The sequence below is a fragment of the Stegodyphus dumicola genome, chromosome 3, assembly GCF_044657685.1.
Source record: "Stegodyphus dumicola isolate Sdum_Otavi_A_Nest chromosome 3, ASM4465768v1".
Lineage (NCBI taxonomy): Eukaryota > Metazoa > Arthropoda > Arachnida > Araneae > Eresidae > Stegodyphus > Stegodyphus dumicola.
This window is the reverse complement of record NC_140770.1, coordinates 168443316-168698719: the sequence shown is the minus strand read 5'-3', so window position 1 is coordinate 168698719 and position 255404 is coordinate 168443316. Positions and strand designations below refer to the sequence as shown.

General features: G+C 35.0%; 1 protein-coding gene across 3 annotated transcripts; it reads right to left on the bottom strand.

Moving 5' to 3' along the window:
* Window positions 1–25842: 25842 nt before the first annotated feature.
* LOC118185319 (uncharacterized) lies at window positions 25843–237963 on the bottom strand. 3 transcript variants are annotated; one of them, XM_085813592.1, is made up of 10 exons: window positions 237645–237963; window positions 91868–92172; window positions 79264–79387; window positions 55757–55900; window positions 53107–53506; window positions 50995–51970; window positions 43426–43639; window positions 33174–33443; window positions 31797–31966; window positions 25843–30515 (listed from the first exon to the last, which is right to left on the bottom strand). In XM_085813592.1, the coding sequence occupies exons 2-10, from the start codon at window positions 92142–92144 to the stop codon at window positions 30319–30321; spliced, it is 2772 nt and encodes a 923-aa protein (XP_085669718.1). In that variant the 5' UTR covers window positions 92145–92172; window positions 237645–237963; the 3' UTR covers window positions 25843–30318. The 3 variants fall into 3 exon arrangements, with proteins under 3 accessions (XP_085669718.1, XP_085669720.1, XP_085669719.1); XM_085813594.1 differs by having other exon boundaries at window positions 53119–53506; XM_085813593.1 differs by lacking the exon at window positions 237645–237963 and adding an exon at window positions 149775–149893.
* Between the last annotated feature and the right edge of the window lie 17441 nt (window positions 237964–255404).

Here is a 255404-nt window from a genome sequence, read left to right as displayed (position 1 = left end):
TTACAATTAAAATTAGAGCTTAAAGTAATTAAAACTAAGCCCAGGCAATTTTTTTATTAAAAAGACAGCTTTTTCGGTGCAGAAAACTTTATGATACACTTGGAAAAGAGACCCTGAATTTGGTTCAGAAACGGACTGAATTCATTATGCTACTAAGTTTCAAGTGTAAACAAACAGCGGCATCGTTAGCCTTAGTGAGACTTAAACAATTTTTAAATTGTTGATAATTTTACAACTATTGCATGCAGATTAAGTAAAGGCGTAGAAACCTTAACCGGAATATCAGAACAATATAATTGATAATAATATTTAAAGCAAAAAATGCACAATTTACCAACATATATGAATAAAAAAACTTAGCTCGCCGAGCCTGGTAACAGAGTGGGTATATATATATATATATATATATATATATTTATATACTTATGGTGTGTGTATATACGTTTCGTGAGGCCGATCGCAACCAAAGAGGGAGGTCCGCATCTACATGTTATAGCAGTGCCATATACAAAACTTCAACGCTTTGAGGCTACTCGGTTTTGCGTTATGCGAAATAGATACATATATACCTACGTACACAGATATCACGAAAAATTTTTTTCTGAATCCATTTTAAATCCATTTCACAATCCGTTTTTGGAGAAAAAGCCTTTTATTCTGTCCGTACGTATAGATGTAACGCAAAAACTTCGTTCAAATAAAATCCAAAACTGTCAAAATGGATATTTTGGTTAAAATACTTCCTTTACTTCGTACAAGGAAGTAATAAGTAGAAAGTAAAATTTTTATAAAATAAGATTTTATTTAAAAATGAAATATTTGGTGTTCTGTTATGGGGACCGGATTCCCCAATATACAAATATATTAGACTAGAAGAGAAACACGCTAATGTGACAATCAAAACCGTAAAAACAACCTTGTATTTAGCGTAAGTATATTGAAACACTCAATCGCTAAAAGGGCAGCTAAAAGTCCCTCCTCATCAGGAGAAAGAAATACCTAGAAAGAAGAAAATAAAGGGAAAGGAGTCTCAGAAACACGTGGTCCTTATCAGCAGTGCACGTGGTTATAACTGGATTTTTAATCAGAGTTGCACTGGCCACCTACTTTTACTGAGCCAGGCTATCTGATCAAGCATAAAGGACAAGAAAAATTAGCGAAGTTAAAAATAGGGAGCGAGGGGCAAATGCACCTTCACGCTCAAAATCTGAACTTAAATAATGGAAAGCAACCACTGAACGAATTTTTATACCCTCTGGTAGTACCAAACGCGAGGAGGTAACGCCATCTATCGGCAAAAATAACTGAATTAAGATAGTAGAATTTTAAAGGCATTAGGAAGGACTGGATTGGACTTCAAATCATTAACTAAACCTGCTAAATCTTTGTGAATATGAAAAGCCTCAAGAAAATCCAATTCACCTATGGAAGAAGCCTTTTGGATAATTTTTGCAGACCCAAAGTCAAAATTATGGTTAAATGTCCAACTATGATACGCTATTGAAGACTTGTTAATTTCGCCTTTTCTGACATAAGATTCATGTTCCTTGATACGAAACTTCAACGCTCTTTTTGTTTGGCCAATATATCTTAAACCACACTGACATGATATACTATAAATTCCCCAAGAATTCAAGACAGAAACGCAATCTTTTAGAATCGAAGGGTGAATTTTATTAATAGGGGAGAAACCGACTTGAAAATTGAATTTCTAGAGAATCCGTGCAATTTTATAGCTAACAGAAGGATAAAATGGAAGCACGACAAGGTCATTAATATTATTTCTAACAGTGGAATGTCTTCTTTGATGGGAATCTGAAAATTTTTTAACGGCTTTACCAATAATCACGGGAGAAAATCCACGGTCAATCGCGACTGCTCTGAAATAATTAAGTTCATTGGTAGGCAAAGATTTAGAGGAACAAACTTTAATCCACTGTTAGAAGTAATACTAATGAACTTGTCGTGCTTCCATTTTATCCTTCTGTTAGCTATAAAATTGCACGGATTCTCCAGAAATTCAATTTTCAAGTCGGTTTCTCCCCTATTAATAAAATTCATAGATATCTATTCTTAGATAGAAAGATTCTTTATCGTGTCAGTGTGGTTTAAGATATATTGGCCAAACAAAAAGAGCGTTGAAGTTTCGTATCAAGGAACATGAATCTAATGTCAGAAAAGGCGAAATTAACAAGTCTTCAATAGCGTATCATAGTTGGACATTTAAACCATAATTTTGACTTTGGGTCTGCAAAAATTATCCAAAAGGCTTCTTCCTTAGGTGAATTGGATTTTCTTGAGGCTTTTCATATTCACAAAGATTTAGCAGGTTTAGTTAATGATTTGAAGTCCAATCCAGTCCTTCCTAATGCCTTTAAAATTCTACTATCTTAATTCAGTTATTTTTGCCGATAGATGGCGTTACCTCCTCGCGTTTGGTACTACCAGAGGGTATAAAAATCCGTTCAGTGGTTGCTTTCCATTATTTAAGTTCAGATTTTGAGCGTGAAGGTGCATTTGCCCCTCGCTCCCTATTTTTAACTTCGCTAATTTTTCTTGTCCTTTATGCTTGATCAGATAGCCTGGCTCAGTAAAAGTAGGTGGCCAGTGCAACTCTGATTAAAAATTCAGTTATAACCACGTGCACTGCTGATAAGGACCACGTGTTTCTGAGACTCCTTTCCCTTTATTTTCTTCTTTCTAGGTATTTCTTTCTCCTGATGAGGAGGGACCTTTAGCTGCCCTCAAAATTGCTTGAGTGTTTCAATATACTTACGCTAAATACAAGGTTGTTTTTACGATTTTGATACAAATATATGTATATGTGCATGTACGCATCTATAATGCCAGCAATTTGCACAAAAAAGGGGGGAAAGGGGATAATAGTTCTATATCTCCTGTTCTACTGGGCCGATTGAAGAAATTTAACTTGTGCTTTTCATATCTCGAAAACGAAACTTATGATATATATTAGATTTATATATAGCATTGTTCTAACATATGTATAGGTGGGTAGTTATAGCTAATGATAATAAAGTATTCATATAGTCACAGCGACATCCCTGGCCGTGAATGACATGAATCCTTAATGTTTGAGCTAAAAGTGCACTTTTAGCTCAAAAGGTCGAAGGTCATTTCATGCCTTAAAATAGTGGTCTCTTACTGGCGGCCCTCGGGCAGAAAGCTGCTTCCGAAGCAAATAAAAATATTTGTACAAACTATAATTTTAATATTATGTTTTTTTAACTAATTTAAAATTTTATTTAAAAAAATTATGATTTTCTTTCGCGGCCATATTTTTATAGATAATATTTTAATATTATAATATTTTGCAATAGATTCAGATCATTTATTAAAATGTCGTGAAATTTCTTCAATGAGTTGGTCAAATTATATTTTGCCCTCAATACAGATTTTAAAGTTTTAATGTTCAACTGCGTTTTTTCAATTGTCCATATTTTATTGATACTAGAAAAAACACATTCTGTCGCTGCATTTGTTCCTGGAAGGGAGAGCGCGTGTTCTACAATTTTTAAAATATTTTCATAAGGAATATCATTCTGTTTAAAATAAAGGAATAAGGAAGGTCTGTTTCCACATTTGCAGACAACGAACAGTTGTCCAAATTTGCAGAAGTTTTTTCTTCAGTAACATATCTTTTTATCAATGACACCTCATCAAAAAGATCATTTTCCCAAATATTATTTTTTGGGAAATGGTTACTGATATATTAAAAGGATTTTTCCACATATTTCCATAAAATTTCCTTTTTTAATGCCACCCAATTCTTTTATATTCGATTTTTGCGCTTTCACAAAAATCCTTCAAACTTTCAACACGCACAGTATATATTTATATATAAATACGAATTAATTTTTGCAATAATATTTTTAAGATCCACTGGAAGTAAGTCAGAGATGCTGTTTGAATAGTACTGTATAGAATGTGCTCTGCACAACCTACTCCAATAATTTTTTTGGTTCAAATGTTCGTTAAGTTTCGTAAAATGTTCGTTATTGCATGCCTCTTTTAGCTTTTCCACCAAAATTTGCGTTAGTGTTATCCTCACAATAAGCAATAATTTTATTGTTCAAATTATTCTTTTTTAAAATAGTACTTATTGAATCAAAAATTATTTATGAAGTTTCACCTGGCAATGAAACAAAATCTAATATTCTAATTTTAATCCCTGTTTCTGGATCAAAAAATCTAACAATTGTGGGAAATAATTTTAAATCTTTGTGGTTGGAAGCATCATAATATATGATATTAGGTAAATGTGCATAAATGTGCATTTATCTAATTCTTTCTGCAATTATGAAAACGAATATAGTGAAAAAATCATTACAAATAATTGCTCCGGTTTTTGTCCTTGCACATGCAAATTTTTTGTCCTACAATGTTTTGATCATTTGCGACGTACAATCAGTTAATCTGAAACTTTGATTGTGGTTTATGGTGTGGAAAGCAAATAGCCCTTCAGCTAATTTGTTAAAAATTTTTATCAAACTTTTGTACTATTAAAATTTTTTGATCATTAAATAGATAAGTTCACTTACTTTCTAAATAGGGCTGCCCTGAACTGCCTTCTTTCCTTCTTGTCGGTATCCGTCTCTATGATGAACTTCAATTCACTGCGGAACACATCTATAAACTTTTTTAAGAAATTTTAATTCATATGAAAGATATCTACAAAATATTTACAAATTATAATGATTACAAACATTATGTATACGGAGACGGTCTATCGTTATACATCTGTTAGACGCGTCAGCCGTTCAATTGACTACTTTTTGTCTCTTTCACCAGAGGGCGTCCGTGGAAGCAGAGTTCTAGTTAGCAAACGCGACACTCCCACCTTGAGGTCCAGTATCAGCAGAGGATGGACCTCAAGTGAACGGTAGTTTAAGTCTTTTGAGATTTCGTCATACGTCGAGTTTTGTACCTCACTTGCATATCCGACTCAGGTGTAAAGTTGAGTTCAAGAGGTATGAGGTTCTTAGTAGGTCTTATACTCTCCCCTTGTGCAGTTTTCAGTTTCACTAATCTAATGTGTCCGTCGTGGTATGAAAAAATTTCCAGGATTCTAGCTAAGGGCCAGTTTATCCTTTTTTCGTTGTTGGACACAATTACAAGATCACCAACTTTCACAAAAGATGGTTCGCGGATGAATTTTGAGCTTTGTTTTAGTTGCCCTGAATATTCTGATCGAAATTTTTTTCGTAAATCTTTTCTCAGTTTGGCTCTGTAAAGGTATCTTTTGTTGATGGATTTAGAATCCAAATGATCTAACTCAGGAACTCCAGTCTCTGGAATTTTTGTTAGAAACATTGCTGGGGTGAGAGCTCTTAAATCCTTTACGTCTTCTGACAAATACGTGAGGAACGATTGTTCATAATGCTCTCGCAGTCACAAATGATTGTCAACAGTTCTTCGTAGTTCAGAGAAGATTTTCCTAGTACCTTTCGAAGAATTCTCTTTAGTACTCCAACTAATCTTTCCCACCACCCTCCTCACCATGGCGAAGAAGGGAGGATAAATTTCCATTCAATTTTCTTAACTGTTGCATTTTCTAAGATAGAATTCCATTCAATGGTCTTAAACAAATTATTTGATCCAACAAAATTGGTTCCATTGTCGGAGTATACAGTGACAGGTCTACCCCTTCGAGCGATGAATCGCCTGAACGCGTGCAGGAAACTTTCGGTTGATAGAGATGAGACTAGCTCTAAGTGAACTGCTTTATATATTGCGCAAGTAAAAAAGACTATCCATGATTTTTGGCCTCCTTTTAAAATTAAGGGACCCGTCAGATCAACACCAATAATCTCAAAAATTAAAGCATCTCTTATTCTGTCTCCAGGTAGTGGCGCTTGAGGGGTCTTATATGAATCATAGTCGAACCTTCGACATCGTACACAGTTTTGGATAACCTTGCGTACTGTCTTCCTACTCTTTATGATCCAATATTTTTCACGTAAAGCGCACATAACGAATTGTACTCCAGCGTGACTTAGTCTTTCATGTTCAGATTTGATCAGTTTTAATACTAATGGATGTTCTGAGGGAAGTAAAACTGGGTAACGAAAGTCAGCATCATCGTCTCTCTGAAAGATACGTATCTTCACTTTTATAAGGCCATTGGAGTCCATGATAGGTTCTAGAGCACGTATTCTTTTGTCTTTCAATCCTTCGAAAGATTCTCGTTGGATAAGTCGGAAAACCACTGTTTCAGTTCCTTTTAGTTCTTCGACTGAAATTCTCCCATGAGTTCTTTCAGATGGTGGCGTTGTAGCATTTTTAATGAATCTAAAGATCCAAGATACGACCTTTATGATCTTTTCGAATTTTGAAATATTGTCAAAAAGGTTAAATTTATCTGTATTCGTGTTATTGCTGGCTGAAACCACAGTTCGTTTTCTCTCTCCATTTACTATATCGAAGTCAGCATGTTCTCCATCTGCAATAGGCCACTCTTCTGGAGGTCGATAAATCCAATCTGGTCTTTTCCACCATTCGAATTTCCTCAATTCGTTTGCAGAGCAACCGCGAGATGGCGAATCCGAAGGATTAAACTTTCCGGGAATGTGATGCCAGTGATCTGGGTTACTCAATTTTCGAATCTCATTTACTCGATTGGCTACAAAAGTGGACTAATTTTCTTTCTGTTTTATCCAAAAGGGAGCATTTGTGGAATCCGTCCAGTAAAAAACTGGAACCTCTTTTAGTTTCAAGTCTTCTCTTATTGTATGAGAGAGCCTGGCTCCAATAGTGCAAGCGAGTATCTCTAGTCGAGATATGGTGAGTGCTTTTAGGGGAGCAACTCTCGCTTTAGATTGTATCAATTGACAAGTGACTCCACTCTCACCGCTGTGTCTAAGGAAAATGCAGGTCGCATACGCGTCCTTGCTTGCGTCCGAAAATACATGCAGAGTGGTACTTTCGTCTATTTTGGGAAGCAAGCTAGGAATTTTGATGTCTTTCAAATATTTTAACTGAGATGACCACGTGAAAAATTTCCTTGCTAGATCATTCGGCAGATTAGTATCCCAGTTAATTTTCTGTTTCCAGCACTCTTGCAGAATCAGTTTAGGCATGAGAGTAACTGGACTAGTAAACCCAATTGGGTCAAAGATTTTACTCAATTCGGAAAGAACAGATCTTTTGCTAAATACAGGGTTTTTCTTCATATTTTACGTGACAAGACAAAGTATCGTCAAACAAGTCCCATTTCAATCCCAATACTGACACAACATCTTCATAATCTTTATCAGGAAGGTTTATAATTGAAGTTTCATTTTTAAGTCTATTATGTTTCCAACCTCTTAGGTCAAATTTTGCAGTAGCCATTATTTCTCTAGATCCTTTGATAAATGAGTTTAATTCTTCAATTGATTCCACGCTCGCTACGCAGTTATCCACATACATGGCTTTCTTTAGCTTTGAAGCTATTTCCTGATGTTGTTTTGGTACATTTTCCAAATGGTAGTTAATCGTGGCAGCGAGTAAAAAGGGGCTGGCGTTTACGGCGAATACAACCCTTCGGTGCCGATATATAGTCAGTTTTTCAGGTTGTCCTTTCTCCCACCATAGGAACCGGAGAAAATCTCGATCCGCTGGGTTCACACCTATCTGAAGAAATGCTCTTTTTATATCCGAAATTACTCCATACTTCCCCTCTCGAAATTTTGTCAAAATTTTGGGGATCAATTCAAGATAATTATGACCCTTTTCCAAGCAGTCGTTCAGAGATATCGAATTTTTCTCCTTTGCAGATGCGTCGAACACTGGTCGAATTTTGGTAGTAGAATTTTCCCGAAACACTGCTCTATGTGGTAGATAATGCCCTTTGATCTTTTCTGCCTCCGAAATATCGACAGGTTCAATTATTCCCTCTTCTATTCAATCCTTTAAAACAGTTTCTTAGGCTTCTAAGGAATTCTTAGTCTGAAGGGTTCTCACACAAGACTTCAGACGCTTTTCTGCAAGGATTCTATTATCAGGCAACTCAAGATGAATTTGAAGCCATGGAAGTGATACCTGATACCTTCCAGCGTCATCTCTTTCTAAAGTACGGAGGAAATAATTTTCTGTAGCCTTTTCTATTTCTTGTTTTGTTTGCGAAAGAGCTGGTTCAGTTATTCCGATAGAATCAAGAGACCACAAGTCACAAATTTTTCTATCACTAATGTGTAGTGATAAAAGAATTTCATTAAAGTTCTTTCCCTTTACCTTTGTTCTCCCTAATATTGTCCAACCAAGGTGTGTATTCATCGCTACTAAACTCCCCGTTACGTGTTTTATTTCCCCTGTAAAGAGTTTTCCGGCATAATCTGCTCCTACAAGCATGTGTATTTCATTAGGGTGTTTTTCAAATAGAGAATTCTCATTAATTACATCACTAGGAAAAATTTTATAACCTCTAAGTTTCTTTAAGCATTCCATATCCTCCAATTTTGGAATATGTGAGCATATGGTATTTTGGTTCAAAACTTCCATTTCGCATGTGAATCCTGTTTCTGGATTATTTAACTTAATCAGATACTTGTTGTGATTTTCCCTTTTGTCTATCCCTCCAAAAAGCCCATGAGTCACACTTTCCTGACCTAAAGATTTTAGTTTTAATTTCTCCGCAAGAAATGTGCTGATATATGATCTGCTACTTCCGGTATCCAGAATTATTCGTATAAAATTGCTTTCACCATTTCCGTAAACATTGACAATTAAAGTTTGCAAAATTACACTTTCATGGGATGAATTATTCGTTAAGGCCTTATTTTCAATTTGTTCTTCCTTAATTTCTCCCGTTTTCGTTTTTAAAACACATTATAGTGGCATGTCGTTGTTTACATGATTCACATCTTATTCTAGAAGTGCAATTAATGCTAAGGTGCCGTGGGTGTAAACAGCGATAACAGATTCATTTCGCTTTGCATTTCTCCCTTTTTTTCTCAGTATACCATAAAGATGCTTGTTTACACGTTATAGACTCGTGATTAGAAGAGTCGCAGAATTCACATGGTGTTTGTCCCCCCCGCAAACTTGCGTTCGTCAACTCCGCAGCTGTGTGTTTCGCAATAGGTCTGGTTTCACTCAGTTTGTTAGGCTTTTGCGGCGCCGCCTTTGGCTGGACCGTCTGGAATGTACGCTCCCGCGCAACTAACTGTTCAGAAAGAAATTCCACTAGGTGATTCAAATCGTAATTTGATTTTCGAACTGTTTTATTTATTATATTCCAAAACCAAATCTGCGGGCAATGTTTTAAGCAAAATAGGTGTTAATAAAGCTCCATATGTTTCTGAGGTCATATTTAATGATTCAAGACATCGAATATGTTTCTGTATATAATTGAATAACTTACGTAAATTTTGAATGTCATTAGAATCCTTTAAAGGTCTTATTTTCAGTAATTTATCTATATGGGCGTTTATCAATACATCTTTATTTCTAAATCTTTCTGTGAGGAGTTTAACTGAAGTTTCGTAATTTTCTTCGGTTAAATGGGAACCGTCAATGGTGTTATAAGCAGTACCTCCCAAAAAGGATTTCAAATAATGAAATTTGCTTATAGCGTCAAGCGTTTTATTTTGGTGTGTGGCAGATGAAAAAGAGTTCCAAAATGTCAGCCATTCGCTGCTCTCGCCATAAAACTTCGGAATCGTAAGTTTAGGAAGTTTCACATTATGACTTTCGATTTTAACGTTTTCTATAATACTTTCACTTAACTGTTCAGTGCTTCTTAACGCACTAAATTTTTGTTGTTCTATATTAATTTCTTTCAATTTTTTGTTAGCTTTGTATTTAAATGTAGTTATTCTTTCACGATTATTCGTCAACACCGTTTATTTCTTGGTCTAGATCCTTTATGTCTACTAATTTTTCTATATCGGCATCTATTTGTTTTAACTCGTTCGATTTTTCATTTAAGAGTTCTAAGGAAATTTCTAGTTCCTCTGCATTCATTTCTGTTTTTGGTAATTCAGTTTCGATTCGGCCAATTAATTTTGTAACGGCAGCCCTTATGTGGCCGCGTTTCCTTTTCAATGTATCGATGAATTCCGTCACTATTCAATATTCAATAATTCAACATTCAACAAGTATCAACAATTCACTAATTATTTATGCTTATATGTTATCGATATTACTGATATCAATTTAGACAGTTTCAATAGTTAGGAAAACAGGAGTTACTGGCAGTCCCTGTTCGGGCGCGATGTTAAAAATTTTATCAAACTTTTGTACTATTAAAATTTTTTTATCATTAAATAGATAAGTGAAAGTTCACTTACCTTCTAAATAGGGCTGCCCTGAACTGCCTTCTTTCCTTCTTGTCGGTATCCGTTTCTATGATGAACTTCGATTCACTGCGGAACACATCTATAAACTTTTTTTAAGAAATTTTAATTCATATGAAAGATATCTACAAAATATTTACAAGTTATAATGATTACAAACATTATGTATACGGAGATGGTCTATCGTTATACATCTGTTAGACGCGTCAGCCATTCAACTGACTACTTTTAGTCTCTTTCGCCAGAGGGCGTACGTGGAAGCAGAGTTCTAGTTAGCAAACGCGACATAATGCTAGCTGTTCCTCTATTAACAATACATATTCCTTGATGAGACGTAACGACAATGATCGAACACTACCGAGTAAATCTAACTCGTTACATCGCCTAATTTAGTTTACTCTGCATGCATTTTATGTGTTTTTTTATTTATATATTTTTTATTTCTTTATATTTACTATAATAACTAATAAATAATAGGTAATATATTTTTACAGTACATTTAAAATAAGAAATGCAGATGTTTTCTAAAAAGTGGGACATTTTTAAAAATCGGCGGGACTTGGGACAGTCCTCCAAAAAGCGGGACTGTATATATATATAACTTATTTAGTAAAGAAATATTGAGTATATTATCTCCTAAAATTAATTTTAGTAGAATTATCTTAAAATAGTGAATTCATAGTAAGTTTAATTCCGAAAATTGCGCAAGTAGTAGAATAACTCGATATCGAACTAAGTGAATTTAACACTAAATTTCATACATCTTCCCGCATCATATTAAGCTTGTTTCGTTTAGTATTTTTTTTACCTATTTTGTACTCGAGACATATTTTTATTTAAATGCTTATACCTTGCCGTATCATATTAAGTTTATTTAGTTTGATAATTCTGTTTGCCTATTTTATAGTACAGACATATTTTTCTTTACATGCCCATATCATATCTTGCATATTACATTATTAAGCTTATTTTGTTTACCTATTGTATAACATCTGACTATCTTAAATTTTAAAAGGCAAACGCTTTTGCAATAAAACATTTCTTCTAGAATTACTAAAATATTGCCTAGAAATGATCATTATTTTCCAGGTAAAGTGTTTATTTGCAGGGGTTCTTTTTGTGTCAAAATTACATGTATTCTATACATATAAAGTACAGTAAAAGTATTTAGTCATTTTTCATTAAGTCAACCAACTAATATTTGACGGCGAAATGTGTCTTGGCGAATCAGTTGCCCAAGGCAGCCAAATGGCTATGCCGAAATGGCGACGACGAAAAGTCCTAGCCTCTTCGTTGAAATCTGATACCCGGAATTTTCGTGATTAAAATACTTTCTTGTACGAAGTAAAGGAAGTATTGTAAACGAATTGTAGAAAAGAACCTGACTGTGTATTATAAAAGACAACCCGACTGGCTAATGATCATCTACAATTCATGATGAAAATAATTTCTAGTAATTTCTCTCCAAGACAAAGTTTATCAGACCAAGGTTCTAATAAACTTTATCAGAACCGAAACATCATCAGATGTCAAGCTATCTTAAGAAATAAAGAAGTTTATAATTACATACATACATGAATATCTTCGTCATTTAAAACACTTCTGTAATTGGAATTGGGAATTGGATATATATATATATACCCACCAGTTTTCACGGTCTTCATTTTCGCAAATCGCTGGTCGTAATACTTCCAATTTTTACGGTTTACGGTTTATATATATATATACATATAATTTATTTCCTAAACAGTATTGATAAATTGATTATATTATCTCCTAAGTTTAATTAAAGTAGAATTATTTTAAAAGTGTGCATCCATACTGGTAAGTTATATTTTGAAAGATGTTTTGAAGTAGTTTGAAAGCAAAATGCTAATAATGTTTTAACGGGGACTGAAGTTAAATCATCACGAAGAATAATATTACAATTGTAAAAGGAAAAATTAAAACATGTAATCATTGTCATTGATAGGAAATTAGTTAACTTTTCAAGGGGAACAAACCAACTCCCGCTCAATGAACAATAATTGATAAAAATACGTAAATACGAAAGTGTTTCGTCTTTACTCGAGTTATAAGTTAAAGCCAAACCGGCAATTCTAGTCAGGCCAAATATTTCCGCGAACAGTAGGAATTATGAACTAATGCTGATACTCAAAGAACTTATTCTCATGAAGCATTTTAGTCAATTCAATTTGGAGTAAAAATCAATTACTGTAGAGAAATCCTGTAAAACTCGAGTAACCGTCCCCGACACTTTCATCGTTACGCATTTGAGTACTATATTATTTGTAGAAATTAAACATTGGAAATTGTCATTATGAAATCGAATTCAAAGTAAAGTTGAAATAAACATAGAAGATTATAAAAAAGATAAATAATACAAACTTTGTAAAAACAAATCAAAGAAAATATAAAAATAATAATATAAAAATAATAGTAATATAAATAAGATCAGTGAATGTACATGAAGATATAAAGGTATATATATATAAACCGTAAATACCGTAACCGTATATATATAAACCGTAAATAGAAAGTACCGTAAGTATATATATATATATATATATAATTTATTTCCTAAACAGTATTGATTAATTGATTATATTATCTCCTAAGTTTAATTAAAGTAGAATTATTTTAAAAGTGTGCATCCATACTGGTAAGTTATATTTTGAAAGATGTTTTGAAGTAATTTGAAAGCAAAATGTTAATAATGTTTTAACGGGGACTGGAGTTAAATCATCACGAAGAATAATATTACAATTGTAAAAGTAAAAATTAAAACATGTAATTATTGTCATTGATCGGAAATTAGTTGACTTTTCAAGGGGAACAAACCAACTCCCGTTCAATGATCAATAATTGATAGAAATACGTAAATATGAAAGTGTTTCGTCTTTACTCGAGTTATAAATTAAAGCCAAACCGGCAATTCTAGTCAGGCCAAATATTTCCGCGAATAGTTGTTACTCAAAGAACTGATTCTCATGAAGCATTTTAGTCAATTCAATTTGGAGTAAAAATCAATTACTGTAGAGAAATCTTGTAAAACTCGAGTAATCGTCCCCGACACTATCATCTTTATGTATTTGAGTACTATATTATTTGTAGAAATTAAACATTGGAAATTGTCATTATGAAATCGAAATCAAAGTAAAGTTGAAATAAACATAGAAGATTATAAAAAAGATAAATAATGCAAACTTTGCAAAAACAAATCAAAGAGAACATAAAAATAATATAAAAATAATATAAAAATAAAATAGAAAATAATATAAATAAGATCAGTGAATGTACATGAAGATATAAAGTCCAGAAAGGTATTAAGTAACTTACATTCTTTCTAGTGGGGGAGTTGGCAGTGTGTTCTCTTCGTGTCTGATTCAGAATTGTAGGGTGTCCGAAAATTCTTAGCGGCAGTAGGGGCTTTGAATTATATCAGTCGGCAAGACTTGGGTGAAGAAATTTATGGTAGTGGGTGGGACTTGGAATTCTTGAGGGATGTATTTTGTGGAGTTCTTATCTGAGAGAGACCGTCTGTTAAGATTTTTTTAAAAATACTAGTGAATGGAAATTAATTAATTTCTGGCTAATTGTCGTGTCGCAATGATTAAGAATTTAAGAAAGGAAAAAGGCATTTTCGCTATCCAAGAGCTAGTAGACAGTCTAAAGGCAGGAAATAGGCCCATTTTTTTAGTAACAGTATAGTAACAGTATATGTCTGAAGACAATTAGCTTTTTACAATATATACAATTGAGTAATTACACTATATACAAATCTTTCAACTGACAGTCATCCAACTTATACCGCCTTCTCAGGTTTAGGAATAAATTATCATATCCCTATCAGTTATATGATTTAGAGTGAGTATTTAACGCCTGCTCTTTTAAGGCAATGGTTGATAAATTGAAAGGGAATTAGATTATTTTTGAGAATTTTGATAAGGATCAAAATTTCGCGTTGTAAATCTATTGTGTCTGTGCATATAGTTTTAATTCGTTGTATTTGATTAATTATAGTATTGTTAATTACTTTTTTGGATATGTTGGAGTTCCAATTTATTAATTTGTTAGTATTGAAATTGAAGTTTCTTGTTTTGTCAAAAAGTAAAATTTTTTTGTAGTTAATGATTTGAAGATCTAGAAAGTTTATGCTATTTTGTGAATTATTAGTTTTATTAAGTTTAAGACAATTCGGATAAATGTCGGAGTTTTCAATTTTACCAAAATTATTAATTGTAATAAGGTCATCAATAAATCTGTAGGTGTGTTTGTAGTAATTTAACTCTTGTGGTTGTAGATTTTTTTGGAAGTTAAATTCTTTGACAAATAAAAAGATATTACAGATCGAGGTGCTGGAATGTAAGCCCATTGGCAATCCTCTGACTTGTTTAAAAAGTTGATTTTGAAACTTGATGTAGTTATGAAAAAGTGTGCATTTTAGGTAGGTTTTCCATTTGTCAAGAGTCATGATATTGAGTATATTAGGGAAAAGTTTTGGTAGATCAAGTAGACTGGTATAGATTTCTTCTAGAGGAAGTGAGGTATATAAGTTTTCAAAATCATAGCAGTTAATGTTTTGGATGTTAATGGTATGAATGGTATTAATGACAGGAGTGTTATTATGAATGATCCAGCAATAGTTATGATTAGTGTTACAATCATTGAAAATAAATTTACAGATTTTATTAAGTTGAATTGAAAAATAATAGTCTATATTTTTCTTGTAATTATTAGTTCCATTAGCTATAAATCTAAATTTTAATGGTGTTTTATGGAATTTGGGAATCGCATAAAAATTAGTAAATCTGTTGTAGTTTGCATTGAAAGTAATATTGAGTTTCTTATGAAAAGTTTTAATCCTGTTTATTATAGATGTTTCTGTAAGGTTGGCTGATTGATAAGTAGTTGCGTTGAGAAGTTCTTTATGAATAATCTCAGTGTAGAATTGTTTTCATATAATACTAAAGTTATTAGTTGCTTTATCTATTTTTGTAATAGTAAAAAGCTGTTTTAATTTACTAATATCAGATGTAAGTTGCGACCAGTTCAGTGTACTTTTAAATTTGAGGTGACTGATTTCTGTGGATATGCGTTGAAGAATTTTAGCTTTCCATTTTAAGAAGGTATCTATGGGAAAATTCAGTTGATAGCTTGCTTTAACTATAAATTCGTTGATGTTGTTTTCGAAAGTCTTGTAACAGTAATTTGTAGTCATGTTTCTGACTGGTCTAAATTTTGTACCATAACTCATTAGTGTTTTTAGTTGATGGTTTTGTATGATATTCAGGTTGCCAGTAATTATGTGCTGGTGATGAGAATCTACGTAATTGCTGTAAATTGGTGTCTTACAATGTCATTCTGCAGTTTCATCTATTTCATGGTGGTTAGTAAGCAAGTTGCTTAAGGTCCTTTGATATTTAAATGCAATCATTGGTATAGTGTCAACTGCGGGGAAGTAATCTTTACATTCTCTGATGATTCTTGAGAAATGAATATTGTCAAACTGCGGATGCAGAAAATTGACTTTAAAATAAATTTTGCGTTGAGTGAGACTATTAGAGAGTCTGAAAAGACTAAAATCAAGAATCATGTCTTTAATGATTTGTATGTCGTCGTAGCTTTCTTGAATGATTTTTTTTAGTTTGATAAGGAATTTATTAGTACAGGAGTGTAACCAGTTGAGAAGTTTCTTGGGAAAACAGTCTGAGTCAAAAAAACATTTCAATTGTTTTTTCAATGCAAGTGTATCCAAAGTGGATAAAAATCTCGCATTATTTTTTATTTTGCTTCCTCTTTTTCCTCTCTGCGTTTTGATGCTGTAGAGTTTAAATTGGCTGAAAATAGACTTCTTAGAAGTATCTCTATGACTATGTATATAAGTGTTAAGTCCATATGGATAAAGTGAACGTTGTTTTAGTATATAGAGAGATTCCTGAAAAATTCGTGTTTTGTGATTGGGTATTATATCTAGTATCTGAAGTTGAATAGAGTTGAAGTCATGGTGTTTAAAGTGTTCTAATTCTGCTGTATTAAGTTGTGATGGTGTACTTATTTTAATGTTATTTTTTTGTGCGTTGAATTTTTTGATTTGAGCTCTATGGTTATTGATTCGAAAGTTAAGATTGTTTTTATTCTGTCCTATATATTTAATATGATATGTCAAGTACCGCATGTAATCATGTAAATACAGTTAAATGTTTTTCATAGAAATTGTTTTTTGGGTTTACCTGTAGCAGGCATGGCGTTAAATTTTCAAGTTTGTCATCTAGTGGAATGACATTTAGTGATTTCAATATGAGTTAAACTAGCAAGATATAAAAGTAAGGAGGCTGCTAACCTTCAATACAGTAAAGTTTTTGTATAAGAACTTTAAAACTTAAAAAGGTTGGAGATAATATATAAAGTGGGTACATTAGGTCAGAGATAAATAGCGCTAATAGCTGCTATTTAGCATATCAAATGTTGTATGAACTTAAATCCATTTAGTGCGAATACAAGTTATTATTACTTGCGCAATTGCTGCAAAGTTAGTTAATAATAATTTATTTCCTAAACAGTATTGATTAATTGATTATATTATCTCCTAAGTTTAATTAAAGTAGAATTATTTTAAAAGTGTGCATCCATACTGGTAAGTTATATTTTGAAAGATGTTTTGAAGTAATTTGAAAGCAAAATGTTAATAATGTTTTAACGGGGACTGGAGTTAAATCATCACGAAGAATAATATTACAATTGTAAAAGTAAAAATTAAAACATGTAATTATTGTCATTGATCGGAAATTAGTTGACTTTTCAAGGGGAACAAACCAACTCCCGTTCAATGATCAATAATTGATAGAAATACGTAAATATGAAAGTGTTTCGTCTTTACTCGAGTTATAAATTAAAGCCAAACCGGCAATTCTAGTCAGGCCAAATATTTCCGCGAATAGTTGCTACTCAAAGAACTGATTCTCATGAAGCATTTTAGTCAATTCAATTTGGAGTAAAAATCAATTACTGTAGAGAAATCTTGTAAAACTCGAGTAATCGTCCCCGACACTATCATCTTTATGTATTTGAGTACTATATTATTTGTAGAAATTAAACATTGGAAATTGTCATTATGAAATCGAAATCAAAGTAAAGTTGAAATAAACATAGAAGATTATAAAAAAGATAAATAATGCAAACTTTGTAAAAACAAATCAATTGACTTTAAAATAAATTTTGCGTTGAGTGAGACTATTAGAGAGTCTGAAAAGACTAAAATCAAGAATCATGTCTTTAATGATTTGTATGTCGTCGTAGCTTTCTTGAATGATTTTTTTTAGTTTGATAAGGAATTTATTAGTACAGGAGTGTAACCAGTTGAGAAGTTTCTTGGGAAAACAGTCTGAGTCAAAAAAACATTTCAATTGTTTTTTCAATGCAAGTGTATCCAAAGTGGATAAAAATCTCGCATTATTTTTTATTTTGCTTCCTCTTTTTCCTCTCTGCGTTTTGATGCTGTAGAGTTTAAATTGGCTGAAAATAGACTTCTTAGAAGTATCTCTATGACTATGTATATAAAACATAAAAATAATAAAAGAGAACATAAAAATAATATAAAAATAAAATAGAAAATAATATAAATAAGATCAGTGAATGTACATGAAGATATAAAGGCCAGAAAGGTATTAAGTAACTTACATTCTTTCTAGTGGGGAAGTTGGCAGTGTGTTCTCTTCGTGTCTGACTCAGAATTGTAGGGTGTCCGAAAATTCTTAGCGGCATGTATACTTACGGTACTTTCGATTACAATAAAAAAGAGAGGTGCACAACTAGATGTTATAGCATTTCCATATACAAAATTTCAATGTTCTATGAGTAATCGTTTTTGTGTTATACGAGATACATACATACGTACGTAAGTGCAGAGGTCACGAAAAATACCATTTTGAATCCATTTTACAATTATCTTTGGAATAAAGATTCCTTTATTCTGTCACCCCAAAAAATTGTCGGATCAGAGGAAATATGATACCCGAAATTTTGCCCGATTATAGTACTTTCTTTACTTCGTACAAGGACGTAAAAAGTTCTGAGTGTGTAACAGTCTTATTATAAATGACAAAACATGCGATAAATAAAACTTTTAAAATAAAGAGCAGAAATTTTCCCCCTTCCTTTTTGTTTTTTCATTTCACTGAAAAGATTTTATATATTTTATATCATAAAATAGTCATGAGATGGAGCACTAGCGGTCTACGTCCTGACGTTTAAATGCAGTTGGAAGATTAATACAAATACTGAGATTTGTTTATTAACCTGCGTTATGGGCAATAATTTTATATATTCTTTTAACCTACCGGAAGCCGAAAGAACCAGATAGCCGACATTTAACAGTTTGATTTGGCTTGTTTCTATCGGAACGTGCTCACCATGGCCCGTTTAAAGGGTTCTGAGAGGACTCTCGCATTACGTACTCATATGGGTTCGCTCCTCCTTTATAATCTATCCATAGGATGTGTTTGTTCTAGAAGCCTTTTAAAACTGTTGTCTACTGCCTGTTTCTGAATATTACATTCATCACCAATCATTTTGTTTCGAAAACAAAAAGTATCGGTATTTATCCAATGTTTTTTCACGTTAACAATTTTCAAAAGAACTAAGTTTTTTGGGATCAAATAAATAAAAAACGTGTTGTTTAATATATTTATAATTTATACTTGTATTATCAACCGTAACGCAACATTTTGCAGTACTTAATTTAATCAGACAAATCTAAAATACCTAGCATATTTCCATTTAATTTAAAATATACACTAGAGTGCAAAACTTAAGCATCTTTCATAATTTTGGCGGTAATTCCTCAAAAAGTCGACTAGGAGATACGAAATTTATACTAAAGAGGGACACAAGAGTGAAAAAAATGAACAAATAAGGGAAAATAAATATGCATCCAAACATTAATCATTTCACAAAATCTCAAAAGCAAATTCGAGAGGAGCAGCCGGCGGACACTTATGGCTGAAGGGGAAAAGAGGGATATGAAGGGGGAGAAAAAATCTGAAAATTTCAGATTTTAAATTGTGTCCAAAGAGGCATTTTTTTAACATTCTGTGTGTTACTTTTATTCATTAAATATCGCGTTCTTTGCACTTAAACCATAAAATTCAGTTCAATAGCAATGTCGCAAAATAATTTTAAAATGAGCCTATCTTTAGAATTTCCGATACACAGTCTCGCGGCCTGGAGATAAAAACGTTTTTTCTGTACAACGTTGCCATGGCTCGCTTTGAAATCCTTGAGTTTGTTAATCAAAAATGCGTTAAAGTTTTACAAAATATGAAATAGATCATAAAACAATTTCCAAATTTCAGATTTGGTCTTCCACATGTCCATACTCGTAGGAGGATTATGTCATTCAAAATTCGATGGCAGTATGTACCGTTGTTTTATCACAATGCGAGAAAGAGACGTACATTTATGCAGATTTTTCATTATTTAATTTCTTCAAATATAATGCAGGACTCTAACATTTGGTGGCAACAGTTTGAAAAGTGAAACGGACATTTATAGTAATTCACGCGAAATCGCAAAACGTAAACAATAGTCCTTCAGGTAAACAATAGTCCTTCAGGGACAAAGCCCCTTTGGACTAAAAAAGAACAAACCGACAGCATTAGCGACTTTTCTGATAAAAAACGTTGATATGGACACCACATAACTTCATTCTATGGCCTGTTAAATTATACACAATTTTTTGCTGCACTGCATTTAAATTTATTTCTTCAAATTTCATTAGAGATATATTTCCCATTCAATCAGTTGAGCTCTCACTTCGGATAAAACACAAAATATCTTCATTAAAAATTTAAAAATACTGAAAAACATAAAATTTCAAATGTAGTTTAAAACGCTTAAAGGGGGGGGGGGAAATGCACTCGAGTTTGCTATTCCAAAACTAGTAATTCGGCCAACGGGCAGAAAGACAAAATTTCCCATGTGGCCATGTTCACAATTTGATGGCTCTAGGTATCGTCATTTTTCATAATGCGAGGAAAATATATACATACGTGCAGATTCTTCGTTATTTAAGCTCATTAAAAATAATACAGGGCGTTAATATTTGGTGGCAACAATTTGAAATATGATACACCATTTATAATGAACGAAGATAGTCAGAATAAATAGAATAAGCATGACGTCACAAAAATGAAGCCAGGGAAATGTTAACAACGTGAGGTCACGACTTACCATAGTCGCCGTACAGTATACGGATAAGACTATAAAACATACTGTTCAATAAAATTACACATAATTTGAGAGCAAATATCAACGTCGGAGGCTGACAAAAGTATCTTTAGGCAGACTTTGAATATCATACCATTGAAACATCTACTGGTCTTCTAGGTTTTACCGTGTCGTATACTTACCATTTACACATTTCCATGTACACTGCGAAAAAAAAAACAAAAAAAATAGGGGGACAGTTTAATATCTCCCATTCTACTTCGCTGATTCACGAAATTCAACTTGCATTTTTCATGTCTCGAAAGCGCGACTTAGGATATGTATTAGATTTATATGTAGCATTGTTTTAATATAGGTATTTTGACATTAAATCGGACTTTTTCTGAAATGGCATGCCAATTTTTTTCGATTTTACCACTCAAATTACGCTAAACTGCCAAGTTTTGTAAAAACCGCACGAGTAGTTTTTTTAAAAATTAGCTCTCAAATTTTTTTGATATTTTAATATAAGCCATAATAACGAGAATGTGGTTTACGTAGTTTGTTAAAATTATTTGAAGGAATGAACGATGGACCTTTTTTTCCTCTCGTGTATCAATGAAAAATAAGGAAAGTAAGAAGGTTACTATAAACTAAGAATTCCGCGATTAATTATTCTTGGCGCAAACTGAAAAAAGTCCGCCAAGATAAATTTTTAAATTTCTTCATAAATTTCTCACCAAAAATTACAAAATTTAATATCTAGGCATAATTTGAGTCGTAGAATCGAAATATGGAAAAAATTGATATGTTATTTCAGAAAGAGTACCGATTTTGTGTTAACCTATGTTAGAATAATGCTATATATAAATCTAATGCATGAAAAACGCAGTTTGAATTTCGTCTATCGGCGCAATAAAACGGGAGATACAGACCTGTCCCCCTCTTTTTTTAGCGCAGTGTACCTAGATTTTATTCAATGTGAAACAGTTAAATACAATCCTTGTAATTTTTCATTGTGTGAAGTAGAAAAACATTTATGTTAAGTATTAAATTTAGAAAGGAAGACTTATATTAGATATTCAAGTAATGAAAGCTAATAGAACTTTTTAGAATTTTAGAATGTAAAACAAAACCAGTCAGAAGCCCGGCTATGGCAGCGGCCATGATAAGTCGTGATGTCATACCATGACGTGTCATGGCTTCATTTTCATTGCACGAGACATAAGGATAAGAATCACTCCATTTATTTTAACTTTATTAGTGAATCAACGCAAAATCCCATTTCGAGACTAATAGCTGCTTTTGGACGAAAAAAAAAAAAAAAAAAATTCTGACCGGCATGCAATTTCAATTAAAATGACTGCTGTATTCTATATTGATTGCCATATATTACTTCATAAATAATAACTTATGACATTAAAAAATATGAAATGCCACTTCATGAATTGGACAAAAATCCATTCACGAATAACATTATAAATATTACAGTAAAACTAGTCAAAGCAATAACCTTGTATTTGGGGTAGATATTACAGTAAAACTAGTCAAAGCAATAACCTTGTATTTGGGGTAGATATTACAGTAAAACTAGTCAAAGCAATAACCTTGTATTTGGGGTAGATATTAATAACGTCGAATACAAGGTTGTTGTTTTGTTTTATTTTGGAAAATTAAATTTATGTTTTATTTTGGCGTGTTTCTCTTCTCTATTGATAGTAAAACATAGCTTCACGTCTCGTGTTTAGGGTATTACATGCAAAATAAAATTAAAATGAATATAAAACACGCTAAGTATTAATCACATTCTAATTTTTTTATGACAGTGAGAACTTTTATTGAGATATCAACCTCTCCAATCAGGCAACTATAAATTGACAACGTGGGCGAGCATTTACATATGACCGCTTGTCAGCCCAGTTTAAGAATCTCGTAATCATGCGATGGGAACGAGAGTTATTACGGAGTTTCTCGGTGTGCCATTCTGCAAAGAACATGTATTTTGGAACTTTATCTCTAATTACGAAACAAAAATTCAAGATACTGTACAATCTGTCCGTCCCAAACCGGTCGATGTCGACGTAGAATCATTTTTCCGGGCAGGAACGACCTGATGTCGATGACAGCAGTGCGCTTATTTGCATATAAATGAGGTAGACCGAGCCAGAAATAATTCGTTTGTAAACTGCTGATTAATCAGTTAATCGCTGATCAATGACACATTATAAAATTTCCAAATGGGTACGTGCCTCGTTTCCAGAGTAGCTGATAGCAAACTTCAGCGCAAACAGCGATTCCAGTGTCATGCTAACAGATTAATTTAAACCGCGGCCGTGGGAATGATTTTCAGAATTTCAGACTGAACGTGGATGAATGAAAGATTTTCCGATTTCGATGGAACGAGAATTAAATTATGTTAACCGTATTACCTCAGTATCCGTCATTAATCCATTCCAGATCCTTGGAGTTATAAAGTTTTCAATCAGAATATTGTAATGTTTTCAAACGGAAAATAATCAAGCTATTCTTAACCCCTCCAAAAAAAAAAAAAAAAAAAAAAAAAAAAAAAAAAAAAAAAAACTACGCCAAGGTGTTCGCATTGCTACAAACGTAAGATAAGGAAGGAATCTCGTTACTGGTGTTCGATTTGCAAAGTCCCATTGTGTATATTACCCTGTTTCGCTGAATATCACTCCACAGCAGGAATTTAAATTCTTACTTTTATATGTATAATATTTAATTTAATTGATTGCGTTTTAAGTTTAATATGTATGTAATATATGCTTATGTTTACCAAATAAGTAAATATTAGTAATAAAATTTTCAACTTTACAAAATAAACCCATCTTTTTCATCCAATATCTTACCAGCGCAACTTACTCTGTGATTGACGTATATACTCGTCGTGTCTCGATTCTGTCGACACAAAACGGTGCGCACTCTTAAACGAGAGTGCCATAGTTAACTGTTTAATAAGATGGCTTACTTGCTTGCTTACTTAATTACTTACAACCAGCTAATTTGCTGTATCGCCTGTTATATGACTATCAGCATTCCCTTGAGGGCACCGGGAGGAAATTAAATGTTCTCCTGCCTTTTAGCTCTTGTGTTCAATTAGTTTTCACCAGGGACATACGATTTGGCGTCTGACCGGCATATGATTAAAACAATAGAAGTAAAATAAGAGATTTCGTAATCGTTAGCATTCCTAAGAACAAAACAATTTACACGCGCTTACAATATTTTCAGCCATCGATTGACTTGAGTTATAACGCCGTTATGTGATAAAGTGCATTCCTAGCAGGTGGCAAAACACTACACTTACGCAGGTTGAGTTTAATTCTCCAAAGCTGGCACCAGTGTGAAGCAATATTCATACTAATTTGGAGACTGTGTATTGCTGTTTGTGGTCTCAGGGAGTTTGCCAACAAGACAGTATCATCCGCGTATTTCAAAAGTTTGATTCTTAATGATTCAGGCATGTTGTTAACAAAGACATTGAGAAATGTCTATCCTAAGACCGATCGTTGAAGGACTCTGGCTTTGAGTTATTTTCTTGTGGAAAGACGTGGAAAGTCCCGATGTTCAAAAACGATTTCATGATCTTCATAAATCTAGCTGATAAACTGATGTTATAAAATTTATGCAGAAGGCCTTGTTTCCAGACGCAGTCAAATGCTTTCTCGAAATCGATAAAGGAAGCCGCGACTGATGTATTTTTGGTAAAACATTCTGCTGTATAGTATGACATTGAGTACCTCATGTACGATACTGTGTCCTTTTCTGACGCCGTATTGAGAGCTAGCCTGATGCATGCAAAAATATTCCATAGGACATTCAGAACTAATGTAATGTCACAACTATCAGAGGAACGGCTACAGCAGAGCTCATTGCCATCACAAACCTCACCACATGATACGTATAAATAAGCGAATGCACTAAAAAACGTGATGATGGTTCCGAAACTTATATGTCTGCTGCTAATGCGACCATGTAGCCTCATATAAGAGGTGCCCCAAAAATCAAAACTATGCTATCGCTTTACCTAAGACTCCTCATTTCAATGTGAATAGTGAGGATTTCCCTCCTCTTAGCAAAAGTTCGGAAAAATCTTGCATGATCTACGAAACCAAGATAAACTCCTTGGATAAAGAGGATGATAGCTCCAAAACTCCCCAAAATTTGGAAGAATCGAGTAAATAAGCCGAGATAGAATATTGCGAAGATTCAACCCTGTGATACCGAGAAGAAATCTTTTATGGATTGGCTTAAAGAAACCATCCAAAATGCAAAGACCTCTTCGAAACGTTTAGCAGTTCTAATTTATTATTCGATAGAATCCAAATTGGATTTGAAACATTCGAACTTCTAACTGAATATTCCTACGGACTTGAATTATAAAGCAAGAGCAGTGGCTATGTTTGGTAGGGCTGTTCAGTGTACGTGTATGTTGGACCAGAAGGGTAGTATTTGGGAGATTGGGTAAACGGCTTGCAGTTTTTCATGTTATGGTACAAATATTAATGACGGAGGAGACCAACAAATAATGTATTCAACAGACAACGTGGCTTTCAACGTCTAACGATCAACAGAAATCCTTAGCAACAGTTGCCTGAATATACAAGACATCATCGAATAAAGTGTGACAAATTGATTTAGCTCTTTTAACTAAACCAAGGCTTGCAGTTTTTTATGTTATGGTATAAATATTAATGAAGAGCTGACCAACATATAAAGTATCCAACAGACAATGTGGTTTCAACGTCTAATGATAATTGTTTAGTACAAGAGTTGTTTTTCCTGTCGGAGCAACAGAAATCCTTGGCAACAGTTGCCCGAATCTACAAGTCATCATCGAATAAAGTGCGACAAATTGACTTAGCTCTTCAGATAGGTAACACTGGAATACATTTATTCGCTATCTTAAGCATATAGAATTCCAGAAAGCTTAGCATGAGATTTCGTAATAACAGAATGTTTCAAACTTCATAGACACTCTTAAGTTTGCCAATCTACGGCTACAAGCGGAAAGGACGCCACTTTATACGCAATGATCTGAAGGTTAAAAACAATTTCGAAGTGCCATACTTTACACTCATCATTTATTCGTGTATTTAATCACTTCTAAATGTTCAGTGGCTATTGTCATTAGATATTCTGATAGTTGGTTTTACCACCGCAAACTTTAATTACAATCCAATAAAAGAAGAATCGAATTAACCTAGAAATGAATAAAGTAATTACAATTCATTCTTCTTGAAGATAAATTTTCTCATTTTAGTGTAAAATATCCTATACTGAATATTTTCATTACGTGCGACTCAGCGAATGAACAGAAAAGAACGATACAAAATATATTTATTTCAGATTATTACAAATCGAACAGTTTTGTACATTTTGATGAAATAAAACTGAAATATACATTTGAGACTCCGATATGAACACCTGCTGAGCAAAATTAAAATATCTTTTTTAAAAATTAACATATTACAAAGCATCAAAAATTGAAAAATTGCATCTAATTTTAAGTCTAATTTCAATGTAGAACTCATTTAGAGCAAACGTAGACACAGCAGTTGCCTTTCATAAATGCATAGTAACTATAGTTTAAGGAAAATACTACTACTTAGAAAGCTTAAATAACATTATTAAGATATTAAAATAAATAGTAAATGACTTTTTACAATAATTTGGTTTGTTTCTAGAAACATTTATTCGTATTTTTGAAAACATAGCGAGTAGACTACTTAGCTCCCCTCCCCCTCGAAACAAATACTTTTAAGGATAGTGATGACTTTTTACAATAATTTGGTTTGTTTCTAGAAACATTTATTCGTATTTTTGAAAACATAGTGAGTAGACTACTTAGCTCCCCCCCCTCGAAACAAATACTTTTAAGGATAGTGATAGATCAGGACCACTACATCACATAATTCTAGAACAAGCCCTCACCTCAAAAATTATTTAAAATAAAATGTTACAAACATGGAAGAAATAAAGGTAAAGTGAAAATCTACAATAAAAAGAAGCTTGCAAATTATAAAGAAAAGCATTATTATGAAGTAAAGAGAATTTAAATAAACTCAGAAGGAAAGTATGGTCAGCCTAAAAATATATAAAACAAATTATACAGATTAATCACTAGTTAAATAAGGTAAATTTCCCTTCAGCTATGCAAATATTTTCACGAATATCGATTTCTTAAATTATTTAATGTCTAAATTCAGACATGAATATCTAATTGTGTGAGAAATACAGAGGATTTCGGTTCTGCATAATCATATGGGGGTGATGAGATGATGACATAATCGACAAAATTATGCTTAGCCTGCACCACACCCTTGACCTCTCTCTTAGAGGTAAAATGATGAAACAGCTATGTGAAGTTTCTTGGGAAATGTTCTTGATACTGGAGGAAAAAAACTCCTTAAAAAAAATTCAAGTTTTTGTAATGAATCGGTGAATGATTGCTTGTGGCTTTCCAGTTGGCCTTGCTATTGCTACGAATTAGTGCAATGCTCTCGGATTGGCAGTTTCACGCCATGCCTCATTTAAAAATAAGAAACTTTTGAAAATTAAGAGGGAATTATATGAAGTTTAAATTAAAATAAATTTTAAAAACAAAATGAAAACTGAGAAATGCCATGTCAATTCATGTGTGTTAAATTTTCAAAATTTACATACGACTTATTAAGAAATTTGTAATAATTTTAAATATTACATAATTGTTCATTTTAAGTGTGATGCAATACTAATCTCATTTGGAAATTTCAAGTTTGAATTTATATATATAGATATGTTACCGTGAAAGACCGAAATTGGAGAATGTCGACTTTCACCGGAGAATGTCAATATTCACCAAATACGTCGGTGAAAGATAGAATATTGCAATACATTCTTGTACATTTGGACCCTAACCGGTGTATGTCGACAATCACAAATATGCTCTGCTGTAGGTCGAAAAGAGAGGTCATAAAGTGTCATAATAGTTTAAGTTGTTGCAAATAAATAAGATTTGAATCATATAATTTAGTAAGTTTTTTATTACTATTATTTTACTTTCTCTTTTAGAACGTCCTGTATAATTAAGTAAGTTTTTAACTTCTATTATTTTCCTTTCTTATTTTGAATCTACTGTGTATTTTAAGTTCTTATATTCTGATTTTTAGTCTCAAGTGCGTTTTTTCGCGACTAAATTACGGAGAAGAAAATATAATATTCTAATATGTTCAACATTCACCATTAGTACATGGTGAATGTCGACATGTACCGGTGTAAGTCAGAAATAAAAGTATTTGGAAAATATTTCGGACATACACCAAGCGACTAGGTGAATGTTGACATTCACCGGTGAAAGTCGATATTCTCCAGATTTCGGTGTTTCACCGTAACGTATATCTTGAAATAAAGCAAAAGCATTATTAGGTGTTTTAAAGTAGTTATAACTTAAGACTAAATATGCATGACAAACATAAATAAAAGCACATATGCAAAACTGGATTTGTTAACGTCTATGGAGTATAAGGAAACCACAAACTGGTAACAAATCACAAGAGGCCTTTTATCGGAATAACTTATTTATCCGCTCACCAAAATTTGACAGTTCGTTTAATGAAAGTTTGATTTTTCTGTGGTAACACAGAAAAAGTAAACGTTATAAAGAGTTAACCGTTTGGACTACTATAGTCTAAAAGTCTTAGGCTAAAGAAGATGCAGCATTTAGGAATGCCTCGAAAAGTAATTGCATATCAGTGTTAGTTCATATAAGTAAAAGCAGGAAGCATTAATGTGTTTAATTTACATGGAATACTAAGCTATACATGGAGAGAGTGTGACTTATCTCTCAAACTACCCAAGAAGGCTACAAGCTTTTTTGGTTATCGTAAGTTTAATTAATATATTGGATTACTTAATAGGCAAGGGATGTTGAAGTATGTAAGTCACTTATAGATTGGATTCATTATCCAAAAGCAGTCAAAGGCCAATGGACAGCGAAATTATCAAGTCACTTATGGATATGAAATTATTAAGTCACTTATGGATATGATTTTAAGTTATTGACGGATTTGATTCATCAACCAAAAACAGTCAAACTCCAATGGGTGTTAAAATTTGTAAGTCACATATGGATTTAATCCATCAACCAACAACAGTCACGAGAGTCATTAGTTAGTAGCAGGCACACAGAGAGGTTAGGCAGGCAAGGGCGAGTGAGGCATCGCAGCTTCAGGTGGGCAAAGAGCTCCCAAGTGACCGTAATTCCAGAAGTGATTACGGACTTGAGCTCGAAAAGCTCAACTAGAAAATCCAGACAGTTCCAGAAATGGCATTCTAAGAGCTTAGTTCACCAAAAGACGTTCACCTTATTGACCAGTTTGTAAAACTGAGTATAATTATAGCCAAGTGTACATGAATGATCTTGAAAACTCGATAAACAGACAACATATTTACTGCTTGAAAATCACCAATAATGAATCATGTATAATTTGGATGATATGAGTAGTACAAGAACACTGCTTTACCTGAAATTATTGCTAAAACAATTAACTAACATAATTAATTTATGCAAAGAAAATTTTAAGAAATACTTATTTTTATTATTAATTTTACATGTCGCATTTATATTATTATCAGTCTAAATTGCTATATTTCACAGTATAAAATCTGTCACGACATTATCAACACAGTTTCGTTTCCAGAAATAAGTAACATTAAATTTCATAAGAAATGATGAAGATAAATTTACACTTACATTTACTAATAATAATACAAGCAAAATAAAATTCCTGAAGCAAACACCATAAGTATAGAATTTATAGTTACAAAACGAAACTATGTTAAGATAGAGAAATATGTGATACAAAATAGTGACTAATTTTAAACACCCAAAATGTAACTGGATATATTTCCGAATTTATAGTACTGCCTTAAATAACAAATAATGATTTCAAAGACAGGTTTCATCTCAATAAATATAAAATATTACAGAATGTTTGAATATACCAAGAAATACAGAATGCTAAATTTCCAGTTTAAAAAAAAATCACACACTTTACAAGCATGACTATCTATACAATAAAGTTTTTAAAATGTGTTTTGTACATTTTTAACGAAAAATAAAACTACTAAATATATACAATAAAAAATTTGCATGAAATAAAAATATAGAAAAGATAAGTTTTAATATAAAATATATAAATCCTCTCTTTCTATATAAATTCATTTGTAAATATAAAAAAATATTACTTTCATAAAGCTTCATTCATTTGTGGACCACTGAAGAAATATTTATGTTACGCTGAGTAGCAAACTAAAACAGAACACCAAACTAAATTCGTTTGCTGAGGCTTGGATTATATTTGGATTCAAATACAATTTTTAAATCAATACAAAACATATTTATAAAACGAATACATCAATTGAAATAACTCAATTTTCATCAACTCTTCCATCAACATATTCATGAGGATTAAAATGTATCGTTAAAATTGGCCACTTTATATGAATGAAACTTCCATCGTCTATCAAAATGAATGCAAAGACATATGAAAGAAACATGAGGCAAAAGATAAAATGTTGAAAACCTAGTAATGAACAGTTTATAGAAGAAAACAACCTGAAGGAATGCCATTACAGACAAATACATATTTACAGATAACTGAACAAGATTCTATTCCACAAATGATAGGCAACTATGTTGCGTCACGTAATCCGAAATGTCCTTTCGCGATATGTAAACAGATAAATAACATTTGCAGAGCTCAGCTCTAGTTTGAAAGCTACTGTACAGGATTATAAAAAATAAGAGGTCTTCGGCTTATATGTCTTTTCGGCATATATAGGGAAGGACAGTGAGAAGCAATGTGTTCTTGTTCGCCATCAAACTATTGACCTCCATAATGTCTGCATTCTTGACGTTGCAACCATTTATTTCGAGTATCTCATCACCAATGTCTAATAAACCGGCTAGCTGCTTTTGAGTCTCTTGGTCTCGCATTCTTGACACAAAAACACCTGTTGGAGAAAAATGGAAACTGATATAGAGATAATACAGATACAATAACCATAGGAAATATATGAAAATATTTGAAATAAAAGGGTACATATTATATATATATACATACACAAATTTTGAATTTGAGCTATTGAAGCTGTATAATGGATATTGGAAATATTTAATACAATCTAGAACTTTATATTTTAGACAATCTTCAATTACATGATTTTGAGGATTCAAGAAATACCAAATCTGAATTAGAGAAGCCCTTTTATTATAAATAAAAAGAATGCTCACATTCTAGCATTGTGCAAAAAGGTATTACATTTTTTGCAGTTTGTATAATACTTGAGGCTCCACCAGTGGCCGACTAATTAAGACCGCTGAATACTGGAAGTTCGACCTCAAACGAATGGGCTGGCTGCATGGTCTTAAATATTGGGAAGCAAGATAAAGGCTAATGGCTTCGTAGCCAAATGTCTGGCATTTATAAAAAAAGTAAATATATATATATATATACATATACATGCGATGAACACACAATTTGTGGTCAAGAGACTAGGGATACCTCTCTTAAATGCTTCGATTTCAGCCACCATTACTGAGCTGAAATCGGTAAGGATTTCCAGGGTTCATAATGATTCACTCATTAGTAGGAAGACATGTATTGTAATTCATGTATTAACATGCGATACATACTAGGCATAAAACGAAACATAAAGGATCGTTAGGCATGAAACGAAAGGAAAACGTTTAGGAAGGCATGAAACGAAACGTATAGATTGAATGGAAGACACGCTGCTTAGTCGCCATAAAGATCAATGCTCGGTGAAGATTACAATGATGCAGAGTTCATCGTGGTCCGATTTAGAGTAACAAAAAAGTGCAGAAGCAACCATGAATGTTGTCGCTTACTTTGGCAATTTATTGTCAAAGCAAGCGGCTGAGGAATGCTAAATGATTGTATGCTGATTGCAGAATTTTCTTTCAGAGTGTTTCTGTTGGAAGAGGCCATGTCCTTTGACTTTTGCGAAACAAATTACGGATTCACATTGTGGATATTTTCGATTGATAAGTTGAATTTTATGGTTCCATGCTGCCTTCTTTGTAGCAACAGTTTGTCGAGAATCCGTAAGTTGAACAATCAGTGTTTGTAACTGTATGATTCGATAAGATGCGTATGAAGTTCTCAATTAATGAGTAGAGAGATTTAAACACCTTTAGCAGAGCAAATTATAAAGTTGATCTGAAAGGACAAAGAATTAAATGGAAAATAATTAGTTGGTTTTGCAACGTACCTTTCGAATTTCTAACTCTACCCCTAGCAACGAAGAAGCCATACGGCTTAGACGGAGGTTTCGTCAATTCGACTACTTGAGAGCCATCTAAGTTAAGTTGTAATAGCTGTCCTCTTACATGGACTGGAGAGTTGGGGCCCAAAGGTTGTTCATCCCACTCTGGGTTCGAGCTGAAAATAAATAAAATTCACATTTAAAGATCTAAAAATACAATGCAAGAAAATTATATTGATAATGAGATAGGTTTCGGTTTAAGAAGCAGTTGTAAATATATTCACAATTTCATAATAAAAGTAAGTTTAAAAAAAAAGGAGCACAAAAGTAAGGGATGTGAGCAATAAAAGTTCCATAAAATATTTATTAACTGCGAAAAGATCTGGAAAATTAAAATTGGTTTGCTAATAAGGCAAGCCCTCCCAGTGAGGCGCTCATTTATAAACATGAAATTTTCAGCAAAATTTTAATTGTTGAGTACATTGAAGCAATTTGTGCATTATTTTTCTAAGTAGTCATACGCCAGTGTATACACCTGCTCCAGCGTTCAAGCATGTTCATACTTCCAGAAAAATACATGCCTTCTGAATGTATACTGACTTTTTGAGAAACATCAGTGGCCCCCCGGGGGTCGATGTACAGAACTCTGTGAAGCTACTGGCTAAGATCTGTACCTAGGCAATCTCGACCACGGGGGTATAAAATTTATGAACTTGGTGGTTCTGAAGGCTCTGGGAAAGGTCACTTATTGGCAGGCCTTGGGGTCTGGCATGTCCTGAGCGGTATGGCTCTAGTAGCCGGGGTAGTGGTGCCCCCGGTTTGCTGAGTAATGTCCTCTGTGACGGGCTCGCCCGTGCGACTGGCAGTTAGCTAATTAATGACCAGTGCTGCCTGGTGAATTCCAGGTGGTGCACCGGGGAGGGTTGGATCTGTAGTGCGGACCATTTGTCACGCGAAACAGAGCAGCCCACAGTTGAAACATCAGTGACTTCAAGTGGATAATTTTTCTTTCTTATCCGGCTTTATGTAAAAGATTTGCATCAGGCATGCATTCTGGAAGGCACCCATATTCAAACAGAGGTATAAGTCTCCAATAAAACTCAGATGGAATGGCACTCTTAGTTAATCAAAGATTTAATTCGTTGCACAAGCCTATTACGAAACTTCTGATTCGATATGATGATTACAACTAACAGTATCTTGATGGATAGAGAAAGTCGTACTAGTATTGATAAGTTGAAACAGGTATGTATTTGCCGAATGAGTCATGATTATATTTAATTCTTTACAAGAACAAATAAGAAAACGCATTTGTATTTGAATGCTCTCTCTAATTTCTAGCGTTAAAGGTATAGTTGAAGATTCCAGCGTTCTGGTAATTACCTAGCTTGAGGTACCACTTCTGGTACAGTAGAGTGGCTCTTTCTTTTCTTCTTCCGAAAGCTTCCAGTAAGACCTTTGATAAAAGACCTCGACCGCTGGAGGCTTTTTTGACCTGTCGCTTCCATTCGCTCTTCACGCTCTGGTCTGTAAATGCGTTCTGTCGAGAAAGCCTTCTGCAAGGCGCTTTTTGCATTCTTTGTCAAAGTCTGCATCCTCTCCAGGAGGGTCTTCCTTGGAGATGAAGATCGACTGCGATACAGGGAGAAGTCGCTGAAAGAAAAGACACGTACCCTTAGAATTATTTATTAATTGCACTTTTCGAAACATCAATTTATAAATTCATTATTCTAAAAATTACTGTATACATCTTCAGTGCTTATTTTCGCACTACTACTACAAACTGTTATGATTACATTTTTTCAAATAGCACCAGGAAAATGAACATACAGTAATCAGTTAAGACTAACATGCCTCACTTTTTTTGAAAATATTGGGTATTGACAAGAGATTAAATTGGAATTTTGTGATGGGCAGAAATACGTTGAGGAAAGCTAAGTTTTCTAATCTATCATCTACTTGAAACTTTCAGAATTTCGAATGGATCGTGGACTAAAAAGATCTTTCATTACATAAAAATAACTCATCGCCATGCAATAATCTTATAAGCTGTTTCTCCCTCCTTCCTAACGAGCCTTCGGTGTATGGTGGTGCACACGCTCAGCGCGTAATTGAGAGGTCCGCGATTCGATTCCTGGCGAAGGCGTTGCTAATTTTTCATCTTTTCTGCTTGTAAAAAATACCTAATGTCTCTACAGTGGCACCCGAACTGAAAGGATATTGAATGATGATTAGTTATTTTTCTTACTTGGTTGATTGCCAATCTCCAACCTATTTCCTGTTCCTTAAACTGAAACAAAATTTTAAAATGAGCCCTTCTGAACCAATTGCAGAAACATTTGAAGACAGAATTAAACCGTGACCCAAATGTTTACTTTTAACGCATTTAAAGAGCTCCTGAAAAACTGATCTCTGTACTTAAAAAGCCAAAACATCCAAATTGAAATTCAACTGAAATGAGGTTAAGATATCCATGGTGATAAAGAAGGTTTGAGAAGCAAAGATTTAACAAGACGATAAAATTGTCAAACCTGGTTAAATTAAACTAAAAAAAAAAAAAAAATGGAAGGTTTCAGATTTTAACCATCGTCCAAAAGGTTTGTTAAGGTTTATTAAGCTCTTGCTGAGTTCGCAGTCTGTCAGTCAGCTGTCACACTCACTTATTTTGTTTTCGCTTTTTAGCTTTATTATTAAGCATCATTTTCTTCGCATTTACGCCACATGCAATTGAACAGCAAAATTACAAAATATTTAAAAGCTGCATAAAATTATACATTTAGAATTCTCGATGAAGCGAAAAGTTTTGGCATACATTTTTTTAAAATCAAGATGGCTTTACAACACTCTGTTTCGTCTTTTCATTATTAAGCGTTTTGCGTGTTTATTTTTTTTATTAATTATCATGTTCTTGGCACTTATATCACGTAAATTTCAATGCAACAGCAAAATGGCAAAATATTTAAAAGCAGCATATCTTTATCTCGTATGCTGGAGATAAAAAAAACTTTTATCTATAAAGGTGTTGCCATTGCTCTCTTTGAAATCGCTGAGTTTGTTAATCAAAAATTCATTCACGTTTTACAAAATATTAAATAAATAATCGAAGTCCAAAATTCGGACTTCCAGGCACCCATTCAGGTGGAGGACTACGTCACTCAAAATCTGACGGTTCCAGGTACTTCTGTCTTTTTATAGTGCGAGAAACATACATTCATTCATGTAGATGCTTCATTATTTTACTTCTTTAATATAGGACAATAATATTTGGTGGCAACAATCTGAAAAGTGATATTTTGCGTTTATAGTGATTCAATGCAAAATGCTGTGTTGAGACTAATATCCCTTTTTGGGCTAGAAAAAGGTTCTGCACATTTAATACTCAAAATTCCATTATTTATTTTTTCAAACCTACACCACGTTAAATGCTTGCTGAATCTGTCTCAACAACCAAAATCAGCAACTATATCATAGCAACAGTAGAATAACTTGAGAATCGTTTAAAACATCGAGGAAATCATTCAAAATTTAGCGCATCAATTTTTGAAAATTATCAAGGCAAAAAGATAATTATTTCAGTGTTCCCAACGAGCAATGAAAATTCTATTCATAATAATTACATTATAACAATTTTAAACTCTATAGGTCAGTGGTTCTCAACCGAGGAAATTTCATAGATTCGTGGAGAATGGGTTAGCACTTTATTTAGCCTTTTAATTAAGTATTTAGTTTATCAATAGAAAAAGTACTTTTATTAAACATGTTGGTATTTATCATTATTTTCCATACCTTTTGTTGTTTAAGTTATAAAACATGTTAAAAAGTCTAAATATATGTGAACTTTTTATCTTTCTAAAGGAAGAGGGGTATGATCTTCGAGCAGTTGAGAGATGGGTGTATGGGATAAAATAGGTTGAGAATCATTGCCATAGATGGTAATGGATCAACTACTGGAAAAGCTGTCTTGATAAATGATAGTTTGTCCTGTTGCTGTATAAAACATGCTTGGATACGAATGCAAGTGTCATTATAATAAAGCAACTTATCTTAATTATTAACTCGTTTTATTTGCAAACATAACTACACATGGTATTTAGCAATGACTGCACAATCTAGTGCCTTTCGGAGGATGTCGTACACGGTTGTACACACACAGTTTCAGTATAAGAAATGAATGAAATAAGGTTTCTTTTCAGATAATGGTAATTTAGTCACATGATATCTTTTACTAAAAAATACGCGAAATTTAAGTTTTTACATGGTGACCCAGAAAATTTCACTTAGTAAAATTGTTCAGTGCGTCATATCCTGCACAAAAGCACTTAAAAAAGTCCGTAATATCCAAATTCGGAGTCAAAAAATTATTAAAATTCATTATTTTATGCAAATGAAAAAAAATTACAGAAAACATTGATTTTAGCGGTGGTATAAAAATATTCTGGACAAAAGTTTTCGAATTTAAACATTTTCTAAAAAAGTAAACCACTTCAAACACATTTATGTTTCATAATGTACGATTACCTTTAAGAAATTTGAATTCGAAAACTTACTTGCAGATCTGTCTTTAGGAATATGAGGTGTGTTCAAAATGAGACCGTTAAAAAATCTTTATTTGTTATTGCACAACATTTTAAGCACAGTCCTCTTCTAAGTACTTCCCTCTACTGACAATACACCTTTACCGTTGTTTCTTCCATTTTGGGATGGGCGCGCACATTCCATTTTCGGATGGGCCATTTATGGGATGGACATCACTTATCGCGTTGTCCTAAAACACCTGTATGGTTCAGAAACGACGTCTTTTCAGTTTAGGAAACAGGAAAAAAGTCCCCTGGAACTAGGTTCGGGGTATGGCGAATAACTACAGTGACGTTTTGCTGGACAGCTTGGGACAAAGAGCGAAAACGGAGCATTATCATAATGCAACATCTTCCACAATTCAGGTTTCATCCTCTGCACAGTATCCCTCAAACGAGCTAAAATTTATTGGTATCATTCCTTGTTTACCATCTGATCACATGGTACAAATTCCTGATAGGTAATGTCTTTGTAGTCAAAATACACAAAATTAACTTGACCTTTTAACGACTCATGCGTGCTTTCTTTTGGACAAGGAGACTTTGGCTAGCCACTGCGACGACCGCAGCTTCATTTCAGTATAATAGCCATAAACTCACATCTCATCACTTGTCATTATGTTCTTTAAAAAGTTTCATTGCCATTGGCAATAGCAAGCAGTTCCTGGCTGATTTCAAAACGGGTCTATTTCTAATTGGTAGTCAGCAAACGCGACGCATTTCAAGTTTGTCGCTCAAAATTTGATGGCATGATCCTATGCTGATGCCCATTTTGTCAGCAACCTCTCAAACAATTAAAGAGATTTCCACGAATCACAGCACAAACTCTTTTGACAGGGTCATGAACTGTTGATATGGAAGGTCGTCCAGATCTTGGGATCCTCAGTGATCGGAATTCTGAAGCGTTCGAAATGCTTAAACCACTGCGTGCGAATCCTGCAGTCCTCCTCATATGCTTAGCAAAGCAAATGAAATATCTCTGTGTTCATACACACACCTTGTTCTTCAGGATCTTTCATTGTCATTTTGGCACTAGTCTGATGAACGGTTTGTGCATGTGCTCGTTTCAGCGGCTGCAGCTCGCCAACTAACGGTCAGAGCGAAATGCGACGAATGACTATTTGTTTTATGTTTTTTTAATCTACTGCTACGAGCGTTTGGTAGCCACCGCCTGTTTCCTTTGCCGGTTGGCGAGCTATTTCAAAAGCTTTTTTTTTTTTTTTTTTCCCTCAACATGCATCATATTTATGCTTTCCAACTAATGATATTTCTAACAGTTTCCGTTGGATGAGGCAACATTAACAGATTTGAGAAATAAATCACCGCCAGTTCTGAACACATGTTTATAGACTTTTTATAACGTGTGTGTGTACATAAAATGATAAAGCTCATAAGCTAGAGACAATTGTGGGAAATGAAAGGTGCAATTGTTTGAAAATAATGGTTAACACTCTTACATATCTGAGTAATATAACTCATTCATATAACAGTTTTCTTTCGTTTTTGTAGGCTTGCTTTCCTTTTTGCTTTTTGGAATTTTAAAAATTAGTTCTTAGAAATTACCTTCCAGGTTAAAATTTAGTCAAATGCCTCTCGAGACTGGAGCCGGTACATACCACTTTTTAGCTCAAAATTGTTTATTAATGTCTAAATGAGATTTCGCGGTGGTTAACTATAAACAGCATATGACTTTTCAAATCATCGCCAAATATTGTCATTCTCTATTATTTTTAAAGAAGTTAAATAATAAAGAATCTGCATACATTAAGTTTACTTTTAAACCCACTTGGCAAAAAGGCACTGACTTAATTTACCATTCTGCTAAGTTTGAAATGTAAACAAAAGGTGGCCACATTAGGCTTAGCATCACGTAAACAATTTTTAAATTGTTGATAATTCTACAACTACTGCATGCAGATTAACTAAAACCACAAAAACCTTAACTGGAACATAACAGCAACATAATTCAATCACTTTTAAGAAAAAAAATTGCACAATTTACCAGCAGATTAAAAAAAAAAAAATGAGCTCACCGAGCTGGGTCACAGAGTGAGTATACATATGTGTTTGGCGCGACTGATTGCAACCAAAATGGGAGGTGCACAACTACATGTTACACATCACATGTAACATGTAGTTGTGCACATGTAAATTGTGCAATTTTTTTTCTTAAAAGTGATTGAATTATGTTGCTGTTATGTTCCAGTTAAGGTTTTTGTGGTTACACCAGTGTCAAATACAAAATTTTAACGTTCTATGGCTACTCGCTTTTGAATTATGCGAAATACGTACATACAAACATCGAGAAAAATTCTTTTGTAAATTCAATTTAAATCAATTTTACAATCTGTTTTGGAAAAAGAGTCCTTTACTTTGTCCGTACTTACAGATGTCATGCAAAAAAATCGCTCAAATTGATTCCAGAGCAGTCAAAATGGATATTTTCGTTGAAATAGGAGACCCGAAATTTTTAACGTTTACAGTACTTCCTTTAATTCATACAAAAAATTAAAAACAAATGCAAATAAAAAATGCATAATTTTTTCAAACATATTAAAGATGCTAAGAAAATTTTTATGCAAATAAACGATGCTTGTAAAAAGTTTTTAAGCTGAAACTATCTTAATATTCTACCAGAATACGGTGTAATTTATAAAAATTTAAAACACTGCAAAACAGAATTTTCCTTTAAAGGGGGGATAGTTAGCACAACCAATAAATTTTAATAATAAATTCAATGCAGTTTTACCTTTCTGATTTAGGATGCAAGCAATTCAAAATGATGCGATCTTTTGTCGATTCCATCGTACTGCATTGCAAACTGTCCAAATGAAGAGCAAAATGATGGCATTATGTAGATTATACATGCGAAACAGTTATCAGATAACAAGTTACATTATCTCTTTTGTTTCGATGCCAAGCAGAAACAAGGTGGTTGATTTCTGATAATTCATGATTATCGACATAAGTCACCAAACGTTCAGTGGCAGAAGTTTCAGTTTACATAAAAAACTAACACCTTCGTTACTAAAAGTTTAGTTTCGGGAACTACAAGAAAAGCTGAACAATTTCTGTGTTTAATCTCACTTTCTAAACTACTGCTTGTTTCTGATACACATGTCTATTATATTTAACACACTGCCAATCATATGCGACACCGTAACTTTATTATATATATATAAAGATGATGGTGTAGAATGTTGAATCCATAAATCAGCAAGAATTTTGATGGCTCGGAATGCTGAAATATTGATACAAAATGAATAGGAAACTAGCAGCCCATGCAGACTATAGATCTTCATTTTTGTTTCAGTCAACATTTTGCGGTAACATATTGCAGCCACAAACAACTTGACACTCTAATTGTGCCTCTTACAAAACGTTTACTTTTTTGATAGATTTGCAACACGAAGAGAGCAGCATGCAGCAGTCCAGCTAGGCCGAAGTATAGCATAGAACGAAATCTTAATTTGGACGAGTTAGTTTTGGTTCTTGATGCATTTTGATTGCATAATTAATACTGCTGTAAAATTATTATTAGCTGTTTGAGTTTCATGCATCACTAGTATTAAGTAAGGTCCCAATCACATTATGTTTCGGCTACGTGGGACTTGACGTCGAAAAGGACAATTCTCAGAACCCGTACAATTCCAGGAAACACACATAGCCAGGTTACCATTCTCACTTACTACAAAGATTTGAACACAAAATAGTAATCGATTATCGCTCAAATTGGGATCACGTGATTCTTCATAAGCAGAACTTTCGTCTGAGTGGTTATCTCTACCCGGGACCCGAGACATTTTCGGTGAGGTTTGAAAAAATCCCGCGTAGCTGCAAAATTTTCTCGTAGTCAGGCGAGGCTCTTTTTTCTAGGAATCCTCCCATTTAAACCAGTGCTACCAGAATCTCGTTTCTCAGAAATGTCCCGTCTAGCAGGGACTGTAGCCATGTGTGATAACCTCTTAAGAGTCATACGGCATGGATACATCTGGAAATGACGCAGTGGAGAAAGAGATCACTATTTTTAAAATAAAACATTAAGGGACTGTTGTTAATTTAAATTACAATTTATCGCTCACATATTTTTATCCACTATTAATAGTTTGATTGAAATGAATTTAAAGGAGTTTAATAATCTTCTACAATAATGCTTTTTACAATATTAAATTGAAAAATTTTTTACTATTCAAATACTTAGTATGTTTCAATTCTACGGTTAAATTTACCGCTGTATTTTTCGATGTAAATTAACATGTTTTCACTAGATTTTCATTCAGTTACAATTTACACTTAATGATATTTTATTTTTAAAACTATGTGTTATATAAGATTTATTTATGGGAGACTTTATCACGCCGGGGAAATTGCATATTTTTTTTTTTTTTTTTTTTTTTGAGTATGGGGTGTAAACAATTTATATATTTTCCATTTTACCTTTTTTAATTTCCATTTCATTTTATTCTGTATTTTATTTTTACCTTTAAATGGCGAAAAGGCCATGTGTAATGAAACGTGATTCAGTTCTCTTGGATTTTTCACATTTTTATGTTTCAGATTATTACTCCTTGAGAAGTCAGCCCGGAACATAAAAAATATGAATAAATAATAATGTATTATAAATTTTATCATGATTAATATATCCACTTTAAATAAAATTTTAAAGCGTTTTCAAAAATAATAAACGATCGTCTTTAATTTAGATTCTTATTTTTAAAATGTAGTATGTTTCTTTATACAGTTTTAGCATCTACCTGGGATGGTTACTAAATTATTAATTTAAGTTTTTGATGGATATTTGAAATTCCGAACACCTATTGATGCTTGGTTTCTAATGGGATAACATTTCAATACAGATTACGTTATTTGACTACGACAAAGCTTACGGAGTTATCTGCTTAAGGTTAGAAATGCCTTCATGAAGGACTTTCTAAGATGAACTGGCTTGTATTCACATTACACAAACGGAAAACTACGAAAGCATACTATGCAGCCAGTCCCGTTCGCCTGGGATTAACAAGTCGAACTCGCTGCATTCAGTGATCTGAACCCCTCACCCATTGGTGGGCTTAAAATTGAAGGAGATAGCAAAATCGGATCTATATAAAACAACAGACTAACGAATTTTACATGAACAAAATCTCTGCAAGTTGGGTATCATGATTTGTTTCAGCAGTTTTAAGATAGCAATGTGTCGTTTGTTGTAGCAGTAATTGCAGCTTTACAGTGCAAATCAGAAACTGATTTAACTGGTTATCAAACAATGGTCGTATAACGACGATTGACTATTGAAAAGGGAATCAGTGGAGTGGAGAAAACTAGTGAAGCAGCACTAACTAAAGTAAAGGTGTAGCAAATCAATGAAAAAGATAACAGCCCCCCATTGTTTGGGATTGCCAAATGATCCTACTGTTAGATTTTAAAAGAACATAACCACTGAGGCAATACTAAGCAACCCTTCTGCATGCATCATGCAATGAAATTTAAAAAAAAAAAAATCCAAAAAAAAAAAAAAAATACATTGGAATCATGAGCTGCGAAGTTTTTCTCCATGATAATGCCCCAATGCATTTAACTGTCATTGTTAAAGAGCTGGTAAATAAAATGTGTTTATGGAGTTTAACATCTCCTCTTACAGCCTAATTTAGAAACAAGAAATTATTACCTATTCTTCAAGTTGAAACATGAGCTTGAAAGAAAGAGATTTAATGATGATGATTCTGTAGAGGCCATAATTAAGAACCGTTTTTAAGACTAACCTTCAAATTACCTTTTCAGAAGCACAGAACTGCTCAGTAAATGACGTGAAAAGCATGCAGAAATACAAAGTTTTTAAACCAAGAAATAAATCATTAAAATGTTTTCCACTTTAAGAATTATATCCTGTCAGAAACGTTTGAATCTGCCTATCGTATTCCCTGGCATATTTTCTTCCATAGCATTTTAGCGCAAGGCTCTGAAAATTTTAATAATATTTGCATAAGTTTCCGTTTCCTCAATGCATACGGATCATAGTTTTCTACTAAATTTTGAAAGGGATTCATCCATGTAATGATTGTTTTTGTTTTAGTAACAAAGACAAATCCTCTGAAAGTACCCGCGAAGGCCAAGTCGAACCTATCTCTTCTACATGTTGAACTTTCTCAGCTTAATACAAGAACCAACCTATCACAGCGAAGCAAACCCGAAAGGGCATTCAGACTATTAATTTGCCTCGTCGCTTGCACATTTGTCTTCTCTGATTATTTATGGATGACTTCAAGTCTAAGAAATAGCAGAAACTCCGAGATTCTAGTTATAGGTAAAGAGAAATGAAGATAAATCACTATATACTTAAATCATTATATATTGTGATGCTAAAATTACTGTATATTCTGATTGGTATGTTACTGATGTTTAATGGAATGTAAATTTCTTTCACTTGGTTTGGTTTAGTTGATTATGGCAAAGCACACTAGGGCTGCCTGCCTAAGGGAAGGGATGCCTTCCGGAGGACTTTACAAGGTAAACTGGCTCTTATACAAGTTGCACATGAAGAAAACGCCCATGCAGCCTGCCCGTTCACCTGGAATCGAACCCAGGTCAGAACTAGTAGTGTTCAGGGATTTTACAGCTCAGCCGCTGGTAGACATAAGTTTCTTTCAAAGAAATAATATTGTGCTGATTAGTTTACAAATGATTACCTTCGTTTGTTCTTGCCATAACCGTGTCCTTCAGAAGATAAATTGTTCTCATAATTTCATCCTCTTGATTTTTGAATGATAAAATTAGTTAAAAAAAAAAAAAAAAAAAAAAAGAAAGAAAGAAAAATTGGTAAAATTAGCAAGGAAATACCGAATGTACTAACTAAATATTATAAATTTATATATAGCTTTACTCGGCACTATAATTAAAAAAAAATCATTTTAAACTTTTACGTATTATTTGTAATGCACCAGTTGAATAAAAATACCCCTTGGGAAGGGGAAAATATACTCCATCATGTGTTGAGAAAGGAGAAATGCAGCATTATACGCTGAGAACCATTGGATTGTATTAATTAAAGTTGATAAGGAACATACCTTTTATGCAAAAGTTTCTTTGGAGGTACGGGTGGATGGTCTTTGTCTTCCGTGTCTGTGGCAACACCGGGCGTTCCGTTATATCCGTTTAAAGCTGGTAAACTAGTAAACCTGTTCTTCTTAGATTTGTCCACGACGGCGTATTCCACTTCAGCAAGCCTGTTTAGATTCCCATTGAGGGCCACTTCGGATTCGGAACTCTTCATTTCGTTTACTGAAATCAAGCAAATGGAGGAACAGAAAATCAGAAGGTAAATCTCATCATTTCATACGATTATTAATCATTATAGCGAATATAAGTCACGTTATGAAACAAATATTTTACACATTCAAGTTGTATAAAGCACAGCTTAAATTTCATTTTAATAATAAATAAGCCTTAAAAATCGGTTCTAACTTCTCAATGCATGCCTGTCTTTCCCTGGAAAACAAACCTTTTGACGAAGTATTGGAGGAATTAAAGCAACAAGAATCAGAGCAGTATTCATAAATTTTCAGAACTAGTTTCGAAGGTTTAAATGTCGAAACCTTCTTTTTCAGCTGTAGACGTGGACATGATGAAAGAGAAACCTATGCTCTGGCAATAAGAATGAAAAGAAACGAGTTCAATTTCTATAAAAGCTGAGGGTAAAGACATTAGCATTCTCAGGTCTGTCATTGTCATCATCTGAGCACTGTCTTCTCTTTCATCGTTTACGCTTCCGCACATGAAGAAGAATAGTCTAGAATTAAACCTTTGAAATTAATTCCGCAAATTTATGAGTACAGAGTCCGTTCGACCTTTTTTTAGACAGTTTTTCTTGGCTATAAAAAATCATTTGCTTCGAAATTTTTTAACTGCGACTATGTATTTGAAAGTATAAATTACCGTCTGCTACTTAACAGTTTCGTTTTCGTGCAAAATCATCTGAGCACTGTCTTCTCTTTCATCGTTTACGCTTCCGCACCTGAAGAAGAAAGGTTTAGATTTAAACCTTTGAAATTAATTCCGCAAATTTATGAATACAGAGTCCGTTCGACCTTTTTTAGACAGTTTTTCTTGGCTATAAAAAATCATTTGCTTCGAAAATTTTTAACTGCAACTATGTATTTGAAAGTATAAATTATCGTCTGCTACTTGACAGTTTCGTTTTCATGTAAAATTATCTGAGCACTGTCTTCTCTTTCATCGTTTACGTTTCCGCACCTGAAGAAGAAAGGTCTAGATTTAAACCTTTGAAATTAATTCTGCAAATTTATGAGTACAGAGTCCGTTCGACCTTTTTTAGACAGTTTTTCTTGGCTATAAAAAATCATTTGCTTCGAAAATTTTTAACTGCAACTATGTATTTGAAAGTATAAATTATCGTCTGCTACTTGACAGTTTCGTTTTCATGTAAAATCATCTGAGCACTGTCTTCTCTTTCATCGTTTACGTTTCCGCACCTGAAGAAGAAAGGTCTAGATTTAAACCTTTGAAATTAATTCTGCAAATTTATGAGTACAGAGTCCGTTCGATCTTTTTTAGACAGTTTTTCTTGGCTATAAAAAATCATTTGCTTCGAAATTTTTTAACTGCGACTATGTATTTGAAAGTATAAATTATCATCTGCTACTTGAGTTTCGTTTTCATGCAAAATGGTGCTTGTAATGAAGCAACAGATGGAAGGTTATGTTTGTGCTCTTTCTAAACACAATTATTGGCATTTAGTTATTAGAAAATGCTTTTAAAGCCATGATTTTTCGGTATCTAACGCAACGATGTATTGTCAATAAAAAAGAAAAGGAAAGAAACGTCAAAGTTTGCTTCAAGGAGAAAAACTGTTCAAAATACATATCCAAGTTAAAAACGGAATGTTTCGAATGTTGGAAAAAGTAAGATATTTTAACGTTAAAAAGAAATCCGGGCTAAGTTAAAGGACAGTTTCAATATCATTAAAATGCTCAGCATCAACTAACTTTAAAAAAAGTGATTGATTCTGATTTATATCTTAAAAAAGGCTAAAAATCATAATGTATATCGTCTTTTTTTTTCCACTACATATCGACGAACGAGGAATGCGCTGCAGATTTCTTTATGAGAAACGTTTATCCTGAAACTCGTTAATCCCGATTTTGAAACATCATTCCAACTTGAAACAGAAATTGTGCTATGATCTGTTGTTTTAATATTCGGTAATTTAATTTTTTAATTTACACGATATCTACAGTAAATATCTCGTTTCAACGATTCACACCACAGCGGTACAACATTTAAAATTCTCGACAAACTGTTAAGTGTTCCCATGCATTTCTTTTTATATCCACTATATTATTTATATTTCCTACATTATTCCTTTATAAATAATACATAGAAATAACATTTGGTGGCATCATCCTTTTATTTGAAAAGTGATTCTATACAAAAGTAAAACGAACAATGAGGACTGAGGCTAATACATTTAATTGCTTCTTAACAAGACCTCATCTTCACATTGAGATTATTCTCGTTGCATTTGGCCTAATTCCAAGAACACATTTTATGCTTATAAATGCAATGTGTTGTTCTCAACCGTATACCTGTTTTAACTATCAGATTTGGGAAGTTTTGAATTAGATCATAATGTACTTTTTAAAGCAAGTCCGTTCAGAGCTTCGAGTAAAGTATCAATTCCGGTTTATCAATTTTCCCCAAATGTAATATGTTGTCCCCACTGATATAGAAATCTTAAATACTAAAATTGAAAAGTTTTGATTTACTGTTTAATCTAGTCTTTCATTAAAAACTGTTACAGATTTCAATTCCCATTGTCCCAAACGGACCACTTCCCATTGTCCAGTTTTACCCAAAATCTAACCAATTTTTTATATGAATGCAGAAAGCTTAAATATTTGAAGTTTCATATAAGAGTTATCGTGGATGAAAAATTCCTCACACACACAGTCAGACATCATTCTTAAAATAGTGAAAACATGTTGTGAATACCCTAATTCGTGTTCATTCACTGAAACACACTATCGAATTTTTGGACAGAAAACATTAGCTCATAGATAAATATCTGTATAGTTTGGGGGAAGATAAAAAGCGAAACGTCAATTTCAGCCTTTCGAAAACGCGTTGTATTTTGCATTCTAGTCAATTATATGGCAAAGATAAGTATCTTTTAATATGTATAAAATGAAATACCTTTTTCAAAACCAACGCGCGAACTTAATTTAAACTTATTTCCTCTAACTTCATTACAGACATTTTTCTTACTGTTTCAATTATTCAGACATTTTTCTTACAGTTCTCACTTCGCGACAAGTCAAAAATATATAAAAACACAAAACATCTACATAAAAACTGTAAATTACAGAAAAACCTAAAACAGCAAAAGTTAAAAGCAGTTAAAAAAACAATTTTTGCAATTAAAATTCAACTGCTTGTTCTACGCCAGAACATGCTGTTCGACCAACTGGCAAAAAAAAAAAAAAAAAATTGTGCACAAAATTGAAAGTTAGATTTCTGTCTCAGTGTGTAAAAGGACACTGAAGTTGGTGCACCAACTTAATTCACTATTCTACTAAGAGTTTCAAATGCAAACAAATGGAGGCCTTGTTACGCCTAGCGCAGCTTGAACCTTTAAACTGTTGATGTACAACTATTGCATTGCAATTGATTGCACAACTATTGCATGCAGATTAACTAAAAGTACAAAAACCTTCACTAGCTACGACTAGGAAAAAAAAAAAAAAAAAAAACCTCTTCTGAATCTTTTTAAATCCATTTTACAATCTGTTTTGGGGACAAAAAAAAGTGTCCTTTTTCTGTCCGTACATACAGATGTGACGCAAAAGAATCATTCAAATAGATTCGAGAGAAGTCAAAATGAATATTTTCGTTGAAATATGATACCCGAAATTTTTCACGATTAGAATACTTCTTTTACTTCGTACAAGGAATTAAAAATGTGAAAAATCTTTACGACTTAGATACGTGGGCAGAACAATGTTATCATACGCTTTATATCACTTGATATCCTGTGATTTCAAAGATGCTTTGAAAATGTATCTCATTATCACGTTATCAAATGTCACAACATTCATTTTCTGACAAGATGATAAAGCAAAATGATTTTGTAAATACGTTTTTAATCTTTGCAACATTCAATTAGTGCTGGTTATGCATGTTAAAATAATGCAATATTTTCTGATACTAAAAGCTAGACATGCCTGAAGTGAGACTTTGTTCCATTTGACAGGAAATGGTAATGTAATGTCATTTACGAGTGTGCTGTAACCCTCGTGGTAACGCAGCAACCCAACACAAACAAAAATACAGTTAAAATATTAAAGCAAAAGATTAAAACAAAAATACAGTTAAAAATATCAAAACAAAATTCCCAGTATTGCTTTATTGCCATTTATAAAGTTAAATACTTCGCAAATCTAAACTCTTTATTGCAGCAGTAGAATTCCTTTATGTTACCATGTTTTTCCCTTGCAATAATACGCAGTTTTCGACGAAATGGCGTGCATTGCCTTCAACATTACAAAGACTATTATTTTTCAAATTAAATCTTTTCAGGTATGCCGGGAAGCGCCCGTGTCCAGTGATTATTTGATTGTAATCAAAATCACATATCGTTCTCATATTTTTAGAAACTTCAAAGTTCAATAAATAATCTCTCCTTTTTCCCGAAATGTTCCATTTCTCTTTCCAGCAACATAATAGAAATCCTTGATTTTACCAATAACGATTCTTTTTTATGCTTGAATGTCGAACGCATGCCCGGCATTACCCATAGCAGCCTCTTTGGCCAGCATGTGGTCCCTCTCATTGCCTGTAATACCAATATGGACATTCACCCATTCATTTTCACTTCAGGTATTTTCTCATCTTTTCCAAGGAGATTTTTTTTACACATGAGAGCAAAATATTAGTGTTATCAACATCTGCTCATGCTTCCAAACCAGACAATGAGTCTGTAAATATATTAATATATGTTTTTACAGTCAGGTAAGAACAGTGTTTTACATACTGTGTATTTCCTCGTGTATTTTCCCCCTAGGTTTTAGCGCCAGGTACTGAAAAGAAAAAAAATCGCACTATTTCTCCCTTCCTTAAGGCATTCGGAGAACGGACTACTCTAAATTTTAAACTGATTCGCTCTCGCAGTGATTGTGTTCTTTTTATTGTCAAAGACAAACCTTCGCAAGCTACCTATGGCCGAACCATTCACTGTTGAACTTTATGCCAGCCCAATACAAGAACCGACCCATCCAAGCGAAGTAAACACTGGCTGACATTCAATCTACGATTTTGTTCAATCAGCCGCAAACCGTCTCTAATTATTAATTTGAGGCCTAAGGAGTAGCAGAGACAACACCCAAAACGGGCAAGATTCAAGTTACAGGAAAGTAAAAATGAGGATACTTTATTAGATACCGCAATGTTATTATTTCTATATATGCTTAGTGAAATGTAGGTTTTTTTCTAAAGAAATAATATTGCGATAGTTACCCGTAGCTCATTCATGACTATTTCTCATTTGTGATTGTCTTGCTGTAACGCCATTCTTCGGAAATTATTCCCATTATTTTCTCCTCGATTGTGGATCATAAATTTAGTATAAAAATGAGGGGAAATACGCAAAGAAATACGGTATTTAAATGAGCTAAATCAATTAGCGTAAAGTATGTAAGGAAGGAATGGCTTCGTGGGGGGGCTTTCTAAAGGAAACTGGCCCATACGCACCCAAATTGATGAAAAATCACCAATTTTACATTTGGGGTTTGTCCCAAATAAATAGTAATCCCGATTCTGAATGCCCTACTGGAATGCAGCTTATTGCATTTGTAAGTAATAAGTTTTGATGCAAAAGATTAAAAATTTGTCTTATTATGCATATGATAAATATATACTGTATACTACATTGATACTGATTAGCTTTCTGAGTAAAATCTTAAAATATTAAACATAAGGCTGAATCCCATATTCTAATATTTCTCGTGTGAAGCGCTATGAAACTAGGGCTGCTTATGGAAAAATGCAGAGATATTCATCATATTATTCTTTCAACTGGCACTCGAAATCTTCATCTATTAAATAAGTAGTAGATTTATGATATTGGCCCTACCACTCAGTTGACCGATATACTTCATAGTCCGGAAAGTTTGTGCCGAATTTTGGTAAGGGAAGTAAGGACAAGTCTGAATATATCAGAACGTTGAAAACAAATGTCATGCGCATATATCGTAAAAGATGGTTTTTCAGGCATATTTGGAAAAACATTGGTTACGATACGTTAATTTTTGTCAGTTTTATGCGCCTTTAAACATGGAAGAAAGCAAAGTGCATTTCAGGCTTTTAATGCTTTTCTTTTACTGGAAAGGCAAAAATGTAACGCAAGCGGCAAACAAAATATACATTAATGGCGAAGGTGCTGTAGTGGAAAGAACGGTATAAAAGTGGTTTGCTCGGGATTTCTGTCATAAAGATCAAGAACCCTCTTGTTGGTATGTGGTGGTGGTAGGCCCACCACCAGAGACGAAGATCACATTAAAGCCCTAATCGAGAATAACCCAAGGTATACGATACGTAAATTAGGAAAAATGTTAAATATGTCACAATTCACCATCCACTAGCATTTTGTGAAGTTTTTGACTTCATAAACCGTTTTGTTGTATAGGTTCCTCAAGATTTAACGGAGAAAAATTTGATGGATCACGTTTCCATTAGCGACTCGCTAGATAAACGCAAAGAAAAGACAGTATTTTTGAGCAGGTAGTGACAGGGGATGAAGAATAGATCATATATAATAATGTTGAGAGAAAAAGATCTTGCGGAAAGCGGAATGAACTACTTTTAACCCCCCCCCAAAAGCCGGTCTTCATGCAAAGAAGTTCTGCTCTGTGTCTAGTAGAATAGAAAACAGATCCTGTGTTATAAGCTTATATCCTTTGTTATAAAACAACGAGACTATGAATTCAGGGAAGTGTTGTTCCCAATTAGACGAATTAAAGGCAGCAACTGAATAAAAACATCCAGAAACAGCGAATCGGAAGAACGTCTGTTTCATCAGGAGAACGTGCGCCCGTATGTGACTTGGTTGACTTGATAAACTTGAAAAAAGTTGTTGGAGCTCGGTTGGGATGCTGTACCTAATCCCCAGACCTCGCATCTTCTGATTTTCACCTTTTTCGATCACCAGAAAATTCGCTAATTGAAAAAAACTTCAACTCTTTGGTCGAGATAAAAAAATCAAGTAGAAAGGTTTTGACCTGACAGATTCTAGAAGGACAAAATTTTCATGTTACCTGAAAGGTGGAAAAATGTAGAACAGAATGGCACCTTTATAATTTAATAAATATATACACAAATTTGAGTCTCTTGCGTTTCAATTTTCCTTCAAAATCGGTACGAACTTTTCGGACAACACAACACTAAACAATGCACAATTTTCTACCGTAAATGGATGTTCTTTGAAAGACGGAAGTAAATAACATTTCATTAACCAGAAATAGCAATAAACATGTTTCCAGGAGCATAAACTTACGTACAAACAATACTGCGAATGTTTTATTTAAGATCGCAGATTTAAACAGCTATGAAACATATTTTCTTACCATGCTGCATAGCTGACTGGGTAGGCTTCTTCAGAGCAGACTTCAGATACACAGTACTTTGTCCACAACTAGGTGACACAACTCCAACATTTTTTGGTCTTTGGTTAGGATTTAACCTGTTCTGCCTCAGGGACTGTCTCGTGTTATCTGTTATTTGGCTGTAGATTTCAGCTGAATGCGTGCTTTTAGTATCTGAATCTCGCATTAATTCGCCGCTAGAAGTTTCGTGAGCTGTCCTTTGATTGTCAAGATCTTTGATGGTACTGCTGTTCATTGAGTGATAATCTGTCCTAGCCGCTATAGAAAGCGGTGGCTCTGACTTGGACGATGACAGCGTACTCATAGTATCGAGAGGGCGTAAAGAATCATAGATGTTTTCATTTGTATATTTGATTCTTCCCAGAGTCTGGGCACGACGTCCACCCTGAGAACTACTGCACGACTTTACACCATCGGGAATAACAGAAGCGATCTGAGCATAGGCGTGGACCATGCTGTCACTATACACTGGTACGTTGGCAATCTGATAATTGCCAGATACCTTATCGAGCAAGTTGGAACAGCTGGAAGTTTTCTGTAGCAGATTCAGTTTAGAATCTGGCTCACCTGGAGAGAGAGGTCTGCGCATAGTCCTTGGAGGGAATTGAGTCAGTTGAGGTCTGCTCTGATGGGATAGAACGCTGGATAATGTGGAACAGCTACTACTTTTAAACAGCCCGGCTGTTCCATCGAGTACCCGTGGCACTTGTTGCACACAATTGCAACAGCGACATGTGCACTGTGAGGTGTTTGATTGACTAGATGATAGAGAGATATGTGTTTGGCGGCTGTGACAAGTACATTGGCTGCTACTGCCTAGTCCGCTGTCCGTAGATGGCGTCCGGGAAGCTACTTTATTGTCTAAATCCATTGGAACTCTGTTATACATATGAAAATTATAGCGATGAACTTGTGAAGGGGGAGGAGAAGAAAGTACCTGCAAAATAAAGATCATTTAATCACTATTTCAGAATTCGCTCGTGCATTTGAAATTTTGCTTTAAATATTCAGCTTCAAAATCAGCTAGATTTCATAAGTAATTGAGTAAATTTCAAATATAAATTATTTCTTTTATTACCATGTATCTACTTCATTCTCTTCTACTCTCTCCTTTATTTTAGTTTACCCAGTTCATATTTTACAAGTCCTTACCGTAATGTGTTATGCATCCGTAAAATAAAATATACACTAAAATAGAACTTCCTGGTAAATTTAACTAATTTGCTACTTATTAAAAACAAATATTTCCTATTGGTCATACTTTAATAATATACAAATCCAGTTAGTTGTTATTTAGATATAGGTTAAATTCAAGAGTTATATTAAGATAATTATATTAAGGTAATACATAGTATTCGAGAGTCATCTGCATAACACACAGGAAAGACACAAGAAGGAATGTTTTGAAAAAACTTGTCATGGCAAACAAACACACTTGTGTAACAAACATGACGTAATTCATGAAAATATAGATGCAGTCAGACCACTTGCACTGCTGCCGGATTGGTTAGCTAATTGTCAAAACACTGGTTAAAAATATTATCTTTTAATTAATCAGAAAAAAACTAGCAAACTAGAAGAAAGACACAAGTACATCAGACTGCCCTGGAATTTAATAAATACTGAAATAAAATTTGAAGTAGGTAATATTAAAATACAACAATGCGATAAATTTATCAATTATTTTCAAAATTCTGATAGTAAATGGCAGATGTTATTTCGGATTATGACACAACACACGAGAGCAATCTCTCTAAAAGAAGAGATGGATTCATGGGTGCATTTTTAAGAGAAAATAGCTTGTGTCCACGTTACACATGGACAAACGACAAAAGTTTCATTGCGGCTAATGGGCTGGAGAATAAAAAATATTCAAAATAAAGAAAAACAATTAAAATTATTATTAACATAAATCATATTATTGATATACGTGGCATTTGAACGATAGACCGGCACATAAAATAAATAGAAATTACTTACACGAATAGCACATAAAATAAATAGAAGTTTACCTACACGTTCTCCACAGCTTAAAAAAAAAATCCTTCGTTCGATCCAAAAAAATTTACTTACATTCATACGTACCTGCCCGCTGAGACTGACATCAGTCGTAGCTTTTGGAACGCTGCAAACAGCCCACGGTAAACCTCCAGCCCTATGATTTTCCACTGGCCCGAAGTTTTCTTTGTAGCTCTGTATATGCCTAGACTGACCACCAACGGACACAGGACTGTAGCGCCGGAGATCAAGCTCCGGCGCAGTCCGACTTCGAATCCTGGTAGATCCTGGAGTGATGTTCCGAGCTTGTATAGAACCACTTTGCTGGACAGGATAGGAGAACCGTTGGGCATAAAGAGTAGCGAAGAGTTTCCGACAAGACCGTCGAAGGTTTTGTTCGGATAGCTGGAGCTGTTCGTCAAACCGTACGCAGTGGTGAGAATCCGGAAAGACAGTTAACGGGGTCGGCGGTCGCCTGTTGGAAGCAAAAATTTCATTCGAATGTGCTCTGAAACTTCTATATTGAAATTAGAACAGATAAAAAAAAATCAATGAACTTTTTCAAATCTCTATTTTTAAGCAGAGAAATCTCAGGTGGATATGGCTTATCAGCTTCCTTGTAAGGAAATTATGTAGTACATTAAGGATATTCAACGATTTAACAAATGAACAATTTCCTCTGAATTAAACGCGTGAACAATACATTAACTTCTTCATAATCATTACAAGTGGCGGTAATGACAAGCTTCAGTTCTTTATGATAAAGCTTTGAAAATATGTCGGTCTTTATTAAACGAGCACATTAGCCCATTAATTGCAACCCTCAATTGGCGATCTTTGGCATTATCTGCAGCTGGTAATAATAACTGTTTTTAAACATCATTATAGATAGATCTAGTTTAAGATTCTGTATCCTGCATATATCCATTTTAATAAGTGAGTGAACTACAATGTCCAAATTAGGAAGAAAGAATGCTCTTCAAGACTAAAACAGTTCGTTAAAATAATAACGCTTTTTTTTAACCCCTTTTGAGCATATCTAAGAGGTTTTGCCTTTATAGCTGGTTAGCTTATTATGAGTGTTATTTTAAACTTGATCTCCGTTTAAGGCTCATGATAAATTCCATCTGAAAACAATATTTTAAATTTTATTTTCTGTAGATCCTAACGAATCGTTTAAGCTACTTTAAATTGGATAGACTGAGGAATGGTTAAATTCTTACACCTCAAAATAGGATAGTTTGCCAAGTTAGCTTTCAGTTATACTGTTCAACCAATAAAAGAAAACTAAGATGAATCATTCTTTGGCCAGAATTGAGTTATGTAACTAGTATATAACTAAGAAACTGTAGAAAAATGCCTAAAATGCAAGGCAGTTACGCTGGGTGAATTTTATACTACAGTAAAGCATAATTATTTAATTATTAATTGGGTGAATCTTATACTACAGTAAAGCATAATTATTTAATTATTAATTGGGTGAATTTTATACTACAGTAAAGCATAATTATTGGTGAAGTATCACAGAAACACATTCTTATGCAGACCAAAATCTTTTTTTAAAAAAAATTGCAATCTACACAAAGATGAGATTTTTTGCAGCACATTATTGCTGCCAAATTTATTGCAGCACAATGTGTAATTATTGATGAAATATTACAGAAACACATCATTATGCTTATCAAATTCTTGCTTGAACAATGGTATCTCCATAAAATTGTGGGCACTTTATTGTAGTACAATATACAACATTGTAGTGCAATTTCAACAGTCATTATCTTTTATTATAGTACAACAAGGGATAATGAGTGGTGAAATATCACAGAAATATATACATCCTTGTGCAGATCAAATTCTTTCTTGAAAAAATAGCAATCTCCATAAAGATTTCCGGCACCTTTATTGTAGTACAATAAAGTATAATGATTGGTGAAATATCATAGAAACACATCCTTAAGCAAATCAAATTCTTCCTTGGAAAAAAAAATGCAATCTCCATAAACATGCAGGCACCTTTATTGTGGTACAATAAAGTATGATTACTGGTGAAGTATCACAGAGGCACACGCATCGTTATGCGAATCGAATTGTTACTTGAAAAAAGCAATCTCTATTAAGATGTAAGCATCTTTACTGTAAAAGGATATAATGACTGGGAAAATATCATAGAAACACACACATCCTTAGGTGGAGCCAGTTTTTACTTGAAGCTGTTTCCATAAAGATGCAGGCACCTTTATTGTAGTACAATAAATTATAATTATTGGCGAAATATCAGCGAAACACACATCCGTATGCAGATCCAATTCTTACTTGAAAAAGCAGTCTCCATAAAGATGCTGGAAACTTTATTATTCGCAAACAAAGCTTCAGCTCGCAGCTTTGTTTAACAAAGCAAATGAAAGTTCTACTTCCATAGAGGGATACGGGCATAAAGCTCCTGCCCGTTTACGAAATTTGTTCTTTCCAAGTTATAGTCCGATTTTCCTACGTTGGCAGGTATCTCTTTATGCAGGAACATCCTAATGAAGGTTTCTGGTTTTGTGTTCAGTGGTTTAGTTGCTTAAGGGTTTTGGCGTTTTTATAACTTTATGAAGTCCTTTAAGAATATTTAGAGTGCGTAAATGTATATTGGACATCAGGACGTCTATAAGGGCACTGTAAACATTAGGAATATTTTGTATTTTTTTTCTAGAAAATCAGTACAATGATCAGATGCACTCACCTGTTACATTCTTTCAAAGCCGAATGGTCAGCTTTGATCGGTCCTCCCTGCTGATTAGGGCAGCTTGTACGCTTTGCAACCCTCAGTGATCCATTGCAACTACGAGATTTGGGAAGATCATTTTTCTGGATGGGAGGTGAATACCTGGAAAAAAAAAAAAAAATAGGATATCACAATCGATATTCTGATAACAAATCAAAACAAATAAAAAAAAGTCAGAGCTCAGTAAAGCGTAGATACTATTTCATTAGACAAACCAAACTGTACATTTCCCACATAATTTAGGACATAGCTAGAAGACAGTGTTTAACACGTTCGCTGCCAACCACGAGTTATCTCGTAAGCTGAGATTTTTTGTTTAGACGCCAGCTACGAGTTAATTCGTAGAACGTTTTTGTTTTACCTACACAACATATGATCAAACTCGTAGTATCTTTATGTTCTTTGAAGGTATTTGGCTTTGGGTATTAGGGAAAAAAAACAACAGTTTTGCGCAATTCAAGAGATTTAATATAATTAATATAAGTATTTATAAAGAAAATAACATAGCAACTATCAAAATAATCAAGCAAATTTATAATCAATCTTTGTTATAAGCAACCGCTACTACGAAGGTTAGGTTAGGTTAGGTTATTTAATTACGGCAAAGCCTAGAGGGCTATCTGCCTAAGGGGAGGGATGCCTTTGTGGAGGACTTTCTAAGGGAAACTGGCTCGTATACACGTTAAACATGGGGAAAACCATGAAAACCCCATGCAGCCAGCCCGTTCGCGGGAGTTGAACCTCGGACCGAACTACCAGTGGTCAGCGACTTTACCGCCCGGCCGCTGGTGGGCCTCCCCGCCAACTCCGAATATACTCATTACGAGTATGCTCATAGTTGACGATGTCATAAAACATTTTATCGCAAAAACCGACTACGATATAACTCGTGTAATTAATAAAGTAATTAAAAATTATCTAAGTTCAATATCGTTCCTATAAATACATGTTTTGTATTTTTATTTTACAATTAATTGATTAAAATTTGTTGGGGTGGTGGAACCGTTTTTGAAAATGTCGCTCAGCAAGGAACGTGTTAATGATATCAGCATTTTGGAAAGGCAACTATTGATTGTGCTCTGTATTACTGAGAAGAAGCTGTACGAATGCTTTTGTGGAAAGTTCCAGAATTGTAAAGTATTTGTTTTGGGGGGGGGAATAAATTTTTTAAAGCTACCATCGCATCTGTGGATATTCAATCTATTACGAATCCATACACACTTAAAAATATATAAGCTTAAACATAAAAACTAATTTATACGTAATTATCACAAATTACATCTCGTAAATCTGAGATTATTTTAAAGCATAATAAACTGAAAGCAAGAAATCGGAATGTACAAAAATGCGAGTATTTTTTGTTTAAAAGACCTTACATAAAAAAATGTTGAACTAATATGAGTCATTTCATAATACACATTATATAATGCGCTGCTGTTATACTAATCTTCCTGATCTCAACCTCAGGCAGATTAGATCCACAAATTTTACACTGCCAAGACGCAAGGAAATGATGACTAATCCTTGGGTAACTTACAATACGCATTTACAATACGCATCGGTCTCGATGACGAACACGGCGTTGAATCCAGTGTGTATAAACAGGTAGTTAATGGGTGACAAAGAAGTAGTTAATGGTAGATAAAAATGTAGTTAATGACAAAGAGGAATAGGAGACTTAAAAGATCTCTTCCTCCTCTTAGTCTAGCATTAACCTTTCGCTTGAGCTTTTAGTTCGACTGTTTAATTATCCCCTTGCAGCAAACACACTATACACTTGCAAACAAGACATATCATCTTCGGGATTCGAATCCGGACCTAAAGCTATGGTAGCCAGCTTCCCTACCCAACACGCCAATAGTGCGGCTGTTATATATGTATAGCGGAGATATTTGCTGCAGTAGGAGCCGCTTAATGTGATCACGTTTGTCCTTGGTTACTTTGATAACATTAATCTTGTAAAGTATATTTTAATTTTATAACAGTTACTTTAAGCTTATGCTTCCTTCCAATCCTTCCTAGTTTCAGCTTACAACTCTCTACCGGAATGAGTTTTTAAAGTCGCGTTAAATTCAAATGTGAAGTAGAATAGCAAAGTTCCACTGACTTCACCAGAGAGAGTTAGGATTACCGAATAGCGCGAGTTTGTCTTTGGATACGTCTCTCTAAGCTGTTACTACGCTCGGCCGTATTACGTGCCTTTTGATAGCTTTACTGGCTAATTTAATATTACGGGCCAACTAGCTTAGGAGACTGGCGCGCATTCCAGAGGTCTGCGGTTAGATTCCCGGCGAAGGCATTGCTCATTTTTCATTTCCTTTGCTTCCAAAGTAAATCCTAATGACTCTACAATGTTAACCGAGGCTTATGGAGATGAAACTTTGTCTCACACACGTGTGTTTGAATGGCATAAGCGAGTTTTAGGTGGAAGGAATACTGTGGAAGATGATGATCGTGCTGGGCGCACAGCACATTCATCATGATTGAATGGGCTTCCAGGGTTCAGATTGTTAATCTATACTACTGCATTGAAATACTAAAGACTTCGGGAAAGCATTAGGAAAAAACAAAGCCACAGTTGTGGAGCGATGGGTGGCTGTTGCACCAGGATAATGCACCCGCTCACACAACCAAGCAGTTTCTGACCAGCAAAAACATTACTGTGATGGGGCATCCTCCTTATTTGGCTCCATGCGACTTTTTTTTTATTTCCTAAAGTTAAATCGTACTTGAAGGCAACCCATTTTACCTCAGCTGAAGAGGTCAGGCAAAAACGGAGAATTTCCTGACCGAGCCTTCCAAAAACCTCGTTTCAGAACTGTTACCAACAATGGCAGCGCCGAATGCAGAAGTGTGTGAATTAGAAGGGAACTACTTTGAAGGTGATGTCACGGAGAACTGATTCTGTAAGTACAATGATTTATTGGACCAGTCTCGTTTTTGTTTTTTGTCACATCTTGTGAATTTAACAAGAAACATATAAAGAAGTATTTTCGCAGAACTTTAACTGGGAACATGTAAAATTTGTTTATGAACTGTTCTTAATAGCTTTAATACAAAAGTTCACTTATAAAGTGTTCATAACATTTCTGAAAACTGTTTGATCTATGCTAAAACCCTAACCTCAATACTCGAAGGGTATCGACCGTTCACAGGATGGAAACATGCAAATAAAAAAGTTAAAATTAGGCAAAAGAGGAACCTTAGTTTAACTTAAATGCTTTCAGGTTCTCCCACCCTCTAGAAACACAGGAGAAAATTCTGCAGAAATTTTACTGCTCCTGATTTTACTGCTACCTGTACCTGTTCACCCTCAAAATTGAAAGAGCTGATAAAAATCTATGCCAAACTAAGTCTAGCTTTTTGTCAATTTTAAATGGGTGTCTAAAAGCAAAGACAGGTTATTTAGCAGCTTAATGCCTTACTTGGCGACATTTTCTGACACTTGGCGAATCTTATAAACTACTTTGACCTTATCTGGCTATTGTATGTCATTTGAAAAATTATTCTATAATATTAACCGAATTGTTGATCATAATAAGCCGTGTCCATGCGTTCATAAATAAACGGATGGGACCTCAGCTATTCGATACTAATACCCGAAAGGTAACATTAGCTAATGCATGCTGTGAAAAAAATTAGAAGAGACCCTTTGCAAGAGAGTTTGCTCGGAACGTCTAATTTCGTAAATAGGTTCCTGTGTCTCAGAAATTAGTTAAAGATATTGAATATCATCAATAACCGTGTTCTCTATAGCGATACCACCTCCAGAGAAGAACAAGTTTTTCCTGGAACAAAGCGCAGTCGCGTTAAAGTAGCTTCGTTGTATATAATCTGAAGTCTTTCAATTTGAGCAATCGATATTGTTTTTATTTATTTATTTATTTATTTAAAAAAAAACGCTGCAAACTCTTCCTAGCTGTCTTGCATCATCAGAAAACTAATCCAGAAAAATGGACGTCAGGAAGAAGAAACAGCGTTTTCGTGACGCAGTTTTTCGTAATAGTGGAAGCGAGAAAATCGAGTTTGCACAATCCAAAGCTGAGCCAATATTTTTAAGCTCATTCTTCGTAGACCATTTCATTGTTTACTCGGGAAGAAGCTGCTGCAGTTATCACACGGCGACATCGAAGAGAGCTTTAAATCCAGGACCAGAAATGCAGAGGGATTCTTTCCAAATATTATAAAACTAAGACATAAGACTTTTTTACTTGTAGCCAGAAAATGAAAAGCAATGCTGCTCGTCTTTTGCTATCTAAAAGGCTGCTATCACATAATAATTTATAGTTTGTGAAATATGTGTGTTGCAAAGCAAAGCATCCGGGAAAATAAAACAACACATTTGGTTTGGTTTAGTTGATTACTGGCTAAGCATACTAGGGATATCTGCCGAAGGGGAGGGAAGCTCGTATACACATTACACAAAGAAAAAAACCACGAAAACGCCCATGCAACCAACTCGTTTGCCTGGAATTGAACACAGGTCAAAACTACCAGTGTTCAACGATTTTACCGCTCGGCCGATGGTGGGCTCAACTACATATTTGAAGGGTTAAATTGTTCATAGAACTGGTCAACTAGATTTTAAAAATTGAAAATGTTTAACTGACAGTACATTTGCGACAGATATAGTACAATGTATGCTTACATAATAGAAACATCACGTGGATACCGATATTATATGATGTTGCCTGGAGCCATAACGAAATACGCGGCCCCAGAATAAACAGAAATAGTTATTCTTCAAGCGTCTAAATTTTTTGTTTTGAAGAATGCTAAGTGATAATGCTGGTGGGCCATAATTCGACGCGATTATATAGAATACGCAAAGCACTCGAAGGCTATCTGCCTAAGGTTTTGGTTTTTTTAGTTGGCTTACGTGATTATGATAAAGCACACTACGACTATCTGCCTAAGGGGATGGATAGCTTTGTGGAGTACTTTCTAGGCGACACTGGCTCGTATACACGTTAACCATTTCCGGCACCCTACCTTTTAAAGTCGGAGTTTTGATGAAAAAAAAAAGGGGGGTAGGCAGTCTAATTAGGCCTAGAGGAGTACACAAGTAAAATTTTGTGAAGATAGCACTTATCGTTTTAATTATGTGGGTATGCCCAAAGTGGCACACTGATTGAATAGAGCTTCGAAAAACATGCTGAAACGAGCATTGTCGTCAATGGACTGACCGATGAGATGCGGAAAAACAAAAAATACAATTTCTCAGTTGTCTTAGTTTATCGGTGAGCCCGGTCTAGGCACACCTAGGATTCGCCGTTTGATTTTAGACGAGATATCAAGATAAAAATTTAAAACTAATATAGAATAAGGAAATTAGAATACAGCCAAAAAAATAACATAGAAATTTCTTTTCAAACAATTCCTTATATACCCTAAAAAAAATCTGGAAAATTTCTTTGAAAAATGAGGGTCTTAAAAAAAACTAAACGTGGCTAAAATATATGGACTGGTTTGTGTTGAGCTGCCATCTACTATAAAGAAGGTTCAGGGTAACCTATAAATCCTTTTTCATTCAATTTTTCTGTGCGTACAGAAGGAAATTTTTAGGTGTGTCCAGACCGGACACACTGTGCTGCAAACAAGGAGGGAAAACCTCGAAAATGCTCTCGCAGCCAGCCCGTTCGCCGGGAACGGAGCTCAGGCCGGAACTACCAGCGTTCGGCGATTTTACCGCTCGGTAGCTGGTTCCTTAACTAGGTATGCCTAAGGAAAAGATGCCTCCGATGAGGACCTTAGGAAACTTGTATTCGTGTTATACATGGGAAAAATCAAGAAATCTGCCATGCAACCAGCCCGTTGCTGAGATTTGAACCCGGGCAAAATAAGAATTCCCGTTTTATTGCGCAGTCGTTGGTGAGGCATGTAGTCGGGTATCTTAAAATTGAATTTAAAAAGTGTCTAAGAACACAAATTTAATTTTTAAAGAAATGCAAAAAAGAAAACAACTAATGTTTTTTCGGAAGTTACATTCGATTGAAAAGCTAGCAAAAAAACCATGCGCAATATCTTAAATTAATTAATATTTCTTTTAATTTACTAAGCCCCCCCCCGATTCACTAATGTATCGAATAAGCGAACGCGTCAATCTTGCTACGGTATGAATTGCATGGGAATGAGAATGGCAGCATTAAAAAGTAGAGAATAAATCAAACTTAAAAGTTGTACACACATTTTGAGACTTAGCGATAAAATTAAACGAAATTAAATAATATATAATATCAAATAAAGATTACACGAATGTGGATGAATTATTTTACTGTTTTTATATTACAACACACTCAAACATTCCGCAACAATAAGTAGTACTAAATAAAAAATACTTACTAAAATAAAGAAATTCATGAAGTCAATCAAAAACTTCACATAATGTTTCGAATAAAATCATTGTTAAACATCGATCAGTGTTTGAGTGTATCCGTGCCATACACATTCTTTTTTATATATATATATATATATATAAGATACACATAGTCGCCAATCTTGAAATATGTAAATATGAAAGATTTTCCCCTCTGCTCGCGCGCACAATTTTAAAAGAAGTCTGGATTGTAAGTTTCACAAGTCAATTTATATTCCGGAATTCAGTTTATTAAAATAGTTATAGCATCATTTTGATGGAAAATATGTAATACTTAATTGTTTAAACTCTAAACTTTTTTTTGTTTAAATTATATATGGATGAAATATTAAGAAGGAACAAAAAGAATTTAAAATATTTTTAAACTAGGGATAGTAAAATTAATACTTAATATGTATTTAATGGTACCATTTATAGATTTATAAAGCAAAAATAAACACAAACATTTAAATCTTAAAAGTTAAGTCTTCATGCTTCACAAATCTTTACATAAAGTAAAACATTTCAATAAAATTTAATTGAACAAAATGTAATCAGAAATGTTACGCGAAAAATTACTAGGAGGAATAGATGATGATATGATTATTTTCTTTAAAAAACTTATCATCAAATTTTTCTTTATAGATTATATTTTATTTTCTTTCTTTCTTTCTCTTTTTTTTTTCTTTCTCGAATTAGAGTTTAACTGCATAATATGAGGCACAGTCTGTAAAAAGACCATTTTAAGACCGGAAACAATTATAAAATTGACGAAGTCACGCCCGTTTGTATACGAAAACATCAAAAATACATTGCATATTAGGATCAATAATTGGTTACTATGGTTTCGATTTTAGTTCAAAACTTGGCAGAAAAGAAACTTTTATTTGGCTTAAATTTTCAATGACTCTATTAATTCTGAAGGCGATCAGACAAAGATATCTCTTCTTCAAGAGGAAAAAAGTCTGCCTTTTTCTTGTGTGTGTGTCTTCTCGGAAAAAAAATAATTCAGGAAACATCCACCTCAAACTAAGGATGCTTTTATGCTTGATTTTAAATTTTACATTTGCCTACTCCCTTCTACTGAATGAGGGATGCCCTCCGAGTTTTAGAATTAGAAATGTAGCATCGGTTGAATATTTTTCAGAAAGTTTATGAACAGTTCATAAATTAATTATTGCATTGAATATATTATGAACCGTTCATAAACAAATTTTCTCATTTTCATAATAAAAATGCCGTGAAAGTATTTATTTATATGTTTCTTGTTTTATTAATATGTTTCTTGTTGTATTTATATTAAATTATTTCCATTGCTGTTTTGAAGGATATTTTTTCTCATTATTTCATGTTATGATCTGGTTTATGTTTAACAAATAGCCATAAACATGACCATATCAAGCAGCGCTTATTGTAATAATCTGTCTCTTCTTAGCTTACCTCATACATGAGAGTTTTTCTAATTAACGGCAGCAACATTTGCAGAATGCCAATCAAAGTCGCACAATTTACCTTCTCTGACAAGACAATGTGTAACCGGCTCATATCATATAGTCAAATGTGCACATTATACTAGCTGTATTATCCAGATATGTGTATGTAGAAGTAATAAAGTAAAATACTATGATTGTTTTTGGCTTTTTAAACTTTAACTGCATTTATATAGATATGCGCGCATGACGTACTTGCGTGTTTATATCTGCTTACGTACATAATGTGTACTGTAGTATCTCGGTATACGTACGCTTTAAAATATGTCCTGTTTGGACGAGAAAAGTTTTGTTTGGTATACCATATTTGCTTAGAATATGACTCGAGTTCCATGAATCACGCCTGCGCCCGTTACACATCCTCAAAATATATAGGAAGCTAAACTGTAACGTAATTTTTCTGATTTGTGACGTGATATAAATTACCGCGATCATTTTGAGGTTACTGTGTAAATGAGAAACTGGATTCTCCATGACACAGAAACAAGCAAAGAACTGCAAACCCAGAGACTACCAAAGAACTCCCATTCAAGTTCTTCAGTGTTGATTCGGTGAAAGCATGCAATCTACAACTTTTTGTGGAAGAGAGGGGCGGGGAAAGGACGCCTTTTTTGAAACGCTGAAGCAGGTAAAAAAAAAATTGCTTAAAATAGTTTTTCGGCATCCTATCACACATTCATAATATCTGCTGTCGTCACATCTGCCTTTAGGGAACTCTAACACATCCGTCTATGGCGGACGAACAATTGTTTAAAACTATTTTTCTGTCGGCTCTAGCACTGCAAGTAAGACGCGAGATTTGTTTCCTTCCTTGAGAAAAAAGTTGCAGGTTGTAGGATTTTTCACCCAATCAGCATCGAAATAAAGAACTTGAATAAGAGTTCTTTATTGGTCTTCTTTACGCGGTAACTCCAAAGTGATCTGCGGTAACTTATATGAGGCGACAAAACAGAAAAATTGTACTCAAAGTTGGTCTATCCGAAACGTTTTGAGTATGCGGTATGAATTCAAGCCTTCTCAGGGACTCGAACCTCGAAACAATGACTTTTTCTTGATGTAAAACCAGCTAATTTGCTTTAATACTATACATTCGGAACCTTCTTGTGGATGGCCTGCCTCGACTCTATTTTTCATGAAAATGTAGATTACGACTCACTAAATTACATTATACAATTTTTCAAAAAACGTAGAAAATTTAATACAGGTCCCGATCTATAATTTTCTTACTTCAAGACGAATTCTATTCAGCTTTGAAGGTATTTTCTCTCAGGACACTATCTTAAGACTGATTGATGTATCTCAAACTACCATATCTGCGGAGAACATTATTTTATTTTACATACACAAACGCTCCTTATCCATTTTCTTTTAGCACCAGTAGTACTATCAGTCTCGAAACTCACATTTTCCTTGTCACTTGTCTGTCCGAAACACTTTTCAAATTATTGCCAAATGTTATCGCGATGCATTATTAAAAAAAAAATTAAACTATGAATTACCTGTATATATCTACGTAATCCAGCGTGCAAAATTTAAGCAACAAATTTAATTTTCTATATAAATCACAAAATTGTTAAAAAGGCTACTTTGCGATCAGTAGAATGAAAAGGCAACTCAAGAGAAATTTGATGCATATGTAAATATCAGCACCATGATGTCAGGGCACGCAAAACGCAAGGAGTCATCGCTTAGTGCAAGGCAACTTAAAAATAAGAAAGGCGCATTTTCAGGCATTCTTCTGTAAGTGAAAGTGAGCTTGTATGTGCAGTTATGATTACAAGAAAGCGCCAGAATGTCTTTACACATGATAGAATAACTGGCGAGCTTGAGGAGGAGCGTTAGTTTGACTTTTATCGCCCAAGAGTTTGGAGCTAATAAAAGTATTGTTCCTAGAGCTTGGAAAGCCTTCCGAACGACAGCTGTAAGAAAGGTTGTAAGAAGCTGTAAGAATATACAGCTGTAAGAAAGGGTGACGGTGGTCGGCCAAGGAAACCAACGATGACCGATGATCGATATATCGCTGCGCATGCAAAAAAAAAAAAAAAAAAAAAAAAAAAAAAAGAAAGAAAGAAACCAAACAGTGAATAACATTGCTCAGCAATTGCGCACAGCAACGAACGACAGTGTCCCGATTTACTGCGGCCAGACGACTTCACAAAGGTGGGCTATTTGTCCGCTGTCGTCCTGAGCGCTACATACCATTGGCAGCAGCCCGTTGTTGGCACCTTTTACATTGATGTACAGAACACAAAGACTAACTCCTTATCACTGGAGTCTCACTCTCTTTGCCGAAAAGAGTTGTTTCAGTTCGACAAAGGTGATATGGAGACACCATAAAGTCGACACCAGGTGATATGGAGAGAGGTAGGGATTCGGTTTCATCCTACTAACATCACGGAAAGAGACCGCTGCGGTGGTGGTGGTGTTCTTATACGGGAAGGCATTATGATGACTGGACAGATGGTGCTCCAAATTTTCGACAGAAGTGCACTTATCGTAGGTCGTTACTGTCATGAAGGAATCCTCCCCCATGTGCATCTCTTCTAGGATGCTATTTATCCCGCCTTTGTTTATACCCATGCTGTTGAGGAAAGTAAAGATATCCAGAGAATGGATAATGGATTGACCACCCTCGTCCGTGATTCAAATTCCACTGAAAATATGTGGGTTACTTTAGAAAGACGCCTGAAGGTACGATCTTCCCCTCCAGAAAATAGACAACCGATGCTCGTTGAAGAATGGGAACTCTTACCCCAAGAACTGTTAGGTAATCCGGTGTTGAGTATCAACAGACACTTCTACGCAACTTCATTGCAGTCAAGGGAGGTCATGTCCCTTATTAAGCTTTTGGTCTGATGTTCCCCCTCTTGGCCAAACAGTTTTTTTTTTTACCAACGTAATTCTGTCAAGAAAGCCTTTTTCTATTCGTTCCGTACTCTATGCATTGTGCTACTATACTCAGCGTTTAACTACATTGTGTCTCTGAAATATGAATTTCCTATCTCCCAGCTGATTTTTTTTGCGGAATTACGGCCAAAATCAGAAACGTTGCTCAAGTTTTGCACCCAGTGTATATTCTTGGCATTGTGGAAAAATGACGGTACCTAGAGCCACCCGAATTTTAAATAATAGTTCTCCACTCGAAGTTGGGATCCTTAAAGTCCGAATTTGAACTTCGAATTTGTTTCTGATTTTTTTGCTTATTTTGTACAAATCAGAACTTCATTTTAACAAACTAAAAACTTTGAAAGCGAGAAATGGCAACATTGTTGGAAATTAAACATTTCTGTCTGCGATGCACCAGACTGTTGCCATTCGGTAAAATGCAAGATATTTACCTTTCATTCACATATGAAAGCAATGTGTTACCACGGTTTCAAATAGAATGCTTATTATCTTCACGCGCCAGTGTGCTGCCGTTCCGTAAAGTGTAATATATTTACTTAACTTTCAGATTTAATCTTCTATTAGAGTAGCAAACCAAGTGATTGAAAAACAATAAATGCATTTTTTTAAATCATGAAACGGGTAAATAGAAATATTAAATATTTTTATGAAATGACATTAGTTGAGCTCATTAAAATCATTTTACACTTTTTTATGATAACTCGTTCAGGCAGCTCCAGCGGCTAATTTTCAAAGAAATAATATAGCGAATGCAAAAAATTGTATGGCAACCTCTAATACTTATCTGAGCTATGACGTTTTTAAATATTTTGTCATTTTGCTTTTGAATTCTATGTGTGTGGGGGGGAGTGCTAAAAAACTATTGTGTTATCAGGACTGAATTCAAGAGCAGACTGATAATCTGCGATACTCAGCTACAGCATAAAAAATTTTAGCAAATCTTCTACGTCGTTAAAATCTGAATCCTTTGCTATTTCCATTTTTTTCAAGTATGGAGTTCAGAGTGCGCCGTGAATGAACATCACATCATTTCTTGCTATGCAACACTGAACACTGGTTCATATTTCGGTATATAAATCATATTTCGGCATGATTTTTTATGCCACTTCACCAGGATACATTCAGAAAACAAGATTGTTTTTTGAAAAAGTGTGTTGGCGTAAGTTTATCCTATGCAATTACCAATAAACTCTAATGGCCTTTCAGAGGGTACATTGTACTGGTATGCTAGATTCACGATGCCTCTTAAGACGCCATAACCGAGTGCAAAAATAAGCCTTCAAGACTATCCTTCATCAGAGGCGGATATCCCTCGAGTGTTTTGCTGTACGCAATAATTTGATCTTTACTAATATAGGAATCGTTAAATATAAATATTTAATATTTCATCTAGGTTTCTGTTCGCTGGAAAAAGTTATTCACATGCTACGAAATTCTTTTCAAAATGTAAACATAAATAAATCTCTTTCTAATACTTATTCTTTAAAGCATGAGTTAATTCTAATCTTAGCCACAATCAACCAACTTGTGACGACATCTGTTACTTCTTTCGTTTCCATGATGGTTGATAACGCTTAAAAAGTGATAACTCAAAAATTCAGAAGCTTTCCCTGTGTATGTTATCTTCAATGTTGTCTAAATCGTCTGAAAGGATATGGCGTGTTATTCTACAATAAAACCTTTGTATATAAAATCGATTTGAAATTCCGAGGTTACGCAAACTGACAATTCGGCTAAGTCTGTTTTGTTTTTAAATAAGATAAGCTTTCGAAACTGCTTCCAAGTCCAAAAATATCCAAATTTAATGTCACAAATATCAGCGATTTTCTTGTACAAAAAAGTAACACTAAATGAAATAAGATTTAAAGTATTTTCTTTGTGTGGCAAAATTTTTAAAATATCGACTGTGTAGTAGAAGAAAAAGTCACCAGTTCTGGATACTATAGGACCCTAGCTCGAATCCCGGAGAAAGCATGATTGCAACTGTCCGTCCCTTTATAGGAAGCAAAGGTGGCCACCTATTAAGTGCCTCCACAATAAAATGGTCATCACTCATGGCCTAAGGAGTGGTCATTCTCGAATAGGAAAGTGCCCACCATTAGATTAAAAAGTTCTACAGATCTTACCAGGATGAGGTACATCTTCTAGGCGTAGTTTTCGTCTTGGAATTTCTGGAACTAGCACTGGCTGATACTTATTCTGCGATCCCCATATTATTGCTTTAATATCCCTGTTACTAATATTTTAATTAACGTAAGAGAAAATAGGCTGAATATGGTGCTGTGACATTTCCACTTAGCTTTGAAAATGTAACTTATAACTGACTTGCACTCTTCAAAATTTGCACTAACAGCAAGGTAAATTACTACTCTTTATCAAGTTGATGCAGGTAGTTTATCCCATCCCCCTTGGACTTTAAATGCAATGGGAAAACAAACAAACAAAAAAACTGCATTATATACGAGACGACAAATACAAATGAGTCAGACTTAGGTTAGAACGGAGGATGTTCGCAATCCATTGCTTAATAGATATATTTAATGGTTTCTATCGCTCAAGCAAAGTTGGATACTCTTTCACAATTTATGGTGTTTAAAGTACTGAAACAAATTCAAGTCCTTAAGATTTAAATGCTTAAAAGATAATGTACCCTCGACTAGCGGGGAGGAAAACGAGTTTAAGTAACTAAATTTTACATTAAAAAAAATCTGAAAGTTTCAGATTGTAATGTCGCTCAAAAGGCCTTCGAGGAGGAAGGGAAACTGACTCAAAAGGGTTTGTTTAAGTGTTTTATGCCGACCTCACAGTATACCAGTTACACTCATTCCTACTACATTAAAAAGAAATCTGAAAGGTTTCAGATTTTAACGTCGCTCAAAAGGGTTTGTTTAGGTGTTTTAAGCTGTCGCTGACCTCGAGGTATACCAGTCTTTCGTTACACTCACTCCTACTAACCCATTCTGTTTTGTTTTTTTAGGTTTATTATTAAGCATAATTTTCTTCTCATTTACACCATATACAATTCAACAGCAAAATTACAAAAATTTTCCAAGCAGCATAGCAGTATACGTTTAGAATGAATTTCCGATGCAGCGTTAAATGTTGGCATACAACTTTTTTTTAGACTTTTCTTAGTTCATCATATCAATGTTCAGTTTTTTTACTAAGATAGCTTTTTACAAAACTTTTTTTGCCTTTTTATTATCAACGTTTTTGTGTGTTTGCTTTACTTATTAATTATCAAGTTCTTACGCCACATAAAATTCCATTTAATAGCAAAATATTTAAAAGCAGCATATCTTTAGATTTTCCGATAGACAATCTCGCTCGCTGGAGATAAAAATGTTTTATTCCATACAGCGTTTTCACTGCTCGCTTTAAAACTGCCAATAAGCCAATCTGAAAACAGCTGGTTGTCCACAATTTTTTAACGAAAAATTTTTACTAACAAAATGAAAAATATTTTAAGTAAATTTTGCTTACGAAATAGTTATAAAAACATACATAAACCAAATAATAATATCGTAAAGGAAAAAATTCAAATTTATATTTATTTTCTATCTGAAACGTAAAGTAAGATTTTATTGGTTAAATTTTTTGTAATGCAAATATATTGACAGCTAATATGGCGATCCGAAAATTTGAGACCACTGTTTTACCGTACACTGAGGCTATAAATTAAAGAGATTGTAAATCTGAAAAATAATGTACAGATGATGTACAGAATCAAAACAAAGCAAAGAAGAGGCGAAAATTTTGTGAATATTCCCAGTAGGCCATGATATAAAGTTTTAATCCAGTTTCGAGCTATTGAGAATGAGGAACTGCCTTAAAAGAATACCTTCAACATGCTGGTATTTATGGCCATCCATATCCTCCTGTTTGCAACAAGATGAAAACTGTTGAGCCCATGTTCAATGAACTAGACTGCATATGAATTGAATCCATCAGCATTTGTGTGACAACTCGCAAAGATTACATTATACGGGTGAGTTAAATAGCTTATGGGGCAGTGATTTACTGCCATTTTGCAAAAATACTTCTGCTCCTGAAGAAGACAGACATATGTCTGATCACCCACGAAATCGAAGGATTTTTATTAAACCTACGCCAAACAAAAGTTGCTTTACTGCCTAATATTGAATTTCATATTGCGTACCAATAGCCGAGCGGTAAAATTGCTGCACACTGGTAGTTCGGTCCGAGATTTGAATTCCAGAGAACGGGCTGGCTACATGAGCGTTTTCGTTGTTTTCTCCATGTGTTAAATAGCTTATGCATGAGTCAGTTTCCCTTCCTACTGGAAGGCATCCCTTCCCTTAGGCAGACAGCCCTCCAGTGTTTTGCCATAATCAGATAAACAAAACTAAACTTGAATTTCATATTGGCATGTTCCTCCTTCATTTGATTACTTGATGATGCTTAATGTCTTGTGGAATAGCAGCATTTTTTCCATCACTTGGATATAAATGCTCTGATAATATAATGTAACATAACGGTGACTAGACAAAATGCTCCAGAAATGCATAAAGTAAACATAAAGATGACCCCTCTTGCGATCAGAAAGAATGCTGGGAACGCGAATCTACATTTTACCATTTGTGTTTGCGAACGGAACATCTGGAGAGAATTACATCAGTGGAAAGCGTGCCCACTTGTTCAACTTAAAAATCGCTTTTTCCTGTCTTCCTCTTCTGAGGTATTTTGTTATGCATGACGGCACTGAATGGCATTTACATTTCACGCATTTTCTCGCTTTCGGCGTGTTATTCGCTTAATCATCCAGCAATTCTGATGCTCCTAGACATCGCGTGATGTCTTATCGCCACAAAAACAATGCATATTTCTGAAAGTCAGAAACGAAATAAAATACAAATTTTACTCCGCAATGTCGTCAAAATCTCAAACCATTTACTGGAGGAAGAGTTTAGCATTCTTCTGCCCTCTCCGCAAAGAAAAATAATATAATTACTTAAATATTGCTTAATAATCTACTTAGCGATCACTTGCTTATTTGCTTAAGGATTGCTTACAATATTTAGTATTACTTAGAATCGTAATCAGTCATAAGTGATAGCAAATATCTATTTTGTTACCACATGATCATATTATTGATAAATAAGGTGCATGAACAGGAATAAAATCATAACTGTGCAGTTGTACAGATGCAAGCTATTAAAAAAACTGTTTTGTGACTTTTTTTTAAATTATGATTTACCTACCCCTCAAAGCTTTACGGCTTTGTTCTTGAAATTTGAAATATCGCTAAACTGTCATGAATGAAAAGCATCGTCTTGAATATAATTCCAAAACGATCCTCTCATTTTGTGTCCTGACTATTATCTTCCAATATACATTCAACCTGAAAAAGGTTCAGTAGGAGCTGGCAGAAATTTTCGTGAGTAACGAACGAATTGGAAAGCCATCCTTCCATACGGAATTTAACGTCCATAACCCTTGGAGGTCTAGAATTCATAATTGAAGGTCTGTGCGAATTTAGCGTCCATAATGTTTGAAGGGCTATGCGGAATGTTATGGTTTGGTCTGGTTCAGTTGAATATGGCAAAGCATTATAAGAAAGTTGCTTAAAAAGTAAAGATATTAGGCTATCTGCCTAAGGGAAGTTAAGCCTTGATGGAGGATTTTCTAAGGGAAACTGGTTCGTATATACGATGCGGAATTTTACGTCCATAACTCTTGGAGGGCTAGAGTTTTAAGCTAAGCAGTTTTATTTCTGGTTCTCGAAAGAGATTACTATGAATGTCTTTTAAAGTTCCGTAACTTAAGAGATGCTCATAGTAATCTGCAATGAGGAGATGAAGTTGTATTACGAAAAATAAGTGGCAGTCATCTTCCCCACATTGAAAAAGGATGTAAGAAAAATTTGAAAAGGAAAAAAAAATATTTAAAAATAAAAATCGTTCAAATAAATCAGAAAAAATATCCGATTCAACCTAAATTTCGAATTATGAAAAAAAAAAAAAAAAAAAAAAAAAAAAAAAAAAAAAAAAGAAAGAAAGAAAGAAACTATAAATTTGATTAAAATGCGATATTATTAAATATACGGATAATTGAATAGCGAAGCTTATATTTTAAGCGCTAATTAAAAAAAAACTACTCATGCGATTTACTTTTATGAAACATGACACTGTGGTACAATTTAGGACGCAGAATCGAATTGTGGAAATACAGTCGGCCTGTCACTTCAGAAAAAGTCCCACTTTCTCTCCATATGCATATACTAGAATAGTGATATTTATCCACGAAAATTCGTAATTTCGAATTCGCAAACTAGAACATATAAGCACTGAAAAATATATATATATATATATATATATATATATATATATAAAGTTCTTAGACATTTTTCGCAAGTCAATAACATTCTTGAAGTTTTCTTGTAAATATTATTCTTTAATATCATTTATTAAAAACTTCGTTTCTTCATTATTAATGATATTTATTCTGCCTTAATTTACAAAGTGTATTATCTGCTTTTAATACTTATTAAATTAAATAACTAAATAAAAGTGTTCTTCACACTGAACTGTTCAAAAAGTAGAAATAAATAGTACATATTTTTTTCTTGACAACTAGCGATAAAAGTTAATCTCTTTCTTGCATTTTTTTAACTGCCTTCAAATTAATGGGATTTTCATTTAATTACGGACGTCGTCTTCTGTAATATCCCGGTTAATCAGGCATTTTAACCGCCCCCTGATTAACGTAGTTTTCAGTTAACCATGGACGTCGTCCTCTGTAATATCTCTGTTAATCAGGAGTTAACTATCATATGTTTTGGAAACATTGACGAGTCTCCAAACAGAAATAGATTAACATGCTTAACTTATGTTGTAAAAGTTCAAGCAAGCAAATCATCACAAATGAAAATATAACGTAAATATAAAACGTACCTTTTGTTTTAAAAATGTTATTACCGCACAGCATTTGGTAAAAGAATCCTTAACCGAATCGCAGTTTCAGAAACATGCAGTGCAGGTACATTAACTATCACACAGTCGCCCATCGCAGAACTGAACACCTCCATGAAGAAACTTGACTATTCTATCGTTGTCTACTTCACATGATAAACACTCCGGACGTTATTGTTTGGTGCATCGAAGTGGAAAAAAAAAAAAAAGAAAGAGAGATACGGGGAAACAATACCCAGAAATAAATAAAACAGCAAACAAAACAGGTTGATGAACACAGCGCCTCTTCGAGACAATTAGAATGGGAAAAGAATGGCGACAACATAACTGCTATTGTATGTCGACGACGATGAAATCTTTCGTAAGTGAGATAAGAAACAGAGACTTCCCCCCCCCTCAGCAAAGAGTTGAAGATTTGAAAAACATACAAACAAGTCTGTTTTTTCCAACTTAACGTTTTATTTCTCCAGATTTGTGAATATTACCTTCAAGAAACGAGAGATAAATGAGAGATATGATGAGAGAGAAAAAGATAAATGAGAAATGAGAGATAAAAAAGAAATAGAACCATTAAAATATTTTATGCCGGAAAATAACCATATAAACACTTTGCCGTTTATTATCAGTTATATGCATGAAAAAGTTTCAGCGAGATTAAAAAAAATATCCATCTTTTCAATTTCTGAAGACTTTTAACGATAGCAGAAAGCAAAGAAGTGTTTTAGGTGTATGATAACCTTTTTCTTATTAACTAAAAACTGGTTTTTACACCGTAAAAAGGTGGTGCAGATGAGAGAGGAAATTGAATAGCACAACATATTATTAGAATTCTAAAATCTGCTATTAAGGGAAGTGAAAAAGGTATAGCAAATAACAGAATCAGCTTTATTATGGTGCTTTAAGTATCACACAAGCAAAACAAATGTACATAAGAATAACAATACATATTAGAAAAATGCATAGCTTAAATTTTATCTATGCAAAAAATAAACAGACAAGCTAAAATACCAGTTACCTTAATGATTAATGAGGCACACTGCATTGCGGAAGACATACATAGCAAAGTTCAAGGACATTAAAAAGACAAGATGAGGCATTATCCTCGTTCAACAAATGAATATCTACAGAGTTGAACAATTTACAATCTTCTTCACCTCATAGAACATTATGAAAGGAGTCAAAATGTACAATCAAGTCATTATTTTACAGAGTATTTTATTACATGTCCACATTCAAGAATGAATTTTCTACGTAATTGATATATTATCGTAGCTTACATCGTAGTTGTTATGCACGTACATTATCCAGATTCAACAATCAATATCTAGAACAATTTACAGACTTCTTCAACTTATAGAACATTATAAAAGGAGTCAAGTTGTTCAAGCATGTCATTAGCTCAAAAGAGGGCACATTCAAGATTGAATTTCTACGTAACTGATATATTATCGTAGCTGTACGTCCTAGTTTATACGTACGTACATTATCCCCATTCAACAATCGATATCTACGTAGTTGAACAATTCACAGTCTTCCTCAACCGATAGAACATTGTAAAAGGAGTTAAACTGTCGCAGCGTGTCATTAGTTCAAAGAGTATTTTATTACATGTATTATTAAGCTAACTGCAATTTCAATCATTATAAGCTAGTTTTTAAAATTCTCCCGTTCCATTGGGATGACTGACGATTTCAGATTTAAAACCAAAACTCAAAGATACCTTTGTTAACATCCACTTTGAAATACATCCAACTCATTATACGTCTTGTACGTACGCGATACGTTTTCTTTGGACTCGATTTCGATTAATCACCAACTGCGCGCGTTACCTATTTCAAGACAATGCTACGACTGTCCATGGCTTTTTAACACGCGTCTTGCTACTATTCAGTACTGCTCTGTAACTCCGAATTTTCATGTTATTTTGTGTTTTCCCACGCAAGTGTTTTGTAAACTCATTAGGAATGAGTTTTAGGAAAGTGAATGAGAAGCAAGCAACGAAGAAAAGAAGAGTTGAAGAAAAAAAAAAAAAAAAAAAAAAGAGATTGTTCAAAAGTATTTTTATGTGCATACGGGTTCGTAATGCATTGAATGCGCACAGAACCGACGACAGCTTGATAAACTCTAGTTTCTGAAACTACTTTACAGTTTTGGAATTCTTTAAGTATTTGCACAGCTCTTTTCAAGTATTACAATCAATACAAAAGGCCTCAAAAGCCTAATCCCGCACAGTAATCTCAATAATCTGAGCTAAACTCTAAATCAAACTGGAAAATGAAGCTCTGTCCAGTCTTGTATAGTTTTTCTCGTCCGCCGCGAAATTTCGAGTACATTCGATTTCTCGAAATTGCTGGAAGGCATACACAGTTACAGTTACAAAAGGCCGGATACAGATGCAGTTATCCAACGATCTAACCAAAATGTTGCCAAGTTTGGCTACTTTTGGTGACTGGCGACAAAAATTAGTCGGCAAAACAAAGGATCGCCAGCTTGGCGGCAACCATTTACCTCAACGTTAAATGGACATACCCCTGTAAATCCGTTTTTCTGACGACGCTTCCCACTCTTGAGGCCTTTCATGTTACATTATACAAGAAATGAAATTTATACATAATTTCACTAAAATTATTTACATATATACAAAACTACTAACAATATGAAAATGGCAAGTGTATCTGGGTTTTGGCTATTGCGTATCGACAACTGTGAAATAATAAAGACAATATTAAATCGGCTACAAAGGTCGAAATACATCGGTTAAAAAGGTACATCGGTTGTGAAAGGAGTCGATTACCATACAATGATCAGAGATGCTACAACATGCTGAAAAACTGCTTTCGACACGCATAGCAGAAAAACATTTACGTAGAGTACTTCACTTATGTATGATATATACTATTTTACTACTGCATTTTTATTTTAGTATTAGACAACGTCGTAATAATAGCAAAAGAATTTTTTATATAAACGGATTAATTATCTTCCCTTTGTTTCGCATCGGAAAACTGTTTGGTGCACATCCAAGGATCTAGAACGAATTAACAGCGTATCCAAGGTGCCACTATACTGAGTGTGCAAAGGCTCTATCTAATCAGCAATATATATACATATATATTAAGTATGTTATATATATTTCAAGGCTCACCATTACAAAAATGTCAGTAACGTTTAAATTCACAGTTCATATGCACGGCAGTAACGAAGTTTAAGAAAATATAAAAAAATGCAAAACAAATAGCTATCACTTTTATTTTATAGAAATGAATACTTATATAGGAGTTGAGAGAAAATGCAAAAAATTGTAATTTTTGTTCACGAGTGTTGATCTTTAGTTGTTATTACAGTTTCGCGGACAGGAGAGTCTATCAATGTCCACGAGAAGTCGTTTGCCCGATTCTTTGAAGTGGCGAGCGATCGGATGGATGGAAATGGGGATGTCATTAGCTGATGCTGCTAGACATCTCAGTGTCTCTCGGTACACGGACTATGGAATCAGTTCGAATCCGAACATTCTGTGTCTAGAAGACATGTTCTAGGCAGACCTAGAGTTACAACATCTCCGGGAGACCGTTAGTTAGCTAATTACTGTGCCTCAGCTCATGGCAGATCATTTAGTGGCAACAGAAATAAGAATCTCAGATACTACGGTGAGGTGGCGCCTGCACAATAGAGGTTTGTATGCAAGACAACCAGGTCTATGTCCTCTTAACCCGAGGACACAGAGGTGCCCGTTTATGTTGGGCAAGAGACAACGACTCCTGGGCATCTGTTCTCTTTACAGACGAGTCAAGTTCACATTGTAGAGTGATTCAGGTCGTCAGCTGATCTGGAGGGTACGACTCACCAGATACAACCAATCCCACATTGTGGAAAGACACAGTTACAGAGGTGGTGGAATAATGGTTTGGGCTGGGATCTCTCTAAGTGGTCGCACTGATCTGCATGTGTTCCATGGAGGAACTTTGACCAGTGTGAGATAACCAAGATCAATGTGTCCGCCCATATGCCGCTGTTATTGGTCCTGGGTTTCTTTCTGATGGACGACAATGCGCGATCGCATTGGGCTCGGGTTGCTGAAGAATATCTTGGGGGTCGTGGTATGGAGTAGATGGAATGGTCAACTCAATTTCCAGACTTGAATCCGATAGAGCATCTTTAGGACTACCTTCGGAGGCTTGCTGCTTGCCTACTCCTTCGGATGTGGTCAAGGTGACAGCCGGGAATGCGTCAGAAAAGGGAGAAAAGCCATTTGGGTTGGTCTATTGCTTATAAGGTCTATGTATATGTATTAACTTGATGTGTCAGAAGTTTTTGTTTTTTGGTATGGCAACAAAAAATTATTTAAAGATTGGTTTTGTTGCTTAGAAAGAACGAACTGATTTCATTCATATTGAAATATCCTTCTCCAAGGTCGTTAGATGAGCTTGAACAAGGATTACTCTGTGTCTGGTCGTTGCTTTCCATTTCACTGACCGACAACTTAATTGACAGCATGGAACACCGTTGCCGCCAATGTATTGCAGCTATGGGTGAAGTCATTCCTTATTAGAAACCATTTTTTTATGTTACCAACCCATTTTTTCCTCAAAAAACTATGATATACTGTTTCTCCCAGACTGGATTTCTCTACCAAGAGTGCAATTTTTTGTTAAAATTCATGTATGTGCTGAACTTTAGAAACATTTTATGTCACATTCATTAAACAGTTTGGTGAACATGTCCTGTAAATTTCTTGTTCCTATGTTGCTTCACTCTCAAATAAAACACAAAAAACATGTTGTTCTTTAACTTTTGGAGGCCAGTGTTTTTGGGCACAAGCGGACTGTAGCCAAAGCGAAATTTATAAGTTCTATGGCCACCTGAAAAGAAAACGCCTAAAAACATTTCAAGATGAATGAAATCAGTTCATTCTTTCCAAGCAACAATCAATTCGTAAATAATTTTTTTTTTTTGTTTGTTTTTGTTTTCAAACCAGGAAGCAAAACCTTTTGACACTCTCAGGTTTACTACGTATAGGTATGACGCCATGACTTAAAATCTGATGTAATATTATAACTTTTTCTCAATGTCAATAAAAGAATTAATGTGGCAATAACATACCGTGTCAATTATTCTAACTTGAAAAAGGTTGCCAGCGGCAGCTATTTATTTAAAGACATTAATAAAATTAATTTCAACTATGAATAGAATTCATTAATAAAAGAATTAAATTTAATTAACATTAAAGAAAGAATTTTTGACATACAATGATAAAACATGCAATCGCGTGCTTTCTTTAACATCAGAATATGACATTAAATAAATAGACTTCATGTTTGGCAATGCTACTTTTATTTCATATTTTGTAAAACTTAGAAATTTTTCACTAAGAAACTCTATAACCAATCCCACATTGTGGAACATTTAGAAGTAAGCAGTGGCAACACTTCTCGAAATAAAGTATTTTTATTTCCAGCGATTCCCGAGACTGTTGCCACTCGGGAAAATGAATGCGAAAATTAGTGTTTTCAGAGATTTTAATTAATATCTCGGCTGATTAAAGTCGTACGAAGATGAGAATGATCGAAATGGCTTCCCACGAATTTTTGGAATCTGGGAGTACCTCTCACGAAACTCAACTCACTGCCGTTCTGGAGGAAATGATGCCACAAACAGACGCGCATACATTGTAATAGTGTGGATAATTTGTAATTATGTTCTTTATAATTTCTTAGAAAATGTGTGAGACATTAAAATAAAAAGTGATAACCATGATAACGAAAAAGGAATGCAAACACTCACTCTATTCGCCGTCTGGATTCTTGACTGCTGTCCGTGTCAGCTGAGGATGTAGAACCTATTCTCTGGCCTGGTTTCCTGTAAGCCACGATACCAGAGTCCACATCGCTATCTTGGCACGCTGCACCTGAAAAGTAAAATGGAGAGTTGTGTGATCAATGTGAATGGAAAAAATTTTTAAATGCATATCTTCACGATCAAAATGAAGTAGAATATTGGGGGCTGGGGAGAAGAGAGCAAAGTCGAGATCATGAAAATAACAGCTGAGGAAAATTAAGCTTTTCTGAATAAAGCAACGCTCATCACATTCCAAATTATTCTTTTATGCTTGAACACGTTGGAGCAAATTTTAGTGAACGCACTAACAAATTTAAAAATAGTTACGCTAACAAAGCTCCAGTTAACTTGGCATTAAATACTATAATTTCAAACTATAATACTATAATTTCAGTAACTTAATTTCTTACCTTTAAAAAGTCAAAAAAAGAATCATATCAAAAGAGATGGAAATAGATGAGCATTTTCAATAATAAAAATAACTTGAAAGTCTTAATTAACTGCATGACTTCAAACCTCATATTATCAATTTTCTTCGCAGTTAACGAATTCATTCAATTTGCGGTGGATATATCTTTGAAGTCCAGGCAAAAATGCAAAAGAAAGGCTTTGAAAGAATGAATCGATATCTTCACGATTACATTATTGGATAATGGCAAAGTAAACTATTTGCCGAGAATTCCTCCGTGGACTTTGAAACTGACTCGTATAAATAGAAAAAACCACGAAACCTCCCATGCATCCAGCCCGTTCGCAATGAATTGAACCTGGATCAAATTACCTGTGTTAAACAATCTTAACCATTGTGTCCTTGATGAGCTTGATATCTTCAAAATGTCTCCTTCAAATGTAGTTCCTCAAATGAGTACCTCCTTCAAATGTAGTTCTTATTACCTATATATATATATATAACCCAATGACTGCGAAGGATAAACAATTGGGCATAAGGAGTAATTTTGGAAAGCAAAAAATGAACAACACGTCTTCAGGTGTATAATGCAGTTCGAAAACAGAAAAAGCAAGAAAATCTCTTCAAAATCCACACGCAGTGTAGTGAAGAATAAATGAAGTGGAGAAGGAAAGAGCGATACTTTAGCCAAAGTATCAAAAGTTGGAGTAAACTGAAAAAGTTAATTAAAAATTTCAGAATTTGAAATAAAAAATGCGTGTAAATTAAAGATATAAAAACAATAGGCTGTTTTTGAAGCAGGAAACATGAAAAATCAGTTATGCTCTCGTCCAAATATGAACCACGGATCTTCCAGTACATGACGTGTTACCATTCACAACACGAGAGCATACACGGAGTTTGATTTTCTGTTTACTTAATTATGGCAATGCACGCGAGGACTACCTGCCTGTGGGAAGGAATGACTTCGTGGAAGACTTTCTAAGAGAAACTGGCTCGTATACACGTTACATATGGGAAAAACTACGAAAACGCCCATGCAGGCAGCCCGTTCACCGGGATATGAACCCCGAACCGAACTACTAGGCCGCTGGTGGGCGCACAAACGAGATAATGCGATAATTCCTTATATTCTCTTTTATCGATGGTAGAGTTCGGAGAGAGGCACAACACCTAGTCGATCAAATCCAGACTTTATCGTTGATGATTATCGATTATGAATGAATGAATTATCGTTCATGACATCTTAACCGTGCGACACTGCAGAGACAAAGTTTTTCCCGAAGCTCGAAAAAATGGCTGTGTCCTAACAGGGATTCGAACTACGGATAATTCTAAGTTAAGCAGACGCGCTATCGCTTACGTCAGGACGGCAAGGACAGGGTAATACGACAGTTCCTCATAAAGAAAAATTAAATCTATCGTGTTACACAGATAATAAAAATTTCTTGCACAAATTAGCCAAAAGCGTACCCAAAGAACAGCAGCCTCGAAGAAAACTTTTGAAATATAAAAACAGCTGAATATGAGCAGAGCAGACACGTTAAGGATGAATGCTGAAGAATGAGGTGAGAGTGATCTTGGTAATGCTTGAGACATTCTTCTGAGATGCCATTCTTCTTTCTAAAATTCTCAATTTGAGAATTTTAGAAAACAAAGAACAACAATGATCTAATGTCCATCATACATCAAAACAAAACATTTCCACACACAAATGAGTTCATCTTTAAAATATCCGCCTACCTACCTCAACGCACATTCTTCAAAGTATCAAACACAACCTCAGTACGTATCACGTGTGTCATACACTTCAGGTTTGGATCCATACATCATACCTACAGGCAGAGATTTTAATCAGATCACTCAGATATGAACATTTTACATTTCAAGGCTGATTGCTACGAACCTGTTCTTCAAATTGCAACACCGCCCCTCCAATGCCTTCTAACGCGGAAAATAATGCACAGAAATATTGGAACATTTTGTCGACATTTTGAAAGATGTCAGCGTCCTATTGTGCAACCACAAGTGTTAGACACTGCTAGCGGGCCATCATTAAATTCTTGATATGCACCAGAGGAGGGGAAAGCAGGGGGTCAAGCATCTTCCATGAATGCGGCCACGGCTTGGAAATCGCGAGCAGCAGACGTTCTAGATGTCGTCGTTTACGAAAGCGAAAAAATAGAAAACCCGTTAACCTTGGCATCAAAATCTCATTATAGGTCACTCTGTTATCGTCCACGCTTGTTGAATACGACAGCGGCAAACACAGATAAGACATTCCGAATTTAAGAGGCAGTAAATTTTAAACGAAGGAGTTATGAACCAGTAGTGACTCTCTTTCTTTTTAAGTCCTTTTCATTTACACCATTTATTATTTTTTTCCGGTATCAATTTCACCAAGCTGCATGTATGTAAGACGTGTTGTTCCATTCGTAAGGGTTCATAACGGATTAAATGCAGGCAAAACCGATAACAACTTGAAAAAAATTATTTTACCAAGAGAAACATTTCACACTTCTGGAACTTTCCACAAAATTACTTGTATAGAATTACAAAGCACAATCACTGGTTACACCTCAAACGATTAATAACGTTAAACACAAAAGCGCTTCTAAAAGGAGAAGTTCATACGGAGATAGCTCTAAGCTCAAGGCTGAACTAAACAACTGAGAAACACGTTTTCTCCGCTCTTATATAGTTTTCCCTCCAGCCGCAGAGAAATCTGTAGTATATTCCCTTTCTCGAAATTACTGGAAGGCATATGAGGGACGGATACGGTTATACGTACATAGAGAGATTAATTACAGTTTTTAGAAACATTAAGTTATTTTTTGAAAGCCGAAAAGATGAAAAATGAGCAACGCGCTCGCCGGGAATCGAACCACGGACCTCTCGAATACGCGCCCAGCGTATGCGGCACCACAAAGGCATGCGAAGAAGGCGGGAGAAATACTTTATACATTCCTCCTTTTTAAAGGGCGACTGGGACCCAGTCGCCAAATCCTGGAGGTGGAGAATCGTCATCCATCACCCTTTTAGTTCGGGCGCCACTGTAGGACATTAGGTTATTTCGATACGAAATGAAAAATGAGCAACGTCTTCGCAGGGAATCGAACCTCGGACCTCTGGAATACGCACCCAGTGTGCTGACCACTACACTACGAACGCATGCTAAGAAGGCGGGAGAAATACCTTATAAGTTATTCAATTACAATACCAATTACATGTATTCAGTGACCCGACCAAAATGTCGCCAAGTTTGACGACTTTGGGCAATGAACATGAAAGAAAACAGTTTTACAATTAGCTCTTAATCTTGGAGCTGAGTATGAGAAATAGGATAGCGAAGATTTATATTCGAGCATAAGGGTAAGAAAATCCCCATCCACGTGGAGTTACTATTGTTCACGTGGAGTTCGTGAACGATGAACGTGAAAGAAAAGATGATAGTGGCTACTGACGCTGACTACCTTTCTGAAAAGTATCTTATGTTAGTGTAGTGGGGAAAATCCATATATAATTCTGGTCGCACATAATGAAAGTTTCTAGTATGTTATTTTTTAAAGATCTAATTTTGGTGATCTTTGTTCTAATGCTATAAAAAGATCTAATCTTTTTACAGAATATTTTACTAACAAATTCTTATGAATATAAATTATGCCAGTTGTAGAGGCATTAGGATATTTCGAAGCCGGAACATGAAAAATAAACATTGCTCTCGCCGGGCCTCGAACCACGGACCTCTTGAATACGAGCCGAGTGTGTTGACCACCACACCACGAAGGCATGCCAAGAAGGCGGGAGAAATATCTTATACAGTCTCTTCCTAGACACAGTAAACTCAAGAAACTTCGCATTCTTTTTCAATACAAAGCAACAGCCATCCACGTGGCTGTGTTGTGGCTTGGCATCCACGTGGCTTTTTTTTAGACAGCCATGGAAAGACTTAGCATATTAAAAGCTTTATAATTCTGGATGACAATTAATCATGGAAATTAATGAGGATTACAATTAATCAGGAATTACCAGAACTAATTTTGGATGACAGATTGCAGATGACGAGATAAGCCATTTACTCAGTGTTAAAACAGACCTATCCCCGTATCTTATTTTTCCGACACAGCTTCTTCTCTTTCAAGTATTTCATGTTACATATACAAAAGACTATATAATTTCACATATAATTACACTCAAATTATTTGCATATATACAAAATTCGTAACAGTATATTTTCGTTTTACTCTTAATCGTATTTTTTTTTTTTTTTTTTATTATTATTATTTTTGACTTCGTCGACAAGATCTATAGGGCATCCCAATGAAAGGATCAGGCTTAATATCCTCAAAAAACTGCTTAATGTTTAGAAGACAGAAAATACTTTTCGTACTTACAAGAGGTAAATGTTCCAATTTAAGAATGTCGAGTTTATTTTGACCTGGAAATTCTATAACTCTTACGTCTTCGTTGTAGCTGACTCCACATGGAGCTCTGCTCCCATATAGAGTTTTGATAGTAAAAACTCATTACAAAAATGGCGAGTATAATGCATAAACTGTTAGGAAGCTCCGTGTAATCTCTGGAGGTGAAAGTGAAACAACAGTTCGCAGAGAAGAAAAGAAATTCTCGGTGCACAAGTTCGACAACAGACATTAAATCACCACACTCTCGATTCAGCCGATCTGTTGAAAACATCGCTGTGTGCGTGACAGTGCTACTGCAATTAAAAAAAAAAAAACAATCGAACTTGAATAGAAACACTAAAAGAACTTGAAGAAGAAATTGAACGTGTCATTATCCACCTCAATAAGCAGATTATGAAAAAGTATTTACGAATTTCATCAAGAGACTGGTGCATCAAGAGCAAGACATGGAAAACACACATCAGACATAATTTTTCATTCTTAAATAGGAATATTTACCTGTTGAAAATACGTAAAAATATTTTTCCATATTCGGAAAATATTATATTGGGAATATTATACATTATATTGGGAATATTAAATAAGAATAACACACTATGGCAAATTATAAAATATTAAATTTTGATTTTGTTGCAGATTTATCGATTTGAACTTGTTTTATACAATGTAGCTAAGGAATAAATATTTTGTTTTCTTGCAGCAACCCTATTTTTTACTTCCTTGTGCGAAATAAAGAATTGCAATCGCCAAAAATTTCGGGTATCCTATTTCAACGGAAATATCCATTTTGACCGTTTACATTTGGAGGATCTTTTCTGCGTGACGTCTGTACCTACGAACAGAATAAAGGACTTCCCTCCTCCCCCCCCAAAAAAAAAACAGATTCTAAAGTAGATTCAGAATGGATTTGTTTCGTAGTACACCCGTACATATCGCGCGTAATTCAAAAACGATCACGCGTTAGAACATTGAAATTTTGTATATGGGATAACTTTTAATGTGATCTCTCGCTTCCTATATTTATACTTGGGAAAGTTTTATACACGTTATGGTTTGGTTTATTCAGAATACGGCAAAGCACACTAGGGCTCTCTGCCTAAGAGGAGGGATGCCTTCGTGGAGGACTTTCTAAGGGAAACTGGCTCGTATACACGTTACACATGGGGAAAACCACGAAAACGCCCATGCAGCCATGCCCGTTAGCGAGATTCGAACCTCGGACCGAACTACCAGTGTTCAGCGATTTTACAGCTCGGCCGCTGGCGGGCCTTATACACGTCATGAAAAATTTAAAAAATAAAAAAAAACTATTACGAAGTTTGACATCCGTGTGACAAAAATTGACCGAGATATTTGATTTCAAAGTTTAAAGTTTTTGATGTCATTTTTAATTTGCCTTGAAGGATTGTTAATTGAGTTTAAATGAAGTGAAGAAGAAATAAGTTTAAATGAGGAATAAGTTTAAATGAAATGAACCATAAATATGCATAATTTAATAGGCGTGAAAGGAAGTCTTATGGCATCCACATAATATTTTTTTTTAAATTATATATATGCACTTGTAACTAATATAGAGACACAATAACACGCCGAATAAATACTAATTCAGAAGTCAAACAACAAAAATCAGCGTTATACCTACAAAATTTAAGGTAAGAAAGAAAAGTAAGATAAGAAAGCCTGAACAAGAATAATACACAGTGCTTATTCTTGTTCAGGCTTTCTTATCTTATCTAATCATTATTTCCTATCTTGTTCATTTGCGGTTTTGCAGCTGAAGATGATGGTTCGGTAAAACCATCGAAACTAGTCCTGTGAAAATTTTGTAGGTATAACGCTGATTTTTGTTGTTTGACTTCTGAATTAGAACTAATATAGAGCTGAAGTTTTTGGTATACTATATGAATTGCTAGATTGGAGTGCAAATGGTTAAAAACTTTATGCTTAATGAGAGAGAGGGGGCATATACAGTAAACTTATCGTCTAAATAAATGCTAATCTTGCCTTATAATGAATATTAATATGTTTTCAAAAACTTAATTGATTTGCAAATATTAATTTCAATTAAAAATTTATAATACAATTTTTATTCAGGTACTTACTAATTATTAGCCCAGAAGGGCTATTATTCTAAAAACGGAATTTTACGTCGAATCACTATAAATGGCTGTGTCACTTTTCAAATTGTTGCCACTAAATATTATCGCTCTGTATTAGATTTAAGGAAATTAAATAATGAAGAATATGCATGAATGCATGTATGTTTCTCGCACTGGGGGGAAAAATAAGATACTCAGAGCCATCCAATTTTGATTAACATAGTCCTCCACCCAAATATGGGCACCTGGAAGCCCGAATCTTGAATTTCGAATTTGATTTATTACCTATTTCATATCTTTAACAAATTTTTATTGAGAAACTCAACGATTTCAAAGCCAGCGGTGGCAACACCTGTATGGAATAAAATATTTTTATCTTCGGCACGAGAAACTGCCTATCAGAAATTTTAAAAATATGCTGTTTTTAAACATTTTTCGCACAAAGCGGTGTTAATCCAAATGCTGTCGAAACGTGTATGTATGTGTAAATGGGGAAAAAAAAAAAAAAAAAAAAAAAAAACCCGAAAGTTTTCTTTTTCTTTTTTTTTTTTTTTTTTTCCTATTTTTGCTTGTTCCTAGTTTTCACGAAACTTTCTTCGAAATTTACAGCCATTAAATTTTCACGAATTTTTACTATTTACTTTGTCATCTTCCCGCGAAATACCCCTTTATTTTGTCCGTGATAAAATTACTGATCTAATTAACATTAAACTGGCGAAACTGAAGCCTAATATCTCCAACCAGTTTGTGGCAGACAGGCATTGCACGATTTACGAGAAACTCTGAAATTAATTGACCACTGGCGCATAACATCACTATCAACTCAAAAATTCAAATAAATGTATAGGGTGTCCCAAAACTCACACAAGACGTAATTTTGATAGAAGACAATGGTTTATAATTAAAAATTGTATACTTTTAATTGTTTCATAATGCATGCAGTATAGGATTATGTATGGAATAGCAGATCCGGTAAACAGCCTCTACAGCTTCGTCGATACAGTGCTTAATTTATTCCCTTATTCAAGACGTGGCTAGTCGTGGGCTTGTTGGAAAAAACCTTCGACTTCAAAAAATCGCAACGACATGAAATCTCATGATCTGGGCGGCCAATTCTGATCACCAAAATGGGAAATTCCACGACGAGGAAATGACTCATGCAGTAATTGAATTGCTTTTCCGACTATATGGTATGTGGGACCATCTTGTTGAAACCATATGTCATCCACATATATATCTTGCAATTTAGGCAGAAAAAACTGGGTTATCATTCCGCGATAGCGAGCACCATTAATTGTTATTTTCTGACCAGCCGCATTTTCTGAGAAGAATGGTCCGATGATGCTTCCAACCCAAAATCCGGATTAAACCGTGACACTTGTTGCAAATGCTTTTGTTCCTCAACGCCTCAACAATCACCAATGGATTTCCTGAACACCAAATACAATTTTGCCAATTAACCAAGCCATCAAGATGAAAATATGAGCCTCATCGCCGAAGATGATTTGTTCCAAAAATCAGCATCCACCTTTTTGTTGTTCCATAATCCATTCAACAATTCATTTTGAATCCATTCAACAATTCATTCATTCAACAATTCATTCATTCAATAATTCATTTTAACTCTCCCCGCTGTGAGTGGTCAGCAGACTTTAGTTCTCGAGTCAGTTGAACTTTGTGATTATGAAGATGAATGTCTTCCGTGAAAATATGTTGTAGAGAATTTCTCGAAATGTTCAGTTCTTGACCACGATGCTGAACCGATGTTCCTGGATTTACAGCAACGCTCTCGCGAACTGCTTCGATGTTTTGTGTCGAACGACTTATTGAAGGACGGCAAGAGTGATTGAGATCACTAATTAATTCAGACTTCCTAAATTTAATTAATCTCTTCATACTTGAAGTTAAATCACTATTTTGGCCATAAAATCGCAAACTGTAATTGTTCTCCACAATCAAAAAGCATTGTTCTTTAATGTAGCGTTCCATTTTTAATAACCTTGAACTGTCAGCTATAATGCTGTCTTTTTTTTTTTTTCGTTGGCAACACCTTTACTGCAGAATTAGCGCAAAATTAAAATCTGGCGTGAACTTTGACACCTTTACGTGCTTCGCATTTTAAATGATTGAATTTACCTCAGACTGATGAGTTTAAGAAGTTCAACTCAGGAAATGAATATGAGAATTTAAGGTTAAAACATTTCTGAATTTAAATAATTAAAGAAATTTATGCCGAAACTAACGCTGTGAGCTATCAGTAAACAGTCATCCACGCTTTGGAAAACTGGTTCTTAAACTAAAAATCCAAGCGCAGCTGACTCGAAAAGTACTAACAAGTACTAACAATGATTTCTAGATTTCAACTTTTCAAGTGAGACTTAGCCACAAAAAGCGAAAACATTTTGCATTCCAAGCAGCGGTCGTAAAGAACCCGTGCCAAGGATGCCAACTCTCGAAAATTACTTCTAGGAAGATAATGTCTCCATTGTTGTGCTTCTCATTCTTATATTTCTCATAAACTGTCACATTCATCGTCAACGTGTCAAGAGAAAATGTCATTGCACATTTTATAGGAAAAGCTTTGCTTTTATGAAGTCGGAAATAAGTTTTCTCATTGTCTCGTCAATTGAGAAATACACTCCACCCCTTCCGCAATAAAATTTATATTGTTATAAACGCTCTAACTTAAATGTCGAGCAAGTGATCAGCTAACACGTAAACAAGACAGACCGATAACTGAAAATTAAATACTAATCTCAGCCAAAATTAAGTTTGAAATTAGCAACAATAAATGAATAACATTTAGAATACGAAAAATATCAATAGCGACATTTACTAAGTTGGGTATAAATAACATACTTAAATAACTCAAAAATAACTTTAAAAACTCAAAGATAGCGTAAAAAATAACGACGAAAAACAATAATAGTACATCTCACTTTTCCGGATTTAATTTACTTAAATTTAAAGATTTTTAGAGTCATATAAAGCTAAATATTATCTCCGCTTTCTTTTTAAATCCATTAAAAATAACATTTTCAGAATAAAGCAACAGTCATTTGAACGAACTGAAAGATAATTTTTAAACTTCCAACAATTTGCTAATAAACTGACAGTTTTTTAATCCAAAGGGTTTTGTCCCTGAGGGACTATTGTTTTCGTTTTGCGATTTTGCGTCGAATCACTCCGAGTGTCCGCTTCACTTTTCAAACTGTTGCCACAAAATATTATCGCCCTGTATTATATTTAAATAAATCAAATAATGAAGAATCTGCATAAATGTATGTATGTTTCTCGAATTGTGATAAAGCAACTGTACCTAAAACCATCCAATTTCTAATGACATAATCCTACTGCAAATATGGGCATATGAAGTTTTCATTAACAAAATCAAGGATTTCAAAGCAAACAATGATAACGTTGTACAGAAAAAACCTTTTTTTATCTCCAGCGCGTGAGACTGTGTATCGGAAATACTAAAGGATATGTTCAATTTAAAATTATTTTGTGATATTGCTTTTGAACTGAATTTTATCGTTTACGTGCGAAGAACATGATATTTAATAAATAAAGGTTACAGGCAAAATGTTAAAAAGTCCCTTTGGATGTAATTTAAAATCTGAAACCTTTCAGATTTCCTTAATTTGTCTTATAATGTTTACTATCAAGAATTCCACTGGCTATTTACCAAACCTTTTCTAAAAAAATGTTTTCACTGGTATTTATACATATACTGGCTGTCCAAAACGCAGCCCTATGAGGAAAGCATCTAAATGGGCCTACCATACATAGACCATACATAGACCTCGATAAAATGCTCACTGCAGTGATATATGCAAATCATGTGCATCAGTGGCGAGGCCAAGGATGATGCTGCAGTCGCTCCCAGAGCTTCATTTAAAAAAAAAAATCATCACACCTACTTGTTCTTAATCTTCTTTTACAAAAAATCTGATGTGGACGCCAAATGACTACTTCCTTGTAAGGCCTATTAAATTATACACCTTTTTTGCCGCACTTCATTTAAACTTATTACCTGGAATTTGATTAGAAATACAGCTCTCATTCAATCAGTTCAGTTCGTGACACGGCAAAAATACATAAAAACACAAAATATCTTCATTAAAAACTGTAAAATGCGGAAAAGCCTAAAACACTATAGTTAAAATCTGTTTATTTTAATTTTTTTTTACAATTAATATTAGTTTCTAAGCAAGCAATTTCGACCTGTGAGCAGGAAGACAATTTTCCGAGCACAAAACTGAAAGTTAACTTTTCTCGCACTGTGCAATAGACACTGAAGTTAGTGCACCAACTGACTTAATTCAGTATTCTACTAAGAGTTTCATATGTGAACAAACGACGGCCTCGTTACGCCTAGCGCCATTTTTAATTGTTGATGATTCTACAACTACCACATGCAGATTAAATAAAGGCATAAAAGCCTTAACTTCATGATAAGAACAAACATAATTCGATTACTTTTAATGCAAATAATCCACAAAATGCCACTTCCTTTACTTCGCTGACACTTGGATGAAAAATTCATGGAAAAAAAATCCATTGGCAACTATTACCAATACACTACGCGCTGGCTACTAGGGCAAGATGTGCTCATTTGAGGAGAGATACATTGTTAGATATTGTTACGAAAATTGTTAAAAATTGTTTTAGTGCAATTATATGTGAAATTGTTGTATTTGTCTGCGTAATGTAACAAAAATTTTTAAAGAAACAACCTATCTCGGAAAAGTAATACAGGGAAGAGTCCTTTAACATTGAGTAAATGGGTATCTCGGTAATTTGACAAAGTCCATGCAGCCAGCCCGCTCGCGGAATTCTAACCGAACTACCAGTGTTCAGCGACTTTACCTCTCGGCCGCTGGTGGGCCTGAAAATCAGGTGGATTCGAGGTTTGCAGTGCTATGACGACGTTCCAGAAGATGGTGACATGACTGTAATTTGAAAAACTTTAAATATTTATTAATGGATAAATGTAGATTCTTGAATATATGAATAAGTGTTGATTGTTTGTAAATGGGTAAATTCTAGTTGCTGTGCACGATTGAAGATAATTCCCTGAAAATAATCCCTAACCCGTCTTTTGAGAAAGAAAATTAATATAAGACTTAGTCTTATTTCCTGCAAAACAGAGAAGAGTGCATGTCTTTTACAGCAAATCTACTCATGTGGATGGATCGGATTCTTATTTCTTTTCCACTATCGCCTTTTTTCATTAGCTAATATTTTCCTTAGAAACCTTTTTTTTTTTTTTTTTTTTCCCCAATTTTATATTTTTATAAAAATACTTACATCAGTACATGGAATTAACTTTCCAGTGCAAATGTCTCTTTGTTATTGACACTTGTAATCTACTTCTTCGCTGTCAGAAATTGAGAAAAATCTTTTCTACTGGAGTTGATGCATTTATCGGAAAAACTAAAATTAACCATACGGCAACAAATTACTTTTATTTAAAAATTCCGGATATTTTTCAGTCTCGGAGACTTATGATAACCCTAACCATAGCGCAAAATTACATCCCCCTCCGGCAGACCTTAGTTGATTTGATTTAAAAGTGAATAGAGAGAACTAAATTGTTAAAATTTAATTCTCACCTTTGAGCACAGCCGTAGTTTCGCCCGACTGCCGCCGCAGGACGGCCGATTCAATCTTCCGTCTTGCGCCTTTTCGCGTTTTCTCGCTGCCTTCCTCCGACATGTCACTGTTTACGTCTTCCGGTCCCGAGATGGCGCCACCTACCCACTCTCCATCGTGCTCGCATGCGCTATCCGGGCTCGGGGGTCGTCGCGTGGAGCCGCCCTTGAGGGAGCCATGGCGGGACCGAGAGGAGCGGGGCTTGGAGATGAATTTCGCCGAAGGGGTGACGTCCATACAGTTGGGAGGAGTCTCCCTCGCAGCTCTGAAAAAATAAATACAAATTAGTAAATAAAAATCATAGCAAATTTAAAGTCATCACAGTTATGCAAATGTACATAGAAAACAATTTAACGGTACCACATAAATAAAACTAACATTTTACCATCTCAATAAAAAGAAGTAAAAAAAAAAAAGAGAAGAAGGTCTGAAAACAATTTTTGGTGTTTTACTTTACTTAAGCTTTAGGTAGATTTTTTTAACACTTTTTTTAATGATTCTTTTCAAGTAATTTTCAAATTAAGCTTTGTGATTTTTCTTTTCATGTACATATAAAAATAATAAATTTAATTACTAATAATGAATTAATACTATAAAAACTTTTTAAAAATTGCACGCACGCATGTTCCTTCCTGTAATATCGAGCTAAAAAAGAAAATAAGCCCAGCTTAATCATCTTTCAGCAGTTCCGCTGTCATAATCAATCATCATGATTCGATTATCTTTATGCTCTTCGTTCAATCTCATTCTCGGCAAAATCCAGTTTCTCAGTACATATTACAAATTATTTTGTCTTATGACTCGATTCAATACAAACCTTTTTACACACCAGATAAAACACAACAAATGAAAAATATCTTCTAAGAGAATTTTTACAATTTCGAAGTATTTTATAAAATTCTTTTCATTTCGGTACTGTAGACTCTGTTTAATACGATTGCGGTTAATGTTATCGATTTTCGGGACTAAAGCCTGTTTGTGGCCCACCAGTGGCCGAGCGGTAAAGTCGCTGAACACTGGTAGTCCGGTCCGAGGTTCGAATCCCGCGAAAGGGCTGGCTGCATGGGTGTTTTCGTGCTGTTCGCCATGTGTAACGTGTATACGAGCCAGTTTCCCTTAGAAAGTCCTCCAAGAAGGCATCCCTCCCCTTAGGTAGATAGCCCTCGAGGCTTTGCCGTATTTAAATAACCTAACCAGCCTGTTTGTATACAACAATGAGGAAAACACTTCGCTTATTGCGATCTACAATTCGTTTAATGCGATCATATTCTTATAGAATTATTTAAAGTGTCTAAATAAAAGATAAATTTGTCAAATAAGGTCAAAGTAAATTATAAAAACTGCCAAGTGACACCAAAATGTCGCCAAGCGACAAGTTAATTCGCAAAATAGCTTTAAGGTCAAAGTAGATTATAAAAATTGCCAAGTGACACCAAAATGTCGCCAAATCACGAGTTAATTCGCAAAATAGCTTTAAGGTCAAAGTAGATTATAAAAATTGCCAAGTGAGGAGTTAATTCGCCAAATAGCTTTTCGGCTTCGGTCAACCATTTAAAATTAAGAGAAAAGGTTGTAAGGTATTTTTCCTACCTTGTTAGCATGCTTCGTGGTGTAGTGGTCAGGACGCTCGACGCGTAGTCAAGAGTTCCATGGTTCGAGTCCCGGCGAGGGCATTGCTCATTTTTCATCTCTCCTGCTTTCAAAAAATACCTAATATCTCTACAAGGTTTGGTTTGGTTTATGTAATTATGGTAAAGCCTCAAGCGCTAGCTGCCTAAGGGGTGAGTGAGTGAGTGAGTGATGTTTTTGGCGCAAAACCAAAGATGGTTATGACGCGCCAAACACAGGATGGGATGATTACAACTGACGAAATTAAAATACAATAAATAAAAACAGGTGGAATATCTGCCTAAGGGTAGAAATGTTTTGTGAAGGAATTTCTACGGAAAACTAGCTCGTATACACGTCAAACACGGGGGAAAACACGCATGCTGGCAGCCCGTTTGCGGGACTGGGACCTCGGACCGGACTACCAGTGTTCAGCGACTTTACCGCGCGGCCGCTGATTGGCCCTAAGCGAAAAGTTATCTTTAATTTGACGTAGATTTTTAATTTTTTCTTTTCCGTTTAACAAAAAACTGAAAACAATTACGACAAACTAAGCTTGCTTTTATGCTTGATTTTAAATTTTACATTCGCGGTTTACTTCCAATGAGAGTGCCTTAAGAATATTAAGATTAGGGCTACAGCATCGGTCAAATAAATTTCGAAAACCGTTAGAAACAGTTCACAAATGAACTTTCGAACAACAGACATTATGAACATTTCGTAAACAAACCAAACTTTTCATTTCTTAAATTAATTAAATTTCATTGCTATTTTGAAAGACATTTTTCCCCCCTGCCGCTTAATGTTATCATTTGGTTAAAGGTATCAAAATAGCCATGGACAAACGTGACCAGAATTAAGCGGCAGCTTCAGCGTCAAAAACACTGAGAGCTGGGAAATAATTCAGAATCTCCACTTTTTCCTTTATGCTTCATTTTTCTTTCAGTATCATGAAAGTACAAAAATATAATAAAAAATAGAACTTCTCTTACGTCTATGGTTTTTGCATATATATATATATACACACACACACATACTACATGTAAACAAACAATACAATTGTCGCTCAGGTTTGAACTCAGAGACCTCGTTTGAGCATTACTCATTTGATGCTAGTAATGTTTCATTTTGATGGCATTCTCTCAAACGCCCACCCTTACCTAGATAGGCGCGGGTGAGTTGGTGCAGGAGCAAGTTCCAAAGGTGGCATCGAGATCAGGAATGCGAGGACGTGCTGTTATGCAGAGTAAGTTGGCTGACGCCCTTCGGAATCCTTCCGTCGGACGATCAGGACACGCAAAGTAGATTTTTCCAACTGCACCCTGGGCAGGGTCTATCAGAGTGACCTTCGTAAAGGGTGAGCAGCTGAGCTAGAGCTTGGCATTCCAATCATTTGAAAGGATTCGAATCGAATTAAAAGGAAAGACTCTCAAACCGATGGCGCGAACTGGGTCCAATGGACCCGCGCGATTAAACAAACCTTTCTCAAAGAACGCCTGTTCAAGTTCAGTGTAGTCGTGTCTGAGGTCGACCTCTTTGCCGAAGTTTTTTTTTTTTCACTGGGTGAAAATGATCATGAATTATTAGTTCACAACGATACCGATCGAGAAACTAATAGAAATTCTGAAAACGAGAACGAGTATGACATAAATTGCTTTATTGGAAAAAAATTATCAAAAAGGAAAAAAAAAATATGTTTGGCCAGCGAAAAAGCACAGAAAAATGAGAACGCGCTGTGTCGAATGTGAAACATATTTGTATTTGGAAAACACGACAACACCTTGGTTAATGTACTACCAACAACTATCGTTGCATTTGTTTTTCTTTGTGTCTATATTGCTAATAAAGAATCGGTACTTAGTAAAGGTATACTATTTTTTTTTCTTATGCTTATATATAATACCATGTTCTATTCCTTAAAGAAATTTTATTCCATGAAAGCATTTGGAAAAATAAAAAATTTTAATGTGCATAGATACAACACTTTTTTTTGCAGATTTACAATTTTTTTTCTTCACAAAACACGAACCTGATCTTTTGGAACTAGTGCGCGCGCTCGTGTAACTCATATGAGCGCGCATACTCCCGGGTTGAATTTTTAAAAATTTCACTTATAGCATTTCCTTGTTTTAGCATTAAAAGTTACTCCGAGTTTATGAATAAATGTCTGCTGTCCATTAGAAATAAGAAATGAGATTATTTACATTTTTATTGCATAATTATGTGATATGGAAATCAGGATCAGTTTGAATTGCAACTCAAGTTAAAAGAAAACGCTTAAAACAGTATTAACAATGTTAACTTTTCATTCAAACATTCCTGGTTACTTCTCTTCGTACAGACTGTAAGAAATTATTGGATTACACCTTGCCTATCTTCGTGGTGTAAATGACTGGCACCCCCGGCTGGCAAACTTAAGATTCGCGATTCGAATTATGCTTAACCTCATGGCGTGGGAATTACCGATAAAATTCGGGATAAATGAACATGTTACTGTGAAAGATCGAAATTGGAGAATGTCGACTTTCACCGGAGAATATCAACATTCACCAAATACGTCGGTGAAAGACCGAATATTTCACTACAATCTTGTATATTCAGACCCTCACCGGCGTATGTCGACAATCACAGCTATGTTCTGGTGAAAGTCGAAAAGAGAGGTCATAAAGTGCCATAATACACTCATGTCCATAAATTAAAGATAATGCAAAATCAGGCAAAGAAAGAGTTAGAAGCAAAACAAATTTGACTTATTTGTAAAGCTTATTTATAGGTAAAGAGCAAAAAGGTAAAGAGCAAAAAAAGGTAAAGAGCAAAAAAAGATGCCATATCTTTGATATTATTAAAAAAATTAGCGATTTTTTCTCCCTGGAGCAAATTACAAAAAAAAAAAAAACCTATTTACAAAAAACCAATATTACATGGTTGGTATGATAGTTAATACATTGTATGTCTCCCAGACGATGCAATACAGTCCGTACAACGCCTAGGCATGCTGAGTATCAAATTATCGATCTGATCTTGGAGGATATTACCCCACTCAAAAAGCAATGCTCTCCGAAGTTCCGGTAGACATGCAGGAGGAGGTTGCCGGGCTGCAACTCGTCGGCCAAGCATGTCCCACACGTGCTCTACTGGATTCAAGTCCGTCGAGAATGCTGGCCAATCCATACGAGTGATATCCTCCGATTGAAGGCATTCGCTTACGATGTTTGCACGGTGAGGAACGGGCGTTGTCATCAATAAACACAAATTGTGCGCCCATGGCGCCCCGAAACAAACGTACATGTTGTTCCAGAATGACGTCCCGATAGATTTGGCTTGTCATGGTTCCAATTTGAACATGCAGGTCAGTTCTGGACCCCAGAATAATTCCACCCCAAACGAGTGAGTGAGTGAGTGCACCGCTATGATGGCTTCCGACCACGGACATGAACCAAACGGAATTATATACCATCACGGCGGGGAAGACTCCAGAGTAACAAGGTTGAATATTATAAACTAATAACAGTTTTTACATATTGTTAACTGCAAGGCATTAAGCGTTATTCTGGTTATCTGCTTTAAGTTCTGAACTTTTGAAACATTATAATATTATCCACGGTTGTTTCTGCTTAGGCAGTGTTCTGAGATTTTCTCTATTTTATCAAGGGCTATTCTGTTTTTGAGTGTGTTAGTCGTCCACATTGCCCAGGCACAGTCCGCTGGTTTCTTCAAGTGCCAGGTTCTTGTATGTACACAATGGAAGTAATAATGGTCCGTGTCGCCTTCCTCTCCGCATTCGCAGAAAGGAGTATCCCTAAGTCTGAATCTGTTCAGGTATACTGGGAATGGTCCATGACCTGTCAAGAACTGTGTTAGGCTAGCACAGTGGATCTTTATTTCCATGTTAACTTTTGGCAGTAAGCGAAATGTCCTTCGTCCTACCTCTGCCTCTGTCCATCTACTTTGCCAATTTTGTAGCAGACTTGTCAAAGTTGTTCGCTTAATATGAGACCAAGGAAGTTTAGTTGGTCTTTCTAATATATCCGTACAGTTGGCTGCCTGCTTGGCCAGTAGGTCAGCGGCTTCATTGCCTTGAATCCCTGTGTGAGCGGGAACCCATTTTAAAGTGGGTCTTTGCGAAATAGGCATTGTCAGAAGCTGTTTCTGAATTCTGTATACCAACGGACTACGGCTGTTTTGACTTGCGATAGCCGTTAGACTTGATGCAGAATCGCTGAGTATGGAGAATTTCTCCTGTTGACATGTGTTCGCATACCTAATTGCAGCACTGATAGCTAGAAGCTCTGCTTGGTATACCGAGTTGTTCAAGCCTAATTTCCTTTTCCACTCGAATGTTACAACTCCATTTTCTAGTCTACAGAAGGCGCTGCCCGTGCCGTTCTCAGTTTTGGAGCCATCTGTGAAAAGGTTATTACTGTACCTCTGAATTGGTTGGTCGTTTATACTGATACCGTCAGAGAGATTAAAAGCTGCTGGATGAAAGTTATTGCAGTTGTTTTGCTCCTCGTAGTCCGAGTGGTGATAACTATGACCCCAGAGTGTTGAAGTTTGACCCAGTCTGGTAACCCTTACGATAGCTGCCTCCCTTTCTACTATCAAATCTAGGGAAGGAATTCCTGCTAGTTGTTGTAGGGCTAGTGTTGACGTGGTACGGTAGGCCCTGCATACTTGAAGTAGCTGCTGTCTCTGAATAGAGAGCAGGGATCTTTTCATATGAGAGGTAAGTTCGCCACCCCAGATTGCTGCTCCATAAGTTATTAATCTTTCTGTAATGGTTCTATGCCAAATTTTTAGCAGCTTAGATGAGATACCCCATTTATGTGAAGTCATGCGTCTCATGTTGTTGCTTAGGATGCTAATTCGAGTCTCAAGATTCCTGACATGTGGCATCCAAGAAAGTCTGTTGTCGAGTAATAGCCCAAGATATTTCAATTGGGGGAAACATTTTACCGGTATCCCATGGAGTTTAATGCTTGGGTTGCGTCTTAGCTGCCTGCTGCGTCCTATGAGCAAAGCTTTAGTTTTCTCTGCCGAAATCTGAAGCTTATGTGCTCTGGCCCATTGGGAGAACAGATCAAGACAGTATTGAGATCTCATTTCGAGGTTACTCCTTCCTGCTACAACTAGCATAAAATCGTCAGCATAGGCTATGATTCGAGCGTATTCTACGCTCTCAAACTGACGAAATGCCGAGTTTGCCACTATATTCCACAGTGTTGGTCCAAGGCATGACCCCTGTGGGCATCCTCTAAAGACATTTTTGACATAAATGCCGCTGTCTGATGTTACTTGTACACTTCGATCTTGAAGGTACGAGCGAAGGATGGTAATAATGGCTGTTGGGCAGGCCATGTTGTGCAGCAAATTTATTACGTCTGGCCACCAAAGGGAGTCAAAGGCTCCCTTGATGTCAATGGCTATTGCCAGTGAGTGCAAATTGTTATCCTTGTTCTGTTTGATAGTGGCCATTAAGTCTTTTATGGCATGTTCAGTTGAGTTGCCCATTCGGAATCCATATTGGTTGGGATGCAGAGCGTTGTTCCTTTGCAGGAAGAAGTCCAATCTGTAAAGAATTACTCTTTCCAATACCTTACCGAGCGCTGGCAGTAGACAGACTGGCCTGTAAGATGTAGGTTCTGCCGGAGTTTTGCCTGATTTTAGGAATAACGCCACTTCTGCCAACTTCATATTTTTAGGAAAGTACTGATGTTTCCAGCAAGCTGAAATGACCGCTAGGAATAGTTTTGGGAATTCCCGGTGTATCTCTCTAATGATGATATTATCAATTCCATCCGGACCTGGAGCTTTTTTGGGTGCCAGAGTACGTATGATGTTATCCACTTCCATTTGCGTAGGAGGGGGTTCGTCTCTTCTGGTAACTTGGCGAAATTTCATACTGTAGGTTTTTCTCGCTTCCTCTTGCTCCTCTAAGAAATCCTCTTCATCATCATCAGGAAAAACTGCATTTATGATCTCACTGATTACTTCGATGTTGGATGAGGCAGTGCTATTCACCATAGGCGAAAGAGTCGTAGGACGAAACACCTTGTTACATGCTATCTTTTGAGTAGGTCCAAAGGCTTTAGTGACATTACTACAGTAAGTTCTCCATGAGATTAACTTGGCCTCTTTAATTTTTCTTTTATATAAAGCTCTGGCTTTATTGTATGTTATCATTTTGAGTTGCCGTAGATATGGATCTACCGTGGATTGTGCTTTTCTGCGAAGTGCTCGAACTCTGCTCCTCTCTGTGTTAAGCTCTGGTGACCACCAGGATATCGAGTGTTTTGCCTTTACAGCTTTCAAACGATGTGCTTTGTGGGCGACTTGCACTATTTTTGTAACTAGTAAGTCGTAGAGATTATCTAAGGAGTTTCTGTCCTGGCAGTTGTTGAAATCTTTGATAAATTTCTCTACGTGCGCTCGAATGTGTTCCCGTAAAACGGAATGTCCTCCAAATGCCGTTTTGAATCTTTTCTTTATTATGTAGTCTATAGGAGTATCCAGCCTGTAAGTAATAATTTTGTGATCACTGAGTGACGCAGGTCACTCACTGTCCAATCTTGTATGTACGGAGTTGTATTGGGAGTTGATATTGTTAGATCTGGCCACCCTCGAGCTCTAGATGTTTCAAAGGTAGGCGGTGAGTCCTGAGCGTTGATGACAATGAAATGCTTACTGTCCAAGAATTCGAGTACCGCAATTCCCCTTCGGTTCTCCGAGTCAGCACCCCATAGTTGACTGGTGGCGTTAAAGTCTCCTGCTATGATACAGTGTGATGCCCCAGTTAGAAGGTTAGAATTAAGTTCCTCTAATAGAGAGGTAATATCTTCGCTCGGGGGTAGATACACAGCAATAATATCAATGCTGGAATTACTAGTGTCTAGTCTGATGGAGACTGTATGCTCTGTGATTTTCATTAGGAGAGGGGAGAGAGGGCCACTGTAAATAATCGCAGCTAGCTGATTCTTTGAGAGAAACGTTCTGCTGTGTGTTGGAACACTAGGAATCACTCCGTTGTAAACGTATGGCTCTTGGAAGATTCCGACATTGGCAGCAGTATGTGTCATTACTTGCAGCGTATTTATGGTTGCTGCATAGCACTTCTGCAAGTTACACTGTAAAAATCGAAGACCTGCTATATGTTTGTTTAGTGTCATCTTGGTTTAGTTCTTTGCAGTGGTCCTTCTCAGACTCTCGAAATGGGTTCCATACATTGGGCAGGAACTTGAAGTAGCTGGGTGATCTGTGCTGAAAGAGGTCCCCTTTTCTGAATTACTACTGCAGCAATTAGTGCAACTCACTTTTTCCGAGCTACCCTGCACCACCATAACGGTGTAGTTCAATGATGTTTTCTTGGTGGTAACGGGTACCTGCAGCTCTCCATATGAAAGTCCGGCGAGAATCAGACTGCAAGCTAAACCTGGACTCGTCGGAAAACATCACACAAGCCCACTGTTGCGGTGTCCACAATGCATGCTCTCTACTCCAGGCTAACCGCAGGCGACAGTGAGTTGCAGTATGTGGAACGCATCTGACAGGTCTACGAACATATAGACCAATCTGCCCTAAGCGCCTGTACACGTTCTGCCTTGAAATTGTCGTACCAGTGGCTGAAGAGAGCTGACGAGACAAGTCTGAGGCTGTGCTCCGCCTGTTTCTTTTCGCAGTAACTGCCAAATACCGGTCCTCAATCGGCGTTGTAACTCTGGGGCGACCTGTGCTGTAACGTCTACTCACATTACCATCATCTTGGAATCGTTGCCAAAGCCTGGAGATGACACTCTGGGCTACTCCAAGTTCGTCTGATACTTCCAGTTGGGTACGCCCACATTCTAGACGGCCGATAATTCTACCACGTGAAAAATGATCCAAATGCGTCCTTTGTGTCATAACTATTCGGTTATTGCACTGAAATGCTTAAAAAGCGTTTGCGAACAATTTTACTTCTTTACCTGTATTCCTTATATATCACTCTCTTACACTCTCGTCATTGTGACGTACCATCGGTGTCATCTGGTTACTTCCTGAAATTTGCATATGATTCTGGAAGATGTGTGTAGTGATTTTACAGGTAATATATTTATTTTAGAATTCCATTTCCACGTGACTCCGAATTATCCTTAATTTATGGACATGAGTGTAGTTTAAGGTGTTGCAATAAATAAGATTTGAATCACATAATTTAGTAAGTTTTTTATTACTGTTATTTTATTTTCTCATTTAGAATGTACTGCATAATTAAGTAAGTTTTTAACTTCTATTATTTTCCTTTCTCATTTTGAATGTATTGTATGTTTTAGGTTCTCATGTTCTTAAGTTCTTATTTCAAGTCTCAAAAGTGCGTTTATTCGCAACTGAATTACGGAGAAGAAACTATAATATTATGTGTTCAACATTCACCATTAGTACATGGTGAAAAAGTCGACATTCACCGGTGTAAGTCAGAAATAAGAGTATTTGGAGAATATTTCGGACATACACCAAGAGACTATGTGAATGTTGACATTCTCCGGTGAAAGTTGACGTTCTCCAGATTTCGGTGTTTCACCGTAACAAATATATATAATATATCTGATATCATGTTTCTCGCTTCAGTAACCTAATGAACGGCGACCGACTTAAGATGTGATGAAAGCGTATCTATCATGACTTCGATTAGATCGACTGGATATCATTTCTTTCCCCAGTCGCGTTTCTAAGTAAAGGAGAATGTAAGAAAGTGCAGCATTGCTTCGTGCATATTTTCGTGTAAGTGGTTACCATGACCAGCTGGCAATTGAAAGTGGAAAACATAGGAAATGGAAACGAAGGAATTGGAAAACATTTTCTATTTCGTTGTTGAGATAAAATTCATAATTTTCAATTTTCGAAGCCAGAATTTCTTAAACTAGTTCGTTGTTTATATTTTTATAGAACTCAAATTAAAAAGCTTCTTTTCACAGCAGTCTCATGAACGACATAACTTCTATTACGCTATTAAGTTCCGGTCAAAAGTAATAAAAAGAACTTTGTTGCTAATCTTTTTGTTGTTAATCTTAAATCTGAACTGTACGGCTAATTTTTTTGGTCAAGCATTCCAACTATAACACGCAGCACTATAAATCCTATTGCAAATACACTCATGAACTTGTGGTAACAGTGCTAAATTCAAACAGTAATATAAAAAATTCTTCTTTATCGGGTCAGTCCATAAGTTCGTGCGCATTAAGAGTATGCGTGGAATTCACTATGACGCATTTACTAAAACAATACAATTTTGAATCTGTTGAAATTTGCCATCGTTTGACTAACACATTATTCAGTTCATCACCAACTTTCGTAAATATCGAACGCATTTTAGTACCCATCGAAGATGAATATTTCAATCAATAATCAGTACAAACGTGCTGTGCTACATTTTTATTTTCAATCAGAACGATTCATTCAGAAGTTTATTTTCGTGTGGTGAATCTGCCGGGTCTTCAGAGATAAAAATTAATAGTGTACACGGTGAACACACTATTAGTGTAAGGACTGCCCAGAAATGGTTTAAAAATTTTAAAGTTGGGAAAAAGCAGCATTGATGATGAACCTCGTTCAGGACGTTTCGAACTATTAGAACCAAATCAAACGATTCATTCAGAAGTTTATAGTGAGCAACTTTGCCGTCTAAACTCGGAATGGGTCAAGAAACGCCTACGATGGGTGAATATCGAGAAAGTGTTGTTTTATCATGATAGACCGCTAGACCGCATACGGCTCGAACAACGCTACAAAAAATGAGTGAATTTAATTGGGAGCTTTTACTACATCCTACGTACTTCCCAAATATTGCCCCAAGTGCTTTTCAATTATTTCGTGCCTTACAAAATTTTTTTAAAAAAATTAAATTCTAAGCAGGATGTACACAATGAACTTTCAAGTTTTTTTTGTATCAAACCCAGAGTCTTTCTACGGCAATGGCATAAAAAAGCTGCCTGTAAGATGGCGAGACATTGTAGATAATGGAGGAAAATATATAATTGATTCAAATGTTTTTATATTATTTAAAAATTTACCAAAAAAATACGCACGAATTTATGGACTGGCCCAATATATCCCACTTCATTTATAGATTGTGTTGAAGTGGAGTATAAATGCAAGAAATGATTGCCATAAGAAATAACGTGTTATTAAAAAAAAACCTTACATTAACTGAAATGCATATTTAACTCTTTGACTACGAATTAAAAAAAATTATTCCGTTTTCTATCCAAGTGAAAGAAATATATCATAAATAAGGTAAATTTAGCACTTAAGATTTTTTTTGATTAACGGTTTTTCAAATCAAAGTTTGGAACACGTATGTCCCAGCCGTAGTTAATGGTGGGATACATATGTCCCATACGTAGCGATCGACACACCTATTATTCTGGAAAACTTTATTGTATGAAATAGATTTAAATCGTATGGTACGGAGTGAAAAAACAGTCTTTGCATAACCCAACATTACCACTCATATTTGTTCTTCTCTATGTTCATTTGTGTACAACGAGCACAGAGGCTTCTTGATTTTCCAACTATTGGAAGATGATTCCCAACATTCAGGAGATTCTAAGTACTTTATAACCAAGCAGTAATTTTTAAACTTTTTACTAACGTGTCCCGTTAGTAGGCAAAGAGTTAAGATAAATTCTGTTGAAATATTTTAAAACTTTTGTGTTAAAAAAGTCACATCAATCAAGACTAAATGTTTCCTGGTTTTTTAAAAAGCTGATTCTTTTGACATAGGGGAAACAGCAGCAACGGAGGCCTGAAATCAAATCAGTACTTGGGATGATGCAAGGAGGGAAAAAAAAAATCTTGTAAATACTGGCCTAGATCTCGGGACGTAACTTCCTCGATGCTTTGTGGAGATTACCTCATAGCGAACCACGTCGTTAAGAAAGACTGCCGTGTCATTTGAAAGGTAACATAGCTATTTTTATGCATCACTGAACGTTTAACGATAAAACAGTCTGGATTTCAGCACAGGCAAACTTCGGAACCATCTTCCAAGCTGAGACAGAATTTTCCTTAATGCCATAGTTAAAAAAAATCACTTAGCCTAGAATTCTAAAACACTTTTAAGTAACTTAAGTAGTAAATTACACAAATGGCTCCTAAAATGGCATTTCACAAACTTCAGCCATAAATGTAACCTTTAAAGTGAGTGTGATTAAATATCTGTACTCCGTAACCATCTTTTGCCAAGGTCTATAAAAGTATATCATATTTCCAACAGCAAAGGAAAAAAATGTCCGGCCTTCTTCCTAACAGAGTCCAGTTCCTGATAGATTATAATGAAACTTCACGCAAGGTGCTTTGAAAGTAACAGTAAGCCAGTATTAACTTATTCTGTCAAATGTTACGCTCTTAATATTTATTACAGTTCGTTACAGTCCTTTAACAAATTATATATGCCAAGCAGTATTGCATCCATGTACGCATTAGTTGTGACTTGTTTCGATGTCTTGTAATACACAGAACAAAGAGACATTTTTCACCCAATATTACGTTTATGAGGTTATAAGCAACATTAAGATTACATTGCGTATCCATGCATGATACATACAGTTTCAGATTGCCCGGTAAATGAAACTGCAAAGAACAGAAGGAAAAACTTTTATGCATCGAAGATAGGCATATTCTCCAAGTTTTGTACATCATAATAAGTCTCTTCGTGAGTACGATTATGAGTATTCTACTGAAACGCTCTAACTTGTTTGATAACTCCAAGGTTGTAACTAACTTGTAACTCTACGCGATATTCCAAATCCTCTTACATATGCTTCAAAATGTTTGTTGTAACATGTTCAAAGGATACAGGAACTCGAAGCAAAGGCGGACAGAGATAATCTGACCAGCGCGACCAATCTGCATAAATGTTCCGGAACCTTTATGCAAGTTGACCATTCCTCGCCAAAATATAAGGGTGTCTCAGCATTAAGACGTAAATGTGTCGCTACCTTACAAAGTTCAATGTCTACCATGAAGAATGCAACCTTCATCAATATTCTGGAGTGTTCCTTTGACGATTCAAGTGAAGAGTAGCCGAATATAATAAAAATGCCGGCACCTTTTCCAAGCTAGCCATTGTTGATCGGATGCCTGCCACCCATATGAAATTTAGTTTACATCACGAAGAATGCAACCTTCGTCAAGAAGCCGGGACGCCCATGGTGGGGGGTCTTTATTTTAGTGAATAGACACTGATGTGCATAAAGGTGAATGCACCCTCATGAAATTCATTTCAGGACTTGGAGAAATAACCTTCCATCAAAGTCCCTGCTTTTATAATGATTACTGTTTTGACGAAGCATCCATTATAAGATTGCCGGCACCTTTGTACAAGTGGACCAGTGTCCGTCAACGATGCCTTGGGGATCGTTGCGAATGTACCAGAATTATTTTCAGTTTATGACTTGAAGAAAACAACTTTTGGCGAGGTGCTGGTACCTTTATATCAGAGCATCTTGATTAGGCGTCTTGGCGAAATCTTCTAATAAAAGTACCCGCGCGGTTATGAAGTTGAAACACCTTTCGTCGAGGTACTGGCACGTTTATGGCAATACGGCGATTACTCGCCAAGACAGAACTACCTTTATGTTGGGTTCTGCCTCGGTGAACAATCGCCGAATAACATAAATGAGCCGCAATATTTAGTGACAAGGCAGGCTTAAAGCCATCAGCACTGAGAAATTTCTTGAATTCCCGATAGGTCCATCCGCACCTGCTTCAGTCCTCGGTCATCAACGGAAACCTATCCTTCATATAACGCCAGTAGTAAAAGATTCATTTTTTGATCATTCAAACTATGACGGAGAAACTACTTCTGTTCACCGAACCCACTGACGCCGGTACTCGTTCTTGCATGCTGTTTCATAATACAACTAATTCATACATTTAATAAAAGGTCACAGTTCTGAATGAAACATACACAGTCCTGAATTTTTATCGTGCAGTTACTTTGCTCCTCCTTTCCAAAACCCTGAATTGTCAGTTAGCTGAATTCCTCTCCTGCAATCCAAAGGGCGTCAAGGTAGCTAGGTACAGCTTCCACCTTTAAACGTTAGAGGGAAGTGCCAGACACTACAGCCAAAGGATACAGAAACTACAGTCAAAGAATACAGAAGTTCTTTTGCAGCAAAGAATTTTAAAATGTAGCGTTAATAACAGTACGACAATAGAGAGTAACGATCACAATTTGCATAAACAGAGTTTCGCAGCTACGCAAATCCTTGCTGCACCACGAAGATTGAAAAATGATATAAGAATGCATCACAAAGACTGATGCAAGAATTCTGCTGAAACGCTCTAACTTTTGAACTTTAGCTTGCAAAAACCGATCGATCATAGCGAAGTAAACCAGTTAAAAGATCTGTAGACGTACCTGGTACACAGAAGTTTAGCTTCTCTGATTAGCTACGACTTAGACTCGCGGAAAGCGCAACTAATGGCTTTTAAAGCAAAACTTAAAAAATCTGCGTTTAATGGGAAATAAATTTAAGAATAATGTTTTTTAAAATACAATTACATTTATTAAGATACAAATTAAATTTCATAAACGAAGCACACAATTAAAAATCTTGAAATTTGTTTCTCAACATAATTTAGTTTAAGAAAAAATACTTGAACAAATCAAACACTTATAAGGTATTTCTCCCGCCTTCTTGGCATGCCTTCGTGGTGTGGTGGCCTGCACGCTGGGCGAGTATTCCAGAGGTCCGTAGTTCGATTCCCGGTGAGGGCATTGATAATTTTTCATCATTCCTGGCTCCAAATATTACCTAATGTCTCTACACACTTAAATTTTTTCTAGAACTTTTTTAATCAAAATAAGTGAAGAGGATTACTTCAAGCGCTACAGAGGAAAGCAAACTGTTTTCCATAGAATTAAAAGTATACCACTTGCCACTTAGGACTTGCATCAGTGATACTGATGACATTACGTCCGATGAGAAACAAACAATCGGGTTCTTTTTACAATGAATGCTTTTCAAGAGCTAGTGCACCTAGCTTAGCTTATTTAGCTGGCCAGCACACAACTAGTTTATTTTAATGGGTGCTTTATTAGATATCAGTAAAACTACTTTTTTTCCTTTGAGTTAAGGTATTTATAGGTTTTAGCTTAAGATTCCAAAGAATAATGGGAAAAAAATAAAAATACAATACGCTTTTATAAAATAATAAATGAACTAAAAGGAAAGCAATAATTTACCAGACAGTTTCATGTGAAAAAATAATTCTTATTAAAATATCATCTATAATTTTATAAACGAATAATAAAAGAGTGAGATACCCTTGATAAATTTATAATGATGGTGGCTTATATTATTTTTAGCAGTGCTATTCTATGAATACATTTCGTTATTTAGGTGCCCACGCTTTTAACTGTGATATAAATAAAAGATGGAAATACAGATTCCAAAATACTTTACAAAATTCATCTACAATTTTATATGACGAATAATAAATGCGCGGGGGCCTAAATAACGAAATTTGTTAGTGGAATTACATTGTCAAAAGTAGAGGCAATTAAAATTTATAAGCTTAAGAAAAGCACACTCAGGCTTTTATTATCCGTGATGTAAAATTATACATGAATTTTGTAAATAGAATTACTTAACCTCCCTGTTAAACTATACGATAATTTTTTCGCCTTTTAGTTTGTACCCTCATTAGATTATTTTGAAGCAAGAGATGTGAAAAATGTGCAGTACCCTTGCCGGTACTCGAACCTGGACCTCTCGAATACGCGTCGAATGTGCTACCGTTATACCATGAAGGCATGCATGCTGGAAGGAGGGAGAAAATACCTTATAAGTTCATTGATTATGTTATGAATTTTAAATAAAAGTTTATTTTATAAAAACTTTTTATTTATCTATTTATTCATCTTTGTAGTCGAAACGACAGTTGCAATGAAATTATTCAACTCAAAAACCATTTTTCAAAAACGAATAATCACCTTTTTACTTCCAACATATCTATCACGTCAAACGACCGAAAAAACCACAGCAAGTTTGAAAAAAAAAAATCAGAATTTACATCAAAAATAATATATAATTTTCAATTAAGAGATTTCCCCCCCTCCTCTATCCGATGTTCCAAATAATAAAATTTTGACAGTCTAGTTTGTCCGTTAAATGAAAAATATGTATATATATATTTGAAATTTTTTTAAATAATAAAAAAATGTATTATGGGGGGGAATTAGATATCTGGGCATATTTTTTATTTTGCATTGTATTCGAATTAGCGCATTTTCGATTGGGGGTAGAGTCTTTTGACCCAGGCACCCCGATCACTCGTACAACATGTACGAGTGATGGTGTAGCACCGGGGGGTTACAATATTAAATTAAAACAAGAACGGGTGAAATTCAAATCGTAGAGAAGTAGAAATTAAATTTTACTACATATTTGAATGTTAATATTACAATGCAGTTCTACTTGAATGTAGGTTTCTTTTAAAGAAATAATATTGTGATAGCCAGTAGTTTTGTATAGTTACTTACAGCTAGTAGGTTTGTATTTATTTTATACTACTTATAGCTAGTAGTTTTGTATTTACTATTGTGATATTAGTAGTTTATTTTATTTGTAATGTTCTTACTCAACCGCGTCCTTTGGAAATTAAATTATTCGATTATTTTCTACTATCAATTTTTGGACGATAAAATTAGCAAAAAAGGGGGGAGAATAAGCGAAGAAATATGGTATTGAACTAATGAATTAATCAGTAACAAAATATAAATGGCTGCAAGTATATTAATTTTAGTCCAAAGGAGCTTTGTCCCTGAAGGATTATTGTTTTCGTTTTGCGATTTTGCGTTGAAAACTTTAAAAGGCTGTATCACTTTTCAAATAGTTGCCACTAAATACTATCGCCCTGTATTATATTTGAAGAAATTAAATAACGAAGAATCTGCATAAATGTATGCATGTTTCTCGCATTGTGATAAAACAAATATATCTACAGCCATCCAATTTTGAATGACGTAATCCTACTGCGAATACGGGCATGTGGAAGCCCAAATTTGAAATTTGGAATTTGTTTTATTATCGATTTCTTATTTTGTAAAATTTTAACGAATTTTTGATTAACTAACACAAGGATTTCAAAGCGAGCAATGGCAACGTTGTACAGAAAAAAAAAATTTTTATCTCCAGCGCACGAGACTGGGTATCGGAAATTCTAAAGATATCCTCAATTTAAAACTATTTTACGATATTTGCTCTTGAACTGAATTTTATGGTTTAAGTGCGAAGAATGTGATATTTAATAAATAAAGGTAACACACAAAACATTAAAAAAAAGCGCCTCTTTGGACGTAATTTAAAATTTGAAACCTTTCAGTTTTCTTTTTTTATATTATTTATTTTTGCACAAATTTATTAAATTTATTTCTGTTTTGCTTTATTTTAAAGGCAAAAAGAAAAAGGGGAGAGAAGTGCATTCCCATCCACAGACATCTTTGTTTACTGTTATTCAAGATTACGATCTTCTAGGTATTTTAATTTTTTGATATTCTGTAAGTTAAGTGTAAGGTAAGGGGATCACACCAGAGTAAGGTCAGTTGCATTTCCAAGTTGTATCAGATGTCACCAGAAAGATAACTTCATGATGTCATCGGTATGAATCAGCTGGAAGCGAATGACGCATCCATTTCTAGAGTATTACAACAGATGCTGAGACATCAAACTAATGCCTCGGGCTACAAGAAAACTTAAGATTTCCTTTGACACATACACCCAAGCAGTTATGATATCAGAATGAATAATACAATAGCCCAAGTCAGCGGGGCGAGTACCTTATTTCTTAAAAGTCATGCGGTTTAAAATATCAGGAAAAAACACGCTAATAAGACGTGAAATATTTACTGTCAAATGATTATTTACTTTTATTAATAATTAAAAAATTAAATTAAATTAATAAATAAATTTATCAGAAAATAGCTTGCATAATACGTTTCTCACGCTTCATTTTAAAATTAGTGCATGATTATGAATAAAATGTTTTTATCGGCATAATATACAACTTACAAGTACAAGGTTAAATTCCAATTTTTTTTTAAATTAGCCAGTCTAAACCTTAAGGCGAATTTTCTTCGAGATCTCTAGTACAAACTCAGCTAGAATCAATACAGCGATAATATATTAAACCAACCACCTAATTCTTAAGCATGCAAGACCAATTTTTCACCCTTCTTTCTACTTTTTTTTTTTTTTTTTTTTTTACACTGCTAAGGAGGACTACTGACCGGGAACAAGCCCTTGCAGTATGATGTCCGCCCTGCAGACATTTATTAAGTCTAAATTAAAAAAAAAGAAAAAAAAAAAAAAAAAAAAAGAAAGAGTACAGAGTCACATCTAGATAAAGAATACAAAGGACTACCTTGAATACATATGACATTCCTGATAGTATAGGTTGCAAAAAATAAATAAATAAATAAAATACTTAGAAGTACAAAGCTGCATTGATACAAAACTGGTAAAGGTAAAACAAAAACAGTAAAATTTAAGACTAACATTGGAATTTCAAGCCTGCAGTTATACATCACACTGACTTACTATTATACACTTACTATAATACAGCAAATTACAACATATTATGCAATATATTACTATAATACTGAAAAACACACTAACATAGTAAAACTGATACTACAAATAAAACACACTATATACACTGCTCGTATCAGAAAAGTACACACTGACATAGTAAAGCTGATACTACAAATAAAACACAACATATACACTGCTCCTATCAGAAAAGTAGACAATTCTGTACATGATGCTGTACTGTAACGCTAAAACTAAAGAACACTAGACAATAACCTTTGGAAACAATCACAGTGAAATTAGGAATATAATATATTGTAGCAGAGTTAGAATACGAGTCATTTCAAAACATTAAATCCAGCAAAATATTTCAATACATATTTACAAAGTTCTACAACCAAGAAAGTCTGGTTCAATACTACTATTATACATCACACTTACTTATCATTATACAACCTTAAACTATTATACTCCACATTAATAGAAAAAATTATACAAGAAACTTAATGGAATACTGTACATACACTGAAATAAAATGGCGAATACTACAAAATAACAATCAATATACAATGTGCTTATCAGAAAGTTGGTTCTGCGGCCACGAATATTTATTATAAACTGTTGCATTTTGCACAATACTAGAAACTGTTACAAATCATATGCACACAATATTTCATGGTACTAGCCGAGAGCTCTATATATGTATTTACTATTATACCGCAAACTTAATTTGAAAACATAACACAACGCACTTACTACTTAACAGGTCAATACACTAAGACAATATGTAAATTGAAATACACAGAATACAATACAAAAATTAAGTAAACACAATAAAATTTAAAGATTAATAATGGATAGAAGCGACACTGAAGTACAAATAGACAGACATTGATTGTGGTAATCTGCATCTAGGAGGTAACATGTTCCAGCAAAGTTATTCATGTACTGCACTAAACATGGCTGTCATGCATATACGTAACATAGGTACAATGGCATGCCATTAGTCTCTGAAATTGTCCTAATTTCAGTAGTTGAATATTATCGTATATAATAAGATACCAAATTTGTAAGGTAAGAATTATGAAAGTTGTTGGTATAGAATTGCCTGCTGTAGCTGCTGTTGACACCGCTTCTGTTCAACAGAATTCACGAGCACAAATGTCCATTACTCGATGAATCTGATTAAATGCGAGCTTACTTCTTTTGAGGGTGTCTGACCACCCGGACCAGTGTGCTTCAGAGAGTTTTTTTAAATGAAATGGTATCGTGAGAGAGCATTCGAAAGCAAAGTGATCCGGATCACCTAGTGTTCCACATCTACAACTGTCTGAAGTAGCTAATCTGAAGCGCCGTAAATAGCTTGGAAATGGTCCGTGTCCAGTAAAGAAATGTGTAAGATGAGCACTACTAGTGACCAGATTCAGACCAACTTTGGGGAAGAAACGAAAGGTTCTGCGGCCTGTGGTGGAGTTGTTCCATCTCTGTTGCCAAATTTCTAACATTTTAAGTTCGGTAATCTTTTTTAAATAGGAAACTGGTGCTTTTAGGGGTGTTACAGGCATATTAAAGTCGTTAGCTGCTAGCTTAGCAAGCCTATCGGCCTCTTCGTTTCCAACAATGCCTACATGCGCTGGAACCCAGTTCAAGTACGGTCGTTGGGACTCGGGAATCTGAAGTAGAGCATCCCTAATAATGTGGACAGAATCCGCTTTGCTGTTGAGTTCTTTAATGGCCAGTAGGCTCGATGCTGAATCACTCAGTATTCTGACTGGTCCTGTTAGATTTTGCTTAATATAATCTAGTGCTGCCTTTATTGCTACAAGTTCCGCCTGAAATACACTATTGTAATCTGACAGCCTCTGTGACCAAGTTTAGCAGATAGTATTGCCTCGCATGACGCAGAAGCCGCTACCTGTGCCAAGCTCCGTTTTGGAACCATCCGTATAAAGACAAATTTCGTGCCTAGCCGGAATTAAGGGCTCTATGGTGACTTTGTCATCATAATTTATGTCCGCCGGATGTCCTAGAGAACGAGGGGAATGATCCTCGTAATCACGAGCGCGGTAATTGGTACCCCACACGATAAAATCTTCCTTTATGCGTAGGATCCGTGCTTGTCCAGCCTCCCTCTCCACGACAAGATCCAATGGTGGTAACCCAGCGAGCACCTGCAATGAATCTGTCGAAGTGGTCCTATAAGCTTTAGTAATCATGAGGAGTTGGAGACGCTGAATAGAATTGAGTTCCCTTCTTTCTACTATAAACTCGACTAAAATCAACACTACAGTAATATGACATCAAACTGCTAAAATTTATTAACCAGTTCAACACTTAAGATGAATTTTCGTCCCGGTTTCTACTATAAACTCGGATAAAATCAATACAGCAATAATATATTAAACCAACCAGCCGTGCGTGCAGCCGTCTTAAGCGTGCAGGAAGAATTTTTTCCCCACTTGCTACTGTAAACTCGGCTAAAATCAACAAAACAGTAACATGTAACATAAAATCAAACTGCTACAATATATTAACCAGTTTAACTCTTAAGACGAATTTTAGACTACAAACTCGGCTGAAATTAGTCCAACCATAATATATTAAACCAACCAGTTTAACTCTCAAGCTTTCAAAACAAATTTTCGCTCCTCTTTCCACTATAAAACTCGGCTAAAATCAACACAAGAGTAATATAAAATCAAATTGCTAAAATATTTTGGCGCCAATAACTATTTATTTATTTATTATGTGCTCCGTCTTTTGGCATTACACGGAAAGGGAGGGGTGCCCGTAGAGGGCATTTTAAGGGAAACTAGCTTGTATCCACGTTACACATAATAAAAGCTAGTATAACGCGCATGCAGTCAGCCCATTCGCCATGACTTGAACCCCGGACCAAACTACTGAGGTTCAGCGGCTTTTACCGCTCGGCCGCTGGTAGGCAGGGAAGCAATAACTTGAAGTAGAAACTAACGAACACAAATTCAATTCCGTTTCTTGTGGGAATAACAACATACAGAGTCACATTATTTATAATCACAAATTAACTTCTATCCTAGCACCTGACTCATTAAATTCTAGAACCAATAACCAATGAACTGAGAAGTTATCCGTTCGCGTATAACGCAGAGGGGTTTTCGTTAAGGTTGTTGCCAAATCCTCTTTCTTTAACTTATAAGGTATTTCTCCCACTTCCCTAGCGTGCCTTCGTGGTGTAACGGTAGCACGCTGGGCCGGTATTCCAGAGGTCCGTGGCTCGATTCCCGGCGAAGGCGGTTGCGTATTTTTCAACTTCCAATTAACCTAATCACTCTACAAGTGGCGCCCGAACTAAAAGGGTTGTGGATGATGATTCTCCGCACCCAGGATTTGGCGACTAGGTCCCCTAAAACCCCAGTCGCCCTTTAAAAAGGGGAGTATATAAGGTATTTCTCCCACTTCCCTAGCGTGCCTTAGTGGTGTAACGGTAGCACGCTGGGCTGGTATTCTAGAGGTCCGTGGTTCGATTCCCGGCGAAGGCGGTTGCATATTTTTCGTCTTTTCTGCTTTCAATTAACCTAATGACTCTACAAACTTAGATCCTTACTGTGTTTAATATGCGTCTCATTTACAAATTCTGGTACGAACGAAGCAGTAGAAATGTAGGACAGATTTTAATGTAAGCAAGTATGAATTAACTAAAACAAACGTTACACAATCAACTTCCAATTTATAGAAGTGCTATCGGATAAGGCAGTCATGGTTAACTAAAAATTACGCTTAACCAACAGCACTTTAGAAAAATATCTACTTGAGTAAAAGACGAAACACCTTCGCATTTATTAATTATTCATTGAATGGGAATTTGTTTGTCCCCCTTGAAAAGGCAACTAATTTCTGATCAATGGCGATAATTATTAATTTTCTTTTTCAAAGTTTGAATTTCTATTTTTCATGATTTAAATTCAAGTACCTTTAATTTTTTTTTCGGAATTAAATTTCATACTTCTGGGTTACTTCATTTATATACGTTCCATTAAATTTATATTACGAGATAATATTATCAATATTTCTTTAGTAAATAAATTATTATCTTACTTTGCAGCTATTGCACAAGTATTAGAAAAAATTTTTTCGATTTCAATGAATTTCAGTTCATTCAATATTTGATATATATATATAAGTGAACCATTTCATTAAACGTAATAAGTTGCCCAATACTTGCACAAAACTTGCAAAGTAATAAAATAATAATTTCTTTACTACTGGATTATTTAGTATATTATCTCATTTGATAAAGGTAGTTAGAATTCAATTAAAAGGAAGTAACTTATGAGCATATTTAAAAACTGAAGCTTTTTTCGAAAATTTTTCGAAATTCTGCCGGAAAAGAAAGATTACAGGGGCAAGTCTATTTAACATTGAAGTAAATGCCTATCTCGCTAAATTGGCGACTAACTTTTGTCACCAGATTTGATAAAAAATCGCCAAAAGTCGTGAAAACGTTGCGATCATTTGGTGACATTTCGGTCCAGTTCCTGTATAACTAATTGATACTGTAAATAAATAATTGTAATTGATCCCTGTATGTACTTTAGCCGCATCAGGTCCTTATATGTAACTTTAACAGTATATGTTTTCCAGCAGTTTCGAAAAATGGAAGCTATTAGAGATTTCTCGGCGGAAGGGGGGGGAATTGTGCAAGACCTGAGAGAGACTCAGTTTCTCAGTTTTTAGTCCAGAGTTGACTTCGGAGTATTGACAGTATCACAAGCTTCACCTTCTATATGCGCTTTGCATTGCGTTGTGTTTAACGCTCTTAGTTATTTGAAGTGTAACTACTGATTGTACTCCGTGATACTGACAAGAGCCATACGAGTATTTTTATGGAAATTTTCAGAACTGTAAAGAGTTTTTTTTTTTGGTAGAGTAAATTTTACTATGCTATCATCGGTTCTGTGTGGATTCAAGCTATTGCGAACCCGTACTCGCGCAACAATATTTTTAGGAAAGTGAAAAGTTATTATTGTATTACTGGTAATTTCACTCAATAAGAAAAAGAATATAAGAGATATTGTAGGAGAAGATACATCTGATTAAGCCTAACAACATCTGATTAAGAGTAAAAACAATCTAATATCATTTGAGAAATATGCTATAAAAAACAGACACCTTAGGGCCAAAATCAGAGACGTTCTTTCTGACAACCTACAGGATACAAAAACAACTAAAATGCACAAAACGTAAAATTTAACAGCTTAACAAGCGAAATATTATTTTCCTTTACGAATGATGCATATGAGCATTGTGGACAAAAGCATAAAAAATGCTTAACTCTTCAAAAAATACCTCGAAGATGCCTCTTCTAATTTATGAAGTAATTAAACCTCCTGCCGATATATTATTGCAGCGCCTGCTATCATTGACTTCACTAGCGAAACTAATAACGTTGATTTCTCTTCAAAGTGCACTAGAATAATTCAATAAAACGGAAGGCTACATCGTCCATTTGTGTAGGACATTTCGATTTTTCCTCACACCCATCAACGAAAGTGGCGGTAGGATAAAAAATCGGCGGTTTTTGCAGCCTGCTATCACTTTCACCCCAATGATTTACATTCCTTACATTGTTTCCAATTAGGAGCACCTAATTTTAAATCAACATTTCAGATTGACTGGGTGAATTCCTCAACCTGACTCCGATTCCGCTGCACAACGTCACGAACTTCCTAATGAGATCCAGTCCGCCCGAAGCAGTCATTTTTTTCTCCCCAACCACGAAACAATAGAAAATGCAGTTCTTTGAACCCCACGACCCCAAACCGCATTTGTGGGTTTCGATTCCGCCGACAATGCGGGCAGTGACACGAAATACTACAACGATATAGGCGCTAGCTCAGCATCAGACAGAGTAAATAAAAGCTCAGGCTTGAAAAAAAAAGTCACTGACATATCAATATAGCTGCAATAGGAATGACTGAATGAATGAAAGCTATCTTATATATGATCCCGTCGTTGATAAAAAAACTGATAGTAAAAAACTTCAATCTTTGATGTATGTAAAAACATTTCATGCGAAGCAATAAAGGCGTTGGCAATCAAATAATTACATGGCTTTCCACTATAAATACACCCCAAGGCAAAAAAATGGGAGGAATAGGAATTTAGGAAAACATAAGGAGCTAACTAAGGAATCAATCAGTAGATAAGGCTAGTTTTTCCCTTCCGTATAACATTCAATCGATGATTGTTAGATCATATTCCTGGATTTTTGGCAAGAATTAACAAGAAGCATTACTGAAGCTTTTAATTAGGCTAATTTTTTTTTGACTGCTGATTAAAAAAATAATAATCTACACAATTCAATTCACATGCTGCAAAAAAAGACCAGCACATAAAAGTCAAATAGCTGCAGTTTTTTTTTTAATACCTTAACATAACATGGTGAATTCGAACACCCGGAACACTTTTCTAATATGACAACAAAGCCTTCGAAGACCCGACAACATACGTCCTAAAAGGTCTCTCTTTCTTATTTTTTCCAATATATTTGATAGAATTCCTAAGTTTCAGCTTCGATTATTTATTTATTTCATGGTCATTCTGATCATGCTTACACTGAGTACTAAATTATTAGCTTTCTGGCGATCGGCTGTTTCTGTACAACACAACTAAAATAAATTAGTGTATAACACTCGTCCAAATGATTAACCGTCATTGGTTGTTTAGGACAGCAGCAATCTAGAAACATTTTTGTCCGAGTGCCCCTAATAATTATAAATTGTACCCTATATAATGCAATATAATGTAACATACTATACTATAAAGCAATATAATATCATTTAATACGATATATATATTTCTGTAGACACAAAGACCAACCTAACACTCACTTGATGCACGATCATACACTAGCAAGTGATCATAAGGCTTCTTCTTGGGGGGGGGGTACTCCTTGGTGCATCCCATTTAAGACCACCGGTTCAGAAGAGTATAAAATGTGATTAGGGGAATCTACCATTCCTTATCGAAGAAAGTAAGCGCCTGTAGACAATCATGTCATGTCGAAAATCTGAATTTTGGGACAGCAGTGTCTTGGAAAATCGGGATCAGTGTCGACAATAAAGACCGTCTGTTTAAAATTGCAATACAAGCCATTCCGAGCACGCAGTTGTGTTACATGATATACTGACGGAAGGGGGGCTTAAAAAAAGAACAAACAGTTTAAAAATTCATATTTTTTAAAGTTGTTTCTGTTAACAGCTTCAAGCTTAGAGATCTTATGCAGAAATTTATACTTTTCCGAAGGAGACCACAAACTCGTAAAGATTACAAGGCAAAATGCACAAAATTAAAGTCTGGCTAACTTATAAACAGATCAATGAATTAATCGGTAACTCTTCTTCCCGAAAGTTTACACATCATCACCTCTGGACATACCTGCACGATTTGACTATATTTAATTATGACAACAGATCTCAGCAAGGGAGGATTTGGAGCAAAGTGTGAGCTATTAAGCAACCTACCAGATCATCCCAAAAACAAGGCAGTTTCTGCCTTTCGCTTGATTATCAGGCATGACTGTTTTAAGCCCATCTGTTTCGATGTGGAATTTCCTTCAGCCCACCACGCCCCTGTCTCAGGACGCCCTTATGAACGCCCTCCATATTGCCTCCCGTACTGCCTTTCCTAGCATTACTCTTTCAGCCCCGCTACTGGGATGCAAGATGCCGCTTGACAAGCTTGTAAATTTCTGGATTTGTTCCAGTTTCAGCATTTTGAATTTTGTACAGTGTCCTTGTATACCTTTGTCTAAGGGTATTTTTTTTTTTTTTTTGTCAAAGCTTTCTGAATCTGAATTAAAAATGCTAACAATAAATACGATGATTTCTAACGCCAGGTTATGTCCAAGTATTTTGGGCATTTATTTCAATTACTGAATAGGATGCAGATAAAACATTACCCAAATTAATTCCATATTTCTTCCAATGTCATTTCTTTCTTTAATATTCGATATTCGCAGCCATATGTACATTATGCAAGCACTTTCCTCTTCCTTATTGTTTTCTCCGTTTTTATTTGGCAGGCCGTCCCCCGATTATCGAGCAAACTGAAAAGCCGGCATTCGTTAAGCCAACTAATTGCAACACAGGTTACTTAGGCAATGTTGTTGCCCTTCAGCGACTTGATTTGTACCTCCACTGTACAGCTGAAGGACGTGGTCGAAATTTTGAGATATTCAATGTAAATTTACGGACAACAAATAAAGTGATATTCAACATTTAAAAAACGTGCACATCATAATGAAGAAAATAATTCCCTATCTAGCAGCAAGAAATTGAAAGATTTTATTAACTGTTTATCAAAATTTTAGAAACTTGACTTGACAACATTTAGCCACCTTCTAACTATACCTTAAAATGTCCATTCAGCTCCTCAGTAGTCTACCATTATAACGCAACGTTCAAACGAAGTTTGAAGAATATACTACGCAGCAAATAATCGAGCGAGAGATTTCAATTTTCCCATTATCACAGTGATTTTGACTTAATAGATGCAACTGATTGTTTTTTGAAAGCGTCTAAATAAAACATAATTTACTCGTATGTAATTCGCGTTTACTGCTTTTTCTAATTTGCACATTCAGCGCATATTATTATTGCAAGATGTCAGTAGATTACGATGCTTTACATGTACAGGTAGTTAAGGAAAATTACAATACGTTTTTGTCGGTGGAATGAAATTCATTTTTACAAGTAATATTTCTTCCTGTTGCGTTACAGAATTTTGTTTCCCTGTGTATGGGATCGAACATGAACAGAGTAATTAAAGAAATGCAGGAGAACTTCAATTACAAGGATTCCAACTGTGCCTCGTAAAATTAAGCTTATCGTCAGTTTATTCATATTGTTGCGAGCGTATGGGTTCGAAATAGATTTTATGCATACAGAACTGATGATAGCTTGATAAAACTATTACCACAAGGAACACTTTACCAGTTCTGTAACTTTCTACAAAAGTACTCATACAGCTCTTCTCAGTCTCACAGAACACAATCAGTAGTTACACTTCAAACTACTAAAAACGTTAAACACAACACAATGCAAAGCGTATCTAAAGAGCAAAGTTCACACGGTTGGTTTGGTTTGGTTTATCTGAATATGGCAAAGCGCTCGAGAGATAAGGGGACTCTTTCTGCCTAAGGAAAAGGATGCCTTTATGGAGAACTTCCTAGGGGAAACTAGCTCAAATACACGTCATATATTGGTGAAAACCACGAAAAGCCCATGCAGCAAGTCCGATCGCAATAACTTCACACGGAGGTATCTCAATACTCCGACTCCTAGTTTTCTAACGGCCGCCGAGAAATCTCTAGTTCCTTCCATTTCTCGAAATTACTGGAAGGCACATAAGGACTGGATACGCTTACAGTTACATATAGGGATCTATTACAGTTAATCAATTACAGTATTATAGCCATACAGGCACGAGTGAAGAATGACGCCAAGTTTAATAGCGCCAAGCGGGATAAGTAGTAAAAATTCGCGAAGCTTCCGCGGGCTGTTATTTGCACTAATAAATTCGTGGATGAGGATTTATATTAAATTCTGGGGATGCGAATATATACCAGTAACGATTTAATAGCACAAATAAATAATATGTAATCATATAATAATTATGTTATGCATTAAATAAAATTTATCTTTCTGAAAGCGGATATAATAATTGCGGAAAATGGCTCCAAGATAAATTCACTGCTTTACAAATGACCATATCCAAAATAAAAACGTTTTCTGTATGAAAATAAACACCGTAAAATAGTAAATTATGTTACCAATAAAACAATCCCAGAGTGAGCATAATTATTTCAAACTAAAAACAAGCTATAAATTACTGTTAAAAACTTGAAAACAAGCTTTAAATTATAACGCTACCAAACATAGCTTAACATTTACCTCACCTTCGTGTCTTGACATTTCGACCGATTCCTTCCTGAATTTAATCAGTCAAAACCACATTTATTGCTGCTAATCTTCAGAATTTTTCAATTCTTGTTTACGATTTTGGTTATGATCTGTTAAGCAAGACATTGCGGGGTTAATGTTTGCTATCTGTTCGACTTCAAGGTCACATTAACCCTGTCAACATCGCTCAGATGTCATCCTCTTAGAATTCCCTCCCCCCGTTTCGTGTTTACTTTGACAGGTGTGAACCAGCTCGACGAGTTAACACTGGTGAATTTTACACTCAAAAAAAGGCAAAGCACACTATTTTGTTGTTCATTTCTGTTTTGTTATTTAATACAAAACACGTTCAACACGTTCAGAATACCTCACGGTTTATTTTCGAACCAAACAGATGTAAACAAATTTGTTGTATGAGGTTGTTATTTGGCCATAATATAAAAAGAAAAATAAGAAATGAAGGTGGTTATGGATTATGCCAAGGGCAATAACTTAATTGCGATGCAAATTCCCTCGATCATTTTCTCGAATTTTACGGTCAGTTTTCGAGATATAAACTTTTTTCTCGAATGTCGAATAAATCTACGAATTTAGTTAGGATTTTCCATCTATTTTTTATTATAATTTCTACATTATTTTATTTAATATTTATTTTAGAATGGTAACTTTATAAGGTATTTCTCCCGTTTTCTTAGCATGCCTTTCTAGTGCAGTGGTCAGCACGCTCGGCGCGTATTCGAGAGGTCCGTGGTTCGATTCTTGGCGAGGGCATTGCTCATTTTTCATCTCTCCTGCTTCCAAATAACTTAATGTCTCTACAACTTCATGGTTTATTTTGTGTTTGATATAATTTGTGGTCAATTGTCTTGATTTAAGTGTTTATTTGTTGCACAGAATTATAAATTATTAAATTCTCAGTGCAGCGGTTTTGGAATTGTAAAAATAGCTCAGTTAGAACTTGAGATATAAGCAATTCAGTTCTTGAGGGGCCCTGCCGAAATTTGGCGATTTCTCACCAACTTGGGGAATTTCTCGAAGATTCGCGAAAACACATTTCCGAAGCCCTTCAACCCAAAGCTTCTGTTTCAGAATATTATGGGTCAGAGAACTGGGGTGTTTAATTGTGAAACAGCTGTGAGACTTAGCGGTTAGCCTAATTACGAAGTAGGCTTTATATTGAGAATGATTTGACTAATTTTACGACATATTTCGTGTATTAAGAAGGAACCACCGAATATCCGTGTTTTACTTGCGTTATTTACAGCCTCTATTGTCCTATGTATACTACTTATTGTGCCCATTTTCCTAGTAAACCGATTAATTCTTCCTACCTATCTGGACTCATTATTCAAAGAAATGTCAATGATCCCGTTACTCGCGGTAGTATTCTCCTGATACGGCGTGGAAGGATGTCTAGTTTACATCGAAAGTCAAGGCTTTTATACATTCAGAATCCTAGAAGAATTCAGATGTCATCAGAGCAATCTATAAACAGCTAGAAAATTAAAATACATGATTGGATTAGATTGTTCAATTACGGCAAAGCACACGAAGGCTATCTGCCTAAAGGGAGGGATGCCTTCGTGGAGGACTTTCTAAGGGAAACTGGCTCGTATACACGCAGCCAACCCGTTCGCGAGATTCGAGCCTCGGACCGAACTACCAGTGTTCAGCGTCTTTACCACTCGGCCGCTGGTGGGCTCTAAAATACATGAACAGAAGTACAGTTGAATGTATTATAAACAATATTCCCACTATCTGAAGAAATTAGCCAAAATATAGAACAGAAGTGAACTGAAAAGGAGGCTTTTGGTTGAAAGGCTTCGAAAATGTGCTTCAGTATCTTGTGAAACGTCTTGTACACAAGAACTAATCCAACACAATTCTTGAGCTGAAATATACTAAAAATTCACGAAACTACTTGAGAAAAATTTTCCAGCCTGACAGCCAAACTGTGTTCTATAACTTAAAGGTAGTTGATGATATTAATATCTGAGGTAACATATCTACCATGCACTTAAAATCTGTTGTACTCTTACTTCAGAATTCCGTTCATGAGAGATATTAAGTCATCATAATTATCGTGTTTGCCTAATTGCATAGTTTCACTAAAGAGTAAAACTACTTGTAATTAAAAACTACGCGTTATTTTTGCTTTATAAGAAGTGAAGAAATAATAATTAATTACACCACACTCGGCCACCCTTGCACACTAGCAACATCTTAAAAAAAAGTAATTCTACGTTTTCGCTTCAGATAAGTAAGAAGCAATTCTTAACTTAATAAATGACATCATCCTAGTTTTTTTTTTTTTTTTTTTTTTTTTTTTTTTTTCCCCAAGACTAATGCATTGAAACACGTTCAAATCAGCAAAAAATTTTTTAATCTATTACAGAGCATATTTCTTCATGACTAACGTTTCTTCTAAAATTATATCTTTGGGGATGGAACGAATAAGGAAGTATTTGCAAAATTGCAAAAATGAACTAGGGGGGGGGGATTTCTATTGTATCACATATGTGAGAGAGGAGAAAGCCAAAGAAGTTGACTGTCAAAAGGAAAGCGGTCCTTGTCAGCGTTAGCTGAAATCAAGTTTTTCTCGTTACTAGGTCAGCAATGAAAACGGCGTTCGTGATGCGACCTTGATATAATGCTACATTACAAGCAGTTGTTGAACAGCAACTTATCGCTCACTATAGAGAGAACGAAGGTCGAAAAATATAACTGAAACCTGCCTTTTTTAGAATACGGTATTCTGTATACAATCATTAACATACTACTCTACAATGAGCCGTCTGCAAAGTGTTCTACAAATTTAATTGTTCGATCATTTATTTTGTAGGATTAAATCTTCTTTGCTAACATACACTGAACTAGATCTACTTTAAGGTCTAGGTTATTTTATGAGATAATGTAACAACTAAAGTCAAAGGTAAATAGCAGCACAAGGCACCAAAATTCGTTTTAACCTAGCAGGTTGACTTAGAAACCTTACACCGGCAAGATAATTTCGGCGGCTAGAATGCGAAGCCGACATTCAAAGTTCAGCAGCTGGTAGAATTAACAACGTGTGAACTCATTAGGGAAACCACGCTCTAACTAATCTTCTAGCAACTTCAGTTTAAATACACTCTAGATCACCGTAACTGTTTTATATACTGGCGAAAAAATACAAGGGAAGTAAGAGAAGACAGAAAAGGCTAACAAATTAAAATAACTATTAGTAAAACTAACAGAACCCTAAAATTTTACTCGAGATTTAGAAAAATTTCAGAAATTATATATAGATCGGTTATGATAACATTTTAGTCACGAATGGTGTAGTTAGATTAGGTTATTTGAATTAAGGCAAAGCACATAAGGGTTAACAGCATCGAACCTGTGTCGAACTCCCAGCATTCAGTTGTCTCAACTACTCCGCCGCCAGATGGGCCACGTTTAGTGTGCTAAAAAGCGTACTGAACTGATGAGCTAAAGAATATGTTTAGTTGCATGACATATCACATTACGTAGCAATTCAAGCATTTTTTGAAATTGCATTAGATTGGATTATTTAATTATGGCAAAGCACACGAGGGCTATCTGCCTAAAGAGAGGGATGCCTTCGTGGGAGACTTTCTAAGGGAAACTGGCTCGTATACACGTTACCCATGGAGAAAACTACGAAATTGCTTTGTACACTAACTATTGTATTGAACTTACCATCAATATTAAGATCATTACGTCATCGATATCATACTATCAGCATTATTATCAGCCTAGTATATAGCAGCAGTAGCAGTTTTGTAATATTTAGCATTGTATCAGTTTGTAGTACTGTTTGTAAGTATTCTAGTAGTAGTATTGTAGTATGTAGCAGTAGTAGTTTTGTAATGGTGTTTACTCCTTTGGTTTTCTATTATTATCGCTATCTGTATGTGTTTTGTTCTAATTATGTTTATGTGATTATAGTATTTATTCAAAACTGGCACTTGCACCTTTGTAATCTTATGCTTTGTCAAAACTACAAATGTACCCTTTATTTATCTATCTATTTTATTTTTTTTTAGCCCTTGTCTGGCCATGTATTTGTTGAACTTTGACTCAATAAATACTAGGCCCGGGCGGTTGGTGTGAACATGCTTCTGGGGGCTTCTTTGATCTTTTGGACTGCCACCTGGATGGCCTGGTCGCTGGGTTTCGGTGTATGGTGCGAGGCGCCTGTGTGGCCCATCTGGCTCAAGATAGAGGTGGACGTGTTGCATATGCCAATTAACCATTACGGTAAAGGGATGGTGCACACGTCCCCCGTCAACTATCAACTACCCCCTTCCCAAAGGATTATATATTAAAAATATATTGAGGGGCCGAGTGAACCTTGGCCTCTCCCGAAATGTAAAAAGGCAAAAAATTTTTAGACTTGGGGGGGGGGGAAACACGTTTTTAAAAGAAATAATCGGAAAATATTTACGATCTTTGCAGAAATGAAGCTAATACTGTATTTAAAAGGAGAGAGAGAAATGCATAAACTCCGCGATGATTTTGGCAGTGAACTAAAAGATCGTTTCCTAAAGTAAAAAACAATATTCTTACAAAATTCTGCATAAAGCTGAGTTATAATAAAATCTTTCGGAATAAATATTCGTTCTAAAATGATGTTCTTTCTTCTAAAACGACTTCTGCTTTGGTCGCCTAAACTAAAGGAGCCTAAACTAAGATACGTCTTCCACCTAAAGAAGACTAACTTATTCACAAAGAAACTGCCCAGCTCTTCTTAATGACTCATCGTGACATCTCCTGAGGAGCTGTGCATGGAGGAAGGTGGGACTGTACTCTCCAATTTCACGAGAACAGGAAGATTTTTGAAAAACGCGGAAAGAGAAATCGCGGCAACAGAACTAATTCAATTCCCTATTCTACTAAGTGTTTCAAATGTAAACAAATGGCGGCCTAATTAGACCTAGTGCCATTTTAACTTTTAAATTGTTAATAATTCTACAACTATTGCATGCAGAGGAACTAAAGGAACTGAATATAAGAACAACATAATTCAATCACTTATTAAAGCAAGAAATGAATAATTGACCAACATATAAGAATAAAAAAATCTGATCTCACCGAGGCGGATAAGAATGGGTACATAATTAGGTAATTTATTAAGATTGATTAACTTGTTTACTTATATATAAAATTTAATTAACCGTAATAGATTCCATAATAATTGCGCAAAAACTGCAAAGTAATAAAATAATCATTTTTATTTATTTACATATGTTTGGTGCGGCCGATTGGAACGAAAAAGGATTGTTCATAACTAGATGCCATCGCCAGTGCCATATACAAATTTCAACATTCTACAATTACTCATTTTTGAGTTATGCAAAATACTTACGTGCATACAGACATCACGGAAAAAAAACTCTTCTGAATCCATTGTACAATCCGTTTTGCAAAAAAAAAAAAAAGTCCCTTATTGTGTCCGCACATATAGATGTGTAGTTGTTGTTGTGTCCTTATTACACAAAAGAAGGGTTTCCGGAGCCTACTCCAAAGAGATGAACTTCTATTTTCCACCCCAATATTGAGGAAGAGCAGCCTGGGGTCTCCAAATCACAAAAGAGGTTTTTAGGCTAGCCGCATATTTAGAGTGCTCCATGCCACACAGACACTATACATTTACAAACATCCATGTCTTCTCCGGGATTCGAACCTGGGCCCTTCGGTACCGCAGTAGACTCACCTAACCACTATACCGTGTGAGCGACGTACATACAGATGCTACGAAAAACAAAAATCGTTCAAATGGATTCCAGAACGATCAAAATGTGTATTTTCGTTGAGATATGATACCCGAAGGTTTCCGAGAAGATAATAATACCTTTACTTTGTAGGAGGAAATAATAATCAAAGGAGTACAGTTTACAATATATTAGTTGTGTTATATAGCGACAGGGGAAAATTATGCGAATATGCTTAAAATTGCAGAATGTAGAGCTAAAAAGCTAGGGGGACAAATATACGATTTTCTACGCCTATTCCGCTTATTCTTTCATATTTAGAAAGGGATAAGAAGACCTTGTAGATTAACACAAAGAGAGATGATAATGGATAAGAAAGGATGATTGTAAGTGCATCGTTGCATATTTAAGTGATCCAATTAGATCGAAATCTCAGCCTTTTCCAAACAATTTTTTTTTTTTTTTCACTCCGAAGCGCCGCGAAACGAGACCATCAGACAAAGAGAATGGAATCTTCGTCGCGCAACACCATCGTCAACTTCAGTAATAGATGATTCTCTGGCCGCGGGCGTTGACAACAACATTAAAAAGAAGAAGTGCACTAGTAATGCCAGTTTTCCGAAGCCTCAATGAAGCGAGGAAGATTTGTTTGGGAAAAAAGGAAGGATTTCGAAAACAAAGCTTAGCAAGTTTTCATTGTTGGTGAACTTGAAAATGATGCAAAATAGCTTACAAAGAAAAGAAAAAAAAAATTTGTGTACTTTAGGATTTTTTTTTTTTTTTTTTTTTTTTTTTTTTGTGTGTGTGTGTGTCTTCAGGAATTACTCAAATTTGTTTGTTGACAGCTGGAAAAAGTATTGTTGGATCACATCAGTTTGGTTCTCGCAAACAACTATTATATATATCTTCCATTCCCGTTTTTATTTGATAGTCATTTTACTTTTTTAACAAGTGACGCTATTAAATGAGACTAAACGGAAAATGAGCTTTTTTTCTTTAGTCACTAAATACTTAAAAAACAATCTAATAGCAACCAAAAATAGGAGTACGCTAGTATGAAAAGACTTGCGTAGCATATTCAAAACTTCAAAATATTTCTCAGCTCAAATTTTAAAAAATCTTCGAAAACTGCTTATTTTTACTTCATAAACTATCCAGGTTCTGGCCGGTCGGGACAGCTCCATAAGAAGGCCCCTTATAAAGGTGACGGCACCTTTATTCAAGTCGGCCACTGCTCGTAAAGATAAGAAACCTTTATAAAGGTGCTCCGACATAAAAGAGTATGTACCTTTATGAAGATCACTTTCTTACCAAGTTAAAAAATAAGTTTCTAAATTTAGAAAAAAAAAAAAAAAAAATCTGATGTGTACACCACATGACTTCCTTGTGCAGAATATTAAATTATACGCATTTTTTCTTGCATTTCATTTCAACGTATTGGATTGAATCAAATCTACTTCGCCGACAGCGCATAAACCACAATAGAATAAATGCATTCTTTAAAATTCACTTTGTTTACCATAGCGACACTCTGGCGCTAGGTTCACTTAACAGTATTACATTTTGTTCATATTATAACTCAGAATGCACAAAATATATATCATTTAAAGAATTATCTAATCGTTGCCACATGTTCTATTCAAATAAAGATAGAACGCTGTATAAAAGAAATTAAGCAAACAAAACAAAAAAGGAACAGTTTTTCACAGACGATTGAGTATTTCTCATTCAATTAATTCAGTTCTCACTTCGCGACAAGGCAAAAATACATAAAAACTCAAAGCAATTTTTAATACAGATATTTAAAAATTACGAAGTAATTTACGAAGAAATTTAATTACGAAGTAATTTACGAAGAAATTTAATTACGAAGTAATTAAGTAATTAATTACGAAGTAATTACATCGTAATTTTTAATTACAGATATTTAATTTTTAATACAGATATTTTGAGATATACAGATATTTTTATTGAGATATACTGATATTTGAGATATACCGATATATACAGATATTTTTATTTTCTCGAAAAAATACCAGAAAGGATTAAGCATGGTTTAATTTGCAATAATAAATGAAGGCGTTATCTTTGTTGTTGCGAAGCTAAGTTTCTCTAGATTGGCAACAGATCCACTATTCTGCTGTTGCAAATGTAAACAAGCAATGGCCGCCATCAAAAAAATTATTAAGCTTAGCGGCACTTAAACAACTTTAAAATTGTTGATAATTCTAAAAATATTGCATACAGATTTTGTAAAGGCATAAAACCTTAACCGAAAGATAAAAGCAACATAATTCAATCATTTTTAAAGCAAAAAATGTACAATTTACAAACAAATAAGAGTAAAGAAACTGAGATTACTGAGCCGGGTAACAGAGTGGATATATATATAAATATATTTATATACATTTGGCGCAGCCGACTGCGACCAAAATACGAGGTGCACATCCATGTTATAGTAGTCCTATATACAAAATTTCAACATTCTGAGGCTACTCGTTTTTGAGTTATGCGAGATACGTACGTACATACGTTCGTACAGACGCCACGAAAAATTCTCTTCAGAATTCATTTTAAAGCAGTTTTATAATTTTTTTAATCAAATCTACAAATCTAGGAAAAGAGTCTTTTATTCTGTCCTTACGCACAGATATCACGCAGAAACATCGTTAAATTGCATTCGAAAGCGGTCAAAATGGATATTTTCGTTGAAATATGCTGCCTGAAACTTTTCGCGATTACAATACTTCAATTTTACTTCGTACAAGGAAGTAAAAATTACAAAAATGCGCGCCGAATGTGCTACCGTTATACTACGAAGATATGCTGGAAGGGGGGAGAATACTTTGTAGCTTAATAAATTGTCACGCATGCTAAAGGGCTGTCACCGCCTGAATTGCCCATTTCTAGTACATAAAACAAATTAAATATAATTTAAATTTTTAGCATATCCATTTAATAATAAATTAATGAAATATTTTACAGCATTTGTCTAATCGAAACATGCAAGGTGTCTAGAATTAAACAACCTTATTTTGAAGCAGCCTACAAGCGACACCAGTCTTCAAAAAATTCTGAAATTTTGTGCGGACTTTATGAAGAGATGGTAATGTCTATCAGAAAAGAAGAGAATAACAAATATCCTCATCAGAGGACAATATATTAATAATATTAATTAAACATTTAGCCACAGCTTTATAATAGTTTTACAATTTTATAAATTTTACTACAACAAACCATGTTCCACATGATGGCCATCGTTTCAGCTACCATCTGAAATCGCCAAATGGCATGTTAAACAGTTGACCGGAGTGTGTGCTGGGAAAATGTTGAGCATGTGGCGTGAAATGCTGGTTTTAAGATCAGGTAAAGTTCTTGGTTTGTCACGACTTGCCGAACATTTCAAATGCCCACAAAGCCAAAAAATTACATGGATTTTGGTCTGAAGATCGAGGACGCCACATACCACGAAAGTGCCGGCTAATCCCGTTTCTTCAAGTTTCAGTACTATATTCCAAAGGTTTTTAAACATTGATTGGGCCTCTTTGAATCCTCTTCAAAGTCTGAAATTTCTGTAGAGCAGCTACCCCAGAATTACTGTTTTGGTAAAATAATTTTATTAACAAAGTGCAAAACTTGTTATTGTAGGCAACAAGCACATTAAAAACAAAATCTCCGGTATCGGTATCGTTATGCGGCGATATTGCGAATTTCGTAATGTGTTCAGCTCAATACAAATGTTGCCCTAGAGGAACTTCTCGTAAAAATACATCAAGTGAGTTTACCAGAAGAGAAAATTTAACAATGTGGTAAAAGAGGAGAAAATTTTCTCCTAGGTTTGAGACAACACACCAGAGTTCTAATGGATTGGAATACGAGATTAAAGATAAAAATAGATATAAAAACTACAAACAAAAATTTAAATACAGATAGAAAAAAAACTATATACAATACGAACAACTACAAGATTGCACATGCACATTTTAAGTCGGAAAATTTAAATCTCTTAGGAGATGGGCAGCATAAGGACCTAACTCTTTGTCCTCTTGTAGAATTTTGTATTGAAACAACATATTGCTAAAATTCGTGAGATGGTTACAAGTAGTAACTTTCTTGCAGAAATTTTTGTAGATTTTGTTGACAAATTTATCAATAGTTTCAATATTAAGGACCTTGCGCAGTCGCAGTTCTAGATTTTATAACAGCTGCTGCATGGTGTCGACAAAGATTTACATTTTTTATTACAGGTTTTCAATGTAAAACGCCCTCTGGTTACGTTATTTGTAACTACTATTTTTCTTTAAAGACATTCCCATCCCGTCATTATGTCCACGACAAAGTTAAACGATTTTCTGGTGAACGAAATCAAGTAGAAAAGAGGCTTGATTAGTTTAATTCAGACAAAGCATGCGAGAATTACTTGTCTAAGGAAAGGATGCCTTCATGGAGGGCTTTTAAAGGTAGACTGGGTCATAGACAACATCATACACGGGAAAAGCCCCGAAAACCCCCAGCTGTAGCTAGCCGGTATAGCGAGATTTGAACCTGAATCTAAATACTAGAGTTTAGCCAAAAGAACGTGTATGTAAAGAAGGAAATTTTCTATAGACATATTGTAAACCAGTTTTCTATCACGCCGCTGGAAAGAGGACGGAAAATTCGCCAAAGGATTTGGCGTCAGAACCTAGTGGCGAGAAATTCCCCTTCCACGATGTGTACAGGAAATTAAGGGGGCACGTGTTAAGAAAAACGTTCTTCGACTTTTCGCGATAATTTAAACTCGGATTTTCGCACTTTTGCTGAAAATAACCAATCCATTAATTAATTTACTTGCGCGAAAAAATATTTTCTTTTCCTTTAAGGTTTAAAGAAATTTAAAACGATATTCGTTTTATGAACTCTTCATAAATGTGACCTTCGAACTTCGACACCGGTTTCAAACTTTGGGGACAGATATTTCGCGCATGCGCAGCTCTACGTTGGGACGGAGCCATTCCTATTGCGAAGAAGTTTTCCTTCTTAACAATACTGTTGCGTGCGTACGTTTCCCTGCTGTTTGTTAGGAGCGGTCTTAACATCCGTACCCTGGGGTATTCTGCAGTTTCGTCGTATGTGTCCATCAGCACCGCAGTTCCAGAACTTTACGGTCGGTTTCTTGTCACCAATATTCCGTCTCAAGGCGTTCAGTTGTCTAGTTAAATCGTCTAGACGAGCGGTGACTTGATCCCCTGGCTCCTGGACTTGAGCAGCTCTGACTGGATGGCGGTTTCGACGGGTGGCTTGCTCGGCTGCCTCAAATTTCATGGCGTACACTAAAGCGCTTTTCAAATCTTTAACATCCGCCATTCGCAGAGCTTTCTGTATTTCAGGGTCCCGGATACCATCGATAAAGTATTGCAAGGACAGGATTTCCCTTGTTTCTGTCGAGCATTCCGAAAAGGCGAGATGGGATAGCCTTTCAACATCCGTGGCGAGCTCCTGAAGTGGCTTCTGTTGACGAGATTTTAATTGGAGCCTGATGTAGTCTTTTAAACACTTTTCTCCAAAGCGCCGGATAGAGCTTCAAAATCTAGTCTCTGATTTTCGGGAAGCGTCTGCAGGATATCCGCTGCGTCTGCTCTCAAAGAAGCGGCGAGATGACAGGCCTTAGCTTGGCAATCCCATTCATTCGCATCCGCCACGATAGAAAATTGTGTTTTATACACCTGCCAGGAGGTCTTCCCATCATATGTCGATAGCTTCAGAGAGGGACGAGCAGGCATCGGTAGAAATTTAAAACCTTCCGGATTGCTACCTGCCGTCGCTACGAATTTCTTTAAATCATCAACTTCTTTGGTGACCGCAGAAACTCTATCATTAATTTGTTGTTCCACGGCAGAAACTCTCTCTTCTATTTCTTCTTTTACCGAAGAAACTTTTTCTTCAATGTTTCCAACTTTATTCTCAACTGCGTCAATTCTGCCTTCCATAACCTCGAATTTGTTTTCTATTACGCTGGTAATTTCTCTTTTCATCTCTTCTTGTCTTGCTTCAATCTTTTCCTGTCCTGCTTCAATCTTTTCCTGATTACATTTCATCTCTGCTTTCATTTCTTCTTGATTGGATTTCATCTCTTCTTTCATTTCTTCTTTAAACGAGGCAAACGCTGATATCAGCTGTCTTAATTGCTCTTCCATCGCTCTTGTGATTGGCATTCAAACCCCACTCCTGACACCAACAATTGTTGCGTGCGTACGGGTTCGTTATGAAATGAATGCACAAGTCCGATGAAAAATGAACAAAAATTTATTATTATCACAACAAAAATGCTTAAATTTTCTCAAATTATCATGCAGTATTACAATATCTCACAGTAGTTATCTTTTAACTACTCAAATGTCCAATAGAACGTAATTCAAAACAGCTAAAGAACGCTAATCCGCGAATTCGCTACAATGAACAAGAGTAGTTTTCTAAACAACAACAAACTAAGCAACTACCACAAATTGAGATGTTTTCCTCCTTTTATAAGATTTTAAAATCACGCGCTAGAATTTTCCAGTACTTTCTCGAAATCAAAGAGAGATATTTATTTATTTAATGCACGCGCTCTTGTATCTTCAATTTTCCGGCTTAGCTTTCTTTTAATATTCGTTACGCGCTGCACTGCGCAAGAAATAAAACCATTTAATTTATAATTAAACTAACATTAGCTTTTTAAATACCAAATTCGTAACAATACATACTCATTGGTTTAGCGAAGGCAGCTGGCGAGTCAACAAAGAGGTAGATTTAAAATTTCCCCTTTCGACCGGGGGGGGAAGAGAAAAACTGGCGTAAATTTCAATTTTGATACATTTTTTGCTTACTTTAAAATTTATTATTGGCAAGTTTCTCTTCCAGTTTACGTCAACCCACAAAGTACATCATAAGATTAATTAACGTCATCAATGAATATAAATGCAAGTTAGTATTAATGAAACAAGATAATAAAAAACGCAAGGTTTGAGAATAAGATGCCGGTATGGGCAAATCACATTGAGGGAAAAAATAAACCACTTGTTCGTTGTACGCCGTACCGACAAAACTACTGTAACTGAGAGATTCCCGGGGCTAACCGTCCACTTGATAAGGTTGCAAAATTTCATGTGATGGTCCGGATTCGATTCGTTTGGTTTAATTGATTACGGCAAAACACACTAGAGCTATCTGCCTAAGGGAAGGGATGCTTTCATGGAGGTCTTTTAAGGGAAATTGGCTAGTATACACATTACACATGGGAAAAACACGAAAATGCCCATGCAGCCAGCTCATATCATTGATGCAAACAGTATTTCCTAACGCAAGCAAATAATTTATCATCGTATTCCTTTTAAATTTATTGAAACAGAAGATACATTTAATCTTTCTATGTGCTTTTCGTTTCCTGTTTTCCGTATATGATATAGAAAATACAAGCTTACATATTTTAAATCAAGGTCTTCTTCCCCCCCTTACAGAAAACTGAGATTTAAAAAAAAAAAAAAAAAAAAAAAAAAAAAAAAAAAAAAAAAAAAACTGAAGTATTTTGGCTGACTTTGTTACAAGCCTTTCTTAATTAAATATTTAGGTATAAGAGCAAAATAATGTACTTTTACATTATGTTTACTAACTTCTAAATAAAGTGTCGCAGCTCTCTCTGAAATAACTATGAAATAAATTGTCGCAATAATTTTAAGTTAATATTGTGATTCAGCAATAAAGCTAAGTAATGGAGGGCGTACCCCGTTTAGATTTAGTACAAGAAGTCCAAAATCAATGGAAGATAGTTATTTGAAAAAGGGTGGTTTTGAATCTACAAACATTCCATTTTAATACAGATCTAGAAGACTCAGTAATCATATATTATTCAGGCTAAAAACAGTTATTTAATGGTGGTTTCCAGAGTTTCCGCTTTGATATAGAATTAGAAGATTCACCAACCACAAAACATTTATTTCAAAGATTAGGGAACTGGAAATGCACGGCCGATTTTCAGGACTTAAGACTTTATAATCTGAAAATCGGAACTCCTGTTTACAGAATGGTTCCGACATGAACTTGAATTTTCAGGATTTTGTAGATGCGTAATCGCCTTAAATAAATAAATTAAAGAAAAAAAAAAAAAAAAAAAATCTGTGTCATGCTGAAATCGTAACCACAACAATTTAAAATTAAATTTATTCATTCTTCAACTAACTATTCATTTGTAATTTAGAACAGTTTTCAAATTGGAACTTTCTTCATAGGCAGTCAGTTTAAAAATTTAAATTTCGTATATTTCTTCTTTTGATCAGAATTATCATAGCTTGAATCTTTACTTATTTAAATCTGAACTGTAGTCACGGATTTATGTTTAGCCCTCAAGAGAAATTTAGTCGTGCAGTATTTTTACAAACACTTTATATAAAATAAAACAACAACAAAACAAACAAAAAAAAAAAAAAAAAAATTGAAAGGTTTCAGATTTTATCGGTCTTTCAGAAGACTCTGTTAAGGATTTAGGCTCTCGCTGAACTTGCAGCCTTCCAATCTGCTGTTGCATTCACTACTGATACCCCTTTTCCTTTCTTTCTTCCCCCCTTTTTTTTTCTTATTTTCTTAGCTTCATTATTAACCTTCGTTTTCTTTGCACTTACGTCACATGCAACAGCAAAATGACAAAAATTTTAAAAGCATCATAACAGCCTATGCTTAGATTTCCCGATGCAGCATACATTGAACATACATGTATGTTAGCATACATTTTTCTATTTTTTTCAGTCTTTTCTCAGTTCATCATATTAATGTTCAGTTATCTTAGTAAGATAACTGACCATTAATAATTTAAAAAAAAAAAAGAAAGAAAGAAAGAAAGAAAAAAAAAAAAGATTTTTTTGGTTGTTTTGCAAATTTTAATAATAAAATATCGGACTTTGTCTTATTTTTACTATTATTATTATTATTAACTATTTTTCTGTTATATTTATTAATTGAATAACATGTTCTTCGCACTTACGCCACATAAAACTCGATTCAACGGCCACATCACAAACTATTTAAAAACAGCATATCTTCAGGATTTCCGATAGACAGTCTCGCCAGCTAGAGACAAAAATGTTCTTTTTTTCCGTACAGTGTTGCCCCTGCTCGCTTTTAAACCGTTAATTTTGTTAAGCCAAAAGTCGTTAAAGTTTTACAAAATATGAAATAGATAATAAAAAAAATTTCAAATTTGGGCTTCCAGATGCCCATATTCGAGTAGGGAACTACATTATTCAAAATTTGATGCCTCTACCGTTGTTTTTCCACAGTGCGAGAAAAATACATATATTTATGCAGATTCTTCATAATTTAATTACTTTAAATATAATGCAGCCGGAATATTTGGTGGCAACAATTTGAAAAGTGAAACACCGTTTATAAAGAACCAACGCAAAATGCCAAAACGAAATTAATAGGGGCAAATAAAATAAAATATCGGACTTTGTCTTATTTGGGACTCCGGCTGGAATTATAAATTCACACAAAAGCTAAGCTGATGTGATTAATGCGTCACTAATGAGAATAGCGATGACAAAAACGGTATGAGGTATACATGGAGATTTAATGGAGAAGTGCAGCTTTAAAAATAAAGAGAGAAAAGTCCAACAGTTTCTGACCCCGATGGCACCTCGCGATGTTTAGCTATCAAGCAGAATGCGAAAGGGGGAAAATGTCTCCCGAATCTAATCCAAAAACCGTGTGAGATCAAACGTAAGGCTCTGTATAAATAATTTTCGTTTCCTGTACCTGGTTACATAGTTGAAAAAGTCTGCAAGCGCTCTCCACTAACTAATGCTAATGCTGGTATGGATAGGACTGGAAGATAATTAATGCTAGACGTGCACGACCAAGGTCACTTTTAGTATTTTCGAAAATGATATATTTACCCGCTGTAGTAAAGTCTTTCCTCTTTCTGGGAAATAAGCCTTTGACATGTCGATTGAGGCCTTTTTAAAAGAATCAACAGGCCATCAGAGGCTTTGATCCTGAGGGAAAGACCAGGCATACATTGAAGTTAGAACTGATTTTTAATGCATATTTATAATCAAAATAGAATTTACCTGCTGAAAATGAGGTTCATTTACATAAAAGAAGTGCCGAAGCCCTTTTACTTAGAGCAAAAACTAAGATTTAGTCTGAAAAGATAAAAAGTACCGAGCCAAGTACTTGTGGGTTCCGACTCAGTTAAAGCTCTGACCATCAAACATACGTGAGACATCTTTCGCTCTGAAAAAGGCCACTGAAGCAAGCACACACTATCATAAACAAAGAGGGTACAAATTTACATCGTCATTTATCTCTACGGAAAAATACGCCATCAACACGAGGAAACAGATTGTCAGTATTGCACGGTTGGGCAACGGCCGTGACAAAGCCTGAAATCACTCGTCTACCATCTCTTGAAATCGGTTTGGAAACACGGAGACTGCGGAAATTTCACGGTCCGACACACCTGTCACTGTAACCGTAGGCAACAAAAGATCGAGCTCTATTTTGCCCAACGGTGGGGATGGGGCAAAATTCCTTTGAAACAGCATCTCCTCCAAATGGAAGCGTTTCCTTTGTGTCGAGAAAATAGGAATTGGTCACATTTACATAGAATTGCACTCTTGGTGGCAATGCCGAGAATATTAAACGTGAGTATGAGGAAGAATCATAAAAAAAGAAATAATTTTTGCAATTTCCCCGTGAATCGAAATTGTGTTTGAGGGTAATGAAAAATAATAATATTCATTCAGTTAGGGGCAAGATAAAGCCATTCGGCTGTAAATAAGTTTTTATTAGATGTGAAAAAGCTGAGGAAGAAAAAGATACGAATCTTTCTTTTCTTGTTTAGTAGAACGTTAAGGTGTTAACCCTCACAAATAAACTTCAGAAAGCGTTAAAAATACGTGTCATAGAATTGAAAAGATTCCACGCGTAAGAGGCCACCCTATCCTCCAACGCCACAGGGAAAGAAAAAAGAAAAAAGAAATAGCATAATTACTCTGCTATGAAAGTAAAAATTAAAGCATTTGATCAGAACCAAGAATTTTTACTTAATGCCTACAGAAGAAAGCTCAAAGGTTTCCTTAAAAAGTCCTTCATGAAGGCATCCCTCCTAATATGCGGATAGACCTCGAGTTGCTTTGCCTTCATCGATAAACCTTGCAGGGTTTTATTTATTTAGGGTTATTTTATTTATATTTACTAACCTTTTTTTTTTATATTTACTAACCTTTTTTTTAATTTGTTAACCTTTTTTGTCTTCTCTTATTCCTCTCGTGTTTCCTCGCCAGGATGTAAATTAGCTAGGATGGACGATTGTATTTAAATTGATGTAGCAGAACGTTTTGTCAGAGCGTGATTTCGCCATCGCGAGCCCACGTTGTTATTCCTACCAGTTGTTAACCGTCCCGAGTGGTAAAGTCGCTGAACACTGGTAGTTCAGTCCAAGGTTCGAACCCCTCGGACGGGCTGGCTCCATGGCCGTTTAATGTGTATACGAGTCAGTTTCCCTAAGAAAATCCTCTGCGAAAGCATTCCTTCGCTTAGGCAGATAACCCTCGAGGCTTTACCGTAATCGCATAAACCGAAACCTTGCGAGAAGTCGCAAGGATCCAGTGACATTGCATGGTACTTAAGTAGATCCAGTGACATTGCATGGTAGTCAAAAACTAGATCCCACAATCTAACGTAACCTAACTTGATGAGATATAACATTTTTAGTCTTTATTAGGAATAAGAGATTTTCCGTTACTGATAACAATGAGAGTGGAATTGGGCCGACCAGAACTTTTTGAAATACGTGTCACACACTACTTCTCATAATTCAGTAGCATTTATTTCGTTTTTATACATGCATTTAATTAATTCCATTATATTCTGCATAATTTTAGTTTTACTGGTATCATTAAAAATTCCATTATATTCGTTATTCCAACTTTTCAGGTCACGATGAAAAGAGACAGCAGAACACGAGAACAAACATTCTTTCTGTGTTTTAAAGCATTCTTATAGCTTCGTCACTTAAAACTGTTTATTTTCGGATTATTATTTCGTCAAACCAAATATTAGAAACATGCAACTTAATGGCCTGGAAAATTTATATTAGATTTTAAATTTTGAGAATTTTCTAACATGCCAGTTTCGTGATTTAAAAACGCATACGTATAATGTTGATAACTCCGGCATTACTATAAATTCCCTTTAAAATTGTGCAAAATTTTACTTGTAATTTGGTAAAGATATATTACGGTAAAATAGTACTTTATTACCACATTACCAGTAAAATTTTACACAATTTATCGAGAAATTGTTAAACTGTTTTTCCGGTTATTACATTCCTTATTCATAACTAAGTCACTGTGCGATTATTTTAGCCTGGGGTAAATATTTACACACCTCGCGTGTACTAACGCTTCATGTTGTTGCTGTTGTCACTTTATCAGTTAGTCTGACAGTAACATTAGATCAAGCGCACGAATTTTATCGTGGCAAACAGCTCAGGACTGCGTCCATCGTCGGCATTGGCCTTGGGTACCTTAGGTTGCGTTCAGACGGCGGCGTAAATGTCGCAGAGGCACAGTCACAAGGAATAAAATGCGGAAGTTCCGTTCACACCTGCGACACAGAGTCTAAGCCGCACCAATTAGAGAAGCTAAGTTTGCGCATGCATGCATTCACTCTGATTGGTCGAAGCTTATCCCAAGTCGGCATAAAGTTGAAAACTTCGAACTTTTTGCCAAGAGCCCTAAACCAGATTTTGTGACGTAGCACAGACTGGTTGCCTGGCAACGCAGCTCGGCTTAAACCGCTTATGCCCTTTATACCGTCGTCTGAACGCAGCTTTAGGTTCCTTTCAGACGGTGGTATAAATGTCATAGCGGGTTTAAGTCGAACTTCGTTGTTAGGCAACCAGACCTTGCTACGTCACAAAAACTGGTTTAGAGGTTTTGGCATAAGGTTCGAAGTTTTAAACCTTATGCCGACTTGGTATAAGAATCGACCAATCAGAGAGAACACGTGAAACCTATTGAGCGGAAAAGCTATAGGCACACCCACGCATGCGCAAATGTAGTTTCTCTAATTGGGTACAGCTTTAGATGCTGTCTCGCAGGTGTGAACGGTATTCCCGCATTTAATTCTTTGTGATTATGCCTTTATGACATTATCCCACCGTCTGAACGGAGCCTGAGTGGAGACCATCAGTTAAGCAGCTGTACCGCCGTTACGAGCCTTACTGGTGATAGTATAACTTAGCCCAGTTCCGTCCCAATTTTGAAGGGGAATCCTCCGGTGGACAGCTCCAAGTGTCTCCCACCTCTCCGCACTTACCGCCAAACCACTCGACAGTAAAGGTGGGAAAAAACACTCTTTTACGGTGGAATGTTTCGCTCATTGAACTATGTGGATCCTTTTCTAAGACTCATAGTTCACTAACAATAACCTTGAACAGTAAGATAGAGAACGGGAAAGGAACTGAGAACTGTGCGCAAAGATAAAGCGAAGAGCAGTAACAATCGCGTGAGCGAATGGGATCGGGAGAATCGACTCCGGTGGAGCGCTAAATCGCTCGACAGATGTGTTTCAAATATAGTTTTGAGATTCTCTAAAACCTAGTAAATCTCAGTTAAACTATACATAACTAACTATAGAGATCTAAAACTTAAAAAAATGTTCAAATATTTGGGAAATGATAAAAATGAAACTCACTTTTTATCATGAAAGGAGAACTATTTTCTCCCCTAAAATGAGAAGCGAATTTTACCAGATCGCTTCCAGCAAAAGCTCTTGCTGCATTAACACAAAAAGCCGCCTTTCGGTTTTGCCGAATCATCGTTCCTTCGCTTCCCATGTCGCAAAGACTTTATACAGTTTAAAAACATCCGGCGCGCTGTTGGGGCTACTCCATTGCAGGAACTGCGTTATGTCTTTGTTGAGTTTGAAACTAACAACATAATGACAATTAACAATTAATACTGAATGCAATTATTTAGAAGTTAAGTTAGTTTCCCCATTACATGAGGATCTTGCTAGCGGCAGGAGTATCTCTAGCTGAGAGTTATGGAGTGTTTTGAGTACTCTGCAAGGAATATTTTTCTGACTGAACCCTTTTAATTTTTTGCTTGTATTTTACGTCCTTTGATTCGTTACAATTGAAAACGATATCAGGGGAGCAGAATAATTGGTCGGCCATCTACCCGAATTATAGACGCTTTGATGACAGACACAGTGCAGATCCCCCCCCCACACACACACACTGGCCGTATAGTCCTTCCAGTTATTGCGAGGAAAGTTATTGCTTTTGTGTAATGTCAGAGCATGTTTCACATCTCGTAACAGCTCGAAGAAGTCTTGTGAGAGGCCGCCCCCACACACGAATTTCTTACCTTTGTGTGGTACTTTGGGGTTGCATATATTGTCTTGGTATTTTACTATGAAAGTAGCGACTCTGGCGGGGACAAAAACGCGAGCTTGTCAGTTCCAAAACCCAAGGAAAGATCGTTTCATTCGGCTGGACAACGGATCATTCACGAAGACTCATGCCAGTACCCCATTTAGCGTTTGGTGCACTGGTGGAAGTGATGGAGCCTTTGGTGAGAAGAGAGGTAATAGTCCGGCACTCCAAAGGATAGTTGGATCACAGGTACAGGTCCTACTCCGTGTAGTACTGGTAGGAGCAATTTCACAACCAGTCAGAACTTCAGGCATATAGTCCACCTTGCGGAGATCTCTGGGCACCGGGAGTGGTAATCCCGGCTGAGCAATTAAACGGTGGGGTTTAGGAAAGCTTTAAGAACTCCGATAATCCGGGGGCCGGATGCCGGCAGATGAGACTAATTACCATTTCCAAGGTAGCTTTTGATTGTATTGCCCACCCCGTGCCTTATATCGAACTGTTCATTTGGGACAGGTCCATGTAGTGATTAAGAAGGTGGAACACGTATAACATTATTATTATTATTATTATTGAATTATCTTTGTGTGGTCTGTCGCACATCGAAAGCCTTCTCCAAGATACGAACCTGAGACCAATGTTACCTCAATCAGTATTTGTTAACGAGTATACTATCAGGGAAGCGTCAAGACCCACCAGTGACCCAGCGTAGAGTCACTGAGCTCTGGTAGTTTGGTCCGGGGTTCGAATACAGCAAGCAGGCTGCTTGCATAGCCATTTTCGTGATTTTCCCAATGCGTAATGTGTATACGAGCCAGTTTTCCTTAAAAGACCTCCACGAAGGCATCCTTCTTCTTTGGCAGATGGACTCGAGTGCTTTCTCATAATTAAATAAACCATAAACCTAAACCGATCACGGTGACACTACTGCTTCATATACGCATCTATGAGCTAAGGGTTAAAACCGTCAGATTTACGATATTGGCTTTCCTGTTAACTAATCTATGCTGGAAATCATTCAACCTCTTACGTTTAAATCTCGTATGTTATGACTCTTTAACAGCATTTTCGAGTGCTGTATCCGGTGCAAGGAATTTTGGGCATGGTAAATATCAGAAAACTTTTATTAAATATGGGAACTTTTTTAAAGCTTTTTTAAGATTTGTTGCATGATTTGGAACTAGTGTTGACAGCGCGCTAAAGCAATCTACATTATGACGACAGGCACATACTTCATTCGCATGGGTCACTAGACACACAAGACAGGCAGTATGAAAATAGGCGTCACTGTGACATCCCTCTGTAGCAGAATCACTTACGCATATACACGCATCGCAGAAAGAAAAATGAGCAAAAAAATATCCGAAAGATCACGAGAGAGGAAGGGGGGAAAAAAGTATAAAAGTAGTACCTCCTCGTAAAACTAGTTTTTCCTTTTTTAAATTTATTTTTTGCCTCCTGCCTGGGCAGAATAAGTAGCGCATTTATATCGCATTGACTTCAGAAAGGGTAATAAAGAAAATAAAAATTCGGCCTACGTATAAAAATTTAAAAGCTCAACAAGATGAGAGAAATCTCTGCATTGAAACGGTGTGAGTCATGGCAATGACTGAATACTAGATATTTCTGTCGGAATTTCTGAATTACACCTTCTTATTTATCCGCTACTCACGTAGGAAGTAATGTTCGGGGAAAAAAAAAAAAAAAAAAAAAAAAAAAAAACAGATTTAAGATTTCGCTGCGTTTATAAATTTCAGGTTGAGGGCCTCGAAACCGGCACGTGCGGAAAAAAGTCTTGAGTTTTATGAGCCGTATCAAACTTTACATACACTCAATTCACGATTAACAGTGCCTTGTTTTTTTTTTTTTTTTTTTTTTTTTTTTTTGTTTTTTTTAAGTGAAGTTACTAAACAACGGAAAGTAAACTATCACATATCATCAACGTAGAACAAAACTGTCTATGGGAAAAATAATCCATAACACTTTTTTCTTTTTCTATTGTCTAACAATAGATGAAAAGAAGCAGAACATACGACATTTCCGCGCATATTTTTCGCCTGAATTTCTAGGACTAGGTTCTGAAATTTTTAAAAAATATTTAATTAAAATAATAATTTTCCTCTATCTGAATACGTTCAGAGAATGAGCTCCCTAAAATTTTTAAATGCATTCATCCCCGTGGTAACAGTTTTGTCTTACTAAAAAAAAAAAAAAAAAAAAAAAAAAAAAAAGCAAATAAACACCTTTGCAAACCCTTGAAAGTCATGCCGAACCTTTCCTTTCTAACTGGTGAACTTTATGCCAGCTTAATACAAGAACCGACCCGCCACAACGAAGCAAACTTGATATGACATCCAGTCTGTAATCATCCGGTGTCTTTCGTCCAGTCAGCTGCACATCCACCTTCTCTAAATATTTATGCATGATTTTAGACCTAAGGAGTAGCAGAGACAACAAAAGAACGGGCGAGATTCAAATTACAGGGAAGGAGAAACGAAGCTATCTTCTGAGATACTGTATAATGTTAATATTATTACTATTATTATTATTGGAATGTAAGTTTACGCGTAGTTTATCCCTGACTGCTTTTGATTTGTTATGTTCTCACCGTAACCGTGTCCTTAGAAGTTAAATTATTCGCATAATTTTCCCCTCTCGATTTTTGGGCGATAAAATTAGCAAAAAAAGGGGGGAGGAAGAATAACCTATAATAGTGACTATTACTACCCATATTTTAATATTGTTCTTTAGTTCATGTTTGTCCAAAAGTGCTGCCGCTGCGCCCTCCCTTTGCAGTGACCTATTGCAAAGTAATGTTTCTTCCCCGATACAGCATTTCGTTTGGATGTTATTTAATTCATCAAAACACTCAAAGGCTATCTGCCTAAAAGCAGGTATGCTTTCATGGAAGGCTTTCTAGCGGAAAGTGGCTCGTATACAAGTAACACATACGGAAAACCACGAAACGCCCACGCAGCCTTCTCGTTCGTCGGGATTCGAGCCCCAGGCCAAACTATCAGTGTTTAGCGGTTTTACCTCTCGGCCGTTTGTGAGCCGATCTGGACTTGTAAAGGGTTACTAATGTTTACGAGAGCTACCCTTTCAGACACTGGTACATAAAACCATAAAAAAAATTTAAAGCCATAAACTATTTCTTCCATAAACCGAAGTCTAGTCACAACTTCTACTTCTGGTCAATTAACTCAGCCACAGTCCAAAATATACAATCTGCTATTACCGCGAGGCAACCAGACTTCAAAACTTTTGTCGTTTCCATGTCTATAAGAAAATTTGCACTCTCTGCAAAATATGGATCGAACGAAGATGCATATTGTTCCAGATTTCTATGCAAAGATTCTATCACCTCAAAAGAAGAATGACAACGCTGGGAGGTCTAATCGTGACCGAGATCTTAAAAAAGAGAATGATCCAATTTTAAAGTCGTCTACCCGGCTTGTCTGGATCTCTGCGTAATAAATTTCCTCCTTTTCGTCTGCCTCGCTACTACAGCAAAGATCAAACAGAATTTCTGGCTACTCATGAGGTCATATGCGACCAGCATTGGAAATAAATGGGGTTCACTCGTCGAAATGAGTACATAACAAGGGAATTTTATCTCTAGATAGGTTTAAAATATGAAGATATGTTACGAAAACCAGTTTAAAAAAAAGCAAGTATTTTTTAAAACGAAAACTGTATAAATTCTATACAATTTTTCGCGGTATATTTTCGTTTAAGAGAGTCCATGGATCTTCAGAACATAAACACACACACAAAAAAAAAAAGGTTTCAGATTTTAAATTACGTCTAAAGGGACTTTTTTATAGTTTTGTGTGTTACCTTTATTTATTAAATATCATATCCACCGTACTCAAACTATAAAATTCAGTTCAACAGCAATATCGCAAATTAATTTTAAAATGAGCATATCTTTAGGATTTCCGGTACACAGTCTCGCGCGCTGGAGATATTTTTTTTTTCATTGTACAGTGTCGTCATTGCTCGCTTTAAAATCGTTTAGTTTTTTTAATCAAAAACTCGTTGAAGTGTTACAAAACCTGAAATTGATAATATAACAAATTTCAAATTCAAATTAGGGCTTCCACATGCCCATATTCTGTGGAAGATTAGGTTATTCAAATTTTGATGGCTCTAGGTACCGTTGCTTTATCACAATGCGAGAAACATACATACATTTAGGCAGATTCTTCATTATTTAATTTCTTTAAATACAAGACAGGGCGATAATGTATGGTGGCAATGATTTGAAAAGTGATACAGCCTTTTAAAGTTTTCGAAGCAAAATGCCAAAGCGAAATTAATAGTCGTTCAGGGAAAATTGTCCCTTTGGACTAATAAAGAAGTTTATCCTACCTGTTCATGTTCAAAATACCCCACAGTTTAATAAAAATTGGTTACATTTATTTTGGGCATCATACGGCTTTGTTCCGTGGCGTCATTTAATAGTTCTAAAACATATTTCTTTCAAATTTTAAAGAACATAAAATGCTTTAATGTTTTTTAGAAATTTTTAAATGGTGCGAACAATTAGTGCGCAATCGCTTAGAATTAAATCACTAAAGTTTAAAAGACTTACCGTTTAATCTAAACTTTAAAATCCTCTTATGATTTAAATATATCAGTTATTAAATCACACGAATATTAACATATTTTTAATACATTTGGTAAAAAGTAAGTGGTGCTTTACTAAATTAAAGTTCTATTTCATGCTTCTAAAATACCCATCAGGCATTTTTATCACCTAATCTCAGCAATATTCTCATGATTTAAACGTGACATCTAACTTAATACTTAAATACGATGGAGCTGGTTTAGATACGACGGAGCATTTTATGTAAATGTAATAATTTATCGTCAACTTACAAACAAATATTTTTAATGTTGGGGGGGGGGGAGTATTTTCAGTGAATGCTCACGCAACCCGTAGTTCTTAAACCAGTGAACTTGTATCATTCGTAACTCAATAGTTAATGTGTAGAGTTATTAGGTTTTTTTGATGCTGAAGACATGAAAAATGTGCAACGCGCTCACCGGAATCCACACTCCGAACTTCCCGAATACGCGACGAGTGCGTTTCCAGTTACACCACGAACTCATGTGGAAGGGAGGGAGAAAATACCTTATATAATCCCCCTTCAAAGGGCATTATATAATGAGGGATATATCTGGGGACTGGGGATAAAGATACCAATCGCCCAAATAATGGTGGTGACATATTATCGTCCAGCATCTTTTAATTCGTATGCCACTATAGAATCATTTTGGTTTTTTAATGCTGAAGACTTAAAAATCTGCAATTCCCTAGCAGAGACTCGAACCTTGATCTCTCGAATACGTGCCGAGTGAGCTACCGTAACACCACGAACGCATGCAGAAAGAAGGGAGAAAATACCATATAACCAATAAGTGAATGTGGAGGAAAAAGAAACAGAATTGTATGAAAAATGTATAAAAATAACTTACGGATTTGATTATATTTTACAAAAAATAACTAAAAAAGGCAGTTGCATTATAGTTGTATGAAAATAACTACTGTATTGAATGAACATTTTAAAAAAATTCGATAGTATGAAACTTATCAGAAGAATTACCGTATTGTACGAACAATGCAGGAAAATAATTAAGAGATATGATTTGTGAAAATATGTCAAAACAACTACATTACTGTATGAAGATAACTAAGAAATACGATTGTATAAAAATTGCAGAAACACAACTGCATGAGCATTTATAGTTTATATTTTATGAAAAATATGAAATAATTACCATATTAAATAAAGATTGTAGAAATACGATTATACGCAAATTACAGAAAGACGACTACATGAAAGGTGTGCGCAAAATAGCTACCTTATTGTACGAAAACCGTATGAATTGAACCGTATGAATGAAACTGGAAAACTGCACAATAGGATTCTTGAAAACTGTATGAAATTCTATGAAAATTACATTACACTGTACAAAATTAACTAAAAATAAGACTTCACATCAAAAATATATGCGAATAACTACCTTATTGAATTACAATTACATGAAATACAATTATATGAAAATTTTAGAAATTCTATTATATGAAACTGTATGAAAATAATTAAAAATATGGCTTAATCAAAAGTGTATGAGAATAACTACCTTACTGTATGAAATACGATTAAATGAAAATTTTAAAAATTCCACAGTATGAAACTACATGAAAATAATTAAAAATACGACTTAATCAAAAGTGTATGAGAATAATTACCTTATTGAATGAAAATTATACGACATACGCCGATGTGAAAATTTTAGAAATTCAATTGTATGAAACCGTATGAAAATAACTACTTTTTTACCTCCTTGTACGAAGTAAAAAGGAAGTATTGTAATCGCGAAAAGTTTCAGGCAGCATATTTCAACGAAAATATCCATTTTGACCGCTATCGAATGCAATTTAACGATGTTTTTGCGTCATATCTGTACGTAAGGGCAGAATAAAATACTCTTTTCCTTCAAAAAAATTATAAAACTGCTTTAAAATTAATTCTGAAGAGAATTTTTCGTGGCGTCTGTACGTATTTCGCATAACTCAAAAACGAGTAGCCTCAGAACGTTGAAATTTTGTATATAGAACTGCTATAACATGTACATGTGCACCTCGTATTTTGGTTGCAATCGGCAGCACCAAACGTATATAAATATATTTATATATATATCCATTCTATTACCCGGCTCAGTAATCTCAGTTTCTTTACTCTTATATGTTTGTAAATTGTACATTTTTTGCTTTAAAAATTATTGAATTATGTTGTTTTTGTCTTCCGGTTAAGGATTTTATGCCTTTAGTAAATCTGTGTGCAATATTTTTAGAATTATCATCAATTTTAAAGTTGTTTAATTGCCGCTAAGCCTGTTTTTAATGGCGGCCATTGATGTTTACATTTGAAACAGGAGACTAGTGGATTTGTTGCCAATCTAGAGAAACTTAGCTTCGCAACAACAAAGATAACGCATTCATTTATTATTGCCAATTAAATCATGCTTAATTCTTTCTGGAATTTTTTCGAGGAAATAAGCGTTTGAGATTTACTTCGTAATTTTTAATATAGATATTTTGAGTTTTTATGTATTTTTGCCTTCTCGCGAAGTGAGAACTGAATTAATTAAATGAGAAATACTCAATCGTCTGTGAAAAACTGCTTCTGTTTTGTTTTGTTTGCTTAATTTCTTTTATACATAGTTCTAGCTTTATTATAGTATTTGAATAGAACATGTGGCAACGATTAGATAATTCTTTATATTCTTTAATGATGTACATTTTGTGCATTCTGAGTTATAATATGAATGAAATATAATACTGCGTTAAGTAAACCTAGCGCCAGAGTGTCGCTATGGTAAACAAAGTGAATTTTAAAGAATGCATTTATTCTATTGTGGTTTATGCGCTGTCGGCGAAGTAGGTTTAATTCAATCTAATAAGTTTAAATAAAATGCAAGAAAAAATGCGTATAATTTAATATTCCGTACAAGGAAGTCATGTGGTGTACACATCAGATTTTTTATAAACACTTTATGAAAATAATACGAATTATGGAATTTGCAGAAATGCTACCCTATAAAAATAACTAAGAAATACAATTATATTAAAATTTTAGGAAATACTATTATATGAAAATTACTGAAATACTATTATATGAAAATTACTGAAATACTATTATATGAAAATTACTGAAATACTATTATATTTAAAACAGTATTTAAGTAAACTAGATAAATAATTGTATGAAAACTGTATAAAAATAACCACCTTATTGATGAAAATTCCATGAAAACTGCAAAAATACGACTGTATGAAAATTAAAATCTTATGTTTTATGAAAATAACTAAGAAATACGATTGAATCAAAATTTTACAGAATACGATTGAATGAAAATTTTACAGAATACGATTAAATGAAATTTACAAAAGTATGATTATGAGAAAACTATATGAAACACCGACATTATTTAAACGGTTTCTGTTTTGTTTATTTGATTATGGTAAAGCACTTAAAACCTGTTAGTTAGAGGGAGGGATACCTTCGTGGAGGACTTTCTAAGAGCAAATGGTTTGTATGCACGTTGCACAAGTGGAAAACCGTGAAAACGCCCATGTAGCCAGGCCGTTCCCAATATTCGAACCTCGGACCAAACTACCAGCGTTCAGCGACTTTACCGCTCGGCCGCTGGTCAGCCTCTCCTTATCTGAACGTTGTAGAAACACGTTTGTGCGAAATTAACAGGAAAATAACCTTATAAAAATAAAAATGCGATTATATCAAAATTCTATGAAAATAGCTACATTATTGAATGAAAATTGTACGAAACGCGATTCTGCAAAAATTTTAGAAATATGATTTATGAATATTGTGCGAATATAAGTACCTTATTGTATGAACATCGTACAAAAATAATCAAAAATCACGATTTGTAAAAATTGCAGAAATACGACTGTATAAATTTACGAAAAATTATCTTTTTGTACGAAAGTTGCTTTAAATATGACTGTATGAAAACTATGAAATAACTACCTTAAAATTTATAGGAGTTATCATTCAAATGAGTTTTAAGATGTATTGATGACTTACTTAACCAATCCTCAATAATTCCTTCGAGAGCTTTATCTTAAAGACTCCATGACATAACAAGAACTGCTTCTCCGCAAAGAACTGCATCTTCTGCGCGAAGAAGGAAACGAGGCTTCAACCATGTCACAAACCACTGATGCGGAACTCTTATTCGCGAAGTCACCAGGATGATTACTTCATCCATTGAAATCTAAAACATCTTTCGCCGACGGCCCCTTACAAATAAATGATGACCTTCTAAAAACATAGTAGGAAGAAAATATACATAACGAACACAAAGGAAAGGAAAAGAGAAACTTTTTTTCTTCTTTTTCAGTTCAGTTACTTAAGAAGTCCCTGGAGGCCCAATTCGAGTGCTTTCTTCCAATTTCCATAAATTATGTGAGATAGATTTCACTCAAAAAGCAACGACTGTAAAAAAATCTCACGCTCCAGAGAATATATATAGCATTAATCGCAAATACGGACGGTCAGCAGGTATTTTTTAAGTTCAGTATTTTGATGAAGTAAACACACAACTTGCACCCATATTTAAACCTTTCAACGTTTAATTCTAACCATAATTTTTTCATCAATGTATAACACTTCAAAATATACATATACTTTAAATCCACATATATTATCCTTATATCAAATACAAGCGCCCAGGCGGTATAATGGTTAGGGAAGCCGACTGCGGTACCGAAGGGCCCGGTTCAAATCTCGCAGAAGGCATGCATGTTTATAAATGTATAGTGTCTTTGCGGTATGGAGGCACTCTAAACATATAGCAAGTCAAAAGTTCTCTCGTGTGGTTTGGTAATAAGTGAGAAGGGTGGAAAACCCTCGGACCACCACCCACGGTGTGTTTCCTCAAAATTGGGTTGCAAGTAGAAGTCCTTAAGGCTCAGGCAACCATTTTTCCATGACACAGGAAAGACAACAACAACATATCAAATGCAAAATCAATCAGACATGCGTACACAAAGTATTGAAACGAATAAGACAAGTCAGAATCGTGCAATAATGCAGAGTCAGAAACATCATCTTTATGCATTCGTCATCACTCAAATATAATATCTGGCTATCAGTTAATCAAGTTTCGTAACACATTCTTTAGGCTGTAAATCGAATCTCCCGCCTTCTTAGGTGCGTTCGTGGTGTGGTGGTCTGCACGCTGGGCGCATATTTCAGAGGTCCGCGGTTCGATTCCCGGCGAAGGCGTTGCTCATTTTTATCACTCCTGCTTTCAAAAAAAAAAAAAAAATCTAATGGTTCTACAGTGGCGTCCGAACATAAGGGTTGTGGATAATGATTCTTCTCACCCAGGATTTGGCGAATGGGCCCCCTAAAAACCCCAGTCGCCATTTAAAAAAGGGAGTCTATAAGGTATTTCTCCCGCCTTCTTGGCATGCTTCGTGGTGTGGTGGTCTGCACGCTGGGCGAGTATTCCAGAGGTCCGCAGTTCTATTCCCGGCGAAGGCGGTTGCTAATTTTCCCATCTCTCCTGCTTCCAAATTACCTAATGTCTCTACACCTTAATTACTTCTTTTCAGATTACATGAAAAGATTCTAATACGACGCTCAACAGAGCGGATGGAGCACCGTAAATTAGAACAAATGTGTCGCGGCATTTTTGTGCAAGTTCACCATCGTTCGAAAATGCACAAGAATGCCTCAACATTAAGACTCAACACTCACGGCACCTCCATGAAGTTCAGTACATACCGTGAAGAATGCAATCTCCTTCAAGACTCCTATGAAGATATAAGTGAGTAGTCGTCGACTTCAGTAAAGGTACTGGCACTTTTGAAAGCTAGCCCTTGTTCTCCAAGGGGTGCAGGAACTCTTGTGAAGTTCAGTTTACTTTATGAAGAATGTAACCTTCATCAAAATGACGGGTGCCCATGGTCGGGTGTCTCTTTTACAGAACAGTCCCCGACACACAGACGTGCATAAATGTGACTGCACCTTTATGAAGATCAGTTGAGATCTAGAAGAAGCAACTTCGATCAAAAAACCGTACTTTTATAATGGTTTCCGTCTTGGTGATATCTTCATTATAAATGTACAGGCACCTATATGTATATACACAGACTTTTTTCACAGGATGCCCTGGCATAAAGTTGCCCCCCCCCAACTCTTATGAAGCCGGCACTATTTGTCTTTGCGCAATTTATCATTATCGGAAGTTTTTACAAGTGTAGCTGTAAGCCCCTGTGTATGGGTTTCATAGCCAGAAGAACGTAGGACTTCGTAGCTACATGCGCAACGTAACGAGGCAGATTCCTTTAGAAAAGCCTTCACAAAGGCATTCTTTTTCTTCTTAGGCAGATCGCAACTTTGTCTTAATCAACCAGTCGAGTTATAATTAATTTCGAATTTGAAATCATTATAAAGTTAGTGTATACATTCATGAAGTGATATGTCAGTTCATCAGTTCTACCGATAACATTTCCCTTAGTTCTCGTAGTAAAGTAACATGATTTGTCATGTTACTGAGAGTTACTTTACTATGTTGCTTTACTGAGAGTGTAAATGTTATTCTTCCTCAAATAAAGACATATTTATATTAATCATAATGAAAGGTTTTGAAAATCAACTTGAATCAACTTGCATTTCAGTACTTATTTGAAATCAACTTGCATTTCAGTACTTATTTGAAATCAACTTGCATTTCAGTACTTATTTGAAATCAACTTGCATTTCAGTACGAGAAAAATGGTATAAAGTACGTATGTTAAAATATGTCAAAACGCTGAATTGAAAACTTTTTCTAATTATTTTTTTGTAAAAATTTGTAAAATTTTTGTAACTTTTTTGCTGCTAAAGAAGATGTTTGATTGTCCAAGAAATTGATAGTTTTATTGAAAATCTAAGGCAAAATAACGTTGCTTTTTTGCCTTTTGCCTAATTTTAAACAAAATACCGGACTACATTAATAAAGCGTTTAGATCAGATTTAAAATTTACGTTGACTAGCTTAAAGGTATTTAAGACCAGATTTAAAATTCTAACATTTATATATCAGTTTTAAAATTCGCGGTGACAAATTGAACCATCCTGCCATACCAGACCTCAAATCTGTACTTTTTCCCAATTTCATTAACATATATTTTCTATCAAATGGAAGAGAATCACCAAAACTATCGATTTCAAGAGAGCGATCAGACACAAGTCCCTCTTATATGGGAGCAACATTTTTAACCCGTGAGTTTTGCGTCGTGGGGATATTATGCAAAGGCTTTCTGGGATAAGATTATTAAAAAACAGGATTTTTTTTTTTTTTTTTACAATTTCTTTTAACAGAGCAAATAAAACTTTCATTTAAAAGAAAAATCCTTTTGCTGAAACTTATACATGTTATTGCCCTTTCTACTCAAGATTCTGCGACAAAAAAATCACGTGCCGTTCAAGAAGAGATGAACAATCACGATACCGATGATGGAAACACGAGTCTTGGGCGCGCGCCCACCACTATAGCCGAACGCAAACTATTTGCAGTTCCTTCCCCTACCTAGATTACACATTAATGCCACACTCTTGAATGATTTCTGCAACTAGGAGGGGTACGAAATTCAGACGGAGGCCATCATCTCCTAGAAGGTCACAAATCACGCCTCTGCAGGCCATTCGAGCTTTGAGCATTGCAAGATTAAGTTACAGTACGGAACGTTTTGCGACTAGGTTTGGTGTTGGGGGCGTTTGAAAGCAATTACTATAGATCTCTCAACGCAGATTCAGCTTTTATTTTACAAAGTTAGACGTTTCTCGCGATTCTTGTGTTCAAAATATATAAGATCATCTCCTAAGTAATGTCATTTTTCGAAGGTTTTGATGAAATAAGAAAATACGATATTAATTAATTTCCCCCCATCTGAATCAATAACATTCATCTAACATGCAGTAACAGATCTTTCTATGCCATTCTTGAAGAAATCAGCAGGCTTATTGAAGTAAGTCTTGAAAGTTCGTTTCAAACGCCACAAGGGGAGTGTATTCTTTTCCATCAGTGAAAATTTTGCAAGCTTCGAACCCTAGTCAACAGAAGTTTCAAAAAAGGAGAAATGTTTTTCATGTGAAAGCAGAGACTTACACGTTGTCTTCAGTCAGCGTCAGTAGGTTAATGTGGCACCCATATTCCACGATTCTTCAGATAGCAGTGGGCAGTTGATGATGATGTGGTTGAATTAAGCTTACTTGCCATTAAAATTTGCATATGGATTTCTATTAGTAGTAGTTTTCAGCACACCACCTTCAAGAATGAAAGAACTCGTATAACAGATGGTATCTTAGAAGTCAAGACCTTCTTGTCGAAATTCGAAAAATGCCTTTGGTACTCGCGAATATTTGTAAAACCTTTACCACAAACTTGCTTTACATTTTTACAATATATACTGCATTGTTTGCACTGTTGCTTTTTTTACATTCGTAAAGCGTGACTTATTTGATGCGCTCTTACGCGACCACTATTTATTTATATGAGGAGCTGTATTTGATGTGTTCTTATGCGACTAGTATTTACATGAGGGGATATTAAAGCAACAAATTAGAATTCGCGAGCTTGCAAGCCAGAATTTTCCAGAATGAAATATCTCTTGTTTAAACGTGTTCGAACATGTTTCAACAAATCCTGTTTGAAAAACGACATTAGTAGATGATGACTAAAAATATGGGATACGTAGTCATACGGTGGTTATGCTTATAATAACCATATATGAGCATAATTATTATAGTGAAAACTCGATAATGTGACAAGATTAGGATTTCGATAATGCTGAATCATCAAATCACCGGATTAGGAAAATTATCAAGAAAATGTATAAAAACAATTTTGGATATTCAATTTAATGTCCTGTAAGAATACAAATGAATGAATGAAGCTTTCCATAGAGGTAACTTCACAAATACCTCTAATGACTTAAAATACACTAGAATATAATCTCTGCAATATGCACAAAATATTCATCAATTTATGATTTAGACTCCACTTCACTGTTCTTGGATGAAAACTTTACAGTTCGAACACATCCACCTTCTTCTCAAAACATATTGAGAACAATATAGAAAATTAATTATTTCTTTTCTTTACTGTTGTGTGGTTATGGTGGCACATTTCAGAATGCATTCAATGCTTTGGCAGTCTTACATCAAATAATATTAGTCATCTTTTTCATCACTTTTCACTTGAGGAACAAGATGCTGAGGGATTCTGGCATCAAGCCTTAAATAAATTTTGCAGAACCTGAAAACAGGGAAAATGGTGCATTTGGGTATTCGGGAAATTTCCTGAGGTTATACGTCTGCACTGTCACTAAAGGTGCCGGCACCTTTATGAAATTCGGACACTGCTCACCAGGAAAGAATCCACCATAAAGGTGCCGGCATCTCGATAATAGGTACTTTCCCCAAGTTATAAATTGTACTTCATAGGTGCCTGTACTTTTATGGCAAGATTTTGTCCAGATACTTTTATTAAAGATGCTCTGATAGTAAAGTGCCGGCAGATCGATAAAAGTTGCTTTCTTGAAACCATAAGCTACATTTAATAATAGTTCCGGCACCTTTATGATGAAGATTTCGTCCAGACAGAAACCATCATAAAGATACGGCACATTGATGGAAGTACCTTTCTCCAAATTCTAAATTGAACTTTATAAGGATGAAGACCTCTTTACGCCCGTCGGTGACTATTCACTAAAATAAAAACTGGTGACAATGGGCGTTCTGACATTTTCATGAAGGCTACATTCTTTGTGGGGTCAAATGAACTTCATAAGGGTGCTGAGCATTTCTTATGTCCTAGGGAACAATGGCTAACTTGCAAAAGGTGCTGGTATCTTTATAAAAGTCAGCAACTGCAACACTTGCACCTTTAGGCCTTAATGCTCAGCACCCTTGTACCTTGGTGAACTATAGCCACCTTGCGTAAAGGTGCCGGAACACTTGTGTAAATTGGCCACGTCTGTCAGATCAGCGCCATTCACCCGTACCTGAAAACATCAGTTTCCCGAAAATTCAATACGTGCTCGCACACTACAAAAAACTGAAGAAGAAAAGCGAGACAGGGTAAGGCTAAAACCGAGCCCCAAAAATTCTAAAAACGAAGCCATCGTTCAGACGACGGGAATTTCAATCGAACAGTCCTGTACGAAGTGTAGATAAGGGGGGATGAGCGAAACACGCCTGATTACTGCAACAAGGAAATCTTGAGCACAGGAAATCTTGAACATTCCTTCATCCAACAAGTGTCGAATGATTGGCGCACCTATTCCGAAATAACGACATCATTTGAGAAAAGAAAAAGCGAAATTGCATAATCTTACACACGCGTGGAATTATTACTTCCGCTCTGAAATTGGGGAAAAAGTAATCGCAGCTTGAGAAGGAAGCCCTGATAATAGTCTTTCATTAACATTTACAGGCGTTAAAAAATTCTTCATAGTCTTTCTTTTTGAAAAGCAATTCGAAATTTTGAAACTTTTCTTCCTGCTGCCGCTCGGCTTACGATGAGATAACGTTCTGATACAGATTAAATTATTTAAAAATGACAAGTATACGGAGCTATTTGCCTTTGTGAAGGACTTAAGGTAAACTGCATCGTATTCGTGTTATATATAGGACAAACCACGAAAAACAAGCATTTAACCAGGTCGTTAGCCTACTATAAAACTCGGGTCAAAATCCCAGTATTCAGCGGTCTTAGCCACTCGATTAGTAGGGAAGAGGGAAGGATTTCTAAGGAACTCGTGACTCATGGCGACTGGTGGCCCACCAGCGGTGAGCGGTAAAGTCGCTGAACACTGGTAGTTCGGTCCAAGGTTCGAATCCCGCGAACGGGCTGGCTGCATGGGCGTTTTCGTGGTTTTCCCAATGTGTAACGTGTATACGAGCCAGTTTCCCTTAGAAAGTCCTCCACGAAGGCATCCCTCCTCTTAGGCAGATAGCCCTAGTGTGCTTTGTCCTAATCTCAATAATCCAAATCCAATCCATGGCGACCGGTGAATAATTTCTTAGGTAAACTGTCTCATATTCACGTTACGTATGGGAAATACCACGAAAAACAAACATTAATTTCTTTTATTCAGAGTTAACAGCTTTGCTGCTCTAAAGTAGCAATGCTTACGTGACAACGGAAGTACATGAAATAACATCATTAAAAGTATTTCAGTCAGTCAGTAAGTGGGCAGCCATCATCTTCAGTAGCTCCGTCAGCAGAAAAATCACTCATTTTTAAAGTCCTCAAGACGCACGGTGCGTATGTTCCCGCCGTGCCAACTCGGCAATGACACTATGTTGTTGTTTCTTGTAGCTATATTCGAAAGTCAATCCATTTACTCGCCAACAGGCCACTCGCCAAAAATAAAACATTAAATTCAAAATTACATAACCAAAGTATTAAAAACACTTAAAAATTACAGCACTAAAATTCAAGTTTTTACAATACCAAAAAAATCAAGACAAAAATTTCACAACTAATCTAAAAAATCTTCAGTGTTTAGAGGCGAAGCAACCATGCGCCTATCACATAAGATCCCTGGCCATCCAATACAGCAAGAAAACATCACCGCTATGTTTAACTTAGGGTCAAGGTCCGTACAGACGAGCAAGTGCTGCTTATCCATAGTATCTGATTTATAAATAGGGCATTGGCTATCAGTCAATATGCCTATTCTGCTGAGATGTTCGGCTAAGTAGTCGTACACTGTACCCAGTCTGAAATTAGGCACAGCCTCAACGTGGCCTGCGACTGAACACATTCCAGTCATTCCTGATATTCTCTCAGAGTTTATCCTTCGATTTAATTGATAGCTATGTATTATAAACTGACATGAGATTATCTCGAATACTTCTTCTAAAGGTGATGATACTATTTACATAATTATTTTGTTACTAAGCCTACTGAGAATATGATTTAAGCAAGGGCATAAATGAGACATTTCTAAAGCTTACACTTTAGAGTAGGCCCAGCATTCTAAATGTAAATTTTGCACATTCCTTTTTTTAATCCTTTAAAGCAAAGTTTTTTTTTCGGAAGAAAATATACGGTGCAAGTTATTTTTTTATTTGTACTAGTAATTATTTGATACCAATTTCTTGCTACAGCCAAAATCTCGTCATCATTATCTTCAGATTCCCTTCCATCATACAAGAGCTTATAACCTTCATCGCTGAAACTTTCTGATAATTGGCATATTCAAAATCGCCAGAGTCGCTCATTATCAGGTAACTTTTTCTAAATAAGTTACAAAAACACTTTGTAAAACTTAATTTATGGTTAACGGTTTACTTTTATGATAATTAACGCAATAAAAATGGATACATTACCTTTGCTACACCAAAAAACAGTTTTATAACGAAGAATTCCTAATAAACGTATAGCTAATCATCAAAATGCACCACGTGGTTTACACAAAAAAATGCTGCATAGGGTTGCCCTCTAAGGTAAATAAGTTTAATTATAATATAGCCGATCTATTTCTACCACAACGAATCTGACGGGTATTAGAAATAAAATAACGCGAGATACAAGATCGCCCGTCTGACACACGGGCCTGTGCAAATTTGCCAGTAACTTTCGCCCGTGTCAGACACGGGCAAATGCGTTAAGGGGTTAATAATTTATGTTTTAAATATCTAAAACGAGAAAAAGGAAAAAATTCACATTTTAGTTCTTGATTTTCTTTTACCCCCCCCAAAAAAAGGGGTCAGAAGGTACATGCCCTGACGTACCCTCTGACGTCATGGTGTCGATATCATGGATCCATGGCTGTTATTTACATATGTGTCATCTTTCTACTCGCTTTTCATTGTACTGATCGCAAAAACCCTTTTCAACAATTTTACAGTTGTATATAGAGAAATGAATTTGTTGCATAAATTACTCGCAACAAGCGTAGGTTTCTTTTAAAGAAATAATATTGAGATAAATACCAGTAGTTTATCTTTTTATGATAACTTTTCATTATGATCTTACTATAACCAAGTCCTTCGGAAATTAAATTACTCGCATAATTCTCCCTTCTGAATTTCTGGACGGTAAAGTACGCGAGGAACTACGGTATTCAGTTTATTGAATACTGCACAGAAAACTAGGAAATAGAATCAGCGCTTCAAGAATTTATCATCAATGAATGTACTTAAAAGCATTTTGAGCTTAGATAAAACATTCAAACAGTTTAGCCCAGTATGCTTTTATATTAGATTAAATAGCTCGAAGCAATAAACTCTAGATGGTGGAATGCTTGAATAGCAAGTTGTATCTCTTCAAATGAGGCCTGAAAATAACCGATAAAAAATAATGAAAGACTAACGTTTAATTCGTCCTTTATTTCCGGAAACGTTGGTCGTAGACATACTTTCAGTTACAAAAATGTTTCAAATGACGCAAATATTTATGTTTTGGCAATTTTAATTTTAAACAAAAAAAAAAAAAAAACCGACTTCGTAAAAACTGCAAAATCTAACTTTTGTATGTTTTCTAGTGTCCTTATACTTATATTTAGGGGAAAATAAAAAAGTATTCAACTGTTTATAGAAGTATGGCATTGTAATTCAAGTGTGAATAGCAGTGCCGCACAAAGCAGCAGATTTTAAAGGCGTCGGAATTATTAGAATTTAAAAAAAGAATCCAGCCACAAACTATAGAAACCGCAGAATTTTTAGAATTTAGAGCAGGAAGTGCAGCGCATAAATTAGAGGAGACAAAATTTTTAGAAATTAGAGAGGCACTGAACAGCTTTATTTAATACCAGCAAAGACTACATGGGCGTCAAAATACTTAAGACCGACCCTGGTGAACAGTGTACGAGTCTCGTATATGATAAAGCATAAGAACAGCTATAAATACTGAAGAGTCCCTCACTGAAAGATTCCATTTTTGTTGCTTTTCTACGCATGGTAAAATTTCAAAAGTTTACAAAAAAGTATATGACAGCTTTCAGATGTTATGCTACACCCCAAAGGGGAGTTTTTTAACGTTTTATGTGTTACCTTTATTTAATATCATCTTCTTCGCGCTTAAAACATAAAATTTAACAGCAGAATTATAAATTATTTTAAAAGAGCACATCTTTAGAATTTCTGATGCACTGTCTCACGCACTGGAGATAAAAAAAAATAAAAAAACATTTTCTGTACAACTTTGCCATTGCTCGCTTTAAAATCCTTGATTTTGTTAACCAAAACTCCGTTACAGTTTTACAAAATATTAAATAGATAATAAACAAAATTCCAAATTAGAGCTTCAAGATGCCCATATTCGAGTGCAGTTACTACGTTATTTGATGTCTCTAGGTACCGTTGCTTTTTCACACTGCGAGAAAGATGCATACATTCATGCAGATTCTTCCTTATTTAATTTCTTTAAATACAATGCTGGGATCTAATGTTTGGCGGCAATAATTTGAAAAGTGGAACGCCATTTATAGAGAACCAACGTAAAATGGCAAAACGAAATTAATAGCCCTTCTTGTCAAATTGCCCCTTTTGGCTAAAAAAAACTGATAAAAGAAAAGGGGGAAAACATGTTACTATTAGATACAATTTATTCATGTTCACGTGACAACAACAGAAATATTAAGCCACGCAAAGAACAATAAATGTTTAACGAGTCATCGTCGAAAAATGATTCAATTTATACGCCTCGCACGCATACGTAAATTTCAAGTTAAAGGAAACCTAATGTAGAGAAAAAAAAAAGGGGGGGAGACAAATTTGTAAGGTACGAGAGAATTCTCCATTTTCTAAGAAGCTATAAATACAAAACTTTAACCTTTTCTAGACCAAAAACGAAAAGATCTTTACAAGGCCGCCTACGAAGAAGGAACGGCTGGTCCAAGGTAAATGGCGGCAGACTTAATTGCCTACCAGATACTAAGCATCTTACGAACTTTGATCCCTGCACCCTCCTCACCGTCGTTGGCTGGAGTAATCACGTCCATTTAGTTACGGCCCTATTAGCATTCTTTAGTTCAAAAGTTACCAGGTAGCCAGTCCGTCGATCTCCACTGGGGAGGTTTTTAATGACTTCTTTCACTTCTCCGCAGATCGCCATTTTGATCGCAGTAGCATTGAACAAAGACACATGTACAGAGCAGGAAAATTTAACAGAAATAATAAAATACAAGAAGTGGGAAAACTGACCAGGATAATTTAGTGACATATAATGGGATGACCTTGCTTTTTAGCCCGTCTCGGATATTTTCCGTTTCAGGATAAAATGGCGGTAAGGTTTTCTAAACAAAAGAAATATGTTTCTTAGGCTAGATAAAGATTTAAAACAGAATGAATAATTCGTTTTCCAAATTTTTTTATCGGTAAGACTTGCTTTGAAACATAAGAACACCGTTCTAAGAGATGAGTACAATACATTCAGTTTAAAAATGCTTTCGGTTAAGAACTGCTCAAACAGAGCTTCCTTTTTAATCCTGGGGTCTCCACGTGAATTCACAAAGAAAGCACATTTTTCTCGAAGCAAATATCATGTGGTCGCCTATATCTTTATATTGAAAACATTTTGGCACGTATTGTCCTATAACGCATTAAATCACATTAGATTTTTTAAAGCCCTCCAGGGAGGTATATCCATGTATATTATTTTTAAGGAAAACCGACTCGTATGCACATTACACATGAAGAAAACAGCGGTTAGGTAGGGCTGACGCCAAAGACAAGCGGTAAATGCAAGTAGCGGCAAGATGTCAGTTTTCGGAAGGCGCCGTATAACTTTATCTCATAAACGAAACTAAATAAATGTATATTTTGCTTTGAATTATCTATACGTTAAATTTATAAGAGGCGGCAATTGGAGAGGCAGAGAAACTGTGCCCTTCAAGGCTGAAGTACATATGTATTAATTATATAGCAATTGGAAAAATATGTCCTGATTGGTATAGTGGTTAACAACTCTGGCTGCTGCATCGTTAGGCCTGGATTCGAATCTCAGAGAAGCCGTGGAGTCACTTAAATTATCATCCAACCAGAAGTCCTTTCGAGAGATGTGGTGGTAGAAGAAAGGTGGTTGAATAAGTCTCCCGCGATTAGGTCTGGTTTATTTAATTATAACAAAGTACACAAGGGTTATCTGCCTAAGGGGAAGGATACCTTCGTGGAGGACTTATGAGAAATTGGCATGACTACACGTTACCGTCTCCCAGGGTATTTTCTACCTAAATTTGGACGGAGCTATACCTACCTGTAAATTCATAGTGAAGTTTGGTATCCCATCCACTCCTTCTGGTCCAGTTTCACTAATCCCCGGTTAAATCAATGAGCTTGGACAAGGCCTTTTCCTACCTATTACTCTGGGAGAAAGACCTCTTCCTCAAATAATAGTATTTGCGATGAAAGAGGCACAGAACACTATCTGTTCTCGTGTCCAACAAAGCTTATCATACTCTTAAACCAACTGCGAACAAGCTGAATTCTCAAGGTACTTGATACACATTTCAAACATCATAATACAAACAAAATTTGTTAAGTAGCAAAGAGAAGATATGCGTAAGAAAACACTATTACGGAACAACTCCTAGCCTTAGCGTAATGTACAAGTTATGTAAAATTGCACGGACTATTTTTGGAAAAGCAGCACGACACCCTGAAAAGTGATTTTCTGGATCAACAGCGCTTTAGGACAATACTTGTACTTGCTTTACCCACATCATCGAGTTCCAATGTCCCGTATGCATATTCCTATCCTGTCTTGCCCTGATCGCCAAGGGCACCGAAAATGATCGAGCGAACAGCCATGCATGCAAATATTCTTAAACGCGAAACGTAAAAATATCGCTTTAAAAACAAATATTCGAATACTTTTAATATGAATCCGAATCAACGCAAAATAGCGTGCTAAAACGATACAAAGAAGTAAGTAAATAACAAATTTAACAATCGGATGACAAATATATTTCTGTGGTACCTACATTATAACTTGATGTCAAAACGACGTCGCGAGTCAACGCCATGCTAGCTTATGCACAGTCGGGATTATGTCATAAAGCATAATTAACTGGAGCCGACCTTGTTCACCATGGCCTGGAAAAGCAAGCAAAGCGAGGCAAGGTTTATTCATTCCGCTGAGCAATGTAGAGTGTTTTCATCGCTACGCAAGGCTGAATTCGAAGAGAGACTTAGTTGATTGGTCGAGCCATCCAGGGCCAGGAAGCGGTTCTGCAGTTGAATGAAATTATACCATCACTGCTCGAACAGACGCTTTCTCCACCAATGGCGCGACGTACATTAATTTGCGTGGACAGAATCGTTACCACCGAGTTTTGTGACCACATGACGGCAGGATATCCTGCTGCAACCTGGACTTTACGTAAGAATTTTAATGACGCCTAAAAAAAATCTCTTAAAAGCATAGTATCCCCACCTTTTTTAGGTTTCCTCACCACCTTTTTGCGACTATTTTTTGGTCAGTGCCCGCTATGAGTTTCTTCAGCATCCTTGCAAACGATGATACGTCCTCTGAATGTGATCTGAAGGCACTAACTGAAATTTTTAAAAATTTATTGCATAGAATTATTAATTAAACACATCACGCAATACAGAAATAGAATGGGAATGCTTACAAAAATTCTTAAAATTAATCAGGAAAAATATCTGATTTCTGCCATGCCACATACAGTAGTGTATATTGAAAGACCATTCCAATTGTGTTTGCAGCATATTTCTGCAGATACAAACTTCTATCCTCAGTTGAAGCGTGTTATAATTATCATTTCTCAATAAATGTATCATGACTATACCCTTACATGTGCCATGAACAAACAAAAAATTCCTGGTGTTCACGAAACATTGACATTTTTCGACATTTTTCGGAATATAAAATATATTTCTTCTCTTTTATTCTTTTATGGAAATTCTTATTGAAATCATTTATGTCCAAGTTAGAATTAAAAACTGAGATCATCAATATCGTTTTTAGCCATGAAAGTTTTTTTTTTTTTTTTTTTTTCCCACGTTGCCAGCGTTTCTCCACCAACGCACACTAACATACTACTCGCTTAGCAAGTGATATGTTAGAACCACTTGCAGTGGTTAGTAAGCCCTTTAGGTGAATTAACCATTTTAGGTGGCAAGAAAGGCTGCTAAACTTCGGTCCAGTTTCTTTCATTTTTATTTTACTATTTGCAAAAAGGAAAAAACATCCGCTTACGCTCTATAGCTTTAAAATAGTCACTTGAAGGCCCTAGTAACCCTCCCCTTATTTACAATTGAAACATGTGTTGTCATCATCGCACAGAAAGTATTAAGAGGATTTCAACCAATTTAAAGACTTGCCCACCTTCTTCAGCACTATCTTCAGCAGCCATTACAATGGTTGCGAGGCAAGCCAGACTTCACTCAGTGAGAAGACCCAAACGACTAATACTGGAAGCAGAAATAGTCTTAAAGATAAAACACTTAACGTTAATATGCCTGAAAGGACAAAAACCTCAATGAAGAGAGGTGTTTAATTATTATAAAAAACATATTTGCTGATTATTCTTCTGTTATTATTCTGAAAACTATCACTGGTAGATTAGGGAATATTAGAGAAGCACCAATACCCATCGACAAGATGCTTGGTGTTTTTAATAGTCTTGAGAAAATTTTTTATGATCAGAATCCTTTAAGTTAAACTCTATCGCGCCGCTCAACCTGGATAGTGTTTAGTGATTCTAGCTGATGTATCGAAGGACCTGGGTTCCAATCCCGAAGAACGCATGAATGTTTGTAAATGTATAGTATCTGTGCGTCATGGGGGTATTCTAAATATGCGGCGAGCCGAAAGTCCTCTCGAGAGGTTGATGGTAGAGATAGAGAGGGGTGGAATATCTTCAAACCTGTCCCCTGGGGTGCTCTCTCTCTCTAAAAAGAGCGAGTGAAAGGGGATCGAAATAAATATTAGTCTCGAACGGCATTTTGCGTCGTCCACTATAAACGGCGAATCGCATTTCAAATTATTGCTACCAAAAATTATCGCCCTGTAATTATTTTTAAAGAAATTAAGTAATGAAGAATCTGCATGTCTGTATGTATGTTCCTCGCATTGTCAAAAAAAGGAGAGTACCTAAAGCCATCATACTCTGAATAACGTAATCCTCCACTCGAAAATGTGCACCTGCAAGCGCGAATTTTGTATTTCGTATTCCATATTTTGTAAAATTTCAATGACTTTTTTATTAACAAACTCAACAATTTCAAAACGAGCAGTGGCAATACTCTACAGAATAAAACACTTTTATCTCCGAGAGCGCGACACTGTATATTTTTATTATTATTTGACTTATTCTTTTTATGTAGAAAATTCTGAAGATACGCTATTTTTAACTATTTTTTTGTTTCTGCTGTTGAGTTGAATTTTATGGGGCATAAGTATGAAGAAAATGATACTTAATCAATAAATTAACGCAGAAAAAATTAATATAAAAGGACAAAAAAAAAGGTTATGTAAAGCCATCTTAGTAAGAAAACTAAATATTGATATGATGAACTTAGAAAAGATTGAAAAAATAGAAAAACGTATGCCAACACTTGCAACGTATGCACAACTCTGCATCGGTATTCTAAGAGTATGGTGCTATGCTGCTTTTAAAATTTTTGTAATTTTGCTGTTGAATTGCATATGGCGTAGGTGCGATGAAAATGATGCTTAATAAATAAAGCAAAAAAGCTAAAACGACAAAAAGAAATGGGTTAGCAAGAGTGAGTACAATAGCAGACTCGTAGACTGCGAACTCATCGAGAGGCGTTAAAAAAAAATCCTTTTGGGCCATCGCCAAAATCTGAACTCTTTCAGATTTTTTTATTCTGTTTTTTACATTTCAAATAAAATTCAATGAAATGAAACTTTAAAACGAACTTTAAAATAACATCCTTGAAATCAAAATTAAAAAAAAAAATAAAGTTTTAAAAACAATAATTCGTTTAAAAATAAAGTTTGACATGAACTATTTAAACGCAGTTGAAAAACAAAAATAGAGTTAATTTGAAAACAGTTAATAAAATGATAAATTTAGTATGCTTTTAATAATCTGTATCGTGAATTATCATAATTCTGGAAAAGTATGTTTCCATTTATTTATTTATTTTTAATTTAGATCCCTCGGAAAAATTAACCGGTTTTGATGTATTTAATTCTTAAACTTTCGTCCGATCGTTATCAAGCTGACATTTGCACAGGTAGCACAGGATTATTTTATCATAATGAGTAAAAATTTCCCCAAACGTAAGTATAGGAACTGAGAGACCGCATAGAAAGTTAGATTATGTTATTTATCCAAAATCAACTTTAATTTTTTTTTAATTACCAAAACATGAATATTTTCATCATTGGAAACACTTCTTTAACTGGAGGCATATGTCTACGACCAAAGATTGCGAAAATAACAGCTGAGTATGGACTTTTAAAGTCGGATAAAGGGTGTGGTTTTATGCATATCTTACCGTGAAAGACCGAAACTGGAGAATATCGACTTGCTTTGGTGAATACCAAATACTTCGGTGAAAGACCGAATATTTTGTTATATTCTTATACATTCGGACCATCACCGGTGTACATCGGCAAGTACAGATAGTCGAAAAGACAGACAGAGAGGCGTTGTAAAAGGAAGGGACTCTTGTGCAATTCAAAGTGCCACAACAGTTTAAGTGGTTGCAATAAGACTGCATAATGTCAATCACATAATTAAGTAAGTTTATTATTGGTGTTACTTTCTTTTCTCATTATTCACTGACAGTTTATTTACTTGTCTTGGCATTTAAGCTTTCTCCTATTTTGACATACATCATATATTTTAATAATATCAGGAAAGTGTCATTTAAAAAAATAACAAAAATAAAGATATCATTTAAAAACAAAACAATTTTTTTTTATTCAACATTCAACATCAGTACTTTGTGAATGTCGACATTTGCCTGAGTACGTAAGTGATCAATAGGATATTTAGGACATACACGAAGAGACTACGTGAATGTTGACATTCTCCAGATTTCGGTCTTTCACGATAACATATACATATAGTTTTGGTACTGCGGATTGTGATAAAAAAAAGGGAGGTGAAGTGCTAAATATTATAGCAATCTCATATATCCCATATACAAAATTTCAACATTCTATGGCTAATCGTTTTTGATATACATATATGGAAAAAGAAGTCCTTTATTCTAGCCGTATATACAAACGTAATGCAAAGAAATAGTCAAAATGGATTCGGGAACGGTCAAAAGCGATATTTCCGTTGAAATATAGCACCATTACAATACTTCGTACAAAGGAGTAAAAATACACATATTTGTATGTAAATAATTATAAATTTCTTTATTACTTACTGCAATTTTCAACTACATCATCTCACGGCGTTTCAAATTTCATAAAGTTTGTAACCTTGCAAAAAATAAGTAGAAATTGTCTTCATCACGAATTACAGATACTGATCGGTCAATCTGGTTGTTTTCTTAGATTTATTAATTTCTAGCTTCGAAGAAAAATACTCACGTATAAGTCCCCGCCCAAACAAACAATTTTTCTTACTGCAAAAATTCAAAACTGAAGGTATTTATTTTTCGCAGATATGAAAAAGAAATCTTCATATTTTAATAGAATTCATATTACAGTGTAAATTGATTAGTTTTTTTTTTAGATTTTCTATAACATTACTCACGTTCCTTTTTAATCGCAAAGAAAATAATGTATAACTAACTGGACTCAAATGATTAAAATCATAAAACTTTCTACAAATTTTTGTCATAATAATGCTAATTAATTCAAATAATTCGCAGGCCGCGTAAAATTGCTTCGGAAGAAGCCAGTTAGATTACTATTCTTAATCCAGTTAAGACTTTGTACAGACATTAAGTATTTTTTGAAACCAAGCGACATGAAAAAAAAGCAATGTCCTCGCCGGGACTCGAACCACGGACCTTTCGGATACGCGTCGAATGTGCTGATCACTACACCACGAAGGCATGCTAAGAAAGCGGGAGAAATACGTTATAATTATTCGGCCACTGGATGGCGTTGGAAGAAATCTAGCATATGTATGAATTTTCCAAGACTTATATAGATTATATATTGAAGACTAAGATGTACAAAATATTTTCTTCAACCTTCCACATTATTACCCCAAAAGGGAAGTTAGTTCCGAATGGGATATTAGACTCGAAACGGCACTTTACGTCGAAACACTTGAATGCGTTATTTCCCTTTTTAAAATAGTTGCCACCAAATATTATCGCCCTATATTACTTTCAAAGAAATTAAATACTGAAGTACCTACATGAACGTATTTATTTATGTCTCCCGCATTGTGAAAAAACAACGGTAGCTAAAGCCATCAAATTTTGAATAACCTAGTCCTCCACCCGAATAAGGGCACCTGGAAGCCCGAATTTTGAATTTGTTTTATTTTCTGTTTCATATTTTGTATAACTTGAACGAATCTTCGATTCACAAACTCGACGATTTCAAAGCGAGGAGCAGTGGGAACACTGAACGGAATAAAACATTTTTATCTCCAGCGCGCGAGACTGCCTGTCGGAAATTCTGAAGATATGCTGTTTTTAAATATTTTGTGATTTTCCTGTCGAATCGAATTTTATGTGGCGTAAGCGCCAAGAGAGTGATATTTAATAAATAAAATAAACACACCAAACGTAAATAATAAAAAAAGACAAAAAGTTCGTCTTACTAAGAAAACTGAACATTGATATTATGAACTGAGACGAGATCGAATAAAAACAGAAAAAATGTCATGCCGACCTTTAACACTCCAGTGCAAGTACTAAACGTATGTTGTTTTGCTGCTTTTAAAATTCTTATAATTCTGTTGTTGAATTGTATATGGCGTAAATGCGAAGAAAATGCTTAATAATAAAACTAAAAAGACAAATAAAAAAAAAAAAAAAGAGAGAGAGATTTAAAAAAAAAAAAAGAAAGGAAAGGAAAAGAAAAGAAAAAGAAAAAAGAAAAAGGGGGTGCTAGCAGAAGTGACTGCAACAGGTGCAAAAGCAAACTGATAGGTAAGAACGTAATATACCTTAAGAAAACTTTTTGGGCAACCGTTAAAATCTGAAACCATTCAAAATTTTAAAAAATTCCCCCCCCCCACGATTCCTAAAATTTTACGGACACACTCTGCATTCCTAAATACAACTAGATTCCAAAGCAGAATTCACAACATTATCACGTACTTGAAGCTCACCGATAACTGAAGGATCTCATGACCTCTAAACGACATTAATTGGGAAAAAAAAAAAAAAAAGATCGTACTATAATAATGCTCACGAAAATTAAAATACAAATTCATCGCTCAGTTTCAGCCTGATAAATGAAGAGGCTCAAATTTCAGGATGATGAAGCTGACGGATGATTATCGATACTAGCGGTTAATTAGAAACAGTCAATAATAACAGTGTAATATTCTTTATCCTTCTAATTTAATTTCATAGAAACATGAGTTCCAAATTAAGATGAAGCATCTATTCAACTTTAATAGCCGAGCACTGGATGAGCTATGGAAAACAATGGGTGCGTCTGAAGCTGCCTCTTGAATAACTACTTAATAAATGGAGCTTTCATGTCGGATATGAATAGAGGGGTGAGATTTATTCACTAAAACAATGGATAAATAAATTCGAATAAAAATATTACATTGCCAAGATAAAATCGTCAATTAATAATTTTAATTAATTTATAAAAATGAAATTTTTGCTGTCTGAGTATTCTAGTACAGGCAACTCTCAATTAAACTATGTAATTACAGGGAACGACGTCCAGAGTTAACTCACAATCACGTTAATACCAAAGTTACCTAAAAAATTTTACTCTTCTAGACCAAAGTCAACCAACGAGGGGACGTCAACGTCCTGCTCCAAAGCAAAGTTTCTGAAAGTAAAGTGACTTCGCACAGCAGAGCAAATATCACGGCAAAAACATCGCGGACGAAAACGTCGCGGAGAAAACAACGCAAAGAGAAAACGTCGTGGCACAAAACATCGTGGTACAAAATATCGTCGTTGAAAATAAAGCGGTTCAAAAACTTCTCAGTTTTAAAACATCAATAGTAGAAAATATCGCGGTCAAAAATAAAGCACGTGCAAATCATCGCGTGACGATAACATCGTACACATGCGTTTCTCAAGCTTTAATAATTGTGAAAAGTTACTCTCATAATGATTTGTGAGCGCAAGATGGAATGAAAGAATAATTTTTATTTTCATATTTTTTATTAACTAATAAATAATTGGTACTTTTGCCAGCGCAGGCGATAAAGTTGCCAGTAATGGTACAATTGATGCCAAACAGAATATCCTCGCTGGTAACCTTTTACGCCTCACTTTCAAAATAAGTCGCAGCCATTTCTTATCAGATTGATTTGTTTCTTTCAATAGTGGCATACAATTACATAGAATTTTTACCAGATAGTTCAATTTTATGCCCTAAGGACATTCGCGGTAATTAAGTCAATAAAGATGCAATCACACCGCTCACCCGAGGGCGAAAATACAGAAAAGGCAAAGTTAAGGGTTAAATTCATCAATTCTAATGAGAATGCACTAGTGAAGTAAAGCACTGCGGTTTTACATAATTTCTGAGTAAGCTATTCGTACGAGCTGAAATAATGCTTGCATTTAATCTTGTATTCCAAATTAAGATTTAACTTGAAATTAATGTAGATCATTACTGAGAGAATTCGATTTTTGTAACGTAGTTTGCGTGAGATGAGATCACTTGGGGTCAAGTGATATGAACCTGCTAATCAGGATGTTGAACCATGAAAGCATAGTAAATTCTTAAATTAACGTCTTTTAACAAATTTGTCTTTATTTATTGGCTTTTTACAAAACTTTAAACGATATTAAAATGTTTATGCCTTCAAAATAAAGAATTCTTAGAACTAACATTTTTTATTTGTGTATATTGTCGCCAATAAAGTCTGCTTGGCGAGATTTGCGCCGGCAAAATGGAAAGGTAACTAAATATTTGCTGAAAATGTAAAATGGCTTTTTAGATCCTTTACTTAAGTACTTTTTCTTTTCATCGATTGCACAAAGTAAAAAAAAAAATATTTCGAAACAGGCGCAGAATGGTATTATTTTGTATCTGTTTCAAAACACATTCATTTCTACTATGAAAAATAAAATAATGAAATTAAATTTTGCTTAAGTAGGTTTCGAAAATTAACATGAATTGTTATTTATTTTTCATTGTACTAAATTACACAAAGAAACTACTTTTATTTGCGTAAAACAAAACATATCAATTTCTTTCTCACTAAAAATTAAATTCCAAGTAGGCCTCATTTATTTAGTTTGTTTTCAGAAAAAACTCTTGTCAAGGCTCAGAAAGAATAAACCTACGTACATTGTGCAAACGATTTAATTCAGCGTTTCTCAATGTTTTCCATTTTGAGGACTTCTTTTATAAATTAAAATATTCTACGCACGATATCTCACTCTCGCCCACTTCTGCAACAATTTTTTTAGCTACCAGTATATTTATATTAAAATGCAATTTATTAATAATATACTGATGTTAAGAATGAAATGAACAGAAGAAAATCTGTATTTGCTTTTAATCACTCAAGGCTATTATAGTTTGCCTTTGCCTAATTTTTACCTGATTAACTAACAATTAAATAAACGTTCATATTCACACTAATGACATGAACGAACCTGCCGATTCTTGCATAGCTATTCCAATGTTTGGATGTATGCTGGTAAGTACGCATTGAGCACGCACACAGAAAAAGGGGGGGGGCAATTCTATCTAAGAATTTGTAGGGAGACGTAGAAAGAAATCAAAGAATTTGTAGGGAGACTCCCTACATATTCTTTGGTTCTATACACATTCCCTACATATTCTTTTATTCTATATATGCAGGCAGTCTCCCTACAAATTCTTTGGTTCTACACCTCCCGTTCTACTGGGCCGATTGACGAAACTTCCGAAAGCCAAAAATGCAGGTAAAACCTCGATCAAATCTGGACTTAGTTACGCCCAAGCCCTTAATCCTGAAAGGAAACATGTACAAACATAGAAACCTCTTGAGATACATGTGAATACAAATGCTGATCCAATTGGTGCAAACTTGAATCCTTCGAATAATTTTAATATGAGCGTAATCGGTTATTTACTAGAACTTATGAAAATAATGACTGAATTTCAAAAATTATTTAGCCAAACCTTAAACAAAATCAGCCAAATATTCAAGAATAAAATTCCAGATATGAGAAACTGTGGAGATGACCCCGGACAGAAAACAAACTTTTCCTACCAGATATTGGAAAAAATTAACAACATTGTGCAGAAAAATTAAGGTCTTATGTACCTGACAAATATCTTATGTTTTTGGTTTCATGTTAAATTTCTCTTATTTGATATGTTATTTTGCAACACGTTTTCGTTTTGATTCCTTTTGATGTCAATTCTACAGCTCAAGTAATGCCAAACTGTCACGTTTAGTACAAATGGCAGGGGTAGTTTTTAAAACATTATCTGACAAAATTTTAACACCTCAGTATTAACTGAATTTGATATATATTTATTAATCTCTCTTTTTTACTAAAGTTACTTGATTTAGCAGGAATAAGTGTAACTGCAGACTGATAGACTGCGAGCTCAGCGAAAGCGTAAAGAACGTTAACAAACCCTTTTAGGTGAACGTTAAAATCTGAAACCTTTCAGTTTTTTTTTAAATTTTTTTATCATTTTTTTTAAAAATTTGTAAACTTTTTAAGCAATAAGTACACTATAAGAAAATAAAGCGCAAGAGCAGAAGAAAAACCAAAAAAAAAGGGGGGAAGAAAAAAAATGCGAAGAAGACAACCTTGAAATGGAGAACAGGAAACAGGCTGAATATTTTTGAACAACGTTGTTTAAAAATTAACTAAGCAATTTTATTCCAAATACTTTTTAAAATGTATTAATACATCAAAGCGTAGCTATCGCATTAATCAAAACTTTGTGGAATTAGAATCTGAGATTTTTTTTTCCAAGAGCATGCAAAATTAAAGGTAATAGCACCACAAAAAATAATAAGGATAAAATCTAATAACCATTTTTTTCAAATCTTTTCTTCATACTCTTAATTTTAACTGTTATCTACAAGTTATTTATTTGCAATTACTTGTATTATTATGTTGTTTACTGCATAGTATAGAGAAAATGTTAAGAGGTCGATTAGAAAAAAAAAAAAAAAAAAAAAAAAAAAAAAAACTTTTGAAAGAGCTAGAAAAACGTTGGGAATCCCTACACTCCATCTGTAAACAATTAATAATCAATTTTATTAATATTTTTTATAATCAATGATTTCTCGATTATGCTAATCAGAATGCTAATAAGTTGCCAGTGCATATTTGGGTATCGACCGTTTGACTCTCATTGGCCCCCTTTAAAATTCTGTCGACGCCCCAGGGGAGTCAGAACCTATCCCGCCGAGAACCTGCACATATGAACGATAATTCAAAATATCTCTTTTCCATTGTTAAGAAAAGTCCAATGATTGAGTCGAAAATAATCGCTCCGGTGAAGGTATTTCTAACCACAGAGGACAAAACTGGTGTTAGAGCTCGAAACCTATTGTTATGGCATTTAACGCCGTGGGCTTTCCTCCCCCCACCCATCAGCTATTCATACAGTTGCGTCGCGAATGAAAATACTGGAGACAGAATCGAAAGCGAAAAGTTGCGCATACCACGAGTGTTTTTAACTTCTGTTGCATCACAATGGTTATAATTCGGTTATTGACCTTAAAAAACACTTAATTCTCTCTTCTACGCTACGATTTGTTTTAAATTAGCTAGAAGAATAAGAAAAAAAAAAAAAAAAAAAAAAAGACTTTCACAAGATATCGCAACCACAGCTGTAAAAATATGATTAAAAACCAATATAAATTTTCTTCTATTAATTTAATTACTGTTACCAATCTTAATTTAAATGGTTTGGTTTGATTTATGCCATCATGGAGGGCTTTCTAAACGAAACTCGCATTAATACACGTTACGAATGGGGAAAAACATGAAGCCAGCCCGTTCACGAAATTCGAACCCCAGACGGAACTACCAGTTTTCATAAATTTTACCGCTCGGCCGTTGATGGGCCCATAAAATTAAATTTAATTAATTTAAATTAATTGCATTTTAAAAATATTAATATACTGGAAATAAGATATGTTAAAAAATTACTTTCGAAAGGGAAAAGTGCAAGATGATTCGGAAAGCATTCAATTTATAAAAGTTGCTTGCCCTTGAAAAATGTCTGTGAAACGCTGCCTCAAAAAGTTCTCCACGAAAGCATTTCTTTAGAGTCAAAATAGATTATAAAAATTACCAAATGAGAATGAACTGTCGCCAAACAGCTTGGTTTCGATTTTAGTCAACCATTTAAAATTAGGCAAAAAAAAAAGTGACTTCAGTTTTCAATAACTTTATTGATTTTTAAATGATCAGACACAGTGTTGTATCTCTCAATAGAATTCTAAAAGGTAAAAAGAAATCCCTTACCTTTTCTTTCACCCGGGAGCCGAGCTTGTTCCATTCTAATTCTTATTCGATGAAATATCTAAATAATTCCAAGCTTTTGCATAAAAACTGACACTTCTGTATAAATAAAGATATTATATTTAGATACAGTTATATACAATTATTAGATTACATGAAATTACGCGCTCTCCAGCTAACAGTCAATCGAGTTCGGATTCAGAGTTCTAACTACGTTCTTCCGTCGGATTATTCTCGAATTTAGATGTAATGGTGCTGATAGTTCAGAGTTTAGATGTGGAGGCGCTGATAGTTCGGAGTTTAGATGTAACATCTCCTCCCACCATTGAGATCCGACGATGCGGAGGAACTCAATACACACAGGTCCAGTCGATGAGGAGGCCGAACAACTCGTCCAGCTCTGGTCATCACTCGAGGACTTGAGGCAGGTTCTGGAATACTAGCAGCCTGATCAGCCTGACCAGTTGCATGGTCGTTTCTATCTCGAGGTGCTCTGTCGGGGAACGGGGGGCCAACGGATTCGGAAGTAGAGATCTCCAACGGGAAAAGCCGGGGCACTGGACGAAGCAGAATTCCATTTCTTGTCTTGACCCTCGCTAGTCTAACTATTCCGTCTTTACTGGGGAAAAGCTCGACTATCTTGGCTAAAGGCCAATGTATGCGTCGTCTCTGGCTGTCTTCCAATAGAACGACATCGCCTACTTGCAACTGTTGAAATTTTCCCTTCTTTATTGCTTGTTGTCTCAACTGACCAAGATATTCATTACGAAATCTGTTTCGTAGATCATGTCTTATTCTCTGTCGGTATTTGGCTCGACGGTTTAGTTCTTTGGAATCTACGTAGTCCATATCAGGAACTCCAGATGACGGCAATTCTTGCAGAAACATCATAGGGGTCAGTGGTGATGGATCTTGATTATCCTCTGATACATATGTGATAGGTCGCGAATTAATCACTTGTTCACAGTCACATAATATAGTGTATAATTCTTCATAATTTAAGGACGTTCGACCTAACACTCTTCTTAAATTTTCTTTCACCATTCGCACAAGCCTCTCCCACCAACCTCCCCACCAGGCGGCGGTCGGAGGGTTGAACTTCCATCGTATCCTTTGGATAGAAGCAGCTGAACATATGGCGTTCCAATTAACTTTCTTAAGAACACTGTTAGTCCCTACAAAATTAGTTCCGTTGTCGGAATATATCACATAAGGTCTACCTCTTCTGGCAATGAATCTACGTAAAGATTGGATGAAAGTTTCTGTAGATAGAGAAGTAACTAGTTCGAGGTGAATGGCTCTATAAATGGCACATGTATACAAGACTATCCACGCTTTAGACCCCTCACGGAGATAGAGAGGACCCGCTAGATCTACACCGACGACTTCAAAAGTCGCCCCTTCTCTGACTCGATCTTCGGGTGGAAATCCTGGCTCGACTTCCACTCTTTGTGTAACAAATCTTTTACATCTTACACATTTTCTGATAATAATTCGAATACTTTTTCTGGATTTTAATATCCAAAAGTTTTCTCTAAGATTTGTCATTAAAGTGCTGACACCAGCATGCTGGAGTTCTAGATGTTTCTTGTAAATTAGTCTCTCAACAAGAATATGTTTTGAAGGTAAAATGATAGGATATCGGAAATTTTCATTATCTTGACGCTGTAGGACGTTCGTTTTAGCTCTTAAAATTCCATTTTGGTCTACGATTGGTCTCAGCGCACGAATGGCGGGATCGTTTATGCCTGTAAATGATTCTTTCTGTACCAATCTACAAAGTGCCTTTTCAGCATTCTCCAATTCATCAACTGAGACATCAGGAGTGAGGTTTTTATCTTTGTTCTTTAAATTGTGATAAAACCTGAAAATCCAAGCGATCATTCTCACGGTTTTTCTATATGAAGAGAAGTATTTGTAGTACCGGTCCAAATGGTCTTCATGATCTAGAAGAGTCAGAATCGTTTTCCTTTTTTCTTTGTTTATAAGTTCCTCATCAGGCTTTTCTTCTACATGGGGCCACTCGTCTTCTGGTAAGTAAAGCCACGATGGGCCCTCCCACCATGCCGATTTCTGTAATTGCTCAATAGTACATCCTCTCGATGGGAGATCCGCTGGGTTTAAACTTCCAGGTACATGCCTCCAGTCAGATATTCTGGTAAGCGATCTTATTTCTTGTACTCGATTGTGAACAAACGTACCCCATGCTTGATCCCTTCTTATCCACCCCAAAGCTGTAGAAGAATCACTCCAGAGCACTGTTCTACAATTCTTAAGTTTCAAATCTGATAGAATTGTGGTGGCAAGCCTGGCACCTATCAGACAGGAAAGAAGTTCAAGCCGTGGAATCGTAAGTTCCTTAATAGGGGCTATTCGACTTCTCGCACTTACTAACTGAACCTTTACACCTTCGATGGTTTCAGCTCTTAAAAATGCACATGTGGCATAGGCTCTTTTACTAGCATCCGAAAAAACGTGGAGCACTACGGTATCTTCGTTTTCGTAATCAATATTTAACCAACGAGGAATTTCAATCTGAGATAGCAGAGGCAATTGGTTCAACCAAGTCCCAAACTGCTCACTTAGGGGAAGAGGAAGATCTTCATCCCACTTAATCTTCTCGTTCCATGTTTCTTGCAAAATTAGCTTAGGAATTACAGTTATCGGTGCAGTAAAGCCAATGGGATCAAAAATTTTCTGGGTAATTGACAAAACTTTTCTTTTGGTAATAGGTTCTCTCAAGTTAAATGTTTCTTCGATCTTGCAACTCAAACTATCTTTTTCTAAATCCCATACTAATCCTAATACTGGGACAACTTTTGTCTTGCTCTCTATCTCATCGATCATGTCAATGCGAAAATTTGATCGCCAACATCTCAAATTGAAATGCCCTGAAGCCAAAATCAATCTTGCTTCTTGAACGAAATTTTCAGCTTCATCTACGTGATTTAAGCTAATTAACGAATTATCGAGGTAAAATGAATCTTTCAAAATATTAGAAGTTTCTACAAATTTTTCTGGGACTGTAGTCAAAAGGTGACTAAGTGTAGCGGCTAGCAGAAACGGACTTGATGTGAGTCCAAAAACAACTCGGTTATGTCTGTAAATTTTAAACTTATGTTGATTATCGAACCATAGAAACCTTAAAAAATCTCTATCCTTTTCTGCTATTTTGATTTGACAAAAGGCCTTTTCGATATCAGATGACACTCCTATGCGATATTTTCGAAAACGATTCAATATACGTGGAATAATTTCTATTAAATTTGGTCTTTTACTCAAACAATCATTGAGAGAGGGTGAATTCTTAGAACGTGCAGATGCATTGAAAACAGGCCGTATCTTTGTAGTTTCACTAGACTCTTTTATTACAGGTCTGTGTGACAAGTAGTGCACTCCTTCCTCCTTTTCCTCAGTTACTACCTCAATAATATCCTTCGCTTCCCACTCATCAAATATTTCTTCGTAATCTTTTCTTCTGCGTGTGTTAATTAGTTTACTTTCGGTTTTGACGAGGTGTCTTTCTGCCACAGTACGGTTACTAGATAAGACGGATTTATCTAAAATAAAGGGTAAGGTTACTTCATATCTCCCGGAGCTATCTCGTTTTACACTTTTTAAGAAATGTTTTCGGGTTTCTTCTTCCAAGGCACTTTTCGTTTTGTTTTCCTGACTTGAAATCCCCAAAGTGTCTAAACGCCAAAGATTGGACAAATTTGTATCGGAAACATGTAAGGACAAAGAAAGAACGGACAGGGAACTCGACGTATTCGCATTCTCTTTAATCTTGCCCATTAAAGTCCAGCCTAACTTGGTCTCAAAGGCTACGTAATTCCCCGCAAAATGTTCAATTCTTTCAGTGAACAATTGTGCTGCGGTGTCCGCTCCTAACAGCATATGAATCTCTTCCGGATTTTCTTGAAACAGACAGAGATTTCCATTCACATGATTGTCGTTGATAAGGATTCCCCTTTTTTCCATCACTTTAATTAATTTTTCGTCTTTGATCTTGATTAGGTAGTGACGAACAAATTTTCCTCTGGTCTAGTGCTTCGATTTTACACCTGTACTTTCCATCCAAACTAGTTAAATCTATTTGATAACGATTATGATCTTCCGAAACTTCTACACCCCAAATAACCCATGTTTAATTCTTTCAGTTCCTATCTTTTCTAATTTCAACGTTTTAGCAGCATATTGACTTATGTACGTGTTCTGACTTCCGGTGTCTATTAGCAATCTTAAATAACCCTTTAAGGTTTTCCCAGCTACCCCTACGACCAAAGTTTGTAAATAAACTTCAGAACGGTTGCTTTGATTCGAAAGTACTTTATTCTCAACTTCCTGGACAGTTTTGATCGTTGCCTTTTTACTCTCGGAATTAATTCTGTTGCACATAATCGTAGAATGCTTAGAGTGACAATGGGTGCAAAAAATGTTAGAATCACAAAATTTGCTGATGTGACCCTTATTTTGTAAACACCTAAAACAAGTGCCATTTTTGCGTAGTATTTCAACCTTTTCGTCATTAGTTAGTTTCTGGGCAATAGGACATTTATGGCTTGAATGGGAAAAATCTCCGCAAAAAACACATGCCTTAATCAATTTTTCTTTAATACCCGTGGACACTAAATCAGAAGCAGAAGAAGCTTTCGTTTCTAATTTATTGCTCTTTCCATCGCTGAAATGACGAGTGTTTATTTTCTGGACTGCATACGCAGACTGACGGCGCCCACTATTCGCTGTCGAATGCTCTGAATTCTTATTTATGACTTCCGCCCTTTCGCGTGAATCTAAACATTGAGCTATAATCAAGCACAGGCTTTTAATATTACAATATGCACTTCCATTACTCATTCTGTTAATCTCAAGCAAAATATCTTGGGGAAGTGATTTCAGAATTATTGGACATAACACACTTGATAAATTCTCGAGAGACTGACCCAAATTTTCTAAACATCTTAATTCGATAGAAATATTATCATAAAATTTTCTAAAGGCGCGAACATCATTCGAGATTTTCAACGGTTTAGTGTTCAAAATGTTATTTATGTGAGTGTAAATGAGCACATCTGTTTTCGCAAATCTTTCTTTTAGAAGATCAATTGCGGAATCGTAATTAGCAGCAGTAATCGGTAATCCTTCGACTGTATTTAAAGCAGAACCACCTAAATGAGCTTTCAAATAATTAAATTTGTCTATTTTATCTAATGAATCATTTTTATGAATGGCAGACTCGAAACTGTTCCAAAAAGTTAGCCAGTTGTTTATATCTCCGTAGAATTTCGTTAAAGTTAACTTAGGTAATTTAATTCGAACAGACTCGTTATGTTGTGGTTCTCTTTGACTATCAGTACTGAACTGGTTATTTACTACCGTTTCAGTAGATTTGCGTTTTAATTCGTCGATTCTTTTGGAGGTACGGAAACTGCATTTAACGACCTTTTGACGATATTCTTCAGATTTTTGGAATTCAGCATCAAATTCTTCGACTTTAAAAAGAGGTTCTAATTCTGTATCGACACTTTTAAGCGATTCGAAATTATTCTTTAATATTTCTAAATTTTCTTCCAAATCATGGATTTTCGGATCAATTTCCGAAAGCTGCGATTCCAAATCTTTAAGCGATTTCGTTACTGATGTTCGGAGAGCTGCGCGCTTCTTTTTTAATTTATTTAAAATCTCTTCAGACATGTTCTTAACAGTTCAAAAATTCAAAATGTAATCAATAATTGTATTCTTAATCTTTATTGTCTAATTTAAATTCTTATTCTTAGCTCGGGCGTCCCGGCAGGGATGCCAAAATTTTGTTGTATCTCTCAATAGAATTCTAAAAGGTAAAAAGAAATCTCTTACCTTTTCTTTCACCCGGGAGCCGAGCTTGTTCCATTCTAATTCTTATTCGATGAAATATCTAAATAATTCCAAGCTTTTGCATAAAAACTGACACTTCTGTATAAATAAAGATATTATATTTAGATACAGTTATATACAATTATTAGATTACATGAAATTACGCGCTCTCCAGCTAACAGTCAATCGAGTTCGGATTCAGAGTTCTAACTACGTTCTTCCGTCGGATTATTCTCGAGTTTAGATGTAATGGTGCTGATAGTTCAGAGTTTAGATGTGGAGGCGCTGATAGTTCGGAGTTTAGATGTAACACACAGATCTCTTCTTCAGAGGCAAAAAAAGATTGTGCAAAATTTCTTTTCCCCCCTGAAAAAAATTCCTAAAAAATATCTACGCTAAACTAAGACTGCCTTTTTTAACTAATTTTTACTTTTACACTAGCATGTTCTTTTCCAGTGAGAGTTATCCTCGAGTATTAGGGGCACATCGGTCAAATAATTTCTAGAAACGTTATGGTTTGGTTCAGTTGATTACGGCAAAACACAGCAGGGCTTTCTGCCTAAAGGGAGGGGTGCCTTCGTGGAGGATTTTTAAGGGAACCCGGCTCGTATACACGTGACACATGGGGAAAAACACGAAAATGCTCATGCAGCCAGCCCGATCGCCTGGAATCGAACCCAGGGTGGAACAACCAGTGTTCAACGATTTTTCCGCTCTGCCGTTGGTGGGCGTAAAAACGTTATGAACAGTCCATAAACAAAATTTTTCTAATTGAAACACTTGGAAAATACCTATTTATACGTTTTTAGTCATATTTATATTAAATTAGTTCCATTTCATTGCTATTTTGAAAAAAGTTTTCTCATTGTTTACTGTTATCAATCGGTTAATGTTATCAAAATAGCCGTGGACAAGCTTGATTACATTGAACGCCGCCTATTATAGAATAAAAATTGTTTAAGCCGGGTTAAATTCTGCAGTGACATTTTTCATTTGGAAATTTGAAGGTTAAAAATAAAACATTTCTTAAGAGTTATTAACAAAAGCTTCGTAATGAATGGCAAAGTAAATATTATTAAAAAAAGTTAATTTGAAATATTCTCACTAAAATTTTTTTAAATAATACAGCAAGTTAATAAATTGCTCAGGTTTGAATTGATTCAGTCATTTTAATATATTTTCTTGAATACCACTTTAACCTGTTTTGTACACGCAAATTAAACAAAATGGAAACTGGTAAATTACAAGTTGAAAATGGGTATCTTTAACAAAAACCTCCAATCATCTATAATCCAAATCATCGCTTAGAGAGTCTAGACAAGCTTCTGCAGAATTATCTAAATAATGAGCTATAAAAACATCCCAAATAATCGACCTATTGTCTATTAAAAACCATCGAAACGCCTTGAGGTGTTCTTGCCTGCATTTGATTGGTAGATGGGGTCTGTATGTGTTTATATCCTGAGAACGTCTTGCCTCTCTTTCATAACCATACGCCATGTCAAAATTTCAAGCCACAAATCTTATTGGTTCCAACCCATCGTACAAAACTACAAAATTAATGAACTGCAAGGCTATCGAACTTTTTTTTATACCCCATTGAAATCCAGTTTCGTGCTGCTTTGCCTATTCCACTTTAAAAATTGGAATAAGCTGTCAATAGTAAAAGTCTATTCACACGTCAGAAGTCTAATTTGAAGTTACTTTTCAAATCGCGTGCCACGGCAACAAAAGACCGCTCGGAGAGAAAAAAACACGGCGCATTTTTTTAAAACAACTTGAAAACTGGACATGTACACAAACGAAAATAGCTTTAAAAAAAATTTGTTTTGCAATGCAGAGAATTGAAAGGAGTCTTATGTACAGCTTCCTATTCAAAAAGGAACATTTAAATTTACACAATTCTAATGATTTTTTATATACTACAGTACGTCAGTAAAGTCTTGGCAAAAACTCTGATCGAGAATCAACCAAAATTTACGTTTTATTTGTATCATTTTAGTAACTAAAGCTCTCCCACTCACTTCCCTTGTATTTTTCTTAAAATTTACTAGAATAAACGGCACGTATTTTCTTTATTTTTCCATATTGTACAAAAATCTTATAATTTTTAGTCCAAAGGGATTTCAGTCCCGAAGGACTATTGCTTTCGTTTTGGCATTTTGCGTCGGACTCATAAACATCGGTTCACTTTTCAAACTGTTGCCACAAAATGTTAGAGTCCTGCATTATATTTGAAGAAATTAAATAATGAAAAATTTGCATAAATGATTGTCTATTTCTCGCATTGTGATAAAACAATGGTACATAGAGCCATCGAATTTTGAATAACGAAATCCTACTGCGAATATGGGCATCTGAAATCCCAAATTTGGAATTTGTTTTATTATAGATTTTATATTTTGTAAAACTTTAACGAATTTTTGATTTACAAACTCAATGCTTTAAAAGCGAGAAATGGCAACGTTATATATAAAAAAAAATACTTTTATCTCCAGCTCGCGAGACTGTGTATATCGGAAATTCTAAAGATATGCTTAATTTAACATTATTTTGCGATATTGCTCTTGAACTGAATTTTATGGTTTAAGTGCAAAGAACATGATATTTAATAAATAAAGGTAACACTCAAAACATTAAAAAAACGCCCCTTTGGACGTAATTTAAAATCTGAAAAATTTCAGATCTTTTTTTTTTTTTTTTTTTTTTTTTTTTTTTTTTTTTTTTTTGTAAAATGAAGCTGAACAGATTGTAAGTTAATTAACTAAGGTTTGTTTGGTTCCGTTTATTTGATTACAGCAAGGCACAAGAGAGATATCTTCTGCCTAAAGGGGGGTCTTTCTAAGAGAGGCTGGCTCGTACCCACGTTACCCATGGAAAAACGAAAGCTCGTTTGCCTCGGAATCGAGCCAAGCTCGAACTACCACTGTTCAACGACTTTTCCATTCCGCCGCTGCTGAACCCAGATGAATAAGGCAAAAAAAAAAGACATGAGATATCTGTCTAGGGCAAAAGATGTCTTCGTAGGTGAAGCTGTAAGGTAAATTCTTTCTTATTTTACACATGAGGAAAACCACGAATCACATGCTGCTAGTCCGTTATCCAACATCTGAATTATATGTTCTGGAAAGACTACAGAGGAAAGAAAAATATTTCACTTATTTTATTTAATAATATAAAAGAATTATAGAGTCATTAAGTTATTTTGAAGCAGGAGACGAGAAAAATGCGCAACGCGCTCGCCGGGACTCGAATCTGGTTGGTTGACTTAATGGCACAAAACCTGGACTCGAATCTGGATCTCTCGAATACTCAAAAAGTGTTTTTAGGCATGCAGGAAGGAAGGAGAAAATGCTTTATATACCTCCCTTTTAAAGGGCGACTGGGGATTAGGAGACCCAAACACCAAATCCTGGTGGTAACGAATTATTTTTCACCTCCTTTAATTGAGTGTCATTTGTAGAGACCTTTTTTAGAATTTTTTGAAGCCAGGAAACGTGAAAAATGAGCGATGCCTTCGTCCAGACTCGAACCCTGGACTTCTCGATACGCGTCGAGTTTTCTTCCAATTACAACACGAAGACATGCGGAAAGGAATGATAAAATTACCTTATAGAATTACAGCAGTCGTATATATTTAAATTATCTAGTTGACTTTCTGCATCCTCAACATATCATCACATAAATGAAAGGTCGCTTTTTATTTTTCGTTTCCTTTATTTAAATCAGAAATTCCAACCTTATTTCTTGGATCGATCCCTTTCAAAAGAATGGTTTTCTTCACGCCCCCCCTTACGTCGACCCCTTTTCGATAATATACAATAAAATCATAACACAAAAAATTGCACATAAATAATTTCAAAATAATAATGAGACTAAAAATATGAAAAATGTTTTAAAAAATGATTTATTTGATTTATGCTTGTTTAGTTTTATATTATTTTTAATTTTGCAAAGATAAACAAGTGTTCAGAAGCAAAATATTATTTTCGAATTGGACAAAAGTTCGATTTTAACTAATGTGATGATGATTGCGATTGATGTATTTTATTAATATTTTGACACAAAAATACTTAATTTTTAAGCAACTTTGTTTTAAAATATTCAACCTGTTTCTTGTTTTCCATTCTAACTCTGCGTTCTTCGTAATTTTCTGATTATGTTTTACACTGTTTTTGCGTTTTACTTTTTTTACACGTTGCACTCATAAAAATAAATATATCACTAATTTTTAAACTATAGTAAATAATCTTTGTGTATTTCCCCCCTTATATCTATTTTTATATGATTTTTTCCCTTACTGAATGATACGACTTTACATGAAAAAACTATTATCATTTTTTTTTCATTTATTTTTGCAGTTAGTAGAATTCTGATTATGCCGATGTATTGCTGGGAATATTCGGCTACTGATTCCCAATCGATCATCGATCGTCACTGACCCCCCTTTAAACTTCCATGGGCCCTGAGGAGGTCAAACCGATCCCGTTGGGAACCCCCGATTTAAATTATTTCAACTGACTGTTTCTTACTATTTATAAATTTAGCAACTTAAAAAAGAAAACACACACTTCCTTCTCGCCCTATGGATTTGCGTGTATCCAGAATATATCCCTTAGCTGAAAAGGAACGCAAAAAAGAAGAAATAAAAAATAATCCTTTAAAGATTAACTATTTGTTTACGAACGCCGCCAAATAAGTGACATCGTTTAGCTTGCACAGTCATATACATTACTCTCAATTACAATTTTCTAAAAAAAAAGTGTTTTTGTCTTTATCTACAATACTTGTAATGCCTGAAGCCTTTTTTAATATGTACATCTCGCATCATATGGAAAATACTTCAACCCAGCTGCTAGATCATTTAAAACTCTCCTCCAAGAAAGGTCAGAGGTTCAAAACAAGAAAGAGTTAAATTTCATTACAAGATGCAAGATCATGGTCGTAATGAGGAAGGAGTTATAATTATTTTTAATTTGCAGTTATTCTCATGCAAATGCTCATATTTAAAACTCGCGTACTACGAAAACAAAACGTAATTACAAACGCACACGTTTTGCAATCCCAGCTACAAGATTCTGGGAATTGAAGAAATGAAGGTCATGTCTTATTATTGACCATGTTTTTTTATCTTTTTATCGTTACACCAGAAAAAAATGTAAATACTGAAAGGCTGTGAGTATTTAGACGCCAAATTCGGGAAATATTTAATTTTAAATCATTAGATTTATATCTCATAAATTTAACAGAAATTAAGCACAAGAACTGTATTAATTATTTACAGTTGGCGCCCCATGATGTGATTACATTTGTTTACGGATATTTTGATAATATGCACAGAATGATAACATCAAACGAAAGAAAAATATCCTTCCAAACACAATGCATTTTAATTAATTTAATATAAATACAAAAAGAAGCATATAAATAAAAAAAAAATCTGAAATGTTTCAGATTTTAAATTACGTCCAAAGGGGCGTTTTTTAACATTTTGTGTGTTACCTTTCTTTATTAAATATCATGTTCCTCGCACTTAAACCATAAGATCCAGTGCAACAGCAATATCGCAAAATAGTTTTAAAACGAGCATATCTTTAGAATTTCCGATACAGAGACTCACGCGCTGGAGATAAAAATGTTTTTTCTGCACAACGTTGCCATTGCTCGCTTTGAAATCCTTGAGTTTGTTAATCAAAAATTCGTCAAAATTTTAAAAAATAGGAAATCGATCATAAAACAAATTTCAAATTTCAAATTTGGTCTTCCACATGCTCATATTCGTTGGAGGATTACGTTATTCAAAATTCGATGACTCTATGTACCGTTGTTTTATCAAAATACGTGAAATATACATACATTTATGCAGATTTTTCATTATTTAATTTCTTCAAATATAATGCAGGACTCTAACATTTTGTGGCAACAGTTTGAAAAGTGAACCGACATTTATGAGTCCGACGCAAAATGCCAAAACGAAACTAATAGTCCTTCGGGATTCAAATCCCTTTGGACTAAAAAAGGTCTGAAAGGTTTCAGGTTTAAAATTACGTTCAAGGGAACTTTTTTAACATTTTGTGAGTTAACTTTATTTATGAAATATCATGTTCTCCGCACTTAAACCATAAAATTCAGTTTAAGTGCAATATCGCAAAATAATTTTTAAATGAGTATATCTTTAGAATTTCCGATACAGAGTCTCGCGCGCTGGAGATAAAAAATATTTTTTTCTATACAACGTTCCCATGGCTCGCTTTTAAATCCTTAACTTTGTTAATAAAAAATTCGTTAAAGTTTTACAAAATATGAAATCGATAGTAAACAAATTCCAAATTTTGCTTCCAGATGCCCATATTCGCAGGAGGATTATCTTATTCAAAATTGGATCGCTCTAGGTACTGTTGCTTTATCACAATGCGAGAAATATACATACATTCATGCAGATTCTTCATTAATAAATTCTTTAAATATAATACAGGGCGATAATATTTGGTGGCAACAATTTGAAAAGTGAAACAACGCTTGTAGTGAATCAACGCAAAATGCCAAAACGAAATTAATAGTCCTTCTGTGCAAATTGTCCCTTTGGACTAATAAATACTTTCATAACATTTTAATTAGGAAAAAATCAAAAGTTTGTTTACGAATTGTTCATAATGTGTTTAACGCAACAGTTCATAATACTCAGGAAAACTATTTGATCGATTCTTTACATCTAATTTTGATACTAGAAGGCCGTCCTTCATTTACTGAAAAAGAACATGCAAATATAAGATTTTAAAAAAGGCAAAAATGTAACTTAAATGTGGCGTAGATGTTTCTGGGGCATTTCCTTCCCCCCTCCCTTAAGAAGCATGACAGAAGAATCTGCAGAATTTTTTGTGCTCCTGAAGAAGAGGGAACTGTGTCTGATCATCCTCAAAATCGATAGTTATTCAAAATCTTAACCAAACTTGATTAACTTCGACTAAAGTCAAAAATAATAAGATATTTAGCAACAAAATCCCTTACTTGGCGACATTTTTCTGAATCTTGGCAATTTTCATAATGCATTTTAGCGTTATTTGCTGACATCAGTTTGCAAAATTATTCACAAAATATAATTCAGTTAATCATATTAACTGAATTGCTGATCACAATAAGCGATGTAGTTTCCATGGTTTCGTATACAAATGAGCGAGCAATTCGATAGCAATATGCGAATGATATAACATTAACCACGATTACATTAAGCGCAGCATCTACAGTACTTTCTAGAAATTTTTGATAACGGAGAAAGTGTTTCGTGTTTCAAATTTAGGCAAAATGCAATCTCAGATTGACGTTGGCTTAGAGATGTTCAGACAGCTTTCGTGCAATCTGCCATATTTGATTAAACAAAACTAGAAAAGCACTGCCTAACTGACATATAGTGGTTAGTGACTCTGGCTGCCGTACCGAAGACCCAGGGTTCGAATCCCAGAGAAGGCACGGATGTTAGTAAATGTATAATGTCAATTTCGGATTTTTATTTATGAATAACGCGTTAAATACCAAACCTATGACTGAACTAATGCGCGTATGTGCCGCTCAAACGGGATAGCGTTTAGCGAATCTGACTACCGTACCGAAGGGTCCGGGTTCGAATCCCGGAGATGGCATGGATATTTGTAAATGTATACTGTCTTCGGGGCAAGGGGGCACTCTAAATATATGACGAGCCGAAAGTTCTCACGTGTGGATTGATGGTAGGGGAAGAGAGGTGAGAGATCCTCGAATCAACCCCCGAGGCGCTGTCACTCAAAATTGAAAAGAAACTGAGCAAAAGCGTACTGTAACCTCTATAGTGCTCAAGGTTCTTGCCAACGACAGGCGTTATCATGTACTCCTTGTCGCGGTGAATTTCGTAGGCTTGTTCAAATGTCAGACTAGCGAGATTAGTCACAACGGCAATACTCATGTTGTACTTATTCAGCGACAATACTCATGTTGGCAATACTCATATTGTACTCAACGGCAATACTCAGACATTTTTTTTTATTATTTATATGCTTCTTTTTGTATTTATATTAAATTAATTAAAATGCATTGTGTTTGGAAGGATATTTTTCTTTCGTTTGTGCATATTGCCGTTGAGTACAATATTAGCGACTGGCTAGCTACTATTCATCTTAGAGTTAGGACTTTTATTTATTACATTACATAACAGCTATTTGCCTAAAGAAAGGAATGGTTTGGTTTATTTGATTAACAGAAAGCACACAAACCCATTCGCAGAGATTCGAAGCCCGGACAGAACTACCAGTGTTCAGCGACTTTACCGAGCGGCCATTGAGGTACCAAAGAAAGGAATGTTTCGTGGAAGATTCTACAAATGGAAACTGGCTCGTATTCTAGTTACACATGGGGGAAAGAATAAAAATGCAGATGAAACCACTCCTGCTCGGTGGAATTCGTATCTTCCGCAATTTAAAGTGATCAATGTCCTTAATTAATAATTAGATGTACAATCAATACAGCAGTTTTTATTGCTTATCTCAAAATTAATTTTCTTATAAAGCACACGAATGCTAGTTGCTTAAAAAAAGCATATTTTCATGGTTTAATTAAGCTAAATGAATAAGGCACAGCTCATGGGGACTGTTTGCTTAAGGTAAGGACTGCCTTCGTGGAGGCATTTCTAAAGAAAACTGGCTTGTATTCATTCACGGCCCAGCGGTAAAGTCACTGAATGCTGGTAGTTCTGCTTCCAGGCTCGAACCCCGCGAACAGGCTGGTTGCATGGGCGTTTTCATGTTTTTGCCCATGTGTAACGTGTATACGAGCCAGCTTTCCTTACAAAGTACTTCAAAAAAGCAGCTCTCCCCTTAGGAAGATAAGCCCTCCAGGCTCTGGCGTAATCGCATAAACCAAACCGAAACCACATTCATTCGCATTGCGCATGGAGGGGGGCTACGGAAACGGACCATGTAGCCAGTTCGTTCGGCTGGTTTCGAAGTACCAGGTATACAGCGGTCTACTCGGCCATTGGTGATGGCGAATGCCTTCATGGGACATTTTCCTAAAGAAACTGGCTCGTATTGACATAACATAAAAGCATGAGAAAGCCCATGTAGCCACCGTATTCGCCAGGATTTGAAACCGTCTCGGAATGCCAGTAAATTCAGCAGACTTATCCACTCGACCGCTGGTGGAGCATTTCAAAGTTAAGCTTGGGATAAAATGTTAAAAATAAGCAGTAAAGGAGCGAGAAGCATATATAATACAGTGTAAAATTCTAAAAATGAAAACGTTAAATAAGGAAAAATATAACTCCAACCAAATAAGGTCAGAATTCTGAACAGTTCAGAATTCTCTAAAATGTCGCACATAAACAGTACGGCGAAGTCTGAAACCAAATATGCGGCAAAAGCAAATCCTAGGCGAAAAGATGAAAGACCATTTAGAATCCGGCAAAGTGCATCTTAGCTTGAAAACTTTAAAAAAAAAGGGGGAGAGAAAACTGCTGCGTTTTCGATAAAATATGTCCCCCCCCCTCGAAAAAAAAAAATTGTACGCGAACCTTTAAAGATCTTTTTCTTGGGTGCTGCTCCATCTGACTACGAGAAACGAGCAAGGTCACACAGGTTAAACTGTAACAAATTTCACAGCATGGGTCAACTCCTCAGTTCTCACTTTATGCGATGATCCCATTGTGTGGGTATTTCGCAGCAAATGTTGCAGTTTAGAAAACGTGAAAACATTTGCTCGTGTCTTCTTGTTTAAACTGCCAACTTGTGGCAAAGAGTTTAATTAGTTACGAAGGAGTGACATTTCACTTGCCAAAAAAAAAAAAGTCAATTTTTATTTTTTTTCTCGTGTCACTCTTTTTGCTATCCAAGCAGTGTACCTCCCAGAGTGCCCGAGAAAAGGGGGACACCATCCGAAGGGCATGCGCAGTTTTCGTGTGGGTGTGCCGAAGTACTTAAGGGTGTAGAAATGAATCTAATGACCCTTAGGGAATGCAGAACATCAGGTCCCCAGCGCAGACATGATGTAGCGATGCTCTCAAAAGTCGTTTCAGGTCAAGCAGGGTAAAAGAATTTAGAAAGAAAAAAATTAAAAGCGTGTAATCTTTGCGTATTAGATAATTCGATGCAAAAGTGAGTTACGATTTTCAAGCTCCATCTATTTCCTTTCGAATTCCGCTTTAGTCAGAGCCGATTTATAAAACTGAAAACCCGGGGGTGGGACCTTTTATTGGTGATGTCTATTCCTACATTTCTTTTCCATGCAGCAGTTATTACTGATATGAATTACGTAAAATATTTCGTGAAATAACCAAACATTTCTTTTTTCCATTTAAATAATAATAATTAATCTTTTTTTCCGTTTAAATTAAAATAAAAAAAATCACGTTTATGTTACTTCAAATTTTGTACATATGTAAATAATTTTAGTGAAATTATGTGTAAATAGTATCTCTTGCATAATGTAACATGAAAGACTCGAAGCATTGCTGGAAAAATAAGGTTTCAGGGGTAAGTCCATTTAACATTGAGGTAAATGACTACCAACCTGTGACGGTTCTGGCGACTAATTTTTCAATCTCACCAAATCTGGCGAGATTTTTTTCAAACCTCACCGAAAATGTCTCGGCTGGAGCTCTGTCCGGGGTAGAGATCAACCAATCAGACGAAAGTTCTGCTACTGAAGGATCACGTGATCCCAATTAGAGCGATAGTCTATTAGTGTTTGGCGTTCAAGTCTTTGTAGTAAGTGAAAATGGTAACCTAGCTACGTGGGTTTCCTGGAAATGTGCGGGTTCTGAGAATTGTCCCTTTCGACGTCCAGTCCCACGCAGCCGAAATATAATGTGATTGGCACCTAACTGGTCCGATCTCTATGCAATTGTACTCGGCCTTATGTAACTGTAACTGTATGTGCCTTCCAGCAATTTCGAGAAATCGAAGGTACTGAAAGCTCCTCGGCGTAGCGGGCGGAAAGCTTTATAACACCGGAGAGATCATCATCGGTTTAATTTACGAGTTCAAAGTTTCGCTCAGAATATTGAGGGTTTGGTTCACTGTGCGAATTTACGCGTTTGGGGCTTTTTATATTGCCTTGCGTTTAAGGTTTATCGTAATTTGAAGTGTAACTAATGACTGCGCTTTGCGATACCGAGAAGAGCTTTACGAGTATTTTTGTGGAAAATTTCAGAATAAAGTGTTTCTTATGGTAAAATAAATTTTATCAAGCTATCGCATCGGTTCTGTGTGCATTCAATCCATTACGCATACGTACGTACGTAACAATATATTTTATTTTCATGGTTTCAGTTTACATGCTGTGTAAGTCCCAATCACATTATGTTTTGGCTACGCGGGTCTTGACGTCGAAAGGGACAATTCTCAGAACTCGCACAATTCCGGGAAACACACGTAGCTAGGTTATCATTCTAACTTACTACAAAGACTTGAACGCCAAACACTAATCGATTATCGCTCAAATTGGGATCACGTGATCCTTCAGAAGCAGAACTTTCGTCTGGTTGGTTGTCTCTATCCGGGACATTTTCGATGAGGTTTGAAAAAATCCCGCGTAGCCGCAACATTATTTCCGTAGCTAGGCGGGACTTCGCTTCCAGCACAGCTCTTTTATCTAGGAATCTTCCCATTTAAACCAGTGCTACCAGAATCTCGTTTCTCACAACAGTCTAGCAGAGACTGCAGCCATATGTGATAACCTCTTAAGGTTTCTTGTTTTCAGTTAAAGTGTTATTCTTATATGCGGTGTAAAGCGCAGGAGTATAAAGTTTAAACCAGTGTATGGCTTCTTTTTTTTTTTTTTTTTTTGCGTGTGAGGGGAAAATTACTATCGATTTTTATTACAAACTTTAATAACTAAATGATAAGGATAATACTTAAATAATTCGATTAAAATATTAATCAGTTACCTGAAAGTGCATTTATGATTATAAAGACTCTTCAGATTCACGTGAAATCACGCGATCGGAATGTTGTCACACAATAGCACCGACTCAGCCAGCCCATGCGTCGAATTTTCACCAAGGTCGAACTACCACTGTTCAGCAATTTTATCCATTCAGCTATCTGTCGGAACCACACGAATGGAATTGATTTTTCAAATAATTTGCTTAAACGAAGTTTTCAAATAATTTGTTTCAGTAAACATATATACTATTACATTATAGCAAAGAGACGATTTAAGTTGTTTCTCTGAAACTCCTTCATGTAGAAATCATAGAGAACAATTCAAATGAAAGAAAAACGTGAAATTTATTGAAAATTATTTAATGATATTCTATTGCTTAAGATTTGATAGAAATTGTTTAATGATATTCTAATGCTTAAAATTTGATGATTTATACCATGAATGTATCCGTTAGTGAAAGAGGATGTGCGATCTGGATTTTATTAAAATTAAGTAAAGAATTCTAAGGCTATCAGCATATATATCTTCGGGGATAAGTTTTAAGACAAACTGACTCATATTTACATTTACGCGTAAGGAAAACACCTACGCAGCCAGCCCGTTCGTCTGCATTTGAGCTCCGGTCGAATTACCTATATCCAGCGGTCTTATTCGCTCACTCGCTGGCGGTCTCCTAGTATGTTATGAACTATATGGAAATTTTTTCAAATGCCAGAAACCGTTCAGGATTTTTTCTTATATCATAACATATTTTGCTTCGTATTAGAAGGCATGTATATGATACAAACTACTATAACATAAATAAAATTCTCTTGCACAGTTTTAGAAATAAAATGTTAAGAATGAAAATATTTTAATGTCAGAAACAATTCTAATCGTTGGTAGTAAACGACTACTGTCTGCGCATTTGTCATCAAAGAATTTTTAAAAATCTAGCAAGCGAATCAGAACACTGAATTTTTATGGAATGGAATTTAGCTTTGAACCCTTTGGGTGAATAACAAAAAGATTACTAGCTTGCTTGTCAAACAGGTTCCCTTTCGAATTGATGGAAAAACAAGGCACATGTTTCCTTGGCTACGCGCGACTGCAAAATTCGAGGGAGAACACATTTAAACGCTCAAAGAATTTTCGGTATGTTTCAAAGAATTCATCTCCAACAACAACAACAAAAAAAAAAAAAAAAAAAGCAAGAATAAAAATAAATTGGACTGCACGACATGCGGAAAAGGATCTGTCGAAGGTCTATGACTCATTTATGTAACAATGTTAACCAGACTGCATAGGAGGATTCCGTTCCTCCTATTCCCGTTTTGCATGTGTAGACGGCAGCTGGGTTTATCTAAACTAAAACCCCACTGCCGAACTTCCGCTAAGCAAGTTGCATGCACTGCATCCATCCAACAGGAAGGCAGCTGTGTAGATGAGATAGTCTTTCATTTAAATGCAGATGGAACATTCGAATACTCGAATTTCATGAATCTTTAGCGAGGGGGAGATTTCCAGATTCCAGAAATTGAATCCTAATCTAAACGACGAAGTCTGGTTGAAGAACAGTGGACACTCAGTGTTTAATCAGAGGTAACACGGGTATAGTCCAAGGGTTCTTAACCAAGACGGTATTCCTCCCTGGGAGGGGGGGGGGTTCATAGTTTCAGAGAATGCGATCAGCTTTTTATTTACCTGTTAAGTGTTTAGCTTTAGTTTGCGAATACTTAAAAAATCAATCAATCAATACATGTATTGCCTGGCTATCGTTAAATATGTGCGATGTTGCCGGCTCATTGATAAAATGTATGGACAATGACGTAACAGTCAGACGGGTAAGAGGATGTCTGAGGTGTGAAGAGATGGGGGTGGCCATGCGCCACAAGGTTATAGAAAACAAAATATGAGACCGAAAACCAGTATAGGGCTTGACAACAGTAAGGGAATCTGACTCATATTATCAAAAACATACATAAGAATAAAATAGCGGTATACAAACTTTTTGTTTACTAAGAATAAATCAATACAGTAAAATTAGAAGTCAAGGATAAATGTGAAAAATACTAACTATTTACATAACTACATACCGATATATATAAAAGTGCAATTAAATCGGAAAATTTGAGTCACGGGTGAGGTGGGCCTCGTACGGTTTTAATATTTGCATCCTCAGGTAAAATAACATAGTCGAATGTATTAAAACCACTCAAATGGGAGCAGAGTTTGGCCTTTGAAAAGAACTTTTTGTTCATACGATGAATGAACTCCTCTATACGCTCAACTTTTAAATCGTTATGCAGAGTGCCGTTGGATACCTAGAAGTGAGCTTGAGTAATAAGCCGCAAGTACTTATTTTGTATGATCTGGAGTTTATTTAGATCTTTATTAGTGACCGCTGCCGAGGCAGGAGAGGCATAGGTCATAATAGACCTTATAATGGCTGTGTAAACATGCCTTTTCCTTAGAAGATCTATTTTAGAAAATTTTCCTATAAGCGGAAATAGATTTTTCATAGTTGCCTCGTACTTTATTTATGTGATCACTCCAAGTGAACTTGCTATTGAGAGTGACGCCTAAGTAGTTGCCTTCTAAACTCTGGGGACTTCGACATCAAAGAGCTTGAGTCTTGCAGAGACAGGAGTTCTTTTCGCCTTTTTCTGTATGACGAGTAGCTGTGATTTCTGTGCGTTGATAGAAATTCTCCACACTGTGCACCAGTGTTCTATCTGGCGTGTGATAATCTGTAGTTTATTGATTGCATTATCGACGCTAACTGACTTAACTGCCAGCGCCGTATCATCGGCGTAGCATCCTACGAATCCATTTAAGTCCGTGAAAACACGCGGAAAGTCCGCCACATAAAATATATACAAAATTGGGCCTAAAATAGACCCCTGTGCTACACCTGCATTGAGTCTCTTCTGCGGGGATTTATCATTACCGATATTCACGAAAAATTTCCGATTCTTGATAAACGAGTAGATAAGTAAGATTAAGTCCCTGTTGAAATCCAAGCAGATTAATTTGAAAATAAGCCCCTCATGCCACACGCGGTCGAAGGCTTTCGCCACGTCTAGCATAAGTAAGGCGACCTTTTGGTGATTATGAAGAGCCGTTCCAATGAATTCATTCAGACGGACAATTTGCTTGGTAGTAGATAGCGATTTTCTAAACCCGAACTTAAAAAAAAGAAAATATTTACGCTTTGGTGTTTACCAATATTTTCTATACTTTTCTTTTTAATTTTCGCAGAAGGTATTTATGTATTTTTAGAATGATTTTGGGGCGGTTGATTCGCGTTTAAACGTAAAGAGAATTTTTTAAAATGCTTGATCTGTTAGAATACTTTTCTGAAATATCAGTCGGCATAATTTCCATGACAGAAGGGCATTTTTTAAAATTTCCAAGATGTTGATTTACTTTCCTATTCCATTACTTTCCAGAGTCCATTAATCATTTTAGGTTAACGCTTAAAAAGAGTTCATTTCATGAAACTAGTGGCACAGTAATCCGTAAGTGAAACATCAGGGGACTTGGCATGTATACGTTGAAAATGTTGTACTCAATACCTGTGTCAGTCTTCATTTCTTCAAGGAATGCAGTGGTACTTTTCGAAGTATGACTTGTTGCTTTGTCTTGATAAAGTTTCATTCTTTGAAAGTCATTGTGATAAAGAATGGAATTTCTAAATATCGGACGTATAATATTCTCTCTCCTTTACTCTTAGTGGATTATTTTATTCCACTCTGTTTATTTTTAATTTCCGACTCTGAGTGAATCCTGTGGCAGTCATAAAACTCTTACTGAAACGTTCCACTGATGGAACCAAGTTTGTGCATTTTGTTCTCTTAATTTTTGATTAAAAATAGATCTTTTTTGTATTGCTTCCGCAAGGTTTATAATTATATTCGTTTATGTCCTGCTAAACAGTTTTCAAAGAGAGTTCTTTAAATTGTTTTGCGTCGAGCCACATGCCTCGTCAAAAGCTGGTGAAAATTTTGCTTTAACTTTTTTAAGTTGTAAATCTTGGTTCAATATTTTATTCGTTGTTGGTACAAATTTATTTAGACTTAGCAATCGATTTCCGTGTAGGAGGAGTTTTCTCTTGTTATCAAAGATTTAACTTTAGAAACATTAGGTACTTTTTTCGGGTATTTGACTAGTCTTCTTTCCAAGTGGAAGTAATGATTGATGGTTTTTTTCTTTCCTATAATAACGTTGTTTATTTTGCCCTTAGAATTTTTAATACTATGAATTTTACAACACTTTTGAATTATGAGATAGGAATATTTCTCTTCGGAAAGCGCGAAAACATTTTAATTCAATCCCCATTTTGTTTCTACATGCAACATTTTGAAATAAAAATAAATTTTAAAGTAACTTTTATTTGCATTTTTTTAACATTAATAAATTTAATTATTTTTTAAACATTAATAGATTCAATTCAGTAATTTTTACTTGCCCTTTAACATGCTACTTTTAAGTTTTCGCATTTCAAATAACAAGCTATTTCAAAATATTTGCTTTTTTTTTTTAATTCTTCATTGAAACCGTTCTAAAAACGTGTAAGCACTTTCTGTACTTCTTAATTATTCGATATTTTTCGATTTGTAGCATTTTGTATCAAAAGCGAACAGCGAAAACGAATGTCTGAAACTTAAAAATTAAAGAAATTTTAAAAAAAGGGGGAATTAAATCAAAAACAGGAGCGCCATTTTGCTGTTATTCTGCTGAGATTTAGTTTTTTACAACAGATAAAAACATTTGTTTTTATCAGTGCTCCCAAAATCCCCTCAGAGATGCTAGGAGTCCAATTTGAAGTTCTCCGATTGCATTGATTTTTTTTATTTATTTTATTTTTCAATACTTACAATTCATTCGATCATAAAAAATAATGTACAAAATATCACTTCACTTTTATTATAATCTTCTAAGCTAAAAAAGGTATTTATAATAGGTGGTCCATGTCCAAATTGCAGCTTACTGTCTGCGAACAATGCCAATAAGAATGGGAAAACGAATTGCAAGATGTCAAAACATAATCGACGACTCATGCAATAACGAGAATTTTCAGAAAATGAAAAGGAAAAACAAAATTTTGCTCATCTTTTTTGATATTTTCCGCATGCTTCGAGTTTAATACCCATGAAATTTTCTCCAAGTCTACAGGCAATGGCCTGTATTTCCGGTGCAACATATTTGGAGAACGCTCGCTGTGCCATTTCGGCGAAATTACTCGAGGAAAGATATTTTTCTATTTTTATTCCTTACAACAATTTGTTTCTTTTTTATTATTTTCGCAATATTAAATCGTACCCGTAGACGCGATGCGGACGCATGCGCAGCAACTGTCTCCTCAATAACATTTGACGTCTTTTTCTTAATTTAAATCAGATATTACTCTTTTATCTTACAAGTATTGGGTTGAAACATAAGTAATGGCCGTTTATGTTGTGTTTAAATTTACGCGGTAAAAATAAAATGTATTAGCATAATGTTTTGTGTTATTCGAAAGAATCTTTTTTCATTTTTTCTGTCTGAGCTAATTTTTGTTATTTTTCAGTTTATTAAAATGGAGTGTCAAGTCGACAAAAATAAGCATTTTCGACACCTTTTTGCATTTAATCGAGGCGCCAATGCTGCAGAAAGTTGCCGAGAGATTTGTGAAATGTATGGAGAAGGTACAATGCCTGAACGAACTGCAAGAAATTGGTTTACCAAATTTAAAAATGAAAATTTCGACCTCGAACACGCTGCTCGTTCCGGACGATCCAATGAGTTTGATGATGATGTTCCGGACGTTTGAATCAACTTCTGCATGAAGAGGCGCGTCAAACCACTCGAGAATTAGCCGAGCCATTACTTATGTTTCAACTCAATACAATAAATTTTACTGTGTTTTTAGGCACAATGTGTAGAATATTTCTACTCGTATGACGCAGATAGATTTTTGTGTATGATCTGAACGTGTTATGTAAATTCTAGATTCAAATAGGCCATTTAATTTTTTTGTCCCCTATTAGTTTCAAAATGTTTTCCTGATTCGAATTATTGACTTAATATTACAAACTAGCAAACGCTGATTCTCCAACGATCGCATAAGCGAACGCAATGAATATAGGAGAAATAAAAAACGGAGAAAAGGTTCAACTTTAAAGTTATATATTGTTACGTGCCTATAGGTTTGTAATGGACTGAATACACACAGAACCGATGATAGCTTCACAAAATTTATTTGTCAAAAACAAAACGGAAAAGAAAAAAAAATCTAAAAGGTTTCAGATTTTAATTACGTCAAAAGGGGTGTTTTTTAACATTTTATATGTTAGTTTTATTTATTAAATATCATGTTCTTCGAACTTAAACCATAAAATTAAGTTCAACAGCAATTTCACAAAATAATTAGAATTGAGCATATCTTTAGAATTTCAGATAGACAATCTCACGCTCTGGAGATAAAAATGTTTTTTCTGTACATGGCTCGCTTTGAAATCCTTGAGTTTGTTGATAAAAAATGCGTTAAAGTTTTACAAAATAGGAAATAAATAATAAAACGAATTCCAAATTTCGGCTTCAAGATGTCCATATTTGCAGTAGGATTATGTCATTCAAAATTGGATGGCTCTAGGTACCGTTGTTTTATCACAATGCGAGAAACATACATACATTGATGCAGATTCTTCATTATTTAATTTCTTGAAATATAATTCAGGACGATAATATTTGGTGGCAACAGTTTGTAAAGTGAAAGCAAAATCGCAAAATGAAAACAACAGTCCCTCAAGGGCAAAGCCCTTTTGAACTAATAAATAAGATAAAACACTTTACAGTTCCCGAATTTCTTGTACAAAAGTATTCGTACAGTTCTTCTCAGTATAAAAGAGCACAGTCAGTAGTTACCGCTTCAAATTACTAAATATTTCAACACAACGCAATGTAAACAACATCGAAAAAGGTAAGCTCACACGGACATCTCTCAATACTCTGAACTTAACTGAAACTGATGCTCTCTTCAGGATTATACATTCTTCCCCTTCCACCAAGATATTTTCAGTACCTTCATTTTCTCGAAATTGCTAGAAGGTATACACAGTAGTTACAGTTGCATTACGCCGGATTAAGTTACACTTACACAGGGATCAGGCCAAAATGTCGCCAACCTTGTTAATTTTTGGCAATTTCTCGTCAAATTTGGCGAAAGAAATTAGTTGCCAAAACCACTACCAGCAGCACTGCTATCTCAATTTGGCGGGAGAGCCATTTACCTGAATGTTAAATGGACTTACCCCTGTAATCCCATTTTTCCGGCAATGCTTCGCTTTCGGACGCTATTCATACTACTTATACAAGAAATAATAAAATTTATATATAATTCCATCAACATTATTTACATATATATAACAATATACATTTGCAGACTTGGTGATAGGATTAAACAAACGTTAAACGAAATTAAATAATGAATAAAGATTAATTTAAAAAATTTTAAAATCTGAAAGGTGCCAGATTTTAACAGTCACCCAAAAGGTTTAATTAAGGCTTTTTACGCTGTCGCTCAGCTTGCAGTCAACCAGTGTGCTCTTACATTCATCACCTGCTAATATTTTTTTAAGCTTTATTATTAAGCATCATCTCCTTCGCACTTGCGCCACATACATTTTGACAACAAATCACAAAATTTTTAAAAGCTGCATAGCAGCATATGTTTATAAATTCAGTTTTCTTAGAAGGCTATGAAAAGTGTGTTTTTTTTTTTTTTTTTTTTTTTTTTTTTTTTTTTTTTTTTTTTTTTACTTATTAAGTATACTTACTTTTATTAATTATATTTAGTTTTTTGTCTAACTTTTAATGTATTAGCATTATTGATTAATATCAGGTTCCTCGTACTTACGCCACATAAAATTCCTTCAACATCAAAATCAAAAAATATTTAAAAAGAGCATGTCTTCAGAATTCCTGATACTGTTAGAAGTTGCTGTACATAATCGCTATATTATATCTTTAAAAATCAGCTGCGGGTATTATTATTATTAATGTTATTAATATTATTAATTTTAAATTGTATTGATCAGATCTGTAAATATGTGCTGTGCAAAATAAATGTTATTTTCAGTACTGTTGAATATTTTCTTATTTTTAAGTTAACAAACAAACTACCACACAAACACTTTCCACTTGTTAAATGCCAACAGGACTGTTTTTAATTGCTAATTAAGGCAGTAATGAATACTTAATTGAATTTTAAACAACTTTTTTATGCAACATCGAACTTATTTACCATGCTAATTTGGTCACATGACTTGCGAAACCAAAAACTGCATAGAATTGTTGCACATTACATAAGAGTAGATCAATCATCTTGCACTACGTTTCGCAACGGAATAGTTACAAGAGATTAATATAAAAAGTTTGTAGCAAAAAAACAAATTTCAGATGAAAAATCAAAGAAATGCATTTTGAATACACATATACAAGGAGGAACAAAAGAAATATTTCACGCAATGTCAAATTTCCCACATTGCCTAAAGATCTTATCCGAATTGTGCTGGTACTCTGTAAGATACTCAGAAAATGGAGGTATTTTTTACCCGGACAGGATATATGTATCACTCTTTTCAAATAATATACCGGCATGCTCCCCTTCCAAGAAAGCTTTGGGGGAGAGAGGTAATGCAGATGGCAGCATCTTTAAGTGGGTCTGTATTTGACTTTTTGAATCAGGCAGCCCTTACAAAGAGTGCCCGCACATCTATGCCCGGTGCAAAATTGTGGATGTTATGGGCCTATATGCTGAAATAGAGAATAGCTGTATGTGTGGCTTTGTGATTTATTTAGTTATTTATATTTTACGATTTTTATTTTTACGCTTTTTTGCTAATATGCGGGATGACTCAGTTCCATGACACAAATGTTAACACCCAATTGCTTGAAAACTGTTCCCCGTCTGTCTTTCTCTTGTCCGCTCGTTCGTATGTATGTATGTATGGTTTGGTTTATTTGACTACAATAAAGCACTCAAGGGCTATCTTCCTAAGGTGAGGGATGCCTTCGTGAAGGCTTTCTAAGGAAAACTGGCTCGTATACAAATTACACAAGGAGGAAAACACGTAAACTCGCATAGAGGCAGCCCGTTTTCCGGGATTCAAGCCTGGGCAGAACTACCAGTGTTCAGAGACTTTACCGCTCGGTGCTGGTGAACTTTATGTATGTAGGCATGCATGTATTTATCTTATGTTCCTTATACATTGGATAAAAGGTGGTGCTTTAAGCCTCGAACTGGCTCCCCCCCTCCGAAGATATTTTATGCAGCCCGTGATTGTATTTCAACTATGCATTTGTTGCAATACGGCGCTGGAAAGATTTCATTGTTTTAATTATTTGAAGTTAACACACCAGTAAAAATCCATAAATGGATGAATTTACAATGTGATATAAATCGTATTCAAATATTTTGAAGATACAGATTTCATAAACATCTATTTATTTGTACTTGTCAAAACATATATTATTCAAAAAATAAATACTTCGCAAAAATTCATATATGTATGAATTTTTGTACTAGGAATGATCGCTTTCTTCGAGAATGCATTTACATAAAAACAGCTTTTTTTCACACATGAAATTTAATAAGAAAACAAGAGTTTCTGCAATCCGTGATGAAGATAATTTCTAATATAGCAGATTCTCTCTTAACGGCCTTAATGGGACCGGGGTTAAGATGCCGGTTAAGCGAAATTCCGGTTAAAGCAGAGAATGAAAAAAAATTATTTATTTGACAGAAATGCACCTTTTCGTACTTAAAGTGAGCTTTTATGAAATGTTTCAATTTATTACAAAAGTTTTGTATACCTATAGAGTCATTAGGTTATTTCGAAGCAGGAGAAATTAAAAATGAGCAATGCCCTCGCCGGGACTCGAATCACGGACCTCTCGAATACGCGCGGAGTGTGCTGACCATTATACCACGAAGGCGGGAGAAATACCTTATATACCATTAGTAGGAATGTTCAAAGTCGTAGCTAGGGTTTTCAGCGCCCAGGGACAACTGAAGATTTCGCGCCCCCTACTGCTTGCCAAGGATGGAAAACATTTAATTCTAAAATGTCGTAACATCAGTTTGGCGCCCCTTGGATTCTGCGCCCGGGAACAGATGCCCCCTTGCCCCCCTCTAGCTACGCCCCTGGGAATGTTTAAAACATTCAATAATTTTTTTTTCTGCCAAAGGCTGGAAATTCGGTGACTCGCTTCATAATTTCGCCATTTTTTTAAATGCATCACATCAATGATGGAAACAGATAGCTGCTGTTTCACATCGCATGAAGCCATTTCTAATGCTTTTGCTCCATCTGTATGTGATATAACGGAGGTCGCACTATCATCGATATTGAAGTCATCGTAAACCATATCAGCGACAGCTTTGATGATGTCATCTGATAGTCTGTTGCTGAAGAACCCTGTTGGCGTTCAACTACTGCTCCACATCAGCATCAACATCTTGGCATCTACTAAAACATTTGAAGTTTTTGTTAGCAGAAAGGTCTGACTGCGGTGGCTGCTTCTGCGGTTCTTTAATACAGTGACCCAAAGTTTCCATCAAGATTTTATCATTGTAAATTCGGTAACGTCCGATCATGACTCAGAACAAAGTGTTTTATTTTTTTAAGTTTATTTATTTTTAGCCCAAAGGGGCTATTAATTGTGTTCAGGCATTTTGCGTTGGTTCACAGTAAAAGTATGAATCACTTTTCAAATTGTTGCCCCCAAACATTAGAGCCCTGCATTATATTTAGAGAAACTAAATAATGAAAAATTTGCATAAATGTATGTATGTTTCTCGCATTGTGAAAAAAGCTTATCAAACTCTTTTGGGTGACCGTTAAATGTGAAACCTTTCAGATTTTATTTATTTTATCCAAATAATTACTTAACAATAATCAAACAAAAAATCTGAAAGCCTTCAAATTTTATATCAAGCCTAAATGGGGTTTCTGTCTTTCTTAAATATCATGTCTTTCGCATTTAAACTACATAAAATTCAATTCAGCAGCAATATCACAATATATTTAAAAACAGCATATCTTTAGAATTTCCAAATACGATTTCCGATCTGGAGTTAAAAATGCTTTTTTTCCGTACAGCATTGCCATTGCTCGCTTTGAAATCGTTGAGTTTGTTATTCAAAATTTCGTTAAAGTTATACAAAATTTGAAACAGATAATAAAACAAACTCGAAATTCAAAATTCGAGCTTCTAAATGCCTATGTTCGGATGGAAGACTACGTTATTCAAAATTTATGGTTCTAGGTACTGTTGTTTTTTTTTTACAATGCGAGAAGCGTTCATGCATCTATGCAGATTCATCATTATTTAATTTTTTAAATATAATACATGTGATAATATTTGATGCCAACGGTTTGAAAAGTGAATCGAAGCAAAATGCCGTTTTGAAATTAATAGACCCTTAGCGCAAATGTCCCTTGGGCTAATAATTTGAAAAACTATACCCAAAACAAGCAGTTTTAAAAAAAGGTATACGAGAAAAAAAATTAAATTATTTTGCTGCTATTGATAACTAAAATTTGAAAATAAAACTGGAGTGTTCGAGAACAAATGTGAGCCACTGTAAATGAAAAAAGGGTAATTGTAACGCTTTTCAATTAAAATGCCTGAATAATAGAAATATGAAACCTTTAAGTAGAAATAAAAGGTAAATATTGACATAAATATTCAAATACTTGAAAACTACACATGTCGAATAACTTTGAAGCCAGAGTCCCGAATGAATTTGGAGAAGAAAAAAGTAATAATAAAATTCTCCATCGAATCGCAATAGAATATAATACACTCATATCCAAAATTATCTTTACATACCCAAAAATGATGATATTCAATGAAATATCGAATCAATGTGATCCGCATTTGCAGGGAATGTGTGAAAACCAAGCCTAATTAGCATTATCCAATCAAAAGTAATCAAACGGTTTGTGATATGCAAATCTAGGCGTTACGTCATCCAAGGGTGAATCAAGCGTTTTGCGCAAACTGAATATTTGAGTGAATTTCTGCAACATAGCGTTTGATTTCAGTGTGTAGAGACTCAAAGCGGTTTGTTATGGCTTCGAAGTATCATTTGGAAGAATCTGTAAAGTGGCGAATTATCGGCCGTTTAGAAGCAGGGCAGTCAATCATGGAAACAGCCACATGTCTGAATATTTCAAGACAGACAGTCTCTAAGCTATGGAAACAGTTTCAAAATGATGGAAGTGTTGTAAGGAGGCCTGGACAAGGTCGGAAACGAATGACAACTGCTTCTGAAGATCGGTATCTGGCATTAACTGCCCGTCGTAACAGAAAGGCTACTGCTCGCCAGTTAAGTTCAGAGCTTGCAGCTGCCACTGGAACTGTTGCATCATGGCAAATAATATACAGAAGGCTTAATGAAAAAGGCCTTTATGCCAGAAAGCCAAGGGTATGTTTTAGTGTCTTCACAGAAAAAGAGGGATCGCTTTAATTGGTGTAAAGAACATCAAAACTGGACTGAACATCAATGGTCCCATGTTCTCTTTACTGATGAGTCGCGTAAAGTCGCGTTAGTTTAACTGGTGATTCTAAACGTGTTTACATCTGGAGGGAGTCAGGAACACTAAATGATCCCTCAAACATTGTGGAACATGACCATTTCGGTAGTGGAGGTGTGATGGTACGGGGTGGAATAATGATCGATGAACGTACGCCCCTACACGTGTTCAGCAGCGGATCTGTGACAGGCCAGATATATCGAGATGAGGTCTTAGATCCTTATGTAAGACTTTTCAGGGGGGCATATGGACCTGACTTTTTATTTATGGATGATAATGCCCGTCCACATCGAGCAAACCTCGTTGATGAATTCCTTGAAAGTGAAGACATTAAGCGAATACCTTGGCCACCAAACTCTCCTAACCTTAACCCGATAGAGAACTTATGGGACTACTTTGGAAGAGCAATTGCACGTATACATCCTCCTCCTAGAGATGTAAATGCTCTGAAGACGGCATTGCTGGAAGAGTGGAGATTAAATCCCCAAACTGTGGTTAACAACGTTATTTCCAGCCTTAAAACACGTTGTGATATGTGTATACAAGTCAGGGAAGATCGTATTCCTTATTAAATTCGTAAGACTTAATTCTTTTTCTGAATCATTCCTTTTTTTCTTAACTCTCTTTGTCACACTTTATTACCATTTTTATTGTTTCATGCTACAATTTTATATCATATGAGGTGATCTTCAATTTTTTCTTTTGCATTTATGTGTCATGTTATGTATGATTCCACGAAAATTCATTAAATTATAAGTCACAGTCTCTGAGAAATCCGTGAATTTATGCATGTAAACATAATTTTGGACATGAGTGTATATCCGCCTATGAAGACAAGCCTACGCAGTTATTTCCTTTAGAACGCATTCCAATGCATTAACTCGTTCGTTCTAGCGGAGTTTGACACACAGCGTGCATGACAGGTGGTAGATATTCAATCCGGAGGAACGAAATTTTTATTCCTAGTTACATTTTTATATGAAAATAACAACTTGCGATCGTTTCCAATGCAGCATTTGCATGAGCACCTCAATTTACGTCATAGAAGACCAAACCATTAAAAAAAAATTATCCTCTGCGTAGATTCACTATAAACGGCGAATCACGTTTTAAATTGTTGCCACCAAATATTAAAGCCCTGCATTACATTTAAAGAAATTAAATAAGGAAGAATCTGCATGAATATGTGTATGTTTCTCACACTTTGAAAACACAGCAGTACTTGGAGACGTCAGATTTTGATAGCCAAATAACGTAGTCTTCCACTTAAATATGGGCATCTGGAAGCCCGAATTTGGAATTTGTTTTTATTACATATTTCATACTTTGTAAACTTTAAAGAATTTTTTATTAACAAACTCAACGATTTCAAAGCGAACAATGGCAACATTGTGCGGGGAGGAAACATTTTTATCTCCAGCAAGCGAGACTGTAGCGGAAAATTCTAAGGATATACTCTTTTTAAGTTATTTTGTGATACTGCTGTTAAATTGAATTTCACGGTTTAAATGCGGAGAACATGAGATTTAATAAATAAAGGTAACACACAAAACGTTGAAAAAACGCCCCTTTGAGCGTAATATAAAATCTGAAAACAACTTTTTTTTTTTTTTTTCAAATTAAAAGAAATACTTATTCGAAGATACATACACCCTGCCAAGCACGCGAATCTCCAAAAAATATCATTTAGAACAAAGTGTCTTTAAATGTTTAACATACTTTTTATTTTTTAGGGGGAAAACTGAGTTAACTTCTGCGAACCTGGATGGCGGTAAGCGCCAACAAGAAAGGGTTCATATTTTTTCATGTTTAAGTTTCATAATGTGATAATAAAATTTTTTTAAAATGCAGTTCAAAACAATTACTTGCAGCAATAAAACGCAGATATAATTTTAGTTGAATAAAATCAGTCTAATTTTACCTTTATACATATATTAGTAAAAATATTATATTGTAAAATAAAATGCTTTCGTAGAGGAGTTTCTAGGGAAAATAAGTTTACAACTAGCCGAATGGTTAAAAGAACGCTGAATACATCAGGCGCTTCTTAGTGCGACTACGTTTGTTTTCACGGCTATTTTGAGAACATTAAACGGCGAGGAAAAATATTTTTCTGAATAGCAATGGAATTTAACAAATTCAATATAAATATAATTAAAAGCGTATAAATAGATACTTTCACAGCATTTTAATTAGGAAAAGGAAAAAGCTTGCTATCGCAGAATTCATAATGTCTTTAATGCAAAAGTTAACATTTACGAACGGTTCTGGAAATTAGTGGAAATCATATCAGAAAATCATAACGCTTCTGGAAATTATTTCACCATATCACATTTGATCTCTAAATCTCATACTCTGAAGTTATTTTCCATCGACTGCAAGAGAAATTGGGAATGAACCATTTTGGTACTATTCCATTTTGAGGACCGTAAAAAAATCGCCAAACTATTGTTAATGCCAGTGCTGCCAAAAATAATTGCAGCAACCCTAACGCAAGAAAGGAAGTATACTAGGAAATAACCATTTAAAGATCATTGTTTTAATTTATATGAAAGGTTAATTTCATATAATACTTTTTTATTATTATAATTTATATAACAAAGGCGAAACATAACTGAATGGAAGCATAAAAGTAAATAACTATTTCAGATCATTATTATAATTTATATAAAAAACGCTAAACATAACTGAATGAATTTCTACATCGCTATTTCGCTACCGAGTTATCGCTAAAGCTTAATTTTACCTCGTTGGTTGTTCAAACATAATTTTCTATAATAAATGATGCCTTTTCTTTGAAAACATTCTGTTGCAGACTTTTCGTCATGGGCAATTTCCAAATTGTTAAATCCATAGGATATATATATATATATAAAAAAAAAAAAAAAAAAAAAAAAAGGTTTTAAAAATTAAAATAGTAATTCAATGGCGTTTTAAGAAATATAGAACTATCTAAACTTACGCAATTTGAAATTAGCGTCTACGCTAGATTTGGCATGCTGTTAAATGGGCGCATTTGCTAGATTTGGCGCTTTTGCACATACATTTTCCCTGCAGTTTTTTTACAGTCCTCAAAACGGAATAGTACCAAAATGGTAAATTAGGTTAAAAAAAAAAAAGGTAACCTTATTTTGATGTAAATATTTTCAAGGAATTTCAAGAATTTTTTTTTTTTTTTTTTAAATAAAGAAGTGCGCCTAATCATCCTTAGATAGAGCTATTTAAAGACTATGCCAAATTTAAGATGCTTTTTGGCCTGGTTATAAATAATTGACTAAAATTGAAAGCAACCTATTTGGCGACTAAATGACTTGACCGACTTATTTGGCGGCATTTCTCTGTCACTTTGCAATTATTAGTATACTCTGTACTAATTTGGCCACTTTTATCTCTCATTTGGCGATTTTACTTCAGTTTCAAAAATGTATTCTATAATGCTACTTTGATAACAGAATTGTTATCAAATGCATCTCTTAATGCAACAGAATTGTTGACGACATTAAGCTTTGCATTTTGTTTGCATGTTTTCTGTACAAACGGGCGAAACGTCAATATGATATATGATATATCCGAATGAGAACATTAACCACGATCACATTATGGTTTGACCGGTTTCAAGTCCCCGTGAACGAACGGCATGGGGATTTTCTTAACCTTTCCTATATGCGGCGTAAATGCGAGCCAGCTTCCCTTGGAATGTCTGCCATGAAAGCATTCCCTCCCTATAGGTAGACAATTTTTGGTGTGCTTTGCTAAATACAATACAAGTTCATAACTCTAAATGGAATTACACATGAGAAAGACCACAGAAACACCCATGCAATCCAACCCATTGGCCGGAATTAGAATTTTGGTCGATACCCAGTGTTTAATAAAAGTCAATTTTCAATTATTTTTTATCCACATAGCTGGACATAAAAGCACACTGTAATAAGGCACTAGGGAATGTTCGTTAGTTATTTTCTAAAAGCAAATTTTATATTGTTTGTGTTATTTGTTTTCCAGTGTTACTCGTCTTATTTGCTATTATGTCAGTACCCGTACCTAGATGAATCTAATCTTAAATACTAGCACACCGAACTTTACAGTTTCAAATGACTATTCCAAAACCGGTCAAAATTAAAAACAAGAAAAAAGTTTTAACTCTCCCAGCTCTGCGTGTGAACTGGGGATTGTTATTCTATGTGCAGGCCACAACTGAATCAAGAATCAAGTCTTCTTTGTGGGGCAAAAAAACTTAAAAATAATTCAAGCATTTTCTCACCAAAGTAAACTGTGGGAAATTTTATTTTTTAACACAGAACGAATAGGTTCTTTTATTGTTAACACTGAACATGCTATTTGTTTTTGGCGATGCCCACAAATTTCTCACGCCGAACTCGACAATTAAAGGCAGACGATATGAAAACATAAAAACATTCCCACCCTTCTGCAATTTAAACTAGTTTTCCGAATTCAGCCAAAAAAAAAAAAAAAAAAAAAACTGTGGCAGTAAGCCAGCGTAGTGGAATATTTAAAGTTATAAAGGTATAAAACACGACTGTGACGAGCTATAAAACAGGATTCTGATGAAACTTGGTCCAGTTTTTAAAATTTAAAATTAGATTAGACATTATGCTTATATTAATTAAGTCTTTGATTAATTGGTTTCAGACTGAAGTCTCTTCCCCCTTTTTTAAAGACTTAATATGCAAAAGTATGGATATACAGAGGATTTTTAGAATTATTCCGATAAAAAATTTTTAAAAAAGCAAATATTTTCAAATAAAAGTTTCAGGCAATAACTTAGTGTTTGAGATGAGAAAAATCCGAAGATTATTATTCTTTCAAATGTCGCATGCAAACAAGCTGTGGGTTGAAGGATATGTTTTCCCGCTTTTAAAAATTCTAAGAGCAAAATGAGAAACATCGGAAGGAGAAAAACCGGCAATGATTACTTCTACATGGAAAGAAGACTCCAAACGGATATCCAAAAAATGGTAAGCCCTGTATCTAATGTTTCCAAAGTTAAATCGTTGTAACAAGAGAAATTTTCCCGACACAGAAGTAAATTGCAAAGTCTTTAAATAATCTGAAGCAACAATAAAGTAATAAACCAAGATTTATAACTTAAATAAGGTAAAAAAAACATAATTTGCACCAGCTTTTGTCGAGATATGTGGCTCAGAGTGTATGAAAATATTTAGCTCGAGATAAATGGAAATTCATTGTGACCATGGGTTTACCTGAATGACTACAAGATTTATTATTGGTATATTTATTACTGGACAAGGAAGGGGGGGAAATGTGCAAACCTGGTCCAGTACATGCAAAGAAAATTTCAGTAATGGGTTTATGATTGCCGCAGGGCTTTCTTACATTAGGAAATAAAAAAAAACTGGAAGAGTGGGAAAATATACCAAAATCGACTCTACGTACTGTCAAATCTCCCCCCCCATCCCAATGGCGGACTATAGCCGTTTAAAGGCGTTGGCCGCTACTGAGCTCGCAAGCGGTGGTCTCTTTATTATGAAGGCACCTATAATAGGTAGGTCTCCATTGCCTTCTATGATGGAGCGAACAAATTACATCCCTGCCTTCTCCGGGATTGGAACCCGCGCTCTTCGGCAATCAGAGTCACTAACCACTTCCCCGTCTGGAGAAAGTTTTATATCCGAAACTTTCTACTTTTGTTCTAATTTAAAAAACAGCAAAGAAAACAAATTCAAAATAAATTCGAGGTATACGTATACATTGCGTTCAGTGTGTAAATTTGTGTGAGCACTACATTGTAGCTTTGAAAGTTTCCTGAAATTTAGTTCATTTAAGAAAAGAAAAAAAAAAAAAAGTTATGTACTGTTTCGAGTTCCTTGCGTAAAATTTCAAGCTGTGCAACTTAATGAGCGTAATACGACGAAGTAAAGTACACAGAGTAATAAAATGTGTTCCCCCGTTCCCGATTAACTCCATTATATTCCGTTTCAGAGTATTTCTTCAGAATCAATGACAAAATCCACTAAAGGCTGAATGGATAAGACCGCTGAAGACTGTCAATTCGATCCAGGTTCAAAGCCGGCTGGCTTGCATGGGCCTTTTTCGTAGTTTTCCATATGTGCAACGTGTATATGAGACAGTTTTCCTTTGAAAACACTCCACGAAGTCATTCGTTTCCATGACCCAGATAACTCCAGTAACTTATTCATAACCTAGTCAATGTAATTCACAGCAGAAGCAATATTTTTAAAAGGAAAATAACTGTAAACAGTTTAAAGGGAAATACTATTCATATAAAAATATTATAATTTGGTTGGTTATTGAGTTGTGGCAATTAACCAATATTGAGTTGTGGCAATACTTCACTACCTAGAAAGAGATGCCCTTATATAATGCTTCTCGTTAATACTGTTACGAACTTGTACATAGATAAATGATTTTTCTGGGTAATGTAAAGCGAAACAAAAAATTTAAAGAGACAAGCTATGCCAGAAAAATAAGAATACAGGGGGCAAGTCCATTTAACATTCAGTAAATTAGCATATCGGGAATTTGGCGACATATCGCCAAGCTGGCAGCGGTTTGGGCGACTTATTTTGTCGCCAAATTTGCGAAATTTTCCTCCGATCCTTATATCACCGTAGTAAGTACTGTAACTGAACAAATGTAATTGATCTCTTCCATTAACTGTAAACTTAATTCGACTCTTTTATTGCCTTCCAGTAATTTCGATAAGCAAAAAGTGCTAGAAATATCATGGCGGTCGAGTAGAAACTATAATACGCTGGACACAGTTGTTGTTATTATTGGGAGTTCTTAGTTCAGCGTGAGATCTGAGTACTGAGATGTATTCGAGATATTTTTATCTTTAGATGCGCTTTGCATTGAGTTGTGTTTAACGTTCTTAGTAACATGAAGTGCAACTGCTGATTGTACTCTGTGATACTGTGAACACTTGTGGGAGTAATTCTGTGGAAGATTACAGAATTTTGAAGTATTTCTTTTGATAAAATAAATATTATTTACCTATCATCGGACCTGTGTGCATTCAATCTATTACGAACCCATACGCATGCAATAGTACAATAGTTATTCGAATAAAAAAAGAACGAAATAGTGTGACATACTTTAAAAGCTCTTTATTGGACACAGTTGTTTTGGAAACTGAAAACTTATGAGATAGATAAGTACAGCATATTTAATTGAATGATGGCTAATTGATAACGTTAAATATTCTCAATAAAATGCTTTTAAGGTGTATCATTCTACACTCATGTCCATAAATTAAGGATAATGCAAAATAAGGCAAAGGAAAAGTTAGAAGCAAATGACTTATTTGTAGAGCTTATTTATTAAATAAAAGGTAAAGAGCAAAAAAAGATGCTATATGTTTGATATTATTAAAAAAATTAGCGATTTTTTCTCCATGGAGCAAATTACAAAAAAAAAACCTATTTACAAAAAACCAATATTACATGGTCGGTATAATTGTTAATACATTGTACGTCTCCCAGACGATGCAATACAGTCCGTACAACCCCTAGGCATGCTGAGTATCAAATTATCGATCTGATCTTGGGGGATATTGCACCACTCAAAAAGCAATGCTCTCCGAAGTTCCGGTAGACATGTAGGAGGAGGTTGACGGGCTGCAACTCGTCGGCCAAGCATGTCCCACACGTACTCTACTGTGTTCAAGTCCGGTGAGAATGCTGGCCAGTCCATTCGGGTGATATCCTCCGATTGAAGGCATTCGCTTACGATGTTTGCACGGTGAGGACGGGCGTTGTCATCCATAAACACAAATTGTGCGCCCATGCCGCCCCGAAACAAACGTACATATTGTTCCAGAATGACGTATCGATAGATTAGGCTTGTCATGGTTCCAATCTGAGTATGCAGGTCAGTTCTGGAACCCAGAATAATTCCACCCCAAACGAGCACTCTTGCACCACCGTAACGGTGTCGTTCAATGATGCTTTCTTGGTGGTAACGAGTACCTGGAGCTCTCCATATGAAAGTCCGGCGAGAATCAGACTGCAAGCTAAACCTGGACCCGTCGGAAAACATCACACAAGCCCTCTGTTGAGGTGTCCACAATGCATGCTCTCTACTCCAGGCTAACCGCAGGCGAAAGTGAGTGGCAGTAAGTGGAACGCATCTGACAGGTCTACGAGCATACAGACCAATCTGCCCTAAGCGTCTGTAACTGTCTTGAAATTGTCGTACCAGTGGCTGAAGAGAGCTTACGAGACAAGTCTGAGGCTGTCCTCCGTCTGTTTCTTTTGACAGTAACTGCCAAATGCCGGTCCTCATTCGACGTTGCAACTCTGGGGCAACCTGTGCTGTAACGTCTACTCACATTACCATCATCTTGGAATCGTTGCCAAAGCCTGGAGATGACACTCTGGGCAATTCCAAGTTCGTCTGATACTTCCAGTTGGGTATGCCCACATTCTAAACGGCCGATAATTCTACCACGTGAAAAATGATCCAAATGCGTCCTTTGTGTCATAACTATTCGGTTATTGCACTGAAATGCTTAAAAAGCGTTTGCAAAACAATTTTACTTCTTTGCCTGTATTCCTTATATATCACTCTCTTACACTCTCGTCATTGTGACGTACCATCGGTGTCATCTGGTTACTTCCTGAAAATTTGCATATGATTCTTGAAGATGTGTGTAGTGATTTTACAGGTGATATATTTATTTTAGAGTTCGATTTCCGCGTGACATGAGTGTATTTTGTTCTTTGTTTAATAAAACAACCAACCTAAGAGATGTAAATATTTAGAAATATTTCAAACACAGTTGAAGTGAACTTATGATGATTACACGTTTTTCCACTAAAACTATTAAATAGTATTCTAGAGAGGGATTCACGTACTTTTTTGCCCTATTTCACTATTTCTAGACGATCCTTCCCCCCTTTCCAAAACTCAGAAAATTTATGCACATCTATTTAAATTTAGATTATTTTGTAATGTGCTTCATAAATTAAACAAGAAAAAGTGTAGAAAATGTTGATAAACACCAAACTTAAATAAAAATATTTTTTATATTCATTAACTAAAATTAAATGCTTAACAGATAAAGAAAAGGTTGAGCGCATTTTCCCCTGAAAGTATAAAACTCCTCCCCCCTCGTAGTTGACAGCCCCTCTTCTAGAGGATTGGTTTGGTTTATGTGATTACAGCAAAGCCTCGAGGGCTATCTGCATAAGAGGAGGGATGCCTTTGCGGAGGACTTTCTAAGGGAAACTGGCTCGTATACACATTACACATGGGAAATTCACGAAAGCGAACATGCAGCCAGCTTATTCGCGCGATTCGGACCTCGGTCCGAACTACCAGTGTTCAGAGACTTTACTGTTTGGCACCTGGTGAACTGTGTTCTACAAGAGATTTAGCAAGAACGAAATATTGTAATATCTAAAATTTCAGGTAACATATTTCAACGTAAAAACCCATTTTAACCATTCCCAAATCCATTTGGAAAATGGATTTAAAATATATGTTTTCGTGATATCTGTCCGTACGAATGTATCTCGCGTAATTCGCGTAAAATGGTTAACCCTGGAACGTTTAAATTTTGCATATGGAACTGCTATAACATCTAGTTGTGCATTGCCTCCTTTTTTTGGGGGGGGGGGGATTCGACAGTACAAAATTAATTCCCCAAACTTTTTCCTTATTATGTATTTCTGATTACAGAAGTGTTTTAAATGACGAAAATATTTATGATTTGACAATTTCAAGTTTAAAAATTATTAACTTTGCACAAATAATGAAATCTAACTTTTAATGCGGTTTTCAGTTCCTATACTTCTATTTAGGAAAGTTTGATACTCGGTTTGAACAAATAAAATTAGAAGTTTAATATTAATTTAATTTCAAAATTTAATTCATAAATTTCAAGATTTGCAATTTTAGATGTCATTTTCAACTTTCGTTGAGTAATCGGTTGATGAAGTTAGAATAATTCAAATAAATAAGTTTATTAAAAATTATGTATAATTCAGTAGGCCGTACAGAAAAGTCATATGTAGTGTCAACATCAATTTTTTTTTTTTTTTTTTACTTTTCATTTCATTCTAAAAATGCTTTCTTTTAATTTATTAATTTCTTAATTAATATTACTAATTTTAAAACTTTTGTCTTTTAAATTTTCATTAATAATTATTTAATTTTTAACTCATATTTTCCTGGTGGCCTTTCATACTTCGGAAATTAAACCCTTAAAAAATGGCTTGTAACGCCAGCTCGGATGAAACTTTGTTCGAGGTTTTTACAATTTTAAGGGGAATGAATTTTTTTACGGTTAATAACAGAGAAACCACGGAAATAAAAATACATTTTTGAAGTCTGAAAATCCCTCGTCCTCAAGTCCAGAGAAAGGACATGAGGTAACGTCTATCTCCCTAATTCGCAATTTTCCAGTCTCGTAGGAAAATCATCGAACCGAAGAATTTAGCAGGGTCTTTTGAGGTTACACTCTCATTTTAAAACGCAGTTTTCTCGTTAACTGAGGTTAATGCTGTGTGAAATATTTTTGGCCAAAGAAACACGACTTGAAGGAAGCTTAAAGATTTCCATACCTTTAAAAATATCGGAACAAGACGAATTGGATTTAAGAGAAAGAAAGGACTCACTGCTAAAAGTTAATGTAATTAATACACGCACGTATGGTAGTTGAAGTTTTAAAGATTTTACGAAGCAATCGAGAATCTGAATATAAGACAATCTGATAGTGTTTACGCCACTTCTCGATGTTCAGTTTCAAAACTACGTATAGAATGTTTTAATTGTTAAAAACGATGTTTAGCACTTTCATGATATTTTACTTAAATGGCATTATAAAATCGCAAAGAAAGAATTTATAACATTTAAAAACCATTAATTAAGCGTAATACGAGAAGAAAGGTGTCAAACGAATAATATTATATTTATAAATGCTGATCATAGTGTTATATCGTGAACTTAAAGACAGCGACGACACTATATTTAGTTGCAAAAGAAGGATTCAAAGTAGTAGTTTAACAGTAGACAGGTAGGAAAAAAATATCCTTCAAATGGTTTCTTCCGTTTAACTTTAAAAAAATGCGAGTTAATATGAAAGTACACAAAATAGTACACATCCCGATGCATTGAAAATAATGACTAATCGATGTTTTCATACAGGAAGTTGGAAAAATAGCGACTGGAGGTGATGTTATTTTAAATAATGTCAAATGTTATGCAGGATGCTCGAAAAGGTCTGCAGTGCCCCGATATCTGCTTCCCTGACCGTGGGCTCCGGGGTGCATGAACATATGCCCTGGACAAGTGGTCGACTTATCGCAGGATCCCGGTTTTAGTCACCAAGTGAACTCTTCATATTAAAAAAAAAATACTCAAAAAATTATTTACAGCGTTTCTGCTAAAAAGTCCAGACCTTTAGTAAAAGTATGTCAATGTTCGTCAAGATAAAAACCTGAAAAGAGTGTCCAGTTATAAACATTCTCGCGGTTTCATACAGTTCAATTATTTCTAACCTGAAAAGAAAGTAACATAATGAAATAACGCCCCAGCTTTAAGTGCCAGCGCCTTCATTTTTCATAAATCAATTTCTAATTTGAATAAAGCAATCTTTATGAAAGTGTTATCACTTTTATTCTCGAGCATCGCTATGCAAGCTCAGAAAGGTGAATGCTGCTCTCTAAAACTGCTTGCTCTTTCATAAACTGCTTGCTCTTTCATGCTTGCTCATTCAGGTAAACAAGATAGTTCATGCGGTTTTTGTCACTCATCAAAAACGGCCCACAAAAATCGTAAATACCTATTTTAATTCTTCAAAATATTCACAATTGGCTTCAATTACATGTGTCCTACGAGACACAAGCTTATAAATGAACTTTTTGAAAAAAATCCCTTTTCCTGGAGTCTAAAAATTGTGATACAGCCTTTGTGACATTGACGCGTTTTCGGAGCTGTTGTTCTCGTAGGTGGCTAAAAACAGGTAATAGTCCAATGGAGCGATGTCCAGGGAATAGGGTGGCTGAGGCAGAACACTGGAATTTCCCAGCTCAGTAGTTTTGGTCGCTTTTGCCGTATGAGGTTTGGCAATTATCACGCAGGAGAAGAACCCTACTTCTGTTGACCAATGCTGGCTGCTTCTGATACAGTGCAGCTGAAACTCTTTGCAACTGTGACGAGTACACTTCCGATATTATGGTTTTTCCGCTTGCCAGATATTCATAGTGGACTATGCCAGAGCTGGTCCACCAAAATCGTAGCGTTACTTTCCTTTGCTGAATGCTCGGTTTAGCGGGCATTGAGACTGAACCAGAAGTCGACTAACGATGTTTCCTCTTCAGATTATCATACATGATCCATTTTTCGTCACATGTCAAGATTTAATCCAGAAACGAGGCTTTTATGCCGCGGAAACAACGACAAGTAGATGTTCAAACTTTGGAGCTTATTTTCCTCGGACAGGACATGAGGAACACATTTGAGCTTCTAGCAGGTTTGATGAGGATTCTACTTGATTTCCTCCTCCAGCTCGACTTCGTCCAGGATGAATGGACCAGCAATACAAGGCTCTCGGTTCTTTGGAAGAAAATCGGCTAAATCACTTTAGAGCAGTCCATTCACTCACTGAGGTCTCTCCAAAGCAGAGCATAATCTTCTAACGACCTCTGGGGCTTTGTTTCCTAATTTGTATCCGTAAAGCAAAACAGGCCCGAAATTATTTTTCGACGACACACTCTTTTGTAGACTGCGCTTCCTATAAAGACATACAGCGAAACATGCGATGCACTGAACTTATATATATGACGTCATCAGAATCAATTCGACTATACGCCAAAAGTAATTGGTCTCAAAAGATCGTACGAAATTTCTTGGTTTCCTGACAAAGCAGGCGGCACTTTTAAGGAACCGGAAAATCGCATTAAAAGTTATATTTTATTTTCGCTATGTGTCGAAAAACAATTTTTTTAAAATTTGATATTGCAAAAATATGAATACTTTGTAATTTAAAACACATATGTAGTTGGAAGTATATGACTAGAACCAACGATTGCTAAAATAAAGACCGGGTAAGGGGTATAGTGGGTGTATGAATGTATGTATTCACAAATTCCATTCTGAGTATGAAGAAAGTAACGTACATGTATCATTTTAAAACCTAGCAAACACACAAGTTAACTAATTCATCTTCTGGCCATTTATGTATATTATGTAAACTTTCTTTTCATACATTTTAAATTTCACCTTATAGTCTTACATGAATATAACTTTATTCACATTTTCTTACTCGTTTAATTGTTTTTACAAAGATTGCATTGTGTTCACTATTTTTACAAAGTTTACAATGAATATGATTAAAGGCGAAAGTGTCGGGGGACATTTTTCTCAAGTAAGAAAATAAAACTCGCTGTTACAAAAATATAACACGATTTTAAGATTGATTTTAAAACTTGAAGGAACGTCCAATTTCCTACTAAATTCTAAACAGTACTTTTACTTCAACTCATCTCACTTAAACTCAGCATGCTTAGCTTAAACTCATCTTACTAAAAAGCTTTTTTGACATAATAGCTCTTACTTGAGTAAAACACGAAACACTTTCATATTAATTAATTATTGTTAATTGATCGAAAGTTGGTTTCTTCCCCTTGAAAAGTCAATTAATTTCCGGTCAATGACGATTGTTCGATGTTATGCAAATTGTATTTCTTTCTTTGTACCGAGGAGCGGCGTAGACGCAAATTTGTTAGGGTTTTAAAGCTCGCGGTTAGAGCTTCGAGGTTGCTGTGAATTACTGGAGTTTCAACTAAGCGGAGGTTCTTCTGAGTTTGTGTTGGTAAGCCGCCACTGAAGTCGGAGTTTGTGTGGTCTTCGCCGTTCCTCTTCGCCTAACTTACTATTTGAAAGTCAATAAAGAAGTTTCGGTCAACGTTAGGAGTCTGAGGTTTTTTGAGTTCTATACTGAAGTAACATCAAGTTAATTTACAGTCCACTATTTTTAAACAACGGAACGTACATGATTTATGGTCCGTCGGCTACGGAGTCACAGTAAATTTGGTGAGTCAGTGTGTTTTTTTCTTTCTTATTAGATAATGGAATTTACAACGCTTAAGACTAAAAAGCGTGTAGCTAAAGCTAAGTTAAGTAAACTGAAAGAGAAAATTGCAGTGACTTACGATTCTGCTGATGTTGATCAGTTGGAACTTTTTAAATCTAGATTAAATGACTTAATGACCGAACTTTCGGATATTTTTAGTAACATATTTGTAGTGTGTGAATAAAAAGATATTGATGTATTTATAGAAGAACAACAGGTCATACAAGATACGGTTGATGAGTTAATTTTAATGCTAACCAGAGTTAAGAATGTTAAAGACATTAGTGTTGAAACTAAACCTTGTGAAATAGCGAGTATACGCTTACCTAAGCTAACTCTTCCTGTATTTAGTGGCAGTACTGAAGAATGGTTATCATTTTCTGATTTATTTAAAACGGCGATAGTGGATAATGACCGTTTATCAGGTGCACAAAAGCTACAATATTTAAAGGGTTCTTTAAAAGGAGATGCTTTGCGGATTGTTCAAGCTTTAACTATTTGTGACAGGAATTTCGAAATAGCGTGGCATTTATTGTGTCAAAGATTTTCACATAAGAGAGAATTACTTTCATCGTTATTAAAGAAACTCTTGTATTTATCAAATTTACAATCTGAAATTCCTAGTCAGATATTAGCGTTAGTAGACACTGTAAGAGAGTGTGTATGTTCGTTTGAAAATCTAGGATTCAAAGTGGAGCAATTCGCGGATACTATTTTAATGTTAATAGTTCAGTTTAAATTGGATTCTTCGACGAGAGGATGGTGGGAAAGAACATTAAAGAGTGAGGAAATACCAACACTTAATAATCTGCTAGAGTTCTTGAAATCTCATGCCAGAACCTTGCAAGCAGGTAAAACGCAAGGTGTTAAAAAACAAGTTACAAAAGACAAATTAACTTCATTGGCTTCAGAGATTCGCGCGCAGTGTACGTATTGTAAAGCCGGTCATTCAGTTTTTAAATGTAATAAGTTTTTAAATCTGAATATGCAGGAACGCGTTAATTTTGTCAAGAGAAATAATGTTTGTTTTGTTTGGTTTCAAACCATAAAGCTTTCGAGTGTAGAAGTACACATAAATGTAAAAAGTGCTTTAAAAATCATCACACACTACTGCATTTCGAAAGAGTTCAAAATGAACCAAAGGCACTTAAAGGAGTTTCGAACAGTTCGAATGAATTATCAGTGACGGCTAAGCCATTTTTCCCTGGGCCAGAACCTCGCGCTCAATCGGCTGGGTCAGGGAAGAATATCGCAAGTTCTAGTCCAGTAATTAAATCTTGTGTTTCAGACTTTAACTTTCAGAGTGAAGTTTTATTATGTACGGCTGTTATTAAAGTGTTAGATTCATCGGGTGAATACCAATTGTGTAGAGCTCTCCTTGACCCTGGCAGTCAAGCAAGCTTGATTTCAGAAGATTGTGTACAAAGGCTAGGGTTAGCAAGAAGAAATGCCAAAGTTTTTATTTCATGTTTAGGGTCTTTGGATACGAAAACTAATGGAATTACGGAAATAAACTTCGTTCCGCATTTTCCGGCGAAAGTGTCATTTAAAACACCAGTATTTATCATCAATAGAATTATTGGAACTTTGCCGCATTTTACATTGGATAAGAAGTACGTTGAGGAATATAATGATTTAATGTTAGCAGATCCAACATTTTACAAAAGTGGGCCTGTTGATATACTTTTAGGCGTAGATATTGCCTTACCTCTTTTAAAGGGAGAAATAATTAAATGCGAAGAAGGTAAACCGGTAGCTTCTCGTTCTGAACTAGGATGGATTATTTCAGGTAGTGTGAATAATTCAACAGAAATTAATCCTACTATCTATGTTAATAATATACAAGTGGAAACTGATCAGATGCTGTCTGACTTTTGGAAATTGGATGCTGTACCTACGTTTGACATGCTTACTAAATCGGAGAGAGCATGTGAAGATTATTTCAAATCTACATATACGAGAGAGGAAAGTGGGGTATATACTGTGAAATTACCGTTTCACTCTCCGCCTTCTCAGCTTGGAGATTCCAGACAATTAGCTATGCGTAGATTCCAATCTTTAGAAAATTCACTTCTAAAAAGGCCTCAGATATATGAACAGTATAAGGATTTCATGAGGGAATACCTTGAGCTGAGACATATGGAGGGAGTGCCTGAGGAAGAGATTCTTATTGACTCTACGTATTACATGCCTCATCATGCCGTATTAAAGGAATCAAGTACTACGACTAAACTGAGAGTTGTTTTCGATGGTTCAGCTAAAACGACATCGGGTCTTTCATTGAATGATATTTTGATGGTTGGGCCAAGAGTTCAGCAAGAGCTGTTTCCAATTCTTCTACGGTTTAGAACTCACAAAATTGCAGTATGTGCCGATGTAGAGAAGATGTTCAGACAAATTCGTGTCCACCCAGAAGATACAAATTGGCAACGAATGCTTTGGAGGGATAGTCCTAGTGAGCCCTTGAGTACATTTAGATTAGTGACAGTTACATATGGGACTGCCTGTGCGCCATATTTGTCTACTAGAGTAATGAAACAACTTGCATTAGATGAACAAGTTAGATTTCCTTTAGCATCAAAAATTGCCCTTCGTGATTTTTATGTTGATGATTTACTTTCAGGGGCACAAAGTGAAGAGGAAGCGAATGTTCTAGTTCAGCAGTTGCATGAAATGATGAAAAGGGGTGGATTTCGCTTAAGGAAGTGGATTTCAAACAATTCAGCTATTTTAGAGAATATTCCCGAGTGCTTACGAGAATCCAATATTTCTCTTGAAATAAACAGTGACAAGAAAGTAAAAGTATTGGGAATTAATTGGAACAACTCTAGTGATACGCTTCACTTTTCGGTATGCATAAGTGATAAAGAGTTTACTAAGAGGACTATTTTATCAGAAGTAGCGAAAATTTTTGATCCAATGGGATGGTTAGCGCCAACAATAATATACGCGAAAATATTATTACAAGAGTTATGGAACTTACAGCTGGGTTGGGATGAACTCGTTGATAAGAGAATAAGTAGAAAATGGAAGCGTTTCTATCTAGAATTACCCTTACTTTCATGCTTACAATTTCCGAGGTATGTCTTGAGTCCGAAGGCAGTAGTGATAGAAATCCATGCTTTCTGCGACGCTTCAGAAAAGGCTTATTGTGCAGTCATCTATCTCCGTACAATCGACCTTGATTCGTCAGTCAAAGTCAGCCTTCTGACATCGAAAACCAGAGTAGCGCCCTTAAAAACCCAGTCTCTTCCGAGACTAGAGTTGTGTGCTGCGTTACTTTTAGCAAACCTCTTACATGCAGTATTATCATGCATAGAACTGCCTATTAACAATATTTACGCATGGACCGACTCGCGGGTTACATTGGCATGGGTTTCGTCCGAACCTCGCCGTTGGCTACCTTTTGTAGCAAATCGAGTTGCAAAAATCCAGGAAGCTGTTCCAGGTATTCAATGGAATTATGTTGCTGGGAAAGAAAATCCTGCAGACTGTGGGACCAGAGGTTTTATTCCATCAGAATTCCTACAATGTGAGTTATGGATGAAGGGACCGCAGTGGTTAAACGAATCCGTAATTCATGTACAGCAAAATTCAAGTGTAGAATTAGAGGGTGAAGTTATGTTGAAGGAATTGAAAAAGAGTTTCAGTTCAAATGCTTCCAAATTTGAAGAGCCTAGTGTGTTTTCAAGATTTTCATCATGGTTAAAGTTATGTCGAGTGTTAGCGTGGTGTTTAAGATTTAGAAATAATTGTAGTAAGTTACCTACAGAGCGTATAAAGGGTTATTTATCTACTGAAGAATTCTGTGAAGTTACATCTATGATTGTTAGGATTGTGCAAAGAGCCGAATTTCCAGAAGAATTATTCTGTTTAGAATCTGGTAAACCTTTGAAGACATCAAGTAAATTACTGTCTTTAAGTCCTTTCTTGGATTCCGCGGGAGTAATGCGTGTAGGCGGAAGGCTCAAACTCTGCAGTTTCAAATAATCAGAAACATCCTATGATTTTACCTAAGAATCACAATATTCCGCGTTTAATTATTAAGCATTATCATGACACGTATCTTCACGCAGGTACGCAGCTACTCACTTCTGTCATACGACATAGATTTTGGATTGTGAATGCTAGAGATATTATAAGAAAGTGTATAAACCAATGTGTTATCTGCCGTAGAGTTAGAGCGCAAACTGCAACTCAGCTAATGGCAGATTTACCCGCTTCAAGAGTTACTCAAAGTAGAGCTTTTTCTCGTGTAGGGATTGATTTAGCAGGACCATTTAACGTTAAATATTGTCCTGGTAGAGGAGTCAAAATCTTTAAGTGTAATGTATGTCTATTTATTTGTTTTACTACAAGAGCAATACACTTAGAATTAGTTGGAGATCTTTCAACAAAATCATTCTCGCGACACTTAAGCGGTTTATAGCTCGTAGAGGCAAACCGTGTGAAATTCACAGTGATTGTGCAACGAATTTTATAGGAGCTAATAAAGAATTAAGGAAAGCCTTTTCTATTGTTCAACGTGATGAACAGTTACAGGGTTATATTTCTTCAGAAAATATTAAATGGTTGTTTAATCCTCCCTCTGCCCCTCATTTTGGAGGGCTTTGGGAAGCGGGTATCAAGTCTATGAAACATCACTTAAAAAGATGTTTAGGAACACTTATTTTAACATACAAGGAATTTTTGACATTAATAACCCAAATTGAATCCTGTCTTAATTCTAGGCCTTTAGTACCAGCTTCAAGTGATTGTAGCGACTTGGAGGCGATAACACCAGGACACTTTTTAACCGGAGCGGCTTTAAGCGCTATTCCAGAATCTAACCAAATTCAAGAAACCATGAGCTGCAGTGACCGTTGGAGGAACGTGCAAAGGTTATTTCAACATTTCTGGAATCGTTGGAGCAGTGAGTATTTATCTAGATTGCAGCAGAGACCCAAGTGGTGCAAGGTACAACAAGACCTGAAGATTGGTGATATGGTTCTTATTAAGAACGAAAATCTACCTCCGCTACGTTGGAAATTAGGTAGAATTATTAAAGTGCATCCCGGTCTGGATGAGAAAGTTCGAGTGGTGAGTTTACGCACGTCTAATGGTGAAATAAAACGACCTATAGCAAAGCTATGCGCTTTGCCATTTAATTCTTGATTTAGAGACTTTAATTTTTTTTTCAGGTTTATGCAGTTCAACAGTTTAAATTTATTGTTTGAACCCCCTTGGGACTTCAAGGCTGGGGGTATGTTCGATGTTATGCAAATTGTATTTCTTTCTTTGTACCGAGGAGCGGCGTAGACGCAAATTTGTTAGGGTTTTAAAGCTCGCGGTTAGAGCTTCGAGGTTGCTGTGAATTACTGGAGTTTCAACTAAGCGGAGGTTCTTCTGAGTTTGTGTTGGTAAGCCGCCACTGAAGTCGGAGTTTGTGTGGTCTTCGCCGTTCCTCTTCGCCTAACTTACTATTTGAAAGTCAATAAAGAAGTTTCGGTCAACGTTAGGAGTCTGAGGTTTTTTGAGTTCTATACTGAAGTAACATCAAGTTAATTTACAGTCCACTATTTTTAAACAACGGAACGTACACTTGGTTTTTGACTACATTTTTACTTTTAATTATATATTTTTAAAGTTTCCGTTTTAAATTTATTCAAGATTCAATTTTTAAAATATGCTAATGAGTTACTTCATTTTAATAGAATTCTAACTACTTTTGTCAAAGAAGATAATATATTAAATATTCTATTAGAAAATAAATTATTATGCATATAAGTTGAATTTAACAAATATTCTCTCATTCATATAAAGTTAATTTAAATTTTAAATTATGAAAATTCAATTGTATACAAATAAAAGATTAATTATTGCTGCGAACTAATTTGCAATATCATTCAAATTCAGAAAAAATATGTAAATTAAGTACAAGTATCTAAAAACATGAAAAAATTTAACAATCCAAAAAATTAATCCTAAAAACATTTTAAAGAATTTTTTAAGACTAAATTACGTATATATATATTATATAACCACCTTATTATGTATATATACTCACCTTCTTAACTCTCTTATATATATATAACGATTTCAATTTTAAAAAAAGGGAGGTGCACAACTAGATACAGCTCCATAAACAAAAGGTTAACGTTCTACGACTAATTATTTTTGAGTTATGCAAGATACAGTACGAAAAAGTATCTTCTGAATACATTTTAAATCCTTTTTTCAATCCGTTTTCGACAAGTGTCCTTTATTCTGTCCGTACTTACAGGGTTAAAGCAAAAAAAAAAAAAAAAAAAAAAAAACCATCCAAATGAATTCGGGAACGGCCAAAATGGATATTTCCGTTGACATATGAAACCCGAAATTTTTTGCGATTGCAATATTTCCTTTACTTCGCACAAAAATTTATTAATGTAATCCAATTTTCAACATTTGTCCTCCCCCCCCCCCGAAGGAAACTTTCCGCGGACGCCTATGATCCAGGATAATATCATAGATGACTTTTGATAGGTAGTTGCATACCAAAAATCCACATTTATTGTTAGCATGTTGTAAAATAAATACAATAGATCGTTATAAGCAATAATGCTTCAGCCACTGTCAACATAAACAAGAACATTTTGCTTTTCGCTTAGCATTTAGGTCTAGGAACGGAATATTCCTGTGCTACATCGTAAAAGATCACATATTCAAACTAGATAACCTAGAAATGTCAACTATTTTCGTACGCTATATCATCCTAATTAGGCTAAAATCACGAAATTTGCTTAAATCTTCTCCAATATTGCTCTACGAAACTCTAAAAAAAGTTACGATATTCAATAACTGTCTAAAAGCACCAGTCATTCAGTAGAAAAACTAAACTTTTTCTGACATTTGGATTGTTTCTTTTCCAGAAGTAGGTCATTAAACAAAACAAAAATCGGCTTGAGTCAGCCCAGCAAGCCTATTGAATAACCTCACCGCTCTGCACATGTAACAGATACACCTACGAAGAGATCGCAAAAGTGAAACTAGAACTCTAGAAACAGAATTTGAATTGGTTGTTGATCCTTTTGTACAAAAAGTTCTGTTCCGGCAAATAAACAGTGGAAGGGGAATATTAAGACAGCCGTCACGCCTGCTCTGAGACACTTTTTTTCCGGACATGAGAACTCTATAAAAAATTTTCTTTCGTCCTAGTTGACCATTTGATTTGGTGTAACTTCAGTTTTTTTTTTTTTTTTTTGAAAGGGTATTCGAAATATTCTTTCAATCGTTCTTAGACACAAATAAGACTGTGATTATTAGAAATATTGTGTTACTTTTCAATTATCCGCAACAGAGGTTTTAATACACGATATAGAACTGGAATGTTTCTGGCGTACTTTCGAGTAACGCCAGTAATACGCACGCCGAAAGCCACCTCAAACATACGCGTACCACACACGTGTTTGAATACACCTCGATTTACCCACTTTATAGTTTACCTTCATTTCTCCGTTTAGTCATAACGACTCGTAATAGGCCTATGGAGTAGGTTGATTGAGTAGGTTTGGTTTATTAAAATATGGCAAAGCACGCAAGGGTTATCTGCTTAAGAGGAGGGTTCCCTTCATGGAGGACTTTCTAAGGGAAACTGATTTGGTTTGGGTTGGTTTATTTAATTATGGCAAAGCATACTAGGGCTATCTGCCTAAGGGGAGGAATGCCTCTAAGGGAAACTGGCTCGTATACACGTTACACATGGGGAAAACCACGAAAACGCCCACGCAGCCAGCCATTCACTTGAAATCGCACGCAGATTGGAGCTACAATATCTAGCGACTTGACCTCCCGGTCGTTGGTGGGGCGAGGCTAATGAGAAAGAAAGGGTTGGGTTTCTTCAGAAATTTGGTGTTCTTACGTATTATCTCGTCGAAAAAGTAGGCGTTTACGTATTATTACGAGAAAATGGGTACTTACGTATTATCCCGTCGATCCTGAAACTGTCACCTGATCATGAAACTATTACAAGCAGAGCGATTTCACCCTATTTGTAGATAAACGAGAAGTAACAACACACATATAGCATCTGCGCTTTCGTTTGTAATCTCTTCCCACCACATTGATTCTCAATGAATCACATTTGTTTTTTTATAAACATGGTTATAAATTAGCTGTTAGTATTGTACTTTTTCTTCCATTAAAAAAATATGATGTGAACCCAGATAATTTCCTTGTACAGCCTATTAAATTATACATACTTTTGTTGCACTTCATTTACCCCTATTTCCCCAAATTATTCTAATTAACCGATCCCTTAAGGCAAGTTGAAAAAGGCAATAAAAGTTGCACATTCTGCAATTAAGCATTCTGCTCATTTTTGTTGAACGGCAGTAAAACTTCATGCAATTTTATTTTGTCATAATGAGTATTAAACTTTCCAAAATATAAGTACAGGAGCCGGAAGACTTCATTAAAAGTTAGATTTCGTTATTTGTCCACAAAATGTTTTTAAAATTTGATATTGCTAAAATATGAATATTTTCGTTATTTAAAACACTATACGACTACAACCAACGCTAGCGAAAACAAATCTCGCGTAAGGACGCCTAACTAGATGTTATAGCAATCCATATACATAAATCTTCTAAGTTCCACGATTAATCGATTTTGAGTTATGCGGGATACATACGCACGGACGGACGGACAGACGTCACGAAAAGTAGCTTTTGAATCCATTTCGCAATCCGTTTTGAAATAAAAAGGATCCGTCCATAGTGTTTTTTATAACCATGTAAAATGCAACAAACAGTTTCTATGGAAAATACTGCCTTTTGAAAAATATTCAAGAGCGGAACAAAAACAAGAATCCCTGCCATCCCATAGTCTTTAAAGTAAACATGCTACAAAACGTATACAATCTAGTTTTAAATATCCTGAATGTTTGGTTATCGGCGCTGTATGATTTTCTGTTATCCCTTAATACCAACTTTAAAGCTGCTGAACAATAGTTCAACCCGGTTTCTAACCCAGGCGAAAGAACTATTAGCATCAGTGCTTACGTTTTCCCTCTGTGTAACGTAGAAACGAGATACTTTCCTTTAGAAAAGCCTCCACAAAGGCATCCCTCCCATTTGGCACAGAGGCTTTCTGTACTTTACCGTATTCATATTACCTAACAGTTTAACTGGGGTTTCGAAAATAAATTATAGTTTTGTTGGTTTATAGCAAAGCTGAAGAGGACCACCTGCCTAATAAGAGGACGCCTAGTGAAGGAGCTTCTGGAAGAAACCGGCTCGTATTCACGTTAAGCATTAGGAAAACCACGAAAACCTATTAAGCACCAAGCCCATTCGCCTTCGAGTTCGAACCCAGGACGAACTATCAGTATTCGGTGGTCTTACTCACTCAGCCTCTGTTGGGGCTAATGTAGAATACAACACTATATGAATAAAACGCACATGTATCATGCACAAACTTAAGTATGCATCATTACAGAAAATGTTTTACTCGATTCCTACGGAATAGTATGCACCCTTCCCTTCCCCATACACGAGGCAATATTCTTGTTCTTAAAAAAACAATCACATATTAAAAAAAAATCTGAAAGGTTCCAGACTTTAAATACGTTCAAAGGGGCGTTCTTTTAACGTTTTGTGAGTTACCTTTATTTATTAAATATCATGTTCTACGTACTCAAACTATAAAATTCAGTTCAACAGCAATATCGCAAATTAATTTTAAAATGTGCATATGTTTAGAATTTCCGATACAGAGACTAGCGAGCTGGAGATAAAAATGCTTTCCCCCAGTACAGTGTTGCCACTGTTCGCTTTGAAATCGTTTAGCTTTTTAATCAAAAATTCGTTGAAGTGTTACAAAATCTGAAATCGATAATAAAACAAATTTCAAATTCGGGCTTCCACATGCCCATATTCAATGAAAGATTACGTTATTCAAATTTTGGTGGCTCTAGTAGCTTTGTTTTATCACAGTGCGATAAACGTACATACATACATACATGCAGATTCTTCATTATTTAATTTCTTTAAATATAAGACTTATGGTGGCAACGATTTGAAAAGTGATACAGCCTTTTAAAGTTTTCGACGCAAAATGTCAAAACGAAATTAATAGTCCTTCAGGGCAAAATTGCTCACTTTGGACTAAAAAAAAAAAAAAAAAACTGTTTATACTAGTTATTTTAACGTTGCTACTTTCCAACAGGCTTGATTACAATAACTATTAGTGGGGTGGAATCGTATCACTTCTACGCTTTTTTAAAAGCTGTCACTTTGCATCAGATTTTCATTTACGTTGATGAAAAATGCAGGTCAACGGCCTGTCGTAATCACACGTATGACTAAAGAAATAATCAAGTAAATGAAACTTGTTACAATTTAGAACCGACAACCACAAGAGTCATATCTTCCCTCGATGCGATCGTGCTTAGTATGCATATGTACATCCGAAAGTGTCCATCCAACCCCATCAGATGAATCAAGAGTCGGGGCCGTCGAAACAACGCCCAGTCCTTTTATTGAGTCTGATATGGAACGTCCTGCCTGTCGAGCGCTGCGGCCCGGTTGTTTGACCAAAGAAAAGACCAACAAAAAAAGTGAATGTAGTTTGACGAGTCAATGGGTCTGTTGGACGAGCCTTTCGCAGAATGAGGTTACGCACTACGATTCGAGTGGACTGGCGACGGGAAAGCACTGTAACAGCATTCCGATGAGGTAAAATCAGCGAATTGTGGCTGATTCGCTGAAAGTCTTTCGATTTAATTACAATATTACTTTTTGATTTAAATGTTTCTATTTTTACGCTGTGCTTAGAATTAAAGAAGGAAGTGTTTCGTAACAAAGTCAAACACTACCACACAGGTCTGAAATAAAATACAAATTAATGAAATTGGAATCTTTTTCGTAATATCGTAAATCTTTTCTAAATATAAGAAACTATCATAAGTATTTAGTTAACTTGGATCTTTTCCTTTATACGATAACATACTCCAAGCAATTTTCTAAAGCAGGGGTTCTCAACCGGAGGGGACTTGATAATTTCATAGGCGAGGGAACGTGGTCAGACTTTTATTTAGCTGTTAAGTATTTCGATTTAATTTATGAATATAAATACTCTAAGTTTTGGTATTTATCATTCCTATACTGTTGTTTAATTTAATATAAAACGCGTTAAAATAATCTAAATAAATGTATATGCAAATTAGGAGATTGAGAAAGAACGGGTTAATAATCTTCTAGCAATGGTGAAGGGGGTCATGGATCAAAATAGGAAGAAAAAAAATTGGTCTAAAGATATATGTATAGGCTGAAAACGAAGCTACTATATTTGCTGTGGTTGCTAATCGTACTTTAACTTTTAACTGTTATTCTTTTCTCTCATAACAGGGCTTTTGTTTACAAAATAAGTATTGACAAGGAAATATTCTCAAATTATGTTATTCTGTTTTAGTTATTTGTTTACTTAAATAGCGGATATTTTCTGTTATAAAACAGCACGCGCCAAACAATTCTCTACACAAAGATTATGAGGCGATTTGATTGATGGTACAAGTTGAAATTAGTCGATCTTTATTTATGCGAATTTTCATGGAAAGTCACAAGAAGGAAATCCCCCCCCCCAAAAAAAAAAATCTAAAAGCTTTCACATTTTATAAATTACATCCAATAATGTTTTTCAACATTTTGTTAAAAATGTTTGTGTGTTACCTTTATTTATTAAATATCATGCTCTTAGCACTTAAACCACATAAAATTTAATTCAATAGCAATATCGCAAAATATTTAAAAGCAGCATATCTTTAGAATTCTCGATACACAGTTTCGAGCACTGGACATAAAAAGGTTTTTTCCCGGTGTTGCCTTTGCTCGCTTTGAAACCGTTGAGTTTGTTAATCAAAAATTCGTTAAAGTTTTACAAAATTTGAAACAGATAATAAACAAATTCGAAATTCAGGCTACCAAGTACCCATGTTTGGTTGGAGGACTATGTTATTCAAAATTAGATGACTCTAGGTACCTTTGCTTTTTCACAATGCGAGAAACATTCATGCAGATCCTTCATTATTCAGTTTATTTAAATATAGGCAATAATATTTGGTGGCAATAGCTTGAAAAGAGAATCAACGCAGAAAGTGAAACGACGCAAAATGCCATTTGGAGACCAATAGCCCTTTGGGCTAAAAAAAAACTGAAGGTATCTTAGCCAATATTATTACGTGTTAGCGACATTTGAAATGTTTATTGGAGGTGTTACGACAACAAGAATCGGAGTATGTTTCCGTACCTCTTAGAACCGCGCTTGTTTCAAAATGCTGCTAAAAATCTGTTATTTTATTTAAATTTTTTAGCACTTCCTGATTATCTGAACCTTCGATTTCAGAATCTTGTAAAATTGCCGTGTGTGTGGTTTTTTATATATATATATATATATGCATACCACAACCGTAAACCCATGCATGCGTGCACTACATACGTGGATTTATATCCTTTATATTTGTCATTTCAACTCCACATTATCCACTGGCTGTAAAAACGTAAATATCGGCAAACAGACTTCTGTCTTTTCTCATATAATCTCTTATTTATTATAAAATCCTCCCTTTTATTAGAAGTTATAAACAGAACAACCCTAATGAGCCATAAAAATAGCTAAACAAACGATTTTCGTCAACTCACAAAGTAGCTAATGAGTTGGCGACTTTTTGTGGCGGAGCTGATAATAATTACCGAAATAATCTTGCATGTTTTAGCTTAAAATAATGGTTTTGGTTTATTAGATTACGGCAAAGCACTCGAGGGCTATCTGCCTTAAGGAAGGGATGCCTTCGTGGAGGACTTTCTAAGGGAAACTGGCTCGTATACACGTTACACATGGGGAAAACCAGGAAAACGCCCATGCAGCCAGCCCGTTCGCGAGATTCGAACCTCGGACTGAACTACCAGTGTTCAGCGACGTTACCGCTCGGCACTGGAGGGCTATAAAATAATGAATGGATAATTTTCAAGTTCTTCATTTCACTATTCGTATCTTTGCAAATATTGGCAACAATTTAACGTTTTTGGCATATAAGCATATTTTACCTTGTTGATATGAAACGTTTTTCAAGAATTAGAAACTTTAATGAATTTGGGCTTATCAGCGAAGTGGACAAGACTGTTGAATACAGATAATTCAACTTGGGTTCAAATCCTGACAGAAGAGTTGGTTGCATGGGGCATCTCATTGATTTTTCTGCAAACTATTCGAATTATGGCCAAAGCGTACTGCCTGCTCAAAAAATAGATGCCTTCATGAAGGATTTTCAAGTGAGCTTTGGCTCTGTTTTAAGGTTACACATGGAGGAAATCTTCGAAATTAATAACGTAACCGTCCCATTCGCTAAGTTTGGTTAATTTAATTATGGCAAAGCACACTAGGGCTATCTGCCTAAGGGGAGGGATGCCTTTCGTGGAGGACTTTCTAAGGGAAACTGGCTCGTATACACGTTACACATGGGGAAAACCACGAAAACGCCCATGCAGCCAGCCCGTTCGCGGGATTCGAACCTCGGACCGAACTACCAGTGTTCAGCGACTTTACCGCTCGGCCGCTGGTGGGCCCCATTCGCTAAGATTTAACCTTGAACTGCCAGTGTTTAGCGATTTTACTCCTCAACCACTGCAAGGTGATCTTCACCATGTCTGACATGAATACCAGCCAGTTTCCAATAGAAAATCCCCCCCCCCGAAGGAATTCCTTTGAGCAGATAGTTCTTAGTACACTTTGCCATAATAAATAATCCATTCCAAACCAGTCATGTTCACATTCACGTATCTTCTTTTTCGCCAACAAGCAGAGTAAAATTTACTTCCGAAATTGTAATTCAGAACTAGTTTTGATAAGCTAAAATTACTCACTGCTGTTTCCAATAAAAAAAAAATAATAAGAGACAAAGAATGAAAAACAGCAGGTGTTTTAACACCCAAGTAACATCCACTCCCTACAGCAGGCTGGTTAGAGAACAATGCCCCAGCAAAATGCAGCTTGTATAAAATCTTTGAGTTACGTTTCTGAAGAACAGCTCTTTTTGTCGTAACTTTTAAAGTAATTTTTTAGGTAAGAAAAATATGTTATATATCTTATAAAGTCTTACACCATCTCCAGCATGATATATTTACAGTAAATCCCCTCTTAGCTAACCAAGTAAGGTACAATAATCATAGGTCATACAAATTTAAGAAACTTTCAAGATAAGATGGAATATTTGAGTTTGGTTTTGTTCAAACTACGTTTCTCAGTTACTAAAAAAAAAGAAAAAAAAAATGGACAGCGATATTAACCGCTTGCCTGATTATCCCGAGTTATCCCGGGTTCGTGTATATTGCAGTTAATTATTATCCCGAGAAAACTCGGGCAAAGCAGAATTAGTCAGTACGATGTGTTTTATCCCGGTTTTACTCGGTCTGGAGGAAATGAAAAGAAATATTCAGCTTTTATCGGCAGTTCGCCAAGTTTTGTTGGTTTCGCGGTTCTTTTGGCGGGACTGGTCACATGTTTTTCCTATTGTCTAGTATACGTCGGCTTGTGGATTAGTAATTTAAAAGAAAGATAGCTGCATTGAAAAATGTAAAATAATGGCGATGATACAAGATAGCGAAAGCGATGATTTTTCAGATAGTGATTATAACCTCAAGGCATTTTCCAGATGTTATTCCTGTTACTGAAAAAAAAAATCAAATCCAATGAGACAGTGTTTGTTCTCTATGCTCCCGTAAAAGAAATTCCAGAGGTAAGCCAGTAAGAAAAGAGACCAGATTACCAGTGTATAGAAAGTCAGGTATCACTTTGTGTTGTCCCTTGTTTCAAAAATTCTCATACAACGACTAATATTTAATTTTTTTATTTGCCCGAGATAACTCGGGATAGTAAACTAATATTAAAAATAAATGCTTTTACACCTGTAAAAAATTAAAAATTCAACTCAAAACCTATATATTTTGTTTTGTTTCGTTTTCCTGTATTTAATAATAAAATAAAAAAATGTGATGATTTTTTTGTAATTTTTTTCAAAAAAATGTGCAAGGGAAGCGGTTAAATCAGCAAAACAGAATTTTAAATGTACCAATTTCGGGAATAACTGTAGAATGGAAAACCGTAAAAGACTTAGAAAAGATAGTATTTTTTCGTGACTATACGTACGCACGTATCACGCTAAATCAAAAACGATTGGCCGTAGAACGTTGAAATTTTGCGCATGGACTGCCATAACATCTAGTTGTGCATCTCCCTTTTTATTGCAATCCGCAAAACCAAACATATACATACAACACCCAACCACTTACACGGCTTAAAGTCCTTACCGGACCTTTACTTTCGCAGTCGTTGAATCGTAGTCATATACTTCCAATTACTGAAGTGTTTTAAGTGCCTAAAATACTCGTATTTTAGCAAAATCAAATGCAAAAATAAAAACTTGAATTTCGACAAATGATGAAATCTAACTTTTAATGCGGTCATCCAATTCCCCTTACATATATTTTGGCAAGTTTTACATTCGTTACGAAAAATAAAATTATGAGAAGTTTGACTCCCACAAGACAAATACTGACTGGATATTTAATTTCAAAATTTGCAGTTTTTGATGTCATTTTCACCTTGCCATAAGGAATCGGTTAATTAAGTTAGAATAATAAGAGGAAATAACTTTAAATAAGGTGTAACAAAAAATTGTATAATTTAATAGGCAAGACAGTCGCATGGTATCCACATCAAAATTTTTTTATACAGTTTTCTTCTTACATTTTAATGTTTTATTTGTAAATATATATTTTAGATGAGCTTCGGTAAGGTTCCTCAAATATGGCAAAGCACACGAAGGCTATCTGCCTAAGGTAAAGGATACCTTCGTGGATGGATTTCTAAGAGAAATTGGCTCGTATTCAAGGTCACATATGGGAGAAACCACGAAAGCTAACCATGCAGCCAGCCCGTTCGCCTGGCTCTAAAATTCAGGTTGAACTACCAGTACTTAGTCGTCTTAACCTCTCGGCTACTGGTGGGACTTATTTTTGATAAAAAAACAAGTAATCTCAGAATATCATTTGCAAAAATTAGTAAATATGTAAACTTATGCCTTACATATAAATTTCATATAAACATGATCCTGAAATGTGGCGGCACATAGCTGCTCCTATGCTTTGCTAGGAAGCAACTCGGTAGATTGTTCATTGCTTAGACCAATGGTTCTCTAGCCTGTTTCGTCCCATGTGCCCCTTCGACTATTGCTGGAAAATCCTTCCCTCCTCTTCCTTTTCAAAACTCGAAAAATGTGTGTACATTTATTTCGTTTTAGATTTTTTTTTTTTTTTTCCTTTCCTTACAGCATAGCAGGAAGCAGGTGTAGTCAAGCTAACCGTGTCTTTCCCGTAGCGCAGAATTCTCCCTTGGTTGAGGACCCTATTTTAAAGCATATGAATACTTAACGATACCATAATGCAAATCTTCTCTAAACAAAATGCGATAGTATGTATTTTATTTTTGACCTTTAATTGCTGAGGTTCTTATGACTTATCCGAAACGTTTACTTCTCAGTTATTTCGGATAAACTTTTATTATACTGGAATTTAATTTTTTTAATGCTCCAAATTTTTTATCCTAAGGAATGGAAAAAATGGAACCATTTTACACGAAAAAATTAGTTGAATCCATGCCAAAACATACGAAAAGTGTAATTATAGATAAAGAACATCCAACGAAATATTGAATGTCCCGTAATTTTCATGTTTTTATTAAATACAAAATGTTAATCTGAAGTGTTAGAATACGTATGTGAGTTAATTTTTAGAGCTTTCTGAATATTTTTTTAAACCAAAAACGTTTTTAATAACTTCTTTCAAAACAAACAGGTTTTAAATTAGATGATCAGTAGTATATGTCAAAAAAAAGTCATTTTGCTAATATTTCGTAAGACATTTGCGAATAAAACTGAAAAACAAAAGCGTCCGAAAACCAATGTGAGACGCTGTATATGAAATTTTTCACTTTTTCAAAGACGATAATGATTATTCATACAACAATTCTGTCAGGAACACATTCACCACAGTTCAATCAACCGATTCATTCAGCAGTTTAGCAGTAAGAAAGCAATCATGCATTGTTTAAATATCGCATCTGGCTTGTATTATGAATATATATAGGAAGAGAGCTTCGCATGAATTGTTTTGAGGGCTTGTATGAAGAGGTACCAATTCCCCTTCGTAATTCGGGATCTTTCTACCGAGTAAGCAATAATACTATTGTTTTCAAACTTTATTTTAGTCCTTATTTATTTTTACATTGTTTTTAGTCTTTATTTTTGCCTTTTATTAACTGTTCTATTATTTACAAATTCCAATTTTTAATTTCCACAATATATTTATTATAATTTCACTTCACATTTCATAGGATATAATTTTTTTTATCCCAATTAAATTTTATCTTTGCATCAATAACGCAGGATTTTAGTTTTTAAGTCTTGTTTAAATAAATTTGGAAATTCCTTAATTTTAAAGTTTTTCTTTATAAATTTTATATGTATGTATTCGGACAGACGCACGCATTTAAATTTATATAGCTTTTCATGTTCTATGTACTATCAATTCTAACGTATATTTTATTATTATTACTAAACATTCCGTAAATTCGAGGTAATTTGCTTTCACAACCTTGATAAATCGCAGCATAGTTTCGGAATTTTAGATATTCATACTGAAATAGTTCATGAAAAATAACGCAAAAGATTATGCATTAAGTTGGCACAAAAGAGTCTAATTAATAAAAATTCTTGAAAAATAATATATCGGCATATCTAGTCAATTCTAATGTGTTTCATTTTTATCATTATATTTTTATTAAAAAACGTTCCTTAAATTCGTAGCAATATTTTATGGCATCTGAACGACAACAGCAAAGTTTCAGAATTTTAGAAATCCATACACAAATTCTTCATGAAAGTGAAAAATAACAAATAAGATTATGCATTAAGTTGGCATAAAGTCTGGTTAATAAAAATTCTTGAAAAATAATATATCTGCATGACTAGTAAATTCTAACGGGTTTTAATTTTATCATTATATTATTATTAGGTAACATTCCTGAAATTCATAGCAATATTTTATAGCATGTGACCTACAGCAGCAAAGTTGCAGAATTTTAGAAACTTATATACAAATTGTTCATGAAAATGAAAAATAACGCATAAGATTATGCATTTGGCACAAAAGAGCCTTCATGAAAATTCTTAAAAATAATATATTAGCCATAAATCTTAAATCCTAATGTTATTCATTATTATTAGAACATTTCGTAAATTCATAATAGTTTAGTTTTATAATGCTTGATGAATGGTAGAATTTTAGAGTTTAGAAATTCATATAAAATTGTTTGTGAAAAATAATGCATATGATTATGCAAGTCTGGCAAATGAAAGTTCTTGAGCAATAATATATCGGTTATGAACAGTAAAATCTAACTATTTTTTTGTAATCATTACTATTATTAGAAAACGTTCTGTAAATTCGTAGTAATTTTCCTTTATAACTTTCAAGAATAACAGAAAAATATGAGAATTCTAGAAATTCATATAAAAATTGTTCATGGAAAATAATGCAAAATATTATGCATTAAACTTGCTCGTAAACGCTCGCTTGCCAAATTAGTAGAAATTCTAGGAAAATAATATATTGGCCACGAATCATAAATTCTAACGTGTTTTTGTTTTAGTAAACGTTCCTTAAATCCACGTTAAATTTTTTATAACGTTGAGGGAAAGTGGGAAGATTTTAGAAATTCATATAAAACTCTTTCTGATAAATAAACGTTCTTGGAAAATAAAGTACTGGTCATAAATCGTAAATTCTAGCATGTTTTACTTTTGTTATTATTATCACCAATATTAGGAAACGTTCATTAAATTAACAGTAATTTTCTTATTTAGATAATAGTGCATACGATTACGCATATAAAAACGTTGTCACAAAAAAGGTTTGCTTACCTGCTTAGCAAAGTTCTTGGAAAAATAAAATAACGGCTCTGCTGACTTCTTCAAACTCGATTCCGTTCGGAAAGGGATTATAAAAACACACTTTTTTTGAAACGGTTGAGCTTTCACCTAAATCACTACAGCATCCTAACAATGGTCCAGCAAACGCGTCACACACCAGACTTTTTAACAACAGCAACGAATCAGAAAAAATTACGAACTAAATTAAAGAGAAAAAAATTGCTACGAATCTCTCTTTCGCTCACTGACTCTCACTCTCCGAAAACTCACAAAGCAGTTCGCTACGCGCCACACGAGTTCTAAATGACAACAAGTGTTTGTACACCTGCGAATCCTTCGACGAAGCGGCGTCGAGCCTCAACGTGAAGGGGTCACATGATCTGGCCGGATTCCTCTCGTTCCCCCCTCCGGTCTTCTGTGGGCGGTTCCCAAAATGCTGCCGTGCGCGTGCGTTGTGACGTAGCGGCGCGTGCGGTTTTCGAAGAGAGAGCCGCGCAGTTTTTAGAAGATGGTTAACTTTACTAGACTTATCGTAACACTGACTGTTACGTTAGGATGTTAAACTTCTGTTAATTTGACGAATATCGCATGATTTCAGAAGCATGCATAACATAATCGCAATTCGAGACTTAAATTTTATCGAGCTTCTAAAATGTTTCATATTTCCTAAAGCAATCACTTTGTTAAAATTCTGCAAATCCTTTATATAACACAGCACTTGAAATCTTTCTTTTACTCAGAAAGGAAAACTCCCTTCCCCCCCCCACTCGAATAGATAGTTTATTTGAGTATTATATATATAATGATAATGACGATATGTATCCTTTGACTGGGACTGCCCGTCACCAACGTGTTGTTCCGGTGATGACGGACTGCCCCGGTTTGATGATGTGGTTGCGGTTCGACTCGCATTCACCAAATATTGACCAAAAAATCTTTAATGTTTGAGATTTTTATAGATTCTATAGCACCAAAAAGTCGAATTTATTGGCCTTCATGAGAGGTCAGTTAAAAAAAATTGGAATAAATCGAGATTGATTTTAAGCTAATTTTTGATATTCCTTTGTGAATTACTATTAGGTAATGTTCTTTTATTTATAATTTTATGAAGTTTGACATGTCGGAAGAATTTTCGCACAAGAAATTTACAAATTTTCAGATGCTATTACTATTCTTATACATTTTATTACTTTGGAAATAAGAAATGATTTTAATTTTTAATTTATTCAAATAAAAAAAAGTAACACTAAAAAAAATCTGAAAGCCTTCAGATTTTATATTGCGCCCAAAAGGGACTTTCTTTAACGCTTTGTGTGTTACCTTTATTTATTAAATATCATGTTCTTCGCACTTAAACCATAAAATTCAGTTCAAGAGCAATATTGCAAAATAATTTTTAAACGAGCATAGCTATCGAGTTTCCCATACAGAGACTCGCGCGCTGGAGATAAAAGTAAAGTCGCTGAACACTGGTAATTCGGTCCGAGGTTCGAATCCCACGAACGGGCTGGCTGCATGGGCGTTTTCATGGTTTTCCCCACGTTTAACGTGTATACGAGCCAGTTTCCCTTAGAAAGTCCTCCACGAAGACATCCCTTTCTTTAGGCAGATAGCCCTCGAGGCTATGCCATAATCACATACACACACGCTGAAGATAATTTTTTTTTTTCTGCACAACGTTGCCACGGCTCGCTTTAAAATCCTTGAGTTTGTTAATCAAAAATTCCTTAAAGTTTTACAAAATATGAAATCGATAATAAAAGAAATTCCAAATTTCAAATTTAGGCTTCCAGATGCCCATATTCGCAGTAGGATTACGGCATTCGAAATTGGATGGCTCTAGTTACGGTTGTTTTACCACAATGCGAGAACCATACATACATTTATGCAGATTCTTCATTATTTAATTTCTTTAAATATAATACAGGGCGATAATATTTGGTGGATACAATTTGAAAAGTGAAAACACGCTTGTTGTACTCGAATTCTATTTAAGTTCCGTAGTAGGTCTTTTAGGAAAAAATCACATTGATGAATACATTTTATGATAATTTGCATAGAAACGCTAGCTAATTAATCCATTACATCAGAATATTTTTTCTAAACTACAAAGGCAGTTCGTAAATTTTTTAGGCGATGTTCATTGCATTTACAGAAATATTTTAGTTAAAAATTGCGTGTTTTAATTATTCTGTTTAATAGCAATTATTCTTAACTATCTTTCTACACCGTAATTTACAAGAAAATAAAGTCTTTGGTAGTATTGAAAGAACCATTTTCTCCCATTCCTCTTGAACAAGAGTCCAAAGAGTGTTATAAGTCGATTTCTGGACAACCCGCTTTAAAAAGTCCAAAAGATTAAAAATCCATGCATGATAAATACATCAAGACATTTAGTAGGGTATGAGTGAAGGGTATGGCACTGATACCCGTTTTTTGTTACATTTTTTCCAGGAAATTAACAGTGGATTTTGACGTATGGTTGCTTGCTTTGTCTTGATGCACTTATACCAAGGCTTAATTTCTAAAATTAGAAGTGCGGGACGGTAAACTGGCGCGTATACACGTTACACATGGGGAAACCACGAAAACGCCCATGCATCCAACCCATTCGCGTGGTTAGAACTTCGGGCCGAACTACCAGCGTTTAACGACCGCTCGGTCGTTGGTTGATCTCGAAGAGGAGGAAAAAAATCTTAAAACGTGGTTCAAAGAATCTACAAAATGTTTTTCAAAGGGGTTTATGATTGTTGCTGGTTTTTCCTATAACGGCAAATTAAAAATAAAGTGAATGGAAAAAAAATATGTTAAGATCAATTCCACATATTTCATACCCAGTTTTCAGGTACGAAATACTTTCTTTTTACGCACAGTGCAACCAGTTAGTAGAACTCAGAGCTTAAATGGCCGGTACTTTTTAGTTTATCGGATAAATCATAGATCTAGACGAAGCGCACCGGAAATAAATAAGAACGCTCCTGCAATTCTTCTATATAACTGAACAATACATTCAGTAGAGATCTGATCTCGAAAATTTTATTTCGAGCAATAAAATTAGATTAAAAATCGCTTATTAAACTTTAGTTTATCTCTGTACATTTTATTTAATTTTAGTTACATAATTACTTTAATCTTTAATTATTTAGTTATTTCACTGACTAATTATAATTTATTTAATAACTATTGTTCAATTAATAATAAAGATAAGAAATTGATTATAAATATTAATTTAATAATTGTTATAAATTGTGGTAATAATTAAGTATTTAATTTTTAAATTATTAGCGATTTTAATGGCCATTTTATTTATTTATTTACTCTTGTTCCTCTTTCCTGATGGTCTTGCATGTATTTATTTTCCTTCTCTTCCCGGCTGGATGAACTTAGATTTTTATTCTTATGTGTTGGTAAATTCCGCATTTTTTGCTTTAAAAGTGATTGAATTATGTGGTTTCTATGTTCCGGTTAGATTTTTTATGCTTTTAGTTAATCTGCTTGCAATAGCTGTAGAATTATCAACAATTTAAAAGTTTAAGGGGCAAGTTAAGCGTAACGAATGTACATTTGAAACTCAGGTAGATAGATGAATTCAGTTTCTGCATCTTCAATGTCTTTTTACTAAAAGTCACCAAAAGTAAACTTTTAGTTTTGTGCACCGAAAAGTCTGCCTTCTTGCCCGCTGGACGAATTGCTTTTTTTGGGGGGGGGGGGTAGAAACTCTAATTTTAATTGTATTTTTTTTAGCTGTTTTAACTGTATTTGGTTTTTTAAGTTTAAATAAAATGCAAAAAAAAAAAAAAAAAAAAAAAAACGTGAGTAACTTAATAGGCTATACAAGGAAGTCATGTGGCGTCCACATCAGATTTTTACAATTCATCTCCGCTCCCAGATAAGTGAAACTGTAGACTTCTTCAAATCTATATTACTAACTAATGATTATTACTATTGACTAATAGTAATAATCATTAGTTAACTATTGACTAATAGTTAAGTCAATAACTATTGACTAATAGTTAAGTCAGATTTTAAACAAAGCATTTATTTAGTTTTATTTTCATTAAGCAGAAAAGTTACGTCTTTAGATTATCAAGAATTTTTTATTTTATCAAGACAGAATTTCTTTCGAAAATGCCAACACCTAAAATTTCTCTTTGAAGTGACGGAGAATTAGGGCGGGTAGAGCTTCATATAACGTAGGAAATTAAATCTTCTTTCACTGCGGAAGACGGATTTCAGTCTTTTGTGCGAATCGTTGGTTAATTATGATTGATAGTTAGAATAGTAAGTTGAAAGCATTCTGATTGCAGAAAAGTGTATGCTTCCAGTCATATGCTTCTGATGCCCGGCAGGCACAGAAAACAGAGCAAATTGCATTACTCCTGTAATTTTCTTTCTTTTAGCCTAATTATTTCACTTGTTTCTTATCTGATTCTTCAATTGGCAGTGAATAAGGAAAACTATTTTAGAAACAACTGCTTTCTGTTATACAGATGTGTCCAAAAAAGGCTCCAGATTTCAAACGCCAACAAAATTATTTTATTTTTAGAAAATGGGTAATATTTTTGTATACTTACAAAAGGCAAATGATCCGATTTAAGAATTGTGAAGTTAATTTAAATTGCCAAGACTGGCGTTTTATCATTGTCAGTTCATTTCACACTCTTCGTTGCAGCTGTCACCTTGGAGCGCTAAACAAAGACTGATTTTATAGATTACGGAAAAGCACACTAAAGCTATTTGCCTATGGGAAGGGATGCCTTCATGGAGGATTTTCTAAGGAAAACTGGCTCGTATACACTATATACATTTGGAAACCACTAAAAACCCATGCAGCCAGCCCATTCGCCCGGAATCGAACACAGGTCGGCGGCCCACCAACGGAACAAAGGTCCGAGGTTCGAATACCCCAATGGGCTTGTTGCATGGGCATTTTCGTGGTTTTTTCCTTGTGTAACACGTATACGAGTCAGTTTTCCTTAGAACGTCCTCGACGAAAGCATCCCTCCCCTTAGGTAGGTAGCCTTCGAGTGCTTTGCCATATTAAAATATACTAAATACCGAAAACAGGTCGGAACTACCAGTGTTCAGCGATTCTAACGCTCGGCCGCTGATGTGCGCGCTACACAAAGGAACACTGAGTTTTGATTGTGAAAACTCATTACGAGAATGCTGAGTGTTACGAACAAAATATTTCATCATGCTTTTAGTCCAGCTTGTTTTTGGAAAACATCGCAGTGGTGCATGGCAATGTTATTGTAAGTCCCAAAGAATCCGAACTTAGAGTAAATATAAGCGAACTTAAAGAGGAAATTGAACATGTCATTAGTCACTTCGATAGACGGATATATGAGAAAGTGATTACGAATTTCACAGAGATAGTACGGGTGGAGAACACATGCCAAACATTATTTTTCATGCTAAAATCGGAGTATTTACCTGTTGTAAGTATGAAAAAATATTTTTCATTTTCTGAAGATATTTTATTCAGCATATTGAGTTTGACGCTTTCATTAGGGCATCTTTTATCCTTCTTTCTAAATGTTGTAAGATCTCGGGAACTTTTAGTGCCTTAAAGCAGCGGTTCTCAATCTATTGACTAACGCGTACCATCTAGACAAAAATTGAAAACCTTTTAGTATCACCACTACAAAGTACTACTACCACGACCAGTCTTGAGCAAAGCTCAGATCGCATAAATTCATGAGTGTTAGAGAAAAAACTCAATCAGGATGTTGGGGTTTTAATTTTTGAATTTAATAGTTAAAAATATTTTTCTTCTTTGCGTACCACCAGTTAAGAGCCCTACTTTAGAGCAATATTGACTTTAAAGAGCACTATATCTCAGATGCAGTATCTTCTTTGGTTTTTGAATTACAACTAAATCTCAGTAACCATACACGGACTAATCCGACCGAGTTGATAAAAAAAGTTAAGTTTCTTTATTGTGAAATGATGAAAAAATTACAACTGCGAACCAACAGTGCAAAACAAATTTGCTTATAAAAAATACAAACACGATTGTTAATGTTGCTGTTATCAGTCTCACTTGTCTGACAACGGTCAGCACAAGCCCAAGTCATTCATTGTGCCAAAGAGTCAAGTCGCTGTCAAGAGAACCCGGGGGTAGGGCGGCGGGTCAAAGGATCTTCCGCCTTCTTCCCTTACCAGCAACCTCTGGAAGGGACTTCCGGCTCACCGCATACTTAGAAGTGTCCCCATACCTCCTACACACTATACTTTCACAAACATCCATGCCTCTTCCGAGGTTCAATCCCGGTCCCTTCAGTACGGCAGTAAGAGTCGCTGACTATTCCGGTTGGGCGACTCAAAAATGATTGGATTGTATTTATTAGGTCGTGGTAAATCACACCAGAGCTGAGTACCATAAAAGAAAGATGTGTTCGTGGAGGACTTTCAAAGGGAAGCCGGCTTGTAATCACATTAGACATATCCCGAAGAGTGCATGGTAGTCTAGGAAAACTACCATGCACTCTTCGAGATATTAACTACCAGGATTTTGGAGATCTTATTAAATATCTCCAAATGTTATGTCGCGTAAGCGCAAAGAACGTAATGTTTAATAAATAAAGTTACCACTGTAGGAACCACTTGCTTATCTTTCTAAGTGACAATTGTACGTGTAATAAGTGCGTGTAGGAACTACACAGGAAAAGGGTTAAAAGTACCCTTTATTAAAGTCTTTAATATTCACACTGCGTCGACTTGACGCTAACGCACTACTCCTCACTCGGGCAGTAACTGAAATAACAAGAACTAAACTAACAATTCGAAGATATTAACAAGTAGTAGAAATTATCTATACGGCTCAGAAAACTCCTGTTACTTAAAACCGTGTCGAAATCTAGTGGCAGCAGAGTAATAGCTATTATGCCACTTAAACCAGCAATAACTGCAAAAATAAAAGCTCACGCTACAGAGGTGACGGCGATTGCCCAAACTCTCTCACCTTACTTCTTTACCTTTACTTTCACCTTTACTTCACGCGCGCTACCAAATTTAAATATTCTGGCATTGACAATTAAGGGAATGAAGGAAAGAACGTAAAATTAAATTAAATTGGTAATTAAAAATAAATATAAACCCCTACAAAGTAAACACGTAAGACGTTAGTAATAGAAGGACAAAGAAAAAGTTTTTGTAAAGCCATCTTAGTAAGAAAACTGAACATTGATAGGATGCACTGAAAAAAGGGGGAAAAAAAAGAAAAATTTATGCCAACAGCCTGATGCTGCATCGAGAATTTTAAACGTTTTAAACTGCTCTTAAAATTTTTGTAATTTTGTTGTTGCAATGTATATGGAGTCACTGCGAACAAAATGCTTGATAATAAAGCTAAAAAGACCAAATGGAGGGCATTAGTAGGAGTAAGTGTAACAGCTGGCTGGTAGACTGTGAGATCAGCGAGAGCGTAAAAAAACTTAACGAACCCTTTTGGGCGTCTGGTAAAACCTGAAACTTTTCAGATTTTTAGTCCAAAGGAGCTTTGTCCCTGAAGGACTATTGTTTTCGTTTTGCGATTTTGCGTTGGTTCGTTATAAATGTCCGTTTCACTTTTCAAACTGTTGCCACCCAATGTTGAAATCCTGCATTATATTTGAAGAAATTAAATAATGAAAAATCTGCATAAATGTATGTATATTTCTCACAAAACAACGGTACACGATACGATGATAAAACAGCGGTACATAGAGCCATGGAATTTTTAATGACGTAATCCACCTACGAATATGGGCATGTGGCAGCCCAAATTTGGAATTTGTTTTATGACCGATTTCATATTTGGTAAAACTTTTATATTTGGTAAAACGAATTTTTAATTAATAAACTCAAGGATTTCAAAGCGAGCAATGGCAACTTTGTACAGAAAAAAACATTTTTATCTCTAGCGCGCGAGACTCTGTATCGGAAATTCTAAAGATATGCTCAATTTAAAACTATTTTGCGATATTGCTCTTGAACTGAATTTTATCGTTTAAGTGCGAAGAACGTGATATTTAAAGGCAACAGGCAAAATGTTAAAAAACACCCCTGTGGACATAATTTAAAACCTGAAACCTTTCAGATTTTTATTTTTATTTATTTATTTATTTATTTTAATTAATTTCTTTTCCAAGCTTCTAGCTTGGAAAAGAAAACTTTTTCGCGTTGCATTATGTTAGAGTATCCTTATGAACATTTCTGTTTTTTCGAACAGTGCCCGACTCGGAGAAGGGTGCAGCACCCATATCTGCCATTATTGTTGTCTTAGGCGAATGTTTGGGGTAATGATTTCTGCAGGCTTTGTATTTCAAAATAACTGGAAATTTTAATCATTTGATGTTTTCCTTACAAGGCATCCTTAAAATAATTTTAGGCCAATTGTTCTTCTTCACAGAGTAGAATTTTAATGGCTGACTTTATATATGTATCTAAAAGAGTGAGAAAGCATGCTGCATAATACAGCATCAAAAGTCTGCATACCTAAGTGATATTCAAATACCCACATGGTTTCAAAAACTAGCAGGCAAAACTCTCACTTTCTCTCTCACTTTGCCTGTTTTTCCCTATAGCTTTGTAAAATTTTAATCATTTAAATTGCGAGGCGTGGAATGTAAATTTCCTAATTGAGCACGTGTTTTCTTAAAAGGCGGCAGGTTTCCTTATTAGCTTCTTTATTAAAACTCATAAACCAATATATCTTATCCATTCCGACTACGGTGTTTCACTTATTCCATAAACAAAATGCGTTCAATCATATTACCATAGTTCCGAAAGATTTTTTTATATTACCATTAAATACATATTGCTGATAAATACGGATTTTCGTACAGAATGTGATGGCAAATAGCTGCTAAGAACTTCGAAGCTGTACCGAATGAAATATTCTGTCATGAATTAAGAACATTGCCCTGTAAAGCGGCTGTCCTTGAAAAATAAAATCGTGACTGGCATCCGTAAACCCCGAGAACAGTGCTTCTTTATAACTAGAAAATTTAAATAAGCATAATTTGTGTTCTTCTGCCAGTGCGGCATCCGTCCGCTCAAAATTAAGAGAAGTCGGGCGCTTCTGGAAAAGTTAAAGAAAAATGAGGTAGAGGGGAGGACTTCTACCAGTGCTTACCCCCCTCTCCGCTTGCTAGGTAAAGTGACAGGAGTTGGCAAGTACTAAAAGAAACCGGCTGCAGGTCTTCTGCGACGGCGCGAAAACCAATGGATGTGTTCATTAGAGATACATTTACCACGTTTGAAAAAGAAACATTTGTTTCTTGGCAGCATGTTATATATTTACACAGAGTGATTCGTATCAGATATTGCAGGTTATTTTATGGTGACATTTATTAAGAAAAAGCTTCACTCTTCTGTTATACAAGAAGGCTACTGACATTTTGGGCGAAATTCTTTAAAAGTCCATTTTCCAAACTGCAGGTCTAAGTATAAAAACATCTAAACTTTAATGTAGATCAAAAGGACGCGAAAGAATGTGAATAAAGTAGTTCAAACTTGAAAAGATTTTTGTGTTGCTGGAAACGTACATATGTAGGTCGACGTTAAAGCACCAGAATTACTTATTGTCGACCTACATGTGTACGTTTCCAGCAACACAAAACTCTCTTGAAATCTGAACTATTTTATTTACATATCTTTTGCATTTTTTTTTTTTTTTTTTTTTCTTTGCGCCATCTTTTACGTCGTTCGTATTTAAGAATATTTCATTGCTGTTGCTTGTAAAACTTATCAGTTTCTTCAGTTTCTTTCTTCACTTTAAACTTTAATTGTATATGCATGTTATTTAACAATATACTTAGATGTAATGATGTAGTAGCATGGATAGCTTAGGCTAGACGCTGATCCATAATGAAACTTGGCAACCGAGGGAGATTAAATACCTATCTTTTTCAGTTGACATTTTCGTTCACAATTCACTTGGCACTCTAATTACACCTATTCAAGAACATTTACATTTCTGATAGTGTTGCGATAGGAAGAGAGCAGAAAAACAGCGAGAACAGAGGTAGAAGCAAAAGTGTGCAGTTATTCCAGTACGGCAGCTTATGAAGAGAAAGGTTTTGGTTTAAGTTCTGAAGTTAGTTGCAAGTTATATGGCATGAACTGATCTAGAAATGAAGTAGTCCAGAAAAGGCATAGATATTTTTAAAAGAGACAGGAGGAATAAAGGAGCTATTGCTAGTTCGAATTATAATTTTGAGATTCACATATTTTTTTATCTTACATATATATGTGTATATATGATCAAATACTTAAATTAATAATTTAGAGCCATCCCAAAATTGTATAAAACTGTAAATTTCCAGATAACTATATATTGTATAAAAATGTATAAAGAAATCTACTATTACATTCTAAAATAATGAATCACATTTAAAGACAATTCCTTACTATTTTAGAATTTTTTATTTATAAAGTGGATATACTATAAACTTATAGTCATATTAAAATTTATAGCACATTACTGATTATTCATATTTTCATGCTCCAGAGGGACTTCTCAATGGGTAATAATCTGACACATCAGAACTGAATAATCCAAGAGAAATGTATCACGTCTCGTTCTGCATGACCTTTTGAGCATTTAGAGATAAAAATAAAATAAACCATAAAATCAAATGGAAACTGAAATAGAAAAATGAAAAATATATACATGTTTACATTCCATGCTCAAATAAATCATGCGATTACCTGAGGTGATAAAGTCTGGCATAAATAAATTAATAATAATATTACTCTTTTTATGAAAGCGTGGAATCAAAGGAGCAATTCCTGTGAACTTCATTCAAACATAGTAATGACGTGTAGTCATGGAAACATAGTAAACGTAGTAATGGTACGCAGTAATGGTACGCAGTAAACGTAGTAATGGTAAAAACAAATTATTGTAATTACTTGACTTATATAAGATAACTACATTGGAAAAAGCAGTCTCTAAAGTGTTGTATTGTAAAGTGAAACAATAAATCATAGAAAAAGTTAATTTAAATGAAAATAAAAAAAATAATTATTGTTGATTTTACGGGAAAAGGCTGACTTTTCAAGATGAATTAGCCTTTCTTTATAAAACCACCAAGAATTACTGAGATCTGATCATGTTTCGTCCCTTTCGCAACTCCGAATGAAATCCAGTCCAATTTAATCTAAAGAAGAAATTTAATAAAATTAAACCGATTTAACTCATTTTCATACACATGCGAATTTTCCTTTTTTGAAATCGGGTCGTGTCGGAAAATTCCTTTCGCGTGAATGAAAATGAGTTGAATTCGTTTATTTAAATTGAATTTCTTCTTTGAATTTCTTAAATTAGATTGAATTTCATTCAGACGTGAGAAAGAGACGAAGCACGATCAGATCTCAATAATTGTTGGTGGTTTTACAGAGAAAAGCTAATTCCTCTCTCAACAATAAATACTTATTTTTTATTTTTTTTAAATAAAGGTTTTCCTCATAATTTATTGTTTCAGTTGACAAAGTTTTATATTAGATTAGGAGGAGTCGGAACTCCCTATACCGATAATGTTAAATTGGCCATTTTGGATGTACTTTTTCTCAAAACCTGCTGTAGATACAAATCTGAAATTTTTGGTGTAATTAAAGTACACCTTTCTGATTATACTGAAATGAGCTTTTGAAACATTTTGAGTTTTTGAGTAATTTATAGAATATTGTATTAGGCATAGTAAAATTAGCACTTTTCTCAAAAAAAAAAAAAAGTGAGAATTTTTTTCCTTAGTTTATCGCAAAAGGCTCATTTCAGTAAATATTAGGAAACATAATAAATAAGCCATAAAAATTAACATTCCTGTGAGCAGCAGTTCCTGAGAAAAGGTACATCAAGTATTAAAAATCACATTTCGAGTAAAACGCATTTTCTCGTAAAAATCCTCATTGATCAAAGCGTTCGAGGATAAATTAAAATTATATTTTTTACAGTCCTAATTTTCATAGAGATTAAAGTACGGTATTTTTAGAAAGCTAAAAGTGTGGAGCATTTGATCGTGCAAATATCCCAAATCACCATTTTTTGGAAGACTTCCAACACCCCTTAAGGTTGCTATCAATAGGACGGCTCCTGCATTTTTTTTTTTCTAGTTATTATTGACAGTAGGCGCTACCTGTTGACTGTTTAGTATCCTAAAAGAAGCTTGAACACAGTCATCTTGACTGGGAGAAGATCCAAACTCAAACAAGATTGCTTTACAAGAAAGTAAGATTTGTGTACTTTTCTTTTAATTCATCAATGTCAAGAAAATACAGATATCAGTAAGCCGTTAACACTGTTGTAGTTATTACTGATAACATTTAAAACTGTGTTAAATCAGCATTATTTGACTATATTAACAATGGTTGTTTACTTTCTTATAACCAAAATAACGGACGTATTACATACCGACTGGTAGTTGCCTTCAGTGAGCCAACTTGCGTTGCTATGAATGGGCTGGTGGCTCAGCCATGGAAACCATATCGAGGCTATTATTTTGTAACTTTTTCAAGTTGAAGAATAAAATGTCACTGTATCTCATTTAGTAAAAAGCTGTCAGGGGTAATTAAATGTACCTATAATTAGATAATGATCTAATTTTCTTTATTATAAAAATAATTATAAGCTATAAATCTAATTATAGTCTAAAAGAGTATCCTCAATTCGTGCGTAAAATGAATATTTTATTGAAATTATCGTAATGATTTTCATTACTTCTTGCGTAATTTATACCTATTTGTAGTTTTAAAACTGTATCTGTATAATAAATAGATTAAGAAACATTAAGGAACCCGTTTCTACGATAGAGACGGAGAAAAGGAAAATCTGAAGTTGTCACCCAGTTCCATATAGCAAGATTGTTTGGGAAAGCATGTGGACAAGCAGCAACAGTAGGGATAGCAATGAATGGTTTTGCTAAAACAGGAGTTTGGCCAGTGAACAGGCATGTATTTCAAGACTCTCATTTTGCTGCAGCATTGCAGTTTGAAACAAATGATGTTCCTGTTGTATAAGTTTCTGACACAAGTCTAACTTCTTTTAGTGGGCTGTCGCATGACATGCACTCCCAGGGAAGAAAAATCTGTTGCAACCATAACTGGAACAAAATCAGAACAGCTGCCATATGGTGCATCAACATTGTTATCAAAAGTTAAAGTTTCTTTGAGTGAAATCTTTCCGATTCCATCAAAATTCTTAATTGGAAAAGTCTGAAACAAAGCTCAAAATACAATACTGATAAGAAGTAACACATACAAGCAAATCCTGGAAGACAGAGCCTGTAAAAAAAAAAACAAAATGAAGAAAAGGCAGACGACTCCAAACTTCTGGACTGGATACGACAGTAAAGGCTGAACTTCTATTGCCTTTAGTAAACAGGCCTATCAATTCCAACGAGAATTCATGGTTCTGTGCTATCTGTTGTGATGACTTTGTAGAGACAATAGTATTTTTTTGGAGGCCAGAGAAATAAAAAATTAGCAATCGCCTTCGCCGGGAATCGAAACATGGACCCCTGGAATACCGGCCCAGCGTGCAGAACCATTACACCACGAAGGCACACTAGGAAGGTGGGAGAAATACCTTATATACTCCCTCTTTTAAAGGGCGACTGGGGTTTTTAGGGGACCCAATCGCCAAATCCTGGATGCGGAGAATTATCATCCAACACACTTTTAGTTCGGGCGCCAGTGTAGAGACATTAACTATTTTTTAGGAAGCAGGCAAGATGAAAAATTAGCAAACGCCTTCGCCGAGATTCAAACTACGGACCTCTGGAATACTGGCAGAGTGTTCAGAACCAGTACACCACGAAGACGGGAGAAATACCTTATAACTTCAAGGAAGAGATGATTCAATATCTGTCGTGTATGGTGTGGGTTCATGAGAAGTGTGCTGGTGTCAGGAAAGGCATTATTGCACTAAAATGAAACTGAACTCATCAAGAACGAATAATTGATGCAATAATTCGTGTAAGATGTATAGCCTAATATAATGTTCAGTAGGCTTAATAATTATTTTATGCTATTTAAAAATTTTCAAGTTATAGTTAATGTTTTTTTTTAATACTAACTATAAATTACCCTCAAATTCTTATTTTCATTAAATTGTTTCTAATAAAGGAAATTCAATGTTATTCCGTAGATTCTCACGTTAGGCCTATTTTATGATTATAAAGACTAAACTAAAATCCAACTCTGATTCCTTGTAAATGATACGAAGCTATCAATGCGTTTCAATGTATTTTTAGTGGTCTGTGTGGGTTTCTAACCACATTTTATGCTAACTAATCATTGCTTAAAATAGTTTTAAACATTTTATTGACTTGTATTAAGATGATACTTTATCTAAAAAGAAAATAGCTACCAGTCCATTGATCCATTGATAGAAATTCCCCTGCTCAGTAAAGGCGACCGGTTTCTTTCATTGGACCAATGGCACGTACTTTTATTTTTCTAATATTTACCGAACATTTCATAATTATAACGTCTATCCCTAGATATGTATAGTATAGAAAGTAATATTTACATTAACATATAAAAATCTGTAAAATTGCCAAATCTGACGATTTTAAGGATAATTTTGGAAAAGTGGCCCATTGATAGTAACCTTTCCTTACAATAGTTTAAACTCTATTTTTCCAATCTATACATCTTTTATAAGTTGCGTAATTACAATAGTTTATTTTATCTTAGTTTTCATTTTTTAATCTAGGCTATAATTATTAATAATTTAAATATAAATTAATAATCCTGGTTGCGTTTGGCTTTGAAGGTTCATTTTTTTCTTTTTTACTATATAAAGACTGATATAGATATTGATGGATAGATATGTATATTATATTTCTTACCGTTTTCTTAATTAGCAATCTGAATAATTTTGACTCAGTGTTACTAAACAACCTTTTTAGGTTGCATCTATTAATTATTGTTAATTGATCGGAAATTAGTTTGTTCCCCTTGAAAAGTCAACTAATTTCTGGTCAACAGCTATAATTACATAATTTGTTGGTTTCAGTTTCGCTTTTAAATATTTCATTTTAATAATTTAATATGCTAATGAGTAAATTCATTTCAATAGAATTCTAACTTAAGGAATTTATTTTCATAGAAGATAATATATTCAATAATCTACTAGAAAGTAAATTATTATTTTATTACTTAGCAGCTTTAGCGCAAGTATTAGGCAATTTATTACTATTAATTACCTTAATACAAATTATAAGTAAACAAGTAATTTAAAAAGCTGAATATTTGCGCTAAAGCTGCCAAGTAATAAATCAATAATTTATTATTACACATTTTTTTTTTATATATGATCTCCAAAGAACATAAATTTAGTTAATGAATTATTGGAATAAATTTGAGTCAGTATTTTAAGTAATAGATTTCTAGTGTAGTAAAAATATTTTAATACGCTGTATAGAAATATCATTTAAAACCGGAAAAACTCTAAATAGTAAAATCATCAAAAAGTAAAATTACAGTTTACTTTTTAAAGTACTAAAAAGGCGCAGCGGCTAGCGCATCGCGCAGCAGCACCACAGGTCCGAGGTGCGATCCCCGGGCTGGGCAACGTCGACTCAGCCTTTCATCCCTTGACTTCCATACCTTGGTCGATAAAATGAGTACCAAGTTGGCTTGGGGACTAAACACTGGAGATCCTGCGACAAGCTGACCACTTGTTCAGGGCATATGCTTACGAACCCCGGGGCCCACGGTCAAGAAAGCAAGTTTCGGGGTACTGCAGGCATTGGCCCACTAGGGTTGTTACGCCACTGAGTTTAGTTTAGTACTAAAAAGGTAGCAATTGACACTGACAGTAGATTAATTTGACTTTCTAAAGTGAACAAACCAATCCACTATCAATTAATAATAACTAAATTAAGTGAGAGGGTTTTGTCTTTTTTCAAAGTAAGGATTAAATTAATAATTTTGCTAAAGTTAAATTATAAGCTACGAACAAAACTCGAAAAGAGAAAGATAATTATTCTGCTTGAAACAAAATACCTGCCATAAATTAAACTGAAAACAAAAATGAGTAAGATTTTCTTCTTAATTTAAGCTACTTGTTAAGAACAGAATTGTGATTCTTACTTTGAAAAAACATTCCCCGACACTCTAACAGTTTTGTAAAAACAATAAAAAAAACTAATTGAGACCTGTACAAATTAATATAAAATAATTGAAATATGTACAAAAGAAGATATTAGAAAACAATAAAAATATGCACAAATTAATACATTCTTTTACATCTAAACGCAAAATCCAAAGTTAAGCTCTACAATACAAATTTATATATTATTTTAGATCTATCCGCAAATTAAAAGGTAGGTATTTTAACCCACCCAATACCCACTTACCTGGTTTGAAAGTCTTTAACCGACCTTTATTTTCAAAATCGCTGGTCGTAGTCGTATAAATAGTCGTAATACTGTTTTAAATGACGAAAAAATTCATATTCGGAAATCTCAAATTTAAGGTTTCAGATTTTAAATTACGTTTTTTTTTTTTTTTTTTTTCTTAAGTTTTGTGTGTTTCCTTTATTTATTAAATATCAGGTTCTTCGCACTTAAATCATCAAATTCAGTTCAAGAGCAATATCGCAAAAGAATTTTAAAATGAGCATATCTTTAAAATTTCCGATACACAGTCTGGAGATAAAAATGTTTTTCTGTACAACGTTGTCATGGCTCGCTTTGAAATCCTCCAGTTTGTTAATCAAAAATTCGTTTAAGTTTTACAAAATATGAAATCGATCATAAAGCAAATTATAAATTTCCAATTTGGGCGTTCCAGATGCTCATATTCGCAGGAGGATTATGTTATTAAAAATTAGATGGCTTTAGGTACCGTCGTTTTGTCACCATGCGAGAAAGATGCATACATTTATACAGATTCTTCATTATTTAACTTCTTTAAATATAAGACAGGGTGAAAATATTTGGTGGGAACAATTTGAAAAGTGAAACAACGCTTGTAGTGAATCGATGCAAAATGCCAAAACGAAATTAATAGTCCTCCTGGACAAATTGCCCCTTTGGACTAAAACAAACCATAAAATGTCCTGCTTTTCAATAGCACACAATGAAAGGTGGTAAACATACTTCCTCTCTCCAAAAAATAAAGGGCACTTAAAAATCAAATTAATTCTATCTAATAAACTAAATACATTTCTTTTCTTAAAACATTTTAAATCCCAAAAATATTTAATATAATTTAATCACTAAAAATACAGCCTTATGGCCTAGTAAAGAGTTAATAATTAGTGCATTGTTTGAAACTGCCCAAAATTAATATAACATAATTGAATTTAGAAAATTTAAATTACTCATAGGTAAAAATAATGTACCTTAGTACGAACTCTGTTTCAAACTAAAGCTTTAGCCATTACAATTCGAGTTGCAAAGAACAGCATGTGGCTCGTATTTGAAGATCTCAAGCATACACTTCTACGTCCTGTCAAACGGAACAAAACATTTAAGACGGCAACGATATTAACCACGAGAGAAGAATAATTGTAAAATTCCACAGCTTCATCCTTGGCGTACGAATGTTTAAGAAGCTGGCATAAACTAACCGGACGCATGTAGTGAAAGTGGAGTCTTCTTTTGCAACAAAAGAAAAAATAAATAAAATAAAACAAACCCGTCACTTTTAGAATGACAGTCGCGCCGCAACACGATTACAACATTCTATTCAAATAAATAAACAAGACTAATCCCGGGCTACCCTTCCCTCCAAAAGACCAACCCCCGCTAA

Coding starts and splice junctions, on each gene's coding strand:
- LOC118185319 (XM_085813592.1), bottom strand. CDS start 92,144: ATGGACGTCACCCCTTCGGCGAAATTCATCTCCAAGCCCCGCTCCTCT. Junction 79,388..91,867: donor AACTACGGCTGTGCTCAAAG/GTGAGAATTAAA, acceptor TTTACTTTTCAG/GTGCAGCGTGCCAAGATAGC. Junction 51,971..53,106: donor GCGGGCAGGTACGTATGAAT/GTAAGTAAATTT, acceptor TTTATTTTGCAG/GTACTTTCTTCTCCTCCCCC.